This window comes from Phacochoerus africanus, chromosome 1 (genome assembly GCF_016906955.1).
Source record: "Phacochoerus africanus isolate WHEZ1 chromosome 1, ROS_Pafr_v1, whole genome shotgun sequence".
NCBI classification, from domain to species: domain Eukaryota; kingdom Metazoa; phylum Chordata; class Mammalia; order Artiodactyla; family Suidae; genus Phacochoerus; species Phacochoerus africanus.
In genome coordinates, this window is record NC_062544.1 from 155831945 (window position 1) to 156120302 (window position 288358).

General features: G+C 43.8%; 3 protein-coding genes across 18 annotated transcripts; 1 reads left to right on the forward strand and 2 right to left on the reverse strand.

Annotated features, from left to right (window-relative positions):
* Positions 1 to 24858: 24858 nt before the first annotated feature.
* On the reverse strand, positions 24859 to 31285 carry ANAPC13 (anaphase promoting complex subunit 13). Of its 7 annotated transcripts, none has more exons than XM_047782939.1 (3): positions 31245 to 31285; positions 29237 to 29362; positions 24859 to 25264 (listed from the first exon to the last, which is right to left on the reverse strand). In XM_047782939.1, the coding sequence occupies exons 2-3, from the start codon at positions 29333 to 29335 to the stop codon at positions 25139 to 25141; spliced, it is 225 nt and encodes a 74-aa protein (XP_047638895.1). In that variant the 5' UTR covers positions 29336 to 29362; positions 31245 to 31285; the 3' UTR covers positions 24859 to 25138. The 7 variants fall into 7 exon arrangements, with proteins under 7 accessions (XP_047638895.1, XP_047638876.1, XP_047638899.1 ...); XM_047782920.1 differs by lacking the exon at positions 31245 to 31285 and adding an exon at positions 30722 to 30805; XM_047782943.1 differs by lacking the exon at positions 31245 to 31285 and adding an exon at positions 30282 to 30369.
* CEP63 (centrosomal protein 63) lies at positions 30644 to 130399 on the forward strand. 10 transcript variants are annotated; one of them, XM_047782876.1, is made up of 14 exons: positions 30963 to 31229; positions 40162 to 40230; positions 41166 to 41343; positions 69544 to 69639; positions 70479 to 70601; positions 77557 to 77670; positions 97535 to 97768; positions 98042 to 98181; positions 99106 to 99243; positions 118388 to 118502; positions 119879 to 120076; positions 121726 to 121812; positions 126717 to 126908; positions 127794 to 127850. In XM_047782876.1, exons 1-13 carry the CDS (start codon positions 31195 to 31197, stop codon positions 126864 to 126866), a joined length of 1677 nt encoding a protein of 558 aa, XP_047638832.1. In that variant the 5' UTR covers positions 30963 to 31194; the 3' UTR covers positions 126867 to 126908; positions 127794 to 127850. The 10 variants fall into 10 exon arrangements, with proteins under 10 accessions (XP_047638865.1, XP_047638843.1, XP_047638832.1 ...); XM_047782909.1 differs by lacking the exons at positions 30963 to 31229; positions 126717 to 126908; positions 127794 to 127850 and adding exons at positions 30644 to 30788; positions 130019 to 130399; XM_047782887.1 differs by lacking the exons at positions 30963 to 31229; positions 126717 to 126908; positions 127794 to 127850 and adding exons at positions 30795 to 30934; positions 130019 to 130399.
* Positions 130400 to 152186: 21787 nt separating this feature from the next.
* KY (kyphoscoliosis peptidase) lies at positions 152187 to 198760 on the reverse strand. Its single transcript, XM_047754674.1, has 11 exons — positions 198565 to 198760; positions 195367 to 195429; positions 191489 to 191551; positions 179874 to 179948; positions 177801 to 177863; positions 174613 to 174695; positions 169805 to 169913; positions 168370 to 168487; positions 159812 to 160000; positions 157958 to 158148; positions 152187 to 154198 (listed from the first exon to the last, which is right to left on the reverse strand). Exons 1-11 carry the CDS (start codon positions 198698 to 198700, stop codon positions 153300 to 153302), a joined length of 1989 nt encoding a protein of 662 aa, XP_047610630.1. The 5' UTR covers positions 198701 to 198760; the 3' UTR covers positions 152187 to 153299.
* Between the last annotated feature and the right edge of the window lie 89598 nt (positions 198761 to 288358).

Sequence of the window (288358 nt, forward strand, 5' to 3'; positions counted from 1 at the left end):
CAATCCCTGGCCTTACTTATCGGGTGAGGGATCCGGCATTGCTGTGAGCTATAGTGTAGGTCGCAGATGCAGCTGGGATCTGATGTGGCTGTGTCTGTGATGTAGGCTGGCAGCTGTAGCTCAGATTCGACCCCTAGCCTGGGGTGCAGCCCTGACAAGCCAAAAAAAAAAAAAAAAAGAGAATGGACAGCAATGAGATCCTGCTGTATAGCATGGAGAACTATATCCAATTACTTGAGACAGAACATGATGGAAGATATATGTATGTATGAGTGGGTCACTTTGCTGTATGGCTAAAATTGAAAGAACATTGTAAATCAACTATACTTTAATGAAACTATTTATTTATTTATTTATTTATTTTTGTCTTTGTCTTTTTGTCTTTTTAGGGCCACACCTGAGGCATATGGAGGTTCCCAGGCTAGGGGTCAAATCGGAGCTGTAGCCGACGGCCTACGCCAGAGTCACAGCAACGCTAGATCCAAGCCTCGTCTGCGACCTACACCACAGCTCACAGCAACACTAGATCCTTAATCCACTGGGCAAAGCCAGGGATTGAACCCGCAACCCCATGGCTCCTAGTCAGGTTCGTTTCTGCTGTACCACAACGGGAGCTCCTAATAAAACAATTTTTAAAAAGACTTTCTTTTCATTAGACTAGCTTGCCTATGTATAAAGTCATCTCTGTTATTAATTACTTGTGTAAATACCTCTTAAAGGAAATGTCTGAAATTTAACAGCAACTCAATAATGTTGGCTGATGAAAAAAAATGAGTGAGCAAATGCAGGATGGACCATATTCTTATACTTCTAGTAGCCATAAGTGTGAATCAAGTGGAGTTCCCATCATGGCTCAGTGGAAATGAATTAGACTAGTACCTGTGAGGATGTGGGTTCGATCTCTGGCCTTGCTCAGTGAGTTAAGGATCTGGGGTTGCCATGAGCTGTGGTGTAGATCGAAGAAGCAACTCAGATCCTGAGTTGCTGTAGCTGTGGCATAGACCAGCAGCTACAGCTCTGATTCAACTCCTGGCCTGGGAACTTCCATATGCCATGGGTGTGGCCCTAAAAAGACAAAACAAAAAAATGTGAATGAAGAAATAAAAGTCTTCCCAACAGTTTAGTATTCCAGCCAAAAAATGCACCCACCTTTCTAATGAGCATGGTCCCTTTGGTGTCTAGTTACTCCTCCCATCTCCGCCCCATACATCACTGAGCATTTCTTCCCTCCTAAATATCTGCCCCTCTCCTTCTGATGCCATTCCTGTATTCAAGATGCTGGGTTTTTTTTGTTTTTTTGTTTTTCTTTTTAATTCCTTGTAGGAAGCCTCTTCTCCCACCCCCTGGACTCTCAGACTTCCCAGCTCTGTGTTGGCCAGCATGTTTAGAGTGTCCCGAATTACTCTCAACTCCGGAAAGCCTGTGAGATGACATTCCAAAGGGCACTCCTCCCATCTTCTTTCATTTAAATAATTACAGGTCTCTTCCTCCAGAGGTCCTGAAAGAAGTTCCCCCACAGGGCAACGTCCTTGGAAGGTGATCCAAGGCTGGCTTTGTTGATGTGCACTCATAATTTAAAAGCCACCCTCTATCAGCTATCTCAAGCACTGGGCATGTTAGCAAACCATTATTTGTCTATACCCAGAGGAAAAACAATAGCCACACTCAAGAGCTGAAGTGAGCTCAAGACTCCAGGCTTTCAGAGAGGAAGAGGGAGGGCTCTGTCTGTGCTTAACCTCACTGAGGACGAGGGGAGAGCTAATGGGTTGAAAAGGCAGGAAGCGTCCTCTGGGCAGGGTGTTGCTAAGCCATAGATCCTTTAAAAAATAAGGCTGCCTTGCTCTCGTGGAGTATGTTAGATGGGCTCACAGAGGGAGCTGGGCTCTGGATAAAGTCCAGTGTTCCTTCCTCCTTGGTCATCTCAGGACACTAAGCCAATAAAAAGGCAAAGTGCCATCCCAGGAATGGGTCCTTTCAACAAAAAAGTCTCTTTCTATCTGAGTCTCAGTCACTTTACTTGCCCTGTTTTCCAGAAAACATCATATTATGTAAGAGGAAATTTCTCTAAGATCAAGGTGGGCAAGAGTAAAGTTCATTCATTTATTCATGCCACAAGAATTCATGACATGTGTACTACGTGTCAGGAATTGTTCTAAGAGCTGAGGATGTGGCAGTGAACAAAGCAGACAGGGTTCCTGCTGTCACAGAGCATACACTTTCATGAAGCAGAAAGACAAAAACAAGCAGAAAATACATGAGCAAGACATTTTCCAACAGTAATGAGTTCTTGGGAGACAATAAAATGGATAATGTGATGGAGAGAATGGGTGCTCCTTGGGCAGGGGGGGCATGTTGAGGACAGAATTGCTAATTTGGGTTGGTGGTCAGGAAGGAACTTACCAAGGAGGTGCCATATGTGTTGATACCTGAACAATCCTAAGAAGTCACCCATATAAAGACTTAGAGCTCTGGCTTTTGTCACTTCCACAGTCACATATATATGCAGGTGTGTGTATAATCCTTCATCCCCACCAAGTTTCTGGCTGGCCTCTTCCATTGGTCACTCTCATCTTGGCCAAGTCAACAGACGTGGCTTTGCAAGGTAGCACTCCAAACCCACTACAGAATTCCCATGTAAACAATTCGTGTTCTATGAGATGGAAGTTTGCCCTCTGTTTCCAGTGATGCCTCTGACCTCTGCGTTAACTCCAACTATACAGCTTTGGGCTACACACCAAATCTGATTCAAAGAATTAATGCCAAAGTTTCTCACTGACCAAGCCAGGACCTTGCAGAGCTTTGCAGCACCTCCATCCATTTCCCCTAGTGATTGTTGTCTCCTCGTTTCCTTTGACTGCCAGCAACAGAAGAGGCATTTGGGAGATGTACGTTTCCCTCGCAGTAAAGGGATCTTAGCCAACATCCTTGTCAGGAGACCATGCATCCTTAACTGGATTGTTCTTCTGATAAGGAGCTCACCTCCATCTGAAGGAGGTGGTCTTGTTGTTGCACAGCTTTAGGTACTAGAAAACTCATCTACCTGCTGAATGAACATATCCATCAATACAATATTTGAAGAGTTATCGGATAGTCTTAGAGTGTTTTCTCGGGATTACATCATCAGTTCCTTAGCTGCTCTCCCTGGTGAAATTTCCAGATCCTTTCAAACACTCAGATACACTAGTATAATTAGGATCCTTTTGGTAACAAATGACTGAAAATCTAAATCAAATAGATTTAACCCCCAAACAGAAATGACTGGCTCAAGTAGCTGAAAATCCAGGACTGTCGTGGTCCAGGGCTGGTTTCTCCCTGTCTAGCTGACAGGCTGAGTCTTCCTTTGTATTTAGTTCATTCTAGCACCCCATGTGGTGGTCCTTGGAGCTCCAGGCTCCAGAGTTTACAAGTGATGCTCTGACTGGCTGGTCCTGATCACATTCCCGCAGACAGAGAAGGGCGGGACTTCACAACACTAGGAACAGATATACTGACCACAGAGGAGGGGTGGGCCCCCAGAAGAGAAGTGAGGTATGGCTACCTGGAGAAAAGAATGAATGGATGCTTTGTGGGCAAACCAATAGCACTCCAAATAAACCACAGATTTTTATTATTATTATTTTTCGTTGAGTCTGTGGCATGAGGAACTCCTGCACCACTGGAGTGACCCAAGCCACAGCAGTGACAATGCCAGGTCCTTAACTTACTGAGCCACCACAGAACTCCTAAACCACAGATTTTTATTTTATTTTATTTTTTATTATTATTTCCCCAATACATTATTTTTTTTTCTACTGTACAGCATGGTGACCCAGTTACACATACATGTATACATTCTTTTTTCTCACATTATCATGCTCCATCATAACTGATTAGACATAGTTCCCAGTGCTACACAGCAGGACTAAACCAAAGATTTTAAAGTAACTAATATGTCCCACTTCATCTGCTTGGGGTACAGTTGAGGTCATATCTCTCTTTGCATTATTCCAGTGAAAGATCTCAAGCCCTCAATCTTTTCTCTCTTCCTGGGGTCTACCCTGCCAGGATAAACCAAGAAGTGTTCAAGTTGCTAACCTGTGTTTCCTCGTTTCATCCTACCTTATGGTGGAGAAGAACTCAGACCTATCCCAGAATCCAGAAATCAGGCATCACAGTTGGTGCCTCTAATGTCCCTGGAGACCCCCCACTGCCATTGGCACCCCAGATGCAGAAGGATGTTGCACCGTTAGTCACAGGTGAAAATCAGTGGCCAGCTGGGACTGAGTCCCCTTTTAGGTGTAGCCTCTGGCAGAGGCAGAGGGTCTGCAGGTAGGAATGGAGGCTGACACCTCACTCCTCCCATGTTCCACACCCTTATGCTGAGGCTCATACTTTGAGGTCCTCAACAAAGTATGGCCTGAGCTCTAAGCTTGTACATAAACAATTCTTTAATGATTGAAGCCTTTTGAAGATGGAGTAGAATGACTACTCCTGCACTTTGTTTAATGGCTTATTCATCCATGTTCCCAATTTATCAAACGATTAACATTCCATTAATTTTAAATGCTCCATGATTTTTGACGTAGCCACACAACACTGAGACAATTATAAATCAAAACTCACTGACTTACAAATTAAATTTTCCCAGGCATTTTCCAATGATGGGAAATTATTTAATTTTCTAAATGTTTATCATATTCTAAATCATATTCTAAAATTAAAAACCTATGATACCAGGCTTTCTTAAATGCTTCAAATTCTTTTAGATAGAAAAACACCCCAAGTACTACAGTCATTATACAACTGATTATTGGACTTCTATTAAAACCATTTACAAAAGTGCTAGTATCTGGATTTATTATATTTATTCTTATCTTAATTCTTACTTTTATTTTAATAGCGCATTGAAATTCTCTTCCTGGGGTTTACAGTGGTTTTAAAGGTTTTATCTTCTTAAATGAAAACCATCTGTTTCTAGCTCTCTCATTGTAGAGTGCTTATAACAAAGGGTGCTTCTAGCAAACTGAGCTTCAAACTTGGTGAAGTCTGATTTACTGCACAATGTTAATATAGGTTGCATATGGGGAGTGGCAGTGCAAAGAAAAAGAGGAGAAACTTTAAATTTTACTGTAAATACTTGTGTATTGTTGGAATTTTTGATCAAGCATTTACTACCTTTGTAAGAATAAGTACAGTTCTAAGTGTTCTGAATAATAACAACTAAACCACCCTTGGTAAGCACTTTTTGTGGTTCCTTCTAGTCTTTCTTGCATTTTCTGTGAGGCATCCATTCCCTTTTGCACATTTAGAAACATAATCTATTTTTAATTTTTTCATCTTACTTTAAATTTTAACTTAATGTCATGCGACAAGCACTTTCTCACCTTAAATATTCTTGGGAAACAAAGGGCTTGGAACAGCTGCCGGAAACTCTATGATGAGGAAGCACCATAATTCACTGAGTCCTCCTATTGTTGGCAAAGAATTGCTTCAAATCTGGAAAGTACAGGAAAGATCGTCCTGTTTGAGTTTCTTATTTTGCAGATGAGAAAACTGCATTCCCTGAACCACTAATTTGTCCAGGCATGGCCAGCTGCTCAGAGGCTTGGCTGGGGGGACCTGGTGCTCGAAGGCCCAGGCCTCTGCTCTTGCTGTCACCACACATGGCCTCCTGAGCTTCTGCAAGGCCCTTTCAGAACCTAACTGTAGGGCACAGCCTACATTCTTTCTACATTACATTTTGTCATTTGGGGCCCATTATTCCTGCCTGTCAAGATCATTTTTTATCTTCTGTCATATAACCATTAACTAATGAGGGACACTGTAGCCAACGTCGGAAACTTTGGCTTTTTCCTCTATCGGGATGTGCTCCCAGAATCATCTCTGTGCCAACAAAGGAGAAATAGTCATAATATTTATCAGATAATCCCAATAGTCACCAGCAATTACAGGAAAGGGTGATAATTAGCATACCTCCTCCATGTTTCTCAGGGATCCTCTGGGTTCTGACCTTCTGTGATCAGCGTTCCAGTGGATGCCTGGCTCTGCCCAAGGGCCAGTGCTCATAAGATGGAAGGGAAGTAATTACTGGGTGGGGAACGAACATCTGAGGAGGGAACTAACATCTGTGGCCAACTCCTTGCCCAGCTCTGGGTACCAGACCAGGGTGTGGATGACAGAAGCAGTGCAGGAGGGGGACCCTGGAGAATGGGGTTGGTGTAGTTTTGGGGAAAAGCAAGTTGATAGGGTAGCTCCCTTGTACTCAAATGGTCTCATCTTGAGGCTGTATTATTCAATTCTATGTGGAGGAACTCAGCATGATAGAGAAGATTGCTCTAGGAGGACTGGGGCTTATTCTGCTTTTTTATTCACATTTTATGAAACACATTTTATCCAAACTTTACAAACAAGTCTTTTGACATCAGTATCTGTCATCACTAGAACCACTTTTTGAGTCATTTAATATAGTTGTTTTCCAAAATGGCATGTTCACTCCCACCTAAGTTATTTGAGATACAGCCCCTTTAAAAATTTGTCTTTGGAAATGTTGTGACTTGGGTTTATTCTGCATTAACATTTTTTGTTTGTATTGTTTTTCAGAAAATGCTTAATTCATATGAAAGTGATTGGCAGGCACCACAGAATGTGATGGTTTCTATTTATGGTTCCTGTTAATCCATTGACCATATGGTAGTTTAAATTTCTGGTACAAATTCCTTTTGCATGATGTTATAGCTCATTCCTGGACTGCCACAATTGTGTAATTTATCAATGTGAAAAATGGACTTTGAAGTGTAATAGTCCAGAGCTAATGTGGAGAGCAGCAAGGAATTTAGTATGCTTAGGGAAGAGCTGTTTCCCTGGAAACTAATTCCTTTGATCGAGGTCCCTGAGTCCCTGGGCGGCAGTGTGGTTTGCGTGTTCAGGTCAATACAACCTGGATTCCAGGCTCAGCTCCGACATGAATCTCCTGGTGTGATGGGCAAGTCCCTTCACCTCTTTGGGACTTAACGTGTACATCTGTGACTTGAAAAAGTCAGATTAGTTCAGTGTTTACTAGACTTTGGAGTGTTAAGGACCAGCAATATTTTTATTTTCTGTTTTTAATTTTCTTTTCCTTTTTCGGCTGAACCTGCACATGTGGAAGTTCCTGGGCTGGGGACGGAATTGGAGCCACAGCTGCAACCCAAGCCACTGCCGTGACAACATTGGATCCTTAACTCGCTGAGCCACAAGGGAATTCCAATATATATTTTTTTAAAGTTTTCATTTTGGAATAATTCTACTTTCATAGAGAAGTTGCAAAGATAATACATAGAGAGAGAGTTCACACATATCTTTCACCCACACAGCTTCCCCCGATGTTAACGTTACCAACCACAGCATGTTTGTCCAAGATAGGAGATTAACAGTAGGTGCAATGTTATGGACTAAGCTACACACTTCATTTGGATTTTCTTAGTTTTTTGTTTTTTTGTTTTTTTCTTCACTAATATCCTTTTTCTGGTCCAGGATCCAATCCAAGTTCCCAGTTTGCATTTTGTTTTCCTGTCTCCTTAGTCTCTTTCAATCTGAGACCATTTCTCAGTCTTTTTTGTTTATTATGCTTGTCCGTTGTTTTCTTTTTTCTTTTTTAAAGGGCCACACATGTGGCATATAGAAGTTCCCAGGCTAGGGGTCAAATCAGAGCTGCAGCTGCTGGCCTACACTACAGCGCATGGCAATGCTGGGTCCTTAACCCACTGATTGAGGCCAGGGATTGAACCCACATCCTCATGGATACTCCTAGGGTTCCTAACCTGCTGAGCCACAGTGGGAACTCCATGTCTCGTCAGTTTTAATGAGTACTGGTCAGCTATTCTGTAGGATATCTCCATCAGTAATGTTCTTAGAAGGCAAAATAAATTTGGAAGACCAGTCTAGAGTGAGGAAAGTTAGACAAGTAAGGTGTATGAGTGAGGTCTCCTTGTTGCAAGTGACAGAAAACCAACCTTGAACTGTCCTGTCAAATAAAGAATTTATTGGCTCATGCCTGTAAGAAGTCCAAGGGCATATGTGGCTTCAGAATGGCATTCATATCCAGTTCTGTCCTGTCTCTTGGCTTGGTTCTCCTCTCCTCTGAACGGTCAGCTCATTCTTAGACATGCACTTACCACATAGTTACAAGATGGCTGCCAGTAACCCGCTTGGCTATATCCATCCAATGTGTGTGTGAGATACCCACTTCTGTTCCACCTTCTCAATTAGTCGCATTGCCTCTGATTCTGCCATCAGCCCATCCTTGAACCAGAGGGAAAAGATAAACTGTTTTACGTTTCTGATGTGAGGATGTGTTGCCCAGAGTCTTGGCCATCATCTTGTGACCATGAGCAGAGCAAGCTGACAGTTGAGAATCCAAGAACCTTAACAATGGACAGGAACCTGGGTTCAGGATGAACCTGGGTTCTACAGTCATTTAGTTGTAGAAATAACCAACCCTGGATGTGAGTTGATTATATGAAATAATGAATCCCCTTGCTTTCGTGTTAGTTGAGTTCCACATTACTTGCAGCCAAAAGCATCCTGAATGATACAGCTATTGCAGGTTCCCTTGTTGGATATAGGATATTACCTTGATACAGGTTTGTTTGTTGGGATTATATGTGAGAGCAAAATGAAAACTGGAGTTCAGTATGTTCTGGTTAATAGCTTTCGTCAGAGTTGTTGGTGAAAAAAATCCAGCTTCATATGTGCAATCTTCAATTTCACACAACATAGAACATCTAAGTCATAGCTCCAAGGTTTCTGGTTGCTTCTTCCCATGAAAGCTAGAAGCAAGCCATGGCAAGGGGCCAGGGAGGGGTCAGGAAACGGTTTGCATGTGTTCCTCGCTCAGAGCATGTCCAGTACTTAGGCTTCTGTTCATCCAATTGATATTACCTGGAGTTGATCAGAAAGGGACAGCTTGCCTGGAGAACACTTTCTCATGTCAAATAATAGAACACCCTGGGGTGAGATGATCTTGTCTGAGACCTTTTAGAAACAGTCAGGCTGACACTCTGTGCTGTAATGGTGTGGAGGCCACCATGCCAACAGCAGTGTAATTATCACTGAGATAATGAAATGCTGAGTGAAAAAGATTTTTCTTTTTTGTCTTTTTAGGGCCATACCCACAGAGTATGGAAGTTCCCAGGCCAGGCATCGAATTGGAGCCACAACTGCTGGCCTACACCACAGCTCACGGCAACTCCAGATCTTTAATCCACCGATCAATGCCAGGGATTGAACCCGAGTCCTCGTGGATATTAATCAGGTTCGTTACTGCTGAGCCACAACGGGAACTCCAATAAAGATTTTTAAAATAAGATTTTAATAAAAAGATAAAAGGCATTTTATTTATTTATTTATTTTTGGCCACTCCCATGGCATGTGGAAGTTCCTGGACTAGGGAGTGAATCTGTGCCACAGCAATGACCCCATGGCAAATTCTTAACCCACTGAGCTGCCAGGGACCTCTAAATGGTTTTTTATAAAGGATAAGAAATTATTTTTTAATTCTATTTCAACCCCCTTTTAAAAATCACTGAGATTAAAGAACAACAAGAGTGTAATTATCACTGAGGAAACAAACACCAGCCTATGGTTTCTCACCAAGGAGTAAACTTTTCAAAGGCCAAAGGAATGATAATTTGGAAATGCATTGGCCTCTCCCATCTTTATGTCCTATACACTCACTTCTCTAGTGATGTATCTAAATAGTTTTCCTTGTCCCTCTAGGTTTTAAAAATTAAAACAGTTTCTACCCCTGCCCTCCCTCCCACACACACTTTCTCACGAGCAGACACATACTTACGTGAATGCTCTCAGACCTCTTGTGGATCCACATATTTTGGGCATGTACATGAAGCCATTTATGGGGGTTTAATCCATGAATCATAAACAGAAGATTCTTATTAAGAACAGGCAGTGGCCTCTTTAAGCTTGCATAGTACTTAGAGCGTCTGAAGGTGGAAAACTCTTAACACTTTATGGGAGGCTCAGAGAGTCACAGCAGACTCTGCACTTTAATACTAAAAACGCAGAAAGAGTATTAAGCCTAAGAGGCAATAATTTGATCTGATAGCAGCACTTTATTCAGGGCCTGGCATAAATTATGTTATTAAAAACATTTGACGAGAAAATGAAAGACACTTTCCACCCATTTTCAATGACTCAATATGGGAAACAGGGGTTTCAGGATAAAAAGTTGTTAAGGCAGAGCTTTAGGGAAAAACCAATGACTTCGGGATAAATAGCAAGTATTTCTGGATTACATACTGAAACAATTTTTACAATTTCTTTCTTTCTTTTTTTCTTTCTTTCTTTCTTTCTTTCTTTCTTTCTTTCTTTCTTTCTTTCTTTCTTTCTTTCTTTCTTTCTTTCTTTTCTTTTCTTTTCTTTTCTTTTCTTTTTAGGGCCTCATGTGTGGCATAAGGAAGTTCCCAGGCCAGGGGTCAAATTGGAGCTCTGCTGGCCTATACCACAGCCACAGCAACAGCCCGGATACTCAACCCACTGAGCAAGGCCAGGGATTGAACCCGCATCCTCATGGATACTAGTTGGGTTCCTTATCACTGAGCCACAACGGGAACTCCCAATTTTTTAAGTTTCTATGTATGCTTCAACATGGCTGTGGAGTCTCAGGCAGATTTGCTATTTTTCTGGGAGTGAAATTTCATCTTTAGTGTAAAACTGGCTCTGTTTCTTCTTTGTTCGTTTTATTGAAGTATAGTTAATTCACAAGGTTGTGAAAATGTCTGCTGTACAACAAAGTGACCCAGTTATACATATATACATATCCATTCTCTCTGAGATTATTTTCCCACATAGATTATCACAGAATATGGGTACAGTTCTCCATGCTACAGAGCAGGTCCCCTTTGGCCAGTCATCCCATATACCGCAGTGCGCATATGCCAATCCCCAGCCCCCAGTCCATCCCTACCCCCCACCTGCACCCTTTGGTAACTATATGTTTTTCAAAGTCTGTGAGTCTGTTTCTGTTCTGCAAATAGATTCATTTGTATCTATCTTTTTTTTTTTTTTTTTTAAGATGCCACATATAGGGGATACCATGTGCTGTTTGTCTTTCACTGTCTGACTAACTTCACTTAGTATGATAGTTTCTGGCTCTGTTTCTTGAGCCCAGCTTTCTGGGGTAGATGCTATTTCAATGCAGCCCACACAGAGCCAGCGGAGCCTGGGCACTCAAGCTGCTGAGAGGCTCACACTTTCCCTCTTGGTCTCAAGTTAGTTTTACTGAAACCCTATCTTAATGTGGGTCAGGGCTTCCTTTTTCCTTAAAAACTTTTTTTTTTTTTTCACTTCAAAAACAACCCCCCCCCCAAAAAAAAAATCACACCCTTCTATTTCCAGAAATTCCTTGCAATTCTTTGCTTCCTGTTGGCTTCTTTAGGGGCATTTTTTTTTTTTGGCTAATGAAGTTTCAAGATGATTTCTTGAAACTGTCATAAAGTTATGTCACTTTGCTGATTTAAAACTGTCTTCTTTACTAAATTCTTAACTGTTGAGTCTCTTCCTCTTTTCAGAACAGAGGCTCTGTCTTAACTACCGATGGTCACACAATGGTGAAACTAGAGAGGATTTTACACCATATTGATCTCAGTTGTGAAGAATGTGAAGTTAAGCACCCCCCTTTCTATAACCATATTCTGCCCTGTAAGAGTTGTATCTGCTTATTTTAACCCTGCCGATCCATATCATTTTACCAATACCCACTTTTTTTTTTAATGTGTTTGCACATTTATTTAATTTATTTTTTTTACTTTTCATTTTATTTTTTTGCTTTTTAGGGCTGGACCCGCAGCATATGGAGGTTCCCAGGCTAGAGGTCTAATCGGAGCTACAGCGCTGGCCTACACCACAGTCTCAGCAATGCCAGATCTCAGCCACATCTTCGAACTATACCACAGCTCACGGCAACACCGGATCCATAACCCATTGAGCGAGGCCAGGGATGGAACCCACAACCTCATGGTTCCTGGTCAGATTCATTTCCGCTATGCCATGGTGGGAACTCCCCATCCACTTCTGGACTCCAAGGGTCAACCATGGGCTTGTTTATGGATTCCTGGGACATGCTGTCCAGAAGAGAACCTTGTACCAGGAGACAGGACATGGGACCAGCCCCAATTCTGCCTTGGTTTCCCTTCTGGAAAGCGTGGAGCCAGAAGGGTGATGTCTTCATGGTTCCTTCAGTCCCAGGCTTGTTCTATCCAGGTATCCTGCTAGGCATTCTATTTCTAAAGGCCTCAGAGAGGAAAACTCTAGAGTCCATGGGTCCTTTTTCTTTTTTCTTTTTTTTTAAATTGAAGTATAGTTGATTTATGTTCAGGCGTACAGCAAAGTGACCCAAATATACACATGTTCATTTTCAGATTCTTTTCCATTGTAGGTAATTACAAGATGTTGAATACAGTTCCTTGAGCTATTATACCGCAGGTCCTTCTTATTTATCTATTTCATAGGTTTTTTTCTTTAATTTTTCTGCCTATCAATTCCAAAATTTTCTCCTTCCCATCACACAGATTTTTTCCCATTCAGTCAAGACCCACTTCTTCAGCCACAAACAGCTGGCATTTGCACACTAAGCCATGTAGAAAAGTTTACCCCTCTTCTTCATAAATGCTGACTACCTTAAGTATTCACTTCTTTCCAAATCAAGATGGCAGGTACGATGGCCTCACGCAGCAAGGGCAGGCCTGGGCTGAGGCAGACAGCCCCTGAGATCTTGGTTCTCTGAATTTCTCCCCCTCCCATGTGGAAAGTGGGGACCTGGCCACACTGGCTGCATGGCAGTTTTGAGGCTGAGTTGAGCCATCCTTAGGCTCTGTGATTTTGCTGCATCTCCTCTCCCTCTGGAGGGCAAGGACAGGGATCTTGCTGTGCAGACACCCCTCAGTAGTGGCTTTCGACCCTGTGGAGTCTTGGTGGAATGCTGCAGGCTATAAATAATGAAAAGAATATGGTGAAAATAGAGTCTGGCTCCTTGTGATTCCACTGGGATGCTGGGTAGGGAGCGTTTACTCGGAGCATTGCAGTGGCTCCCTCCTGTCTTTCCCCCATCCTGGGTTAAAAACAAACACAAAAACTTTCCCGAACTTTCCCATTCCTCCGTGGCCTGGCTGTGAAGGCTGAAATTCCAACCCGTGTTTGTTGTCACCGGCGGGCCCGTTTCCATGGTTACCCAGATTCCGGCGCTGGCCCAGGGCCCACCGCAACCCATCCCTCCAAGTCTCCTTGGCAGAGGAGAAACATTCCTCCTCGCTACGGAACGACAAGCCGAAAGAAGGTGCTCTCCTTCTCCCGCAGCCCCCCACACCCGCTTCCGAGTGATGTGCTGATGTGGGTGTTCTAGGTAGTTCTGTTCCGCATCAGTTTGGGGCGGGGGGCCGTAAGTGCGATGTAACGATTTCCTCCATTTCTCTTTTCCTCATCTAAACTGAGGAATTGCTTTCTTACACTGAACATTCCACCCTTGGCAAACACTCCAGATGGTTCTCATTAAAATTCCAATTCCTTTTTTTTTGCAATTCCTTTTTTTTTCCCTCATTCCCCTCATACTCCTGTCTCCAAAACAAACACCAGGTGGAGGGCTGATGAGAGGTTCCATGGCCATGAAGGAGCTCCAGCTCCTCTTCTTACCAATGGCCACTTCTGCCCTTCATGGGGCTGGTATTAATACATACCCAGGGATGGCATACTTCATGTTAAAAGTGCCCTTGGCCATGGGCTTTCTGCCTTTGTAGGAAGAGAGGCAGAGAGAAGCTAGGTCCCTGCTCCCCGGGATTCCCTGCCTGGACTGTGCCTGCTGAGGGTCTGGGGAGGGGGCCGCCGACCACCCCAGTTAGTGCATGTGGAGGCCTCTGGAGTCTCCTGGAGACACTGGCCATAGGAGTGAGGCACCATCTAAGGAGCCAGAGGGAAAGATCGCCAATGCTTTTTGGCCGTAATTGCAGCTGAGCGGGCCACAGGCATTGCTCCCACATCTGGAAAAATTTGCTTGCATAGGAAAAGTGTGCATGTGTCCCAGGATATGTATTTGATGTGTTTTTATTTCCAACTTTATGAGAAAAAATTTAAAATACAGGGAAGGTGAAAGACTAATAGGAATACCCATATCCCTCCACCAACATTCAACAAGTGTTACATTTTGTCTTATTTACCTTCTCTCTTTCTCTCTTTCTAGCTAGATGCACAGATCATGATAGATGGATCAATCTCTACGTCAAAATTGTGGCGATTGAAAGTTGGAATGTTGCCCCTGTGATGTTTGATAATCTTTTAATTTATGTATTATAATTATGTAATATAGGGGTACATTCTTATTGTAAAATATTCATATATTTGAATAATACAGAGGATTAGAGAGAAGCAAAAGCTCTGCACTGTCCCCCTCAGCCTGCCTCCCCATCCTTGAGGGTAGCTCGGTTTGCGTCCTTCCCGACTTTTGTCTGATTTTTGCAGACATAGGAATGTTTAAATAGAAACATATGCTTTTGTTACATGTATTTTTAAACACAAATGAGGTCATACTATGCATGTTCTTTTGCAGTTTGTCCTTCACTTGAAAACATGTCTGAGCGCTTGGAGCCTCATTCTTAAACTACTGCGGAGAAGTCCAAAGGGTGGTGTATGTATTTTCTTAACGATTCCCCCTTGATGGACGTCTCAGCTATTTATTATTATTTTTCCATTTCTCACAATGATGCAGTTAGTATCCATGGAAGATGTTTCCTTCAGGACATGTAGTAGTATTTCTCTTTGCTTGTTTGTTTTTGGCTGTGCCCATGACATGGGGAAGTTCCTGGACCAGGAACTGAACCCATGCCATAGCAGCTGTCCGAGCTGCTGCAGTGACAACGCTGGATTCTTAACCTGCTGCACCATGAGAGAACTCCAGTAGTATCCTCTTTGACAGATGCCTAGAGATGGAAAGCTGAGTTGGATGCGATGCATATTTGACCTTTAGTTATGTGAATACTGCCAGACTTCCTTTCAAGATGGCTGCTCCAACACATACAGCCACCAAGAGGAAGTCCACTTCCCCTCACCCTCACCAATATTGAATTTGATCAATCCTTTAAAAGTTGACATTCTGATGAATGAGAATGATTTCATTGTTGGTTGAATTTGCATTTCTTTGATTACTTGTATGGTCGATCACGGTTTCAGAGCTCAACTACAGATGACAGAAAGCACTCTGGCTTGTTTATGTAGAAAGATAGGTAGAAAGGGGAACTACTTGAATTAAAAGAGGGGACTGGGTGCTTATGATTTTGTCAGATTAGGTGGAAGAGCAGGTTTTAGGTTGGGCTTTAGGACCGACTCCCAGAACTCCAGCTCAGTGGACTCTGCAAAGGAGTCTCCCCTTCTGCCATGACCAGGAAACTGGGGGTTGGAGAAGCCGTGCCCCAACTGTTGACTCAGCAGTCTGGGACCAGGAAGTCTCAGCCACACCTTGTCTCCAGGACCACACTGCCTCAGCTGTATTGTGAATGCCTTGCACCCTGTCCCCAACACCCATGTGGCTGGAGACTACATCTAGACACTGAGATCTCCACTATGCTGATGAAGGAGAGAAAAAACAAAACCAAATCAAACCTGAAAAATAAAGAACCCCACCCCCCATCTTAATCCTGGGTGCCAGAGAGTCAATAGATCTCTTGAGGATACGTCTGCTCAGGGGAAACCAGGTCACATGTGGCTCAGCTCTAAGGGAGACTGGGAATTGGAGACATTAGCTTTTCAGGCTCCAGCAAGTGGCAAGGGAGGTCATACCACTGGGTTGGGCTGACAAAACATGTGCATATATTTATGTCAGCACTTCCTTTACAACACTGCAATAGCCTGTTCTTGATGCTTCTCTCACCTACTGGCATTTCTCAGTCACCATCGGTATTCTCAACAGTACTTTATGGAGTATATTTAACAGCTCTGGCCAACATACCACTAAATACAGCAGTAATCTTCGATACATCCATTCCCCAGCATCCCAGTCACTGTTAACAACCAAAATTTCCCAAATATTTCTAAACATACCAGCTCTGCTTCTTAGTTGGAAGGAAGCAAGAGAAGGAAGGAAAAACTGGGAGTGAATCAGAAAGGACTGGATAGCATCACTCAGGGACCTGCCCAACTCCCCTTCTAATCTTGAGATGTCCAAGTTCAGCCTGTCTTTCAAAGGCTATCTTTTCTACAGTTTTCCCACTAAATTCCTTCAGCTCTAGATCTATTCCTCTTCTGATTCCTCTCTTCCAACCATCCATCCATCCATCTACCCAGTAAATATTTATTGAGCACTTACAGTACACCAGGTGCACTGACCACTTTCTTCTTAGATTACAACTCTGCCTAAGTCTTATCTGATCTAACATGTTGTAATCTCAAGCAAATCTCTCGTCTGATCTACTTTTACCCCTCCCAGTGTGCTTCGCAGAGCCAGTGCTTCTGCTGAATATGTCAGGAGAATGAGTGTTGCTGAATGCTGACACAAGTTTTAAATACATTCCAAATCTTTGTTCAAAGGCAGCAGGAATGGGGAGAGGGATGGATTGGGATTTTAGGACTGGCATGTGTACACTACTGTATATGGAATGGATGGTCAAAGGGACCTGCTGTATAGCACAGGCCTACTCTACTCGGGATTCGACTCAATACTCTGTGATAACCTACATGCGAAAAGAATCTGAAAAAAAATGGGTATTGGTATATGTGTAACTGAATCACTGTGCTGTACAGCAGAAATTAACACAATATTATAAATCAGCTCTACTTCAATAAAATTGCAAAAAACAGAAACAAAAACCCACAGGTGTTCTCCTTGTGGCTCAGTGGGTTAAGAACATGACACAGAGTCCATGAGGATGCGGGTCGGATGCCTGGCCTTGCTCAGTGAGTTAAGGATCCAGCATTGCCAAAAGCTGCGGTGTGGGTCACAGAGACAGCCCAGATCTGGTGTTGCTGTGGCTGTGGTGTAGGCCGGCAGCTGCAACTCCAATTTGACCCCTAGCTTGGGAATGTCCATATACCACAGTTGTGGCCATAAAAAGAAAAAAAAAAAAAGTATTTTTTAAATTGTGGCTTTATAATTAAAAAAAACAAAAAACAAACAAACAAAAAAACTCACAAAGGAAGTGGGAGTCTTTTTAAAAAAGCAATGCCATTCTGATTTTCACATCTACATTATTACTTTCAAAAATTACCCATAACCCCAACACTATTCTTTTCCTGAAGGAGATAGAGTAAGGCGTGACAATTTCCTTCTTGGCCAGTCTAATCTTGTCCTAAGAGGTAACGACTGCCAATGACTTGCTGTCTTTCCTTCCAGACTTATAAAAACATATTTATGTACCTTCTATACATATATATCTACATGCATATTATGTTTAAATTAGCACATGTTAGCTATGAGAATTGTGAATTCGTGAAGTAAATAAATTATGATGTCTAATTTAATGTATAAAGTTCTTTGTAAATACAAATATATTTACATTTACAGTTTTGAATTCATTGTGCTTATTTTATTCCCCAACTTTATCATGTAGGCTCAGAGATGTTGACAGACAGACTCCTGGTCACACAGCTGGTAAGTGGTAGCACTAGAACTTGAACCCAGATGTTTTGCTTTCTGATTCATTGCTGTTTCTACTATGTAAAATATTATCTGAATGATGATTTATGTAATAAAATTAATTATTCTTTGCTTGACTTTAGACTGTCAGTGTAGAATTTTTTGGAAATGCTTGTTTATATTTGCCAATAGTTATCAAGTGCTTACCATGTGCCAGAAACTGTTCTAAGCACTTTTCTTGCATTGCTTCATTTTATCCTCTTATAAGCCTATCATGTATGAAGTGTTGTCAACTCTATTTACAACACAGAAACTCAGGTTCAGAAAGGTAGATAACTTGTTTGGGGGTGAGCACTTGGTGTGCTATGCAGGCTCCCCTCCCCCTCCCCATGCTGGGTATTTGAACACAAGTCTTTCTGCCTCCAAATCTGTACTTTTAGCCCCTCTCCTATACTTTGCAGCAGGCTATACACATTTTACATATATGTAATTTCACACAAGTAACTATTAGGTAAAATAAAACCAGGTGCAAACACGATGGGGATTCTAATTTAAAGGAATTTGTAAATTGAAAGAAGAAAAATCAATCTACTGTACAGAGTAAGATATTCAGATAAATGCTTGAATATGAGAAAGGGAGAAAAATGGCAAGAAAGAGAAATAGGGGAGTTCCTGTTGTGGCCCAGTGGTTAACAAATCCGACTAGGAACCATGAGGTTGTGGGTTCGATCCCTGGTCTTGCTCAATGGGTTAAGGATCTGGCGTTGCTGTGAGCTGTGGTGTAGGTCGAAGATGCATCTTGGATCTGGCATTGCTGTGGCTCACTTAGGCTGGCGGCTACAGCTCCAATTCGACTCCTAGCCTGGGAACCTCCATATGCCGCGGGAGTGGCCTAAGAAATGGCAAAAAGAAAAAAAGAAAAAAAAAAGAGAGAGAGAGAGAGACAGAGAAATAGGAACATACACAGAGACTGAAGAGACTGATTCTTCCATTGAGCTGAGAGAAAGAGTGAAAGATGTGGGAAACAGGAGATGGGAGGAGAGGGGACCAGAGCCACAGCCCTTCCATTCCTCTCACGAGTCCAGTCTGTCCGGGATTCTCCAGCCCCACTTGGGGCTCATTTTACATGTTCCCTGAAGCTACTTCTGCCTGTAGTCCTGGCCTAAGAACTGGGACTTGAGAGCAGGAGCTGAGAGAGGAGTGGAAGGAGTGTCTCCCAACATCTGCAGAACCCTGAGAATTGAGAGCCTGAACTGGGAGGAGAGTGGCCGGGACAGAAAAGCCAGGAAGATGGCCCTGGAGAGTAGGGTCCCCTTTATCTGGGCTGAGCTGGGTAAGGCTGTGGGTGGGTCTTATTTGATGACAGATGTAAGGCCATCCCCAAGGGCAAGGAGGCAAGGATGCTGCCACAGCACTCTTCCTCAAGAAGTCCTGCACGTTTTGGGTATCACCGATCTGTGCGCATGGTGGAGGGCACGGGGCAGGGGCGTGCCTGAGATTGAGCTGACAGATGGAGAGAACCGCCCTTCCAGAGGGGCTGGCAGAGTGGAGGCAAGACCGTGGCAAGGGCAGAGGAAAACCCCTTTTGCCCTTGGGTGGTGGCAGCACGAAAAGGGGGAGCTGAGTCACTAGGGGAGGCCTGGAATCACTGGGATGGGTTTACACATCAACCTCCCTCACTTCCTTTCCAGTCATTTGGCTGTTTTCAAATTCTCCACCCCGTTGCCAGCTCTTTGCCGCCCCCATCAAATCCGGTTTGTACGGCGTCGTGTGTATGTGTCTTGGTGTGTGTGTCTGTGCACAGTTGGCTCTAGGTAAGTATAACATTAGCTAAAAACATAGAAACTGTGATATTATCTGACTATTTTGGCCAATAAAAACAGCTTTTTCACATGGCTCAGGACGGAAGGGGAAGCTAAATAAAAAGCTTGGTAGAACTCGTCATGGATGAATACATGGACCATAAATCCCAGCTCTGAAGTGTGCTTCTCCTGACTTCAGTCAGAGGCTCTGTTCTGAGCCAGCTGCCTTGCTGTGCCCATGGTGACAGAGCACAAATCCATATGGTAGCTGGCTGAGCACCAGAGGGAATTTAGGCAAGTGTCTGCCTGGGATTGGGTGGTCACCTCTGTCGAGTTCTCTTAGCCATCTGCCAAACCTGTCTTGCTGCACTTGCAGTGTTTTTATACATATCCATCCCTCCAGGGTTGGTTGGGCTAGCTTCCAGGGGGTAAGAATGACAGAGGAGCTCAGGGAACACCTTCAGCTGCTGTGCTGTTTGATTTTGTGAGGAAATAGAATGCCCATCAGGACGCCACAGGAAGCCTGGAGGTCTGCCCCAGCTTTTCTCTCGCTTTTCTTGGACCTGCTTGCTTTTCTGTTCTCCTCAAAGGCTGCTGTGCACCGTGTCTTGAATTCTCACTCCCAAGGTGAGGGCACTTGCTGGGTCCAGTTAGTCACCATCTAGCACGGAACCCCCACAGATGACTGCCAAGGACCAGTAGATGATACCCGGAGCCCAGTATATGGAAAACATGGTCTGCTTGTTTGAAAATGATTCAGAGTTTCAAGACAGCCTTCTGCGTGGCCTGTGTGACTGCACAGGTTGTGTGTCCATGAAGCCAGTGTGGGTAGGCTCAGGTGCAGAGGCCAAGGCCATCATGTGGGGCCAGGAAGGCCACAGATGTGGAGTCCCCGTAAGAGACCACCCAGCTGCCTTTCCCTGACTGCCCCTAACCTCCCCTGCTACTTTCCAGAGGAGCCCATGGAGGGGGTGCACGTAGCAAGGAACTGGGGAAGGAATTTAACTGTGGGTAAAGCAGGGCCAAATCAAGAAAGGAAGATTTGGAGAGTTTCTGTTGTGGTACAATGGGATCAGCAGCATCTCTGGATGCAGGTTCAATCCCTGGCCCCACACAGTGTGTTAAGTATATGACTCAAAGAGGCAAAAAAATAAATAAAATCTAGGAAAGAAAGAAAGGAAGGAAGGAAGGAAGGAAGGAAGGAAAGAAGGAAGGAAGGAAGAAAGAAAAGAGAAGAGAAAAGAGAAGAGGAAAAGATTTGGGAAAGTCTTTGTCTTAGCCTAGAGCCTAATGGATCACTAGCCTAAAGTCTCCAAATAACTTAATGCAAAGAGCTGGGAAATAGCATAGGAAAGAGTCCTCAGGCCTGACTGTAAATTGGGCTCACCAGCAGCCAAAATCCTTTCTGGCTACCTTTTTCTGCAACCAAAGTTTTGAACTGCCCTCACCTACCCTGTGCCCTCTTGGCTCCTCACAAAACAGGAGTGCGGACCCCACTAGGTGAGCTGCCGGCCCAAGCATGGCTGGCCAGAATTCCAGAGATTTCACACAAACATATCCTCAGAGCTTTGGGAACCCATATAGGCAGAATCACTCCCAAGCAAAACACCACATTTATTCAGGACCTTCAGGTAGGGTTTACCTAAAGTTCTGCCAGGGATGCGGATTTTCTTATAGGAATTGGGCGCCCCCTGCTGGGCACTAGGTAACATTGACATCCAGTTGTCAAAGCACCAAAATCTGAAAACATGCTTTAGGGGATTTGACCTTGAATAAGAACCGGAGACAGCGATGTGACTCATTGTGGTAAAATCATAAGTTATATGAGATACATATGAGCTTGGAAATAGGTTGAATTTTTAAATGTTTCATGATTCCTAGGATCCTGACAAAAATTGTTTTCAGTTCTTTATCTCGATCATAAAATAATGTAAACATTTGGAAGTTCTAAGTGATCCCATAGGATTTTTTTCCTAATTCAGAACAGAATGGTTGCAGAAGGGTTTTCAGGGGGAGATTACATGATCCAGGGAGAGGACCAGGATTTTAAGATCAGACAGCCTAGGTTGGAATCCATTTACTACTTGAGTCACTTTAACTTGGAACAAGTTATTTAATTTTAAGCTGCTGTCTCCTGATCAATGAGGTCAGTAATACCTTAGAAAGTGGACTGGAGGGCTAGAGATCATGTGTCTAAAAAACACAAAGAAGCACTCAGTTGACTGTGTTGTTATTGTATTATGAAGAAATGGATTTAAGTTGGGCTTTAAAGGATAGGCAACTCCTGGACCAGATTCTGTGTTTTTAGAGGACAGAAGTTACACCTGGAGTCCTGGGTCTGGGTTAGAGAATTTGCTTTTTGGTCACAGGACAGAGCTCACACTGGATGCCTGCGTGTGCCTCCTTTGAACCACACAACCACCATCTGGGGCACTGTTGTCATGACACACACCTCTCACCAGGCACACCTGGACAATGACCTCTGAGATAACCTAAGTCCCTTGACAACCATCCCCATTCTACTGGTTCAGGCCATCATCATCCCTCCCTTGAGCCAAGGCAAAGCTCTTCTGTCGTTCCACTTAGAAGGTTTTAACCTGTTCAAGCATAGAGTGATTTATATTAAAAAAAAAAAAATCTGGTGGAGCCGCTCCCCCACTCCCTCCTGCCTCCCCACCCACTTTGCTTGGTGCCCGCCCCACTTCCAGACTGCATGCAGTTTGCTCTTGGCCATCACCCCTCATCCCTCAATTCTTCCCCTGGCTACTCCAACACATCTATTCACTAGCAAAATCAAGATGAGTACAAGAAATATCACATTTGGAGTTCCCGTCGTGGCGCAGTGGTTAGCGAATCTGACTAGGAACCATGAGGTTGCGGGTTCGATCCCTGCCCTTGCTCAGCGGGTTAACGATCCGGAGTTGCCGTGAGCTGTGGTGTAGGTCACAGACACGGCTCGGATCCTGTGTTGCTGTGGCTCTGGCGTAGGCTGGCAGCTACAGCTCCGATTCGACCCCTAGCCTGGGAACCTCCATATGCCGCAGGAGCGGCCCAAGAAATGGCAAAAAAGACCAAAAAAAAAAAAAAGAAATATCACATTTTATTTTCTTCAGAGCAAATTAAATCTTTTTGGCTGCACTCTGCTGTGCTGCAGCAGAATTAAATCTGTGGTCACTGGGGTGTTCTTTTCTCTTCCAGGGTATCACAGGCATTTAGGATGCTTACAGATAAGCTCATAAAAGGGTGAGGGGCTCTACTCTCCAGTCCATTCCTGTCCCTGCTGCCACCCTCACCACAAACTCTGATGGGCCCTTGAGGAAGGTGGTCCCAGTGCTTGGGGGGTCTCTGCCCAGGCTGGAAGATCCAGGATAACTCAGTTTTCTTCAGGGAACCCCCAAACCGGGAGCCTCTGAAGTTCACCATCTCCCTGGGTACCACTGGAAACTGGAGCACAGACTTCAACTACTCCTAAGAAGCTCCTCCTCTCTTTCCCTCGCCTGCTCTTCAAACAGGGAGTAGGGTTGGTTCTGAGCATGTCTGCTCTCTGCTGTGAATAGGAAATCACTAAGGACCTGGCCACTTCTTTGGAAAATGGGATCAATTCAGAAGCAAATATTTGAAATTATGTGGTATCAAAAGCTACTTATCACATGGTCTCGCTGTGACTGTCTAATCTAAATGAGTTCCCCAGTCATACTCTATACTCTGCAGTGGTCACTGTTGGGGTCCAGGTCCTCTTTGCCGGTTCTGTCTGCACACCCATTCCCTGGTTGTGTTGGCTGCCACGAGCTCACAGCCACACTGTTGCCTGGAGAGCCCTGGCAACACCTGGTTTCACCCTCCCTGGGGGAGGCCAGGAGGGCAGAGCCAATGAATGACCACCTCAGGCTGAGCACAGACGCCAGAGGTCTTGCTCCAAGATGGGAAAACTCTTGGTGACACCAAGCTCTGTCGCACCCATGGGATCAGGCAGAGGCCAGACTTCAGCTGAAGCCCCATCTTTGCTCAATGCCTTCCCCTGTCCTACCCTGCTTCCCTCACATGCCCCTCCTGAGATCACAATTGCAATGAACTCATTGCACAACAGACTGCCTCAGATTTTGCTTCCAGGAACCTAAGTAACATCTTTCATTTTTCCTTCCTAGTGTGTGTCACAATATGAAATCCTAGATTTGTGTACCTGCTAGTTTAAAGCTTGTTTCCCTCACTGCCATCCTTATTTTGTTCACTGCTGTATCCCCAGCACCCAGAGCTGCAGGACACTGCCTCTCAGCCTCCCTCTGCAGAAACCCTCCTCCTCGGATGTTTTGGTTGAAAAGCCACACTACAGTGGCAGCCGAGCATCTCTTGTGCCCATCAACATCCTCAAGCCAGTCCTAGATGGATAGGTTCCAAAGCTGTAGTTGATAATCTGGCCCAGAACTGGTCACCTAATTCCTCCTACAACAAGCTATGATTCTGCCACCATCACAGGTCACAGATTTGGTGTGGGAGCAGTTCTCAGATGAGGTTCACGAGCCAAGCAGACAAAACAGCAACCATCCACTGTACAGATATCATAGGCTGATTCAGTTGAAATCCAGACGACTTTCATATTTCATTGGTCTACCAACACTCCTGGGAAGGGCTGGGCCCACAAGCAAGGCTGGATTCATAAGAACATCTGATAATTTCTAGACGTCAGTGTCTTAGTTACTATATACCAGAAGTAAAGTTGTAGGAAAACCCTCATTTAATTACAATGAAGAACTGTGGGAGCCTAGGTACTTTAGCTCTCTGAAAAGCTGTTTTCTGAGTTCCCGTCGTGGCTCAGTGGTTAATGAATCCAACTAGGATTCAATCCCTGCCCTTGCTCAGTGGGTTAAGGATCTGGCGCTGCCATGAGCTGTGGTGTAGGTCTTAGACGTGACTTGGATCTGGCGTTTCTGTGGCTGTGGTGTAGGCTGGCAGCAACAGCTCTGATTAGACCCCTAGCCTGGGAACCTTCATATGCCGAGGATGTGGCCCTAAAAAAGACAAAAAAATAAAAAAAATAAAACAAAATACAAGTTCTTATACAAATGTGTAATTAAATATTGACTCTATGGTACCTCAGTTACATCTGAAAGGGCTTTGAGAAAATAGAAAATCTTGTTACTGAATAAAACTAGTGGTCCATATCTTGCCTCTCCAATAGCACCATAGGAAGTTATAGGGAAACCAGAAGTTAACTGTTGCATAGCTTTCAATCCATACATTTACCCAAAGTTTGAAAATACTCTGGGGAATCTTAGGAATCCCAGTAATCAGTAAATGGGCTGTCTATATATCCACTGTATCTAGACTCCACTCAGACCCTCCTCAGAATGGGGGTTTATGAAAAGTTAATGGCCTCATCTTTCCTCATCTTACCCTCTCATATATTCAATCACCTGTGTCATAGGAAACATGTAAATTTGGGAAAGGTTAATGACAGTAAAGCAAAACCAGAGTTAAAGGCAAATGTTTAATGAATCATGTTCAAACACAAGCTAGTCAATGAAGAACTTTAGGTTCAAAGAGTCAGACATGCTGCATTCCTGAGAAATCTCAATCAGCTTCTCATTCTGGGGAGTATTTTCACATTGCATTTTGCTGCCACAAAATAAGCCAATGTACATTTTTGAGTGTTGATCTACGACTAAAAGATATGAATTCGGACACTGACAGAAAACATTTTGTTATGTATTAAAAAAAAAAAATCCGTCCATGAACAAGGAGCCAGGCGTCAGTTTCCTATGGGGGGTACATTCTCATGGAGATACTGTAAGGCCAAGTCAGTCCACTTCATTTCTTGTTCTTTAACAGATTCTGTGGTGCCGCCATTGTCCTGTTCAGGTTCAGGAAGCTCATTCTGAAAAGGTAAAACAGACGTTCAGAATGATGGTGCACTATGCATTAACAAGACTCAAGAGCACTTAGAATTAAAACCTGTTAGTTCCTAGAAAGAGGTAGCATAGCTGGTAGAAGCATAAGCTAAGGAAAAGAGCTGGAATAAAAGATGTGAGGAAGTATCACAAAGTATCACTCAAATGCACCCTCTTCTGCCATCTCCAGTAGGGAAGATGGCATTAGGGCCCTTGCACTTGTGTGGCAGAAGGCTAATGATACAGGCTTCTGGGAGCCACCAGGATCCAAGCCTCCACCATTTGCTGGGTTTCTTGTGCAAGGTATTCAGACCCTCAGGACCTCTGATTCTTCTCTGGCAATGAGAGAAAAGGGCAGCCTCCTCACAGGACTGCAGGTAATTTAGTTGGGTGCTCAGCACTGCATGAGGTATCCAGTGCAAGGCTAGGAACACCGAACAGAACCAGCACTAACTCTTTTTTTGGGAGGCTACTTTATAGAATGCCACATTTGCTGTCATATTCCTTAGGCACAAGAAAGGCATTCAAAACTATCCTGAACCCAGCATGCCTACTGTAAGAGAGGTAAGTGGGGAGCACTAGAAATGTAACATAGTAGCTGAGACTGCCCCCTAGTGGTGGAGCAGGGCAACTTAACCTATCTTACCTGCAGTTTTCTTCAAACCCTAAGCCACAGAGCAGACTTATTGTAGAACCTAGAGTAGTTTGTATATATACTTTATTTCCAGCTTTATTTATTATTATAAATAATAATAATTATTGCTTTTTAGGGCCGCACCCACGGCATATGGGAGTTCCCTGGCTAGGGATTGAATTGGAGCTGTAGCTGGTGGCCTATGCCATAGCCACAGCATTGTGGGATCCGAGCCATGTCTGTCACCTACACCACAGCTCACAGCAACGCCAGATCCTTAACCCACTGAATGAGGCCAGGGATTGAACCCACATCCTCATGGATACTAGTCAGGTTCATTACTGCTGAGCCATGACGGGAACTCCAAGATTTATTTTAGATGCAACACTTGTAAGTTTAAAGTGATCAACATAAGATACGCGTATATATGTGAAATGATTACTGCAGTAAGGTTAGTTAGCACATCCATCGCCTCACATAGTTAACCATTTTTTTTGTGTTTGGTGAGAACTTTTTTGAGTTTCCTTGTATTTTAAATTTAATTTATTACTACCAGAACTCTGCTTCATACTAGAAATCACCGATAGCAAGACATTGCTTTTCAATTATCTAAACTGACTTGTTTTTCTCTTTCAAAATGATGTTCAATATATAAAAAGTAATTTATTTACAATACGTACAAATATATTTGAAACACATACATCCTGCTCTACAAATGTAATATGCAGATTCAAACATACTTGTACAACTTGAAAGGAACTATCATTTACTGTAAAGCAATAATACCCTCAAAGAAAAAGTCTGGTTTCAATAATTACTCATAGCTGACAAAGCATAACAAGCCCTTGGTTAATGAATTATTTCATTCAGAAATTATTTAATTTCACCTTGTTCAAAAATAACATGTCTTTCATTTGGATGGCTGCCTCCTGCAAGGAATGCCAACATATAAAATTGCCTATGTGCTTGGAAAACAAAGTATCATCAAGTATCGTGAACACAATCATCTATTATGGGCTACTACAAAAATGGCCATAATTCTTGGCAGCTACTCCTCCTATGAAAAGGTAGAGTGTATCTCCCCAACCTTGGAGTAGGACCGGCCATGTGACCTCTTGGTGTAGGCACCACAAAGCCTTGCAGCTTCCTCATGCTGCTCTTAGAACCTAAGATGACTATGTGAAGGCTGGACCAGTCTCCTGGGTAACGGCTTCATCAACTCATCATCCCAGCTGATAGCTTGCTAACTGCCAGACATGTCAAAGTGTCCTGAGTGACACAGCCTCCAGCCAACCTGCCAGCCGACTACAAAACACCACCAAGTACAGCAGGGATCAACCAAGCTGGCAAAGATCAGGAGACTCTCTCAGCTGAGTGTCACAATCATGACATAAACAACAGTTGTTTTAAGGCACTATGTTTTGGGGTTATTTGTTAGGCAGCAGCAAAAGCTAACTAACACAAACATTGCCTTAGAACTGCAGGCCCCGGGAAAAGACATGGATTAGCAATACGGCCAGGCTACAACCTGGAAGTCGCCATTGAAATTTCCCTCTCCCTCAACCCTTTCTACATAAATGGTCCTGAAATTCTGCTGTTAGCATGTCCAGAATTCAGCAACTCCCTCCACTTTCCTGCTTTTGTTTAGGCCCTTTCTTCCTTGTCTAGAGGTTATAATAGCATCCGAACTGGTCTCTGCCCTGTCACTGAACCCTTTCTCCACAAAAGACATTCTTTAACAATGCTGCTAAGCTGATTTTCTAATCTATGTGAGTGAGAAGGCAGATTTCCACTTTGAAGACCACTCACTCCTGCATATCCTTAAGATGAGGGCTAAGCATGGCATCCAATGCTCCTCTCAGAATTGGGTCCAACACCAACTTTTCTTATCACATTTGATGACGAGTATACCCTCCATCCACACGGAGGTTTCACCATCTCCCAAGGCCTTTCAAAACTCTAAGCCTTTGCACATTTGTCCCCTTTACTGAAGGGCCCTTGTTTACCCACTGAACCTCTGGTCCTTCCTCGTGACCAGCTTAAATGTGACTTTTTGTTTCACTGAAGCCCTTCCTGATGTCTACTGTCTGGCTGTAGCTGTTTATCACCCCCCACTAAGAGCACTTACTATTAAAATTACTTACTATGTTGCACCTCGAGGCCCTGAGGGGTAGAAACTGTACTTATGTTTACCCAGTCTTATGGCACACAGTAGGCTTCAAAGAGTTGCTTGTGGAATGAAGATACCAAAAAAGTCCACAGAACAGGATCTGGAGTTTCAGAGACTTAGATGTCAAGTCCAACCTATCAGTTACCAGCCTTTGGGCAAATTCCTCTCTTTGATCCTATATCCTTCCTGTACAGTGAGGGTAACACCACCACCCCGAAGTTTGTTTTAAGCATCAGGGATAATATACGTCAGACTTCGATCTTGGTCCATGGCACAAAACAGGTATTTGATAAGTGGAGCTATAGTTCTTGTATGTGCTTTTGACTATTTTTCTAAACTTGAACTAAGTTATGTGTTATGTGTATTATTCATTGAACATATTACCCCCCCCCCCTTTTGCCATGCCTTAAGCATGCATAAGTTCCTGGACTAGGGACTGAACTCATGCCATAGTAATGACCAGAGCCACAGCAATGATGGATCCTTCACCTGCTAGGCCACCCGGGAACTCTGTTATCACTTATTCTTAAATGAAATGTCAATGGCAGCGGCAGTCCGCCTGCAAGCTGTCTTCTATTACCAGCTCTTCCTAGGAAAGTTGGTAGGCTCTAAAGGAAAACTCCCTGTTCTCCTTGTTAGGCCTCAGTAACATAAATACAAATTTTAATAAGCCCTCATTCAAAAAAAAAAAAGTTTAGATCACTTATAACATGAGATTTAACAAACTCCTTGCACAATTTTCCAAAGATCAGGAAACAAGAGAGCTCGATGGTCTAAATGCAAAAAAAAAAAAAAAAAGCCAGGTGTCTTCTGAGTATTTTCCAGGGAACCTAGGATAGGTGTGTGTTTCAAAAATGTGAGTGTCTAAAAATGTCAACTGATAAACCCACCTGTGGTGTGGCAGACAGAACATGGCTCAGAAGACCTGGGCTCTAGTTCTGGCATGACCCCTAACTGAGCTGGTCACATCAGTTCTCTGAAACACATTTCTCTTCATATAAAAAAAAAACAAGATAAATGTTCTTCAGAGGATTCTAGAGTTAGAGGACTCTACAGCAGTGATTTCTTTGCTTTACTAGTTTATGTGCCCATTGATATCCTACTTCTACTATATCAGACCTTTAACCCATCACCTCAGAATAAGCTGGGGCCTACCAGTGGTATTGCAACATCTTCATAAGGCAGCTTGTCCTCTCGCCAAGCATCATCAATCAAATCCAAGATCCTTCCATCTCTCTGTACCTCACTGTCCATTTTCCTGCAGCTTTGCTCTTGCCAGATCTGAAAGCCAAAGAGGTTATTTCTTAAGCATGAAGACTGAGGAGATGATGTAATCTAGCACTAGGGGTTCTCCAAGCTTTTTAGCCTGAATGTGTCTTTTGGCATGATATCACTTTGGGAAAGACTCATCTCATCTAGGTCAGGTTATTTACAAGATCACAGTCCCTTCCAGCTGATTTTCCCAGTCACACACAGATCCCACCTTTCTGTAAGGTTTTCTCAGATCACTCCAGCTTCAGCCCACATCCTGCCCTTGATCTACTTTTTTGTCCTTATGATCTACTAACCAAGTCAGGTCGACTTTGTGACCAACTGCTCAGGTATTACTGCTTCCAATTGCTGTGTGTAGTAAAATTTTTTGTCAGTGACTCAGCACATCTTTCCTCAATTTGGCCTCAATCTTTTTTCACCTGTCCCTCTTCCGAACACCTCTAACTCTGTTATCCTTTCCAGCCTTTGCACTCAAAGTTCTTTACTCCATCACTAACACACCCATTTTTCCTTCCAAACTCAAAGCTGGCCTCAGCTCATCAGAACCAACATGCCATTTCCAGAGTTAGGCGCTAAGGTGCCTTCTCTCTTCAGGGGCTGGAAAAAAGGAAAGCACAAGACGGGCAAAGAGGGGCAATGACCAGGAAATGACTACGTCTCAAACACTTGCCTCACTCAACAGAATGAAGCATTACCACTTTCCTGAACAAAGGTTTCTTACACATACGACTGTCCCAATGCCTGGAATGCTCTGTCTTCTTCCTTTTTTCCCCAGCTAACCCCAATCTGTCCAAAAAATTTAGCTCCCAGGTCGTCTTCTGCAGGAGTCGTTCTCTAAGAGCCAGAAGAGCGCGGTCCCCGCCCCTCCGCGGGTCCCATAGTTCTCTGAGCGCAGAGAATGGTCCCCATCAGGATCTTGGTATATTGCCTGTTACACGGTCTTTCCAGACACGAGACACCTGCGTTCCCCGGGGGAGGGCAGTTTTATTCATCTCTGCTTTAGAGCTCTGTGAAACATGCAGTTACATGAGCAAAACTGGGACGCCTTTTCCCTCGCTAGAAGTGACCCTCTCGGGCCACCACCGTCCATACAGGCCTGGGAGGCCGCCCCACAGCCACGGCTTCCGGCCCGAGGCGGGATATACCAAATGCGGAAGCGGGGGGGGGGGGTCCGGACAGCCGAGCAAGTTCCCCTCCTCCCCGCCCAACGTGTGGTAAGAGAAGTGGTTAGGAGGGAGAGGATGATGTGAAAGCAACGACCTAAGCCAAGAGAAACGGCAGGAGTCCGAACGCGCTCCCGTATCTCCAAACCCTACATTACGTGCGCGCAAACCCTTTTACCAGCCCCAAACCCAGCGTGTCACACACCCCCGCCGACCGCGCCCTCAGCATCACGTGACCCGGACGTCCTTCACTCTCCGATCCCCGGATGTGGGTGAGCCCATTTGCCGGAGCGGAGGGGGAGTTAGGGAGGACATTGCTTTAATTAAAAGTGAAGGAGCAGTGGGCAAAACGAACGTGCTGACTGCTGTGGCTGGACGTCAGGTTGGCGGTGCCGCGCGTGCGCACCCCCAGCCGTAGGTAACGGCGGGAAGGCTCGGGGAGCGCTCGCGGCAGCCCTTAACCGCATTGCGAACGTCGGACGGGCGAGGGGCGGCCGTCTCTGGGCCTGGAGGTAGCCCTGGCTGCCGTGGGGCCGCGGGCCGAGCGGCCGAATGGCCTTGGGCCGGCTTCCTCAGCCGCCCGCTGGCCTCCAGGCCCGCCCCCGCCGGCCCGGCTCCGCCCCGGCGCCCCGCCCTCCGGCCTTTTCGCTGACGCCCGGCTGACCCGCAAAGCCGGATATGGCCTCCCTCGGCGCGCGGTCCCGGCCAGCCAGGTGGTCAGCTCTTACCTAGAGACCGGGCCGGCGGGAGGGCGGCGGGGTGGGCGAGCTGCTCGTCTTCCCGGAGCGGAGTTAGCCGCGGGCCACTCTTCCACTTCAGGGGAGGGATCCTCGGCAAGGCCCTCCCGCCTGGGCTGCCTCATCTGGTTAGCTTCTTAGCATTGTTGCGACTTAGGTCATTGATGGCAGGTGATAGCGGTTCATTCACGGGTGGGAAGTTTAGCAAGTTTTAAAAAGTGAGTTGGTTAAAAACGTATTGGAGGTACAGAAATGTGGCAGAAAACATGAAGGATTCAATTGGGAAACCCTGGACTTAGGGATCCATACAAATCAAGGATGGGAAATAAATGATAAATTGAGGAAATAAAAGGTATAGGTCCTTAGAACACTTTAATCATGAAGATACTTTAAGGCGGTAAATCTAGGCTTATAATGAGGTTTTTCTTATGCTTCTTGAAACAGTAAAGATGAGTCCGCTGTCAGCGACTACTCTTCCTTTGCAATTACAGTACATTTCTTTGCACAAAGTAGTTTTCCTTGAGCCTTACAGACAGTTCCTTAAACCAGTCTTTAAGAATTTTTCTTCCTTTAATAAAGCAGTATTGTAGGGTTAGTGCCCTGTGGTAATAGTTTCCCACATGCGTGCATTTAATTTTCTAGACATGAAGAGGAAATCATAAGGATTATTAACTACATGCTACCTTCGAATATTTATATTTATACTGATCACAGCTGTAGCTTAATTATATAATAAAGTGTATGTGTTTTATTTTGAATACCATATCTTTTTCTTTTTTTTGTCTTTTTGCTATTTCTTCGGCCGCTCCCGCGGCATATGGAGGTTCCCAGGCTAGGGGTTGAATCGGAGCTGTAGCCACCGGCTTACGCCAGAGCCACAGCAACGCGGGATCCGAGCCGCGTCTGCAACCTACACCACAGCTCACAGCAAAGCCGGATCGCCAACCCACTGAGCAAGGGCAGGGGCCGAACCCGCAACCTCATAGTTCCTAGTCGCATTCGTTAGCCACTGCGCCACGACAGGAACTCCCCATATCATTTTTAGATGGATTTTTATTCTGCCTTTTGATTATATCATTATCAGTGATTAGTGAGAAAGACAAATTAAAACGGGTTAGACATTTATAAACTTTCACTTTAAAATGAACTGCACTTTAAAATGTATGTTGATTCAGTTTTTAAAATTATTTCTAGTAATTGTGTATATTAATAGTACTGAAGCCACTCTTCTCCCATTAAAGGAGATCCTACCTGTTCTTACTTGTGTACTAGTGGTGGTAGGTGGTGACAGCATCAGTAGTAGTCCACTTTATTAGAACTTCCTACTTTTAAATGTATATTAACTTGATTTGAAATTCACCTAAAGTCAGCATTAACATATGTTTCAGGAATTGAATTTTTGGTCTTTATGGTACTTTAGGCTTTCTTCCTTCAATAATCAGTGTTTTCAGTTTTACAAAATTGTATTACTGTCATCACATCTATGACAATTAGTAAAATACCCGAAATGTCAATATTTAGTCTGGGTTTGGATTTCCCCAATTGTCCCAAATACGTGTTTTTACAATTAGCTTGTTTGGATCAAAGTCCTTTAGAGACCCATTTGTTGCATTGGGTTGATACACGTTTTAGAAGTTTTTTATATGGCAGTTTTGTTGCCTCCCTTATTTCCCTTAACATTCTAGATTTAGTTGATTGCATCCACATAGTATCCTTTAACTTATATATCTGTTCCCTTTATTACCTTTAAACTGGTAGTAAGGTCTAGAATTGCCCTGTCTAATATAGCAGGCACCAGCCAGCTATGGCTGTTTAAATGAATTAAAATAGGAAAAAACCCAAAAAATTTCAGTTCCCTAGTTGCATTGGCCACATTTCAAGTGCATAATAGTCACAGATGTCTAATGGCTACTATTTGAATTGTATATATAAAAATCTCCATAATTGCATAAAGGTCTGTTGAACAGTACTGATCTAGAAGCTCGATCAGATTCAGCCTTGACTTTTTGGGAAGGGTGAGGGTGGGGCAAGATTTCATAGTTGGTGCAAAACAGTAATGTCCAAGTTTTTTCTCTTTGGTGTTACAACTGGGCAGCTATGGGGGTTCAGGTGTTGTCAGTCCAGTTTATCCATAATGAAATTCCCTGTGAACCTTTCACTTAATGGTGAGATCCTGTCCTGGATTTAGATTGCTTATATCCATTATTGCATTAGAGTTTGCAATATGGTGATTCTTTGATTCTATCCTCAGTATTTAATTAGCTGGAAATTTTTTGTGAAGAAGAACTTTTTACTTCAGCAAGCTATTTGACTACCCCGCCAGCTGTTTGCAATACAGTTTGTATAGGAAAGACAAGAAAAATGCTGAATTATTTCCCTCTATTTCCAGAGTACAGTAATGAGTTGGTGGCCTAGCAATCTCCAAAGGTAACCATGAGCGTTTTGCCTTTTTTTTTAAATCATCGTGAACTTACAGACTTGAATATATTTAAACTGTTTCAACCTAGTGCGAGTTTTGGGGGGGGGGGGTTTGGGTACTTAAGTTGTCCTGTTGTTGGCCAGTAGTAGCCTGAATAAGTTGTCTTTTGTCCACTTTGAGAGTTTCCTTATTGTTGGGTAAAAGGTGTTATTGGCTTATTTGTATATTTCCGACGACTAAGAAGCCCTGATTCCTTTGAGTGGATACTAGAGGTACACTTGCTGCTAGGCTGGCCATTGGTTTTAGGATTTAGTGCTCGAAGTTAGGAAATATGTACTTTTTTTCTTGAAGAGAAATACACAGAATTCACATGATATTTCTAATTTATTATTTATTTATTCACACTGATATTTCCTATTTATTTATTTATTTTTCTGTTTAGGGCCACACTCATGGCATATGGAAGTTCCCAGGCTAGGGGTTGAATTGGAGCTGCAGCTTCTGGCTTACGCCACAGCCACAGCAAAGCCAGATCGGAGTTGCATCTTCAACCTCCACTGCAGCTCAGGGCAACACCAGATCCTTAACCCACTGAGCAAGGCCAGGGATGGAACAGCGTCCTCATGGATACTAGTCAGGTTCTTTACTGCTGAGCCACAACAGGAACCTCCCAATTTAATTTTATAATTTTTTTTAAAACAACTTATTTAATATGTATCTTTTTCTCTTTTGCTGAAAGTCATGGTACCTAATGTTATTAACATAGTTACTTTTTTTCTTATGTATAAAGCTTGCAAATAAACAATACCAATTTTATTTTTAACAATATGATTCCTGAATGGTGTTAGGATTTCTTTGTATTACTTTTTTGTCCTTTGTATGTACCCCATTTGGAATATGTACAGTAAAATGATTACATTTTAAAAGCATATGAAACAATTTGTTAACATTGGCTGTCAATATACTGTCTGGTTAAGTGTTGATGTATTTCATTTTGTTTCCAGTATTTTTCAATACTACTTTTAAATTCATTTGGATTTGGGAATTCCCGTTGCGGTGTAGTGGAAACGAATCTGACTAGGAACCATGAGGTTGCGGGTTCGATCCCTGCCCTTGCTCAGTGGGTTAAGGATCTGGTGTTGCCGTGGTGTAGATCGCAGATTTGGCTCAGATCTGGCATTGCTGTGGCTGTGGCATAGGCTGGCAGCTGTAGCTCTGATTTGACCCCTAGCCTGGGAACTTCCATATGCTGCTGATATGGCCCTAAAAAGCAAAAAAAAAAAAAGAAAAGAAAAGAAATTCATTTGGATTTGTTTCATTATAAAGTAAAACACTAGCATAGTGCCTATCAAGCAAATATCTGTTAATATACATGCAGACAAGTTAACCTTCCTGTTTTCTCTACTCTGACTATTTCCCTTCCTTGTAGGTATCATATTTACTAGTTTGGGGTTTATCTTTCCATAAAAACAAATGTACTATATATATTATGTAGTTATATACACTTAATATATTTTAATATGTTATGCATAACATGATACATACTTTATATACTATATATCTGTCATTTTCCCCCTTTGTTAGGTAAAAGGTAGTATTTGCATATAATGTTTTGTACCTTGCTTTTCTCATCTAATATTATATGCCCTATAGATCCCACCGTAGAATTATGTAGTAGAAGTATGTAGAATGTTTTTCTCCTTTCATAGCTTCCTAGTATTATTCCATTGGTGGATGAGTATGCACCCAGTCCCCTGCTGATAAGACATTTGTGTTGTTTCCTACAATTGCAAATATTTCTGCAGTATATATCCTTCTGCATGTATTTTTTGTATTCTTGCCAAAGTATGTTTGGGATAGATTCCTAGAAGTGGCATTGTTGGATTAAAAGACTTCCAAATCAGTGATTGGAAATAAGAGCCAATTTCATCTTCCCAAATTGGTGTGTGGGTCAGTCATAATAAAATATTTTAAAAACCATTCAAAAATATATAAATGCATGTATATCAGTTGCTAAGTATTGCCAAAATCTCTGTAATGATTGTACCATTTTGCATTCCTGCTTACAATATGTGTTTTTGGTTTTTTTTTTGTCTTGTCTTTTTAGGGCCACACCCATTGCATATGGAGGTTCCCAGGCTAGGGGTCTAATCAGAGCTATAGCTGCTGGCCTACGCCAGAACCACAGCAATGCCAGATCCGAGCTGCATCTGCAACCTACACCACAGCTCATGGCAGCGCCGGATCCTTAACCCCCTGAGCGAGGCCAGGGATTGAACCCCCAACCTCATGTTTCCTAGTCGGATTCATTTCAGCTGCACCACAACAGGAACTCCTGTCTACAATATGTGAATGCCTGTTTTCCCTTAGCCTTCTCATCAGAGTATATTGTCAAACTTTTAATTTTTCATTAATCTGATACAGAATAGAGGGTAATTCAGTGTAGTTGAAATGTCTATTTCTCCTATTGTGAGCTAGGTTGAGCATCTTTTCATTTGTTTAAGGTCATTTGCATTTCTTTTTCTCTGTATTCTTTGTTTATATCTTCTGCCCATTTTTCTATAGATTGCTTTTTTCCTTCAATTTTTAGCAGCTCTTTTTGAATAAGTAACCCCTTGTGACAAAATTTTCAAATGTTTTATCTTTCAGCTTTTCGGAAGGCATTTTCCTGTGTAAATGTGTATTTTTATCTACTCAGTTTTCTTAGTCTCTTAGTCTTTTTTCTTATTCTTTCCATTTTTGAGTCAAAGTTTGGACAGTGTTTTAACATGTCTTTCTTTTTTTTTGTTTTGTTTTGTTTTTTCTTTTTTGTTTTTTAGGGCCGCACCCAGCGCATTATGGTGATTCCCAAGCTAGGGGTCAAATCAGAGCTGTAACTTCCGGCCTACACCACAGCCATAGCAATGCCAGATCCCAGCCTTGTCTGTGACCTACACCACAGCTCATGGCAATGCCAGTGGATATTAGTCAGATTCGTTTCTGCTCACCCATGAGGGGAACTCCTAAAATTTCATTTTTACTTTGGAAAATTTCTTTAATACTTTATCTGATAATTTTTCCCCTTAAGTTTAAATAGGGAGCTTTTTGGGCAGGCATCAATGACATTTATTGTTTATTGGAGCAGCCACAGTTTACCAGTTGTGTTATATCTGACATAGCTGTAGGTCTTCGTACTCATAATAACACCAAGGCAGCTCAGGGGCAAAGCATTGTTATCCTCCTTTAAATGAGACTTGATGAATAGGCAAATTCTTTCTCTTAGTACACATTTATTCATGATTCTATCCAAAGCGTTAATTTTCTTCCTCTGTCCCATTTCTTGAGTGGCCGTATACTCTGGATATTTTTCCTGATCCGTAAAGTGAAGAGATTAAATTGGAGGCCTCAGGTCCTTTCTAGCTCTTATATTCCAATGTGTCAATGAATTTCAAAAGATTTGCCCATGATCAGATACCCTCTGGATTCTTTTTCCTGTGTGATTGAAAGTATGTTTTCCCTACTTCCCAGACTTGGTATAAAAGCTTGTATTTCTTTTAACCATTCTATTCCAGATTTCATTGATTTAACACAGTTTTCATTCTAGAGGAGAGGTAATTAATAACTTCTGTTTGTTGATGTCTTAATCTAACTGCAGAAATGACCAAGATTGGCCTCTACCAATGTAGTTTCCACTAACATTGTATGTTAGTGGCAAGGAGTAGCAGATTATCAGGCTACAAATTTAATTACTTAAATTTGTATTTATTAAGGACAAAGAATGAACTTTACATAATTGACCACGTGGCACCAGCAAAAAGAAAGCAAAGTGATGTAGTGCATGGAGCTAAATGAGGGTACATTTGGTCAGGAAAGGAATCAGTGATATGGCTGTGAGAAACTCAGAAAAGTCCACAGAAAATCTGCTTCCTTCCTGTTCAATCCTAGGGAATGACAAATGATAGTGTTTGTCAGCTGATCAAGGAGGTGGTGAATGTATTATTAAAAAAAATTATATGTGAGTAAGATTATTTCCAAGAGAATGGTACCGGTTCCCCTCACCCTACCCCCAGTTTTTTTTTTTTTTTTTAATACAGACGTCTCCTAGGTTTAGTCTTAAACCATGATTTTAATTTCTGAAATGACTATTTTCCTCTATGTGGACTATTTTCACCTTTGTGCTACTGCCACCTGGTGGCCATGGTGGTGATGCCATACTTCAGTTGGTGTTTTTTTCCTGTGTCCAAACTTTTTCCATTTGGTTTGTGCCAAGACGTTATTAAATCAAAAGAAGATATGCGGCTGTATTTTAATATTTAGAATACTGTGAAATATGTAAAGATTTCACATTGTCTGGCTCTTAGGAGTTCCACTGCCTGGGTTTGAATTCTAGGTCTGATTTATAGTTTACCATAGTCAAGTTATTTAACCTCCTAAGCCTCAGTTTCCTCCAAGTAATAGTATCTGTCTTTTATGAGTTTTTTGAAGATCGAATTAGACAATATAGACAAGGCAGAACAGTTGAGCGTTCAATGACATTTAGCTTCTATTATAAATATTGCTAATTACTGAAGAATGTCATCCAGAAAATATATTAATGTATTATACATTACTAAATCTGTGTTACTAGTATATATCACTAAATGTGTTATTTAGTACGGTAGCACTGTCCTTAGGAATAGCACTTTCCCATATACTTAATACATATCCATGTAGAGTTGTCAGAAGATGATGTCAGTAGACATGTAATTGGTCATTAGCATCTTATTAAAAAGTTGGAAGAAACATTGGAGATTAAATAGGTCATGCCGTTCACTTTATAAAGTCAAAACCTGAAGTTCAAAGGATACAAAAGCTAGTTGATAGCAGAGCAGGACTTTAGCCTCGTCTCCATCTGCATGCTACCATGAACTGTGTACTGCCTCAGTTCCCTAGAATGGCTCAAAACACAGAATCTGTATTATGTTGTAATTGACCATATTATTGCTGACAGCAAGTGGAGTAGAACATGAAAACTTTTTTCTTTAGGTTTTTATTTTGCCTAATGTTGGTGTGATACAAAGGATAAACCAACTGGAAAAAAAATTCCCTTCCGCCATACTTGTGTATGAATAGTTATTTAATACTCTTGTTAGTAACTTTAGATATAGATGTAAATAATGTGCAGTGGTTCTATTTTCCAGTCTTTTCATTCTCCGGTGTCTCTAGGACACCCTGTGCATGCCTCTGTCGTTACATTTATCACTCTAGGGGACCATTTTGATTAATTTTTTCTTTCCCGTACAGGACTATTAATTCCTTGAAAGGGGCTATTTCATCACTGTATATCTAGTGGTTAGTGCAACACTGAATTCTCTGTTGACTAGAGGAGTCCTCTTCTCAGAGTAATATAATTTGAAGATGAGGCATTAGAACAAAGGAGTAGAACCTCCACACCACAGTCTTTGGGAATTACCTAAAGACTGATTCAGGGTTGAGCTGTGAAAGTTTAAGGAAAAAAGCAGTTTCTCAGGAGTGAAAAGTAGTTTGACATTGATGAACAGTTTGAAGATTTGTGATGAGAGGAGAAACGTATAGGAGGTACTACTGATTGGCATGTCTGATTTTAAGGGTGTTTTTTCCTCCTTCCTTCTCACCTGCTTTTCTTTATGGTGTGTCTCTCTTTCTGTCCCAGTCTGTCTTATCTCCCCTTCTTTCTCTGGTAGACTCTTCTCTGGGGTTCTCTAGCTATGACCTGTTTGCATAGGGGGTAGGTCAAAGAGGGAAGGGAGTTGGAGATAAGTTCATCACAGGCCAGGTTGAAATGCTCTGAAACTGCAAGCATGAATAAAACGGGTTTTCTGCCCTGGAGGGTTGAATAGTAAGGAAAAAAAAATGTTCCCCCCAAGAATAAAAATAAAGTTTCCAGTGTGGTGTAACTCCTGTGAAATAACCTAAGAACCAGGAGCAATGAAGTGCAGAGGAGGGAGGGCCCACATAGCAGCCTTCCAGGGAAGGAAGGGTGTTCTGGGAGTTTCATGGGCCTGTCATCTAGAAAGTATATAGGATTTCCCATGATGGACCAAGGAGTTCAAGCCTAGGGCATTTACCCTTTTTATGCTATCAAAACAAAACAAAAATAGACTTTTCCTCTGACCTGTATGACCCCAAATTTCTTCCTCTCATTTTGTGGCAGTGTCCCTCTGCTTGATCACCCCACCTCTACCCACGCCCACCCTTATATGAAGAGGTAGGGATGTGACAGTGAGGTATTTGATTTCACTCGTGCAGAGGGAGTGCCAACAACAACTCATATCATTTTAGATAATTTTCTTCTAGTCTAAAATATATTTGGATCTAGTAGTTTTTGAAGAGGCATTCCTTGACTGCTTCTACACTTAGGATTCTTCCATCCTAAGAAGTGCTGCATTTTCTCATCGTTACTTGTATGCTTTCTTTCACATTCTTAAGTTTATAAGTTGGAATGTTAGAGCATAAAACATAAAATTTCTCCTGACTTTTTTGCTTTCCCAGTTGCCAGAACAAAGGGGATTTGGTGATGGAGGCTTTGTTGGAAGGAATACAAAATCGTGGACATGAAGGGTAAGTTTGCTTTTGACCTTAAGCTTCTCAATGAATTTAAAAAGCATGTCTGAGTTAAGCCTCTGACTATTTTGTGCCTTGGGTACAGACGCAGAAGTGTGAGCAAAAGCTAGGCTGAACCATGTCATGTTGTGGACAGCATCTCCCTTTGGGGTGTTTGCCTGATCTCAGCCATGTGAGGCTTGTTTTCATCCCAGTTTAAGTTTTCTACTCTTAAAAAAGCGAAAGGCTATAGAAGTTGTGTGACACTAAGAACAAATGCTTTTTTAAAAAAGTATTTAAGGCCTAGTAGTTACTTCTGTGGCCATTCCTGGAAACTGCTTTGAATCCAGTACAGCTAGTCCACTTTTGTTTCCCACCTTTGCAATATCTGGCATCTCCTGAAACACCGAAGGACATTAGTAAGTTAACAGTAATGTAGGTTGCAGTAAGTTTCTAACAATTAGGTGGAAATAGTCAAAATGAATTTGGCTCAAGGATGAATTTCTTGAAACAGCTCTGAAAATTGTACTGTCATTTTTCCTGATAGCCTACTTGTTTCCAAAGTGCTTTATTTTGGCCAGCTGAAAAGGTGACATATGCTTGCCTGGATTCCTCTTGAAAATTTCCTCAACATTTTACAGAAGAGCTAGTTGCTAGTTGTGGAAGTCTCACCCACAAGCCAGACTTGAAACATCAGCCTGTATTTGACCAAATGACTTAGGCTTTAGGTTGGCTATTAGAGGAAGACAAACTATTCTGTGGAATAAGTAATCACCTTGTATGAGCATTAAAAGGAGAAGCTCAGAGATCCTGTTCTTTGCTTCTGATAATAGATTTGTTGACATTGTTCCACCTTGGGTAGGTTTACATCTGCTGTGTTTGTTTACATGTGAAAGATGAAAAGCCACTTGGATATATGTTCTATGTTCCTAATGGTCTGTTTTTATTTATAGGGGATTTTTGACATCCTGTGAAGCAGAACTACAGGAGCTCATGAAACAGATTGACATAATGGTAGCTCATAAAAAATCTGAGTGGGAAGGACAGACACATGCTCTAGAAACTTGCCTGGATGTCCGTGAACGGGAACTCAAGGCTCTCAGGAGTCAGTTGGATATGAAACACAAAGAGGTAAAACAGATGATTTCTTGCTCTTTTTGATATTTTTACCTTGCCTTTTATAGTGAATATGTTTTTTTAAATATTTCTGAAGAAAGCATTTAAAAAGTTTTTGGAAATTCAATTTACTTAAACTAAAGCAAAACAAAGTTCACTTATTTCTTCCACTCCCACTGAAGCCTTACCTCTCAAAGCCACAAATCCATTTTCTGTACCCACGAACTTGTTTTTTGTTTACTTTTTTCTTCTTTTTTTCTTTCTTTCTTTCCTTTTTTTTGTTTTTGTAGATTCCACATGTAAGAGAGATCATAGGGTATCTGTCTATCTGAATTATTTCACTTAGGGTAATGCTATCAAGGTCCATCCATGTTGAGGCAAATGGCAACATTTCTTTTCTTTCTTTTAATAGCTGAATAGCATTCTGTATACATATGTACTACAGTTTTTTTTAAAAATAGATTCTTAATCTGTTTCCACATCTTGGTTAATTATAAATAATACTGCAGTGAACCTTGAGTACATATAACTTTTTGAATTAGTTGGGGTTTTTGTTTGTTTTCTTAGATAAATACCCAGAGGTGGACTTGCTATATTGTGTGGTAGTTCCATTTTTAATTTTTGAGGAATCACCATACTATTTTCCATAACGGTTGCACCAATTCACCTTCTCACCAGTAGTGCACGGGGGTTCCCTCTAGTCCATATCATTGCCAACACTTGTTATTTGTTGTCCTTTTGATAACTGACATTCTGCAAAGTGTGAGTTGATACCTCTTTGTTTGGTTGTTGTTGTTTGTTTTCATTTGTTTTATTTTTATGGCCACACCTACAGCGTATGGAGGTTCCTGGGCCAGGGACTGAATCCAAGCCCCAGCTGTGAGCTACACTGCAACTGCAGCAAAGCCAGATCCTTTTTAACCCACTGGGCTGGGGATCAAACCTATACCTCTTCATCACCCCAAGCCGCAGCAGTCAGATTCTTAACCCACTGTGCCACAGTGGGAACTCCACTTTGTGGTTTTGATTCGCATTTCCCTGATGATTAGTGATGTTGACCATCTTTTCATGTACCTGTTGGGCACTTGTATTTTCTTTGGATAAATGTCTTTTTGGACCTTCTGCCCATTTTTTTCATTAGATAGTTTCATTTTTTGCAATTGAATTGTATGAGTTCTTTGTATATTTTAGATATCAACGCCTTGTCAGATACATGATTTGTAGTTATTCCCTCCCATTCATTAAGTTGCCTTTTCATTTTGTTAATGGTTTCCTTTGCTATGCAGAAGCTTTTTAGTTTGAATTAGTCCCACTTGTGTATTTTGCTTTTGCTGCTTTTGCTTTTGCCGTTGGTATCAGATTCAAAATATCATTGACAAGACCTATATCAAGATTACTGCTTACTGCCTGTTTTCTTCCAGGAGTTTTATGGTTTCAGGTCTTATATTCAAGTCTTTAATCCATTTTAAGTTAATTTTTGTGAATGGTGTAAGATAATAGTCCAGCTTTCTTCTCTTGCAAGTGGCTGTGCAGTTTTCCTGACATCATTTATTGAAGAGACTGTACTTTCCCTGTTGTATGTTTTTGGCTTATTTGTCATAAATTAATTGGCTGTATACGTACGGGTTTATTTCTGTGCTATTCTGTTCCATTGATCTAAGTCACTGTTTTTATGCTAATACCCTACTGCTGTATGTAATAATAGCCTTATAATATTCTTTGAAATTAGAGAACGTGGTGCCTCCAGCTTTGTTCTTCCTCAAGATCACTTTGGCTATTCAATTCCATACAAATTTTAGGACTTCTTTCATTCTATTTCTATGAAAAACACCATTGATAGGGATTGTGCTGAATCTTTAGATTGCTTTGGATAGTATGACCATTTTAACAGTATTAATTCTTTCAACCCATAACATAGAATATCTTTGCATTTATTTATATCTTTTTTCCATTTCTTTACTGTCTTATAGTTTTCAGTTTACAGGTCTTTTACCTCCTTGATTAAGTTTATTCTTAGGTATTTTATTCTTTTTGATGCAGTTATAAATGGGATTACTTTCTTAATTTCTCTTTTTGATAGTTTGTTATTATTTAAAGAAACACAGTCAATTTTTGTGTATTGATATTTTATCCTGCAACTTTATTAAATTCATTTATTAGTTCCATTAGTTTGTGGTGTAGTATTTAGGGTTTCCTAGCTATAGTTTCATGCCATCTGCAAACAGTGACAGTTTTACTTCTTTGTTTCCAATTTGGATGCCTTTTATTTCTTTTTCTTGCCTAATTATTCTGGCTAGGACTTCCAATACTATGTTGAATAAAAGTGGTGAGAGTGGACATCCTTGTCTTGTTCCTGATCTTAGAGGAAGAGCTATAAGCTTTTTAACAATGAGTCTGATGTTAGTTGTAGGCTTGTCTGTACAGCCTTAATTATGTTGAGTTATGTTCCTTCTACACCTGCTTTGTTGAGAGAATTTATCATAAATGGATTGAATTTTGTCAAATGCTTTTTATGCATCTACTGAGATAATTTTTTGTGTTAATGTGATATATTGCATTGATTGATTTATAGATGTTGGATCATCACTGCATCTCTGGAATAAATCTCACTTGAACGTGGTATGTGATCCTTTTAATTTATTGCTGAATTTGGTTTGCTGATATCTTGTTGAGAACTTTTGCATCTGTGTTCATCAGGCATATTAGCTTGTTAAAAAAAATTTTTTTTTGGCACTCTGGTCTGGTTTTGATTTCAGACTAATACTGGCCTCATAAAATGTATTTAGAAAAGGTCCTCCCTTTTCTATTTTTTGAAAGAATTTGAGAAGGATTGGTACCATTCCTTCTTTGACTGTTTAGTAGAATTCACCATTGAAACCATCTGGTCTTAGACTTTTGTTTGTTGGGAGTTTTTGATTAGTGATTCAATCTCCTTGATAGTAATTGGTCTGTTTAGATTTTCTTTCTCATCATGATTCAGTCTTAGTTGCTTATATGTTTGTAGGAGTTTATCCATTACTTCTAGTTTGTCCAACTTGTTGGCATATAATGGTTTATAGTAGTCTTTATGATTCTTTGTGTTTCTGTGGTATAGTAACATCTCCTTCATTTGTGACTTATTTGAGTCTTTTCTTTTCCTGGGTGAGTCTACCTAAAGTTTTATCAATTTTATTTATCTTTTTACAGAACTAGCCATCTCTTAGTTTCATTGATTTTTTTGGTTTTCTTTTTAGTCTCTATTTTGTTTACTTTTGCTCTGTATTTCCCTTCTACTAATGTTGGGCTTTGTTCTTCTTTTTCTAGTTCCTTAAGGTATAAAGTTAGGTTGTTTGTCTGAGACTTTTCTTGTTTCTTAAGTACATATTTATCACTGTGAACTTCCTTCATAGAATTGTTTTTGGTACAGCCCATAAATTTTGGTATACTACATTTCCATTTTGTTTTTCTCAAGGTATTTTAAAATTTCTCTTTTGATGTCTTCTTTAACCCATTGGTTATTCAGCAGCATGTTGTTTAATCCCCACATATTTGTGTATTTTCCTTTTTTCTTCATATAATTTCTCATTCCATGCCATTGTGACTGGGAAAAATGCTTGATATGATTTTAGTCCTCTTATATTTATTAAGACTTGATCTGTGGCCTAACATGAGAACTATCTTGGAAAATGTTCCATATGCACTTGAGAAAAATGTATATTCTGTTGCTTTTTATTCCTTCAGCCACTATGTCTTTTTATTCCTTCAGCCACTATGTCTTTTGAAGGATTTAGTTGCTTTTGGATGGAATGTCCTATAAATAAATATCTGTTAAGTCCATCTGGTCTAACGTGTTATTTAAGGCCAATATTTCCTTACTGATTTTCTGTCTGAATGATCTTTCTGTTGATGTAAGTGAGATACTAAAGTTTCCTCCTATTAATGTATTGCTGTCTGTGGCTCCCTTAAGTCTGTTAATAATAGTGTTAATAGTGTTAATAATATTTAGGTGCTCCCATGTTGGGTGTATAAATATTTGTAAATGTTATATTGTCTTATTGGGATTGACCCCTTTGTCATAATATAATGTCCTTCTTTGACATTTATTAAAGTATTTATTTTACAGTCTTTTTTTTTTCTTATATAAATATAGCTACTCCACCTTTCTTTTAGGCTTCCATTTGTGTGGAATGTCTTTCTCCATCCATTCACTTTCATTCTGTGTCCTTACCTCTAAAGTGTGTCTCTTGTAGGCAGCATATATAGATGTGTTTTACTTTTTATTCCTTCAGCCACTACGTCTTTTTGTTGAAGGATTTAGTCCATTTATGTTTAAAGTAATTATTGATAGGTGTGTGCTATCGTCATTTTCTTAATTGTTTTCTAGCAGTTTTTGTAGTTCCTCTCCATTCCTTTTTTCTTCTCTTGCTTGCTTCCTTTGCGGTTTGATGACTTTCTATAGTGGTATGCTTATATCCCTTTCTCTTTTTCTTTTGTATACTTACTATAGGTTTTTGCTTCTTGGTTACCATAAGACTTATATATAAGAATTTATATCTGTAACAGGCTATTTTAACTTGATAACAACTGAAGTTTTATCCCTTTCTCTAAAGCTCAACATTTACTCTTACATTTTGTGTTTTTGATTTCACATTTTTACATATTTTTATCTTGTGTATCCTTTAGCTAATTATCATATCATAGTTTTGTTTTTTAACCTTTATACTAGATTTATAAGTAATTAACCCACTACCTTTACTATATATTTGCTTTTATAGTGAGACTTAGTCTTTCATATGTGTTCTTGTTACTAATCTGTGTTCTTCCTTTTTAGCTTGAAGATGTCCCTTTAAAATTTCTTGTACGTTCAGTTTATTGGTGATAAACTCCTTTAAATTTTGTTTATTTGGAAAACTATTTTTATCTCTCCTTTGATTTGAATGAAGCTTTGCTGGGTAGAGTATTCCTGGTGGGAAGTTTTCTTCTTTCAGCACTTTGAATGCGTCATGTTTTCTGGCATGCAAAGTTTGTGCTGGAAAATCTGCTGATAGTCTTATGAGGATTCCCTGTACAAAATGAGCCATTTTTCCCCTGCAGATTTTTGTCTTTAACTTTTGATATTTTAATTATAGTGTGTTTTGGTGTGGGTCTTTTTGATGTGATATCATCTTATTTTGAGCACTCAGGGTTTTCTGGATCTAGATGTCTATTTTCTTCCCCAAGTGAAGAAAGTTTTCAACTTTTTTTTTTTTTTTTCCCAAATAAGATTTCTTCCCCTTTCTCTCTTCTCTTTTTAGGAGTCCTACAAAGTGAAGGTTAGTCTCTTTGATGTTGATCCATACATCCTTTCTACACATTTTTTCCTTCTTTTTTCTTTTTGTTGCTCTTCACATTTTTTTCGTTCTTTCTTCTTTTTGCTGCTTTGGTTGGGTGAATTCCACAGCTTTGTCTTTGAGTTGACTGATCCTTTCTTCTGCTTCTTCTAGTCTGCTGTTGAATTACTTTGGTGTATTCTTCAGTTCAGTTTTGGGATTCTTAATTCTGTGACTTCTACTTAGTACTTTCTTATATTTTTCCATTCTCTTTGATGAAGTTATCACTGTGCTTATCCATTGTTCTCCCTAGTTCATGAGCATCTTTATGACCATTAGTTTGAACCCTTTATTAGGTAAATTACTTATCTCCATTTAATTACAGTTTCCCCCCCCCCCTGAGGTTTATCTTGTTATTTCATTTGGAACATATTCCTCTGTTGCTTCATTTTGCTTGACTCTGTTGGTTTCTATCTAGTAGGTGAAACAACTGCCTCTTCTAGTCTTGAAGGATTTGCCTTCTATAGGAGATCAACCTTGTTATTTAACCTTACTTCAGCTTCTCGTTGTCTTTCAACCCTCTGTGCTTGTCCAGGAAGCCTGCTATACTTTTAATAACTCCCAGTAGTTGAGGATATGCCAGGGCTTGTCATTATCCCAAAGTGGAGGATCTTGGCACCTAGATTCAGACTGACTAGAGGCTGGACCCTCAGGCAGCAGCTTTTAAAGTAGGCAAATATATGCAGTTCTGAGGGGCTGCACGGGTAAGCCACATTGGTCCTCAGAGCCAGGTTACCTGGAGGTGTCTATGTGGGCTCCAAAAGAGCTGTTTTCTGGGTGATGCTAGTGTGCTGGCACAAGGCAGAGGGAGAGTGCCAAGATGGTATTCACAGCTTACATTCCTTGAGGGCAGCTCCTAGGCCCCTAAATGTGAGTCAAAACAAGTAAAGAGGAGTCTTTCATAGAAAACCTGGGGAATGTACTTCATTATGCTTTCTGTGCAGTGCCCTGGGGTGGTAGCCTGCCAAGAACTATTCCTCCCATTGCCACAGTCTTGTGGGATCTAGGAATGCAAGCTCCTCCAGTCACTGGAGCAGTCATGGTTTGTCCCCTAAGTGCCAGCTGTGTATATAGCTACCCTCCAGGAGATACTGATACACTGGAGGCATCAGAGTATGAGAGCAAAGATAGCACCTGCCCTCCAAGGTCTCTGGACAGGATTACTGTCAACCCCAAGACGAGTGCTTAATCAGAAACTCACCCCTCAGGCAACAGTCATGATGATCAATTAATAGTCCACCTTCACAGACAGATTGAGCTCCCAGATCTGTTGCCTCTTCCTCTTCCCTTTTATGGTAGCTGTTTATGAACTCTTTCTTCTTGGGCTGCAGTCCTTTAAGGACCATAAATAAAGGCCCTACTGACTTAGCAGAGCCAATTGATGTAGAGGTGTCTTCTACAGCAGTCACAAAAATCCAGGCACCAGACAGGGGTGTGAGCTCCTTTCTAGGTGTCATCTGTTATACTCCCTTGGGACCCAGATTACAAGTTCTCCTGGCCTCCAGAGCCAGGTAATCAAGAATCATATCCTGGGCAGCAGCTGAAAAAATCAGGATACCAAGTGTGTGTAAGGGCTTCCTTCCTGGAGAGACTAGTGTGCTGGAGCATGGCAAAGGTGATACCTACCAGTCTTTGTTCCCACAGACTGTTCCAGCAGGTTCCTAGATGTGTGTGTTAGATGCCTGTCCCTCAGACAAAGATTTTAATATAAGTAGGTGAGCTTCCTTCTCTTTAATTCTAGGCATGATTGGCTGCCTCTGAGCTGGGCTCTGGGATGGGCATGTGAGCCCTGTAGGAGGCATTTCTCAGATTGCTATTGTTTTGTGGCTCTTGGGACATACGACCCATTGGCTTTCAAAAATTAGATGTTTGGGAGGCTCTTCTCTTAAGTGTAGGTCTTAAAAGTTGGGGTGTTCATTGTGGGGTTTGAGCCCTTTGCTCCTCAGAGAGAGCTCTAGATTTTGAGTTCCCTTCTGGTTGTTGGTTGCTATACCATGGGAGAGGTTTAAGATGAGATTGAGTCTCTGTCTACCCTATAGGCTTTTATATCGTTTTCTTCTTGCTTGCCCAATGTATAGTCATCACTCAACTAGCCTTTAGGTTTTTTTTGTAAGGAGAAATTGTTCCATATTTAACTGTATATCCAGTGAATCTGGGAAGAGGTGAGTTCAGGATCTTGAACCGGTGATACTGTCTTTTTCATAATGCAGAGAAACTATTTGTGTGTCAGATTAGTTTCTATTCTGTTTTTTAATTCTGATGGTTTCTTTCAGAAGAAAAATTCATTGGTGAAAATGCATAAGAATATTAATTTAGTCCAAACAAAAAACACAATAAAGTATTTTTAAAATTAAGACATGTACATTGTTTTTTAAACATAATGCTTTTGCACCCCTAGTAGACTACAGTGCAGTGTAAACATAATGTTCACATGCACTGGGAAACTGAAAAAATCATGTGACTGTTTTCATTGCAATATTTGCTTTATTTTGGTGGTCCGGAAGGAATCTGCAGTATCTCTGAGGTATGTCTGTACTTAATACTTTAAAGAGAAATTAAAGGGATTATATAGATAGGTTCCTTGGTAAGGATTTGAGTAGTACAAATTTGGTCTGAGGACATAAAAGATATTTAGAAATGTAGCTGTCTGGTTGATTTGCTGCTTCATTGATTGGGTTGCTGAAAGTTGATTAAGTTTCTAGAGATAAAGTGCTAATTATAGGAATCTATTCCATAGAGTTTGTCTGTGAAATTGTAATTTCACTGTATTATTGGTGATAACATGTTTATAATCTACTTTGATCTGTACATGATAGAAGAACTAGAATATAGGGCTTTTAAGTTTTCATCATTTTTATTTGTTTGAAAGTTTCAGGCCTAGAAGCAGCTAGTCCTGTGGTATAAACCAGTGCTACTCAAATGACAGGTCCATGTGAGATAAAAGCCTTGGACCAGAATCTAAATCAGTGCATTGCATCTTTTACCTCACTGAAGGTTTTGCTGTATAAAAATGGCAGTTGCACTAAACAGTGTTTTGTAATGTATTTGATTCACATTTTGCTTCAAGGTTCTAATCTCATGTTTGATTGCTGTTGTGACCAGCTCCAGCCCATCTCCAGATCATACTTGGAGGAATACTAGCATAAAGAACGCTTTTCTTTTCTTTTCCTTTTTTTTCTTTTTTGCTTTTTTAGAGCCGCACCCGAGGCATATGGGAGTTCCCAGGCTAGGGGTCGAATCCAAGCTACAGCTGCCAGCAACTCTGGATCCTTAACCCTCTGAACAAGGCCAGGGATCAAACCTGCATCCTCATGGATACTAGTCAGATTCATTGCTGCACCATGATGGAAACTCCCAACAACTCGTTTTTTAAGTGAATGCTTTATATGTTTTCTGATTATGCTATTGGGAGTGGATTGGTTTTAATGGACATTTTTGCTGCTGTTACCTCCTAATGCTCTATGGAGCAGGTAGAACCAATGAAACAAGTAAGGAATTTTGAGTCCTGGCTGTGGCTTTTTTCAGTTAAATGGGCTTGGACAAATAATTTAACCTCTCTAAGCCTGTTTCATCATGTGTAAAATTAGGATGTAATCTCTATGTCCTAGTGTGAAGGTTGAGTTACTATTTAAGAAACCACTTTGAAAACTCTAAATTGTATTTATTTATTAATTTTTAATTTTTTAAATTATAGTTGATTTGCAGTGTTCTGGCAGTTTCTGCTGTACAGCAAAGTGACCCAGTTACTCATATTATCTTCCATCATGTTCCATCACAAGTGATTGGATGTAGTTCCCTGTACTACTCAGCAGAATCTGATTGCTTATCCACTCCAAATGGAATAGTTTGCATCTACTAATCCCAAACTCCCAGTCTGTCCCACTCTCTCCCCCTCAGCAACCACAAGCCTGTTCTCCATGTCCATGAGTTTATTTCTTTTCTATAGATAGTTTCATTTGTGCCATATATTAGATTCCAGTTATAAGCGATATCATATGGTATTTGTCTTTCTCTTTTTGACTTGCTTCACTTAGTATAAGTCTCTGGTTCTACCCATGTTGCTGCAAATTGCATTATTTTGTCTTTTTTATGGCTGGGTATTATTCCATTGTGTGTTATACCACATCTCAATCCATTCATCTGTTAATGGACATTTATGTTGTTTCCATGTCTGGGCTATTGTGAATAGTGCAGCAGTGAATGTAGGTTTGCATGTCTTTTTGAATGAAAGTTTTGTCTGGATATATGCGAGGGAGAGGGATTGCTGGATCATGTAGTAGTTCTATATTTAGTTTTCCAAGGTACCTCCATATTGTTTTCCATAGTGTTTGTACCAGTTTACATTCCCACCAACAGTTTAGGAGGGATTCCCTTATCTCCGCACCCTCTCTAGCATTTGTAGACTTATTAGTGGTAGCTGTTCTGACTGGCGTGAGGTGGTACCTCATCGTAGTTTTAATTTGCATTTCTCTAATAATTAGTGATGTTGAGCATTTTTCCATGTGCTTGTTGGAGAAATGTCTTTTTAGGTCTTCTGCCCATTTTTCAATAGGGTTGTTTGTATTTTTGCTGTTGAGTTGTATGAGTTGTTTATTTTGGAGATTAAGCCCTTGTCAGTTGCATGTTTGCAATTATTTTCTCCCATTCCTTAGGTTGTCTTTTTTTTTTTTTTCATGGTTTCCTTTGCTGTGTTTGCAAGTTTGATTAGGTCCCATTGGTTTATTTTTTGTTTTTATTTCTATTCCTTTGGGCGACTGACCTAAGAAAATATTTGTATGGTTAATGTCAGAATGTTTTGCCTGTGTTCTATTTTAGGATTTTATGGTGTCTTACCTTGTGTTTAATTCTTTAAGCCATACTGAATTTATTTTTGTTCGTGATATGAGGGTATGTTCTAGTTTCATTGATTTACATGCAGCTTTCTAGTTTTTCCAGCACCACTTGCTGAAGTGACTTTTTCCATTTTATATTCTTACTTCTTTGTTGAAGATTAATTGACCACAAATGTCTGGGTTTATTTCTGGGTTCTCTATTCTGTTCAACTGGTTTATATGTCTGTTTTGGTACCAGTACCACACTGTCTTGATTACCATGGCTTTGTAACATTGCCTAAAGTCTGGGAGAGTTATCCCTCCTGCTTAGTTTTTTCTCCTCGGGATTGCTTTGGCAATTAGGGGTCCTTTATGGTTTCATAAATTTTTGGATTGTTTGTTGCAGTTCTGTGAAAAATGTCATGGATAATTTGATAGGGATTGCATTGAATCTGTAGATTGCTTTGGGTAATATAGCCATTTTAACGATATTAATCCTTCCAATCCAGGAGCATGGAGTATCTCTGCATTTTTGAATCCCCTTTAATTTCCTTCATTAATGTTTTATAGTTCTCAGCATATAAGTCTTTCACCTCCTGGTCAAGTTTATTACTAGGTATTTAATTTTTGGAAGTGTGATTTTAAGAGGTATTTTATTTTTATATTCCTTTTCTAAATTTCATTGTTTGTATACAGAAATGCAGCCGATTTTGAATGCTAATTTTGTATCCTGCTACTTTGCTGAATTCATCGATTATTTATTTTACATGGAGTCCTTAGGGTTTTCTGTATATAGTATCATGTCATCTACACACAGTGACAGTTTTACCTCTTCTCATCCAGTTTGGATACCTTTTATTTCTTTTCTTTGTCTGATTGCTGTGGCTAGGACTTCCAGTACTATTTAAATAAAAGTGGTAAGAAAAAAAAAAGTGGTGAGAGTGGGCATTCTTGTCTTGATCCAGATTTTAGCGGGAAGGCTTTCAGCTTTTATTTGTTGAGTATTATATTGGCTGTGGCTTTGTCATAAATGGCTTTTATTATGGCAAAGTATGTTCCCTCTATACCCACTTCGGTAAGAATTTTTATCATAGATGGATGTTGGGTTTTGTCAAATGCTTTTTCTGAATCTATTGAGATGGTCATGTGGTTTTTGACTTTTTTTGTTAATATGGTGTATGACGCTGATTGATTTGCCTATGTTGAACTTGGAATGAATCCCACTTGGACATGGTGTATGATGTTTTTATGTGTTGTTGGATTCAGTTGGTTGGTTAAAATTTTGTTGAGAATTTTTGCATCTATGTTCATTAAAGATACTGGCCTATAATTTTTTTTTGGTAGTATCTTCATCTGGTTTTGGTATTAGGGTGATGGTGGCTTCATAGAATGTCTTTGGGAATGTTCTTTCTTCTTCAACCTCTTGGAAAAGTTTAAGAAGGATAGGGTATAAGTTCTTTGTATGTTTGGTAGAATTTGCCTGTGAAGCCACCTGGAATTTTGTTTGTGGGGACTGTTTTTATTACATATTCAGTAATATGTAATAATGTATTACAGTAATATGTATTCTAGTAATTTCTGTTCAAATGATCTATTTCTTCTTGATTCAGTTTTGATGGGCTCTATGTCTCAAGAAAGCTGTCCATTTCTTCTACGTTGTCAAATTTGTTGGCATATAATTGTTCATAGTATTCTTTTACGGTTTTTTATATTTCTGCAGTATCTGTTGAGATTGCTCCTTTTTCATTTCTTATTTTGATTATTTGGGTTCCCTCTTCTTGGTGAGTCTGGCCAGAGGTTTGTTGATTTTGTTGACCCTTTCAAATAACTACCTCTTGGTTTTATTGATTTTTTTTTTCCTGTTGTTTTTGAATCTCTATTTTCTTGATTTCCTCTCTGATCTTTGTGATTTCCTTCCTTCCACTGACTTTAGGTTTTTTTTTTTGTTCTTCTTTTTCTAATTCTTTTAGGTAGTAGGTTAAGTTGTCCATTTGAGATTTTTCTTTTTTGAGGAAGGCCTTTATCACTATGAACTTCCCTCTAAGAACTGCTTTTGTGGCATCCCATAGGTTTTTGTTTTTTTTTTTAATCTCATAGTTTTTTTTTATTACTCAATTAATTTTATTATATTTATAGTTGTGCAGTGATAATCACAACCAAATTTTATAGCATTTCCATCCCAAACCCCCAGCACATCCCCCACCCCCCAACCCATCTCCTTTGAAAACCATAAGTTTTTCAAAGTCCGTGAGTCAGTATCTGTTCTGCAAAGAAGTTCATTGTGTCCTTTTTTTTAGATATAAGTGATAGCATATGATGTTGGTGTCTCATTGTCTGACTGACCTCACTTAGCATGACAATTCCTAGGTCCATCCATGTTGCTGCAAATGCCATTATTTCTTTCCTTTTAATGGCAGAGTAATATTCCATTGTTTATATATACCACATCTTATTTATCCACTCCTCTGTCAATGGACATTTAGGTTGTTTCCATGTCTTAGCTATTGTATATAGTGGTGCAAAGAACATTGGAGTACATGTATCTTTTGAGTCATGGTTTTCTCTGGATAGATGCCCAGGAGTAGGATTGCTGGATCAAATGGTAATTCTATTTTTAGTTTTCGGAGGAATCTCCATACTGTTTTCCACAGTGGTTGCACCAATTTACATTCCCACCAACAGTGTAATATGGTTCCCTTTTCTGGACACTCTCTCCAGTGTCTATTGTTTATAGCCTTTTTAATGCTGTTCTGGCTGGTGTGAGGTGGTACCTCACAGTGGTTTTGATTTGCATTTCTCTAGTAGTTAGTGATGTTGAACATCTTTTTATGTGATTTTTGGCCATCTGTGTGTCTTCATTGGAGAATTGTCTGTTTAGATCTTCTGCCCATTTTTTTCATGGGGTTGTTTGTTTTTTTGGTATGGCACTGCAGAAGGTGTTTATAAATTTTGGAGATTAATCCCTTGTCAATTGCTTCACTTGCAAATATTTTCTCCCATTCTGTGGGTTGTCTTTTTGTTTTGTTTAGGGTTTCCTTTGCTGTGCAGAAACTTTTAAGTTTGTTTAAGTCCCATTTGTTTATTTTTGTTTTTATTGTCATTACTCTAAGAGGTGTATCTGAGAAGGTGTTGCTGTGGTTTATGCTGGAGAGTGTTTGGCCTATGTTTTCCTCTAAGAGTTTTATAGTATCTGGTCTTATATCTAGGTCTTTAATCTATTTTGAGTTTATTTTTGTGTATGGTATTAAAGAGTATTTTAGTTTCATTCTTTTACATGTGGCTGTCCAGTTTTCACAGCACCACTTACTGAAGGAGCTGTCTTTCCTCCATTGTATATTCTTGCCTCCTTTGTCATAGATGAGTTGACTGTAGGTGCATGAGTTTAATTCTGGGCTTTCTTTCTTTTTGCTTTTTTTTTAGGGCTACACCTGGCATATGGAGGTTCTCAGGCTAGGGGTCAAATTGGAGCTACAGCTGCTGGCCTACGCCACAACCACAGCAACACAGATGTGAGCCACAACTGTGACCTACACCACAGCTCATGGCAACACCAGATCCTTAACCCACTGAGCCCAGGCCAGGGATCAAACCTGCAACCTCATGGTTCCTAGTTGGACTTGTTTCTGCTGCGCCACGAATGAGAACTCCCAATTCTGTGCTTTCTATCCTGTTCCTCTGATCTATATTTCTAGTACCTTACAGTTTTGATGACTAGTTTTGTAGCATAGTCTGAAGTTGAGGAGACTGATTCCTCCAACTCCATTTTTCTTTCTCAGAATGGCTTTGCTATTCTGGGTCTTTTGTGCTTCCAAACAACTTTAAAATATTATGTTCTAGTTCTGCAAAGATGTCCTTGGTAATTTGATAAGGATTTCATTGAATCTGTAGATTGCCTTGGGTACTGTAGTCATTTTGATTCTTCCAATCCAAGAACGTGGTATGTTTTTCCATCTGTTTGTGTCGTCTTTGATTTCTTTCATGAGCATCTTATAGTTTTCAGAGTACAGGTCTTTTGTCTCTTTAGGTATGTTTATTCCTAAGTATTTTATTTTCTTCGATGTGATGATAAATGGGATCATTTCCCTAATTTCTCTTTCTTATCTTTCATTGTTAGTATATAGAAATGCAGTCAATTTCTGTGTTTTAATTTTGTATCCTGCAACTTTTCCAAATTCATCGATGAGCTCTAACAGGTTTTCAGTAGAGTCTTTAGGATTCTCTAGGTGTAGTATCATGTCATCTGCAAATAGTGATACTTTTATTTCTGCTTTTCCAATTTGGATTCCTTTTATTTTTTTTTCTTCTCTGATTGCCATAGCTAGGACTTCTGATACTATGCTGAATAGTAGTCCTGAGAGCAGGCATCCTTGTCTTGTTCCTGATCTCAGTAGAATTCTTCTAGCTTTTCACCATTGATGTTAGCTGTGGGTTTGTCATATATGGCCTTTATTATGTTGAGGTAGGTTCCCTCTATGCCCACTTTCTGAAGGGTTTTTATCAGAAAAGGGTGTTGGGGTTTGTCAAAGGATTTGTCTGCATCTACTGACAGGATCATATGGTTTTTATTCTTCAGTTTGTTAATATGATGTATGGCACTGATTGAATTACAGGTATTGAAGAATCCTTGCATCCCTGTGATAAATCCCACTTGACCATGATATACAATCCTTTTAATGTATTGCTGGATTCAGTTTGATAGTTATTTTGTTGAGGATTTTTGCATCTATGTTCCCCAGTGAAATTGGCCTATAATTTTCTTTTTTTGTGATATCTTTGTCTGGTTTTGGTATCAGGGGGATGGTGACCTCATAGAATGAGTTCGAGAGTGTTCCTTCCTCTGCAATTTTTTGGAATAGTTTCAGAAGGATAGGTGTTAGCTCTTCTCTAAATGTTTGGTAGAATTTGCCTGTGAAGCCATCTGGTCCTGGACTTCTGTTTGTTCTAAGTTTTTTTTAATCACAATTTCAGTTTCAGTACTTGGGATTGCTTCATTCATCCTTTCTATTTCATCTTGGTTTAGTCTTGGAAGATTGTGCTTTTCTAAGTATGTGTCCATTTCTTCTAGGTTTTCCATTTTATTGGCATATAGTTGCATGTAGTAGTGTCTTATGATCCTTTGTATTTCTGTGATGTCCATTTTGACCTCTCCTTTTTCATTTCTAATTTTATTGATTTGAATCATCTCTCTTTTGTTCTTGATAAGTCTGGCTAAAGGTTTATCAATTTTGTTGATTTTCTCAAAGAACCAGCTTTTCGTTTCATTGATCTTTTCTATGGTTTTCTTCATTTCTATTTCATTGATTTCTGCTCTAATCTTTATGATTTCTTTCCTTCTGCTAACTTTAGGTCTTGTCTGTTCTCTCTCTAGCTGCTTTAGATGCAAAGTTAGGCTGTTTATTTGAGCTTTTTCTTTCCTTAGGTAGGCTTGTATTGCTATAAACTTGCCTCTTAGAACTCCTTTTGCTGCATCCCATTGGTTTTGGAGTGTTGTATCTTTGTTGTCCTTTGCTTCTAGGTATTTTTTAATTTCCTCTTTGATTTCTTTAGTGATCCATTGGTTGTTTAATAGCATGTTGTTGAGTCTCCATGTGTTTGTGGTTTTTGCAGGGTTTTTTTTCTCAATGTCTATTTCCAGTTGAATACCATTGTGGTTAGAAAAGATGCTTGATTTGATGTCAGTTTTTCGTAAAGTTACCGAAGCTTGATTTGTGGCCTAGAATGTGATCAATCCTAGAGAATGTTCCATCTGCACTTGAGAAGAATGTGTATTCTGCTGCTTTTGGATGGAATGTCCTATATATATCTATTAAGTCCATCTGGTCTAATGCTTCATTCCGGGCCTGTGTTTCCTTGTTGATTTTCTGTATGGATGATCTGTCCATTGCTGTAAGGGGGTGTTAAAGTCCCCTGCTATTATTGTGTTATTGGTCATTTCTTCTTTTAAGGTTGTTAGCAGTTGCCTTATATATTGAGGTGACCCTATGTTGGGTGCATATATATTTACAATTGTTATACCTTCTTGGATTGATCCTTTGATCATTATATAATGTTCTTCTTTGTCTCTTATAATATTCTTTATTTTAAGGTCTATTTTGTCTCATATGAGTATTGCTACTCCACCTTTCTTTTGATTCCCGTTGCATAGAATATTTTTTTCTATCCTCTCACTTTCAATCTGTATGTGTCCCTAGAAGTGAAGTGCTGTCTTGAAGACAGCACATATATGGGTCTTGTTTTTGTATCCATTCAGCCAGCCTGTGTCTTTTGGTTGGGACATTTAGTCTATTAACATTTAAGGTAATTATTGATATGTATGTTCTTACTGCCATTTTAGTAACTGTTTTGGGTTTGTTTTTGTTGCTCTTTTTTCTTCCCTTCTTCTCTTGTTCTCTCCTCTTGTGGTTTGATGACTATCTTTAGTATTTTATTTGAGTTGATATTTCTTATTTGTGTGTGTATCAATTGTAGATTTTTGGTTTGCAGTTACTCTGAAGTTTTGATATAGGAGTCTGTATATACACATGATTGTTTTAAGTTTTTGGTCTCTTAATTGCAAGTGCATCGGCAGTGTCCTGCATTTGTACCCCTCCTCTTCTCTCGAGTTCTGATTTTGGTAGCATAATTGTGTGTGGATGATCTCCTATCTTTACTGTATATATGCTTTACTGGTGAACCTTGTCATTTGTGGTATTTTTGTTTCTAGTTGTGGCCTTTTCTTTTCTGCCTAGAGAAGTTCCTTTAGTATTTGTTGTAAAGCTGGTTTAGTGTTGCTGAATTCTCTTAGCTTTTGCTTATCTGTAAAGCTTTTGATTTCTCCTTCAAATCTGAAATGAGAGCTTTCTGGGTAAAGTAAGGAAGTTGGAGGTTTTTTCCTTTCATCATGTTAAGCACATCATGCCACTCCCTTCTGGCCTGCAGAGTTTCTGCTGAAAAAAATCTGCTGTTAACCTCATCGGGGTTCCCTTTTATGTTTTTTTTTTTTTCCCTAGCTGCTTTCAGTATTTTCTCTTTGTCTTTAATTTTGGTCAGTTTGATTAAAATGTATCTCAGAGTTTATTTTATGTGGTACTCATTGTGCTTCCTGGATTTTAGTGAGTGGTTCCTTATCTCTTGGAATATTTTTTCTGTCCTTTCTCTTTTCTTCTTATGGTACCCCTGTAACACGGATGTTGGTGAGTTTAACGTTGTCCCAGAGATCTCTTAGACTGTCTTCATTTCTTTTCAATCTTTTTTCTATTTTTTTGTTCCACATCAGTGATTTCCATGAGTCTGTCCTCCACCTCGCTTATTTGTTCTGCCTCCTGTATTCTGTTGTTGGTTGCTTCTAATGAATTTTTTATTTCAGTTATCATATTTTGCATCTCTGCTTGCTTAAGTTTTAAATCTTGTATTTCTTTTTGTTTGTTTGTTTTTGTTTTTTTTGTTTTTTTGTATTTTTATCTTTTTGTCTTTTTAGGGCTGCACTGCAGCATATGGAGGTTCCCAGGCTAGGGGTCTAATTGGAGCTATAGCTGCTGGCCTACACCACAGCCACAGCAACGCCAGATCTGAGGTGCATCTGTGACCTACACCATAGATCACAGCAATGCCGGATGCTTAACCCACTGAGCAAGGCCAGGGATCAAACCTGCAACCTCATGGTCCCTAGTCAGATGCATTCCGCTGCACCACAATGGGAACTCCGAAATCTTGTATTTCTTTGCTCACTGTTTGCTCTAAATTATCAGTCTTTGCCTCCAGACTATTTCCAATGTCTTGCATTGTCTTCAGCATCATCAGTCTAAAGTCTTTTTCCTGGAGGCTGATAATCTCCAGATCACCTAGCTGTTTTTCTGTTTTTTTTTTTTTCTTGCTCCCTTATCTGAGTTATAGTTCTCTGCCTTCTCATTTTTATAGGTTTTTGGTGTGGTGTCCTTGCAGACAGTAGAGTTGTAGCCTCTCTTACTTCTGATGTCTGCCTCCCTTGTGGCTGAAGTTGGTATGGGGGCTTGCTGTAGGCTTCCTGATAGGAGGGTCTGGTGCCTTCCCACTGGTAGGTGGGGCTGATTCCTATCCCTCTGGTGGGTGGGGCTTTGTCTCTGGGTAAGATTAGAGGCTGCTCTGTGCCTGGGGGCATCTTTAGACAGACCGTTTACTGATGTGTGAGGCTGTGATCCCACCTGGATTATTGTTTGGCCTGGGGCTTCCCAGAACTAATGGGTGGGGCCAGATTTTCCCAAAATGGCCACATCTAGAGGAACACATGCTGATGAATATTCCTGAGAGCTTTGTCTCCAATGTCCTTCCCCCACAACAAGCCACAGTCACCTCCTGTTTTCCTGGGAGATGCTTCAGGAACTGCAGTCAGGTCTGACCCATATTCCCATGGAGCCTCTGCTTTGCCCTGGGACCCAGTGCACATGAAAGTCTGTGTGCGCCTTTCACTAATGGGGTCTCCATTTCTCCCAGTCCTGTGGAGCTCCTGTGCACATGCCCCATTGGCCTTCAATGCCAGATGTTCTGGGTGCTCTTTCTTCCAATGCCAGATCCCCAGGTGTAGGGACCTGACATGGGGCTCATAACTCTCACTCTTGTAGGTGAGTCTCTGTGGTACACATACTTTCCAATCTGTGGGCTTCCCAGCCAGCATGTATGGGGTTGCTTATATCACATAATCACCCCTCCTACCTCTTGATGTGGCCTCCTCTTTGTCTTCTGGAGTAGGAGATCTTTTTGAAAGTTTCAAGTCCGTTTGGTTGAAGGTTATTCAGCATTTGGTTGTAATTTTGTCGTTTTTATGAGAGAAGGTGAACTCCAGTCCTTCTATTCCATCATCTTCTGGAATCCCACAGATTTTTAAATGTTTTTTTTTTCATTATCATTAGTCTTGAGGTATTTTTTAATTTCTGTTTTGACTTCTTCATTGACCCATTGGTTTTTTAGTAGCATGTAGTTTAGTCACCATGTGGTCAGTTTTTTCTCATTTCTTTTCCTGTGGTTGATTTCTAATTTCATGTCATTGTGGTCAGAGAAGATGCTTGAAATAATTTCTATATTCTTAAATTGGTTGTGGTTAGTTTTGTGCCCTGGTAGGTGGTCAGTCCTTGAGAATGTTCCATGTACACTTGAAAAGAATTTATATTCTGATTTTTTTGGGAGGTAATGTCCTGAAAACAATCAAATAAGTCTAACTCTTCTATTGTGTCATTTAGGGTCTCTGTTGCCTTATTGATTTTCTCTCTAGAGGATCTGTCTATTGGTGTGAGTGGGGTGTTACAACCTCCTACTATTATTGTATTCCCATCAACTTCTCCTTTTATGTCTGGTAGTATTTGTTGTATGAACTTGGATGCTCCTATATTAGGGGTATATTTTGATGAGTATAATATCCTCTTCTTGAATGGATGCTTTTATCATTAAGTAGTGTCCTTGTTTGTCTTTCTTTATGGCTTTTGTTTTAAAATCTATTCTGTCTGATATGAGTATCACAACTCACACTCTACTGTCTTTTCCATTTGCATGAAATATCTTTTTTCATGCCTTCGCTTTCAATTTATATGTGTCCTTTGCCCCAAGGTGAGTCTCTTGTAGGCAGCATATTGTAGGCTCTTGTTTTTTTATGCAGTCTGCCACTCTATGTCTTTTGATTGGAGCATTTAGTCCATTGACATTTAGGGTAATTACTGATAAAGATGTATTTAATGCCATTTTAAACCTTGTTTTCCAATTGATTCTATGTTTCTCCTTTGTTCCTTTTTTGGGGGGGTTGGATGATTTCATTTTATTTTATGCTCCTGTCCTGTTCTTTTTAGTTTTTGTGAATGTACGGTTTTGTTTCAATTTGTGGTTGCCCTGTATTTCAACTATATTAACCCCTTCCTATATCTTCTTGCTTTAGCCTGACAGTCATATAGACTTAAACACATTCTAAGAAAAGTGTCTAGATTTTCAGATGTTCCTTCCTCACAGTTTACGATTTTGATGTGCTTTTTGTTTTTTTTTTTGTTTTTTTGTTTTTTTTTGTCTTTTTAGCTATTTCTTGGGCCGCGGCATATGGAGGTTCCCAGGCCAGGGGTCTAATTGGAGCTGTAGCCACCAGCCTACGCCAGAGCCACAGCAACGCGGGATCCGATCCGCGTCTGTAACCTACACCACAGCTCACGGCAATGCCGGATCGTTAACCCACTGAGCAGGGGCAGGGACCGAACCCGCAACCTCATGGTTCCTAGTCGGATTCGTTAACCACTGCGCCACGACGGGAACTCCTTGATGTGCTTTTTTACATCTTCATGTTTATCATTTTGCTGTTCCTTGGGTTTATTGTCACTTTCACAGTAGTTTTGTTTGTTTGTTTGTTTAGATCTGTATACTGGCTTATTTAAGTGATTACTTTCCAATTGTGATTTCCTCCATCCTATTTCTCCTTACCTTTTATTTAGGAGAGCCCTTTCAGTATGTCTTTCAGAATGGGTTCAGTATTGCTATACTCTTTTAGTCTTTGTTTATTGGAGAAATTCTTTATTTCTCCTTCTATTTTAAGTGATATTCTTGGTGGGTAGAGTATTCGAGGCTGCAAATTTTTGAATATATCTTGCTGTTCTCTTCTGGCCTATAGTGTTTCTATAGAGAAATCAGCTGATACCCTTATGGGGGTTCCCTTATAATTAACTCTTTGTTTTTCTCTTGCTCCTTTAGAATCCACTCCTTATCTTTAACATTTGCCATTTTTATTATAATATATCTTGGTGTAGGTCTGTTTGAGTTTCACTTGTGTGGGGTCCTTGGTGCTTCCTATATCTTGATATCTTTTTCCTTTAGATTGGAAAGTTTTCACCCAAAATTTCTTCAAATATATTTTCAATTCCTTTTACTTTTTTGTCTCCTTCTGGGATCCCTATTATGCTTAGATTGGCCTGCTTTATATTATCCCACAGGTCTTTTATACTGCTTTCATGTTTTTTTCATTTGGTTTTCTGCCTGCTGTCCTGATTGGGTGTGTGCATTTCCAGGGGAGTGAGAGCAACAAAGGGTGGTGCTCAGTTTCAGTGCTCTCCTCTGCAGTTACAGGGCAGCAGGTGGTGCTTGTTCTCAGACCCTTAGTGGAGGTGGGCCACAGCCACCTCTGGAGTCTGAGATGGCTGCCATGGTTTGTCCCCACCATCCACAGCCCTTGCAAGAGCGCTCCAACACCTGAGTGCCTGCATGTGTGCAGAGAAAGATGTTCCTATTGTGGTCCCACCCCTCCTCCTCCTGGTCACCAACAATGGTGCCTTGCTTCTCCTGTGGGCCCAGCCCTCCTCCTGGGTTCTTTCTGCTGTTTTGTTCTTCTCTCTAGCCCATGGCAGACTGTTCCCTAGCATCTTAAGTTGTCTCCACACACCAACCCTAGTCCTCTCATTGGTACTCTTCCCCGGAGCTTGAGTCTCAGCACCCAGCCCCGGCCCAAGGGTCTCAGGCTGTGGTGTCTGGGTGCAGTAGTACCAGCGGTTTGTGTGGCTTTCTCTCTGCTTTGCCTTCCTCAGTTTGGCTGCTGCAATTTTCTCCAAGGCTTTGAGGTTCCCTCTCAATTTCCAGTTGGTCTCCCCACCAGTTAGGTGGCCTCCTGTGGTGTGGATTACTTGCCTCTTTCACAGCTCCCTCTCAGGAGTGCTGGTCCCATCCTGATTCCTTTATTTTCCCTTCTTTCTCTTTTTCCTTTTGTTCTACCCAGTTAGTGTGGAGGGTTTCTTGCTCCTTTTAGATGTTTAAAGTCTTCTGCCAGTGTTCAGTAGATGTTTTATGTGAATCGTTCTACATGTAGATGATTTTTTTTTTAATGTGTATATTGGAGAAGTTGAGCACCACATCTTACTCTTCTGCCATCTTGATCTCCTAATTATATTTAAAATGATATCATCCATACTGATGGCTCCCCAAATTGTATTTAAAATGATATCATCCATACTGATGGTTTTCAAACCTTGGCCCCCATTTCCCTACCTAATGCCACCCTTTCAGCAATTAACCTCTTTTTACCTCTTTTTTTCTTTAACATATTTAAATATTGTCATGTGCTGACTATAAACCAGATGCTGGTAAATAAATTAAGCAGTCTTTTTTCACATTTAATATTTAGGCTTGCCTCATGTAGTAAATGAAAAGAAAAATGGTTCTACAAGGCTCATAAGGGAAAAAAGTGATCGTTTGCCCTAGTCCTCTGACCTTTGCTTCTCAGAGGCGGTATTTCAATGTCTTTAGTTCTTTCTCTTGATATTCTCCTCATATTTCTAAATAACATTTTATGGTAATGTTTTTTAATTTTCAGTTTTAGCCATTTATCTAATGACCTGCTATTATGAAAAATTAGGGCTTTGCTTTCTCACATACGATTACCATCCCCTTATCCTGTCAGGATTGTATATCTTTTTTTTTTTTTTGTCTTTTTGCCATTTCTTGGGCCGCTCCCATGGCATATGGAGGTTCCCAGGCTAGGGGTCCAATCGGAGCTGTAGCTGCCAGCCTACGTCAGAGCCACAGCAACATGGGATCTGAGCCGCGTCTGCAACCTACAGCACAGCTCACGGCAACGCCGGATTGTTAACCCACTGAGCAAGGCCAGGGACTGAATCCGCAACCTCATGGTTCCTAGTCGGATTCGTTAACCACTGCGCCACGAAGGGAACTCCCAGGATTGTATATCTTAATTTTTGGTTTGGTCAGTATTCAGTATTTACATCATTAAGATGGTAAATACTATTCATAGCTGAATCAAGTAGCATAATAATAATCAAACTTATTTCTTGTACAATGTTTTTGTTTTCCTGGAAATTAGTAACTGTATCTTTTTATTTGCTTTTTTTTTTTAATGCACCTTCCCAATGATAGGAAGAATTGATAATGCCAAGGTCTAGATTTGCTATAGATCTCTATCTCTTATTGCATCTGTCTTTTTTTTTTTTTCCTTTTTTGTTGTCTTCTCTCCTTGTGTGTCTAGGGTTACTTTCTTTTTTTTGTTTGTTTGTTTTTGTCTTTTTGCCATTTCTTGCAGTGCTCCTGCAGCATATGGAGGTTCCCAGGCTAGGGATCAAATCGGAGCTATAGCCACCGGCCTACACCAGAGCCACAATAACACGGGATCCGAGTCACATCTGCAACCTACACCACAGCTCATGGCAATGCCGGATCCTTAACCCACTGAGCAAGGCCAGGGGTCGAACCCACAACCCCATGGTTCCTAGTCGGATTTGTTAACCACTGAGCCACGACAGGAACTCCCTAGGGTTACTTTCTGAGTGAGTATCAAGCACTATATTTGAAAAATTATTTGAGGAAATAATTTAAGACCCAGAATGATGTTTTTTCCTTTGGAGAAATTTTAAGTTGCTTTTTCCAAGTTCCTGGAAGCCCTAGCACTTCAGAGATGCCTGGGGACAGGCAGTAACATTCTAAGATCATCTTAAACTGATTTCAGAGATTCTAGTGTCTGCATCTGAGTGGCAATTTCAAGAAGGCCTGTTCTACATCTGGCCCATCCTTACTCCTAGGACGCAGCCTTTCAGGGTCCCAGCTCAAAGCAGGAGGGGTTTCGAGTGATATTGGGCATGAAATCTTTTATTTTCTTAGTTTCTCAAAGTTATCAAAACCCCCATTTGACTTCTCATCCTCTCAGCTGCCTTTTCTAGTTTTAGCTAATAATTGCCCTAAACCCAGGGCTCACCTCCCTCAACTTTTAGCATGGCCCAGATTCTGGTTTGGTAATTCTTCCCTATCTCGTTAGCACTTGATTTCAAGTACATTTTTAAAAATCTAACTTAACTGTGTCCTCCGTGCACACCCAGTCTGCTTTTACAAAATGTTAAAGTCTAAAATATTCATAGTAACTAAAGACATCCTGAGTCAAGTTTACTACTAACTTCTACAGCCAATCACTCTTTCAATGAGATGTGAAAAGAGAGTAAAGATATTTTCAGACATAAGATCTCAAAAGTATGTTCTATGAAAATGAGATGTACACTTATGAAGAAGATGACAAAGAGTTAGTTAAAAAAAAAAAGTAAAAAGAGGAAGAGCCAGGACAAGCCTCTAGAATAATGGTGAAAGGAGTTCCCAAGAGGATAGCTATACAGCTAGCCCAAAGAATAACTTATTCATATTTGAGAGTGGCAACCTCCAGGAAAGAATTGGAAACTATTAAAAGATGAGTGGAAATCATAATGCTGAAAAACAGAATGATTGAAATTAAGGCCTTAAAGATTAAGAGATAATTGATGAACTGGAAGATAGGACAGAAGAAATGTTTGGAATAAAGCGCGGACAGAATGATGGGAAATATAGAAGAGAGGGTAAGAGAAAAAGGATACAGTGAGAAGGTCTAATATGAATGCTCTGGGAATCCCTGAAGGAGAAAAAAACATGAGAATGGGAGGAAGGAATATTTGAAGATAAAGTGGCTGAGATTTTACTCAAAGTGAGGAAGGGCCATGTACTTAAGAAGTCCAAGAACCTCAAGCAAGAGAAATAAACAGAAATGTTTACCTAGGTTGAAAACTAAAGACAAAGAAAAAATCTGAAAAGTAATCAAAGAAAAAAACAAGATATTTACCAAGAAAAAAAGATGACCTATAAGCAGCTCCTAACAGTTGACTTGTCAACTAAAACAGTGAAAGCCAAAAGACAATAGAATGATGTCCACAAAGAAATGACTCTTTTTTTCCCTCCCAAACCAGAAACAAATTCTATACCCAGACTATAGATAAAGTAAAGATATTTTCAGATCTACAAAAATTGAGAGAATTTGTAACTAGCAGACCTGCACCAAGGAAATAATAAAGAATGTTCCTTAGGCAGAAGGAAAGTGATCCTAAATGGAAGCTCAAGAGGTAAAGGAAGAAATGAAAGGTTACAGTAAATGTGTAAGCAAATTTAGATGAATATTGACTGTATGTAACAAGAACATTAAGTTGAACATGTATGTAGAACTATGATGGCATTTCAGTCAAGTTGTTGGGGAGGCGAATGGAATTAAAGTGTTGCTTAGTCCTTGGGTTGCCTGGTAATCGGTAAAACTACTAGTTAACATTGGATTTATTAAGTCACAGACCTATGTTTTAATCTTGAGAGAACCATTAAAAGTATGTATCTTCCAAGCTAATAGAAGGAGAAAAATGAAATAAGAAGTTATCATTTCCACAGAAGGCAAGAAAGGAGAGAAAAAGGAACATAGGAACGTAGAGCGTATTAAGTACAAGTAGCGCTTAATAAGATGATAGATTTAAATCCAAAGATGTCCATTAAATGTAACTGTACTGAATGGCCTAATTAGAAAACAAAAGTTGTCCAACTGGGTAAAAATAATTGAACTCAATCATCTGATGTTTATAAAGATACAGCAAAGTTGAAAGTAAAATGTAAAAATACATGTTATGCAAATGCTTTGACTAGAAATATGGTTTATCTATATTCAAATTAGAAAAACCGTAATTGAAGCATAATCAGTGACCATTATTAAAGTTCAAGAGAAACACTTTATAATGATAAAATATGAAATCTCAGGATAGGTAACTATAGCAGTTGTGGCCTATGTCACATCTTCTTTGCCCCCTGATTTCACCAGCATATTACATATAGTTTACTGTATACTGCCAGCATCTTACTATACTATGCTTCTCCTTCTGGAAACTTAGAAAGATGTTCAGGTGAAATTGGGAGTGTGGGGCAGTTAATACTCCCTTCCAGTGGAGGGACTGGGATCAGTGGATAAATTCTCCAACATCTTATCCCTTAGAAGGACAATTCTGAAACATATTCTGTTTGATTCCTTGGTGAGTTTCCTATGGGATTTGGCTCCAGCTGCTTACTGCAGAAATCAGCCCAGTAACATATTTTATTGGCTTTACTTCCTTCTCTGGATCTCGCTCTCCATTTCTTCACTGTGCTTCCTGGGATCACTTCCAATTACCTACCTGCCCTGAAATCTGCATTTTGGGGGGAACTCAAACTAAGACAAAAAGAAATCTAAATTTGTAAGGATCTTATGAGACAATATTAAATCTCTCCTTCTCTCTCCCTATCTTTTTGTAGAGTGGCAGAACTACAAAGAGGAATAGATGGAGCCATAGTTTTAGCTGGGGATTTTAACCCAATTTTCTTAATAACTGCTGAAACAAGAGACAAACATTAGTAAGGATAGAGATTTGAACACTATGATCAACAAATTTGACCTAATTCATACATGTAGAACACTGCACAGAGAACTGCAGAGTGTATGTCTTTTCCTAGCACAAACAACTCTTGCCAAAATTGACCATATGCTAGACGATAAAATAAACCTTGACAAAATTCAAAGGCTTGAAATAATGGAGTACCTTCTTTGAACATAGTGGAAACAAGTTATTAAAAAGATACCTAGATACTAAAAACCCTTTGACATACTTTCGCAAATGTTTTTCTTAGTTTATTTTTTAATTTTAATGAGATTTTTAAAAATACAGAAGTTTCACGTTTTTACATAGTCTATCTATCATTCTCAAATGACTCATTAGTCTGTTTCTCCCCGTCCAGAAATTCAGTAAGTGTTCCTTTAGATCTTTTTTTAGGCTAGTTTTCTCTTTTCCGTTTTATTGTCTATATTTAATCATTCCTCTAGTTTGAACTTCAGAAGCAGTATTTTATTCCAAAAAAGAATTCTATTGGAATTTCTAATTGGAATTGCATTAACTCCTTGTTTTTATAAGAATTTTATTTCTGGGAGTTCCCGTCGTGGCGCAGTGGTTAACGAATCCAACTAGGAACCATGAGGTTGTGGGTTCGATCCCTGGCCTTGCTCAGTGGGTTAAGGATCCGGCGTTGCCGTGAGCTGTGGTGTGCGTCGAAGACATGGCTCGGATCCCGTGTTATTGTGGCTCTGGTGTAGGCCGGTGGCTATAGCTCCGATTTGACCCCTAGCCTGGGAACCTCCATATGCCGCAGAAGCAGCTCAAAAAAAGGCAAAAAGACAAAAAAAAAAAAGGAATTTTATTTCTGGAGTTCCCATTGTCGTGGCGCAGTGGAAACGAATCAGACCAGGAACCATGAGGATGCAGGTTCAATCTCTGACCTCGCTCGGTGGGTTAAGGATCTGACATTGCCATGAGCTGTGGTGTAGGTTGCAGACATAGCTTGGATCTGGCTTGGATCTGGCATTGTTGTAGCTCTGGTGTAGGCCAGCAGCTACAGGGCCGATTAGACCCCTAGCCTGGGAACCTCCATATGCTGCGAGTGCAGCCCTAAAAGGACAAAAGACCAAAAAAAAATTTATTTCTTTATTTTTATTGAGATATAATTAAGATATGATATTATAATATTTTCAGCTATACAATGTAATGATTTGGTATTTGTGAGTATTGTGACATGATTGCCACGGTAAGTCTAATAATATCTGTCATCAAACCTAGTTACAGATTTTTTTTCTTGTGATAAGAATTTTATACAGTTTTTTTAATTTTTAAATTACCATGCTGTATTATGATTACTGCTTACTGTTCCCCACTCTCCCTCTCTCTCCTCACCTATTAATAGATGAAATGCCAACTGTTTATTGAGAGATGTAGAGAAATTCTGATGGGTATTAATGGAGGTGAGGGTTGGGCATGAGCTAGCTGTGGCTAGTGAAACTGGTTTTCTCTAAAATGGGGTAAATTGTTAAGTGGTACAAGTATCCTCTTTTTCTGTCTCATGTTACTATTCTGTACTTTGATTTATGGAATTTATTCTTAATGTCTCAGAGATTTTTGTTCAGTATTTTTAGATTCCAAGGTTTTTCTAATTCTCAATCTCTTGTGAATTTTTTTTTTGATAAAAAGTGTTGGGAAGAATAAGTGATATAGAGCAAGTTTTCATCTAAACCTAGAAATTTTAGAACAGTTGCTTGTTTTCCTTTTTTTTGGAGGTGTTATGGATTATTAAATAATTAGACGTTTGACTTCTTGAGAAGTTGGGTATTAACATGTACAGTTGAGAATGTGTATTTACAGATAAACACAAGGTTATTTCCCATTTTTATGCTTCAGGGTTATTGTTTCAATGCTAATAATGAAAAAAACTAATACCTCTGCTTTTAGGTTGGAATGTTGCGTCAGCAGGTAGAAGAACATGAAAAAGTCAAGCAAGAGATGGCCATGGAGTATAAGCAGGAGTTAAAGAAACTACATGAAGAAGTAAGATTTTAATTCTGTTATGTTTTGTATAATTTTATCTCTTCAACTCTTGAGAATTTTGTTAATGAGCGAGTTTCTACTTTGTAAATTGGATATTCCATGGGCGGTATGGCAATAGAAATTATTTCTCTGTTCTTAAATGCAGGTAAAGAATCTTGCCTAATTATAATGTTTGATACTGTGTACAACAGTGATTCTAAAATGTGGTTTTCGGTTGAATACCTAAAATAAATAGAGAAATTTTTGTATAATACCGTGAAATATTGATATTAAAAGCTTATATTAAATGTTTTTGTTTTTTTAAGTTGAATCAGTTATAGTTTTTAAATAATGAGGGGTCCAAAGTTTCCAGATGCATTTTGGGATAGATAAGAGAAGTAAGAAAATTCTATCAATTCAGTTTTATTTCCCAGACTGGGGAAAAGCTGCTTTTATTTTTATTTAATTTCAAAGTTCTCCTCTCCTGTTTACTGAATATCAGTGTTCCATAGGAAAATGGTCTCAAGAACTACATGCCTAGAGAAAGGAAAAAGAGTTTTTATTTGCTCTTTTTATTAGGGGTGCGTGTTGAGGGGCCTTTAAGTGCAAGGCTATTATATATTGTAATAATAATTAAACTTTTGTTTATAAAATGTTTTTCCTTTTTTTTTTGACTTAGTATGTTTCTTTTCCAGTGTTATTTTTTATATGTGGTTTTGAGTTGTTTTGTATTTTTTCTAAAACATCCTATTTTCAGAGGTCCTAGTTAGCCCTATGCATACTTTCATAATGCCAATTTGTTGTACCATTGCTGTTTACAAATTCTTAAATTTTAAGTCTAGAAATAACTGTGTCTCCAGTTAGGCAGACTGAAGAGAAGCTATGAAAAGCTACAGAAAAAGCATGTAAGAGATTTCAGAGGAAATACCAAAAATCACAGGGAAGATCGGTCTGAAATTGAGAGGTTAACTGGAAAAATAGAGGTATGTTCATAGCACTAATTTGTTCTTAGTGATTGTCAGAGTTCATGTAGGAAAATCCTGTTTCTAATAGTGCTATTTCCTGAAACCAATTTTCTTCCATCTCCAGGACTATCACAGCTATTTCAAAGGTAGGATGGTGATCCACTGTACATCTGGTTCCCTGTGGTTACTAGCTATCAGTAGTTCTTAGCGGGGCAGTAGCACCCTTTGAGGGCATTGGATGTGTATGGAAACATTGTTTCGAGGTGTCAGAATGACTGGTAGTGAAACTGGTATTATAGGGGACAGGGACTAGGGACTGTTGTACAATGGAAGGACTATTGTACCCCAAATACCAATATGGAGGAACATTGACCACCAGTTATTAGCCATTTCGTATAGGCAGTGTCCTTATCTTATTGATCACCTAATATAGTAGGGACTTAGTAAGGGTTGAGGGTACATGGCTTTTTTGTACAGAGTACTCTGCATATCAGATTGTTTATCCTCAGAGTTCCTGTTATAGCTTAGCGGTAATGAACCTGACTAGTATCCATGAGTTTGATCCCTGGCCTCACTCAGTCGCAGTGGGTTAAGTATCCAGCATTACTGTGAGCTGCGATGTCACAGGTGCGGCTTGGATCCTGAGTTGCTATGGCCATGGCATAGGTCAGTTAGGCCCCTAGCCTGGGAAGTTCCATTTGCTGCATGTGTGGGGCCTAAAAAGCAAAAAAAAAAAAAAAAGAAAGAAAGAAAAGAAAGAAGAAAGATTGTTTATCCTCAGTTCCCATTATTTGGATATAGTAAGTCACTTACCTCCCCTTTGCTGACTTTGTTTTTATTGAGACTGAGTAACTTTGTGATTAGTGTATATATTGATTTCCTAGAGGACTTAAGGGAGTGGTTTGTTAATACTACCAAAAGTAGATGAAAGAGCAGCACAAGGCTGGCGCTTTTTCCCCTTGAATGCCCCGCTCCTCACATCTGTCTGTGCTCTTGCTTTTCCAATGGACCTAAGAGTCACCTAGGGTCCTCTTTAGGCTCTCAGAGATTCTGATGCAGTAGTATGGCATGTGAGCTAGGAATTTGCATTTTATCCCCTCCCCTAGCTGATGCTAACTTGAGAAACATTGTTCAACCTCTTTTTATGATTACTTCCAGTTTTTATACTCAGAGTGACCTGTCACCCACAAATGCCAGTATATTATTACTATATAGAATTTTAAGTTCTGCACTTAATACTTTTTTTTACATCTCAATATTTTTATTTCATTTTATTTTATTGAAACATAGTTGATTTACAATGTGTTAATTTCTAGTATACATCAAAGTAATTCAGTTATGCATATATATACATATTCTCTTTCATATTCTTTCCTGTGCTGTACACTAGGACCTTGTTGTTTATCCATCCTATATATAATAGATTGCATCTGCTAATCCCAAATTCCTAGTCCATCCCTACCCCCCCCCCACCTCCCCTTTGGCAACCACAAGTCTGTTTTCTGTCTGTGAGCCTGTTCTGTTTTGCAGAAGTTCATTTATATCATATTTTAGAGTCCACATTTAAGTGATATCATATAGTAGTATTTCTTTTCCTGATTTCATTATGGTAATCTCTAGGTCCATCTGTGTTGCTGCAAATGGCATTATTTTATTCTTTTTTTATGGATGAGTAGTATTCCATTGTGTATATGTACTGCCTCTTTTTTATTCATTCATCTGTCCATGAACATTTAGGTTGTTTCCATGAATTGGCTATTGTGAATAGTGCTGCTATGAGCATTGGGGTGCATGTATCTCCAAATTAGAGTTTTCTCCTGATATATAGCTAGGAGTGGGATTACTGGATCATGTGGCAACTCTATTTTTAGTTTTTTTGAAGGACCTCCAAACAGTTTTCCGTAGTGGCTGCCCCAATTTATATTCCCGTCAATAGTGTAGGAGGGTTCCCTTTTCTCCACACTGTATCCAGCATTTATTATTTGCAGACTTTTTAGTGATTTCAATTCTGACCAGTGTGAGGTGGTAACTTACTTTAGTTTTGATTTGCATTTCTCTAATAATTAGTGAACCCCTCAGTATTTTTACACATTTGAGGAGCATAGAAACAGAGGACTACACAGATACTGCTTTCCTTCCAGCCCTCTTCAATGATGCCTTTTTTTTTTTTTTCATAAAACCCCACGTGTTCTATTTCCTCATTACCACTCACTGACCGTTCTCTTTTCTTTGTACCTCAGAAACTCCACTTTTGATTATCACGTCAATAGCACATACTACTAATCAGTGTACATATAGCCAAAGTAGTCATCTTCTGTTCCCTGGTTACTCTGCTGGTTCAAAGACTTTTTTTTGTCATTCTCTCCAACATTTCTCTTTTCATAATTCTAGGGATTTTGCTATCCACAGGAATGATGCTAACGATACTCTGGTCTTTGAGTTCCTTGGAGTTCTTTCCTCCACAGATATTTTGATCTCCTGTCTCTTCCTCCTGTTCCCAGAACTGTTCCTTAGATGTTGTCATTACCAATACTTGTAACCATCCCAGAATCACATTTTTAAGCATCTCATTTTTTGACTACCATTCCTGTCTTTTCAGCTCACTCCTCTGTCTCCTGACACTTGATATTTATCTGACCTTCTATCTCTTAAAGTGCTTGGATCCTGCCACTTGTCACTGTTCCCTGTCTACCTCATGTCCTCACTTAGCACTTCAAGGTGTTATACTTGCTGTTCTCTCTTCTCAGAATAGTATAACTTTATCCTCCTCTCCCTTGGTGTTTGCTTAAATATTTTTCAATTTAGCCATTCCTTTTTAAAATTGCTTTCACCAACTCTGAGCATTCCATGCTGTATTTTCTACAAAACAGGTACAGTTGTCTGTGGGTTCCCCATCCATGGATTCAACCAGCCATGGATCTAAAATATTCTGGGGAAGAAATTCCAGAAAGTTCCAAAAAGCCAAACTTGAATTTCCCCTATGGGTAACTATTTACACAGCATTTTTTTAAAATTAATTAATTTATTTATTTTTGGTCTTTTTGCTATTTCTTGGGCCGCTCCTGCGGCATATGGAGGCTCCCAGGCTAGGGGTCGAATCGGAGCTGTAGCCACCGGCCTATGCCACAGCAGCGCGGGATCCGAGCTGTGTCTGCAACCTGCACCACAGCTCATGGCAATGCCAGATCCTTAACCCACTGAGCAAGGGCAGGGACTGAACCCTCAACCTCATGGTTCCTAGTTGGATTCGTTAACCACTGTGCCACGACGGGAACTCCTTACATGGCATTTACACTGTATTAGGTATAAGTAATCTAGAAATGATTTCAAGTATATGGGAGGATGCGGGTTGGTTATATGCAAATAGTGTACTGTTTATGTAAGAAACTTGAGCATATGTGTATGTTAGTATCTCCCCACAGGTTCTGAGGGACAACTATATTACCATCCAGTGTACTGTACAATGAATGTGTTGCCTATCTCCTTCCTATTGAGTGGGGCTAGAATTTTTATTTGTCTTGTTAAATATCGTATCCCCAACATTTAGAACAGTACCTGGCGTATCTGGTAGAATTAATGAGTAACTGTCAGCTGGTGAATGGTAATTACCCTAAGCTAGTGTGAGACTTCTGGCGTTGAGGGTGCTGGAGGACAGTGATGAAAAGACTGAGGTTCCTTTCCCTTTGATTTGCCCCATTTTCATAAATGTTGGGCTCACTTTCTTGCTCCTGCAACTTGAAGTTACTGTTGATTTGTCATGAATTTTGAACTGTTTGGCTTTGGGTTACAGATATCTGTTAAAATTTAGTACAGATATTTCTTGTTATTCATGTATTTGCAATTCTGTTGAGATAATAAAAAATTGAAAATCAAAGGCTACTACTTTAATTGAATCTATTTGTATCATGTTGTTGAGTATCCACGTGTTTGTGTTCTTTGCAGATTTTTTCTTGTTGTTGATTTCCAGTTGTATAGCATTGTGGTCAGAAAAGATGCTTGATATGATTTCAATTTTCTTAAAGTTACTGAGGTTGAATTTGTAGCCCAGGATGTGATCAATCTTAGAGAGTGTTCCATGTGCACTTGAGAAGAATGTGTATTCTGTTGCTTTTGGATGGAATGTCCTATAAATATGTATTAAGTCCATCTGGTTTAATGCATCATTCAGGGCCTGTGTTTCCTTATTGATTTTCTGTCTGATTGATCTGTCCATTGCTGTAAGTGGGGTGTAAAGTCTCCCACTATTATTGTTATTGTTGATTTGTCCTTTTAAGGTTCTTAGCAATTACCTTATATATTGTGGTGACCCTGTGTTGGGTGCATAGATGTTTAAAATTGTTATATCTTCTTCTTGGATTGTTCCTTTGATCATTATGTAATGTCCTTCTTTGTCCCTTAAAATATTCTTCCTTTTAAAGTCTATTTTGTCTGATATGAGTATTGCTACTCCACCTTTCTTTTGATTCCTGTTTGCATGAAATATTTTCTTCCATCCTCTCACTTTCAATTTATATGTGTCCCTAGAAGTGAAGTGGGTCTCTTAAAAACAGCATATATATGGGTCTTGTTTTTGTATCCATTCAGCCAGTCTATGTCTTTTGGTTGGGGCATTTAGTCCATTAACATTCAAGGTAATTACTGATATATATGTTCTTATTGCCATTTTATTAATTGCTTTGGATTTGTTTTTGTTGCTCTATTTTCTTTCCTTCCTCTCTGGTTCTTTTCTGCCTAGAGAAGTTCCTTTAGTATTTGTTCTAAGGCTGATTTAGTATTGCTGAATTCTCTCAGCTTTTGCTTATCTGTGAAGGTTTTGCTTTCTCCTTCAAATCTGAAATGAGAGCCTTGCTGGGTAAAGTAATCTTGGTTGGAGGTTTTTTCCTTTCATCACATTAAGTATATCATGCCACTCCCTTCTGGCCTGCAGAGTGTCTGCTGGAAAATCTGCCGATAACCTTATTGGGGTTCCCTTGTATGTTATTTGTTTCTTTTCCCTAGCTGCTTTCAGGATTTTCTCTTTGTCTTTAATTTTGGTCAGTTTGATTAATATGTGTCTCGGTGTATTCTCCCTTGGGTTATTTTATATGGTACTCGTTGTGCTTCCTGCATTTGAGTGAGTGGTTCCTTTCCCATGAGAGGGAAGTTTTCGGCTATTATCTCTTGTAATATTTTTTCTGTCCCCTTTTCTCTCTCTTCTGCTTCTGGCACCCCTATAATACGGATGTTGGTGCGTTTAACATTGTCCCAGAGTTCTCTGAGACTCTCTTCATTTCTTTTCAATCTTTTTTCTCTTTTCTATTCTGCATCCGTGATTTCCACTAATCTGTCCTCCACCTCACTTATTTGTTCTTCTACCTCCTGTATTCTGCTGTTAGCTGCTTCTAGTGAAATTTTTTTTTTTTTGTCTTTTTGCTATTTCTTTGGGCCGCTCCCGCGGCATATGGAGGTTCCCAGGCTAGGGGTCGAATCGGAGCTGTAGCCACTGGCCTACATCAGAGCCACAGCAACATGGGATCCGAACCACATCTGCAACCTACACCACAGCTCACGGCAACGCCGGATCGTTAACCCACTGAGCAAGGGCAGGGACCGAACCCGCAACCTCATGGTTCCTAGTCGGATTTGTTAACCACTGCGCCACAACGGGAACTCCTGCTTCTAGTGAATTTTTTATTTCAGTTATTGTATTTTGCATCTCTTCTTGTTTAAGTTTTATATCTTGTATCTCTTTGCTCAGTGTTTCCTGTAAGTTATCCATCTTTTCCTCCAGTTTATTTCCAATGTCTTGCATCATCTTCAGCATCAACAGTTTAAAGTCTTTTTCCTGGAGGCTGAGAATCTTCTCATCACTTAGCTGATTTTCTGGGGTTTTTCCTTTCTCCCTCATCTGAGTTATAGTTCTCTGTCTTTTCATTTTTATAGGTTTTTGGTGTGGTGACCTTTTTACAGATAATAGAGTTGTAGCCTCTCTTACTTCTGGTGTCTGCCCCCCTTGTGGCTGAGGTTGGTGTGGGGGCTTGCTGTAGGCTTCCTGATGGGAGGGGCTGATGCCTGCCCACTGGTAGGTGGAGGTGATTCAATCCCTCTGGTGGGTGGGGCTTATATATCTCCTAGTTTTATAAGTGGTTCCAGAGTTCCCATTGTGGCTCAGCAGGTAAATAACCCAGCATAGTGTCTTGAGGATGAGGGTTCGATCCCTGGCCTCACTCAGTGGGTTAATGATCCAGCATTGTCACAAACTGCAGCATAATTCACAGATGTGCTCAGATCCAGTGTTGCTGTAGCTGTGGCATGGTCCTGCAGCTATATCTCCGATTCTACCTGGGAACTTCCATGTGTCACAGATGTGACCAAATGAGAAGGTGTGGATGACCGCAGCGGCGGAGGAGGTGACGACCTCTTTGGTCAGGCTGGGGACTGAAGAAGGGATCTGCTGGCCTCAGCCCTGACTCAGCAAGAGGAAAACCTAACTGAATCTATTTGGTTCCTGAGTTTTAGATACTAATAAGAATTGGGCTACTGAGGGCTTTATCTGAAAATTTATTCGAATCTGTTCAACTCCTGGGTTTGGTTATCAATAATGTGGATAGTGAGGGATATCTGTAATCATATTTTGAATTTTTCATTGTCTTAGCAGTTTTCTGAAAAAATCACTAAAAAAAAAAAACAACAACCCTTAGGTGGCAGCAAATCTATGAAAATTGTTATGAAGCTAGTATTTAGCATCTGTGTTTTGTACTCTTCACCATTAGGGTGTTAAATTTAGAAAGACAGGTATACAGATGCACAGTGTGTAAGGAATTTAGTATTACTCTACAGTTCTGTCAGCTAAGTGAGTAATGGGGCTCCTGCTGTGGAGAAAGGTGCATGTGTACTGAGGGACCTGGGGAGAAATTAAAGTAAAAGTGAATCTGGAATGTAGTGACAGCAAGGGGAAGCACTTAAAAGTTAAGTACCTTAATTGCCTCTTCAGGAATTTCGTCAGAAATCACTGGACTGGGAGAAGCAGCGCCTGATTTATCAGCAACAAGTATCTTCTCTGGAGGCACAAAGGAAGACTCTGGCTGAACAATCAGAGATAATTCAGGTAGGTTTAAGTAATTTTTGAAATAATGGGAGGCAGAGAGGTTTTGATTAAACTTGAACTAGCTTAAAGCCGTGCATGTATGTTCACCCACGTCTCTTCCCCGCTCCCCTCCAACCCTGTGCGCCTGCACACTTGCTCCTGTGCTTGCCGGCTTCCTTGCAGGTTTGGTACTTCCTCACTTGTGCCCTTGTGCTCTCTCCTTCTGTCACTGTCTTGCATTCTCATGCTTAGTCCACACTCACATTCATTTCACTGTCCTAATCTTAGTTTCTTCTTCTCTCCCTTCCTTTCTTTTTCTACCTCTGCTCTCTGTCTCCTTCTCCATTTCTTTCTGACTCTGGCTTACATATTCTGGCTGTTTCTGGCTCTTGCCTTGGTTCCATTTCTGTCTGTCTTGCTCCATCTCTGTGACAGTGGGGGTGCCTAGGCTGAGGTCCCTCAGCCAGGGAGCTTCGGCTCATCTGCCTGCTTGGACACACATACTGAGAGATTCACACTAACTGAAGGCAATATCTTTGTGGTAATAGAAACATTACTAAAACCTTTTTTTAAAATGAAGAACTAATGATTTAGACAAAACAAAAAATTAGCCACCTAATTTAGGAATTTTCTTCTTAGAACATATTCACTTTGCTTTTTCAGTTAAAACCAAGAACAGGAATTCCTGTCATGGCTCAGTGGGTTAAGCACCTGAGGTTGTCTCTGTGGATGTGGGTTTGGTCCTTGGCCTTGCTCAGTGGGTTGTGGATCTGACTTTGCAACAGGCTGTGGCATATGTTGCAGATGCAACTCAGATCTGTGTTGCTGTGGCTGTGGCATAGGCTTTAGTTGTATCTCCAATTTGACCCCTACCCCAAGAACTTCCATATATCTCAGGTGTGGCCATTTACAAAAAAAGCCAGGGACAAAAAGGGAAGTGAATGTAGAAGATAATAAAGATTTGTGACCATCTTCCATATGCTAGACACTGTCTCAGTGCTTCTTCTAAATGTTGTTATCTAGAATATATAGTTATATGTTATCTATTTAATTTGTCATAATTTGTTGAGTTATCTCAATTTTATAGAAGAGTGAATTATTAGATAAATTAAGAGAGCTAGAGGGACCTTAAAATTTTTTTTTTTAGGCGTTCCTCTTGTGGCTCAGTGGGTTAAGAACCCGACTAGTATCCATGAGGATATAGGTCCAATCCCTGGCCTTGCTCAGTGGGTTAAGTATCCGGCATTGCCACGAGCTGTGGTGTAGGTTGCAGATGCGGCTCGTATCTGGTGTTGCTGTGGATGTGGTGTAGACCAGCAGCTGCAACTCCAGTTGGACTCCTAGCCTGGGAACTTCCACAGGCCACAGGTATGGCCCTAAATAAAAAGGAAAAGAAAAAAATAATAATCTGCATTATTTGCTGCTCTAAGTCTCAGTAATACATTGGCTTTTAATCATCCAGCACCCCTGAAATATCAGCTGGCTAATAAACTACCATGAATGGCTCTTCTATTAGTTACTCCACTCAGAGTAGGGAGGGGCCCACAGCAACCTCAAAGAACAAATTATTTACTAGGCTGCAGCATGCTATGCAGTCAGAGGGGCCCAATAAAATCCTGGATGCCTAGGCCAGAATTCTATTGACCTGAATGCTTAAGTACTGTACAAATACAAATAGCTATAAAATAACCTTATATTCTAATTGTAGCCTTCAGATTGGCAAAAAAGAAAATTTGAGTCCTAGTTATTAAGTTCTCAATTACTCATCTTTGTAGCATACTTACTGTTGATTGTAGATACTTTTTTCAAATTGTTATTGTGATTATTCAGCATAATTAAAACTTCGTTGTTAGCAAACATAAAATTTTTATTTACCGTAATTCAGCTAGGGCTGAATAAGAAGCTTTTAAAACTCCAACTTTTGTTTTCCCTACTTAAAAGGTAATTGCTTTATTCTTCTTTCTGATGGTTTTGTTTAAAACTCCTTTGAATGTTTAACAGAAAAAAATGTTACTTATATTTCTTTCTCCCTTAGGAAGCTAAATAAAATTAAATCTTTCTGTGATACAGTATGTATCAGTACTATATGGTCCTCATTTAAAAAAATTTCTATATATCTACTACCCAGCATTAACAGCTATCATTTTGCCAATCTTTTCTAAAATTGTGATAAAAAACATTAAAACTTATCCAAATCTTAACCATTTCAAAAAGTATAGTACAGTAGTGTTAACTATATCATATTGTTGTATAAGAAATCTCTAGAACTTTTTCAACTTGCAAAACTAAGACTGTACTTGTTAAACAACACCTCATTTTGCTAATTTTGTTTCATCTTTCCCTACTTTTTGCTTTTGGCTGGAATATTTCAAAGCAAATCACAGACATTCTCTTATTTTGCAACATATTAGAACTTAAAAAAACAATTAAATGTACCAATAACAGAATAAATAATAATTTCTTTAACAGCTTAATACCCAATCTGTTTGAATTTTCACAGTTGTGTAAAATAATGTCTTTTTACAGTTGGATTTTCAAACTGGACTCCAGTGAAGGTTGAAACATTGCATTTTGTTGTTATTCACAAATCATCATTGAACAATAAAGATAGAAAATCTTAGAGATTGAATATATGGATAGCAATATCCACACATCGCACCAATTTTAAAAAATTTGATATTGTAGTTGCATTGTGGCTCAGCGGTAACAAACCTGACTAGTATCCATGAGGACTTGGGTTTGATCCCTGGCCCTGCTCAGTGGGTTAATTGCCATGAACTGTGGTTTAGGTCACAAATGCAGCTTGGATCCTGCCGCAGTTGCAGCTCTGATTCAGCCCCTAGCCTGGGGACTTACATATGCCATGTGTGTGGCCCTAAAAAGCCCCAAAAAAAACAATTGATAGAAGGTTCTCTCTTATGTATTGTTTTAACATCAAGACTAGAATTCAAGATAACTTCTCATTCTTTTGAGTCCTATATTTGCTTGAGTTTTTTCTTTTAGTCAGCTATCAAAATGATATAGTACCTATTTATTTTAGAAAAAAGAAAATGTAGATGAAATATGCATTAAATAAAATTACTTATAATTCCATCCTTTAGAGGTTCACATGATTAATATTTTGGTGTAAATTTCTTCTTTTTCTATGCTTACATGCAGTGTACATTTATGTACATTTGGTAGAAAAAACACTGTATGTGTGTGTATGGGAAGGGAGGATAGTCACAAACTTAAAAAATTACCAAGAGTGAAAAAAATGTTGATAGTTGTTGAAGTGAGATGATGAATATATATATAGGGGTTCATCATCTTATTCTTTCCCTTTTTTTTTGTCTTTTTGTCTTTTTAAGGCCACACCCATGGCATATGGAGGTTCCCAGGCTAGGGGTCTAATTAGAGCTGTAGCTGCCGGCCTATGCCACAGCCACAACACCAGATCCGAGTTGCGTCTGCCACCTACACCATAGCTCACAGCAACACTGGATCCTTAACCCATTGATTGAGGCCAGGGATTGAACCTGCAACCTCATGGTTCCTAGTTGGATTGTTTCCACTGTACCACCACGGGAACTCCTCTTTCCCTATTTTTATACCTTTGAAATTTTCCAGTAAACATAATGAGAAAAATGTAAATTATATGCTTATAATGCAATAGGCACTGTGTTAAGCACCTCTGATATTTAATTTTCACAAGTTTAAAATTTTCTTTTTTAAATGTGACATATCAAAAAATGTGTCATAATGATTGCATAGACATTAAGTCTGCCGTTAAATGTACCTTAATTTATGTAACCAGTCTTTTGTTGTAGAACATTTTTACTTTCCTGCTCTTATAAGCATTGCTTGGGTGAACACCCTTACTTAGATATTTAGGAGTGTATGTCTATTTATTTTCTTAGCAAATGGCCCTAGATGTGAGATTCCTTCATTGAAGTAGTTATACAGGGAATCCCTGTGGCTCAGCAGTAGCAAAATTGACTAGTATCCATGAGGACACAGGTTCAATTCCTGAACTTGCTCAGTGGGTTGAGAATCTGCTGTGGCTGTGGCTGTGGCGTAGGTCAGCAGCTACAGATCCAATTGGACCCCTAGCCTGGGAACTTCCAATATGCTGCCAGTGCAGCCCTAAAAAGCAAAAAAAAAAAGTAGTTGTACAGCCTTAAAGATTTTAATGTATATTGTCAATTACAAAAAGATATATTAATACAGTCTTTTACTAGCAGTGTTAGAATCACTCTTTCTCAATATTGGGCACTGTTAATTTATTTCATTTTATCATGTTAATTTCCTCTACTTTTAAGCTTGTCTTTGCCAATCTGATGGGTGAAAAAAATGGCATTTGATTATTTGTTTTAATTTGCATTTCTTTAATTATGAATGAGATTGAGCATTTTTCATCTACTTATGGCAGTTTCCATTCTTTTGTAAATTATTTGTATTCTTTGCTTATTTTTAAAGGATATTTATATTTACTATTTTGTAAGAGCTCCTCATACTCTTTTCTGTTTTGTTGCAATTATGTGTGTTTTCCCACTGTACCTTAATTTTGCCTAGTAATTTTTATGGAATTACACTTGTTTTATAAATAATTATTTAGAATAGCTTAATCTATTAATTTTTAAAGGTTTTTATCTTTGATGTCATATTATAAAGCTTTATCAAAACTGAGATTTCTTTTAATGCTTTATAATTTCTTTTTTATGTATTTGTTCTGAAAATTTTTTGGTGTAAGATATTTGATAGGGATCTAAATTTGATTTTTCCCAATTGATTGTCCATATAATTTATTGACTGTTACATCTTAAGAACTTTATAGAATAATTCTAAAATTCATATGAAAGAATAAATAAATGATACTGGCAACATTTTTTAAAAGAAGAGTAAAGGCGGTATTTGTTTTATCAAATATTAAAATGTGTTAAATTTAAAAGTACAGTTGTTAAACAACATGATGTTATTTTGATAGTTATATAAGCATAGGGAAAGATCAGTGTAATCACTAAACATAAGGTCATTTCTGTTGAGAAGACAAGCAACCACTTGCTACTTTCCCTCCTGCCCAAATAATCCAAGTGAAAAGGAGATATTCAGGGAAATCTTAGAGAACATTAAGAATGTATGAAAAAAATTAATGTATTAAGCTAGCACAGAGTGTAAAATATTTAGCTTATACAGGTATGTGAGAAAACTAAACTAAAATATTGTAAAAAAAATTTTAAGAAAACATTGTATATGTTTTCCTTTTGAAATATTTAGATGAACTGTATATTATTCAAGTTTGTTTTAAATCCACTGTCCAATTATATATATATATATATATATATATATATATACCACACACACACACACATATATATATATATACACACTTAGAAGTTTGAATTTATATTTTTTAAAGCACCATTTTCCTTATGAAGAAAAGCTGATCCTAACTCAAATGTTAATCTGTTGTCTTGATAGAATTATCACAGAGTTAATTGAATTGGCCCAGACCTACTGTTTAAAAGTTTATGGTGACAGAGACACAACAGTGATAAGGTCTTGCTGGGAGCTGTATTCTTAATGGGCTGGCTCTCTAAGCGCTACTCAGTGGAAATGCTACAGAGCTGTGGCCTGCACTGACGTGTTCAAAGTCAACATTGACAGGGAGCTTGCTAAAATTGATGCCTGCAGTGGCCTATAGCTTCATGTTGGGATCCTTTAGAAAATTAAATAGAAACCCTTGTTGCTTTGTATCATATTGTTCTCAGTAATCTCACTGTCTGGAAGTGTTATTTTCTTGAAACCCCAGGATTGCATACCACAAAGCCAGAGAAGGATTTGAGTTCAACCTCCAATCCCCAACCCCTTCCCTGTTCTCATACTTTAGCTGCCCACCCTTAGCTTTGGTTTTTATCTCTGACATAAATTGCCTTCTTAACTATTTCTTTACTTTTAACTACCTCCGCTCTGATTTGTGTTATTGAAATAATTCCACCCACTCCAGTAGAATAGTTAGAATGCTATATGTTGTAATAGTAAGAGAAAGCTCTTGTTTCTAGTTCAAAAAATTAATGGCAGTGGTCAAAAAAAAAGTTTAAAAAATATATTATCCTTAAGATATCTCTAATACCAGATACCTAAGAGAAATAGTTATTTTATAAATAGTTTGTGTTTTTATTTCTGACTCTCTTTGTATTGGAAGAAATATTCTTGAGATATTCTAATGTAGCTCTGTCCAGTAGAAATATAGTATGAATCACTTATGTATAAAATTTTCTGGCAGTCATACTAAAGTAAAAAGAAACAAGTAAAATTAATATATTCTATTTATCTTAGTTTACTAAAAATATCATTATAACATTTACATTTTTTAAAACAGAGTGTTTGAAATCCAATGGGTATTTTACACTTTGAGTCCGTCTTATTTCTGATTAGGCACAATTCAGGTGCTCAGTGGCCACATGTGTCTACTGACTGCTGTGTTGGAAAGCACAGGCCTAGTGTATTCATTTGAGGTAATGAAAATTTAGAATTTGTCCTAAGGATGATAATGTAATTTTCATTGTGCTTGAAAACAGTACATTTGTATGTGACTGATAGTAAGTCAATTAGAGATAGTCTATGCCTGCCCACAGCAGTCATGGCCAGGCCTCACAGCCAGGTGGCCTGGGGACCAGTCCCACCCACTGATGTGCCTACAGTAATTGTGGCCCAGCCTACACAGGAGATACCCCTCAAGCACTGGCTAGAGATGTAGTTGATATACCTTATACAACTACACAGAAGCACAGACAGGGAGAATCAGGAGAGAATGGAATGTCTTTCAAATGAAAGATAAGACAAAACCTGGGGGGGGGGGGCACTGTATAAAGCAGAGATAAGCGATTTACCAGATAAAGAGTTCAAGGTGATAGTTGTAAAAATTCTCCAAATCATGAAGAAGAATGAATGAACTCAGTGAGAACTAAAAGTGGTAGAAAATATAATAAAGAATTCAATCAGAACTAAAGAATACAATACCTGAAGTGAAAAATACACTAGAGGGAATTAAACAGCATATTAGAGAATATAAAAGGATAGATTAGCAACCTGGATGACAGTGTAGTAGAAATGACCTAATCAAAACCAGAAGAAAAAAAGAATTTTAAAAAATGAGGCTAGTTTAAGGGACCTCTAAGACAACATCAAGCATACTGTCATTGGCAATTATTGGGAATCCCAAAAGGAGAGAAGAGAAAGGAACAGAAAACTTATTTGAAGAAATAATGGCTTAAAACTTCTGTGACCTAGTGAAGGAAACAGACATAAAGAGTCCAGGAAGCACAGAAAGAATTTCAAACAAGACAAACCCAAAGATATCCACATAAAGACACAGTATAACTAAATGTTAAAAGTTAAAAATAAAGAGAATCTAAAAAAGCATCCAAAGAAAGAGAGGGAGAGGAAGGGAGGGAAAGAAAGAGAGAGAGACTGAGAGACCAAGACCCTAGTTACATTAGAAGGAATCTCCATAAGGCTATCAGCTGATTTTTTAGCAGAAACTTTACAGGCTAGAAGGGACTGGCACGATATATTCAAAGTGCTAAAAGAAAAAAAACTTAAAATCAAGAATACTCTTAACTGGTTAGGTTACCATTCAGAATTGAAGGAGAGAGAGAATTTTCTAGAGAGCAAAAGCTAAAGGAGTTCATCACCACTAAACCAGCCTTTATAAGAAATGTTAAAGGGAGTCCTATAAGTGGAAAAGAAAAGCCAATTCTGGAAACAAGAAAATTATGAAAGAAAATTATCTCACTGGTAAAGGCAAACACATGGTAAAAGTAGTAGATCAATCACCTATAAAGTTAGTATGAAGGTTAAAAGACAAAAGTAAAATTATAGCTAAAATAACTAGGACAGAGAAATCAAATCAGAAGGTAGAATAGAAGGATGTAGAACCCACCTTCTCTCACAAATACATCAGAATTACATCTACATGTGGAACAATTCTCACAGAATACCTACTGAACTCTGAGAGAAGATCTTATACAACCAAGGTTGGAAGAAAGATCACCATGTAACTGGGTAGGACAATTAAAAGGAAGAAGAAGGAATTGGGATAGGACCTGCATCCCTGGGAGGGAGCCGTGAAAGAAGAAAGCTTCCCTCATCCTGGGGGCTTGCTTCCCCAGCCAGGAAATCAGTGGGGACAGAAATAGAGCTTCATAACCTCACAAGCACCCAGCTTGTGGCAGGCAGAACAGGGAGAGACCAAAACAGGTGGTCCTGGCTACCTCAATGCACTCCCCAGCTTGAGATATGTGTCTGATGGTGTACAAGGGGCTAGGCACTGAAACTCAGGCTTTAGCAGGCAGACTCAGGAAGAGAACTGGGTTTGGTTGCATGGAGATACCCTGAAGGGGCTGGGATGTGGCCTGGGCCACAACTTGGAGTGTGCAGAAGACAGAGCCCAGGTTCACCAATGAAGGAAGGCCCATTATTTTCTTTTTTAAAATCTTTTTTGGCCACCCCACAACATATGGAATTCACAGACTATAGATCAGATCCAAGCCATTGTCACAGCAATGTGGGATCCTTAACCCACTCTGCCTGCTGGGACTGAACCTGCATCCTAGTGCTCCCAAGAGGCTGCTTATCCTGTTGCACCACAGCGGGAACTCCAGTGAAGCCCCATTGTTAACATACATGATTTGAAAAGAGGGGTGGGGGTCTGCCATAGTAGCTTCATTCTTAGTGTGCTTACAGCTGGCACAGCTCCACCTCTGTGAGCTCCAGGAACACACAAGAACTGGAGGGTTGCCCACATGTGGAGGCAGGACTGAACTCTTGAGCTGTGTCTGGTGACTTTGCAGTTTTGGGAGATCTGTGCTACTGGCACCTTTGTAAGTTCAGTGCCAGTGAGATAGCCGAGAGTAATATTGGTACTCCTGTGGCTGGGGTGGGTCTAGTTAGCAGCTGTGGGCTTTTGGGCCCACATGCATGAAGTCAGGGCTGGTGTCTTCACTGATACTGTAGCTCCCACAGTGGGTCCATGTACATGACTACCCTTGACTATGGTGACTTCCAGTCCCTGACATCAGTGGATCTGTGCTAGTGGCTTTGTGAGCCCAGTGCCTGAGGGACATCAAGTCCTGCATTCCCATAGCTGAGGTGGGGCTGAGGGCAGTGCAAACACCAGTGTACTTTGTGAGTGTGTTACAACAGGTGGCAGACACCACAGAGCACACTTTCCAGTGGATAACTCCTATGGAGAAATACCCAGCAGCTCTTCTTTTAGTGGGAGCACTCTAGTCCTGCCTACCCCACACTGCAGCTCAGAAATGGATCTCAGGGCTTCTACTTCAACAACTAGGGAGCAGACCCTGGTCCCAACAGGGCTATGACAATCACAAAGCAAAGAGGAAGCCCCACTCAACATCCATTTGCAGGCTGCAGTCATGACAACACCAATAACATCCTCTGTCAAGGGGATTATGACCTGTACACACTGAGGGAAGATGTGGCAGGGATCCATACTAAAAACAGCCCTCAAACAAAAAAATATTAGACTCATGTAAGCTATACAAGTACCTTCCCACATAAAAACAGCCCTTCAAGACCACAGTAGCTATTTCTCCTAAATTCATAGTCAGAGAAACATAAGTAAAACAAAGAAGTAGAACCACTTCCAATTAAAAGAACAAGAGAAATCCCTTGAAAGAACAAACATAGTGAAATATACTTCTCCAGTCTACCAGATCCTGAGTTCAAAAAAGGAGTAGCGAAAATACGGAAAGAATTAAGAGCTTTTAATAGAAATGCAGATCACTTTAACAAGGAACTAGAAACTATACAGAGGAACCAATTAAAATTAGAAAACTCAGTTGCTGGATTTCCCATCGTGGCTTAGTGGTTAATGAATCCGACTAAGAACCATGAGGTTGTGGGTTTGATCCCTGGCCTTGCTCAGTGGGTTAAGGATCCGGCATTGCTGTGAGCTGTGGTGTAGGTCACATACACGACTTGGATCCCATGTTGGCATGGCTGTGATGTAGGCTGGTGGCTATAGTTCCAGTTAGACCCCTAGCCTAGAAACCTCCATATGCCACAGGTGCATCCCTAGAAAAGACAAAAAGACAAAAGAAAGAAAAAAAAGAAAAAAGGGAAAGAAAACTCAGTTGCTGAAATGAAAACCAAACTAAAGACAATAAATAACAAAGTGAATATTGTAGAAGAATGTATAAATGATCTAGAAGATAGAATAATAGAAATTATCCAATCAGAACATCAGACAGAAAGACAAATGAAAAAAAAGTGAAAGCAGTATTGAGACCTATGGGATAATATAAAGCACCCCAGTCTGTGCATAATAGGGATCCCAGAAAGAGAAGAGAAAAGGAAATTGAAGATGCATTTGAAGAAATTATGGTTGAAAACTTCCCAAATCTAAAGAAGGAAATTGTATCCAGGTACAGGAAGTATGGAGGGTCCCAAACAAGATGAACCCAAATAGACCTACCCAAGACATTTTATAATTAAAATGGCAAAAGTTAGAGGATTATAAAGGCTGCAAGGGAAAAACCACGAACTAATTACAAGGGAACCCTCATAAGGCTCTCAGCTTATTTTTCTACAACAACATTGTAGACCGGAAGAGAGTGGCAAAATATATTCAAAGTCGTGGAAAGCAGAAACCTTCAACTTAGGATTCGCTGCCCAGCAAGATTTTTCATTTAGAATTGAAGGAGAGGTAACAAGCAAAAACTAAAAGAATACAGCAATGCTAATCCTATCCTAAATGGTATATTAAAAGATTTTCTCTAAATAGGAAAGAAGCAAGAATCTATAAGAAAGGGAAAATCACAGTCAGAAAGTAAATCAATTAAATAAACCAGTACATAGAATAAAATTGTTTATGAAAGTAATAATAACTTCAGTGCTCAGCAAAATGATAAACATGAGGATGTAAAAAAGGACATCATTGTCATAAAATGTGGAAGAAGGGAGGAAGGAAATGTAGATTGGTGTTTGTTTGTTTTTTTTTTTTTTAAAGAATGTGTTTGAGCCTCAATGACTACCAGTCTAAAGCAAGTAAATACAGTAATGGTTAATATACTTGAAAAACAGGGTAACCACAAATCAAAAACATGCAATAGATTCACAAAAGCCAAAAAAGAAGGGAACTTAAGCATAATACAGAAGAAAACTATCAAACCACAAAAGGAAAAACAAAGTGAAAAAGAAAGGAACAGAAGAAATACAAAGTCAATTGAAAAACAAGGTTTAAAATAGCAATAAAGGAGTTCCCATCATGGCTCAGTGGTTAATGAATCTGACTAGGAACCATTGGGTTGCGGGTTCAATCCTTGGTCTTGCTCAGTGGGTTAAGGGTCGGCCATTGCTGTGAGCTGTGGTGTGGGTGTGGGTCGCAGACGTGGCTCTGATCCTGGGTTGCTGTGGCAGTGGTGTAAGCCGGCAGCTTATAGCTCTGATTGGACCCCTAGCCTGGGAACTTCCATATGCTGTGGGTGTGGCCTTAAAAAGACAAAAAAACAATGGCAATAAATACTTATCTATCAATAATTACTTTGTCAATGGACTAAATGCTCCAATCAAAAGACATAGGGTGGCAGAGTAGATAATTAAACAGGAGCCTACAATATGCTGCATACAAGCAGTCGATTGTAAGTGAGGAGATGTAAAAAGATGTTTCATACAAATAGAAATGAAAAAAAAATTTGGAGTAGCAGTACTCATATCAGACAAAATAGACTTCAAAACAAAGACCATAAAGAAAGACAAAAATGATATAAAGATAAAAAATGGTTAAAAAAGGTATAATGCTAAAAAGAAATACAAGAAGGAGATGTTATACTTGTCAGCATATATGTACCCAATATAGGAACACCTAAATACATAAAACAGCTACTAACAGACATAAAGATAGACATTGACAGGAATAAAATAATAGTAGGAGAGTTTAATACGCCACTGACATCAAGGAATAGGTCTTCCAGACAGAAAATCAATAAGGCAAAATGGTGATCCCAAGTGATACAATAGAACAATTAGACCTAATTGATATTTTCAGGACATTACATCCAGAAAAACCAGAATACACATTTCTTTCAAGTGCACATGGGACATTGTCTAGGATAGACCACATACTAGGACACAAAACAAGCCCCAACATATTTAAGAGAATGGAAATTATTTCAAGCATCCTTTCTGACTACAGTGGCATGAAACTAGAAATAAACCACAGAAAGAGAAACAAGAAAAAAAAAAAAAAGATTACTTGGAGACTTAACCGTTTAGTCTGCTACTAAAAAAAAAAAAAAAAATGGGTCAAGAATGAAATCAAATAGGAAAGCATAAAAATACCTTGAGAGAAACGACAATGAAAACACAACCATATGAAATCTATGGGATGCAGCAAAAGTCCTAAGAGGGAAGTTCTTCATGATACAGGCCTTCCTCAGAAAAATAAACAAGAAAAATCTCAAGCAACCTAATTTACCACCTAAAAGAATTAGAAAAAGAAGAACAAACAAAATCTAAAGTCAGTAAAAGGAAGGAGATAATAAAAATCAGAGAGGAAATAGAAATTTTTTAAAAATAGGAAAAAATCAATAAAACTAAGAGCAGTTTTTTGAAAGGGTAAAGAAAATTGATAGACCTCTGGCCAGGCTCACCAAGAAGAAAAGAGAGGATCCAAATAAAATAAATGAAATAAGAGAAATAGCAGCTGATACCACAGAAACACACAAAAAAACAGATTATGAACAATTATATGCTAACAAATTGGACAAGCTGCAAGAAATGGAGAAGTTCCTAGAAACATTCAACCTGCCAAAACTGAATCAAGAAGAAATAGATAATTTGAACATACTGATCATTGGAACTGAAATAGAATCTGTAATTTGAAAAACTCCCTACAAACAAAAGTTCAGGACTGGATGTCTTTAATGGGAAATTCTACCAAACAAAAGAGAGTTTATATCCTCAAACTCTTCCAAAAGTTTGAAGAGGAGAGAACACTCTCAGAGTCATTCTGTGAAGCCACCCTTGCTCTGATACTAAAACCAAAGACACTACCAAAAAGGAAGATTACAGATCATTATCTTTGATGAATATATAAGCAAAAATCCTCAACAAAGTTTTACGGAACTGAATCCAACAACACTCTAAAAAGATCATACAGCGCAATCAAGTTGGATTCATCCCAGGGTCACAGGGATGGTTCAACATACGCAAATCAATCAATGTGTGAACTGGAGTTTGGCACTTGCCATCACTTCCCGTCTGCCTCTACATGGATTAAATCATGGGCTACCACAGCTGCCATCCTGTAGTACCCCCTGAGCAGAGCTCAGGGTGGAAATCAGGAGTGAAGCACTCTGCTCTGGGAAAAATCAAAGAACACGTCTTCAGATAGTCCAATATTTTTAGAAGATTTCATGTGCCCAACTTTTGCATCTCCTCATATCTAGAAAAACACTGAAATCCTTCATAGTGATGTCTTCTCCTTGTGACCAGTAGTAACCTTCACAAGACCAGAAACAAACTTTTGTAATTTGTGTATGGCTGCATGCACCACCTCCTTCACCTTTATCACATATACACTGATATTATTTCCCCCCGCCTCTTTGGAGCAGTATTTCAGATAGCTCTTTTTAAAAACAAAAGGATATCACAGTCGTCTGTGAGTGCAGCCACTCCCAAGGGTGAACCAGGGAACCCCAAAAGAAGTCAGGAAGGAAACAGAATATTGGCCTCGAAGGCTGAAGTGCATATCAAATGAGTGATACCAGTATGCCCATATACCTTTGCATCTTCCCATAGAAACATGGTAAATTCCTCAACTTGAGATACCTGGTTTTCTGTAATCATTTGTTTCTGCTACCTGCCCTTTGTTGAAAAAGCTCCTATATCCCTTGCCTCCTCAGAGCAGTTTTTTCAGGGCTACCCTAAAATGCTGTCTCCCAATTAGGCTTAAGTCCTAATTTTGCCCCAAATAAAACTTAACTCTCACCTTGTAGGTTGTGCATTTTTTTTAAGTCGACAATTGTGATACACCATATTAAAACAACACATGATAAAAATCATATGATCATCTCAATAGATGCAGGAAAAAAGCATTCAAAATTCAGAAAAACATAAAAAGAACAAAATAATGCCATTTGCAGCAACTTGGATGGAACTAGAGACTCATACTAAGTGAAGCAAGTCAGAAAGAGAAAGACAAATACTGTATGATATCACTTATATCTGGAGTCTAATAAATGGCACAAGTGAACCTTTCTACAGAAAAGAAACAAACTCGTGGACTTGGAGAACAGACTTGTGGTTGCTAAGGGGGAGGGTGTGGGATGAACTGAGAGTTTTGGGTTAGTAGATGCAAACTATTGCTTTTGGCGTGGATAAGCAATAGAATCTGCAGTATAGCACAGGGAACTATATCTAGTCACTTGTGATGGAACATGATGGAATGTGAGAAAATCTGCGTGTGTGTGTGTGTGTATATATATATATGACTGGGTCACTGCTGTACAGCAGAAATTGACAGAACATTAAATCTTACAAAAAAACGAAATTCAGAAAGGCATTCAAGGAGTTCCCATCGTGGCTCAGCGGGAACAAATCTGATTAGTATCCATGAGGACACAGGTTCGATCCCTGGTCTTGCTCGTGGGATAAGTGTCCATTGTTGCTGTGAGCTGTGGTGTAGGTTGCAGCCACGGCTCAGATGTGGTGTTGCTGTGCCCATGGTGTAGGCCAGCGCCTATAGCTCTGATTCGACCCCTAGCCTGGAAACCTCCATATGCCATTGGTGTGGCCCTAAAAACACCCCCCCTCAAAAACATTCAAAAAGCATTCAAAATGGACAAAATGCAATATCCACTTATAATAAGAACTTCAAAAAAGGTGTAGAGGGAACATACTTCAGTATAATAAAGGCCATATATGACAGACCCGCAGCTAGCTTTAATACTCAACTCTGAAAAACTGAAAGATTTTGGAAGATTTTTCTCTTGGAGGAGACAAGGATGCCCACTCTTAGCACTTTTATTCAGCATAGTATTCATAGTCCTAGCCATTGCAGTCAGACAAGAAAAAGAGATGAAACGCAGCATATTAGAAGGGAAGGTATAAAATTGCCACTTTTTGCAGATGACAAACAGATGATATAATAGAAAACCCTAAAGACTCCACCGAAAAACCTAATGAGTTCAGTGAAGTTACAGGATACAGACTCAATGTACAGAAATCTGTTGCGTTTCTATACACTAATGATGAACTATCAGAAAGAGAAAGACTGCAATCCCATTTACAACTGCATCGTAAAGAATAAAACACCTAGGAATAAGTTTAACCAAAGACATGAAACACTTGTACTTTGAAAACTCTTAAGATGCTGATGAAAGAATTGAAGAAGATGACATAAATAAATGGAAAGATATATCATGCTCATGGATTAGAAGAATTTATACTATTAAAATATCTGTACTACCCAAAGCAATTTACATATTTAGTGCAATACCTATCAAAATTCCATTGATATTTTTCACAAAACTGGAATAATAAGTCTATTTTTTAAGTTTCTATAGAACCACACACACAAACACAACACACAAAATCCCAATAGCTAAAGCAATTTTAAGAAAGAAGAACAAAGCTGGAGGTATCACTGTCCCTGATTTCAAGCTATACTACGAATCTTAGAGTAATCAAAACTGTATGGTACTGGCACAAAAACAGACACATAGATCAATGGAACAGAATAGAGCTCAGAAATAAACCCACACTGGAGTTTCCGTCGTAGCTCAGTGGTTAACGAACCCAACTAGCATCCACAAGGACACAGGTTTGATCCCTGGCCTTGCTCAGTGGGTTAAGGATCTGGCATTGCCATGAGCTGTGGTGTAAGTCACAGATGTGGCTTGGATCCTGTGTTGCTGTGGCTGTGGTATAGGCCAGCAGCTACAGCTCCGATTAGACCCCTAGCCTGGGAACCTCCATATGCTGCAGATGCGGCCCTAAAAAGATGAAAGACAAAAGAAAGAAAGAAACCCACGCTTACATGGTCAGTTTATGACAAGGGAGCCGAGTATATATAATGGGGAACGGGCAGTCTGTTGAAGAGACCAAATTTATTTACCATTTGTTGAAAGTGGTGTTGGGAAAACTGGACCGCTTTCTTATACAATGTACAAATTAAACTCAAAATGGATTAAAGACTTAAATGTGAAACCTGAAAGCATAAAACTCCTAGAAGAAAACATAGGCAGTACATTCTTTGGAATTGTACTTTGCAATTTTTTTTTTTTGGATATGTGCCCTCAGGCAAGGAAAACAAAAGCAAAGTGAACAAGTGGGACTACATCAAACTAAAAAGCTTTCACACAGCAAAGTAAACTGTCAGCAAAATGAAAAGGCAGCCTGAGTGAGAGAACATTTTCGTAAATGATATATTTGATAGGGATTTATATCAGAATATACAAAGAGCAACTCAAAATCAAAAAACAACCTGATTCAAAAATTGGCTGAGGACTGGAATAGACCTTTTTTTTTTTTTTTGAAAACATACAGATTGCCAACAGACAGGAGAAAATTTGTTCAACATAGCTAATCATCACAAAATGCAAATCAATACCTCAGTAGATACCACCTCACACCTGTCAGAATAGCCATTATCAAAAAGATAACAAATAACAAGTGGTAGCAATGATGTAGAGAAAGGGAAACCCTCATGCATTGTTGGTGGGAAGGTCAGTTGGTACAGCCACTCTAGAAAACTGTATGGAGATTCCTCAAAAATTAAAAATAGAACTGCCATATGAGCCAGCAATTACACCCCCCAAAAAACTCCAAAAATACTAATTCAAAAAAATGTATGCACCTCTGTGTTTATTGTGGCATTATTCACAGTAGCCAAGATAGAGAAGCAGCCTAAATGCCCACTGATAGATGGATAAAGAAGATGTGGTACATATATATGATGGAATATTACTCAGCTACAAAAAGAATGACATTTTGCCATTGCAACACCATGGATGAATATAGAAGGTATTACGCTAATTGAAATAAGTCAGGCAGAGAGAGACAGATTCTCCATGTACAGGTTTTTGTTTGGGCATACATTTTCAACTTTTCTGGGTGTATGTTAAGAAGCATAATTGCTAGATTGTATGGTAAGAATATATTAAGTTTTGTAAAGAGAACACCAAGCCGTCTTCCAAAATGGCTGTAACATTTTGCATTCCCACCAGCAGTGTATTATGAGTTTCTGTTATTCCACATTCTTGACAGCATCTGATATTATCAGTATTCCAGATTTTGGCCATTCTAATAAGTATGTAATTTTTTTAATTTACATTTCTCTGATGACATATGATGTAGATATCTTTTTAAATATTTATTTGCCACCTGTATTTGGTCAATTTTTAAATTTGTTTTTAATTTTTCAATTTGTTTTCTTAAAGTTGTATTTTAAGAATTCATTTTATATTTTATATAATAGTCCTTCTATCAGGTGTGTCTTTTGCAAATATTTTCTGCCAGTCTGTGGCTTGTCTTCATTCTCTTGACATTGTCTTTCTATTTGTTTTCTTTCAGTCTTTTTAGGGCTGCACCTGCAGCATAAGGAAGTTCCCAGGTTAGGGGTCAAATGGAGCTGCAGCTGTTGATCTACACCACAGCCACAGCAATGCAGGATCTGAGCTGGATATGTGACCTACACCACAGCTCACGGCAACACTGGATCCTTAACCCACTGAGCAGGGCTAGGGATCAAACCCATATCCTCATGGATACTAGTTGGGTTCGTTACCGCTGAGCCACGATAGGAACTCCTTGACATTGTGTTTCACAGAGCAAAAGTTTTTAATTTTAATGAATTTCAGCTTATCAATTATTTCTTTCAGGGATCTTGTCTTTGGTGTTGTATAAGTATCACAAAAGGCATGACTATATCCAAAGTCTTCTAAGTATTCTGTTATCTTCTACGAATTTTATAGTTTTGCATATTACATTTAGGTCTGTGATCCATTTATAGTTAATTTTTGTGGAAAGTTTAAGGCCTTTGTCTAGATTCATTTTTTTGCACATAGATGTCCAGTTGTTCCAGCACCATTTGTTGAAGAGATTATCTTTGCTGCATTGTATTACCTTTTCTCTCTTCTCAAAGGTCAGTTGACTATATTTTTAGGAGTCTATTCCTGGGCTCTTGTTGAAAGTGGTGTTGGGAAAACTGGACCACTTTCTTATACAATGTACAAATTAAACTCAAAATGGATTAAAGACTTAAGTGTGAAACCTGAAAGCATAAAACTCCTAGAAGAAAACATAGGCAGTACATTCTTTGGAATTGTACTTTGCAATATTTTTTTTTTTGGATATGTGGTCTGTTCTATCAATCTATTTTTCTACTCTTTTGCCAATTCTATACTGTCTTGACCACTGTAGCTTTATAGTAAATCTTGAAGTTAGGTGACATTATTCATCCAACTTTCTTCTTCTCTTCAGTATTATATTGGCTATTCTAAGTCTTTGAATCTTCCTATAAACTTTAGAATCAGTTTGTTAATATCTGTAAAATAACTTGCTGATATTTTGATTGGGATTGTATTGAATCCATAAATAATATGGGAAGAACTGAATCTTGATAGCATTAAGTCTTCCTTTCCATAAACATGGAATATCTCTTCATTTACTTTGTGATTCTTTGATTTCATTCATCAGAGTTTTATAGTTTTTCTCATATAGATCTTGTATTTTGTTAGATTTAAATATGAGAATTCCTGGGTCCCACATCAGGTTTTGAGTTTAGATCTCCTGGGGTGGAGCACAGGAATCTACATTTTTTTTTTTTGGCCCCGGTGTACAGTGGCTTGATGAAGGATCACAGCTCCCAGGCCAGAGATCAAACCCGGGCCTCAGTGGTGAAATCATCAAGTCCTAACCACTAGACCATCAAGGAGCTCCCATGTTTTATTAGATTTATTCTTAAGTATTTAATTTCTTTCTTTATTTTTATTTATTTATTTTTTTTGTCTTTTTAGGGCCACACCCACAGCATATAGAGGTTCCCAGGCTAGGGGTCCAATTGGAACCGTAGCCCCTGGCCTACACCACAGCAGTGCCAGATCCAAGCTGTGTCTGTTACCTACACCACAGCTCACGGCAATGCCAGATCCTTAACCCACTGAGCAAGGCCACGGGTCGAACCCGCAACCTCATGGTTCCTAGTCGGATTCATTTCTGCTGTGCCACGATGGGAACTCCACAGTATTTAATTTCTTTAGGTGTTAATGTAAGTAGCAGTGCGTTTTTAATTTAAATTCCACATGTTCATTGTTGGTATATATATATATATATGGGAAAGTGATTGACTTTTATGTATTAGACTTGCAGCCTAAAATCTTGCTACAATTGCTTATTAATTCCAGGATTTTTTTTTTTTTTAGTGGATTCTTTTCAGATTTTCTGCATAGGTGATCATGTTATCTTTGAACAAAGACGGTTTTGTGTCTTCTTTCATTATATATATACCTTTTATTTCCTTTTCTTGCCTTATTACATTAACAGGGATATTCATTGTGATCTTGAAAAGGAGTGGTATGAAGGCACATCCTTGCCTTGCATCTGATCTTAATGGGAAAGTGTTGAGTTTACCGCCATTAAATGTAATGTTAGCTGTATGGTTTCTGTAGATAGTCTTTATCAACTGAGAAAGTTTCTCTCTATTCCTGTTTTTTATCATGAAAATTTTTCTATTATGAATGAGTTATATATTTTTAATGAGTTAATACTTTATGTTTTTATAGAAGTAAAACCTCATGTTTACATCATTTTAGTCTTCCTTACTCATAGATTATACATCTTGTCACTTTTTACCAATTGTTAATCTGTGTGTTTCTAGGCTCAGCTTGCCAATCGGAAACAAAAATTAGAGTCTGTAGAGTTGTCTAGCCAGTCAGAAATCCAGCACCTGAGCAGTAAGCTGGAGCGGGCCAACGACACTATCTGTGCCAATGAGTTGGAAATAGAGCGCCTCACCATGAGGGTCAATGACTTGGTTGGAACCAATATGACTATTATGCAAGAGCAGCGGCAAAGAGAAGAAAAATTGAGGGAATCTGAAAAACTGCTAGAGGTATGTTTTTAAATTGTGGTATACTATAACTGAGGAAATGTGTGTTTGAGTGTTTTAAGAGAAACTAATTAACCTAGGACTAGGTTCCAAAATCTGTGGTTTCTTCCCTGCTCTAACCAATGAATCAGATACTGATATTAATAACAGGATCGAAATAAGCCTTATTAATGTTGTGCCTGTTATGTAATTCACAGTCTGACCCACTGGCTTCCTCTTCCTGTGGTACAGAAAAATTGTAATAACATCTGACTTTTTTTCCGAGTATTTTTGTAGGTTCTACAAGAAGAAAAGAGAGAATTGAAGACTGCTCTTCAGACTCAAGAAAATTTCATCCGTGAAGCAAGAATACAAAAAGAGAAGCTCCAAGCAAAATTAAAGGCAGCTGACACTCAACACACATTAGAGACCATGAGGTACATTTACTCTTTTCTGGGCCTCACCCATGGCATGGCAGAAATTTGGGGGCCAGGAACTGAACCCATGCCACAAGCAGTGACCACACTAGATTCTTAACCTGCTGAGCCACCAGGGAACTCTTATTTAATCGTAAATTATTAATCTTAGCCACAGAGTGATTTGGCATTAAGTGCCATTTTTAATATTGCCTTTTCATAATTTTGTATTTGATTCTATTATGGTTTTTGTTTTGTTTTTAGTTTTAGTTTTGAGTTAAATTTTTATAGTATTGGAAAATATTGTGTGGTTAGTTTTTTTCTGCCTCCAGTTTGGGTCCCTAACCAAGGAATCTGACGTTTAGAAAGTTAGAAACCCCTGTGTCAACCTGTACCCTTGGTGAAAGTGAAAAAATATGAAAGGAATTGTAATCCATATCCCCTGGGAAGCATCCCTTCCTTGGTAGAATTAGTCTTGATTAGTAGCTGCTTATTTATCATCAGTATCATCAATAAGCCAGTTATTAAGATAGCCCTTTAAAAAAACTTGTGAAACTAATTTTATTTCTATCTATTAATTGTTGCTATGAGATTTGTGTGGAAAGTAAAAGGAGGAGCTCTACTCCTTTTGCTTGAATCTGGTGCACATTTCTGTTGTTACCAGAACTCTCTGTAACCTCAGTTTCTTTGACTGAAGGGGTCAAGGGTCAAAAAGATGGTTTTTGTCATTTTGTCTTTTTCTCTTGAAAAAACAGGCCAAATCCCAAGTGAGAAAGGAGTAAACTGTTGCTGACTTTTTTGAAAAAAATCTTCTCTGCCTCTTTACTCTCCCAGTGTTTATTATTATAAAGCAGGAAACAAACTGAAGAGTTCCCTTACCAAAACAGTTGGGAAATATGAACTGGCTCAATGTTGTTTTAACAGTCCTCCTGGGTCCTCCCATAGGTCACTGGAGGAGGCTCAGGCAGAAAGGGAGTATCCCTCTCAAGGGCAGGGGGACTTGGAGAAGGTGCTCTCCCGGCTGGATTTTACCCACACTAGTGAAGAACTTCTGCAAGCGGAGGTGACTCATCTGGAAGGCAGGTAGATAATTACATACAAATTCAAAAACATCCACGTTGTTAAAAATGATTTTTGGCCATTACATTGATAAAGTAAGCTGATGTAACAAGTGAAAACAAAAGTTTTTCTCTTCTATCCTCAAATGGCCTAATTTCTTATTTCATTGAGATTAAAGCTCTCCTTTAAGCATCATCATCATAAATGAGAATTTCCTAATCTTGCTACCGCCAAATCTGTCAGAGTAGATGAATTAATGGAGGCATGTGTCTGTGCCCCTAAGACTCCATTTGTGTACTGTTTCTGTAGTTTTTTCCTTAATCTTTTATGTCATCAAGTTCTTCCTCTCTGCTAAATCATTTCCGGGGTATAAAATATATTTTAATATTCCCCATCTTGGGAAAAAAGTGAAAATTCTCCTTTAATTCTATATTCCTTTTGAGTTTCTTCCATATTTCTCTGCTGTCTTTCAAAGCCAAATTCTTTGAAAGGGTTGTTTGTATTGACTATCTGTACTTCACATTTCTCCTGTGCAGAAGGCCTTCTAGTTGCTCTTGGCAGTGTCACTCTTGACACGTGATGCTCCTTCTTTCTGTCCTGAAGTGCAAGCAATATTTCCTTAGGTGTTAATTGAATCCTGACTTTGCTATACCATGCCCAGCTTACTTGTATTATCTTATTTGTGAGCTTTTTTTGGTCATACCACTGAATTTTTTGATTGGGAAGAGTTTTATATTTTGTTTTAAATATAAATCGTAATCCTTTGTACACTAATATTTTCTGTATGTAAAAGACAAAAATACACAAACCATTAGCCTTTAGGCAACAAACAGCTACAAAATTTCCATTTCACTCTTTTAGGTTTATCTTTATTACATTTTTTGTACTGCCTTTAAGTAGTACATCTTTTATTTCTGATTTTGGAAGTCGTTAAGCATTTTTTTTACATGTTAAATGTACATGCATACACAGAGTTTTTACTTTATTTCTTCCTCACCTTGGAAGACTTAAGATATTCTTGGTTATCATTGAGGTATATGTGCACACTTTAGATTGAATAAAATAAATTAAAGCTTAGCATTCTTATTGACATTAGAATGAATATTTATATTTTAAAATTATAGTTTATTTGTAATGTGCCAATTTCTGCTGTACAGCAAAGTGTATACATTCTTTTTTTTTAATATTATTTTCCATCATGGTCTTTCCCAAGAGACTGGATATAGTTCCCTGTGCTATATATTAAGACCTTATTGTTTATCCATTCTAAATGTAATAGTTTTCATCTACTAACTCCAAATGCCCAGTCTATCCCACTGCTTCCCCTCTCTCCCTTGGCAACCACAAGTCTGTTCTCTATGCCTAAGAGTCTATTTCTGTTTTATAGATTGGTTCATTTGTGCCATATTTTAGATTCCATGTATAAGTGATGTCATATGGTATTTGTCCTTCTCTTTCTGACTTACTCCACTTAGTATGATAATCTGTAATTGTAGCCATGTTGCTACAAATGAAATTATTTTGTCCTTTTTTATGGCCAAGTAATATTCCATTGTGTTTATATTACCACATCTTCCTAATCCAATCATCTGTTGATGGACATTTAGATTGTTTCCATTTCTTAGCTGTTGTAAATAGTGCTGCAGTGAATATAGGGGTGCATGTATCTTTTTGAATGAAAGTTTTGTCCAGATATATGCCCAGGAGTGGGATTGCTGGCTCATATGTTAATTCTGTATTTCATTTTCTGAGCAACCTCCATACAATTTTCCATAGTGGTTGTACCAATGTACATTCCCACCAACAGTATAGGAGTTCCTTTTTTCCATACCCTCTCTAGCATTTGTTGTTTGAGGGCTTATTAGTGATGGCCATTCTCACCAGTGTGAGGTGGTTACTCATTGTAATTTTGATTTGCATTTCTCTAATAATTAGCAGTGTTGAACATCTTTCCGTGTGCCTATTGGCCATCCATATGTCCTCTCTGAAGAATTTTCTATTTAGGTCTTTTGTCTATTTTTTGATTGGGTTGTTTGTTTTTTCATTGTTGAGTTGTATGAGTTGTTTGTGTATTTTGCAACTCTTTTCTCTCATACTGTAGGTTATCTTTTCATTTTCTTATGGTTTTCTTTGCTGTGCAAAACTTATAAGTTTTGGAGTTCCTGTCATGGCGCAGTGGTTAACAAATCCGACTAGGAACCATGAGGTTGTGGGTTCGATCCCTGCCCTTGCTCAGTGGGTTAATGATCCAGCGTTGCTGTGAGCTGTGGTGTATTGCAGACATGGCTCGGGTCCCGAGTTGCTGTGACTGTGGTGTAGGCTGGCAGCTACAGCTCTGATTAGACCCCTAGCCTGGGAACCTCCATATGCTGTGGGAGCGGCCCAAGAAATGGCAAAAAGACAAAAAAGAAAAAAAACTTGTAAGTTTGATTAGATCCCATTAGTATTATTTTTGTTTTTAATTTCTATTGCCTTGGGAGACTGACCTAAGAAAATATTTCTACTATTGATGTCAGAGAATGTTTTGCTTATGTTCTCTTATAGAAGTTTTATAGTGTCATTTTATGTTTAAGTCTTTAAGCCATTTTGAGTTTATTTTTGTGCGTGGTGTGAAGGTGTGTTCTAGTTTCATTGATTTACATGCAGCTGTCCAGTTTTCCTCGCATCATTTGCTGAATACACTGTCTTTTTCCTCATTTATGTTTTTGCCTCCTTTGTTGAAGATTAATCGACTGTAGGTGTCTGGGTTTATTTCTGGGTTCTCTATTCTATTCTATTGATCTATATGTCTGTTTTTGTGCCAGTACCACACTGTCTAGATTACTGTAGCTTTTCAGTATTGAAGTCTGGGAGGGTTATGCCTCCAGTCTCATTTGTTTGGTTTTTTCCCCTTGATTGTTTTGGCAGTTCTAGGTCTTTTATGGTTCCATGTGAAATTTTAGATTATTCTAGTTATGTGAAAAAAATGTCATTGGTAATTTGATAGGGGTTGGATTACATCTGTAGATTGCCTTGGGTAGTATGGCTATTTTAACAATATTAATTTTCTAATCCAAGAGCATAGGATATCGTTACATTTTTTTGAATCCTCTTTAGTTTCCTTTATTAATGTTTTATAGTTCTCAGCATCTTTTACCTCCTGGGTCAGGTTTATTCCTAGGTTTTTGTGTTTCTTTTTGGTGTGATTTTAAAAGGTTTTATTTATTTATTTATTTATTTATTTATTTTTGCATTCCTTTTCTGATATTTCATTGTTAGTATACAGAAATGCTACTGATTTCTGAATGTTAGTCTTGTACCTTGCAACTTTGCTGAATTTATCAGATCAAGTATTTTTTGTTGCGTCCTCAGGGTTTTCTATATATAGTATCATGTCAACTACATATAGTGACAATTTTACCTCTTCCCTTCCAATAGGGATACCTATTTCTTTTTCTTTTCTGATTGCTATTCCTAGGACTTCAATACTATGTTGAATAAAAGTGGTGAGAGAGGGTATTATATGGGTTTTGGGTTTGTCATAAATGGCCTTTATTATGTTGAGATATGTTCTCTTATACCCACTGTGGTAAGAGTTTTTATCATGAATGAATGTTGAATTTTGCAGATGCTTTTTCTGTATTGATTGAGATGATCTGTGGTTTTTGACTTTTCTTTTGTTAATGTGGTATATTACATTGATTGCTTTGTGTATGTTGAACCATCCATGTGAATTTGGAGTGAATTCACTTGGTTGTGGTGTATGATCTTTTTTATGTGTTGTTTGATTCAGTTTGAGAATATTTTGTTGAGAATGTTTACACTATATTTGTCAAAGATTGGTCATTAATTTACTTTTTTGGTGATATGTTTTTCTGGTTTTGGTATTAGGGTGATAGCTTTATAAAATGTCTTTGGAAGTATTCCCTCCACTTCAGTCTTTGTGAAGGATCCGTATAAGTTCTTAGTGTGTTTGATAGAATTCTCCTGGGAAGCCATCTGGTCCTGGACCTTTGTTTACATTATATATTCAAATTCACTTCTAGTGAACAATCTGTTCAAATTATCTATTTCATCTTGATTTTTTGTGGGCTATATGTTTCTAGAAAGTTGTCCATTTCTTCTAGATTGTCAAATTTGTTGGCATATAATTGTTCATAGTAGTTTCTTATGGTTTTTTGTATTTCTGAGTATCAGTTGAGATTTCTCCTTTTTCATTTCTTATTTGGTTTAATTGGGTTCACTCTTTGCTTCTTGGTGAGCTTGGCCAGAAGTTTGTCAGTTTTGTTTACCCTTTCAAATTATTAGCTCATGGTTTTATTGAATTTTTTCTCTCTCTTTTTAAAAATCTATTTTATTTATTTTCTCTCTGATTATGTTATTTCCTTCTTTCTGATGACTTTAGGTTTTATTTGTTCTTTTTCTAATGCTGTTTTATATGATTTTTATTTTTTCCATTATAGTTGATTTACAGTGTTCTATCAATATCTACTGTACAGCAAAATGATCCAGTCATAATATATATGTGTGTATATATATATATATTCTTTTTCTCACATTATCCTCCATTATGTTCCATCACAAGTGATATAGTTCCCTGTGCTATACAATAGCAGGATCTCATTGCTTTTCCACTCCAAATGCAGTAGTTTGCATCTATTAACCCCAAACTCCCAGTCCATCCCATTCCCTCCCCTTTGGCAATCTTTTTTTAAATCTTTTAGGTGGAAAGTTAGGTTGTCGATTTGAGATTTTTCTTGTTTTTTTTTTTTTTTTTTTGAGGAGGGACTTAAAGCTATGAACTTCCCTCTAAGAATTGCTTTTGTGGCATACCACAGATTTTATATTGTTGTATTTTCATTGTCATTTGTCTCAAGGTGTTTTTTAATTTTCTTTTTGGTTTCTTCTTTGATCCGTTGGTTTTTTAGTAGCATCTTGATTAGGTTCCATATAATTAGTTTTTTCTCATTTCTTTTCCTATAGTCAATTTCTAGTTCCATGCCATTGTGGTCAGAGAAGATGCTTGAAATAACTTCTGTACTCTTAAATTTGTTGGTGTTAGTTTTGTTCCCTAGTATGTGGTCAGCCCTAGAGAATGTTCCATTTGCACTTGAAAAGAGTATGTATTCTGGTTTTATTGGATGAAATATCCTGAAAATATCAATTAACTCAACTGTTCTATTGTGTCATTTAGTATCTCTGTTGCCTTATTGATTTTCTGTCTAGAAGATCTGTCCATTGATGTGAGTGGGGTATTAAAGTCTTGTACTGTTATTGTATTCCCATCAATTTTTCTGTTTATGTCTGTCAGTATTTGTTTTATGTATTTGAGTGTTCCTATACTAGGTGCATGTGTATTGATGAGTGTAATATCCTCTTCTTTTTTTTTTTTTTCCTTGCTTTTTGGGCCACACCCGTGGCATATGGAGGTTCCCAGGTTAGGGGTTGAATCGGCTAGGGGTTCTCAGGCTAGGGGTCCAATGCTGGATCCAAGCTGCATCTGCAACTCTACACCATAGCTCATAGCAACGCCAGATCCTTAACCCACTGAGCAAGGCCAGGGATCGAACCCTCAACCTCATGGTTCCTAGTCGGATTCATTTCCGCTGCACCACGACGGGAACTCTGAAATTTTGCCGTTTTTATTTTATTTTATGTCTTGGTGTAGGTCTGTTTGGGCTTATCTTGTTTGCAACCCTCTTTACTTTCTATATCTGGATATCTGTTTCCTTCTTTAGATTTGGGAAATTTTCAGCCATAATTTCTTCAAATACATTTTCAATCCCCTTTTGTCTTCTCCTCTGGGATCCTTATTATGCGTAGATTGGTACAGTTTATATTATCCCATAGTTTTCTTATATTGTTTCATTTTTTTCCATTTGGCTGTCTGCTGTCCTGATTATTCTATCTATCTTCCAAGTCACTTATTCATTCCTCTGCATTATTCATTCTGCAATTTATTGCCTTTAGCCCATCTTTCATTTCAGCAAATGAATTTTCTAATTTTTCTTGACTCCTCCATGTAGTTTCTACTTCCTTTTTACAGTAATCTTCATTACTTTTGGTAGCTGTTCTTAACTCCTTCAGTACTTTCATTACCTTCTTTTTGAACTTGGTGTCTGCTAGACTAAAGAGGTCTGTTTTGTTGTTTGCTCCAGCAGGGAAATTCTCCTGTTCTTTTAACTGGGAATGTTTCCTGTGCTTCCTCATTTTGCTTATATTTTTCTTATTCTGTGAGTTTAGGGGAAACAATTATCCATTGTAGTCTTGTAGGTCTATTTATATGCAGGAGTGTCCCTGGTTATACTGTTTTTTTGGTGTGAGGGCTACTTTTGGTTCGGATGCTTGCTGTCTCTTTCTTCAGTGTGTTCAGGCCCTTATCCCCTTCATAGAAGGTGTGTGGGTGTACGGCCCATGCATGTTTCCCTTATCCCTTTCATAGAGGTGGGGGCAGTGGGTGGCACCTTCAGACAGTGCCTGGTCACTGGGCCTTGGCAGTGCCTGGACCCACAGAGAGGTGGTAGCAGCAGGCTGCACAGTCCTTGACAGTAGCAGCATCCTTCAGGGAGGTGGAGGTGGCACCTAGTCATGGGACCCTCAGCTTGGCAAAGGCAGGGGATGTGTGTTCCCAGGGTAGTAGGATCGAAGGGTAGTGCCTCAATGCAGGACCCTTGGCAGCAGTGGTGGTGGCAGGCCGTATGTCCCCAGAGAGCTGATGGCAATGGGTGGCACCTGGTTGCAGGGCCCTCCTCAGCAATGTGGGTCCCTGGGGTGGTGGGGGTGGCCAGGCAGTGGTGGCTGCACCCACTTCTGGAGTCTGAAATGGCTGCAGCAGCTAGCACCCACCTTCATGGCCCACACAAGAGATGCCCTGCTGCCTGAGAGCCTGCACACATGCGCAGAGACAGAAGTTCTTATGTGGTCCTGCCTCCCCATCCCCCACCCCCCACTCTCCAGGCACAGTGGCTTGCTTCTCTGGAGGGCCCAGGCCTTCTCTCTTCCCTCACTGTGGCACACCACTCCCTAGCCCCCTCAGGCTGTTTCCACACAGCTAACCCTAGTCCTCTTTCTGGGACTGACCTCCAAAGCCTGAAAATCAGCACCTGGCCCACACCTGAATGTCTCATCTGTGCAGCTCTCTGAGGCTTTGCCCTCCTCAGACCAGCTGCTGTGCTTTTCTCTGAGACTTTGAGGCTCCCCTCATCAACCAGATGGCCTCCCAGTAGGTAGATTCCTTTCCTGTTTCACAGCTCCCTCCCAGAAGTGCTGGTCCCATCCTGATTATTTGTTCTCTCTTCTCTCTCTCTGTTTTTTCCTTTTGTCCTATCCAGTTATGTGGAGGTTTTCTTCCCTTTTTGGAAGTCTCAGGTCTTCTGCCAGCTTTCAGTAGATGATCTGTGAGTATCGTTCTACACATAGATGAATTTTTTTTTTTTAGTGTGTTTGTGGGAGCAGGTGAACTCCATGTACTGTTTCTCCCCCATCTGGCCTATTTATATTTTTTCAATCATAGATTTTCCATTGGTTGACTTTTTAGTGGTATCTCTTTCTCACTCTCTCTCTCTCCATATATATATATATATGTTTGTTTTGTTTTTTTACTGTGCTCTCAGCAGGCTCTGAAGACTCTAATTTCTGACACTGCCTCTTATGTTGTCACCTGGGACAGCTTCGTCTCTTTAGGCCTCGGTTTTTCCCATCTGTAGATAGGACAAGGTGATCTCTGATTTTTCTTCTCTCTCTACCTCAGTGTTTGACACATTGTAGTCACATACCATGTACCAAATAAGTTAGCATTTTAGGATTTTTAGAAATAGTTAAAATTGGAATAAATGAACACAAATACAAGTGTTCAGTAGTAAAACAATGACTTTTTAAAAATTATTTTTCTGTATCAAAAGACAAACAGAAAAAGAACACTTTTAGACATCTTATTTGTGTTGTTCAGTTTGAACAAAATATTCCCTGAAACAGGAACTGGAGGAAGTTAAATGATTGTTTTTGTGTTGTTGTATTGCACATATGTTGTTTTCGAATGATAGCTTATCTGGTAAGTTGGCTATGTGGGTGAAACAATCAGGATAGTTATTAAGCACTTATTGAACAGTCTGGATCCAGATGATGCAGGGCCTGAGGGGATGGCAGGCAAGGTTAGAGGGAGGTGAGAAGTAAAAGACATTATTTTCATCCTAGAATTTGTAGTTTGACAAATATAATATGCACATTAAAAGACCTATGAGCAACTTAATGTGAAAATTCTAGAAAATACCTACATTCAAGCTTTAACAATTGAAAAGAAACTGTTTTTAAGGTGATTAGGGCACTGAGGGTTGGGGTGGTTCTATCAGGTAAATGCTGATCTGATTCTTTAAAGGGGGTTGACTGTCCATTGCAGCTTCCCCTCCCAGGGGAAGGGAGAGGAAGCTGTAGTATGGTCTAGAGGATGGTGTGTGAAGAGACAAGGAGCAAGCTTAGCAAACGGCACATGGCAGACCGTAAAGCCTAGCAATTTAAAGGGGGAAAAGACTTTATTAGTAGGTAGGAGCAGCAAGATAAGAGAGGTATGATACCCATGAGGAGCCATCAATCCCTGACGAGGGACTGATTCTTAAGGCAGGTGACAAGTTGGAAATTCTTTAAAGAAGATGATCTTGGCAGCTGTGTGTAGGATGGAATTGTAATTAAGTAGGATGAAGATTGAGATTATAATGGTACCTTCTGTACAACTAGAGAGAAAAAATTATCTAAATCGCTAGAATCTTTAGGATTTTGTAACCAGTTACATTTTAAACAAAGAGAAAGAATATAGGTAAACACAGAAATCAAAAGTGTTTCCAGAAGTGTGAATTGGATTTAGCTGCCTCCAGTGATAAGGAAATTAGAAACAAGTTTTGATTTGGGGTTGGGGGTGATATATAGAATATTTCTTTGATTTTTTTAAATTACTCAATGAATGTTATTACATTTATAGTTGTACAACAATCATCACGACCAAATTTTATAGCATTTCCATCTCAGACCCTCAGTGCATCCCCCGACCCCCCAACCTGTCATCTCATTTGGAAACCCTAAGTTTTTCAAAGTCCATGAGTCAGTATCTGTTCTGCAAAGAAGTTCATTGTGTCCTTTTTTTAGATTCCAGTGTAAGTGACAGCATTTGATGTTGGTGTCTCATTGTCTGACTGACTTCACTTAACATGATAATTTCTAGGTCCATCCATGTTGCTAAAAATGCTATTATTTTGTTCCTTTTAATGGCTGAGTAATATTCCATTGTGTATATGTACCACATCTTCTTGATCCACTCCTCTGTTGATGGGCATTTAGGTTGTTTCCATTTCTTGGCTATTGTATATAGTGCTGCAGTGAACACTGCAGTACATGTATCTTTTCTTCTTCTTCTTTTTTTTTTTTTGTCTTTTTGCCATTTCTTGGGCCTCTCCCGCAGCATATGGAGTTTCCCAGGCTAGGGATCGAATCGGAGCTCTAGCCACTGGCCTACGCCAGAGCCACAGCAACGCATGATCCGAGCCACGTCTGCGACCCACACCACAGCTCATGCAACACTGGATCCTTAACCCACTGAGCAAGGCCAGAACTCGAACCCGCAACCTCATGGTTCCTAGTGGGATTCGTTAACCACTATACATGTAACCAGAGGTACATGTATCTTTTTGAGTCATAGTTTTCTCTTGGTAGATGCCCAGGAGTGGGATCAATTAGTAATTCTACATTTAGTTTTCTGAGGAATCTCCAAACAGTTTTCCACAGTGGTTGCACCAGTTTACATTCCCACCAACAGTGTAACAGGGTTCCCTTTTCTCCACACCCTCTCCAGCACTTTATTGTTCATACACTTTTTGATGATGGCCATTCTAGCCAGTGTAAGATGGTACCTCATAGTGGTTTTGATTAGCATTTCTTTAGTAATTAGTGATATTGAACATCTTTTCATGTGTTTTTTTGGCCATCTGTATGTCTTTGAAGAATTGTCTGTTTAGATCTTCTGCCCATTTTTTGATGGGGTTGTTTGGTTTTTTTTTGGTATTGAGCTGCAGAAGGTGTTTATAAATTTTGGAGATTAATCCCTTGTCAGTCACTTCATTTGCAAATATCTTCTCCCATTCTGTGAATTGTCTTTTCATTTTGTTTAGGGTTTCCTTTTCTGTGCAGAAACTTTTAAGTTTGTTTAAGTTTGTTTTTGTTTTTGTTTATTTTTTATTTTTCCCGCTTCAACATGGGGATCAAGTTGCTCTTACATGTATACATTTTTTTCCCCACCCTTTGTTCTGTTGCAATATGAGTATCTAGACATAGTTCTCAATGCTACTCAGCAGGATCTCTTTGTAAATCTATTCTAAGTTGTGTCTGATAAGCTCAAGCTCCCGATCCCTCCTACTCCCTCCCTCTCCCGTCGGGCAGCCACAAGTCTATTCTTCAAGTCCATGATTTTCTTTTCTAAGGAGATGTTCATTTGTGCTGGATATTAGATTCCAGTTATAAGTGATATCATATGGTGTTTGTCTTTCTGACTCATTTCACTCAGTATGAGTCTCTAGTTCCATCCATGTTGCTGCAAATGGCATTATGTCATTCTTTTTTATGGCTGAGTAGTATTCCATTGTGTATATATACCACTTCTTCCGAATCCAGTCATCTGTCGATGGACATTTGGGTTGTTTCCATGTCTTGGCTATTGTGAATAGTGCTGCAATGAACATGCGGGTGCACGTGTCTCTTTTAAGTAGAGTTTTGCCTGGATAGATGCCCAAGAGTGGGATTGCGGGGTCATATGGAAGTTCTATGTATAGATTTCTAAGGTATCTCCAAACTGTTCTCCGTAGTGGCTATACCAGTTTACATTCCCACCAGCAGTGCAAAAGGGTTCCCTTTTCTCCACAGCCCCTCCAGCACTTGTTCTTTGTGTATTTATTAATGATGGCCATGCTGAGTGGTGTGAGGTAGTATCTCATGGTAGTTTTGATTTGCATTTCTCTTATAATCAACGATGTTGAGCATTTTTTCATGTGTTTGCTGGCCATCTGTATTTCTTCCTTGGAGAACAGTCTATTCGGGTCTTTTGCCCATTTTTCCATTGGTTGATTGGCTTTTTTGCTGTTGGGTTGTATAAGTTGTTTATATATTCTAGAGATTAAGCCCTTGTCAGTTGCATCATTTGAAACTGTTTTCTCCCATTCTGTAAGTTGTCTTTTTGTTTTCTTTTGGGTTTCCTTTGCTGTGCAAAAGCTTTTCAGTTTGATGAGGTCCCATGGGTTTATTATTGCTCTAATTTCTATTGCTTTGGGAGACTGACCTGAGAAAATATTCATGATGTTGATGTCAGAGAGTGTTTTGCCTATGTTCTCTTCTAGGAGGTTGATGGTGTCTTTTCTTATATTTAAGTCTTTCAGCCATTTGGAGTTTATTTTTGTGCATGGCGTGAGGGTGTGTTCTGATTTCATTGCTTTGCATGCAGCTGTCCAGGTTTCCCAGCAATGCTTGCTAAATAGACTTTCTTTTTCCCATTTGATGTTCTTGCCTCCCTTGTCAAAGATTAATTGACTGTAGGTGTCAGGGTTTATTTCCGGGTTCTCTATTCTGTTTCATTGGTCTGTCTTTCTGTTCTGATACCAATACCACACTGTTTTGATGACTGTGGCTTTGTAGTATTTCTTGAAGTCTGGGAAAGTTATGCCCCCTGCTTGGTTTTTGTTTCTCAGGATTGCTTTGGTAATTCTGGGTCTTTTGTGGTTCCATATAAATGTTTGGATTGTTTGTCCTAGTTCTGTGAAAGATGTCATGGGTAATTTGATAGGGATTGCATTGAATCTGTAGATTGCTTTGGGTAATATGGCTATTTTTACAATATTGATTTTTCCAATCCAGGAACATGGAATATCTTTCCATTTCTTTACATCTTCTTTAATTTCTTTGATTAAAGTTTTATGGTTCTCGGCATATAAGTCCTTTACCTCCTTGGTCAGGTATTCTGAGGTATTTGATTTTTTGAGGTGCAATTTTTTTTTCCCCCCACTGTACAGCAAGGGGGTCAGGTTATCCTTACATGTATACATTACAATTACATTTTTCCCCCAGCCTTTCTTCTGTTGCAACATGAGTATCTAGACAAAGTTCTCAATGCTACTCAGCAGGATCTCCTTGTAAATCTATTCTTAGTTGTGTCTGATAAGCCCAAGCTCCCGATCCCTCCCCCTCCCTCCCCCTCCCATCAGGCAGCCACAAGTCTCTTCTCCAAGTCCATGATTTTCTTTTCTGAGGAGATGTTCATTTGTGCTGGATACTAGATTCCAGTTATAAGTGATATCATATGGTGTTTGTCTTTCTGACTCATTTCACTCAGTATGAGTCTCTAGTTCCATCCATGTTGCTGCAAATGGCATTATGTCATTCTTTTTTATGGCTGAGTAGTATTCCATTGTGTATATATACCACTTCTTCCGAATCCAGTCATCTGTCGATGGACATTTGGGTTGTTTCCATGTCTTGGCTATTGTGAATAGTGCTGCAATGAACATGCGGGTGCACGTGTCTCTTTTAAGTAGAGTTTTGCCTGGATAGATGCCCAAGAGTGGGATTGCGGGGTCATATGGAAGTTCTATGTATAGATTTCTAAGGTATCTCCAAACTGTTCTCCATAGTGGCTGTACCAGTTTACATTCCCACCAACAGTGTAGGAGGGTGAGGTGCAATTTTTAAAGGTATTGTATTTTTGTATTCCTTTTCTAATATTTCATTGCTGGTATACAGAAATGCCACTGACTTCTGAATGTTAATCTTATATTCTGCTACTTCGCTGAATTTATTAATCAGTTCAAGTAGTTTTGGGGTTGAGTCCTTAGCGTTTTCTATGTATAGTATCATGTCATCTGCATACAGTGACAGTTTTATCTTTTCTCTTCCTATATGGATGCCTTTTATTTCTTTTGTTTGTCTAAGTGCTATGGCTAGGACTTCCAAAACTATGTTGAATAGCAGTGGTGAGAGTGGGCATCCCTGTCTTGTTCCAGGTTTGAGTGAGAAGGCTTTCAGTTTTTCTCCATTGAGTATTATATTTGCTCTGGGTTTGTCATAAATGGCTTTGATTATGTTCAGGAATGTTCCCTCTATACCCACTTCGGCGAGAGTTTTGATCATGAATGGATGTTGGACTTTGTCAAATGCTTTTTCTGCATCTATTGAGATGATCATATGATTTTTGACTTTTCTTTTGTTAATGCGGTTTATGACGTTGATTGATTTGCGTATGTTGAACCATCCTTGTGAACCTGGGATGAACCCTACCTGGTCATGGTGTACGATCTTTTTGATATGTTGCTGGATTTTGTTGGCAAAGATTTTGTTGAGAATTTTTGCATCTATATTCATCAAAGATATTGGCCAATAGTTTTCTTTTTTGGTATTACCTTTGTCTGGTTTTGGAATGAGGGTGATGGTGGCATCATAGAATGTCTTTGGGAGTATTCCTTCTTCTTCAACCTTTTGAAAAAGTTTAAGGAGGATGGGCACCAGATCCTCTTTATATGTTTGATAGAATTCGCCTGTGAAGCCATCTGGTCCTGGACTTTTATTTGTAGGGAGTGTTTTTATGACTTCTTCAATTTCATTTCTAGTGATCAGTCTGTTCAGTTGGTCTGTTTCTTCTTGATTCAGTTTTGGCAGGGTGTAAGATTGTAGAAAATTGTCCATTTCTTCCAGATTGTCAAACTTGTTGCCATATAGTTGTTCATAGTATTCTCTTATGGTTTTTTGTATTTCTGCAGTATCCATTGTGATTTCTCCTTTTTCATTTATAATTTTGTTTATTTGAGTTCTTTCTCTCCTCTCCTTAGTGAGTGTAGCCAGGGGTTTGTCAATTTTGTTTACCTTTTCAAAGAACCAGCTTTTAGTTTTATTAATTTTCTCTATTGTTTTTTGAATCTCTATTTTATTGATTTCCTCTTTGATCTTTATAATTCCTTCCTTCTGCTGACTTCAGGTCTTTTTTGGTTCTTCTTTTTCTAATTCGTTTAGGTGGAGGGTTAAGTTGTCAATTTGGGATCTTTCTTCTTTTTTGAGAAAGGCCTGTATCACTATAAATTTCCCCCTGAGCGCTGCTTTTGCAGCATCCCATAGATTTTGAGAGGTTGTACCTTCATTATCGTTTGTCTCAAGGTATTTTTCAATTTCCTTCTTGATTTCCTCGTTGACCCATTGGTTTTTTTAGTAGTATGTTGTTTAGTCTCCATGTAGTAGGTTTTTTCTCATTTCTTTTCCCATGGTTGATTTCTAGTTTCATGGCGTTGTGGTCAGAGCAGATACTTGAAATAATTTCTGTGTTCCTAAATTTGTTGAGATTAGCTTTGTGTCCCAATATGTGGTCTATTCTTGAGAATGTTCCATGTGCACTTGAAAAGAATGCGTATTCTGATTTTTTTGGATGTAGTCCTGAAGATATCAATTAAGTCTAACTTTTCTATTGGTTCCTTTAGGATCTCTGTTGCTTTATTGGTTTTCTGTCTAGAGGATCTGTCCATTGGTGTGAGTTGGGTGTTAAAGTCTCCTACTATGATTGTATTCCCATCAATTTCTCCCTTTATGTCTGTTAATATTTGTTGTATGTATCTGGGTGCTCCTGTATTTGGGCATATATGTTGATGATAGTAATATCCTCTCCTTGGACGGATCCCTTAATCATTAAATAGTGTCCTTCTTTGTCTTTCTTTATGTCTTTTGTTTTAAAGTCTATTTTGTCTGATATGAGTATTGCAACTCCTGCTTTCCTGTCATGTCTATTGGCGAGAATTTTTTTTTCCCACCCCTTCACTTTCAATCTATATGTGTCCTTTGTCCTAAGGTGAGTTCCTTGTAGGCAGCAGATTGCAGGTTTTTGCTTTTTTAGCCACTCAGCCACTCTGTGTCTTTTGATTGGAGCATTCAGTCCATTGACATTTAAGGTGATAATTGATAGATGATTATTACTGCCATTTTAAACCTCGTGTTCCAGTTGATTCTATGGTTCTCCATTCTTCCTTTCTTTTTTTGGTTGGATGGTCTCTGGTTATTTTCTGTGTGAGTTTTTTTGTTTTGTTTTTTTGTTTTTTTCATTTTTTGCGAATGCAATGTTTGGTTTTGGCTTGTGGTTGCCCTGTTTTTTAAGTATGCTAACCCCTTCCTATAATTGTATGTTTTAGTCTGATGGTCCTGTAGGCTCAAACACTTCATTACTATACTAAAATTAAGAAGAGAAACAAACAAAACAAAAAAAAAGGGTCTATTTATTTTTTTACTTCCCTTGCCCACATTTTATGATTTTGTTGACTCTTTTTTTTCTTTTTAATTTTATTTTGTTTGAAACATGTTCATGATTAAATCTGTATGCTGGCTTATTTGAGTGACTGCTCTCTGTGGTTTCCTCAATCCTAGTTCTTCCTCCTTTTTTTTTTTTTCCTTTTTCCTCCCTTTCTTTCCTTCCTTTTTTTTTTTTTTATTTAGAGAAGCCCTTTCAATATTTTTTTTAGCCTGGGTTTTGTATTGCTGTATTCTTTTAGCTTTTGTTTGTTGGAAAAAAAATTTATATTTCTCCTTCTATTTTAAGTGATATTCTTGCTGGATAGAGTATTCTAGGTTGCACATTTTTTCCTTTTAGCACTTTAAATATCTCTTGCCATTCTCTCCTGGCCTGTAGAGTTTCTGTAGAGAAATCAGCTGATAACTTTATGGGGGTTCCCTTAGAGGTAACATTCTGCTTTTCTCTTGCTGCCTTTAGGATCCTCTCTTTATCATTAACTTTTATCATTAATTTTTATTATAATGTGTCTGCCATTTTTATTATATTGTGTCTTGGGTTCAACTTGTTTGGGGCCCTCTGTGCTTCCTGTATCTTGAACTCAGTATCCTTTAGATTTGGGAAGTTTCCAGGGATAATTTCTTCAAATATATTTTCCATCCCCTTATCTTTTTCTACTCCTTCTGGAATTCCTATTATGTATAGATTGGCCCACTTTATATTATCCCGTAGGTCTCTTATATTGCTTTCATGTTTTTTCATTTGGTTTTCTGTCTACTGACCTGATTGGGTGATTTCCATTATTCTATCTTCCACATCACTAATTCGTTCTTCTGCATTATTCATTCTGGTTTTTACTGCCCTTACTTCAGTTTGTATCTCTGCAAATGAATTTTTTAGTTTTTCTTGACTCCTCCTTATATTTTCTAGTTCCTTTCTGAGGGTGTCTGCATTACTGTTCATATCTTCTCTTAATTCCTTCAGTATTTTCACTATTTCTCTTTTGAACTCCAGGTCTGTCAGACTGCAGAGATCTGTTTCATTGTTGACTTCTTTAGATGAGTTCTGTTGGTTTAACTGGGGGTGGTTTCTCAGCTTCTTCATCTTGCTTGTTGTTTTCTTTTTCCTGGTGGAGTTGTATTCTCCGTGGCCAGGCAGTATTTGCCTTGGCACTGCTGTGGAATGTTTCCTGAGGGCTGTGGAATGTTGGTCAGTCTTCTTTGAGGCAGCATGGTTTTTCCAGAGTGTGGGCGGGGCTGACAGGGTCTCTCTAGGCAAAGGAGGACTTCCTGAGGGCAGACAGGACTGGGAGGTCCGCACCATGATGGGAGCAGATTTCACTTGGCCGGGCAGAGCTTGCTGTGGTGTTTTTGGGCTGTGGGGCTCTTTCAGGGGGCTGGTGGTGCTGGGCAGCTGTTCCATGGGAGTGCAGCACCCCCCGAGGGCTGGAGCAGCTAACTGGGCAGCTCAGATCCCAAGAGGCTCTTCCCCAGGGCAGTCCGACTTGGAAGGACTGCCTGAGAATGGAGGCAGATTTTTCACAGCCTGGCCAAGCTTATTCTAGCTTTTCTGGGCTGCAGGCCTTTTCCAAGCAGCTGCCGGTATTGGATGCTGCTCTGCGTGGGTGTAGCCCCTCCAGAGGGCAAGCAGGCCAGGGCAGGGAAAGCCCCTGCAGTGGTAGGCTTCCAGCAAATGTTGAGGCCAGCCCTCCAGGATGGCAGGCAGCCCTAGGTCCAGCGCACACGTGAGGGGGAGGGGGAGGGGGGATGCACTGGGAAGCACAGCTTTCTTATAGCTGGTGGGCCCGTGAGCTCGCTGTGGCATGGGGAGTATTCTATGGTGGCCCACCCCTTCTTCTCTTCCCTCCCCAACACTGGTGCCTTGTCTCTCCTGCAGATCCAGCTCTTCTCCCAGGTTCCCTCTGATGTGGCTTTCCACTTCCCAGACCTTAGTGTATTGCTCCCTCCCCCTGCAACGCTCTGCTTTCTAGTCTCCCAGGCAGTCTCTGCCCTGTCAAACCTGACAGACTGGTTCCTAGGCTCCCCCACAAGCAGTCTACGCACCACCCACCCCAGCCCGTTCCAGGGGACTAACCTCTGGAGCTGAGGTCTCTCTGCCCAGCCCCCACCCAAGCGTCTCAATTTTTGGTGACTGTGCCAGTAGTTCAGATGATCTGTTCGGTTCTCACTCTGCTTTTCAGAACTCCGACTTACTGCTGCACTCTTCTCTGTATCTGGAGATTCCTCTGATTGGGTTGATCTTTCCATCGAGTAGGTGACTTTCCAGGGTGTGGGATCCCTTTCTCCTCCACAGTTCCCTTTTGGGAGCACCTGTCCAGCTCGGATTCCCCTTCTCTCACTCTCCTCTTTTCTCTTGTTTTACCCAGTTATGTCACGAGATTCTTGCCATTATTGGAGTTTAGGATCTTCCGCCAGCGATTGATTGCTGTTCTGTGTGAGTTGTTTAACCTGTAGATGTGTTTTTGTTGTTGTGTTTGTGGGAGAGGGCAAGTGTGTCCCCCTACTCTTCCGCTATCTTGCCTCCTCCCCCCATTTATTTATTTTTGTTTTTATTGCCATTACTCTAAGAGGTGGATCTGATAAGATATTGCTGTGATTTATGTTGGAGAGTGTTCAGCCTATGTTTTCCTCTCAGAGTTTTATAGTATCTGGTCTTATATCTAATTCTTTAATCTATTTTGAGCTTTTTTAAATCTATTTGGGATTTATTTTTGTGTATGGGGTTTGGAAGTGTTCTAATTTCATTATTTTACATGTTGCTGTCCAGTTTTCCCAGCACCACTTATTGAAGGGGCTGTCTTTTCTTCATTGTATATTCTTGCCTCCTTTGTCATAGATGAGTTGACTGTAGGTGCATGGGTTTAATTCTGGGCTTTCTATGCTGTTCCACTGATCTGTATTTCTGTCTTTGTGCCAGTACCACATGATGACTGTAGCTTTGTTGTATAGTCTGAAGTCAGGGAGCCTGATTCCTCCAGCTCCATTTTTCTTTTTCAGAATGGCTTTGGCTATTCTGGGTCTTCTGTGCTTCCAAACAAACTTTAAAATATTCAAGTTCTGTGAAAAATGTCCTTGGTAATTTGATAGGGATTTCATTGAATCTGTAGATTGCCTTGGGTGGTATAGTCATTTTGACAATATTGACTCTTCCAATCCAAGAACATAATATGTGTTTCCATCCGTTTGTGTCATCTTTGATTTCTTTCATGAGCATCTTATAGTTTTCAGAGTACAGGTTTTTTGTCTCTTTAGATAGGTTTATTCCTAAGTATTTTAATCTCTTTGATGTGATGATAAATGGGATTATTTCTCTAATTTCTCTTTCTGATCTTTCATTGTTAGTATATAGAAATGCACTTGATTTCTGTATTAATTTTGTATGCTGCGACTTTGCCACATCCATTAATGAGCTCTAACAGTTTTCTGGCAGGGTCTTCAGGATTCTCTAGGCATGGTATCATGTCATCTGCAAATAGTGATAGTTGTACTTCTTCCTTTCCAATTTGGATTCCTTTTATTTCTTTTTCTTCTTAGATTGCCGTGGCTAGGACTTCCAAAACTATGTTGAATAGTAGTGGCGAGAGCGGACATCCTTGTCTTGTTCCTGATCTCAGCGGGAATTCTTTCAGCTTTTTACCATTGAGAAAAGCTGATGTTAGCTCTGAGTTTGTCATATATGGTCTTTATTATGTTGAGGTAGGTTCCCTCTATGCCCACTTTCTGAAGGGTTTTTATCAGAAATGGGTGTTGGATTTTGTCAAAGGCTTTTTCTGCATCTATTGTAGGATATTTCTTTAGACATCAAGAAAGTAAGTTAGATAATTTCAGTGGTTTCAGGGTTTTCATTTTGTTTTAAATATCTAATCTTATTTTTGTCATACAGCTTGGAATCTGTGAGTGCAACATGTAAACAGCTGAGCCAAGAGCTAATGGAAAAATATGAAGAGCTGAAGAAGATGGAAGTGCATAACAATGAGTACAGGGCCGAGATTAAGAAGGTAAAGGTCCACATGCCTGGGATTGCAGAGCCCTGAGTGTTTACAGCCTGAGCTGCGGGTTGGAGATTACAGGAGTATTTTTAATGAGAGAAAAGTGTGTAGTGCAGAGCCCATTTGATGCTCAGGAGTAGAGAGTACCTGAAAGGTGCTTAGGAGAGTGCCTTCTATGTCATCCTCAGGGATATGCTATGTAAGTATTTTCCAGATAATTGAAGCCTGCCCCCTTTGAACTCCAGTTATATTTTAAACATGTCTTGATGAAAAGTTTTCTAACAGATACACACCTCAGAGTTCCCATTGTGGCCCAGCAGTAGCGAACCTGACTAGTATCCACGAAGACGTCAGTTCGATCCCTGGCCTCGCTCAGTGGGTTAAAGGATCCGGGGTTGCCATGAGCTTTGGCGTAAGTCACACACGTGGATTGAATCCTGAGTTGCTATGGCTGTGGTATAGGCCAGCGGCTGTAGCTCCAATTGAGTCCCTAGCCTGGGAACTTCCACATGCCATGGATTCAGCTCTGAGAAGACAAAAAGAAAAGATACACACCTTGCATGCACAAACACATTATGTGAGCTGGCATTGAATGTTTTCTTACTGACTGAAGGTGATGATGAGGGTGTGCTGTGGGTAGTTATATCCGAAATGGCATATGACGTGTGCAGAGTTTATCTCTATGTTAATGGGTCCTGGCTGTTGACTCAGATTTTTTATTACTTCTTCAAGATTACTTCTAGCCCCTTTCTTCTTCTGTTATCTTCTGTGGACTATGAAACCATATAAGCAAAAATTTTAGATTTGCAGCTGAAAAAAGGTTACAGGAGCTGCCCTCTAAACAATGTGTACTTGGGCTTTAATACTGGTTCTCAGCATTTGAGTAACTCATCTCTCCCTGTTTTGTTTTGTTTGTTTTTTCTTTTAGGGCCACATGTGTGGCATATGGAAGTTCCAGGCTAGGGGTTGAATTGGAGCTGCAGTTGCTGGTTTCTGCCATAGCCATAGCCACAGCAACACAGGATCTGAGCCATATTTGCCACCTATGCCACAGCTTGAGGCAACACCAGATCCTTAACCCACCGAGCGAGGCCAGGGATCGAACATGCATCCCCAGGGATTCTAGTCGGATTCTTAACCTGCTGAGCCACAAAAGGAACTCCCCATCTCCCCCTGTTTTAAGATCTAATAACTAATTGTGGGTATAGCCATCTGACTTTCAATACAGATATGCAACTTGGTAAACTTGCTAATTTTCTGCAGATTTAATCAGGGAAATTTATGTCTTGAGGTAAGGTAAAAATTACTTTGTTATTTTAACTATTAATGTATTTTTCTGTCTATATGTTTTCTCTCAATTTTTCATGCTTTCTATTTCTTTGTAGTTGAAAGAACAGATTTTACAGGCCGAACAGAGTTATAGTTCTGTCCTAGAAGGAATGAAGATGGAGATTTCCCAACTAACTCGAGAGTTACATCAGCGAGATATCACTATTGCTTCCACCAAAAGTTCTTCATCTGACATGGAAAGGCGACTTAAAGTAGAGATACAAAAGGCAGAAGAAAAAGCAGTAGAGCATAAGGTGAAACTTGGACTAAAACTTTTTTTTTTGTCTTTTTGTCTTCCTAGGGCCTCACCCACGGCATATGGAGGTTCCCAGGCTAGGGGTCTAATTGGAGCTGTAGCTGCTGGCCTACACCACAGCCACTGCAGCACCATATCTGAGCCTCGTCTGTGACTACACCACAGCTGCTAGCAACGCCGGATCCTTAACACACCGAACGAGGCCAGGGATCAAACCCTCATCCTCATGGTTCCTAGTCAGATTCATTTCCACTGTTCCACGACAGGAACTCCAGGACTAAAACTCCTTATTTGAAGTTTGTTTTTGAAGATTCGGTTTATTAAAAGTGTAATTTCCACAGTATTTAATTCAGTAAATTTTTATTAGTCCTCTTCTTCAGGCTGAGGGTGGGCTGGTTTATCTAGTGAAGATCGGTGGGGAGGTAAGAGAAGATGCTGATACAGACACATGATGAGACAGTTTCTGTGGTGTGTAGTGAGGGTGAGCCATATTCACTGAGACAGACTAGAGCTCAGGCAGGGCCAGTGGCAAGGGATGAGATTGGAATGCAGGGATCAGCTCCAGAAGGGCCTTGCCAACCTGTGCAGGAGTTTTCGTGTTACCTCGAGGGTCTGTAGAAAATGGCATTAAGCAGGAATAAGAGGTCTCTGTGGCTGTCTTGTGGAGAATAAGCACGGAGGCAAGGAGACCACTTAGATTCTATCACAGCTGCAAAATGGTGGCCTGAGCAGTGTACATGGGAGACAGAGGGAAATGGATGAATTCTGTAGATACTTGGCTGGTAAAATTGACTGGGCTTTGTTCAGTTGATTGGACAGGAAGAATGAATTAGAGTTAGGGAAAGATGTCACTCAGGATTCCAGCCTGGGAAACGGGAATAGAAAGTGATGCTTTTTAGTGAAATGCAGAAAAGATAGGGAGTAGGTTTGGGCAGGATAATGAATTTGCATCAAAGGTATACAAAGTAGGGAAGTTGGCAAGAGGGGACATTGGTTTGACATAAAGGCTGGACTTTCATATGGAAATATATAAATTCTGGAGTCAGTTCTCCAGAAGGCTTGGATGGAGTTCAAGATTAAAATCAAGGTAAAATATTTTGCATGAGGTCGACGTTTGAAACCCTGGGAGAATTAGAGGATTATGAGAAGGCGGAGGGTATGAAGAGGAGAGACTCACACCAAATTTAGGAAACTACTCATTAAGAGTAAAAAGGTGTTGGAATGGAGCTAAGAAGAAAAGTAGCAGTAAGGAAGGAAACCACATAGTCCTTGCAGGAGAAGCAGAAAGCTAAAAGTAGGGATGGTCAAGCAGAAAAGCTAAGGAGAAAGGGCACTAAAAATAAGTTAGTATCTTTTGCAAGGAGTGTAGTCCACATGCTGTTGGAGGTAGAGGCCAGTAAGAGGAGGCGACACAGAAGTGCTTAGGGAGTTAGGAGTGCCCTGTCATCATGTTAGAATAATGTTCCAATTGGGTGCATTTTAAGTCATTTTGAAACACCTTTTCAAAAAACATTTTGGAAATCATTCGTATATATGCATGAAGAATATAACTTCACTTAATGAAAATTACATGTGGAAAAATTATATAAGATGCATTTGATTTAACTGATTATTTTATTTATTATTTTTTCTATTTTCTCTTCTCAGGAGATTTTGAATCAGCTGGAGTCACTCAAATTAGAAAATCGTCATCTTTCTGAAATGGTGATGAAATTGGAATTGGGTTTACATGAGGTACGTAAGTAGAAACTAAAGTTTTTCTACTATCCGAGCCTTTAAGAAATCACTTTGTAAAGCAAAAGTTCAAATCAAATTGTGAAATGCTCCTTCTCTAGAAACTTTCTCAAATAAAAAGAAGTCAAGACACTTGATGGGGGTGAGCAAAATATGACTCTCCACTTCAGCGTATAGTCTGTATCCTTAATAGCGAGAATGTATATAATATATATATGCCTAGCATAGTGTCTCGCATTTAGTAAGTACACAGTAAAGGTTAGATGCTATAATTATTACTGTAATTATAATGTTTATAATATCTTTTCATTATGAAGTGTGTCAGCTTTTAAATAATTTGGTTTCATATCATATCTATCTTATGTTTTTATAAGATATATCATTTTAATCAAACATACTAGAATCTTTTATGTTCAGAGTATTTTAGTAAACAGTGTAATGGACGCAGGGATGAATTAAAATAGGACTCTTGCCTTTAAGAGATTGAGGGTGAATCACAATGAAAATTAGAATATTTTAAACCGAATAATGTTGAAAATATGTCATTCACTTTTGGGAGGACAACAAAAATTATGCTTAATAATTTTAAAGTGTGTTTGACAAGTGTTTTGAAGTATATTTGTAGAAGTAGTTGGTAATTTTTTTGTTATTAATTTTAGCTAAATTCCGCAGTGGTCAGGAAATATACTCTGAGTTATTCCAATTTTTTTTTTTTATGGCCACACCTGCAGCGTATGAAAGTTCCAGGGCCAGGGATTGAATCCAAGCTGAAGCTGCTGACCTATGCCAGCCATGCCAGCCATGCCAGCACCTTTAACTCTTTGCACCAGGCCAGGGGTTGAACCTGCGCCTCTGAAGCAACCAGCACTGCCACAGTCAGATCCTGTGCCACAGCAGGAATTCGTATTTCAGTTATTTTAAGTCATTGTGACTTTCTTCCTCTGTCCCAGCATTTTGTCCGTATTGGCAAGCTTTCCAAATGCACTTGGAAGGAATGTGTATTCTGTCATTATCAAGTGTAATGTTTCATTTATGTCCGATCAAATTTTTTAATCCTTTTATTCAAACAGATCTTGTCTTTACTAATGTTTATCTTGTTTTATCATCTTGTGAGAGAGGTGTGTTAAACCTTCCTATTAAGCTTGTGTGCTGAGCCACGACAGGAACTCTTCGTAAAATTTGTGTAATTTGCAAAACAACCCATTGTTTTGACCCATCTTTTCTTGATGTGGGTCAAATGCCCAGAGATTTTAAAACTTATTTTTTTCTGTATTTCCAGAGAGTATGTGCTTCCAAAGATTCATGGTTACAGGGGTGTGGTTACAGTGCTCTTGTTTGCCTCTAAGTAGTTTCAGTTCCACACATGGATTATGAAGGCTGAGTGGAGGGAGAATGTATAGAACACTGTACAAATACCTTATTTCAGCTAAAAGAAAATATGGAGGACTATTTTTATAACCCTTTGGGAGGGTGAGACTCTCTTAGCATCATGAAACCGTAAAGAATTTGGGAGTTCCCGTCGTGGCTCAGTGGTTAACGAATCTGCTAGGAACGATGAGGTTGCGGGTTTGATCCCTGGCCTTGCTCAGTGGGTTAAGACATGGCTTGGATCCCGCGTTGCTGTGGCTGTGGTGTAGGCAGCTATAGCTCCGATTTGACCCCAGCCTGGGAACCTGCATATGCCGGGGGAGCGGCCCAAGAAATGGCAAAAAGACAAAAAAAATTTTTTTACAACATGAGGAGTTTTATGACATAAAAATATAAAATCTAGATGACAAGAGGCCCCATAAAAAAGAGTAATTGACTAGAGGACAACAATATTAACAGATAAAAAGTTAATATAAAATATTAGGATTTCTTATAAAGATGACAAAAAGATTGGAATTTAGTGGGAAAATGGGCAAGGGACATAAATAGATAATTCATAGAAATGATGCAAAAATCCAGTGAAGAGGAAAAGCAGTTACACACCTCTAATAATCAAAAGAAATAAATGTTCTTTTGCTTATTGGCTTGACAGTTTTTTTTAACTGATACAGCCATTGTTGGCAAGGATACAGAGCAACAGGCTCTTCGGTGCTCTGTTAATGAGAAAGTGAATTGATACAGCTATTCTAGAGGGCAATTTAGCAATATCCATTAAACTCGTAAATACATAGAGCCTATAAAGTCTGTGCGTTTCTGATTTTGATTGTCATTGCTGAATTGTTCTCCAGAAAGGTCGTATCAGTTTGCATTCCCAAAGAACCCATCTTGTAGGAGCAAATGCACAAAAATGGTTATTTCAGTGTTGTTTGCAATATCCAAAATTTTGGAAAAAAACCAAAATGTTAATCTATAGAGGGATGGTTAATTGTGACTTTCTATACTAGGAAATATTATGCCATCATTTAAGATGGCAGATGAGCATATGCAACTAATCATGTTCCCTCCTCAAGTCCCTCCTATAATGAAAGGATTTTTTTTTTTTTTTTTAAAGCACAAACCTATAAGGATGGGAAAAGTGGGAGAGGAGACAATAGCTAAACATTCTGTAAGGGGGGAGGATGGGTGGGTGGATGGATAGAAGGAGGGAAGGAAAGAACAATGGAGGGGAGGAAAATGACTTTATATGCACTGATAAGGCCAGTACTAAGCTAAAGTGGTGGAGAAAACCAAGAACCAACCTGATTTGCACAGAATCTTCAAAAGGCTCAGCATTTGGCAATGTGTGAACACAGTGATTACCTGTTCATATTTGAGAGTTGGGAACTCTGAGAGTGCTTAAGCCAGACTATGACCAGAGATTCTGTTCACTTTAGTTTATTCTGAAACTTCTGTCTAACGGTGCTAATACTATCCTTTCTTGACACAGCTAGGTATGTGCTTGCTATGCGCTTTTCATATTACCTTTCACATTCATTTAACTGTAGTTGTTGTTAATAAAATAATAAATTTGAGAAATGTTTAAAAGATGCCTGCCTGGCAAAGGCAAACATTATCTTCTCTTAAAAAGTACATTTAATGACATCAGACATTACTCTGGTGCGAAATACCATCAGCGGTTTAAACTTTCTCTGGTGTTGAAGATACATACCATGTAAACATGGTATATGTATTAAGAACAATTATTAGAAAGTGCCTTTTTGCATTTGACCATCTAGGAAGGTGGGAATTAACTTTTATAAATTAATATTTTGGCTAAATAACTTTTAATAAAATTAATTATTCTAATGAAAGCAATAGCTCTGATTATTTACCATATTAAAAAAAATTGACTGTAGTTTATAATTTAACTCCTATGTCCTGCAAATTTCCTTTGAGATTTTATCTGTCATCAGCAACTTATTAAAAGATTTCGTAACTTATTGTCACTAGTGGTATAGGTAGTTAAAATGTTGTATTTTAAGATTTATGTTTTCATTAGGTACATTTTGTTTGTCAAAGCACTGTGGAGCAGCTTACTTTCAGAAAATTCTTTACAGAAAAGACCAAGCTAAACATCCTATAAAATTCCAAAGAAGATAATCATAGGAGTTCCCATTGTGGCTTGGTGGTAATGAACTCAACTAGTATCCATGAGGATGTGGATTTGATCCCTGGTCTCACTCAGTGGGTTGAGGATCTGGAATTGCCACAAGCTGTGGTGTAGGTTTGCAGAGGTGGTTGGATCCTGAGTTGCTGTGGTATAGGCCAGCAGCTACAGCTCCAATTTTACCCCTAGCCTGGGAACTTCCATATGCTGCCAGTGTAGCCCTAAAAAGCAAAAAAAGAAAAGAAAAAAAACCCATAAATTTTCAGAATGCTAATGAAAATATTTTATCATTAGAAAACAATGGTCCATCCAGACTTCTGTTTTTTCAGGTACTATATTACCAGAAAACACCTAGAATTGAAGAGGAATAAAATTTATGATCATAGAACTTTGACCAGATTGCAGTAGTAATTTCTGCGTTACCCTTGAATACTGCTTTATCATATCCAAATTTATTTCATATGCCAGAATAGGTGCCAATATTATGTAAACATCTATAAGACCAGAGAATAATTTATTTAAAATTTGTCCCTGCCAGCCAGAATTGCTGTTCAGAACCTTATGTTCAAATTTCTTTCTTTGAAATAGATCTCTCGATTTTCTTCCACAGGTATTCTGGGACTATTTAACCTTCTCTCTCTCTTTTTTTTAATTAGTAGCTTTTTAAAAAATTATAGTTTTATATATATAATTACAATATTAAAGTGTACATACAACATACTGATTCAGCATTTTTATAGATTATACTGTTTAAAGTCATAAAATAATGGCCCTATTCCCTGTGCTGTACAGTAAGTATACCTTTGTAGCTTATTTATTTTATACTTTTTGTGTCTCTTTTTCCCCTGCTCCTATCTTGCCCCTTTCCTTCCCACTCCCCATTGGTAACCACTATTTTTTTCTCTGTATCTCTGACTCTGTTTCTGTTCATTTATTTGTTTTATTTTTGAAATAAATGTGAGATATATATATATGAGATAATGTAAATGATAACATAAGTCTTTGTATTTCTCTGTTTGACCTATTTCACTAAGCTCACCCTTCTCTTTCTTGAAGGAGAATCCCTGGCTACTATTTTCTTTCTTTTCCCCTATTTTTGATTCTCATTTGTACCTTTCTTTAGTCATACTCCCAGCCTTCTCTAGCTCCTTCGATATTCCTTGGCACATCAGGGTGGCCCACTGTGCTCCTCATTTTCTATGCCCATTTACTATAAGAAACAGAATGCTTTTTCTCTTTTAGGGGGCCAAAACCAAACCTTCACGTTTTCCTACATAAAGTCATAGATTGAGTAGTTACAGCTAAAAAAATGTTATTTTCTGCTATCAGTATCACAGATCACAAGTGATCTTATACAAATGAAGTGACTCCAGTATTCTTTTTTTATTAGGCAAAAGAGATTTCACTAGCAGACCTCCAGGAGAATTATATTGAGGCATTAAATAAATTAGTGTCTGAAAATCAACAACTACAGAAAGATTTGATGGATACCAAATCCCAGCTGGAGATTTCTACTCAGATGTGCAAAAAAAAACCATGACAGGATCTTTAAACCAACACATAGCAGAATACCTGTGTTCAAGTAAAATTTCTTCATGGTTTATTTAAAATGTGTATCTTTATAATTCTCATTTCTTTGAGAATATTTTCTGATTTATGGAAATTAAATCTTCATCAAAAGACTCTCTACTTAATTCTGAAGTACATTGTGCACAAGTAAAGCTACTATTAGGTAAAAAAATGCAGGGAGTTACATAGCACTTTCATTCAAGCCTCGGTTTTAGACTCTCTGGATGTAGGTATAAACAGCAGCCTTTCCCCCCGAGCCTTTTCATGCCACCTCCCACCTCTCCAACCCCACTAGTCCTATAAGAAGTAGAAGTTGACTTTTTATAAAAAGCTTCTTTTGTATTTTTGGTCAACTAATGATGGACTGTTACCTAAGAAAACAGCATTCAATGAAATACCACCTGGCTTCAGCTCTTACTGTGTGGCTTCCATAGTTCCCTACCAAGAGTCTTTACTGAAACCCTCACCTCCACTCCCACCTCTGCCCCCCAGATGAGGATAGGTGCCTCTGTGTGCACAGTGCTTCCCTCTGTCCCAGCACCAACCACACTGTTTGTCATCCTTGCTGTATTGTAAGTGCGTGGGGGCGTGGGGCTTGGATATTTGAGGCCCGAGTGATAGATAGAACACCTAGCCTGAGGAACTGCTCATTTTATAAATTATAGCCTTCTCTGTAGTCTGGTCTTGTTTGTTTTTTTTTTTTTCCGGGCCAGATGTCAAACATGCGCCACAGCAGCGACCCCAGCAATAGCAGTGACAACGCCAGATCCATAACCCACTACACTGCCAGGGAACTCCTTGGTCCTGTATTTTTAAGCGAACTTCCCACAAGTCTGTTTTAAATGAGCGGAAAGTTGCTACGATGTTTATCTGTTTTGTTTTCTAATCTGCTGTTCAGGCCAGCCCATGGCCAGCACAGGGAGGATGGGATGCAGACTGAGCACTACAAGGCAGGTCTTCACTCTCCAAGAGGACAAGCGTCGGATAGCATAGAGCCCCTGTCCAGGGGCCTCAGCCCCGCGAGAAGTCAGATCAGCCCTTGCTGCTCCACCATGTCTCTGCCATCTAACTTTCTCTCCAAAACTCACTCTCTGCCTTCAGTGCTAGATACAAATGAAACCAATTTTTCTGACACTATCTCTGAGAGTATAAATGACCAAGAAGACTTTATATCTTCGGTATGGAAACTTTTTAATCTTACTAGTTTAATTAGTTTACTTGGTTTCATTTTTTTATTTTAAAGCAGAGATTTTGTTTTGTTTCGTGTTGTTTTACCCCTTACTGCTGGTTCTCTATCTTCACTACCTTTGTTATTCTCATATATTTTTGTCTTAAGGTTTTGCTTGTGGAAGACGTAGTCAGCTATGATTTCCTATGCATCTTAGGAAATATAAGTGTTAGGTATTCATTTCTTTTTAGCCCGAATTGGAAATTCCCTTCCTGGCTTTTTCAGAGAGGATCAATTTTGTGTTGTGATGATGGTTCAAGGAATACCTCTGCCTGCTGAGATAGCCCTGAGGCATAGACAGTGGGGGAGGGAGAAGGGAACAAATGGAAAGGGGTGGGTGGAGGTGGAGGAAGGACTCAGATCTGACATATCTGGAACATGGACGGGGTGCCACACAGTGGTGGCCCTGTGGGCAGAGGCAGCCCTTTGACCCAGGCTGTCCCCTTTTCTTGCAGCTGCTGCGAGGACTCCACGCCACCATCTCCCTTTCCTTCTGTGCTGGAACCTTCGCCTCTGGCCATTCATTCCCATCACCCTCCCATGGTCCCGTCCCTGTGAAAGTTCTCTGTTTTTGACTTTTAAATGTGCCAACAAATCCATGGGAAGGTTTTTTTTTTAGCTGTCAAAATAAATCCCCGCCTCACTTGTGTATAGTTCTAAAATCCAAAAAAAGTCCTGACAACTAACTATCTTCTTAAGTTTGTCAGCAAAACTTATTTGGCACTAAAACCTGACCTGGCCTAAACTGAATAGGTAATATGTATAGCCAGTGTTTATCCCACTTAGCATTTTACTTCAGAAATATCAATGTATTTGATTATGGATATTACCTGATTCCTCAAGAGTCATGGATTCGGTATTTATAAATTTGCCCCTACTTGCTAAACCACTTGTAATTCCTAAGCCATACTCATAAGCACTTCCACAGTCTTTCATAAACATGTGCAGAGCTGCACAAATTTGAGTCATCAGACTTGCTTGTTTCCAGCTGAAGTCAGTCAAGGCCATGCCCTTTTGTTTCAGCTCTTGTACTGAGATGCCCAGGGGATAGAGATGCTGGGGCAGGGGGTGCAGCACAGCAGAGTGAAAGAAGTTGGATGCTGGGGTTGAACAGGGTTTGAACCCTAACTCTGACGTCTTTCGTGGGGTGGCCCTGGGCAAGTCACTAAACACTCTGCACCTTGTTTTCTTTTTTATAAAATAAAGAAAATAGACTCTTACTGGGATGAATTGTTTTTAGGAGTTAGGATTATAATCTGTGTGAAGTGTGAGAGCGTGTGTGTGTGTGAGAGCGTGTGTGTATTTCCCACAAGAGCAGTGTTTCGGTGTACACTAATTCAGTATTTGAGGTGACTTTATACAAAATGACTACTGCAAATGAGGATCAACTGAATATGACACATGTGACCTTTCTAAAATCTAAATTCTGAAACCAGTGGTTTTAGCAAATTGGGGGCTGTGGATTGAAATTTTGGGGGAAGGAAAATATTGATTTTAACTGGTATCTAATTTATTATAAGTAGATTTTCTGTGCTTTAAAATGAAAGTAACATTCAGATTTTAAAAGTCAGTTTGAAATAACAGGAATTAATATCTCTTCTGAGGTATAGAAGGATGTACAAGTCTAACTTAAGAAAGTCTTCAGACCAGTAATATATTTATATGACACTTTATATTTATATAACTTGTGTCAGGAAGGAAAGGGTGTGTGTTAACTTTTGCAGAACTTTTTTTTTTTTTCTACGCTATTATTAGGATGAAAACAAATATCTCTTCAGAGGAAAATATTTTTTAAAACTCACCTTTTAATATTGCTAGTTAGGAAATATCATGAGTACTATGTCTTAGAAGTATACTATTCAACTTATGTATGTCAAAATGTGTTTCTTTTCAAGTGTCCCTTGCCTCTGTCTCCTCTTGGTTCAATTGCTACAAGATTTTTGGAAGAGGAGGAACTGAGGTCTCATCATATTCTCGAGCGCCTGGATGCCCATATTGAAGAACTAAAACGAGAGAGTGAAAAGACAGTGAAACAATTCACAGCCCTAAAGTAGCCTCCTAAAAAATCACAAACATGGAATAAAAATAAACACTGAGGAGTTACTGTCATCATGAAGTAGCGGCTCTTTGAAAGCATGAACATATAAAAACCGTGAAGATGAGACTGCTGTGAGGAATCTGAGAAACTGATACTTAGCTCTGAGGTGTTTTCACTGCACTTGTTTGTTTGAAGGACATTTTCCAGCAGTAACTTGTAAATAAACCACTTTGCTAGACTTTTTTTCTCATATTAATATTTATTGTCATAAAATGAGACTTTCTCTTGCTGACTTAAGCGTGAATAGACTAATTAAAATAAAAATTTTATGATGCATGTTGAAAATAAAATAACTGTAGGAACCTCCTTTGTGGGCAGTGTATGTGGCGGAAGCATGGATTTCAGAATCAGAGTGGTCCAGATGGCTGGGTTCGTTTGGCTGGGCACTAGCCAGCTGCACTGGTGATATGTGGAGGCTGGGTGGAAGTGTGTGAAGGGACCAAGGGACATAGACAGGAAGCCTTCTCTTGCTTAAAGAGAGAGGTGGGAATGGGGGCTGGGTTAATGTGGGTGCTGGGGGACACCCAGTGGTGGAAATCTTGGCTTCTGTGCCTCTGAGGAGGGGTTTAGAGGTGGAGACAAAGATCTCAAGGTGTCGACAGCACTCAAAGCCATGGGAGCTGACGGCCTACCAAGAAGGAGGGCGTCAAGGAATGAGAGCAGATATTGGGGCCCTGAAGGACATCTGTATATGAGCATCATGGGGAAATCCAGCAGAGGAGCTGGGATGTGCAACTGAAAACCAGAAAGTGGGCTGGAGGGCTCTTGCCACCCAAGGATGAGGCCCCCTGTAGCATCAGCACACAAACATCCTATTACCCAGACATCTTCGCAAGAATTGCCTTCGGTGAGTGTTCCTGTTGTCTTCTTAACTCTCTCCAACCCCACTGCCCTCCCCTCCAGGAAATGGCTCTCCTGTGCTGCTAATGCCCAGTGACCCATTCGTCCTGACCATCATTTCATACACTTGGCCTCTCCCTCTTCCTCTCTTGGCTTCTCTGACCCAACACACCTGCCCACCGGCCACTCCAAATCCTTCAACTCTTCTATAGGCCCCCCTAAGGCTTTGATGTGGGTTGTCTCACTGCACATACTCTTCCCTAGACACTTGCATTCAACTTTTAGGCTTTTAGTACCATCTATAGGCCAGTGACTGCTACATTCAAAACTGATCTTGACCTCTTCCCAGAGCTGCCACCTCAGATATATATCTGCTTATGGAATATCTTCACTCAAAGATATTGAGTGAAGATATCTTAGGTTGAACATTTCCAAGAGAGGACTCGATTCTCTGTCTTGCTTAGATTCCATGTCAGGACAGCATCGTGTGTGCAGTTGCTTGGAGTTATCCTTAATGCCTTCCTTACCCACACCTCTGTATCCAAGCCATCAGGAGGTCCTGCCACCCCTGTTCCTTTCTCAGATCGAACCACGTCTCCTCCACGCCGCCATCCTGATCCAAGCTAACCCAGTCTCCAAGCTAACCCAGTCTCACCTAGATGCCAGCAGCAGCCTCCTAATTGGTATTACTCCCACTCCTGACCCCAATAATTCTTTCTCCAAGCTGCCTCCAGAGTTCTCCTTTAGAAATGCAAATGAGACAATGTCACTGCCACCTCCCTTCAAAGCCTTCAAAGACTCCTTGTTACACTCAGATTATATCTGAATTGCTCATCATTTCCTACAAGGCCCTCAATACTCCATGCCTGCCTCCATCACCCCCTACATCATCGTCTTTCTGTCGTGCTCCAGCCAAACTGGCCTCCTTTCTGTTTCTTCTTCTTCTTTTTTTTTTTTTTTAATTATAGTTGATTTACAATGTTGCACCAATTTCTGCTATACAGCAAAGCGACCCAGTTATACACACATATGCATTCCTTTTATGTTATCTTCCATCATGGTCCATCCCAAGAGACTGAATATAATTCCCTGTGCTGTACAGTAGGACCTCATTGCTTATCCATTCTAAATGTAATAGTTTGCACCTACCAACCCCAGACTCCCAGTCCATGCCACTCCCTCCCCCTCCCCCTTGACAGTCATAAGTCTGTTCTCTGTGAGTCTGTTTGTCTTCTTTTTCTTAAGTGCAGCCAGCTTCAGCCTCTTAGGGTCATTGCACTTGCTGTTCACTGGAGTCCCCTTCTTTTTCTTTTTTTTTTCTCCTCTTTTTTTTTTCTTTTTGTCTTTTTTTTTGCCATTTCTTGGACTGCTCCCGCGGCATATGGAGGTTCCCAGGCTAGGGGTCAAATTGGAGCTGGAGCTGCCAGCCTATGCCAGAGCCACAGCAACGCAGGATCCTAGCCGCGTCTGCAACCTACACCACAGCTCTCAGCAACGCCAGATCATTAACCCACTGAGCAAGGCCAGGGATCGAACCCGCAACCTCATGGTTCCTAGTCGGATTCGTTAACCTCTGCACCACGATGGGAATTCCAGGAGTCCCCTTCTCACCTCGCCCATGTGGTAGGTGTTTTCTCCAAAGCCTTCCCTGACCGCTGGCTTCAAAACCTGCTTCTCGGAGTTCCCGGTGTGGCACAGTGGTTAACAAATCCAACTAGGAATGATGAGGTTGCGGGTTCGATTCCCTGGCCTTGCTCAGTGGGTTAAGGATCTGGTGTTGCTGTGAGCTGTGGTGTAGGCCGGTGGCTACAGCTCCAATTAGACCCCTAGCCTGGAAACCTCCATATGCTTCGGGAGCAGCCCTAGAAAAGGCAGAAAGACAAAATAAAAAAATAAAAACCTGCTTCTCCCAGTTTCTCTTGCTCACTGCCCTGTTATTTCTTTCATAGTGCTCACCACTCTCTGAAATGATTTTATTACTTGATTTATGTTTTTATTGTCTATTCTGCCTTTAGAGTTAAGCTCCCTGAGGGGCTGTCTGGTGGGGCTCTCATCTCTGAACACAGCCCCAGCACTCAGGTGCTCAGGTAGCTCAAAAACCAGTGAGCTACCTGAGTGCCTTCTGCAGATGGCACCCATTTCCCTTTCGTGTCTTTGTACCTGCCGTCCCTTCTGCCAGCCCCTCTTCCCTCACACCCCCACAGCCCCTATTATCTTTCTTGGCAAAGCTTTTCCATGTCCCAGGAGAGTCCCTCATTTCTCACAGGGCCCTGTGTGCACACTGCTCAGAGCACCAACCACTGTGCTTCCTCTTCAATTTCTGTCTCTCCCACTGAACTGAAAACTCCTCAGAAGCAGGGGCCGTCCTCAGTCAGCAGGCTGCCTAACACATAATAAGTACTAAGGAAATACTAGGTCGATGAAAGTCACTACCATTCTGGGCATCACTGAACTGATCGGTAAAAAGGGATAGTATTTCCTGGGGTTGAGAGGATTTACTGAAAATGGATTTCTGAAAAGACTCTGCAGACTCAAAATACTCTACCTGTGTGGACTGATATGAGGGGGTTTCTGAATTTCAGACTATCCCAAGCTTCCACTTAAAATATGAAGGGTACCACCCCTGCTTCTGGAATGTTCATGACACTTGTTGGCTAAGAGGAACAATGGCAGACTCTTCAGGAATCAGGAGGTGCTGTTTACTCCCTTAAATGTAAACTGTGTTTAAAGCTGAAGTCGTTAACCGATTGCCTGAATTTGTCAGAACGTTTGATTGTAATTTAATCTCTCAACTTCATTGTTCAAAAAGTCATGACAAATATTAAAAGTGTCAAAATTGGATTTGAGTTAGTTTCTTCATGTACATCTTACGAAACGTCTCAGTGATAAGCGTGACCCAATTAGCTGACAAAGATAAGGGTGCCGTCATCCACCTTTGGTGTTTTCCAATGACATTTTGTTGGGTGAGTTATCCCACTCTTTCTTGGCCTGAAGACGCCCAAGTTCAGTGAAATTTTGTCTGGACTTGTATGCAGATTTTAGCTGAAGAAAAATAAGTGCCCATCATGGCTTGGACGCAACCTTTCCATGAAACCTCATATGATCTCTGCAAGTCTAGGAGGCAGTGGGTGTCATTGTTCCCATGTGACAGGATTTAAGTGGCTTGCCCAGGGTCCCAAAGCCCCAGCTCTTCCTAGCAGTGCCTGGAGGTAGACAGTGTGAACTCTGCAGGCAGACAACCCGATTCCTAATCCCGGCTCTGCCAGTTACTAGCCCTGTGACCTTGGGCAAGTTAGTTAACCCCTATGTGTCTCAGTGTTCTCATCTGTAAAGTGGGGGAAATAAAACCCTACCTCACAGGGTTTGTGAAGATTAGTATTTATAAAGCACTTAGAACAATGCCTGTCTTAGTAAGCACTCTGAAAGTATTTTGTTGAATAGAAACAATACAATGCTCTGTGTTTCTGTCTGCTTAGCTGCAAAAATTTCTCCCTTCTCTTACATACATATCTTTTACCAGATACATGTAACATCTGGTAAACCATGGGTGATGGTTATCTGTTTGCAAAATACCCTCGAGTTCAGAGTCTGAAAGTTAACAGGTGAGAAAAACAATTACAAAGTAAGCTCTGTCTGTCACCGAGAACATACATTAAGCACGCAGTTGTCATGCATAGCATTTCATGAGTACACAACATAAAATGCAGAATGGCAAGATAAAAAGAAATGCATTGCCTTGTTCTAGAAAGAGCTTGAGATAGTATACATAAAGGAAGAAACAATAGGGCTGAACCAGAGAGGAAAGGATGGCTATAAATTCTGGTCACAAATGAATAGCTAGTCCAGTCCAGTGCTAGAGGCAGGCAGCAACGTTACCTCCAGGCTTTTTTCCTTTTTTCGGCTGCCCCGCAGCACATGGAGTTCCGAGGCCAGGGATCAGATCTGAGCCGCAATTGCTACCTATGCTGCAGCTGTGGCAATGCTAGATCCGTAACCTGCTATGCCCAGCCAGGGATCGAACCTGCAAACCACTGCGGCAAAGATGCCACTGATCCCATTGCGCCACAGTGGGAGCTCCACCTCTGGGCTACTTAAAGGCCAGAGCAGAGAAGAAAACAGTATTATTTATTTATTACTCAAGTACATAATATTATTAATTATTACAAAATCAAAACACCATGGGTTCAAGAAAAGCACTCTTTTTCTCAATGTGTGTTTGAACACTGGGAGCAGGTCTACAGCATTTTCATTATTGAATAATAAGAGGATCTGTTCAGGTTTCTTCAAGGGGACTTCAATGTGGGCTGATGGCACAAGGCTGGAGTGCAATTCAGAGGAACCGGTTATCAGAAGTCCCAGACATAAGTGTGTGAAGCTCTTGTGGCCTGGCTGAATCAAAGGGGAATATTTAGAGGAATGATGGACTATAGGCCTTTAAAGCAATCTTCTGTAAGAGCTATTTTTCCATAGCACGATTTTAATATTTTGAAAGACACAGTTCACTTTCTCTGTGGGAACCTAGCAGCTGGGAAAAATATGTTGCCCATTAAGGCAAGTTCAAATGATTTGACAGTCCAATCAGAAGAAGGTTTATACTCTTCTTTTGAAAAGAAGGAACCTAATCAAGACAAAGGTTGAATGCTGGAAGGTCCAGGAACCCCGGATGTTAAATGCAGGGAGAGGATCTATAGTTTCCACCAGACTTTTAGAGATATCTGTGAGCCAAAAAGAGATTAAGAACCACAATTTTAGGGGCTGGAATTCTCCCAGAATGGTCCTCCGCTTCCTGGGGAGAGAGACAAAATTGGAGGAGCCCAAAAAATTCCTATTGGGGGCGCTGAGTTTCAAAGTGCCATTGAATAGTCATGAAAAATTCAAGCTTTTCAATCACAAAAAGACAAACAACCCAATTTGAAAGTGGGCAAAGGATCTGAATGGACATCTCTCTAAAGATGATATGCAGATGGCTAATAAGCACATGGAAAGACGCTCAACATCATTAGTCATCAGGGAACTGCAACTCAAAACCCTTCACCTCCACTTCTATTTAAAAAAATGGACCATAACAAGTGTTGATGAGGATGTGGAAAAATTAGATCACTCTTATGCTGCTGTTGGGGAATGTAAAAATTCAGATCTTTGGAAGACAATTTGGCAGTTCCTCAAAAAAATTTAAATTTACCTTATTACCCAGCAGTATCAAGTCTAGGTATATACCCAAGCTCAGTGAGAATGTATGTCCACACAGTGTTGCTCACAGCTTCACAGCAGCATTATTCATAAGAGCCTTCAAATGGAAAAAACCTGAAATGTCCATCAACTGATGAATGGGTAAACAAAGCATGGTGCATCTATACAATGGAATATTATTTGGGAATAAACACGGTTAAAGTTCTGATACTACAATATGGGTAAAATCTGAACACATTATGCTAAGTGAAAGAAGCCAGTCTCAAAACGCCGCATATGGTGTGATTCCATTTATATGAAAGGTCCGTGGTAGGCAAATCTGTAGAGACAGAAAGTAGTTGGTGGTTGCCTGGGGCTGGAGGTTATGGCGGGATTGGGGGTGAAGGCTAAAGGCTATGGGTTTCTTTGGGATTATGAAAATGTTGAAAAATTGATTGTGTTGATGGCTGCAAACTCTGAATATAGCACAACTAAAACCCATTGACTTGTACACTTTAAATGGACGAATTATATGGCATGTGAGTTATATCTTAATAAAGCTCTCACCAAAAAAAGCCTCTGATGCACAGCAACACTTAAAAAGTCAAGTTTATATTCAGAAAACATCACAGCATATGCAATTCTAAAATTTCATATTTTCCACTTTCACACTCGGGACTAAGAGTGGTACCCTCTTTAGAGGGTGGTGATCAAGCTCTGTCTGCATAAATGCTCACGGGGACGTGGTTCCGCACCAAGACATCATGGGTAAGGGCTTTGCCAGGAGCCGGGTGCACTGAGGGTTCCCGCTCTCCCCCAAGCGGAGTGCAGGCTTGCGCTGCCCACAAACGGGGAGCTGTTTCCAAGATAACCGAGGGCCCTGGTGGCCACGTCCGTGATAATCAGCCAGGCAGAGTTTCTTGGCTAAATATATCGTCAGGAAGGGTGGCAGGAAGGCCTGGCACTATCTCAGTGGGTAGAGGTACGTTTCAGAGGGGGCTCCAGACCACTGATGAAGGTATGGAAATGCAGGACTGTGCCCTAAGACTGCTTGGCAAGTCCCTCAGTGTCTCTACAGGTGTGATGGCAAAACGGAGGAAGAGAAGCCAGGTACACTACATGCACCTGCTCTTTTCTTCAGCTATGGGAAGCAGATCAGCTAAGACATGGTTCGATACCACATTGCCCAGTGTTTTCATGGACCAGCCATGCTCTGGGAGGAAGCTAGGGTGGGTGAGCTGGCCACCATTTCCCAGAGTTATCCCGAGTTCCATGGTACTGGCTTGGGGCAGCAGTGAGGACCTCTTGCTGGGCCATTTCTTGGATTTGTTTTGCCTCTAATGTATAATATATACTAAAACAATGTACCGGTCTAGAAACTCACCAATTTCTGCAATCTAGGACATGCATTTCAGATCCTCAGCCTAAAATTATATGCCACAAACAAGGTGACAAGTGTTTTATATCAATTAGTCCCTTCAGCCATGACTGAGCACAGCCCTTGCTCCCAGCAGGAGCATCTCCTCCAAATGTGCAGGTCCCTGTGTCACCTGACAGGGTTGTGTCTGGGGCAAGAGCCCTGTGGCTTCCCCAGTGATTCCTCTTCTGGCTGACAGGCCCCTCAGCCCAGCGTGGAACCCTGGTAGCAGCCTGTTCATGTTAATAAGTGCTGGACCATGAGCAAAGAATAGGGAAATTCTAGATCCCCAATATGTTCACCCTGCTACTTCCTGGATGAGCTCCATTTGTGTACTAAGAAGGTATCACCTGATCTCCAAAAAGATTTCATACCAGAGTTCCCGTCATAGCTCAGTGGTTAACGAACCTGACTAGTATCCATGAGGGCATGGGCTCGATCCCTGGCCTTGCTCAGTGGGTTAAAGATCTGGCATTGCCGTGAGCTGTGGTGTAAGTCGTAGATGAGGCTTGGATCCCACGTTGCTGTGACTGTGGTGTCGGCCGACAGCTATAGCTCTGATTAGACCCCTAGCCTGGGAACATCCATATGCCCCCCCCCCCAAAAAAAAGATTCCACACCAACACGTGGTTTAACTCAATTCTTGCACATTCCCAGTTTAGGTCATTCCTTAAATCCACATTTCTCAAATTGTTTTCCAGAGATCTGAAGTTTTTCCAGGTGTTGTAAGTGCTCCTTACAAATGTGCCAAAGAAAGGGAAAGGCAGCATATCATCCCCCGGGAGCTGAGATGGAACTGGGAGAGTGGTCTCTCCTCCTCCCACTGGCCACAGCCCCTCCATCCCTCTCCCTGATGGCCTCCCCTGTGCTCCCTCAAATTACCAGGAGATGGTGGCCTTAGGCACTTAGAGGTTTTTTTGGGGGGCCAGATCCAGAGCATGTAGAAGTTCCAGGGTCAGGAATAGAACCCAAGCCACAGCAGCAACCTGAGCCACTGCAGTGACAATGCCGGTTTCTTAACCCACTGAACCACCAGGGAACTCCTAAGTTCTTAACCTTCTGTTTGCCAGGGACTGCTTTGGTAGTGTGGTGAAGCCTATGAACCCCTCAGAATAGTGACTAAGTGCACAAAATAAAATATATAACCTTTAAAACAAAATCCAATTATACTGCCATTCAGTCATCAAAATCTAAGAAAAAACAAATTTGCATTAAAGCGTGACATGAGCCTTTTTGTTAACTCATTAAATAATGAGACTGAGTGGTAGGTCTATTGCCTACTATGTTTTGAAGCATCAATGCATGAAAATATTATTTTGAGGTGTCTGCAACAGCTGTAGTGAGATGTGAAAGTATCTGTGATTTCTACTGCAATATAGCCCCAGGTACTTTCTAGCACTGCTGCAGTTCCAGGCTTATATTCCTAATTGAATGGAAGTTAAACTTTACTTAGAGCTCATTGAGAATTAGGATGTCAACTTTCCCCACCCAAAGTTCACGTTCCCCTAAATTCTCTCCTTGGACCCCTTAATGGGGTGGGGGTGAGGGTGGGGGTCTGTGGACTCCAGGTTAAGAATATTGAGGTTTTGAGCTTTTTTTTTTTTTCTTCCCCAACCTTTCAGGGCTGCACTCACAGCATATAGAAGTTCCCAAACTAGGGGTTGAATTGGAGCTGCAGCTGCTAGCCTATACCACAGCCACAGCAACGTGGGATCTGAGCCATGTCTGTGACCTACTTCACAGCTCACGGCAACACTAGATCCTTAACCCACTGGACGAGGCTAGGGATTGAACTCAAATTCTCATGGATACTAGTCAGGTTCGTTCCCATCCAGCCACAAGGTTATTTGTGCTTTGAGGTTATTCAAAGCTTTGAGGTTATTTGTGCTTCACCTTGTAACCAGTGTATCTGTCTGGTTCTCTGTGAACACTCACTTGTGTAGCCATGGCAGTATTTGTGCTTCGGATCACCTGTGATTCTAAAAACTCAGTCTTTAAGTGGACTAGATCACAAGTCCACTTACCCAAGGGGAGCCTTTTTTCCCATCATTCATGGAGTACATTTGGGTACCTTGGAGAACTAGTGTTATGCATGGGACAGGTCAGAGCATCCTACCTGGGTTACCAGGGACCCTTGACTCGTGGATGCCCTCAGCTTTTAGGGCAGCCTGGTCCAGTCTGGGATGGTCAGAGCTCCTGACCAGGAGCTCCTTGGAGAAAAGCTAGGTTTGGCCAAGCAGCCTGCAGTCTCTGTAGGTGACAAGTCTGATGAGTGACAAGTAGCATTATGGACTTGCTGCATATGATCAGGAAGAACCTGGTCCACTGGGACATCTTCTCCGATAGAGCCGCAGAGGGCGCAGCTGTCCAAGGTGGACAAGGAGCCCATGACACGTGGGGGGAGCTGGTGGTCTATGCACCAAGCAGAATTCTACAGTCCAAGTGCAGGCAATGGGCCAGCAGGAGGGTGATTGGTGTGGGGAGGCCAGTGGAGTTCCTGTGGGTACAACTCTAGATGGTGGTCTTGAATCTCTGTCCTCGCAGAACAAACCAGTAGTCTCTGAATCACAAGACATACATTTTGGACCCTTGGCCTAAAATTAAATCCTACAGACAAGGCAAAACATTTTATCTAGCAGTGATCAGATAATCATAGCTTTCTGTTGTGTACCCTGCTGCCTCTTACTCCAAGCCAGCTACAAGATGACTGCTCCAACAGGAAACAGAAGTTCCCTAAAATTACTGCTTCTTATAATTTAACAGTTGGTCTAAAAATGTTCGATTGGTTTCAAAATCATCCATAATATTACTGGAAACTTCAATAATAAGTTTGTCAATTAAAGAGAGGAATTGCAACAGGAAACTTTATTTGTTTATTTATTTATGTTTTTTTAGGGCCGCACCTGTGGCATATGGAAGTTCCCAGGCTAGAGGTCGAATCAGAGCTACAGCTGCCAGCCTACACCACAGCCACAGCAACTCAGGATTCCAGCCGCATCTGCAATCTACACTGCAGCTCATGGCAACACCGGATCCTTAACCCAGTGAGCAAGGCCAGGAATGGAACCTGCATCCTCATGGATCCTAGTCAGGTTCGATAACTGCTGAGCCACGAAGGGTACTCCTGCAATTGGAGTCTTTAAATTCATTTTGTAGTGTTATAATTTTCAAGGTAATATTGTCAAGAAAATTATCGCCACTTTGCAAAGTTTCTCATCAAAATGGTCTAGAAAGAATTTAAAGATATTGTTAGCTAAGAACATCTTGACCAGGAATTGTTTGTAACAATTTCTAGCATAAATCCTGATATAAAAAGTTAAGGGCATTAATCAAACTCAAAGGCTTTTGCACAGAAAAGAAAACTATTGACCAAATGAATGGGAGAAAATGTTTGCAAAGGATGAAACTGGCAAGGGGTTAATTTCCAAAATATACAAATAGTACATACAGCCCAATATCAAAAAAATCAAACAACCCAATCAAAAAATGGGCAGAAGACCTAAACAGACATTTTGCCAAAGACATGCAGATGGCCAGCAGGCACATGAAAAGATGTTCAGTGTTGGAGAAATATAAATGAAAATTCGGTATCTCTTCATTCCAATCAGAATGGCTATCATCAAATAATAAATGCTGGAGAGGGTGTGGAGAAAAGGGAATCCTCCTACCTTGGTGAGAATGTAAGTTGGCGTAGCCACTATGGAAAACAGTATGGATATTCCTTAAAAAACTAAAACTTGACTGTGATATGATCCAGTAATTCTACTCTTGGTCCTATATCTGGAAAAGACAAAAGCTCTAATTCCAAAAGATTCACACACCCCAGTGACCCTAATTACAATAGCTAAGACATGGAAGCAACCCTAAGTGTTCATTGACAAATGAATGGAGCAGTACATATATACACTGGACCACCACTCAGCCATAAAAAAGAATGAAAGAGGAGTTCCCGTCGTGGCGCAGTGGTTAACGAATCCGACTAGGAACCATGAGGTTGCGGGTTTGGTCCCTGCCCTTGCTCAGTGGGTTAATGATCCGGTGTTGCCGTGAGGTGTGGTGTAGGTTGCAGACGCGGCTCGGATCCCGCGTTGCTGTGGCTCTGGCGTAGGCCGGCGGCTACAGCTCCGATTCGACCCCTAGCCTGGGAACCTCCATATGCCGCGGGAGTGGCCCAAGAAATAGCAACGACAACAACAACAAAAAAAGACAAAAGACAAAAAAAAAAGAATGAAAGAATGCCATTTGCAGCAACATGGATGGACCTAGAGATTATCATACTAAGCGAAGTAAGTCTGACAGAGAAAGACAAATATCATATGACATCATTTGTATGTGGAATCTAAAAAATAATACCAATGAATTTATTTACAAAACAGAAACAGACTTATAGACATAGAAAACAAGCTTATGGTTACCAAAGGGAAAGGGGAGGGAAGGGGATAAATTAGGAATATGGGATTAACAGCTGCAAACTTCCGACATGAAATAGAAAGGTCACAAGAATTTACTGTGTAACACAGGGAACAATATTCATTATCTTGTATTAACCAATAATGGAAAATAATCTGAAAAATATATATGTAGGCATTCCTGCTATAGTGCAGTGGGTTAAGAATCTGATTGCAGCAGCTCAGGTCACTGTGGTGGTATGCATGGGTTCAATCCCCAGCCTAGAGCAGTAGGTTAAGTATCTGGTATTGCCATTGTGGTGTAGGTGGCATCTGTGTCTCCACTTCAGTCCCTGGCCTGGGAACTTCCATATGCTGCAGGTGCAACCATAAAATAAAAATTAAAAATTAAAATAAAAACTAAAAATATCTATGTTAAATATATTTTTATATATCTGAATATAGATATATCTGAATCACTTTACTGTACACCCCAAACTAACACAATATTGTAAATCAACTATTCTTCAATTTAAAAAGTTCAGGTCATGAAAGAAAGCTTAGAATTTTCATTAAAATTTTCTGAAAAGATCATATTGGAAGTTTTATATAAATTCAATGTCTTTCCTAATACTTACATTTTATTTTTATCATCATAATTACATATTGCCGAGAAAATGTAATGAATTTTGTAGACACACAGACACATTTAAATACTCTCTGGTTTTGGTTGTGCAAATATTATTGTCTACGATTTTTTTTTTTTTCATGTCCGCACCCGCAGCATATGGAAGTTCCCAGTCTGGGGACTGAATCTGAGCTGCAGCTGCGACCTGCACGGCAGCTTTGGCAACACCAGGTCCTTTAACCACTGTGCCAAGCTGGGGATCAAACCCTCACCTCCTAGGCGACCCAAGCCACTGCAGTTGGATTCCTAACCCAGCACACAACGGCAGGTATTCCTGTCTATGCTTCTCAGGGTATGTTCTTTCTTAAATGCTCAGCCTTGAGATGAGAGGCCTTAGGTGGCGAGGATATATTATAGGCTACCCCTCCTTCTCTTCCTTTATGCTTGAGCTAAAATATTTGTGCAGTTAAGATGTGTTTTGATTAATGGTTAAATGTATGTGGGCTACTCAGATGACAGTTCATACATTTATTAATTCATTCATCAAATATTTAATCAAGCAAACTCCTCATCTTAAGAATCCTGAGCTCCTGCAATTCCCTGAAGATGCTGTGGACACAGACTGCAGCTCCTTTCTTGCTCCCTTCTTGCTCCCAGAACCTTAGCAATTTGCATCACCGTTGCTTAAAGACGGTCTAGGTGCCCCAGGCGATAGGCAGAGCGAAATGAGTCTGAGAGCAGAGAAGGAAGCCTCAAAGCCAGCTTTCCACTTAGCAACTGTACGCCCTTGGGCAGTTTCTTCATATGCAGAACATGGACTCTGATACTCAGTAAGGCTGTCGTGAGGCCAGGTGAGATGCTTAAAAGGGAAGAGAATCAAAAAGCCATAGATCAGGCCTGCAGGTAACAGCTGTAGGAAAGCCTCCACTCAGGTGCAGGAAGCTATCCCTGGCTTCAGGGTCTGGGAGACAGTCAGAGGGGCAGGTATGGGATGACCTGAGAGCCAGCTTATCCAGTGGGGGTGCTGCAACTTGGTTCCCTGTGGAGAGGGTCGCAGGCTTCTGGGCAAAAGTTGCCAGTCAGATTTTAATGCGATTTTCCTGATTTTTAAATGTTGGCTCCGATTAACACTAGGCAGGCAGAACAGTAAGGTTTGCAAATTCTGCCCACATCATTGTTGGGGTGATAAGCATGTCCTGGGATGGGGTCCATCACTACAGCCAAGGTCCCCAGGAGAGGGGGTGGGGAGGGCTGCCGGGGACAGGCCATCTTCCCTTGTCCACAGGCCACAGCAGCTGGCCACCTGCTATGTGCTCCTTCCATCCCCTGGGAGCAACAGGGCTCACAGAATAGAGTACGTTCCCTTAAGAGCTAAAAACATAAAACCTCTAGAAGAAAACAGGAGAAGATCTTCATGATCCTGGGTTAGACAAAGATTCTTTCTCTTTGATGAAAAAAGGAGAGGGAGGGGGGCCAAGTGTTGGATGCAGGATTTCTTCTTAGGCTGGAATCAGTGACTGATAGGGGTTTATGAGGAACCTGCGACCTTTGGATTCTTCAGGGAACAACCCAGAACTTGTCTGAATCACCCTGGTGATGCTGGTGACCACTGGGGTGTGCTGGTGATGAAAGCTGAGCCCCACTGAGCACTTCCAGAGTGCCAGGGACTTCCTATTCTATGGATCCTTGTTCACGCCTTCAAACCCCATAAGAAGCTCACATGGTGGCTGCTGTATTATCCCCGTTTTATTGCTGAGGAAACTGAGGCAGAAGGTTCAGCAACTTGCCAAGAGCAGTGGCGGGTGGTGTAGCTGGGGTGGAATCCAGGTGGCTGACCTCAGGCTTGGTGCGTTTAAGCATCATACCATCCTGATGCTTCCCCCAGCTTGGGAGCTCTGCAAGGGGGAGGGGCCTCAGGACCCCAGGCTTTCCCCATTCGAGCCAGTGTTTATAGAGGGAAACTGAAGCTTCCATCCTGCAGGCTGGCTCCTGATTGCACAGGACAGCTTTCACTCCAACAGGGGCCGGCCATCTTTCTAGGAAGAAGCCGAGTGGCTTTTTTTTCAAATTGGACTTTGAACACTCTTGTTGTGCTTTAAAAATATCAAGTGAAGCTTTCGCAAAGTAGATTTCCTGACACCATCAGGTTAACTTGTCCTCTCTGCTGTGCCTCTCCCGGGAGGTGGGGAAGGGGATCTGATGCTGATGAAGCGGACACGCAAGAGTTCAGGATGCTCTATGCTCTCCCTAATCCTGAGGGCGGGGCGATCACAGAGGATGGGGGAGCAGCCTCCAAACGCCGATGGCATCTGGGCTATACTTAATTTTCTAGAACATAACGATATTTTCTTCTTTTCTTTTTTCTTTTTAAAGCTGCATCCGTGGCATATGGAGGTTCCCATGCTAGGGGTTGAGTTGGAGGAGCTCTAGCTGCCAGCCCTACACCACACCCACAGCAACACCAGATCCTTAACCCACTGAGCGAGGCCAGAGATGGAACCCTTGTCCTCGTGGACAATATGCTGGATTCTTAACCTACTGAGCCACAAGGGGAACTCCTATATAATGATATTTTCAATGTTAGCTTTCAGATCCCCTTGGCGTTCACGTCCACCCTAACACAAGTACCTCTCGCAGAAGGTTCACTGGACGATTTGTCATCTTGCGATATTTCTTTTACATACAATTTTCTCATCTTCCCTCATCATCATTCTTTGTCCACATGTGAGCCGCCAGGGGTCCCTCATTTCTAACATCTGTTCTCCATTATTCATGCGGCCCAGTTGTTCTTGGCCACTCACAGTGTGGCTGCGCCACTGTCCTCATGGCACCGGCCTCCCCACCATCCTCCCCGCCACCCTGGAGGGGGTGGCACTGCCCAGGCTCCCGCACAGCTGGGGTGAAATGATGGCTGATTGTTTGTCATGGAGGCAGCCAGCCGTCCCTGATGGAGACAAAGCAACATCAGCACAAGCTGAGGGCGGCAGGTCCCCTGGGAGGAAGGGCACTCCTCTGATCGATCAGTGGCCCCGATTGCCTCCGAGAGGCAAATGCCAGGAGCACACCCAGGGAGGTGGCCGTCTTTGTGTTTCTGTAAATCCACGTTTCTGCAAGGGCAAAGGAGATTGTCACCGGCATATACCTTTTAGTTGCGAAAAATAAAATGTCTCTTTAGGATGCTGTGACTTAATACTCTTTTGGGTCAACAGCTACGTAGATAAATCCAATGATCTACAATTTCATTTCTTTTTTTAAATAATGATTTTAATTTTTTTCTATTATAGTTGGTTTACAGTGTCTACTGTACAGCAGAGTGACCCAGGCACACACACACACACATACACACATATACTTTTTCTCACATAATCCTCCATCATGCTCCATCACAAGCGACTAGATACAGTTTTCAGTGCTATATACCAGGATCTTGTTGCTTATCCATTCCAAAGGCAATAGTTTGCATCAGTTTCTGAAAGTACAAATTGATGTTCTCAAACACCTACTGATCACTTATTGTGAATGCAAGGTGCTGTTTTTATCATGAGATGAGATGACACCCAAGTTCGGAGTGGCTCCTCCTTCCTGGAGCACTATGCCCGCCGGCATTTGTGCGCTCCACGTGGGTGGGTTGGGTAGTGACCTCCTGGAGCACAGAGGTTGTCAGGGGGCCTCCAGGGCATCTTTGTATCTATGATGGGTGTTGACTGGTTGTCCATTAGCAGGTGAGGTTGCTGAGAAGCCAGAGCTCACCCATGCACCCATGGTGTGAATATTCTGTGTTATTTGGTCTTGGCCTGGGTTTGGCTGGCTTTGAGTCAGAATTGGCAAATGCATGGTACATCTCGCCCCTCAATGTGGAGTCTATGACTCCCTAGCTCATCACAACACTATTTCCTACTGAGCCCAATGAGACCTCAGAATCCTTCTTAACCCAGTGTCCCAGGCAGCAAGGACCAAATATCTGGAGAGTGTTTTTAAGTTAAGTCCAGGTTTCCTTCTCTTTCTCAAATCCTCGTGACTCAGCTTTGCCACTGGACACACAAGGAATTTGAGGCACATAGTCTCTTTTATGCCTAATCCTGTAGGCGCTTCTCTTTAAAAGATCTGCTTGGGGAGTTCCCGTTGCGGCTCAGCAGTTAACGAATCTGACTAGGAAGCATGAGATTGTGGCTTCAATCCCTGGCCTTGCTCAGTGAGTTAAGGATCCGGCGTTGCCATGAGCTGTGGTGTAGGCCTCAGACACGGCTCAGATCTGGTATTGCTCTGGCGTAGGCCAGCAGCTACAGCTCCGATTCGCCCCCTAGCCTGGGAACCTCCATATACCACAGGAGCGGCCCTAGAAAAGGCAAAAAGACTAAATAAATAAACAAGAATTAAATAAAAGATCAGCTTGGGGGACAAGGATGCTCAAAGAACAGGAGTGTTAGCTGGACCATTGTTTTCTGAGAGGTCAACTCTCTTGGAGATAGTCCTGGAGATAGAAAATATTTACGCTTTTTAGGTTTTCTATCAAAGTTTTGCCATCTTGCTGTTCTTTCCTAAGACAACAGATTCTTCTGGGGCTTTAGGAGCTATCCTGTAGGAAGGTTCATTTGTTGGGTTTGTTTGGGTAGGTGTGGGTGGCACTGGCAGAGGCCACCAGCGATATCTGTCTTCCCGAACAGAAGCACCAAGCTTAGATTCTAGAGCCCCTTCCAACAGGGCCCTGGGGGAGGATCCGGGGCAGGAAACATCATTAGATAAAGGAAAGGCTATTCCATAAAACTATTCATGGCCAAAGGGGCCCTGGCCATCCTCTACCACAACCTCCATCTGCAGGGTGACCTTCTGCAGCCACCACCACTGCACCTGTCAGACATCCTCCCCGGCTGTGACACTAAGAGTTGTCGTCACACCGTGCCCTACGAGTGACATCCGTGACACCAAGCCTTTTCAGAGTCTGGGAAGAGGAGGAGACTATGGGATTCTACCTGCCTTTCTATTAAGACCAGTTGCTTTGTTTTGTTTTGTTTTTAAAATATTTTTTATTGTGGCAAAATACACATAAAATAAAAATGATCCCTTTAAGCATTTTAAGTGTGTAGTGCTGGGACATTAAGGACGTTCACCTTGTGATGCCACCATCACCGCCATTCCTCTCCAGAACTTTTTCATCATCCCAAACTGAAACTCCATACCCATTAAAAAATAATTTCTCATTTTACTCTCCTCCAGCCAAAACCACTATTCTACTTTCTGTCTCTGAATTTTATTGCTCTAGGAAATATATAAATGGAATCACACAAAATTTGTCTTCTGTGACTGGCTTACTTCAGCCAGCATAATGTCTTCAAGGTTCATCCATGTTTTAGTATGTGTCAGGGTTTCCTCCCTTTTCAAGGTTGAGTAATATTCCATTGTTTGTGTATATAGCATTGTGCTTAGCTGTTTATTTATTGAAGAATGTTGGGTTGCTGCCGCCTTTTGACCATTGTGAAAAATGCTGCTATGAATGTGGGTGTATACATATCTCTTTGATTCCCTGCACTCAGTTCTTTTGGATATATACCCAGAAGAGGAATTGCTGGATCATCTAGTATTTCTATGGCAAAACCAGTTTCTATTTGAAGACCTACCTTTTCCACCAGTACCTGATGGAATTGTGCCTTCCTGAGATGGCAAACTTCTGGAAGGTTTTCAGAGAAACCTCATCTTTACCTACACAACAGTCCTGGTGTCCATATAAGAGGAAGCGTGGAGACCCACCGGGCTGGGGGTGGGGCATGATGTCATGGTAGGAAGTAATTACACAATGTCAAGGGGAGACAATGAGGGCCTGACTTAGCGCAAAGGCTGCAGAATGGAGAGGCCGCAGAGATGGACAAGTAGGTCAGATATGGAACCCAGCGGGATGGACCTGACCTCCTCACGGGGGTGATGCAGCAGCTGCCTTGACTTTGACTTTGGGATGGAGATGCATTTGCTGGGTTGGGGGCCCAGGAGGAGGTGGAGAGAAATGACTTTGGCTTGGTATCTTTCGATTTGGGCATGTGCTTGGGATGTGCAAGGGAGAGCAACCCAGGTGCTGCCTGACTTTTAGTTTTCTTTAATTCTGCTCACAAAATCATAGAATAGCATCCTGTGAGGGGCTGTTGTGTCCCCTCCAGTCCCTCTGCTGGGTTTTCTCTAGCCCCCTTGCCCTCGGGCAAGAGAGAAGCTAGCAGTGCAGTCTGCTGGGGGCTGCAGGGCAGGCTCTTAACACAGCAGGGCCCTTCAGATGTTCCGCCACTGACAATCCCAGGCCTACCACCTGCCAGCATCTGTTCATGGAGACACAGCATCACAAACTCTCCGGACTGGAAGGGACTCTGGAGGTCATCCACTCCAGCCCCGGGACTGGCATTTTCAGACTGTTCTAGTAATTCGAGAGTTCCTCCTTCTATTATGTGGAGACTGTTTCTTCTGACTTCTTATCATGCTGTTAAAGATATGGGTCATCCAGGGCCCCCTTCATAAGGAGAATCGTGCTGGGGCTCCTGTTTGTAGGTCTGGCAGTGCGGGGCACAGTGAGGCCAGATTTGGGAACATGAATTCTTTTTGTCCTTCACACTACAGCTACGAGAATGGTCTCCATGGTTACGGCAGCTTCTCAGAGGTGTCTAGATTTTCATTTTCTCTATTTCCTTAAATGTCTAATTTATGAATAATCTGTTTAGGTAAGCTGCTGAAAAGTTTCTGCAAGCATATGAATATCAAGGAATACATATCTGCATGTATCCAAAACAACAACAAAAAGTAGGCTGATAGGCATTTGGGGAACATTTTTTTTTTCCTCTCCCACTAAAAACAGAAATTAGGATCAACTTAAAAAATTTCAAGTTAAACAAGATTCAATGAAAGAAACACTGCCTTCATGTTCTTCAAAGGCATGTGAGCCAAGGAGGGGCTGGAGCTAACCTAATTATGTTTCCTTTAATGCGAAATAGCTATTTGCCTGACATTCTATTTGCATCTCACCATCACATTCAAATAGCTGGGACATTGATTTTTTTCCTAGCTCTGCCTTTGAACATGAAAGTGTTTTTTTCCCTATTTTTTCCCCCTCCTTGTGAGAACAGGGATAAGAATGGATCGATAATTACATTGTTGGATAAAAATGAATATAAATTTTATTGAAAAACAACACCAGCAACAACGTGGGAAAAGCATACTCAACAGCCACTGGCCCACACAACTCAATGCACACGTTATGAAAAGTAATCACCTCTTCAGAGTTCCAGCTATGCATCCCAATGAAGAGAAGTGATCGACCTCAGATAAACTGACAGGGAACACAAATGCACACCACCGCTGAACACTCTGCCGACAGCAAAGGACGCGACAATACCATCCCGGTCCCCTGTGCCGGGGGCCATCTCGTGCATTTCAAGAATTAAACTGGTTTGGAGAGAACCCAGTCCTCCCAGTCAGTGCAGCATCGAAGCCCCCAGACCACTGGGAAAAGCTTTCTACCTTTCCAGTCCTTTGAGAAGAAGAGGATTTCACAGACTTTCTTGGCAACTTGTCCCTCCTGCTTAACAACAGGAAATGCTTCTGTACGTCTAGCCTAAATCCTTCATGCTTCAGTTAATCTATTTATTTCCTTCTCATCTCAGCAGGCTGTGAGGAGTGTGTTCTGGTGGGACAGTGTCACATATGGGAAACACACAATGCTCACAATCAGATTGCAAATAGAGTCCAGCTGTGCTGGCAGCGCTTCCGAAACCAGCTGAAAAGAAGTGAATTGCAGTTGTGGTTGTAGCCCATATGCCCCATTCCACTCCCCAACCCTCCCCAACCCTCCTTAACCCTCCTTGTCCTTCTGTGGCCTGAGGGCTGCCATCCTAGGACTTGCAGCAACAGCTCTCTGAGTTCCATCCATTTCACTCCTTCACTAGTGTAGGAATGAGTATGGTCAAAGCTGTCCCATCCACTCCTATGGGATCTCGGGATCTCCGGGCAAAGTACTCCCAAATCCTAATATATTCATGGCTTCTCACAACGCCAGGTGGTTCCCAGCCTCCCCTCAGAACATGTGCGTGGGAACGACCTGCTGCATGTGCACACGAGGAGACGCTGAGAAGCCATGAGAGAAAGCACTCAGGGAATTTAACATTTCAGCTGCATTTTTCAAATTCTGCTTAAAAACCACAGAGACAGATTTCAGTTTCACGGGGGTTTGCAGCACCCGCAGTTCTGCAGTCGGACACCAGGGGGCATCCGTGCCACTCCACAGGCCGCTGGGACCCCTCGACCAGGAAACAAAGATGGGGATTTAAATAAAAGACTTCAAAATGCAACCCCGAATTCTACCTTGAGCAGCATGCGTGTAAAAATTCATGAAGATTGGATTTCATTTCATGTATTTTTACTTCAAGTGGAAAGAAACTCAAGTGTTGTTTGACTGTGCCTACAGCTGTCTTTACAAGGTGCGGGGGTGGGGTGGGGGGTAGGCTCCTGGTTAAACGATCAGGGGGCCGCTCCCTACTGCTTTAAGAGGCTGGGCCTCTCCTTCTCTGGACAGCTCCTGTTTTGCTGGGTGGCATCCTTTGCGTGCTCCAGGATGTATAGATCAATTATATTTTGTAAAAGATTCATGTCGCTCTCAGCAGGACTAGCAGCCAGCTCTGGGTCCAGTGAGTGACATGAGTCATAGAAGGCACTTATTATTTTGATGAAACACAGCACATTTCTTTCAGCCCATAAAATCAAAGGGGTGAGAAAAGGCTGTTTTCAGGGTGTTAAAAACTCCCCTTGTTTCCCTGTCGTGGTGCACAGCGGTTCCGCCTCTGCGGCCTTTGTGCATTTTCCAGGCGTGAGTGACACGGTGCTGAATGCCTGGGTGGCAGAGCCTGCCAGAGGACACTGGACACAGGCCAGGGAAGCTCAGCCCCCCATGGTGTACTGCCTTCATGCGCCAGGGCCACCGGCTTGATGGAGGATGGGCACCCGTAACATTGCTCTGAACCGGGTGGGTCCATGCTGGGGGACAGTGGGGGGTGGGGTCTTTGGGGGGGGGGAACCCCAAGAGGATGATGGACTGAAGTGTTGGGAGCCTGGAACTTGAGACAGGCCTGGGCCGTGGAGGCTGCTGCCACCTACCCTGAGCTCTGGGATGACTAGGGCAGGGCCTCTTGGCTTTCTTTGCAGTCCCATCGTGAAGGGTCAGCATGACACGGTACCTGGTGCTTATTAAGTGTTCCACTTGCTGCATACACAGATGTGAGGAGGAAGGTACAGGGGGCCGAGGATCCTGGGCCGGCTCTGACTGTGGCTGAAGTTGGGGGCATTTAGAGCAGCAGCCTGGGGGGAAAGCTGGGCAGAGCTGGCCCTCAGGGGCCAAGGCACTGACAGGTAGGGGCTGTAGAGCTGGAGAAGCCAGGAGGGCAGGAGGGAGCACCTTCAATGTCTCCACATGCTGGGATGGTGCTGCAGCGGACACGCAGGGCCTCTCAGGGCCTCTCCATCCCCCCCTTCTCCCCCCCCCCCCCCGCCCCCCGCCCTCACTGGAGCCAGACGGTCCACTGTTGCCATGGCAACGCTGGCCGGAGATGCTGCTAAGGGCCAGCTGGGCAGCCAAGCCTTCTCAGGCCTGAGCAGACAAGGGGCTCTGAACATCCCTACAGAGGGAGGGCCCTGGGGGTCTCTTTTGTCTGAGAAGGGATGGAAGGGACAAGCACAGAAACCACTCCCAGGCAGGTCAAAGTCCTCCCAGGTGTGGCTTTGGTGGTAGGAATCTGGGGGCCGGGGAGTGGGGCCTGGCAGCATTCTCATCACTCCCTCACCTGACCTCTCTGTCTTGGTCTTTGTTTAGGGTTATCACCAGGGCTCCCCAAGGGCCCAGTAGCCTCCTAAGGCTCCCTGGGGAAGGTGCAGGGTGGGCCTAAGGCACAGGCTCTGAGAGGGCCTGGAGGAGCCAGTTAGACGGATTGGACCGAATTAATCCCTCTGAGAGCAGAGGCCTAGACCCTTAGACTCAGACGGCAGGAGGGCAAAGTGTTCTTTGTCCTCTGCCTCCCACCCAGGACACCCAAGAGCAGGCACTGGCTGCCTTGGCATCTCCCATAACTTTCCTGTTGCCACATTCCTGGCATATACAGGGGTTGTGGATGGTCTGCTTCCTCTCCCACACCTTCCTTCTCGGGCCCTGGAAGAGAAAGATGCAGCCGCAGGAATGCGGAAGACGGTCAGGTCTGGGAAAAAAGATGATTGTCCAACCTCCGCTCCGGCGTCTGGGAGAAACACAGTGATGCTCCTTGAAAGGGGCTCTAGGATTCAGGATAACGCAGCCTCCCAGAGCATGCCCTCTCCTCTCTCCCCATTGCAGGGAAAAGCTTTCAGCCCGGGCAGTGTCCTTGCTTTCCCACCGGCCCTAGAACAACAACAGCATCAGCATGAGAAGGGGGCATCTGGGCAGTGGTGTAGAGTTGACAATACCTTGGATTTACATAGCACCTTTGTCTTCTAAAGGGCCTTTGCCTCTGTCGCCTCAGCCACCAGAACACAAATATCGCAGCTTCCGCGGCAGAACAGGGAGACGGAGGCAGAGGCCCAGAAGGGATTCCATGCAGACTCAGTGGTGTGTCCGGGGCTCTGTGTGCTGCCCTGGGCCAGGCTCTCACTGGGTGTCGTTCACCTTGTACTTCAGGATGTAGGAGTAGAAATTGTGGTTGGCATTCTCCAGCACCATGACGTAGACCTCCTGGCAGCCGGCCGTGCTGCAGCTGCCCTCCCAGTAGCCCTCGTGGTTTAGGGTCAGCGGCCACGTGTCCTGTCCCTTCACCAGAGCTTTGGCGACACCGTGCAGCTTCAGCTTGAACGGGACGTTGCGGTTGGCAGGAAGCACGCCTGATAGGGGCTCCAGCAGCTCATTGTCCTGCCCCCAGTTGCCGAAGCTCTCAGGGAACACGGGCCAGTTCACCTTCGTGTTGGTGCAGCACAGGAGGTAATTGAAGACGAAGATGTAGTTGCCCGGTTCCTGCCTCTTCTTGACGAAGATCTTGAGGGCGAACTTGCCAGCGTGGGGCAGCTGGACTTTCAGCTCCGTGTGCTTCTCCCGGTGCAGCTGGAAGATGTAGCGTCGCTGCGTCTCTTCAGTGATGGGGCCGTCGTCCCCATGAAGCGACGCCAGGACACTGATGCCCTCCTCCACGCCGAAGCTGATGGAGCAGCGCCCATCACTGGTGTAGATGACGGGCTCGGGGTGGGATGGTTTCGTGATGCCCATCTGCTCCGAGAACCAGCTGGGGCCCACGGGCTGGTGCAGCTCAGCGGGCAGCCGGACGTCGATGTCTGCATAGTGGCACTTGAGCGTGTACTCCAGCACCGAGCTGTAGATCTCCGAGTTGCCTTTGGCAAAGATCTGCAGCTTGTGGGTGCCCACGGTTGGAGGGTACACTTCCAGCTTCATCCCGTTCTTCCTGAGGCTCAGCAGCCCGTGCTCCTGCTTGCCGTTGAGCATAAACATGAATAGCGTTGGGGCACAGCTCTCGATGGTGACCGTGGCCTTCCCGTTCACTGTGCAGAGAGAGTCAAGGTCAGGTGAGAGGGGTGTGGCCTGGGCTGATGTGCTGGTAAATGTTTAACAGCGGAATCTCTGGGGGGGGGGAACCCTGACTTACAGCGTCTGCCCCCACCCCACCCCCCATTTCCGTGGTGTAAATATCTACCATGATATTCTTAAGACACCAATGTGGCCTCACTGAACATGATAGAAGCTGGTGGCAGCACATGGCTGGAAGGCTTCCCCTACTGCTCTGGGTGGTTCTCTTTGGAAGCTGAAAGCTGGGAGGTCTCAGGAAAAAAAATCTGCCCCCCAGTTGTATGTGCTCACTTGGCCCATTTGATTCACATTGGATGAAAGTTGCATGAAGGCTTAGCCTAGTTCCTGGTCAGGGGAGAGGGCTGAGGGGCAAGGAGGGCCCTGGTTCGAGAGCCACACTTTGTCTGTCACCTCCAAGTCACAAGACTTGATTTCACATTGATCTCTACAGCATCTGGTCCTCACAGTGTCACAGCTGTCATGTCAACTCCTTACCTTAAAAACCACTTGGGGAGTTCCCATCATGGTGCAGGGGAAACGAATCTGCCCAGGAACCACAAGGTTGTGGGTTCGATCCCTGGCCTCACTTAGTGGGTTAAGGATCTAGCATTGCCATGAGCTGTTGTGTAGGTCGCAGACACAGCTTGGATCCTGCATTGCTGTGGCTGTGGTGTAGGCCGGCGGCTACAGCTCTGATTAGACTCCTAGCCTGGGAACCTCCATATGCTGCCAGTGCGGCCCTAAAAAGACAAAAATACCAAAAAACAAAACAAAAACCCCACTTGAAATGGCCTCCCTCCTGTGCTCAAGGGGCAGGGCTGTCTACTTGCATCCCTCTCCCCCACCCCAGGCTTCTTGAATGGAGTCAGTGAGTGCATGGGAGGCTCTTCTGCATCCACACCCCTCCCTGCCTCTCCCCTTGCCCCTTAGTGCTGTCTTCCTTTGTCCCAGTCACTGTGTGGGGGTCAGGGAGTCAGTTCTCCATCTTTGCAGTCCAGAAGCACTCCCCTGCCTGGTCCCCTCTGCCTCGCAGGACCCCAGGGAGGGGCAGGGCTTCTCTAAGGGCCTCGCCCTGCCTTTCTCTCAGAAGCCGATCACCTGCTATTTGTCCCAGCCACCCCCGCAGCTCCATTTGTGGATGAACACAAAGGAAGGACCAGACTAGCATCTGATCCATGCTCCCTAGTGAGCTTTCCCCAGTCGGGGGTCCAGTGGCCCTGCTGGGGAGGCAGAAAGCCATGCCTGGTCTCTAGGACAAGTGTCCCGCGACTTCCCACAGAAACAGCCACGAGGTGCCCTGACTCCAGGCTGCTCAGCTCCTGCATTGTGTTACCTCCCATGATGGGAGTGACAGTCCCCACGCAGGCAGCGGGCTGTGGGCTGGGGGCACCAGGGGCCTCTCCCCTTGCCTTCTTCATGGCTCCTCTGTCTAGAAGGCTTTCCCTGCCTTCTCAGGCACTGCCAACTCCTCACTGGCCATCTTCTCCCAAACCCTTCCCACTGCAGTTCTCCTCCACTCATTCAGTTCTCTGAAATCTGACCTCTGTCCCCGCTCGACAGGTGACCAGTGACTTCCTTGGAGGTTCTTGTCCATGCCCTCCTGGAAGTCCTCTCCTCCCCTTGCATCCATCACCGACCTGGCCTGGCTCTCTCTCCACCCCTCTGACTGTCACCTGATCCCTTCCCTTTCCGGCACACTAATTGTGAGTTTCTTTGTGCTTCTGTGCTATTTTCTTTGTCTACACTCCTCCACTGCCATCAGCCACAGTGGGACACCTGTCCCAGGGTAACCGCCAAAGGAAAGTGACCAAGAACAGCAGACTTGTTATCAGCCTTTCTCAGTTGTATCCCTCTTCTCCCCTCACTTCCTCTTCTAAGACAACTTGTGGGGTGGGGGGTGGGCAGAGCTGTCTCAGCCCTCAACTGCTCATAGCCGCTGTTCTGCTCCATCTTGCACCCTAGCTGATTGTGAGGCTGAGCTGCCTGGAAGCCTCTCTCCTGGCCCTGCATCTCCTTCAGGGAACTTAGTGCTGCTGTAACATCTATTCCCCCTGCTGGATGCAGGCGCCATGGGGAAGGGCTTTCTCCTGCCTCCTTTCCTGCCATGTCGCAGGTCTGGCCAGGGCACCTGGCTCAGGGAACTCTTGGCAAAGGTGAGTCGAATGGCTGGGAAGCCTTGAAATAAACGGTGGGGAGCCTGTGACCGCCTCCCCTCGCCCCTCCCCAACCCTCTCTCGCCCTCCCCTCCCTCCTGTCTTAGGCCCACCACAGTTTTCCCTCTCTGCTTTCTTCCTATCTCCACTCTTAACAAAACTCGCTCCAGCAAAGAAACAGTCTTTAAATATGCTTCATGAATATGCAAGCAAATTTTAGCTTTACTATAGATTGAGAAACCTAACGTTTACATTTCTGTCTCTTGAAAAGGCAAACTCCTTGGTAGCGATCTTCTGGTGTGGCCTGGCCGATTCCTCCCATGGCCCCAAGGCCTATGACAGCCAGAAGAGCACGCTGGCCCCTCCCGCCCTGTCTGACATCACCACAGAAGCCGAACTCAGCGATGGCAGCCTCATGCTGTTATTTTAGCAGCGGGAGCTGCCAGGTATTTGCGGTTTTAAAAAGTATTCAGGAGCTCAGCAACCTGGTTAAGGAGACTGCTATGAGGTGGAAGGGACAAATCAGCAGGGACGAATGTGGGGGCCCCTGTGTTCTGGTGCCCCCATGGCCTTGCAGTGTGGGGTAAGGCTCACCCGCAGACCCCCGACCCGCTGTGCTAATGCTGGGTGAGCTCAGGTCTTCCCTCCTGGGAGCACACAGGCCCTTGGGGGGCAGAGACGGGGCCCACAGCCCTTGGCGGAAGTGTGAGGTGCACTGACCTCTCTGGGCTAAGCCCTGCACTATGGTTCTGGGCCTCCTAAGCCCGGCCCCCCACATGCCTCATAGTTCACAAACATACCCAATGGGCTGCCTGTGGCCCCTGTGGGGAGGTGGGGAGCGAACGTCAGTCCAGGCCAGCCCCGAGGATAGCTCAGCTCCAGTCCCTGTACTGCCTAGCCCAGGGAAGTCACTTGGATGAGGCTGGCCCTGCCTCCAGGACAAAAAGAGGCAAAGCCGTGGGCGGGACCAGCAGGCATCCAGCGCAGTAAGAGACAGCTGTGCAAGGCCAGGTGGCACCTACCTCTGGGGGCTTGAGCTCAGGCCTTGGGGGCCTTGATGTGTCCTTCCTGGAACACGTCTGTCCCTGTATCCTGTGATGCCTGCTCTCCAGCTCCCAACATTCAGCCCAGTGGCTACGTCCTTAAGAAAGCCCCCCAGTGCTCTGTCCTGAGAGAACCCCGCTGCTCCCCCACCGGCTGGTTAGTCCACTGACATGCAGATCCTGGCTCTGCTGGGCCAAACACACTCTGTGCCAGGAGTCGGGAGCTTCTGTTGGGCACCTGAGCTGGGAGGTGAGGCAGCCCTTTCCCTGTGTGTGAGCTGAGAGCGACCCCCCACCAGCCCTGGCTCCCTGACACACTGAGCCACAGACCTCATCACATCCCCGTCTTGGTTTATGCTGGAGTGAGGGGCATTGGTCCTTCTAAATGTGACCCGAGGCCTTGTCCTGTCCTGATGGCCTGATGGCCTGGGCAGCCTCAGTTGCCGTGCACTGCCCCCCCCCGCCCCCCCACCCCGCAACTCCATGTACAGCTGACACAAGCTGGGTCCTGGCAGGGCAGCCCCCAGGCTCTGGTTACCTGTCTTGATGATGGAGGTCTCCGGTTGGGCACTCAGCATCCCCTTGTTGTAGAATTCGCTCTTGTGATACATGTTGTTTTCAAACTGCCTCAGGGATTGAGGAGGTTTGAGCAGTTGCCAGTTCTTGTTGTCTGGGAAATGGTCCTCGATGAACAGAGCAGGATGGGTGAGGAAGTAGAATTCATTGTAGCTGGAGGGGGACAAGCTGGTTAGTAGCCATGTGGGGGGAGCAGGTCCTGGCTGCACAGGGGGCACGGAGCGGAGAGCTCACAGGGGGTCCTCAGGGCCTTCCTTGGGCTGACACATCCACAGGAGAGGTCCCGCCCGCATGTCAACGGGAAGAGGCACCATCTCCAACACTACCGTGGGCCGTGCATGTGCTCCCTCAGGGGTTGCTTCCAGAAAGAGAAGGCAAGGCAGGATCCGAGGCCACTTTTAAGAGAAGGCCACAGCCCAGGTGGGGCTGTGTCCACACGGAGAAAGAGTTCTCCCTGCTCTCAAAGCCAAAGAGATTTAAAGGGAGCAAAGCCGTGACCCACAGACCAGGTGCCAGTGGAGTGGCAGGAAGACGGGGAGGGAAAGCCTGGTGCACGGGCTCTGTCCACACCCAGCGTGAGCAGCTGTGTAGGTGGGAAGCCCTGATGTGGCCCCTGGAGCCACCTAGATGCGGCTCTCTGGAGGCCAGTGATGGGGATCAGGAGAAGAACAGGGGACTCCTCTGAGACGGGGGTGCCTTCACTCGGCCCCAAGTGAGCAGTGCCCAGAACTAATGTAGCAAAGGAGAGGTGTGACCGGATGTGTCCTGCACATACGTGTATGTGTGTGTGCACTCGTGTCTGCCCTGCGTGCAGGACTGTCAGGATTTTTTTTTTGTCTTTTTTTGTTGTTGTTGTTGTTGTTGTTGTTGCTATTTCTTGGGCCGTTCCCACGGCATATGGAGGTTCCCAGGCTAGGGGTTGAATCGGAGCTGTAGCCACCGGCCTACGCCAGAGCCACAGCAACGCGGGATCCGAGCCGCGTCTGCAACCTACACCACAGCTCACGGCAACGCCGGATCATTAACCCACTGAGCAAGGGCAGGGACCGAACCCGCAACCTCATGGTTCCTAGTCGGATTCGTTAACCACTGCGCCACGACGGGAACTCCAGGACTGTCAGGATTTAAACTGCATAGATGAGACAATGCTCTTGTTTTTCTGGGTGAAAAGGCATCTGAGCTGCTGATGGACTTTAAGATCCAGCACAAATGTCATGGTTAAGGCCAGAGCCTTGGAGGATGGACATGCTTCAGCCCTCAGTATCCCAGCCACCCTGCCCCACAGTGGCCAGGGTGCCTGCACATCCCAGCACCCCTTTCCACAAACCAGAGCCCCTTCCTCAGAGGTAAGATACAGCCCCATTAGCCCAGAGATGAGGAAGCAGAGCCCCAGTGTTTGGGAGGCAGCAGGAGAGAATTCTAGCACCTGTGCATGTAACGCACAGTAAAATGGCCAAGGACCTCAGGGGAACCTGCAGATGCTTAGAGGGGCTGCCCTGCCTTTGCTCACACTTGGCCTGTGAATGAACACTATGCTGTTAGAGCTTGGGTGGAGGGGGGAGCTGGGGAGCCAGAGGGGGCTTTAGACAGTGGAGGGTCTAAAGGTCAGGACAAAAAGATCAGGCCCTTCACTGGCCTGGAACTAGCTCACCCCTGAGCTGGAGGAAGAGTGGGGGCAGCCAGCAGCAGACAGAGGCCCCTTGGCCCTCCTTCCCCTCCCACTGGGCCTTCTCTACCTGCTCCTCATGCAACCTCGCACCTGCCCCATTTCCACGGATCATTTCCTAGGACCCTGTGGAACCGAGCCTGTACTTACAGGAAGGTGAACTTGGAGGTGGCGGAATCCACCAGGCCACTGCCCCAGGTGCTGTCCACCAGGTGCCATCTCCCCTCCAGGTACACGGCATTCCAGGCGTGGTCAAACTCCCCAGAGAAGCTCTGCCCTGGCTGGTAGCCAAAGCCCTTGGAGTAGCCAGGCACAGTCATACACTGCACTCCAGCGATCCTGGGGGGCGGGAGGTGGGGTGGACAGAGGCTCTGAGAGGCAGCTCCCAGTACCCCCCCCCAAATCCCAGTCTGTCTGTGGCCTCAGGCCTTAGGCATGTCTGCTGTCCCTCAATCCCTCCCTGCCTCTCGCATAGTCACATATATACAGCCTGAGGGCTTTTATCTGCGGATCTGGGGGACTTGGGGCACAGGGCTTGCTGGTCCCACCAGGCAGACTAGCTGCAGCCCCCACTGTCTGCTCCTCCCTCCAACTGTACAAAGCACTTGGGAATGTTTCTCCCCAGAGACTGCCTGAGGGCTCTGCTGTGAGTCTGCAGGAGGATGGAGGTGCGACAGCAAGGATCGCCTGGTGAGCAAGGAAACCAGGGTGACAATGATGTCCTTGAAGATCCAGAGTGACTCTAGATATGTGACTGGGGATCGGGGTCTAGGTGGCAGTGCTGGATCTGAGGATGCAAGAGAAAGCTGAGGCCACTCCCCTCACCACGTCCAGCCCATGGACCCTGTGTGGGGACCCCTGGGGCAGGCCAGCCGGGGTCTCTGAGACGTGGGGAGGACAGGCCCACTGCCAGGGCCACCATAGTGCATTAAGGGCATTTGCTGACTGACTGCTCTGGCCACAGCTTCAGATTCCCCTGTAGCTGTCATTCCAGCTGGAAATGCTGACCAGTCAGCCCGAGTTTTTATCAAGGTCCCCTTGAGAGTGTGTTCCCTCACCACTCACAACCAAGCTGGCCTGGACAGTGGGGGATGGACACTGGTCACCTCTGGGGACCACAGAGATCATGGGCAAGCTATAATCTGGGCACTTGTAGCTGAAACCCTGAGGGCCAGACCTAGGCTATGGGCATCACTCCGCAGTCACAGCAAGCATCCTGAGAGTCCTGCCATGGCTACCTGGCCTTCTCCTTTTTTTTTTTTTTTTCTTTTTAGGGCTGCACTTGCGGCATATGAAGGTTCCCAGGCTAGGGGTCAAATTGGAGCTACAGCTGCCGGCCTATACCACACCCATAGCAACACCAGATCTGAGCTGCGTCTGCGACCCACACCACAGCTCACCGCAACACCGGATCCTTAACCCCACAACTCGAGGCCAGGGATTGAACCCACAACTTCATAGTTCCTAGTCAGATTCATTTCTGCTGCACCACAAGGGGAACTCCCAGCTGGCCTTCTCCTTCAGCAGCCCTGTCCCTCTGCATGACAGCTGAGGGGTGGGCTGCTCTTCTGACGCAGGGGACACTCCATGCTAGCCCTTCTGGGTCCTTCTGTGAGTTAGTGCTCCTTTTTCAAGACACTTTCCTTTCAATGTGGAAGGTTAGTGTGATCAACACCCACACCAGTGAATCCAGGGTGTGCGTGGCAGCCCCTTGGATGGGGCTCAGCACAAGCTGCCAGCTGATCCTTCCTCCCCTCACAGGAGCCCAGGCTGCGCTCTGTGTGTTGCTGGGCCTGTTTCGGGGAGGTGGCCCTGGGCAGCCAGGGTCCCTTTGGGAAGCAGGTCTGCAGCCCCAGGTGCTCTAAACAAGAGGCCATGGAGCCTCAGGGTAATGGGGGTGAGATGGCCACGCATTCAGGGTAGGAACGGGGAAATTTTCCATATATAACACAAACGTTTAATTACCAATGAGCAGAATATTGGGTTAAATATTCCTTGTCTCTATCTACATATCATTTGTTGTGAGAGTTAGGGAGGCAAACCATGGAGCCTCTAACTACCAAATTCTACCCCGCCAAGGGTCTCTGCATGTCCCCATGCGGCTTGAACTCCCCTTTCCTGCTGGGGGCAAGCGTGCTCTGCTGAGGCTCCTTATAGGCTGGAAAGTTTTGCAGCCCCCACCTCAACTTCTGCCTGCCGCTTTGCAAAAGCAGGTGCAGGCCTCCCAGGCTGTCTGAGAAATTCTAGAGAACAGACTGGCTGTGCCCTGTGGGAAGGATTTCAGGAGCACTTGAGCGGGGGCACAGGGCAGGGAGCAAGTGAAACTAGATCCATATGTTAGGATCTTCCGCTGAAAAAGCCAACAGCGACTCTCACAGGAGGCCCAGGAGAGGTACAGCCCGCACACCTGGAGAGCCCCCTCCTCTTTTAGCTGCAATAGGATGCATGGTCCAGAGCGTTTGTTCTCAGGATGGGTGATCAAGTGAGCTTATAGCCTTAGAGGAAAGAGCCAGCAGAGAGGGGACGGTTATGTGCAAGGCCAGAGGTGGGGGATGGAGGGACGGGGTTGGGGGGCTCTCCCGTAGGAGGCAGGGCTCTGTGCACTCGGAAAGTAGGTTAGGAGAAGGGACGCTGTGAAAAATATTTAGTAAGATAAGAAATGCCTCTGACACACTGTTATTGACAAGTGCCTATAAACCCCCACCATCAGCATAATGCCTCTGTGTGTGTGCGTGAGAGTGTGTGTGTACGGAGAACCACAGACAGAGGGGGAGGGCAGAGTCAGAGACAGTGCAGAAGTCATCTGGTCTCTTGGTAATGGGATTATAGGTGATTTTAACTTTCTTTATGCTTCCCTCTATTTTTAAAAAAACTTCAATAATGACTATGTGTTTGTTACTTTTTGAATTGGAAAAAAAAATCCATAAATATTACTTGAAAATGACATGCTTCGGTGATTTATTTTCCTTTCTTGCCCAGAATGCTGTTGCACGTGAATTTCTAGGATGATGTGGAGAGGATGCAGAGCACCAGAACGACAGAAGAAGCGTTTGGAGAAGGGGCTGCTTTGCAGAAAACGGGGTGGGGGGGTGGGGGGAGCCAAGGCCCATGCAATGCTCCTCCTACCCCCAGAGCCTGGAGTCAAGGGAGGAAGGAGGAGGCTCTGAGCACCCATGCGGCCTCCAGGTGCTGCGCTAAGACAGTACTGATGCGGGCACGGCTCCAGCTCTGCCTGAGTGTCCTCCTGGGAGAAGCCTGTCCCCGGGCAGGGGAGGGAGTGGAGGTAAGACTGGAGCACCCATTCCAGAAAAAAAGAGTCTGGGTTTTCTTACTTTCCTTCCCCACATGTTATGATTTCGATGTCCTTTTTAAACATCTTCATGTTTATCCTTTTGCTGTTCCTTATGTTTATCGTCACTTTTAAAATAAGTTTGTTTTTTTTTTTCCTTGTAGATCTGTATACTGGCTTTTGATGGAACATGATGGAGGGTAATGTGAGAAAAAGAATGTATATGTATGTATAACTGGGTCACTTTGCTGCACAGCAGACATTGACAGAACATTGTAAATCAACTACAATAAACAAAACAAAAACCAAAAAAAGTGCTTAAAAAGGTTGTTCAACTTGTAGATAGTTTTAAATAAAGCTAAAAACATGGCTATATTATTATTCACTCAAAAAAAAAAAACCAAAATGAGACTTGAGCACCCAGCGGGGGGAGGGGGGGGCACTAGGAGTGAGAGCGCAGCCCCAAGGGTGGAAAGGGCTGGAGGACAGGGATGTGAACTGCCGGAGGTTCTCCCAGAGGGCTTGGGGCTGCAGGGGGTGGTGACTGGGCGGAGCAGGAGAGCTGGGCAGCAGGACTCACTCCAGTGTGATCTTGCCAGACTCACCATGGGTAAAACGAAAGGCTGCATTAAATGATCTCTAGGGATTGATTCTCCTCTGACAGGCCGAGGAGAAACTGGGAGGGCCTTGGGGAATGCCTGGGGCAGAAGAAAGATGAATAAAACCCCCTCGGCTGTAAGCTTCTGCCATGCCTGACTATGATATGAGGATATTTCATTACCTGGCAGCAATGTGTGAGATGAACTGGACAAAGAAGTCATCATGGAAAGCATTATTGTTAATAGTCCATAACTCTCATGCAGAAGTATGGAACTAGTAATTCCAGCTGCCAATCATCAGTCAGGATAACCCACCACTGTCTCATGTCATCCAAAGGTTGCCGACTGTATACACTCCGTGCAAAGTACTGTACCAGGCACCAGGGAATACTATCACATGTCATATCATTTCAAAATAGACTGTGACATAACAAATTCTAATATTCTAAAAAGAAAGCTCACTGGCTACCCTAGATGTGCTGAGAGGTGGTGGGGGGAAGATATGTGAACTGTCACTAAAATGCTAGTGATAAGCACAGCCCTCGAGGGAACCCAAAGGAGGAGGAATCTGCTGGAAAGAGCTGGGAGAACACTGGAGAAGGGGTGGAGGACAAGAAACATTTCCACCTCTTAAAGAGCTCTGACCAACCAGCCTAGTGCCTAAAATATCACCCAAGGAGACATATCTAAAAACAGGCTGCAGAATCTTGGGTTTTACTTTTGACAGTTTTGAAAATCTCAGTGCCACTGGTATTATTGAGGAGGTGATCCAGACTGTGACTGTCCTTTTATTTATTTATTTATTTTTGGCCGAGCCCATGGCATGCAGAAGTTCCTAGGCCAGGGATGGAACCCACATGCACCACAGCAGTAACCTGAGCCACGGCAGTGACAATGCCGGATCCTGAACCTGCTGAGCTACCAGGGAACTCCATGTGACTGACGTTTTATACAGACATGAGTGGCTCCAGGGGCAGCAGGGTGGCTGAGCTGCCTGGGGTGGGACACATCAGCCCCTGACCTTGGCAGACTTTCTGCACTGACTGCTTCTCCCAGGATGTCTGAGCCACATGGAAGGCAAGGAGGGTGGGAAGGATGGGAGCTGTAGGAGAGGCAGAGAAGCATGTTCTTTTTTTTTTTTTTAATAAACATTAATGAAAACATTGTTATTTCTAATCATAAAATCCAGAAGCATGGTTTCATTTAACCTTAGGCTCAATGGTCAGTTTGGGCAAACACGTGAATTATAACTTTTAGGGCCTTGCTGTTCCTGAAACACTGGTGCTCACGAAAGTTCATATTATTCCAATGAAGGTAAATTCTAAACTGGCAAAAAACCAAAAAACAAAAAAACACCCTTTGATTTCCACACTGCAGCAGGACAGGCATAACCATGACTTTGGTTTCACAATTTATGTAGTTGATTTCTTGTAAATTTGACAGTGTTTTGATATTTCTGCCATCTGGTCCCCCTTCCCTTTTCTTATACCACCATGGTGAGGTCAGTGACTGTCACCACGGTAATAATTCTCACATCCAAGCCCTGTTTAGCGTCTTTTGAGGTTGACTTCAGGGGCCTCCTCTCTGACAAGTGGGGAATTGGCAGTTCGGAGAGGGAGACTGACTTGCCTGGGGACACATAGCGGGCCAGGGGCCAGAGCAGCACCAGGCCTCATTTGTCCTGATGCACAGCTCAAGAGGCTCTGCACTGCACCAGTCCTTTTGTACACCGAGATGTGGTTTAGTCTATAAATATCTGGGGGACCTCCAGAGTGAAGTTAAAGGCTGGTTTGCTATTGTGACATAATTCATCTTCGTAAGCGCTACCCTTTGGTGAATCTGTAAGCATGGGGGAGTTTACATGCCCCTTTCTGAAGCTGCATATGATGGGGGTAATTTACAGTTATTCAGTAAACCCACCTCTCCCAGCCTCTGGGGCCTCTGGAACCCAGGGATGTTCTGGGATCGTCTGGGACATAGTGCTGAGCAGCAGCACGCCACTGTGACAGCTGGGGATTCATGGAAAACTGACTGACATCTGATGGGTAACAACCAGACTCTTCAGCATCAAAGCCTCAAACTGGTAATAAGCTCCCCTGGCTTTCTTGGAAGTCCTTGGAAAACCCACTGGCTGGTGATGCTAGCGCCGAGATAACAGGGGAGGAATTACAACTGGAGGCTGATGCAGGGGCAGGATTTTGGGGAGTGAGGCTTGGCCCCTGCCAGGGAATGAAGCAGAATTCACAAAGGCTGTGGGGGACCTGAGACCCAAGGAGACACCTTTGTGCTGGACCACGGAAAGTCAGGAAGAAGCTGGACCAGCAGTTACAAGCAATAGCACTCACGAAAAAGGCACAATGGCTACTTGGGAAAGACAAGGAGGAAATGGGCAATAATATCTGCATTCCCCTCCAAATTACTTTATTAAATCAGTCTTTAATGAGGCCACCGCAGGGAAGCAGAATGGACGAGCAGAAGTAACGATGGTCATGTGGACACAACTCTTGCTAAGAGGCCACCCTAACAACTAAGCAGAGATAAATCAGCAAGCGCGGACTACACGTCTTTGGTGATTAAGGTATCCGCTAATGAATTCCCCAAACCTTCAGCAGTTGTTTTTTAAAGGGAAGGGGAATTAGGAAAGACGCATGGACAAGGTTACTGATCTTTAAAGCCAAAGTTAAAGGAATTCAGAGAAGCGTGAGCTATTGTTAACCATCCCAGGTGATGCGGAGGCTATGTCACGTGGTAATTGCCGGGTTGGAACCTAAGTTTAAAGGATGCAAAACATTGGGCTGTGTTTGAATGGTCAGCAGCAGGCTCGCATATGGCTGATGCTAAGGCTCTGGGCGGGGCCACAGAGCTGACGGTTCCACTCAAGGCAAATGCCAATTTTCTGAGCCTATGTGAGTCTATGTGGGTCTGTAGGCAAATCCTATAGAGGAAAGACACTCGAATACTGTGAAAAGACAGGGAGGGTTAAAAACAACACCCCTCCCATGCCCACCCCCGTGTTAGGTTAGCAAACTCCAAACTGCATGTTCTAGTTTAGTCCTGCAGTCCTGCCAGTGAGCCAGAGGCCTCAGCATGCAGATGAGAAAACGGGGCCTCTGAGAGGCTGCTTTCCAAAAGGAACAAAACCAGTAAGTAGTAAGTTAAACACTGAAAATCAAGGACTGGTAAACTGAGGCCCCAGAAAGTCTTTCTGACTGTAGATCTGGCACTTGCATACCATGCTAAGAAGGCTTCTTAAAAAAGGATATATTCTATTCTTAAAACCCCAGGTGTTTTCAAATTTGCAAATTAGGATGAAAATAATTATATTCTAAAAGATGCTAGGCACAGAGTTGAAAACGGATTGAGGGTTATTTCATTATTTAAAGAGAAAAAGAGGGAGTTCCCTGTTGGCCCAGAGGGTTAAGGACCTGGCGTTGTCACTGCTGTGACTTGGGTCCCTGCTGTGATGTGGGTTCTATCCCTGGCCCCGGAACTTCCACATGTCATGAGTGTGGCCGATAAAATAAAATAAAAAGAGAAGGAGGCCCATTTTGTGCAAGTCTGTTAGGAGTATCCTGTCATCAAGGGCCTTCTGTGTGTGGGATTCTGAGATGGGTGTTCATAGAAGTGGAAAGGGGGTGGGGCAAAGGCTTATTGAGACACGTGGGACATATAAGACATATAAGAGGAAATGAGCACAGGTAACACCTATCTGATAGACCTGCTCTGGTCCCCTCTGGGGCTCTGGTCTCAGAAGTGGGCCTTGGAGGTTGAGGGATGGGAAGAGCAGAGAGCGAGCAGGAGGGGTGGAGCAGCGCAAGGTCGGGTGCATGTCTGTGCTTGGTGGGAATGATGGGGGGTGGGAGGCTGGCCATCTGGCTGGCATGTCTCTAGAAGCAGGTCGTCCCGTGGCCATTGTACAACACTGACACATCAGGACTGCCCACCCGTGGACCCTTAAGTATTTATTGCCATACTTGCTTAGAAGAATTGCCCCCTGCAGTCCTGGCTGACTGACCTCTGGGTGCCTGAGAAGCCCCACTCTCAGAAGCCTGCAGGGACAGTGGGTGCAGCCCACCTTCCCCCTGGGGAGGGGCTTTGCAATGGTTCCCAGGGCTGGCTGAGTGCTTCCTGGGAAACACAGCAGACCTCAGAGATGGGGCACAGGAAGTTGTGGGGGTCCATGGGACGCCCCCATCCCGCCACCCCCACCTTGAGGCTGTCTCTAGGTTGCCTAGAACCAGCAGTGAGGGCTCCAACACAAATGCTTTCCTTACCAGCCACCTCCCTGCTCTCCCCAGCCCCGGAGGGCCTGGCCAGGTGCTCAGTCCCAGAGCAAAGGACATGGAGCTCAGAAGCTCCCAGACAGAAGCTGCTTCCTAGTTATTCAGCTTTTCCAACTGACAAATCTTTTCAGGTTGGGGATCTTTTGTTTCCCCCAAGAGCGCCCCTGTGCCAGCCCTGAGGACAGCCTTTCACAGGCCTCTTGGCGTCCGCAGCCACTGTTCTCACGTTCCCAGATCTGCCATTCTTCTAACCTTCAGCTGCGCAGAGATGGGAGAAGGTGGAAAAAGGGCCTTTTATAACCAAATTATCTCTGTGCCTTCATCTGCCATTATGTTAATGCATCGCGAAGCCCGGCAGATGGTACAAAGTCAATTATGCTGGTGTTAAAAAGGGAGAAATTGACCTTTTCAGGACTCACTTGGATTTGGAGCAGAGTTTGCAAACTCAGGTTTCAGGCCTGGCATGTGGGTGAAGGCGCCGGGCGCTTGGTAGGGGGAGGGGCTGGGTCAGGTGGTCAGCCCAGGCCCCCGCTGTACCTGCACATTCTCTCAAAGAGCCCAGCGTAGCCGTCACAGTTGGTCTTCTGGGTCTGCAGGATGGTGGTGGGTTTGAAGGCCTGGCGGTCCTTCTCCTGGGCGGCCTCAATGTCATACTCTGGGGGCAGAGGAGGAGGCGGTGAGGAAGCAAGTCCCGGGAGCCCACAGGTTGGTGCAGAGGAGACGGGAGTCAACTGCCTGAGACACCGCCCTACCCTCAGCTGTGCTACCAGCATCACCTGGGTGGGCCTCCCTCAGGCCTGGGAGAAACCACTCTGAGCTGAAGGGAAGCAGGGCCCAGGCCAGGTGGGATCTGGGAAATGTCCCCTCTTTGTATGATGGCGAGAGGAAGAGCAGAGAGGGCCACCTGGCTCTTTAGGCCTCTAAGAAAGGGCTGGGGGGGTGGGGGGATCAAGGCAGCACTGGGGTGGAGGGCTCTGCCCATTTGTCTATTGAAGCTGCTTGCCAGTCCTGCTACAGCCACGAAGGCCAGGGCCTCACACTGACCTACAGGGGGCAAACTGAGCTACTGTGAAAGCTCATCCCAAATAGAGAAGCGTGTGTGTGTGTGTGTGTGTGTGCACGCGCGCACGCGCGCGCAACAAAGAAGCCTACCAAAGGGTCCGATTCCCATCCCACCCCCTTAAGGCCCAGGCTGAGCTGCTGGGGTTGGGGTGGGAGAAGGTGGCCGCTCAGGCCCTGTGTCCAGATGCCCCACCTGTGTCAGGTGAGTTCATTCTCTAAGCTGCATCCCTAACTGCTGCTCCAGGAGGACAAAGGGAAAGCCCAGTGTCAGCAGGTAGGGGAGCCCTGCTGGTTGCTATGTCACAGGAAAGATGCTAGACGTCCACCCCACCACCCAGCTCTTCCATCAGCTGTGTGGGGCAGTATCCCACATCACTTTAGCAACCCCCATGGGCTTGGCTTGAGCTGGTCATACCCCCAGGGCTGTGGTGGGCAGAGAATGGTGGCTGAAGTCACCTGTCTGGGGGCCAGAGGGCAGGGAGAGGGGTGCCCACCCTTCCTGGCTCTGGTGCCTTAAGAAACCTGGGGTGTGACCATAACTTTTCAAACAGCTATGGTGCGTCTCCAACCTCCTCCTTCTTGGAGATGACCTGATGCCCTGGGTTCTCATCTCTGGGGAGCAGGTCGACCAGGAAGCCAGGACCAAGGGGAGGCTGCCACTGGGTGAAGGCCTTGGTTCTGGTTGTGGGCAAAGGGCCGTGTGGGATCCCTGTCCACCCACCATGGAGAATGGTAGTGCTCGGTGAGCTCCACCCTCCTTGGTTAGTCATTGGTTATCCAGCCTGGCTATCTGGGAGCCCCTCTCCTCCACCTTTTGTCCCACTCCAGACACACTGGTGATGGAGTTGAGCCCAGAGATTCTCCTTTGGGGACAGGGTCCTAGAGCCAGTGGCCCCACTGGGAGGCCTACCTATGTGGTGGCAGATCCAGATCCAGATGGCGCGGACCCTCTCCAGGTCACTGTGGGCCTCCTGGAGCAGGTCACTCACCAGCTCATCCAGGCCGCTCTTGACCATCACCTGGGGGAGGAGGGGTGTGCTACATCAGGGCCTGGACCAGGGCTGTGGAAGCCCAGTGCCTTGCCACCTGCAGCCACAGCTGCTCTTCCTCCAGCAGAGAAGGAGGAGAGACCCGCAGGGACAAAGGCTGGGCTGAGGGCAACCCTTGATGGCTGACACTGCTGACCAGCTGAACCACTGGCCCTAGAGCCACCACATCTCCTCTCTGTAGATCCTGAAGACAGCCAGGGGGCATCTGGGCACTGTAGGAACCCCTAGTCATAGACGATACTACCCAAAGCAATCTACAGATTTAGCACAATCCCTGTAAAAGTCCAGCAGTCTTTTTGCAAAAATGGAAAACCAATCTTCAAATTCATATGGAATTGTAAGGGGCCCAAAATAGCCAAAACAATTTTGAAAAAAGATGAACAAAGTGGGAAGAGACACGTTTCTGGATATCAAACTTACTTAAAGCTACAGTAATCAAGATAGTGTGGTGCTGACATAAGAATCATATAGGCTAATAGAACAGAACTGAGAGTCTAGAAATAAACTTGTGCATCTATGGCTAAGTGATTTTTGAATAGGATGTCAAGTACATTCAATGGGGAAAGAATAGTCTCTAACAAATGGTGCTAGGCATTCCCGTCATGGCTCAGTGGAAACGAATCCGACTAGCACCCATGAGGACACAGGTTCGATCCCTGGCCTTGCTCAGTGGGTTAAGTATCCGGTGTTGCCATGAGCTGTGGTGTAGGTCACAGATGCAGCTCAGATCTGGCATTGCTCTGGCTGTGGTGTAGACTGGCAGCTACAGCTCTGATTCGACCCACAGCCTGGGAACCTACATATGCTGTGGGTGAGGCCCTAAAAAGACACACATACAAAAAATGGTGCTAATCAACTGGATATCTGTACGTAAAAGAACAAAGCTGGACCCCTACATCATACAATACACAAAAATTAACTCAGAAATAACCAGTGACCTAACTATAAGAACATAAATTATAAACTCTTAGAAGAATGCAGGGGCTAAATCACCATGACCTTGGATTTAGCAATGGATTCTTAGAGATGACATTAAATGAATGGGATATAAAAGAAAAAATAGTTTCATTGGGCTTCATGGCAATAAAAAACTTCTGTGCCTCAAAGGACAATACTAAGAAAGTGGAAAGATAACACAGAATGGAAGAAATTATTTGCAAATCATATATGAGAAGGGTTTAATATTCAGAATATAAAGAACCCCTATAATTCAACAATAAAAAGACAACTCAACAAGGACTTGATATACATTTCTCCCAAAATATATAATTGGCCAGTAAGTACATGAAAAGATACTTAATAACATTAGTCACTAGAGAAATGCAAATCAAAACCAGAGTAAGATACCACTTCACATCCACTAGGATGGCAACAGTGAAAAAATAGCCAATTGTAAAAAAAAAAAAATTGGCAAAAATGTGAAGACATGAGAACCCCTGTATATTGCTGGTGGGAATGGAAAATGGTGCAGCTGCTGTGGAAAACAGTTTCCCCAAACATTTCCATATGGCAAGAAAAAAAAATTTCAACATGGAACTACCCTATGACCCAGCAATTCCACTCCTAGTTATATACCCTAAAGAATGAAGATGTCTGTTTATCAATGTTCACAGGGGCAGTATTCACAACAGCCAAAAGGGAGAAACAACACAAGTGTACATCGCAAATGCATGGATAAACAAAATGTGGTATATCCATGCAATGAAGTATCATTCATCCATTAAATAGAGTTCCCATTGTGGCTCAGTGGAAACGAAACTGACTAGCGTCCATGAGGCTGTGGGTTTGATCACTGGTCTCTGCTCATTGGGTTAAGAATCCGGCGTTGCTATGAGCTGTGATGTAGGTAACAGCTGTAGCTCGATTTGACTCCTAGCCTGGGAACCTCCTTATGCCACAGGTGTGGCCCTAGAAGATGGAAAAAAAAAAAAAAAAAGAATGTTAGTACATGGATGAACCTTGAAAATATGATGCTAAATGAAACATGCCAGACACAAAAAGATACAACATACAGTTCCCCTTATATGAAATACCTAGAATAGACAAAGTCATAGTGACTGCAAATAAATGAGGAGCTAATCCCAGGGGCTGGGAGGAGGGAGAAGGGAAAGTTATTGCTTAATGGGTATGAAGTTCCTAGAAGTAGTTAGTGGTGATGGTTGTACAACGTTGGGAATGTAATTTAAAATGCCACTGAGGAGTTCCCGTCATGGCACAGTGGTTAACGGATCCGACTAGGAAACATGAGGTTGTGGGTTTGATCCCTGGCCTCACTCAGTGTGTTAAGGATCTGGCGTTGCTGTGAGCAGTGGTGTGGGCCGCAGATGTAGCTCAGATCCCGCGTTGCTGTGGCTGTGGTGTAGGCCGGCGGCTACAGCTCCGATTAGACCTCTAGCCTGGGAACCTCCATATGTTGCAGGAGAGGCACAAGAAATGTCAAAAAGACAAAAAAAAAAAAGCCACTGAATTGTACACTTAAAAATGATTAATATGGCAAATTTCATATATCTATTTTACCACAATTTTTAAAAAAGGACAAGTTAGGTTTTCTTTTTCTTTTTGGCCATGCCCATATCATGTGGAAGTTCCTGGGCAAGGGATTTAACCTACTCCATAGCAGTGACAATTCCAGATCCTTAACCCACTGAGCCACCAGGGAACTCCCAAGTTAGGATTTCTGGCAGAGGCCCTCAGGAGGAAACAGGGTTGGTGTTGCTGAAAAGGCAGCCCTGACCCTGCCCACTCTTTCTAGAGAAGCAGGGGGCACCTGGGTGCCTACTTCTGCTATGATTGCCCACTTCTCTGTCACCCCCTGCCCTAGGGTCCTCCTGACCTGCTCTCTAAGGAGAAGACTCATGGATGCTCACACAGAAGCTCCAGGGCCCACCCCTCTGACCTCAGGGAGACTGCAGGCCCCTCCTGGGCCCCTCCTCCACCTCCCCTCACCCAGCTGCTCCAACACCACAGGCCTTGTCCCTCCCTCTTCCAGGGCCTAGAACCATACTCTGGCCTGGTTGACTCCTGACTTAATTCCCAACTTCAGTTCTGTGGTTTCTGGTCTCTTGGTCCCAATTTCACTCCAGCTGTCCATGGCTCTCTGAGAGGCTACCTGTCTATCCCTTCTGGTGGCCATGACGACAGACCCCCCCCCCCCCGCCCCCTCAGACTTCCCGATCCCTTCCCTTGCTCTCTCAGGTGACTTGGCCTCAGACTCAACAAGTCTCAGGCAAGCCTTCCTTACCAATGGGACTTCCCTCCTGCTCCACCAGGCTTTCCACTGGCCTTGGGTCGAGACCACCAGCCTTTGCAGAGCCCACTCCTCCTTCCTCAGGCAGTGCCCTCACTGGGCTGCGTCCTCACCTCCTCCTTCCTGTCCTGGCTGCCCCAGCGTCTCGTGGAGCCTGTCCTAACCTCATCTGACTCCTGTTGTGGACTCTGCCTGTTCTCCTTGCAAACTCTAGAATGCTGTTCTTCCTGGTCTTTCCCAGCCTCAGGTGGCTCCAGGCCCTTTGGCCCCCTTTCTGCCTTTCCCAAGATGACACTGACCCTGTGGCTTTAGCTCTCAGCTGAGTCTGACAGCTCCTGAATCCAGGTTTCTGTTCCAGATCGCTCTAGGCTGGATACAGCTCCCGCCTCGGCTACCTAACTGCCCTGCTGTCATTTGACTGGCTGTCCCCCAGGCGCTAGAGCCCACAGCATCCCAAACAGACTCATCATTCCCCGACGAGCTCTTGTTCTCTTGATCCCCGTGCTGAAGACCTGCCCCACCCCCCTCCAGGACTCAGTCCAGAGACAGCGAGCCCCTCCTCCCAACACATGCTGGGGCTGGGGTCCTCCCCCTCTGCCTCAGCTCCTGTCTCAATGTCCCTGCTTCACCCAGGGATGCTTCCTCCTGCCAGGACAGCTGGATGGCCCCCTGCGGTGTCCCTGTCTTGAATCTGACTCTCTTGATCCAAGCTCCTATCATCACTCATCAGTTCAACAAACAAGGTTCCTGAGTACCTGCTCGGTGCCAAGCCCAGGGCAGTTTTTCTGGGACTGCAGATGATCTCTTGCTTACTGGCTCAGGATGGCTTGCTCTGACTTTAGCAATGGGTCCAGCTCCTTGACTGCTCCACGCAGACTCTCTGTGGTGATTCTGCCTGGCTCTCAGGACCCCAGTGTGTCCCCAGTGTTTCGGCTCTTGTAGCTGGCCCTCCCCAGACCCATCCCAGATGTGCCCAGGCCCAGAGGTGTGGGATCTTGGCAGCCTAGGTGCTCCAGGGGTGAGCATGGCTGTGTTCTCGTGGGTGCTGAACAATCTACATCCATGGTCCTCCTCCATCCTCTCGTGCCCTTCCTCCAGGGGCTAGGGCCTGCATGGCTCAGCAGCAGCAATGCCCAAATGGGCAGGGGAGGGCAGGACAGGGCTGGCGAGAAGAGCCCCACCAATGTGGTGGACAGGGTGAAAGCATCAGGACTGTGGGTAGGGTGAGGGATGAAAAGGCCTCTGTCCTGGGCCTTCTGTCCCCCATGCACATGCTGTTGAAAGGACTTTTGGACTATCTATCCAAGGGACTCAGGATACACTCAGGAAGGGTCTGGGGAGAGGCTTTGCCACCCTGGCTCAGGGAACTCCAAGCCACCTTGGGGGGTAGGGGTTTGCAGGCAGAGGGGCTGACTCTCCTACCTGTGAGGCATAGGCGTCCAGTTTCTCAAACTGCCGCAGGTCCAGGGGCATGGATTTCAGGCTGGAGCGATCCCAGGGGTAGGCTGGAAACACAGGGAGGCTGGGTCAGCGGCTGAGTCTGGCTGCCAGGACTGCCCAGCCCAGTCCCTGTCTGAGGAGCCATGACAGCCTGACCTTCAACACGGTTCCCCAGATTGAAACAGTGTAATCAAGAGCCAGATCTCCTAGAAGAGTTGCTGGGTCAAACTGGCTTGGGAAGCGAGGCATCCCCTCTAGGCCTCTGGGAGCCTCATCGGAACAGAAGCAGACCCCAAGTCAGCAGTAAAGAGAGTGACTGTACCTCCATAAACTCAGCAGTCCCAGGAGGACCGATCCCTTCTCCCACCCCGTGGTTTCCTGTGGATTCCTTGCTAGCTTTTCTAGGAATGAGTGCTCTGTGGGGCCCCTCCAGGCAATGCTGCTGGCCCCTGATGCCCTGGCCATGGTGTCCGGTGGGGGACCTGCCACAGCAGGGTGTCCTGGTGTAGGAGGGGGCATGGCGGAGCTGGGCCACCACGGCCTCCATCCGGTGGGTGCATGTGTCACCCAGATAGGCTTCCTCCTATGGACCACCTGCACCCCAAGAAAGTTCTGGTACCAGGCATTCAAGGTGCTGTGTGTATGGGGCCCGAGAGAGGCTGGGCCTCAGAAGCGCTCCACTCCATCCAGCCTTTCTCAGAGGGAGCCTGGACACAAGCCAGCCCCAGGCAGCTGCTGTGAGGCTAACTGACCAGTGGTCAGGCCAAGCATTGGAAGGACGGGCAGCAAACCCCTGTCCCAGCCCAGAAAAGAGCCTGGGATCTGGCTGGCTCTTTTTTTTTTTTTTTTTTTGTCTTTTTGCCATTTCTTGGGCCACTCTTGCGGCATGTGGAGGTTCCCAGGCTAGGGGTCTAATCGGAGCTTCAGCTGCTGGCCTACACCAGAGCCACAGCAATGCGGGATCCGAGCCACGTCTGCAACCCACACCACAGCTCACGGCAACGCCAGATCCTTAAGCCACTGGGCAAGGCCAGGGATCGAATCCGCAACCTCATGGTTCCTAGTCGGAACCACAATGGGAACTCCTGGCTGGCTCTTTCTTATTCAAGGCCCCTGAGCCAAGCTGACCAAAATCAGGCAGGCTGGGTGGGAGGACGGGGGGCGGAGAGAAGGATGGAGCCAAAGAGGCACTTATCCCTTGACCCAAGTGGATCAAGTGTCAGCCCGCTGTGTCAGGAGCCTCTGGGGACTGGCTGAGTGAGGGGTGCCAACGGGGCCATAGGAGGTGACAGCAGGCCTGGGAAAGTGGCTGACGGGGCTGCAGAGGCCTGAGGTCTAGTCAGGCTGCCCTCCCCCTCACTGGGAGGTGTGAACCCGGGCCCTGACCTCTGTGGGGCACCTGGAAGAGTGGAAGAGATGGCAGATCAGGGGGGAAGGTCGGCCTCACGCTGCTCCCGGGAGGGTGTAGGTGGGAGTCCTCCGCAGGCAAGCGCAGAGCAGGGGAGGAAGTGCCTGGTGCAGGGCTGCACCTGCACGGACCCACACGTCCCTCGAGGACTGGGAGTCCTGAGTGCTATGGACCCAAGAGAGGTGGCGAGAGGGTGGGGCTGGTGTGTCATCACCAGCTCTGGCCTGAGCTGCTCCACAACCCTCTCTGGACCTGCATTGGGTGCAAGGCCATGCCAGGTGGTTAGGGAGCTGGTTGGCATCTGGCCACAGAGGAGCGCCCAGCCTCCAGTCAAGTTCAGCTGTCTGGAACAAGTCAAATGGATCCTTCTGCATTTCCCCACTGCTGTGGGTCCCTTCCTGTTGGGGTCCAGGCCTTCTTCTTCCTTCAACCCCAGACTGGATTTGGCCACTTCTCCCTGTTAACATCAGGCAGTAGTCTTGGCCGTGGGGGGGCAGGAGGGGGTTGGTTCCTTTGACCCAAAGCCTCTGACACATCCAGGATCTGAGTCTGTTCCTCTGCTAAGTGGGGGGCAGGGCAAGCACTGGGCAGGCAGGCTGCACACATCCTACTGTGAGTCTATGGCCTCACCTGGCAAGAGAGCATTTTATTTCTTCGTTTTCTGCTCCTCTACAAGGACCAAGACATTCCCTGGACCCCCCCACCCCCAGCCTTCTGTCCTGGACAGTCCTACCCTGAGGCAGCCTTGAAGCCTGGTGCCATCGTGGCTCACATGTCCGGTGCTGCAGCTGGGGTTTCTGGCCTCCCGTCACTCAGGTCACCCCATTGCCTATCCTGGGTGGTCTGGGAGAGGCCCTCATCTAGCCGGCCCCTCGAAAGGGAGTGGGGACACAGCAGTAGGCCCTGCCAACCTTACTTCCCTCTCGGTGCTCTGTCCCCCACAGACTCTGGCTCCTGCCAGCCTCTGACAAGGGCTGTCATGGTGACCTAAGTGGATGTGAATTGGACTTGCACATTTAACAAGCTTCAGCTCTGCAAATGAGGCCTCCCTGCCCCCATTTCCAAGAAGGATGGCATTTCTAAAATGGGGACTGAAAACCCTATTATTAGTTTTACCCTTTCTGGGTTCCATTTTACAATATCTGAACATTAAGAATATCCATAATGATTTATGCCTCATTAAATTTACTTTCTGAGCAGATGACATAAGATTCGAACATGATTTTGTATAAATACATTTACAATATCAGTGACATTAACTAAATAGTCTAAATTTAAGCAAAACAATGGGAAGAAGTACCAAATTGTATGGAATCTTAGATGCCATCTAGTCTCCTGAGGAGGAACTTTAGGCCCCCTGGGAAGGTCAGTGAGGACCAAAAGCAGGATTTGAACCCAGGGGTTGTCTATCAGCCATTCAGGGTTTCTTCCGCTTCCCAACCCTGCTGATTCTCATTCCTCCCACCTTACATATGCTTGGCATTCCATTTAAAGTTAGCAATTCTGAATTCTGTTTTTAATATATTTCCCCTAATGAGCTGCCTTATTATTGGTGGGGTTTATGCTTCAGCTTTGAGACCACATCTGGTGTGTGAGCTTTTTACGTCTCCACCTGTGTCCATGGCAGACTTTGCCAAACATGACACTCCTGTCCCCTGAGCCCAGAGGTGGCCCCACTCTCATCACAGTGCTCCAGAGAGCCATTTCCAGATGACTGCAGACTGGCCCAGAGAATGGCCCCCCAAAGGGCCCTGCAACTTACCATGGGCATCTTTCCCTCCAGGCTGCCGGGGTCTTGTGTTTCCATTTTTATCACCTTGTAAACCTATAATGTCCCCAAAGTCAAAATAGAAACGCTTCAGAAGAAATAGAAATGCAAGCACAGACGATTCTATGGGTGGTGGTCCTTGCTTCTGAGCCCTCCTCTTCCCTCTCCGCTCCCAGCACTTTTACTCCCATCCCCACCCACCACTGAATTGCTGCTGGGCTTTCCCTGGACTTTCTGGTGAGGGAGAAGGAGGTCTTGGAGCCAGGCAGGGGACGACAAGAGAGAGAAGGGCAATCTGTGAGCAGAGGGAAAATCTGCTGGGACATTAATACTTGGGACTATTCAGTGGGTCTGCCTGGAGCCCTGTGCACCTGCCCTGCTGCAGCTGCTCTGCCATCTTGGAACACAGCTGGGGATCCTGAGCTCCAGGGACCTCAATGCCAGATGATCCCAGGCCAAGAACTGACCATGGGCTGGTATGAGAGTGAGGAGAAGAGAAGGGGAAGGTTCAAGGACAACCAAATCCAATACATCCAGGACTGTTAAGGCAGAATGGTCCCCAATTGTTATTAGATCCCTAGACAACAGGAGAGAATTTCCTGCTGATTTGAAACCAGGTCAGGAAGATGTGGGTCCCTGATGGAACCAGGAGTAGGGAGGGAGATGCCAAGGAAAGTTGTTCTCTGCCCTTGAAGGCCACTGTGGGCTGTAAATACAACAACAGAAAGTTACAAATGTACATAAGCCATCCTGAGAAATAGCAAGCCTTATCTTTCTTTTCTTCTTTCTTTTTCTTTTCTTTTCTTTTTTTTTTGCTTTTTTTTTTTTTTTTTTTTTTTTGCTTTTTAGGGCTGCACCCATGGCACATGGAAGTTCCCAGGCTAGGGGTCGAACTGGAGCTACAGCTGTCAGCCCACCACAACAACACAGGATCCCAGCTGTGTCTGTGACCGACACCACAGCTCATGGCAACGCTGGATCCCCCACCCACTGAGTGAGGCCAGGAATCAAACCCACATCCTCATGGATACCAGTTGGATTAGCTTTCACTGCACCACAATGGGAATGCCTAGCCTTATCTTTCTTACATCCAAATTTGTTTCCATCTACATTCTTTGGTAGAGTGGTGGTGGTTCAAAATAGTAGCCATATTTATTGTGTAGTTACCATGCCTAGTTTGTACTTTTAGTAAACTTTTAACCTCACAAAATTCTACAAGGGGCTTTGAATTAGTTTCCTCTTTTTAGAAATGAGGAACTTGAGTTCAAGAGATGTTAAGCCACTTGCCTGAGGTCACACAGCTGAGATCTGAACCCAGCCAGTTGACTCCAAAGGCCTGCCCTCTACCTGCCTGTCCTCCTAAACTCCTGGCTGCTTGCTTGGGGCTGTAGGACCAGGAGGCTGGAGGAGCTGCCTTGACCCACCGAGTGGACATGGAGTGAACTTCAGCTTTGGCTGTTTCCCCAAGGCCCCTGTTTAGCCACAGGATGGGCAGAGGCGGGGACAGGAGGAGACACCAAGAGCTGGGTCAGGGCCTGTGCCCACTGCATGGAAGGAAGCCAAATACAGTGGAAAAAATGCAGGCCTCATTTGGACCTAGGTTCTGACCTGCTTCGAACCTGGGTGACTTAGGCAGTTAGCTCACTTCTCTGGGCCTTTGCTTAGCAAAGAGATGGGGATAATACCAATGTATATTGAAGAGGTTAAAAAGTTACTGAATGTACAGTGCTTAGCACACTGCATACCACTTTTTGGGCAGTCATCAAATGGTGTCTAAAAACACCACCACTCTTGTGATGAAATTCATCTTTAGCTAAATGCATTATACCTCATACCTAATTTTCCAAATACCTAATGGCAGAGACCCAAGAAAAGGGGTTGCTGAGTATGGAGAAAAGAGGGCTCCAGGATGAAGCTGCCATGACTCCACCTGTTCCCAGTAGGCAGACCGGGCCACTCCTCTCCTTCCCCCAGAAGGTGCTCAGGCTGGGCTCTGGCCCTTGCAGCTGCCCTCAATCCTCCCTGCCAACCCTCCACACATGAGCAGCCCTGTACGTACGTACGTACGTTTAGCCAAGGAGAACTTCTTGAGCAGCTGGGGCATGGCATCTCGAGGGTGGACCTCCACAGTCAGCTGTGTCCCTGCAAAGGAATAGGAGGTGATATGCTCAGCCAGAGGCTGCCAGAAAGGGTGCAGGATCTCAGGACAGATGCTTGAACAAGAAAACACAATTGGTTTTAGAGCTTTCTTTTGAATATGCAAGTAATTCTTATTTTAAAAAACAAACAAACAAAAATGGAGTTCCCATTGTAGCTCAGTGGTAATGAATCTGACTAGTATCCATGAAGACACAGGTTTAATTCTTGGCCTCGCTCAGAAGGTTAAATGATCCAGTGTTGCCATGAGCTGCAATGTAGTTTGCAGATGCAGCTCAGATCTTGCATTGCTGTGGCTGTGGTATAGGCCAGCAGCTGTAGCTCCAATTCAACCCCTAGCATGGGAACGTCCATATGCCGCAGGTGCAGTCCCAAAAAGGAAAACAAATAATAAATAAATAAATAAATAAGCAGAGAGTTTCCAGATCTGGGCAAGATAGAGTAACATCTAAGTAAACCTTGTCTTTGCCACTGAATGCAATGAGAAGCATTGGAGAGAATGCATGGGCCAACTATTTGAGGACTCTGGAAAGTAAATGATAGAAGGCAAATGGGGCAGAAGATTGGAATTTAAAGCATCATCAAATTGTCAAGAGTTGACCATTCCCCTCCCCCTGTGGTATTAACTAGATTGGGTTCAAAGGAAGGTCTAAACCTAAAAGTGCACAATGGATGCAGAAAAAAAAAAGTGCTCTGAGAGAAGCCTTATCTTCTGGTCTATGGAGTGAGAGAGGAAAACTCTAATTAAGAGTCAGGGAGTTTCCGTCGTGGCTCGTGGTTAATGAATCTGACTAGGAACCATGAGGTTGCAAGTTCAATCCCTGGCCTCGCTCAGTGGGTTAAGGATCCGGGGTTGCCATGAGCTGTGGTGTAGTTCACAGACGTGGCTTGGATCCCGTGTTGCTGTAGCTCTGGTGAAGGTCAGCAGCTACAGCTCTGATTAGACCCCTAGCCTGGGAACCTCCATATGCCATGGGTGCGGCCACAGAAAAGACAAAAAAAAAAAAAGAGTCAGAGTGGGGGAAATCCCGTTATTTTTTCCACCTTTTTTTCTGTTATCTCCTGACTTGGCCCTCAGGCAAATTCTGCTGGTAGCAGTGCAGCAGTGTATGGTGGCCCAGCAGGCACCTAAGTCTTTGAGAAGGGTCCAGTGAAGCTATGATTCCCAAGGGTGTGGGGGAAAATACTCATTGATTTTTTTCTCTCTCTGTTTTCCACCAATTGGTTCCGGATGCCGACACAGTTGTAAGAAGTATCTGAAAGGGCAGGGAAACTAAAGCCCTAGCTTTTGGGCCAGAGCAGTGGGAAGTGGGCTGTCAAGAGGAGGGAGCTCAAGAAAGCACTTCCATAAAGTAATGGATGGACTCCTATGGTCACTTCTGCATGAATGGCTCTCATCCATGTTGTGCATGCTTGGATCTCATCCTACACATCATTCCACAGCCTTTGAGAAGTAAACTATGGGTAGACCAGTGCTAGATTGGCTGCTGGGGGGGGGGGGGTGCATATGCAGGGCATATCTGTAGAGCACCACAAATGCTACAGTCCCAAATTACTCACTATTGAAAGACCTTGGAAAATGTCAACTTAAAAAGGAAAAGAGAATCAACAGATGTTAACCCCATGATGACTCAAATTTTAGAGTTATCAGACAAAGACTTTGAAACAGTCATGATAACCATGCTTTAACAAGTGAAGGCAAACAGTCTTGAAATAAATGGAAAGATACAAAGTATCAATAAAACTTAGAGGATGTAAAGAAGAAACAAAAATTTTAGAATTGAAAAACATAGTAGTTTAAAATATTGTCTGGCTATGCTCAAGAGCAAAATAGATATGACAAAGGAAAGAGTCAGTGAGCTTGAAGATAGATCAATAGACATTATTCAACAAGAACAACAGAGAGAAACAGTGAACAGGGCCTCAAGAACATGCGGGACAATACCTAAAGATATAACATTCATATCACTGAGATCCCAGAAAGAGAGGGGAAATAGTGTGGGGCAGAATAAATAGTTAAAGAAATAATGACAGAATAATCAACAAAACCAAGAGCTGGTTCTTTGAAAAGATCAGTACAATTGAGAAACCTCTAACCAGAGTGACCAACTGAAAAAGTGATAAAACACAAATCAAGAATTAAGACACCAACATAACAATATCATGAATGAAATTAGGGATGTCACTACAGACCCCATATATATTAAATGAGTAATAACAGAATAGTATAAACAGCTCTGCACAGATAAACTCTTCAATTTAAATGAAATGGAGCAATCCCTTGAAAGCTACAAACTACCAAAACTCACTCAATGATTAGATAACCTGAATTTTCCCATATGTATTTTAAAAACTAAATTCGTAGTTCAATATTTTCCAAAAACACAAAACAACAAGCGAACAAAAGCCAGTCCCAGATGGTTTCACTGGAGAATTCTCACAAAATTTTAAAATTGACACCAATGGCAATTTTTCACAAGAACCTTCAGAAAACAGAATAGTGGCGAATAATTTATGCCTATTGTATAAGACCAGCATTAATCTGATACCAAAACCAGACAAAGACAGCATAAGGAAGGAATACAACAGACCAATATCCCCTAAAACATCAACATCAAAATCCTCAACAAATATTAGAAAATTAAATCCAGCAACACAGTGAAAGAATAACATACCACAACCAAGTGTGGTTTATTTGGAGAGTGCAAGGCTGGTTCAATATTTGAAGGTCAATGAATGTAATCCACCATATTAGAAGACTAAAGAAGAAAACCCATATGATCACACAAACAGATGCAAAAAAAGCATCTGACAAAATTTAACATCCATCCAATAAAACCTCCCAAGAAAGTAGGAATAGAAGGGAACTTCTTAATCTGAAAAAGGGCATCTACCAAAAACCTAGAGTTAATAGCATATTGAATGGTGAAAAGTGGAATACTTTCCTCCTAGAATTAGGAGCAAGACATGGATGGCCACTGTTGCTGTTTGTAATAAACACTGTCCCCAAAATCCTACCCAGTGAAATAAAATAAGAGAAAGAAATAAAAGTCAAATAGATCCAAAAAGGAAGAAATTAAACTCTCCTATTCATAAATGACAGGACTGCCTACATGGAAAAATCCAAAATAATCTACAAAATTACTTCCTAGAATGAAAAGGCAAATTTAGGATGGTCACAGAATACAAGGTTAGCACCCCCAAATCAATTATATTTACATTAACAATAAATGATTAGAAATTGAATTTAAAAATTACTGTTTCCCATAGCTCCAAAAGATGTAATACTTAGGTTTAAATCTAAAGTGCAGTAATTTTATGCTGAAAACTAAAAAAATATGATCAAACAAATTAAACAAGACTTAAATAAGTGAGGAAACATATTGTGCTCATGAACTGGAAGATGAATATTGTCAAGTTGGCCATTCTCCCAAAATTCATCTATACGTTTAATGTAATTTCAGTCAAACTCCTTGGAGGAGTTTTGTAGTTATAGATACAGGCAGAATGATTCTAAAATTTAGATGGAACTATACAGCAACTAGAATAACCAAATTCATTATGAAAAAAAAAATGTAGGAGGACTCCAACTGATTTTAAGATGTACCATAAAAGCTATAGTAATCACAAGAGTGTGATTTTGGCAAAGGGATAGATACACAGCCCAACGGAGCATAATAGAGTTAAGAAATAGACTTATGCGAACATGGCAAATAGACTTTTTACAAAAGTTCAAAGACAATCCAATTAAAAAATGGGTAAAAGAACAGGTCTATCACCAAATAAGAGTTTACAGATGTTCAACACTGTCAGTAACAGCAAAATGCAAATGGAAAGCGGAACGAGACATCACACCTATTGGAAGAGCAGTAATAAAAAACAGTGATGATACTATATGCTGAAAAGGTTGTGGAGAAATGATATCTCTCACATATGCTTGGTGGGATTGTAAAATGATATAGCCACCCTGGAAAATAGTTTGGCAGTTTCTTAGAAAACAAAACATGTACTTCATATATGACTCAACTCAACTATGACTTCATATATGGGCTTTTTTTTTTTTTTTAATCCCAGAGAAATGAAAATATAGGTTCACACAAAAACATATACACAAATGTTTGTAGAAGCTCTATTGATAATCTCCCCAAACTGGAAACAACCTCAATGTCCTTCGGTGGGTGAACAGATAAATAAACAGCTTGTAGTATAACCATATCCAACAAACTCCTAGAAGGGATGGCAGGATGTGACTCCAAAGAGTCTGCACAAGAGAATTTGGGGCGGGGGAGAGGTGTCTGTGTGACAGAGCTGCTCTATATGTTGATTGTGGTGGTTGTGACATGGATCTATGCACGTGTTAAAACTCATAGAACCGCACACCAGCAAATCCAGTTTTATTTTATGTTAGCTTAAATTAAAATAAAATTTAAAAATACCAAACAGAAAAGCCAAAGCAGAATTAAGACAAAACAAAAACCAGAATGATATACAAAGATGTAAAGTAGAAGCTAACAATGCAAAGCAGGATTATAATAAACATGTTTTGTAACCTGCTTTCTTCACTTAAGTTTTTATATGTCAGTGAATGTAGTCACGTCATCATTCTAAAAGCCTGCATAGTACCCTATTCTATAGATGGCTTATAATCACTATAAGCAATTGCTTATAGAGATTATAAGCCATCCTTTTTTGTTGGCTATTTAACTTTTTCCAATTATTTTGCTATTATAAACAATGATATGATGACCAAACCATTCTGATAACATCATTTTAGACCTTTTCAAAATCAGTTCCTTTGAATAATTTTTTTTTGGCCACACCCATGGCATGTGGAATTTCCACGGACAGAACTTGCATCACTGCAGCAGCTTAGGTCCTTAACTCTGGATCTTTAACTTGCTGCACTGCAGAGAACTCCTTGGATAAATTCTTAAACATGGATATAAGGGTATAGAGATTTTTTAAGGCTTTTTTTAGATACTGACAAACTTTTCTCATGAATGATTTTAAGTTTATGATCTTCCTGACAGTGAAAGAGAATGTCTATTTTGCTCATCCCTGCTGTGTTTGATGACTTCCTCCCAACAAGAGGTCTTTTATTTCTTCCCCTGCATTTGGGCCGGCCTTATGATGTGGTTTGGCCAGTTGGCATATGGCAGGAGGGATGCTCTACAAGCTCTGAGCTGAGGCCTAAAAAGACTTTGCAGCTTCCACTGCCATTCTTGGGATTCCAGCCATACCTGCCATGTGAGTGAGCCAGGGCTAGCCTCCTAGAGGATGAGAGACCACGTGGAGCAGAGCAGAGCCATCTCAGGTGGGGCCTCCCTAGACCAGCTGCTCTCCAGCCAGCCCTCCATCTGACCACACACATGAACAAGCCCAGCCAAGAAATGCCCAGCCAACCTGTAGACCTGTGAGCTGGTAATTGTTTTAAGCCACTGAGTTTTGAAGTAGTTTGTAATGTAAAAATAGATCACTAATACACTTACTGACATTTGACTGTCATTAATCCTTTGTTTTTATCAACAATGATTTAAACAACAAAGACACATTGTTTTTTTGTGTTTAATTTTCAAAGTAACATTTTTTCATATATTTATTTGCCATTTTAAATTCTTATTTTGTGGATTACCTATTTTCCCATTGATGTGCTATTTTTTTTCCTTACTGATTTTCTAAGAGCTCTTTTTATTAACCCTTTGCCTGCTAAATGTGTCTGCACAAAATAACAATACTGATTTTCTCTCATAGCTCATAAACTTGCTTGGCATGCCGAAGAAGATCACTCTCAAACAGGTACAAAGGGGGCAAAAGGTACAATGGGGGCTTCCAAGGGATTACTTTGAAGGTGTTAACATTCATTTTGAGTGTAGTTTCTAGCAGTTGCACTGTCAGAGAAAATCAGCATGTGACTTGACAAGATAGTAAGCATTTCAGAATTCAAAGCATCATTTGTATCTGATCAGAGGAGCCAGTACCTTCTTCAGTGGCAGCAAATGCTGCCTGTGTGTCCGTCCCTGATGCCCAAGGTGAGGGTCTGTGCTCACCCCTGCCTTTCTTTCTTTTCCTTTCTTTTTCTTTTTTTTTTTTCTTCTTAGGGCTGCACCTGCAGCATATGGAAGTTCCCAGGCTAGGGGCTGAATCGGAGCTGCAGCTATCGGCCTATGCCACAGCCACAGCAACAAGGGATCTGAGACACATCTGAGACCTATGCTACAGCTTGAGGTAGGATTCAACCTACATCCTCACAGAAACTAGTCAGGTTCTTAATCCACTGAGCCACACCAGGAACTTTCATCCCTGCCTTTCCACTTTCTCCCCTTGAAACACTCGAAGTTCTCCCAGTGTGTGCCAAGCTGTGCTTTGCAGCTAGATGCCTTGTGAGGAAAAAGGATTTGAGAAACAGGCCCACTCTCTCCCCTTTTGCAGCTTGCAATGCACAATTCACTGAGAAGTATTGCAGCAAAACAGTCTACTTGATCCAGTACCATTTTGGAAGTTCTGGGGCCAGGGATCAAACCCACACCACAGCAGAGACCCAAGTGTGCAGTAGTGACAATGCTGGGTCCTTAACCCCCTGGTACTACTTTATCAGACAAAATTTGGAAAATGCTGGGCTAGAACAATCTCCAGAAGCTGAAGGAAGCTGCAAAACTCACCCATCTATTGGTCTTGGGCTCAACAACACACCTCTTCCCCAAATTTCTCCTGATGTTCAGGTATTTCCGACCACTCCCAATCCAGCCGTGTCTCTCTGGTTAGAGAACTAGCCAGCTAAAAACCAAAATGCTCTCCAAGCCCTTCAGAGGGTGGGTGCTGAGCCTGCCTTACACTCACCGCAGGCCCAGATGGAAACGCCACGCATCACCATTTCTCTCTTCCTCCTTCCCGAACTGCCTCTTCTCTCTCCCCTCTTGGGCAGGGGCTGACTTCCTCCTGAACCCACTCCTGGCTCTGCTCAAAGGGGGGCTGCTGAGCATCATTCCCCTAGGGAAAACAGCAAAGCTCCCGGCTTCCCTGATGGGCATGGGGCTGTGTTGCCCGCTCTCATTCCCAGCTGTGTAAAGCCACTTCCGGGAGGCTTCCTTGCTCCAGGACAGGCCTGGGCAGGCTGGCCCCAGGTGAGCAGGTTCATAGTGCAGCTCCATGCTTCCTAAAAGTGTGAAGTGCTAAGAGTTTGCCAACTACAATGTTCCCTTATCCAATAAAAGTATTTTTTTTTAATTTTTAATTTTTAAATTTTTTTTTAGGGCCGCACCCATGCCATATGGGAAGTTCCCAGGCTAGGGGTCTAATTGGAGCTGTAGCTGCCAGCCACGCCAGAGCCACAGCAATGCAGGATCCGAGCCACATCTGCGATCTACACCACAGCTCAAGCAACACCTGATCCTTAACCCACTGAGCGAGGCCGGGGGATCGAACCCGCAACCTCATCGATGCTAGTTGGGTTCATTAACCGCTGAGCCACGATGGGAACTCCCAGGAAAAGTCTTAATTGAAGGGAAACATTAATTTCCTCAATCTCCATGATAAAGAGTGGAACATCATTTGGAGCAAAATTTAGGGAGATCTAAACCCTGCATACAGTCAGATACCACTAAACTAATCTGAGTCACAACCAAACCCGAAGGAGGCCCTTCCTGGGACTTGAGGTCACCTGGCTGGCTCTCCCCAGTTCTACCAGTTGTCACCCAAACAGCATTTTCTGAAGCTCCCGCTTTGGCTGTCTTAGTATAAAGCGCATCAGCGATGATTTTCTGCTGAGAAGTGGTTCCTAGACCTTTTTCCCAGATGCTGCCATCTCTCTTTCCCCTTCTCTCCCCTCGCAGACGTGGAGATGCAGCAAGCGAGCCCAAGCGTGTCCACGGGGGGCTGCCCTGGGCTTGCCTTATACCTGATCAGAAGAGTCCTCCCACCCCACAGCTTCTCTCCAGGTCTCTGTGGGTTTGAAGCAGGCTTTGTCTACAGGTCTAATCTGCTCCAAATACCTAGTGCAGAGAGGGCAAACAGATCTTGTGTTGTTCATTAACTCTGACTGATTGGAAGTGGCTGCCTGGAGTGCTTATCAATTAGCAAAGATTGTCAGGTGTGTGCGGGTGTGTATGAATGTGAATGGGCGTGTGTGAATGTGCGTGCATGTGTGGGTGTACATGTTGGGGGGACCGCTGTGGGATTCACCTCAGATATTTGCCATCAGTGACTTAAGGTGCTCCTTCACTCCCTCTGTAACTGGCTGTCACCTTTAGCAACCCGGAGGTTTGCCTTGGAGTTTTTTCCTGCAGCAGCTAAGAGTCACAAAACCTCGGCTAAAGCCTTTGTAATTAAGACAACAACAAATCCCCAAACAAACAAAAAATAAATATGAAACAGCCCCTGGGTGAGTGTTCAACAGAGGTTTCTCTGTGCTGTGGTTTCTGTCCAGAGTGTGGGAGTCAGCGTTTGCACAGGAAGTGTAACTAGGACTTCCCAGGAACAGCAAGCTGGATGATGACAGGGGACAGGCCAGCTCTGCAGACCCCGCACCAGGTACTGCCAGATGCAGTGGGAAGGCAACTTCAGCAGCTCTAGCTACAGAGTGACAGCGAGTGCACCAGAGCTCAGGGTGTGTGATGAAGGGCGCCTCCTGCAGCCCTGACTGATCCAGGGCTACCCGTGCTTCTTTCTGCAGAATGGAGCCCAACCGAGGTGTCCCAGGTCTGGGAACACGGCAGTTGGACCCTAGCGCATGCATGGCCAAAGGAGGCACAGCGTGTCTGCACGGGGATGAGGGTGGATGACCCTAAAGGAAGAATGGGAGCCTCGACGGACCTCTGACCCCTCAAGAATAACTTTTGGGGCCTGGGGTCACTAGGGCTCCAGTGATCACTCCCCTCTCCTTCAACCCACACACCTATTTCAGAGGAATCTTCCAAAGCCCTCTTCTGCAAAAAGATCCAAAGGTTCCAGTGATCTTTGTGTCACCTGTTGTATAAAATTTGTCACACCCAGTGTCCCTCTGCTGGGAGCTCTTCCCCAGATGCCACATGACTCGCTCCTTCACTGCCTCCCTTACTCAAATGTCACCTTCTCAGGGCAGCCTTTCCTAACCACTCTATTTTAAATTGTCCCCTGTGGTAGCTGCCTGATGGCCCTTGGAGATATCCATGTCCTAATTCCGGGAACCTGTGAATGTTACCTTATACAGCAGAGAGGACGTTGCAGATATGAGCGAGTGAAGGTTCTCGTGATAGGAGGGTTATCCTGGATTATCGGGGTAGGCCCAGGGGAAATCACCAGGATTCTGAGAAAACAGAGGGAGATTTCCCTCTTTGAACGGAGAGAAGGCAATGTGACAACTGAAGCAGAGACCGGAGTGACGCAGCCACAAATTTGTCAAGTGCCAGCAGCCTCTGGAAGCCAGCAGAGTCATGGAAAAGCTTCTCACCCAGAGCCTCCAAAAGGAACCTGCCTGCCCACTGAGAAACAGATTAGCCCATTGAGATGGGTCTAGGACTTGGGGTATCAGGAACTGTTAAAGAGAATATATTCTGTTAAGCCACAAGTTTATATAATGTGTTATAGCAGCCATGGGGAATTAATACACACCTCTGTGTACTCCCAGCCTGCTTCCTGCTTTATTTTCTTCCCTGGCCTGATCTGACACCTTGCATTTTTCCTGTTAGAGTCCTCTGTCTCCCTCACTAGGTGTCAGCTTCATGGGGACAGAAGCCTTTGCTGTGTGTTCTTTTTGTGGAATGAATGGGCCAGCATCCGTGTGGACTCTGGCTCAGCCCCAGAGTGGGGCAGCCTCTCCCTCACTGTGGTCCAGGCTCCTGTAAGACCTCTGCACCCATCCTGACTTACAAAGGACCCGTCCTGCTGGTAGGATGCCAAGACCACCTTCCTGCCTGCGCTCTGGAAGCCTCAGATGCCGGGAAGCTGGCATGTAAGTAGCCCACGAGAGCTGGGGTATGGTGTGCCAGGCGAGGCTCCGGTGATGGGCAAGCCACATCCCAGTCCCCGCCCACCACTGTCCCCAGGTCTGGCAGGAGCATCCCACTTGAGGACAGCAGCATTCTCAGTCTTAGCTTTCTCCCCCACGAACAGGGAAAACACCAGGACCCCATCAGGGGGTGTGGCCAGAACCAAGCAAGATAAGTGGTCTTGAATCCACTTTCACTTCAGTGAGGTGTCGCTTACTCTTGTTTGGGGTGAGCTGTGTGCTACTAGTCCATTTTGGAAAAAGGAAGGGCCCCGGGCTTGGGGTGTTCAGGTGGGTAGCTGGTCGAGGTGGGCCTGCTCAGTGGGCTCTGGGGTTGGCCCTGGGGCCACTGCCCCAGGAATTCTGCCCTAAAGGGATACTGACCCAGACTGCAAGGAGAGTTGGCCACCTCCTGCTGACAGGCCCTTCCTCACTCCCTGCCAGTGTTTCTCAATGGGGACAGTGGGTTAGCCCGCATTTCAGGGAGCAATTCCTCGAGACGCTCCGAATCTTCCAGGGCTCCTCCTCCGCCCTGGCTGTAATCCTTATAGGTTAGGACATCCGTGCTGAGAGCAACAGTGGTGACATCTCAGGGCCAAGGCTATGAGAGGTCTCAGGCACTAGGCCCTGAATCTACTGAGTGCAGAGCAGAGAAGCAAGGTGGGGGTGGGGGGAGGTTAGTGGGGGGGGGTCTCCCCCGGCCTCTCTTCCAACTACAGCTATGGAGCCATCCTGTCTCTACCCCGTCGTGCTCTCAGGTCCAGTCCACTTCACGGTCAGCACAGGCACGCCCTTGCCAGTCTTCCTGGAGCACCCAGAACCCGTACTGGCAAAGAGAGGATTCTTTTCTTTTTTTTAATGACAGTCAATATTTCTAAAGTGAGGATTCTTAAAGAAAGGCCCTCTCACTCCCCGGGGCTGAGTTAAACTCGCCCCTGGGTAGAAGGCTCCAGAAGGCTCAGTCCCAGAAGGAGGGGCCCCGGGAACCACTGTGACTCAGGAGGAGGGAAGGCGTGAACACGCCCAGCCGGCAGGGGGAGGCAGGTTTCCAGGGTGGCTGCAGACGCAGAGCTGTGTGAGGAGTAGCAGTTGAGGCCTTGGTGGTGGTTGGGGTTGGGGGACAGACTGCCCCAGCTCCGACCCTTGCTAGTGACATGAGCTTGGACAAAAGACAATTATTCTAAGCCTCAGTTTACTCATCAATCAAACAGGACTGTTGTGAAGCTTAATTCACATGTGAATGATCATGTACGTGGCCTGGCAGGATGCCTGGCGTGAGGTTAGCACTCAGCAAACATTAGGTACAGTGATGACAGCCAGGGTGATGATGATGACAGCAGCAGCTTCTGTGGCCCAAGGACTTTATCTCTCTATCCCATGACACATGCCGCCTCTCAGGGTTTCCCATGGTCTGTGGGGGAGGGGAAGGTGCTCCTGTACCCACAGGGCAGAGAGGACCCTGCTTCCCACAGTCTACACTCTGTACCTGCCGTCTCTGGTCAGGACAGCAGATCCAGGCACACAGGAGCTGGGGGAGAGGTCACAGGTAGTGGCGAAACCTTACCTTGGTTGTCATAGGAAGTGATGACCTGGGTCTGCTGAAGGTGCTGCTTCTCCACCAGGTTTCCTATTTAAGGAAGACAGAGGGACCTGTAGTGACCACTGGGCCCGTGGTGGGGTGGAATTTTCCCAGGGCAGAGCAGAGGGCAGCAGGGGTGGGGGGTGGCGGTGGCTCAGCTAAGCCCCACCTGAACATCTGGGAGTCAGCAGAGCTGCACACATGAAACCAGAGCCAAGTCCCTGGGAGTCTGCGTACACATAGCCTCCTGGTTTCAGCAGGTGTAGCAGAGGCTGGGTTTCTTCTTGAGAAGCTGATGATGTCTCCCATGGGCCAAGTGACCACAACTCCTGACTCCGCTGTAGCCAAGCCCAGTCCCCAAAGTGCAAAGGGATGACTTTCTGTGGAGGTTCTACCCCAATCACGAGTGCACAGCTTGGACTTTTTTTGCCGAAGACCCCATGGCCAGGGTGGATCAGACCTGGGACTTGAACCCAGGTCTCCTGACACCTAGCTCAGCCTCCTGCCTCCCTCTGAGAAGAATGGTAGGGGGTAGCCTGCTTCCTACTCCAGCCTAGGAGATGGAGTGCTTGCAGTCTGGTTCGGTTTCACAAACATTGGCAGGGCACCCACCATGTGAACGCTCTGTCCACACACTAGGGATATATATATATATATATTTTTTTTTTCTTTCTTTCTCTTTAGGACCCCACCCTTGGCATATGGAGGTTCCCAGGCTAAGGGTCCAATTGGAAATACAGCTGCCAGCCTACACCACAGCTACAGCAACATCAGATCCGAGCTGTGTCTGTGACCTACATTACAGCTCATGGCAACGCCAGGTCCTAAACCCACTAAGCAAGGCCAGGGATCAAACCTGCAACCTCATATGGTTCCTAGCTGGATTCGTTTCCACTGCGCCATGACGGGAATTCCACATACTGGGGACATTCATGTCCTCGGGACACAAGAGCCTAGTGGAGTCAGCTCTTGGAAGAGGAGCCCCTAGGCTTACCTGCCCCTCTATGGGAAGCACACATCTTCCCTACACCTCTTCCTTTCCAGCTGCTGCAGTGGCCTGGTCTTGCTGAGACTACCCTTGAACCTCTGCTTCAGAGGGATGGGGGCAGGGCTAGGGAAGGGCCACTACCACCTGGCTTGCCATCTTCTCCACTGACCTCCCTGCTGGGCTGCAGAAAGGCTGTACCTGCTACTGGATGTGACCCCTGGGATCAGTGCCTGGACCTGGTGCAAGGATGCCTCTGGGAGGCTGGTCTGATCTGGTTCCATTCATATGACATTCCTCGTGTACTCAAGCACATCTGACACTCAGCGTTTCCCATGCCTGGGCCCAGGCAGAAGCCATCAAGGTGGGTGGATGGGTCATGGAGCTGGGCTGGATTTGCGATCTACCTGGCAGGGTCTTGCCTTGGGAAGCCCGCCTGTTCCACCCTTCTCCTCTGAGCAGGCCAGTCAGGACCCTTAGCTCCCTGAGCCTGAGACTGGTCAGTCAGCCAAGGGCCAGGACCACTGCCTGTGCCAGCCCAGAGTGATGCAGTGTGCTGGGCAGGAGCTCCAGGCCAGCCCTAGGCGAGGGCAGGGAGGCTGCCTCCTGCGGGCACAGCTGGCCGCATCTCTGCTCGGCTGGCCGGTGGAGGAAATAGGATCTGAGAAGGGAATCCTCAAGGAGGATGATTGGCTGGCATAGCTGCTGTGGGATATTTATAGTCAGGGCTGCACAATTAGTTTCCCTGTAGCAGTGAGGCGCTGGTCCCTGTGCTGCTAGGCAGACTTCAGCCAGGACCAAGGAAAGCAGCCAATCACAGCAGGGGAAGCCCGTTGCTGGGCAAGCTGGTGGCTAGGCCTCAACACCTGCTGCTTGGAAAAGTCTGGAGCACTCAGACTCCCCCCAACCCTGCCAATGCCCCAGCCCAAGGAGTGCACAGGGCAGCAAGAGGGGGGACATGTGCCCTTTTGGACCAACCCCATGTTCAGCCACATTTGTGCACACTCCACCAAGCACAAGCCATCATCTCCTTCCTTCTCAGATGAAAGCCATCCCGTTTCCAGGGCTGGGCAGCCTGCTGGTTCCTGGGGCTGTGTGCCTTAAGCACCAGCAAGACAAGTATGTACCTTGGACTTCACCATTAGAAAACAATTTAATTCTAACTTTAATTGCATGCATGCAAGCATGCCACTTGAAAACATTTTAAGAATTTTACTTTGAAGTAAATTTTAAAATACATATGTTGGTGGAGGGCTGGGACAGTCATCTTTGCCAGGCTCAATGCCTCTGTGCAGCCTCTCTCCAACCCCACATTTACCAGAAACTCTCAGTTCTTTGGTGGTTTTGTAAGAACGATTTTAATCAATCTCTTTATTGGCTGCCACAATGTTCGAAGACCTACTTCATGTCTTTAAGAAGAGTCCTGTAAGTCTTGTACTAGCCACCATGTCTTCTCTGTGTTTTGTTATAGTTTTTCCACTAAGCTTCCCCCAAACCAGGAACCATGAAGATGGTAAAATGAGGATGAATTCGGTATATTTCAATCCTCTCCTGATGTCATAACATGCCTGAGGAGCTATCAGATGAATTTCAGACAACTCAGGCAAAGTAAGAGCAGCCGCAAAGGAAGACGCTCTGTCTTTCTCCTTCCACATGGCCCACCAGCCCTCCCACTAGCCAAGCATGCCTGCCTGCATGGGCGGCTAGGTGCTTCAGTGGCTGACAGGTCTCTGGAGGTCTGAAGTTCATTGTAATTCTTAGGAGCCCACAGCACAGCTTCGCTCACTTTGGCATCTCCTTCCACAGAGCTAGAACTGGTGCATCTCCCATGTGGGGCCCAAAGGTTGAGGAAGCCATCCCACCTAGGCATGCTCAGCAGCCAGGACTCTAAGGGTGGTTCCCTGGGGAGGAGTGTCTTGAGAATGCTCCAGGGGTGGGGTGGGGGGAACACAGGCAAGCTCCTTACCTCCAGGGTGAACGGGAACCCTTCCTGGCACAAAGTAAACCGCAGCCCTTTACCGAGGGAATGAATGAATGGATTTACTTTTACAAGTTCATCCTCCCTTTTTGTTACTGTCAGGAGGATGGTAGGGCAAAGCTGCTTGTTCTTGTTCAGCTGGAGTCTATTTCCCCATTTGTGGAAGGTCACGTGGGGTGCGTCCTTCCCACTAGCCTTTGATGTCTGACTGAGCCCCTCACCGGGCCCTGATTCTTACTAGAATTCCCACAAGCCCACAGCGCAGTTCCATGGGAGGCTTAGGAATCTCAGGAGGGCACAGAAGAGGGCCTAGTAGAATGGTCCATGCATGGCATTGCCAGAGAAATCCTGGGCCTGCAGGGCAACAGACGCCTGGCACCATAAAGAGGAGGCTTTGGAAACCGATTTCTCTCAGATCTTATTGTATTCTGGATCCCAGGCCAGGAGCCACAGAACCCTTGACTGGCATCTCCCCAGGCCTGGAGTAATACCACCCAAGGCAGGCTGCTGTCTCCTCTGTTCAGAAATATTTTCAAAAGATGGATGCTCTCATGACCTGAGAAGCCCCACCTCCCATGGGAACACACCCAAACCCACCATCCCAAATGATGCCAAGTTCTTCTTTATAGCTCAGCCAGAGAACAACTGGGTGCTCAGGTTTACAGCACTACCCACCCCAACACCCGAGAGCCTCCAGGAAACTGGGGGACTTGATGCCAAGGAAAATTTTCCAGTGTCACAGCGGCCCCAGAGGCTTGGCTGTCATGAGCAACCACTATCTGAGTGGTTAGATGTCTAGACTAGTCTTCAAACAAGTGAAACCCAATGCTTCTAGGCATTCTTCAATGTGTGGAATTCCAGCGATAGGAAAGAAAATAACATGAAAATGAGATAATTTACCATGTAGGTCACTTCCTTCTAATTTCTGCCATCTCCGGATTCCGTTTCCGATGCCTTGGAGTCCTGTGAAGTAACAAGGACCAGCATGAGCATCTCCGAGGTGGAGAGATGCAGGCCAAGTGAGTAATGCCTTAGATGCAAACAGATCCTGGCTAACGTGGGGTTGGTGGAACTTAGTGCCTTTGGGATCTGAAGGAGGCTGCCCATGAATGAGATGCACTTGTAAGAATGAGCACAACCCTCCGCATTGGCAACATTAAAAAAAAAAAAAAAGATATTACAAAGGTCATTTTCAAGGGTGCTGGGTTCATTATCAGGATCATCCAGGGAGGATTTTCACAGTGGAGATGGCCCTTTGTCACTCCCACATCTCCACCACATAAATAGAGAATCATTATTGTGAAGATATTTGCCATTCATTTTGCCTGCCAACTCCTGTATGTGGTGACTCTCCCACTTTTAGAGTCTTGATATGGGGCAGGGAGTGGACAAAGATCGGAACTGATAGATCCTTACGGAACCAAAAGTGATGGTGGCTTGCTCTCCCAGCCTCCCTTGCAGCTAGAGCAGGGGCCTGTGTGGCCGAAGCATGACCCCTGAGATGTGCCTTCGTCCTGTTCTGTCTAGGGACCTGGTGAAGCAACAGGGAAGGGAATGGAAGCTCTCTCTCTCTTTCTGGCGGCGGCTGGAAGTGGTGGCTGCAAGGTCGAGTTCCTGGCACACAACTGGCATACATTCTGGCAGTGCAAGCAACTGCAATAAAATGAAGCTCTTGGCACGGAAGGAGCATCTAGGGCTCCTTGGTGGCAGTGGAGGCTTCTTCACCAGATCAGCTCTGCTGTGCAGCTTATGGCCATGTTCCTGGAAGCTCAGCCTTCGGTCTGGTTCTCTAGCCCTTTCCACCACTCTGAGTAGCGCCCCCAACCCCCAGACCTTTCCTGACATACTACTTTTCTGCAGAGCCCTCCATGGCCAGTGTCTGGGAACCTTCACCGATACCCAGAGGTGGAATGCACACACGTCCCATTGACTTTGGGGGTAACACCTAAGGCATCAAAGCTCTTTCAGACCTGGTGCAGGCAGCTTTAGGCTACCTATTCCACTCCAGGGGAACACATGTGGCCCAAATCCCTGGTGCACATGCTCCTTGCCTCCTTGCCCCTCTCTTTTCTGCCACAAGGACATGGCAGAAAGCCACCCTCTGTCAGTCCTCTGCATGTGACAGTAACCTAGCTTTGCTCTTTTCTGAGGCGATCAGGAACGTATACCAGTTGTGTGCCAGGAACTCCTCCTCTGCAGAGCTGGGGAAGATCCCCTGCCCAGCGGGGGGCCTGGAGCAGGCAGAAGACAGGAGGGGACACCTGGAAGTGGGTGAGGTGTGCTTTGGATCTTCGTGCCCCAACAGGAGGCTTTGGAATAAGTTAATCTTATTCAGCATTTCACCTCCTTAGCTGTGTCCCCAGGGTTGGGCCCATGGGCTTGCTGAGCCAGAGTCTCCTGAACATCACTGCTGCCCAGCAGGCCTCAGAGGCCATGGACTCTCCCTCTGCTCCAGTGCAGAGCTATCTTATGGTGAATAAGTGACATGGATCTCTCTGCCACCATAGTGTCTGGAAGAAATATCCATCAAGAAAACATCAGCAGAGGGGGCTTAGCAAACAGGGGTCTTCCTTCTCTGAGTTACGGTCATGAGTGTGAAGTGCATGGGTCTAAAATCATGTAGGGTTTGTGCTGGATACCTCTTAGAGCAGCCCTGACTCCTGGCATCTCTGGGCCTTCTCTGCGTTCCCCACCCTCTCATTCTAGTGTCACAGCCTCTCAGAGAGATGTGATCAGAGGCAGAGAGGGAGGCGGGGGCTCGAGGGCTGACCTGGAGCTGGACCTCATGGTATCTCTGGCCTCCTGGACTGCAGTGTGTGTAGTAGGAGCAGCTGTATTTCCATCAAGGAAGGCCAATAGCCTCTGCCAATTTCCTCATTACAAATACCCTCAGTGGGCCATTGCCCCTTCTCCCAGGGGTAGCTCTGAGAATTAAAGACTTGACTAACCTAAACAATTCCTGGGCCCTCAATCCCTCCGGAGACTGGGGTGCCTGTCAACGTTTTCGGCTCTCCAGAATCTTTTTCTTTCTGCCACCTGCCTCTCAGCAGGAGTTACAGGGCAGCTGTGGCCTGTGTGGCTGGTGAGGGCAAAGCCATCCTTGGCACCCCTGCTTTAGCTGGGCAGGTGGAAGGTGGATGTTCAGTGTGCACAGGGGCTGTGGGGACAGAAAGGACAGGGACAGACTTCAAGGAGCGCTGGAGCTGGAAGGGAGGCAGGAGGCAGAAGTCATTTTATCTTGAGGGTTGGCAAGCTACACCCCCAAAGAACCAGGGCACAGTCTGTCTAGTGCCCTCTCACACCTGCCTCCTCAAGGGCTCCTGAGGGCTTCCTCAGAGACCCAGGATCTAGTGCTTTCCGGATGTATGAGGGGCTTATTTAATCTCCATTAGTATCCATCTCTGCACTCTTCATGTTGTGTCCTGATCTCTAGAGAGTACAGAAGCCAGAGTCCTGCTTTCCACAATCACTCTATGAACAATCACTTTATTTTACCAGTCTACACCTTGCCAGAAAGTCTGTAGGACAAGTAGCCAAAGTGGGGAGAGAGCAGATTTCAAGCCTAATCATACCCAAGCTTGTGTGCCTTTTACACCTTGCACACCTTCTACTGTAGGAGGCTGGGGGAAGGCTCAAGAAAGGGGACACCGAGGTCCACTGTGCAAGGACACCAAGGGAGTACCCCATCTCAAGGTCTGACTCAGCACACGATCCCCCTGGGTTCCCGGTGCCCTGCAATGTGGCCTGTGGGGATCAGGCCTCCGCCACGCAGGACTCAGGCCTGAGGCTCTGGTCTCTTTCCTCCAGGGCATCTTCCAACCTGATTTGCACCCTTCAAAGAGTGACTAGGAGGAAACTGGCTCCCGGGGCTGACAGGAGCACCGCAGGCCTGCACCAGGGAGTCAAGCCGGGGCAATCACCGGGCTGCGCGTTGCCACGGGACGCCAGAGCTGCTGAGCGGAGGCGCAGGCAGCCTTAGGGAGCAGGTCGGCCTCGCTGACCTCGTTCAGGGGCACGTGGGGCGCCCCCCGGCGGGCAGACCCTGGGGCGAGGAGGTCGAGGGACCCGGGGCCCGGGCCCAGGCCGAGCGCGCGTTACCTCCTCTGCGCTGCGGCGGCGCGCCCGGGTCCGTCTGTCGGTCCGAGTGCGCGCCCTGTGCGGCGCGCCGCTTCTCCGAGTGCACGATCAGCAGCATGTCGATGGACACGGCGTTGCTGTCCTTCTTCAGCTCCATGGTGCTGCCCGCTCCGGCTGGCGCGCCGCGGCCGCTCGCGAGGCTGCCTGCGCTGCAAATGGCCCGTGCGCGCCGCTGCCCGGCGCGGGAGATGGCGAGGGCGCGGGAGAGGGCGCTCCCCGCCGCCCTGCCGCGGCTCCGCGTTTTGCTGACTCTGCCAAACTCGCCATTAGGGCCCGCCCGAGGGGGCGCTACCGAAATGAAGCGGCTCTAAGTCACCTTTGTAAGGCAATTCCCCGCCAAGGCCGTCGCGGAAGTGCCTCCCTCCCTGTGCCCCCCGGCTTCCCTCCCGGAGCGCGCGTCCCGGCCCAGGAGCTGCTCTCCAGCCGGCTGGGCGCTGCCCCATCACGCGATCCCCTGGGCCTTCCTGAGACGCCAGCAGCAGATCTCCGAAAGCCACAGAAGATACAGAGATCGCACAGTGCTGTCATCAGGAGGAGTCAATGCAGGAAAAGGGAACCGGCAAGGGGTCTGCAGATTCAGTTGCAAGGGGTGGAGAAATTGGCCAAGTTTTGGCCTTGACTCCACACCTTCCCCGGGTGGGATTGGAAGTTGACAGCTCCCTCCATTAGGGGGACATGGGTGGGGGTGGGGGTCAGATCCCCCTCCCCCATTATGGCCCCATCAGAACTTGGAACTTGCCCACTGGGCGCCAGCTTAACAGTCCTCTCTGGCCTGAAGTGAAAGTCTTAACATCTCTGTAACTTCTAGAAGCCTGGCTCCTGCCCCGTGGGGAAGGGGGAGGGGGAGAGGAGGAGGCTGGGGTGCAGGGAGCAGCTTGCCTCCCTGGCGGTCAGTGAGCTGGACCTGAGGGCCCGTCTATTTTTAGCGAGGCCTGGCCTGCCCAGCCAGCAGCAGCACGGCCTTTGGCTCTGGGACTCTGCAGTGTTTACAGCGCATCTGCTTGGTAGCCCTTGGCACGGTGGGCCCACCCTGCTGGGGCCAGTCCCCTACCTTGAGGTTCTACCATTAAGAAATGACGCGTTTTTCCGAGGCCTTTGCTCTGGGACCCTCCTTGCTGTGAAGTTTAGGGACCCTGCCTTGCAATATGCCCCCCACCACCACCCCGAGCTCCCCAACCCCTTGGGAGCAGACTGTATGACACAGGCCTGAGTTCAACACTTGCTGCCCTTGTGACCTTGGACAAGCCACCTCCCCTGCATTTTCTCAGGGGCATAATCGTCAGGGGACTGCTGTAACAGTGCTTGGTACATTGTAAGTGGGCGGGTGGTAAGTTGTCAATCTTACCTCATTCTAAGGGTGAGGGAAGGGGCAGATGAAGTGACAAGTCAGGGATGGACCTGGGGGTCACACAACTGAACCCTCAGACTCTGAAGGGCTTTTCCTGCTGACTGTGGCTCACAATTTGGTCACCCATAAAAGCTGTCATCTTGTTGCATCACCGCAGCCCCCTTGCCCATTGGGCATCTGATGAAAAGAAGGGTCACCGGCTGCCAGTAGTGTTGACTGGAGTCCCAAGAGAATTACCTGAAGGACCAATAAAAGTGGTGACACCCAAGGTAGTTTCCTCCTGCACAGAGCCCTGTCTGTCCCTGTCCTGTCTGCATGTGTGCGTGTAAACACCAAATGTAAGCCCACTTACAACACACACACACACACCCTGCTAGGGGGCTGGCTAAGCCCTGCTCTCTAGATGACTGGGAAAGAACTATGGCTTCACTATTTGAAGCTTCAAGGGCCATGAGGATTGCCTAGGCACCTCTCTGGTCCCAGTGTCACCCCAGCCCTGGGGCTGAGTCCTTTGAGAGTACAGGTCCCAACAGATGCTCCTGTGCAGCACGTGAATGAGGCTGAGTGGGGAGGATGGGGAGCTGAAGGCCCTTTGCCAGACATTAGCATTCCCACCCCCCTTACTCCCCTGCTGAGAGTGCCACTCTTAGTAATTCTCTCACTGCTCATCCTGGAGCCCCTCCCTGGGCTGCCTCTGGAGGCAGGGATGATGACCTGGATGGGGGTGCCAGCCAGAGCTATAGGAAGATGGTTTGGGACTCCCTGCCTCTCTAGGATACCTGAAAACAGATCCTTTGGGGCAAGGCTTCTTTTCCCTTGGACATTTGGGCTGGAAAACTCTGCTGTAGGGGAGGTCTTGTACGCTGTAGTATATTTACAGCATCCCTGGAATCTAGCTACTACATGCCAGGGGGTGACACCTTCCCAGTTGTGACACCCCAGAGTGTCCCTTCACCTTGATGTATGTTTCTTGGGGGACAAACAAATGCTGTGAGAACACAGCTTTGGAACAAACCCATGAAAATAAGAGCTGAGTCACCTTGATGGCTCCCCCCAGAGTATTTACATCTGCTCCTGGATCCACATGCTGCCCAAAACCTGGAGCCCCTCTGCAGAGGCTCCCACCCATGGCCCTCAGTCCAACAGCTGGCTTCTTGGGGCCTGCAGAGCTGCTCCCTGCCAGGAGCATGGGCAGAAAGATGTCCCCCTCCCCCCTCTGCTCCTCCCATCCCTGGCCTCTGGCGACCCATTCCTCCCATCCTCACTGCCTGTTTTGAACCGAGAGGCAGTCACCGCAGGAAGGTGAGGTGGATGAGGGCATTTGGATGTATCTGGAAAGGGGAAGGGGGGTACGAGTGAAGACTGAGGCTGTGAGCTATCAGCCAGAGGGCCTATCCCTCTGTTTAAACCCTTCCTCTGGTGGTTCCCATGACCAGTGGGACAAAAAACAGATGTTCAAGCCTGTGATTCACACCCTGGTCCAGCCTCCTTCTACAGATCCCTGCTTTCCTCTTTCTCTGCCAACCCCCACATGCTGCAGTCATGGCCACGGCCATGCTCCCCAAGCACTTCTGACTTTTCTGCTTCCAAGCTTTGCTCCACATCCTAGTATCTCCTCCCTGCTGCCATCTTGAACAACATGGGGTTGAAATGTTGCAGGACTTACGTACAGGGAGACAGGACACCAAGGCCTTTTTTTTTTTTGCCAGGAAGCAGCTTTATTTGTGCCGGCCCTGGCTCAGCAGATTCATAGCTAAAGGCCGCCGGGGCGTGGCCTTATATACCCCTTTATGTTTCCCGCTGCTTCTAAACTCCTTGTCCCTCTTATAAGGTATTTTATAATTTCTTTCTGTCTGTCTATCTGTCTGTCTGTCTTTCTCTCTTTTTAGGGCCACACGCACAACATGTGGAAGTTCCCAGCCTGGGGGTCCGGTTGGAGCTGTAGCCACCAGCCTATGCCAGGGACACAGCAACGCGGGATCAGAGCCATGTCTGTGACCCACACCACAGCTCACAGCAACGCCAGATCCTTAACCCACTGAGCAAGGCCAGGGATAAAACCTGCTTCCTCATGGATGCCAGTCAGGTTCCTTAACCCCTAAGCCGGGACATAGATATGCCTGTGCTCATGGATACAGGCTATGATACATTGCTGCAGATCTGTACTGGCAGGCTCAAATGCCGGTGTTGCATGTTGCCTTCCCTTTGTTCTGGGAGGACCCTGCCCCCTCCCCACTACACAAGGACCTCTGTATTCTGACCCAAGTAACTAACCTGCATCTTGTTTTAAGATCTGATAAGACAGGGGAGATCTCCATTCTAGGGAAGAAATAATTATTTTAATCACAGAGCTGGAAATTTCAGCACGCCAAAAGACGAAGAGCCATCAAAGGGCTATTTTTTGCCTTTATCCTTCATCACATTTAATACCCAGACAGGTCGAGCTGTCACACACACTGCTTCCACCCCTTTGCTTGAAAAGGGGATTCATCAGTTGAAGGGTTCTGAGCCCTGCGCTGACTTTGCTATCTTGGTGGTGGTGGGTGGTCAAAAGCGGGGGGGCTTGCCCTCCCAGAATGAGCTGTACTCTGATTCACATTATTGCTTTTTCTCAGAAATAGCAGTTCCTCAGGGACCACCAATCCTAACTCTTACCTCTCTGGAGATTCCAAGAGGCAAGTTTCCCCTCTCCTCTTAGTGATCTGACAGGCAAGCCAACACAAGAAAGGCTCTCAGCAGGCAACCTGCAAACACAGCATGCTCTTCTCCATTGGCACAGTGGGGGAGGGGCACGCAGAGGGTGGGGCAGACCAAATCCCCATCTCTTAATGTCCTCTCCTCCCCTGAGATGGGCAAGCTGTTACCTGGTGACCAGACAGCTTTCCCAGAAAACTTTTTGACAGCTGTTGGAGTCTTGAGCAGCCTATATTGGCTCCCTTCCACTTCTGAGGCTTAGTTCCTGCTCCCCCTTCTTCCTGGGAGACCTCTTTAGACCTCCCTGGCAAATACAGTCCAGCCATCCTTCAAGGCCTGACACTGGCCCTCACGTCCACCCTTCATGGTCACCCTAGTTCTGGCGCTCCTAGAGAATGCCTCTCTCTGTAACCATCCTAACCGTTAATAGGACCTGGAAGAGTCTCCTGGCTCTGGTCCATGTTCATCAAATTGGGAAAAGCTGGCAATTCCTAGTGGAGCAGTGATGCTAAGAAAATATATGTTTCCAGACTACTTCCCAGCAGGGTGATTGTGGGCAAGGTACTTGACCTCTCCGAGCTTCAGTTTTCCTCATCTGTCAGATGGGTGAGGGTGTTGCTGAGATGAGACGAAATGAGGTAAAGTGCTTAGGGATGGCTTAGTTAAAGCTGTAGCATAACTGGTCAGACCCCTAGCTGGGTCCTGCTTTAAGCGGGGGGGGGGGGGGGGAGCGGTCCTCACGGATGTGCTTCCACAGTTGAGCAGAGGGACAGAAGAAACTGCAGGCATCCATGATCCCCTCGTGGAGAAGGTGACGCCCACCCTCATGTGTCACCATTCTCTATCACTGTTCAGCCACTGCAGAGACACCCAGCGAGCAGGGTCCGTGGGGCTCCACAGGGAGTCAGTGAAACATCACCGTCCAAACTCATGCTCATTATTGAAAATTTAAGAAATTCAGATACTGTGTAAAGAAGAAAATAAAACCACCCAATTCCATCATCTAGGGAGAACTGCTTTTAAACCTTTTGTTATCTAGCATTTCTTTCAACTACAACATATAAGTATTATAACATATATAATAAATTTATGTGCACGCATACATGTACATATTTATGTGTATATATTTATTTAAAAAATAAAATCAGGATCACTCCATACAGACTTTGGTCTTATGATTTTTTTGGGTCTCAACTCATGTAAATGAATAGTTTACTAAAAATATTCAAAACCCTTTTTAAAAGGTTGCTTTATCACCCACTATACCAAGGTGCCATAATCCATTTTTCTATTTTCTTCTTGTTGAACTTTTAGCTTGTTTTGCATTTTTCCACTTTCATAAATAATATGCTGATAAATATCTGTGTGCTTATACCTTTGACCACATTTTCTGATTATCTTTTTAGAGTAGATTCCAGGTAGTGGAATTACTGAGTCAAAGGTTACAACTATTTTAAGGCTTGAGATAGATATAATGTCAAACTTTCCAGAGCAATTGTGCTTGTTTACAATCTCACCAGCTGTGTGTGTCCACCTCCCCACAGACTTTCACAAACATCGATACTCCCATTGCCTGAATCTTTGTCATAATATAATCGATACATGGTAAGTTTTTCTAATTTTCATTTTCTAATCACCACTGAGATTGAGCAATATTTTCTACATAAATGTATGTGTCGTGTGTGTGTGTGTGTGTGTGCGCGCGTGCGTGTGATATTTAAGGTTTGTATCCTTAGTTCTTTTTCCTACTGGAATGGAATGGCATAACATTTAAATATTAGTTTGAGAAAAGATTACTTCTCCAAACTACCTAGATCTTTCTTATTCATAGAAAATTCTGTGGTGAGGTCATGTTCATGCTGGGACCATTTGAAGGTCTTTGAGGGCCAGGTCATGGTCTTCCTTATTCCTGAGGTCACTGCCCTCCACCCCCACAGTGTGTCATGCATACAAGAGGTACTCAATACATGTTTGAATTGAATGGGGCAGGATAACTGCTACCAACCAGCAGGTACCTCTCCCTTCAGCCTGGAGGGGTACTGGCCCTCCAGAGATTTACGGCATTTGCTTTTCTGTGTTTTTCTGGGATCTTTGGGGGATGGAGGAGAAGGAGGTTAAATGAGGACAAGCTGCTCTAAAGCCACCTCCCCCGCTGCTGATGGAACCATCTGGAGCACGGATTTGGGGGAGAGTTTGGTTCCGACAGTGCTGCTCGGTCCCACGCAGCCGCCCCCACCCCACCCAACCAGGAGCCAGAGCCGTGACATTTCTGTGAAACAGTTTCTGTTCTCCACCTTGCCAGTGTGTCTCTCCCCGATGGCTGGTCAGCCTTTCCCTGTGTCAGTGTTTCTGCCCGTGACACCCTCCTTGCCTGTCCCTATTTTTCCCCGTCCGTCGCTCATTACGCCCCCGTCTTCTTGTCTATAATGATGCCCACCTGTGGGAAGAACCACGTCCAAGTTCCAGGTAGTTTTGAATTTTGGAGTCTTTATACTCACTGGCATGCTTGGCCTTTTCCCGTGGATGGATATGATGAAAATCAATTTGTCTCTCACCACCACTTCCAAAATATCTCAGGCCATGCCAAGAGAGGTATCCAGTGGCACATGAAAGCCCATGGAGAGATTACCTCTTCAGCTTCACCAAGTGTTTATTGCCGAGCTATCGAAATGCCCCTTGCATATTCCTCGATCCGCCTCTCTCTCTGATGGGAGCAGGGCGTCCTCACACCTACCTGGAGCTCCAGCATTAGTCCACCCGCGGTCACCTACTTCTGTGTCAAGTTCTGCAGTTTTACTTCCATGAACTCACGCTGTGCTCGCTCCAGCCCGGGAGCTGGCTGATGCCTTTATGGCTGATGCCTTTCTGTTTATTAACAAGGAAACAGAGGAGCAAGAAATCCATTCACGTGGTTTCTCCAGCGCGCCGGCACCGCCATCTAGATGGGCCCGGTGCTTTTACTAAACTTCACACACTTGCTATCCTGCCTGTTTTAGTAGAAAGGGCACAGATGTCTTTTCCAGGGGCAGCTGAGACTTGGGCCAGTCACTTGTGGGACCCAGGGCCATGTTCCCAGTGACACGTGCCCCTGGGAATGAGCCCCCATGCATGCTGGTGTCTGATGGGGTGATGAGGAGGTACCCAGAAAAAGGCTTTGGAGTATCTGAACAAAAACACACAGGAAATCATAACAGACTTTCTAGCATTATTGGAGACCTCTGGGGAGTGTGGGGAAGGGGCTGGTGCCTGTCTACCCCAAGCAGGACAGACCCGGTGGCCTGGATCCCAGGGGGCACAGGGGATCCAGTTTGCAGTGTCAGAGCAGATCCAGCCTTGCCTGCCCCTGGGGCAGAGCCTCTAATAGGAGCCATGGGTATTTTTAGTCTCACGTGTGCAGGCACAGGACAAGCGAGCTGGAAGGGAACAGCTAATAAGCCATGGTCCTTATTAAGTTGGGGAGGATGAAATCAGGGGAGGGGGGGGAGCCTGGTGGAACTTTTTGCATATGCCTCATTTTCAGAGAACTCTTTTTCCATAATTCACAGAGAAAGATTGAGGTCAGGGCGATTAGGTGCATCCCCGGTTACAGGAGCCTGAAAGTGGAGCGTGCTTACCTCCTGCGTCTGCTCGTCCCCTCCTCACAGGCCCACTCTGCCCTCCGGGAGCAGGATGGATGCTCAGCGTTGGGGCTTGGCTCCCAAGTTCCCAAAGTGGGGGATCTTCAGAAGGACCAGATTAGAAGCCCACTCCCAGTGTGGTCCTCACAGCCTCAGGAAATAGTTGAGTGGCATCCACTAGTAATCCAATGTCTCAGGATATGGAGATGGAGGTTCAGAGAGGGGCAGGCACTTGGGCCAAGCCACACAGTTGTGAAGTGGTGGAGCTGGGATTCAAACTCAGTGTCCTAGATCAAGGTTCACTGTTGTTTTCCGATACATTCCAAGATGGTTTGCCCCAGACGACAGTCAGTGGTGTATGAGACTCATTATCCATTTTATTTAGCCACAGTTTTGTTTTTTTTTTCTTCCCTATGCCATCTCTGTGTCAGGAACTTGATCATTGGAATGAGGCAGTCATGAGGATAGGGTTGCTAACCTCAAGAGCTCAGGACTTAGTGAGGGCAACATAGTGACTCCATGTGGACCCTCGGACTGGAAAATGAAATCAGTAGGCTTCCAGACCCTGGCATCCAGCCTGAGGACAATCCACGTTCGGTGAACACAGTTGATCCCCCTTCCGGGTAGAATCTTCTGAGGGTGAGACTGGGGGCAATGGCCAGGGAGGGACACACATGCCCTCAGCCCTTATCCAGTCCTGTGTTGCTTGGAGTCTAGGGCAGGACTCACTAATTAAGGGCTTGGTAAAGCTGGAATGAAGGCAGTACCCAGCCCCACTGCTGTCAGCCACTTCCTCCCTCCCCCTCCCCACATCTTTGTAGTTTGAGAGCAGAAGGAGATGGTGAAAACATGGATTTGTGGTGAAAGCAGTGAAGTGAGTTCCTTCCACTTTCCTGCCTCAGTCCAAATCCAGTCATGGCACATGGCTCTGTCCATCTGTTTATCCATCCGCCAATCCATCCCCTCACTCACTCTTTCATATCTAGTCAACACTCTACCTGTCCACTAGTCACGTGCTCCCTCGCCTGTCTCACCTTTTGTTCTCCCATGCCTCCATCTCCACCTGGACATGACTTCTCAATCCATCTATCAACCCCATCCATCCACCCCTCCTCTCTGGGGTGTCCCCTCCATTCCCTCATTCATTTATTCATCCATCCCCATCCCATTACCTGTTTCCTCCTTCCACCCAGAACCAGGCTTTGCATTGTGTCTGATGCTGTGGGGACTTAGAGATCAATGAGTCTCTCTCTTGTTGTTGACCTAGAAGACAGTGTGAAGATCTACTGATGGAGGAAACTGGGTCCTGAGAAGAGCAGCAGAAAGAGTATGGATGCAAAAGAAGAAGAGAGGGAGCTGAAGGAGGATCAGCTAAGGTCTTTAACTCTGCTTTGGGGGGAAGATGAAAGAAAGAAAGAAAGAAAGAAAGAAAGAAAGGAAGAAAGAAAGAAAGAAAGAAGAAAGAAAAGAAAGAAAGAAAGAAAGAAGAAAGAAAAGAAAGAAAGAAAGAAAAGAAAGAAAGAAAGAAAGAAAGAAAGAGACAGAGAAAGAAAGGAAAGAAGGAAAGAAGAAAGAAAGAAAGAAAGAAGAACGAAAGAAGAAAGAAGAAGAAGAAAGAGAAAGAAGAAAGACAAGAACGAAGAAGAAGAAGAAAAGGAAAGAAGGAAGGAGGGAAGGGGAAAGAGACAGGGGGAGAGATGGGGGAGAAGCAGGGAAGGAGAGGGAGGGAGGGATAGAGGAAGGAGGGAAGGAAGGAAGGAAAGAAATGTGTATTGAATATCCACTCCATGCTAGACCCTATGCTAAGTGTTTTCACTAATCTTACTTAATTATCCCAACAACTTTTGAGGGAGTTATCTGCATTTTGGAGATGAGGAACAGGGGCTCAGATGGGGCTCAACATGAATAAAACCTGACCAACAGGACTGCGTTGAAAACGCTTGCTAACACAGAGCCTCAGAGCTTGAAGCAAATCAGTCCGGGACAATTGAGGAGCATGCTATTTGACAGTTAATTTCTGGACAGTGTTGCCTGAAGTTGCACATGTGGTCAGGAACCACCAAGTCAAATGGCTCACGTGGTTCTCAGTGAGAAGGAGGTCATGGGGGCATGCACAGCTGTTGGAGTTTGGTGCCAGATTGTATCTGTTTGACGCAGAATTGGAGCATCCCTTGGTGACTGTGCCAGATCCAAGTTCCTCCTGGAAGATACCTAGCCCTGGACCCTCTGCCAGGATGAAGGCTCAGGCCTGCAAGCAGCCTCAGGCCAGACCACAGCAAGTTCAGGGTCCAGCTTTGCCTTGCTTTTCCTTTTCTAATCCAAGATCTTCTCCTGGGGGTGGGGTCGTGTGAAAATCCAGTACAGCCCCAGGGAGGAGAGCTCAGCTTTACCTCCCACCTGTTAGGGCTTCGGCCAGGTCTCCATGAGCCCTGGCTCCAGGCCCCTCTGACACCCGGGATGTGCAGTTTTCTATGGACACATCATTCCTGGCCCTTTCTGGATCCACATTCAGTTGTCATGGTTTGATGTCAGTGTTGTGATGAATCTCTAAGGACCACTGATTGTCCATCTCTGTCCCAAAGCTAGTGTTCCCAAATGGTTAGGTCGGTGGTCCAGGCAACCAGGGGCTCTAGTGGCATCTCAGGGTGAGGGGGCCCTGCCATTCCCCTGGCAGATGCCTTCCAACAGCTGCAGAACTGTGGGATAGGAAGCATGACAGAGGCTGGGTGGGGATGGCAAGTGCTAATTAGAGATTCTAGAATTACACAGAGTTGAGCCCTGCTGCTTCCTACAAACCAGTGGGTCTTCTCTCTGGAGTCAGTCTGTCTGTCTGTTGGGAAACTACTCCCTTGGCCTTGGCCTTGCCTGCCTTGCAGAATTGGTTTGGGTAGCAGGAAGGCAGGTGCCTGGAGATCAGTCCTGGGCCCAGTGGCTCAGCCCTGACATGCTGGGCTGGGAAGGGGCATGTGTGGAAAGAGTGGCCACTCTGGGCCCAGTTCCCTCTGCCACCCTTCCTCCCCCACCCTCCTCTCGGCACAGCCGGCCCACCTGCCAGCTCAGCTGTCCTTGCTCACCACGTAATCCCTGCCAGGAAGGGAGGGAACATGAGCTGGGCCTTCTCCCACTGCATCCTGCCATCCTGTCCTCCCTCCAGCCAGGAGGCCCAGGGTTGGGGGGTGCTGCTGGGGACAGGGACGGGCAGAGCACAGGCCCAGCTGCCTCTAGGCTGCTGCAGCAGCAGGGACCTTCTGGATGCACAAAACCTGCAAAACCCAGACCTTCCCTCTAGAGTCCGGCACGCGCAGGGCCTGCTCTGGTCTCTGACACCTGTACACCTGCAGGGTCCATTCAGTCCAGGAGGGCCTCTCTTGCCTCCTCTTCACTTCCCTGGGTCCAGGGTGGGCAGCCCTGCTGGGTGTTTTTATTTTCATGCTCAAAAGGCCCCTTCAGACCTAGGGAGCTCTAGTCAGGCATGGCCCATCAAGTCAGAGTCCCAGCCTCCCCATCTGGAACCCAGTGGCCAACGTGCCTGCTGCCTTGGGTAAGAGACAAGGTGAGGCAGTGCAGAGCCAGCCCAGCACACGCTGGGCGTGGTGGTGCTGGTGCAAAAGCAGTGCAGGCGGGGCCCTGAGCCTGGGGCAAGGCCACTTCCCCTGTCGACAGGGAGGGTCTTTGCACATTGCCTGGGAGGAGCACCTTGCCATGGGACCTCAGGGACCACAGGGAGGGGGTGCATGTACTGTGTTCGTGGGGGACTCTGCTGCGTGGGCCATGCCATTCATCTGTTTTCCTAGATCAGCTGTTTCCTGCACATGACAGGCAGTTCCATGTATGTGCACATGTGCGATGAGGCGATTTTGGGTCCCCCCACCCCCAGTGCTATGCCACCTAGGAGGAGTCATGTCCCCTCTTTGGGCCTTGGTTACTTCATCTGGACAATGGGTGTGTTGAGTTCTGCCTGAGGCGGCTGTTCTGGATGCAGCTGCAGTCCCCCTGTGTGACACACAGAAAGTGAGGGGTGTTCTGACCCTTCTCCCTTTCCCCCACTCAGGGCTCAGGTTTTCTCAGTTGCCTTGGCTTCTTCTCCAGAGATGAAGGGGGTAGATACTGGATGGGCAACAGTGGTGTGGGGGCCCTGGCTTCTCACCAGACAGTGATGCTCTGCAGATAGAGCTGGCCTTGGGTCAGCAGTGCAAGGCTAATTTTTACCCCATTCTGCAGGTCTGGGAGAAATCAGGCAGGGGCTTTAGGGCATGCCACCCAGCCTGCCTTCTTCCCCATGTCTCCTGCTAAGGGAGGGGGCCCAGGTAGAAACTTTGACCATGCCTCTGTGAGAGGTTGCAGTGGGCCAGGGTCCATGGGGGACCCCAAGCTTTCCATTCTGCCTCTCGGAAGAGCCTTGGAAAAGCCTCCTGGGTGCAAGTCCCCCCCTACCCCAACACCACCCTGCAGGCCGGGCCTCTGGCTCTGGAGCTGCCATTGCGCAAGCAGATCTGGGAACTTGGCCTCGCGCAGGGTTACCCGAGGCAGGCTGGGCCCAGGGCTGGGGTGGTGACAGCGACCTGTTTGTGGCAGGACAGTTTGCACTCCCCAGGTGGTTGCTGAAAAACTGCCATGGAGGGAGGAGCCTCTGTGATGACACGGGCCTCGGGCCAAGGCCTGACAGCCATCTGCTCTGCTACCAGCCTGCAGGCCTCCAGGGGGGAGCGGGCAGGGGAAGAGACAGAGGGAGAGGCAGGGGACAGAGAGGGACAGAGACCAGATCCACAGAGACACAGAGACACTCAGACAGAGACAGCGGGTCAGAGATACAGAGATACAAAGAAACACTCAGAGACAGAGGGACAGAGATATGGAGACACAGAGAGACACAGAGGCAGAGGAACAGAAACACAGAGAGACAGAGAGATCCTGAGAGACACAGAGACAGAGGGACAGAAACACAGAGAGACAGAGATACTCAGAGGGAGAGACAGATGTAGAGAGAGACAAAGAGACACTCAGACAGAAACAGAGGGACAGGGAAAGGAAGAAAGAGCCACAGAAAGGCAGAAAGATACATAAGAGGAAAGGTATTCAGAGCGAAAGTGGCAGACTGTGAGAGAAATAGAAGGACAGAGAGACAGCAAGAGAGACAGAGACAAGGGGAGAAAAAGAGGACGGAGCGACAAAGAGACACAGAAACACAAAAAGAGAACAACAGGAACAGAGGGGCCAAGAGAGCGATGGAGGAATGGGAGGGGGGAGGCAGGGAGAAGGGAGTGGAGGACAGAGGCAGGGAGGCACTAGAGGGACGCAGAGAATTAGAGAGACAGAGGAAGAGGGACATGGAGGGTGACAGAGAGAGACAAAGAACTGCCTGGAGACAGTTAAGAGAGGGTGAGTGCTGGGCAGCGGGCGGTGGGTGGGGAAGACAGGCAGACACTTCTGGTCAGGCTCCTGGTGGAAGGAGAGCCTTCAGAGGAAGAAGTCACATTTGGTCAGGGCCCCAGGGTCTCGGGTCCTGACAGTGGTTCTCAGGTGTTAGCAGGCAGCACCATCACTGCGATCACTGGGTCGGGGGGGGGGGGGGCACATTCATGTTCAGGTGCCAGGTCCATCCTGAGTCTGATCCATTGGTCAAAGGCAAGGCTGGAGCCTGCGTTTCCAGCAGGCTCCCCAGGAGAATCAGTTGTGGGGGTCATATGAATCACAGTGGCGAAGCCTGGGTTCGGCCCCCTCCCCCTCTCTCCACACTGTGGGGGGTGGGGGTGGAGGGGGACCTGGGTGGGCAGGGCCAGGGCTGGCAGAGCTCTGAGGGAGCTGTCTCCACAGACCTGGGGGCTTTCAACATCTTTGTTTCATCAGCCAGTATTCCCCAGAAGGGTTGGGGGTCTGTCTAGCCCCGGATGGACCTGAGAGGCACCTTAGTGATCATAATGCAGCCCTGGCCACTCTGTGGAGTTGAGGAAACTCAGTGGCTGGGACAAAGCATCAGAGATAACATAAAATGTTAATTTATCAAGCTCCATCTATGGCCCAGGTCTATGCTGCAAATTACATCATTTCATCCTCTTAAGTAGGATAGGGGTCATCACTATCCTACTGGAATCCTATTGGTGACTCCACCTTAGAGATGAAAGAAACGAGCCCAGTGATGACAAGCAACACACCCAAGGTCACACAGCTTGTAAATGGCAGAGCCTGGGCCAGGATGCATGTCTGTCTACCCTGAAGCATGTAACCCATGCTCACTCCCAGCCTCTATTTCCATTAATGGCTCTATTGCCTCCCAGGCTGGAATCCCAATCAAAGGCTGAGGCCTGTGATGCCAGCTGCACAATAGTTCTCTCATCATCACCACCTTTTGCCCCTGCAATGTCTCTTCCCAAACTCAGCCTTCATATCACTTGCATATCGACCTAGGCAGTGATCTTCCAGCTCAATGTCCCCCTAAACCTGTTACCTATACCACTGGAAGGAAGGGAGATGATTTTAGGTAGTTGCTCTAGAAAACAGAGTCTGAGGCAAAGTCATGTGCGGACACTTTCTGAGAGGAGGGTGGGTGGGTTGCCCTCCCAGGGCAGCAAGCGTGAGGGGGACGGGGCCGTGAGCTGGTGAAAAGGAAGGAACACTCAGGAGAGTGTGATACCAGGCTGGCCAGAGTCTCAAGAAACAGAGCTCATTTCCTCAGGCACACAGTTCCCTATCCCCTTCCCTAGAGAATTAATGGAATGTCTTCCCTTGAAACAGTATGTGCATGTGGTTGAAAGGCCAAGGAATTCATCTATCTGCTCCTCCTGGTCTTTTACCTCTTGCTGGTGAAAGCTCACCCCCAAAGACCCTAATTAACTTCCCTGTACTTCCAGGTTGTTATCTGACTCCTCTGGGCAGCTGTGGGACCCCTGCTGGAAGTTGGAACTGTGGCCACCCCCACCGTGGGGGGTGTGACAGAGGCTGTGTCCAGCCCCGGGGTCCTCCCCTCACAGCCCAGGGAGGCACTAGGAACTGGGATCTCCTCTGGGCAGATGTGTAGCAAATTAGACAACAGAACACCCCAGCGTGGTCAAGGTCATGTTGAATTTAGAAATAGGCGGACGGCACTCACAACATTCAAACCAATGCCAAGCGTGTGGGTTTTCCACGCAAGCAGTTCTGATGCTAACGACCTGGAGCTGGTGTAGACCCTGCAGGTTAAGGGCTCAGTCCCACAAGGCTGTCCTCTACTTCAGACATCAATCAGAAGGCCTGGGTCCCCGGTTATGCACACTTCTGTCTGATTTGGCTGCAAACGGGAGGTTCCCATGACCCCTCCCCAGGTTTAATAATTTGTTAGAGTTCCCGTTGTGGCGCAGTGGTTAACGAATCCGACTAGGAACCATGAGGTTGCGGGTTCGATCCCTGCCCTTGCTCAGTGGGTTAACGATCCGGCGTTGCCGTGAGCTGTGGTATAGGTCGCAGACGTGGCTCAGATCCTGCGTTGCTGTGGCTCTGGTGCAGGCCAGCAGCTACAGCTCCAATTAGACCCCTAGCCTGGGAAACTCCATATGCCGCGGGAGCGGCCCAAGAAATGGCAAAAAGACCAAAAAAAAAAAAAATTTGTTAGAGAGGCTCACAGAACCCAGGAAAACAGTTCACTTACTGCTGCCAATTTGTTACAAACCATGATGGGTACAGATGAAGAGTCAGATGAAGAGAAACACAGAGTGAGTTCTGGAAGTGTCCCCAGCCCAGGAGCTTCTATCTCTGTGGAGCTGGGGTGCATCACCCTCCTGGATCCAACCTGGAAGCTCCCCCAATCCCATGCTTTTAGGATGTTTACAGGGGTTCATCACTCTGCCATGATGGATTGTGAACACATTTTCCAGCTCCTCTCCCCTCTGTGGAGGATGGAGGGTGGGCCTGAAAGTTCTATGCTTCTAATCATGGCTTGGTCTTTCTGGTAACCAGTGCCCTCTGGAGCCCACCCAGAGTGAGTCACCTCACTGGCACACCTATCCTCCTATATACCCAGGACACTAGAAGGAGTCTTTGTTGAGAAGCAGGCTCAAAGATGAAATATTAGCAGATACTGGGGGCAGAGACAAATATATATATTTATATAAATTTATTTATTATATTAAATATTAATATATTACTTATTATTACATTAAATATTTATATATTTATTATTTCACAAGTGGACCATATGAAAAACCTGTGGGTCTGCTTCACAGAAAAAACTGCCTTGTGACCTTTCCTTGGAAGGGAACTCCCTGGCTGGCAAACTTCATGCTTCAGCCACTGGGAAGGGCTGGCAGGGAGCTGCTCCCCCAGCCTTCTCCAGACCACAGCCTCTGCCTGGACCCTCCTGATGGAAGGGCCAGGGACCTGAAGTTTGGGCTCCAGAGGGCCCATGAGACTACCCTGGCAGGAAGAATATGGGGCCTATGAAAACGGATATCTCCAGGCGTGCACTTTGTGAACTCTTGGGGAGCTCTGATCTGCTGATTCTGATGTGCCCCTAGGTCATGGAGGTGAGGAAGTCATGAAGCCCACAACCATGGCCTCCCTGTCTGTCCAGCTGTCCACCTCAGTGTGAGAAGAAAGTTGAAGACAAAGCCTGTTGGGAGTGAGACAGCTGGGAGGGGAATGGCCAGGAGGCCCTTGGCCCCCAGGATCTGGGCCTTCCCAGAGCTGGGAGTAGAACCAGGAGGTGGCATTATGAGCTCACCACCTCCTTGACCTTCGAGACAAGCCAAGAACACATCCTGAAGCTGCTTTTGGCAAAGTGGGCTTCCCACATCTTCTGAATGGCTTTCTATCTCATCTGAATGGTGTCCAGTTAATGCTCATGAGAAAGTCATTTCAGTTTCTTCTTTTAACTGAACTCAACAGCTCTTCAGGTAGACTGCCATCTGTGTCACATAGATTTCTGCACAGATGGATGCACTTTCTACTTTTCCCTTGGACTGGTTCCTTCTCAACGAGGCACGTCTAATTGCCACATTTCTTTCAAGAAGCCACCACCTCCACTTCTAGCACCACCACCATTACCTCCACCCCCACCGCCATTATCATCTCCACTTCTACTCCTACCACCCCACTATCTCCACCACTCCCACCACCTTCACTGTCACCCTCACCACCAAAAGAATTTATTCTACATCTCAGAGATCCTCAATCTGCAAAACAGTAGCTAATGGAAGAGGGGCAGGCTATAGTCTGAGGAGCACATGGCATGGATTTAGAGCAGCGGCCCTTTCCTTCCTCTTTGTGAGCCTCTTTGTGGGGTTCTGGTAAGACACTGTGTTGGCATGATGTCCTGACTTCGTCCTCTACACAGTCCTCCAGCCCTAATGCTTGTGGCCCACATAAGGCAAGAGTCTGGCAGAGGAGTAGTGACTGGGAGCCCAGGCCCTGCTTTCTCTTTAGCTGATTTGCACCGTCTGGCTGTACCAAGCTGTTGACAGCTGCCATCTGATTGGATTAATCAGCCCCTAGGAGTGTAGACAATTAAGTATTTTACATATAACATCAATGCTGCCCAGCCTAACTGCAAACACTCAGTCTGTGTTACTTATTGATGAGGCTGATGGTGATTTCAATCATGATACAGCTCTTTAGCCTTTGTTCCATCATTTCTGGGAGAATAATATGCCTGGATAATTGGATCGAATATCTTAGATAAAAAAATAGAGGCAGTGCATGTTAAAAAGATGGACTTTGGGGACTGGCAAATAATTTCTTTTCTTTTCTTTCCTTTTTTTTGGCGGGGGGTGAAGAAGGGGAAAATAGCTTTATTGCTTTGCCAGACAAAGGAGGGTCACAGCAGGTAATGCCTTAAAGACTGTGCCTCCCCACCTTAGGGGAGACTAGGAGGTGGTTTTATAGTTTGGGGAGTGAAAAATAGGGTCAAAGTTAAGGATCAGGGTAGAGGCAAGAGTGCGTTGTTTACAAAGCTGGCGTTCACTGGTCTGGTCATCTTCTTTCCTGAGTCTGGACTCACTGAGGTTCAGGTTCTTCATGTCTCCGCACAGAAGGAATTCAGTGAGAGACAAAGTGATCTTAATAAATCTAAATAAATAGATTTATTAAGATGGCATGCTTGTGCAAAATGCAAGTGGGCAGGCATGGAGGCTCTGCCGCAAATAATTTCTGAGCACAAGAAAAGGTTTTTGACTATTAGCAACGAGATAACCCAAATCAAATATGATTTTTGGGACTCTCTAAGCTATGTTAGAAGATAGTTTTGCAAGTTGTTTGCCTCCAATATAAACATGCTCTTCCCAAATCTACACACAGCCGCTCTGCATCTAAAATTTAAATTTGGGTTAAAAAAACCCAGTTCTTATTAGGAAGTATCCGATTGGATAGGAGCACTTGGGGAAATGCTCTGGAAGATCGTAGATGGCCATAGTCTGATCTTGCGGTGTGAGGAGAACAGTGTGGGGCAGGGGGGGAAGTGAGGCAGTGGTTTATCACTATAAGGTAGTTCCTTGAAGAGTCAGCAGGGAAGAGAGACTGTGCTATTGAGATGAGCAGTGAATCCCCCCTTTCATATTCGGGACTAGTGTGGTTGGCAATGTCATGCTTTTCTCTGGGTAAATGGACTGCTCATAGCTGACTGGTGGGGCTATAAACTGTCATAATATATTTACAGAGCAATTTGGTAACATCTAATAAAAGTGAAATGCACATGCCCCACGACCCACCTCAGATCACGGAGAGGTTGTTTATTACGGCAGAGTTTGAGAAATTACAAACTAGGAAACGTCCGTGGTCAGGATGGTTGTACAAATCATGGTATCTAACTCCTCCATAGAATCATGGAATTCAATACATCAGTTACAATGAATGAACTAAATCTTCAGGGAACTGTATGGATAAACATCTACAACACAAGACTAAGTGAATAACATAGGGTTGGAATGATATTGTAATATGATAGTCAAGCATTCAAAGCAATATGTATTATTCACAGGTATATACATGTGTGACAAAAGTTTAAAGAATGAGTAGAATGTGCTGTTACTTGAGGACAGTGATTCCTCTGTGGAAAGAGATAATTGGAGAGGGATTCATATAAATCATTAATACATCTGTAATAGTTTACTATCTTTAAAAAAAATCTGAAGCAACCATAGAAAAATGTTAACCTTTATTCACTCCCGGGGTGGGCACATGGGTATTTGTTATGTTACAGGTATCAACAGTGCTTTTCTCTTTGTTTGACCTATTTCATAATGAAAATCATGGATGTGAGAAGGAAAAGGAAAAGCAGAAGTCCTGCATCAGTGGAAGTGTTTAAGCAGAGGTTGTACAAGTGTTTGCTGGGTACAGGGAACAAATGCTTCCTGCGTGAGGGGTGTTGGGAGGCTGTAGGAATGCTCTGGACATCAGATAAAAGGGTGTGAGCACGACTTGTGGGATGTCACAAGTCGGGGGTCATCTTCATCTCTCTGAGCCAGTTTTCTCATCTAAGAAATGGGGTGCTGTGAGCTGAGGCAGACTATATGTAGATGCAGGGGGGGAGCATGCACAGTGGGCATTATGAACTGGGCTGGCCCAAGGTTTCCTTTGGGAACATCCAGTGATGGACAACTTGACAGGTCAAAAAATATTTAAGGAGTTCCCGTCATGGCTCAGTGGAAATGAATCTGACTAGTGTCCATGAAGACACAGGTTTGATTCCTGACCTCGCTCAGTGGGTTAAGGATCCGGCATTGCCATGAGCTGTGATGTAGGTTGTAGATGTGACTAGGATCTGGCATTGCTGTGGCTGTGGTGTAGGCCGGTGGCTACAGCTCTGATTTGACCCCTAGCCTGGGAACCTCCATGTGCCATGGGTGTGGCCCTAAAAAGATGAAAAAAAATTGTTTTAAATAGATGTGTAGGGTGGAGTCTTTAAATCATTTTGAAAATGGTGTTCCTATCTCTTCAAGGACCACAAACCCCACTCTGTTTTTTAAAAAGGGCTCACAAACTACATCATTGAGAGTCCAAAAATAAACCCATACATCTATGATTAATTGATTTTTGACAAGGATGCCAAGACAATGTAATGAGCAAAGAATAGTCTTCAGCAAATGGTGCTGGGACAAGTGGCTGTCTATATGCAAAAGAATGAAGTTGGATACTTGCCTCACACCGTAAATGAAAATTAACTTAAGATATATCATATGTCTAAATGTAAGAACTAAAACTATAAAAACTTTAGGGAGTTCACTTTGTGGCTCAGTGGTTAAGGAACCCGACTAGGATCCATGAGGATGTGGGTTCAATCCCTGGCCCAGTTCAATAGGTTAAGGATCCAGCATTACCATGAGCTGTGGTGTAAGTCACAGACATGGCTCGGAGCCTGAGTTATTATGCCTGTGGTGTAGGCCAGCAGCTACAGCTCCGATTCACCCCCTAGCCTGGGAACTTCCATATGCCACAGGTGTGGCCCTAAAAAGCAAAAACAAACAAACAAACAAAAAAACCAAAACCAAAAAACCCTTAGGAAAAAACATAGGTGTAAATCTTATGACTTTGGGTTGGGTTTCTTAGATATGACACTTAAAACATGAGCAATGAAAGAAAAAATGGATAAATTGGACTTCCTCAAAAAGAAAAATGTTTATGTTGTCAAAGACATTATCAAGAATGCAACTTTTTTTGCAACTCACAAAATGGGAGAAATATTTTCAAATCATGTATTTCATAAGACATTTATATCTGGAATGCTTAAAGAATTCTTACAACTCAGTAATAAAAAGGACGACACAGAGTTTCTGCTGCGGTGCAGTGGGTTAATGATCTGGCTTGTCTCTCTGGAGGAACCAGTTTGATACCTAGCCCAGCACAGTGGATTAAGGGTCTGGGGTTGCTGCAGTTGTGGCATAGGTCACAGCTCCAGCTCAGATTCAATCCCTGGCTGGGGAACTTCCAAATGCTGTGGATGTGGCCAAAAAAGAGAGAGAGAGAAAAAAAGGACAACCCAATTAAATAATGGGCCAGAGATTTCAACATACATTTTCCCAAAAAGATACATGATGATCAGTGAGCATATGGAAAGATGCTCAACATCATTAGTCATTACGGAAATGGAAATCAAACCTACAGTGAGATATGACTCACAACCACTAGGTGGCTATAATAAAAAAGATAGATAAGTGTTGATGAGGATGTGGAGGAATTGGAACACTCATACATTGCCAGTGGGAATTTTAAATGGTGCAGCTGCAGAGTTCCCTGGTGGCCTAGTGGGTTAAGGATCTAGTATTGTCACTACTGTGGCTCAGGTCACTGCTGTGACATGGGTTTGATCCCTGGCCCCAGGAACTTCTGCATGCCATGGGTATGGCCAGAAAAATAAAAATAAAAACAAAATGGTGTAGCTGCTGTGGAAAAAATTCCTCAAAAAGTTAAACATAGTGTTATCACATTACCCAACAATTTTACTCATAGGTACATATACAAGATAATTAAAATCATATGTTTACATTCCTCAGGAAGGGAGCTTGGCCACGATGGTGGAGTAGAAACACTCTGAGCTCACCTGCTATCATGGGCACAACCAAAATTAAAACTGTTTTCAGAATTAACCATTGATGAAAAAGGTATAAAGAAGGAACCACAATGAGATGGGTTAGAGGGGCAGAGTCATCTATACACAGAAGAATAATTATAATTGCGCAGATTCTCCTGAGGAGTGAGAGATCCAAACCCTATATCAGGGCTCCTGCCCAGCCCAGGTGTCCTGCAGTAGGAAGGTGAGCCCCCAGAGCATTTGGTTTTGAAGGCCACGGAGCTCACTTTTGGGAGTCCCACAGGAATGGGGGGAAATAGAGATGAGACTCTTAAAGGGCATACACAAAATCTCACATGCTCTGGGACCAGGGCAGAAGTAGTTATTGAAAGGCCCCCTGAGTCGGACTTACTTGCTGATCTTGTCTCACCTTGGGGACATAGACACAGGCAACCATTATTTTGGGGAGTTCATTCTGTCACATAGACATGTGCTGGCAAACAGCATCGTGGAGTCCTCCCTCTAGGTTATTAGCCCCAAGACCTAGCCCTGCCCTAGCCCAACAGTCTATAGGTATCAGTGCTGGGATGCTTTAGGTCAGGCAACCAACTGGGCATGGACATAGCTCCATTTATCAGCAGACAGGCTGACTTAAGATACACTGAGGAGTTCCCACTGTGGCTCAGCAGGTTAAGAACCAGACACAGTGTGGTGAGGATGCAGGTCCAATCACTGCACTCAGTGGGTTAGGGAACAAGTTTTGCTGCAAGCTGTGGCATAGATCACAGATGTTGCTTGGATCCAGCATTGCTGTGGCTGTGGTATAGGCTGGCAGCTGAAGCTCCGATTCAACTCCTAGCCTGGGAACTTCCATATGCCACAGATGTGGCCCTAAAAAAAAAGTAAAGATCCCCTGAACCCACAGGTGCCCCTGGATACAACCTTACCCACCAGAGGGCCCTGGGCCCATCCCAAACACCAATATGTAGGCACTAGACCGAGGACTCCAAGGGCCCTTCAGCCTGAGACCCCAGGACCCAGCTCCACCCACCAGTGGGTAGACACCAGCTTCAGAATGTCCAGGACCTCAGCCCTGTCCACCAGTGAGCATGCTCTATCCTTGGGACCAGCTTCACCTATGAGTAGGCAGATATAAGCCTCAAGATAACCACAAAGCTGCATCTGGCAGGCCTGACCTACTCACTAGCAGACAAGATCCTGCCCTAAGACTGGCTGTTCCCTGGCTCTACCCACTAGCAGGCCAACTCAAGCTTTGGAACACAATGGACCCTGCAGCCAACTGTGTCAGGAACTGGTCTTATCCGTAAGTGATCTGACACCAGCTCTGGGACCCCTGGGTCCCGCAACTAGACCCCAGGACCAAGCTCTGCCTGCCTGTAAATAGCCCTGGAACCTGGCTTTACCCACCAGTGGGTTGGCAATAACCCTGTGGTCTCTTTGACCTTGACTCCACCCACCAGTGAATCAGCACTATCCCCGGGGTTCCCTGGGGTTCTTCAGTCAGCCACCTCATGATCCAGCCTCACCTACCAGTAGCCAGCAGCCCCTTCAAAAGGCAGGGCCTGGCAACTATTTGTACCAGAGGCCATCCAAGCCTGCCAGACTGCCCACAGTAATCAGCTTGCCACAACAGAAGTATCCACACAGCCCAACAGGGGGCACCCCTTGAGCATATAGTTGTGGTGACAAGAAAAGTGTGTACTATTAGGACACATAGGACATCTCTTACAAAAGGCCACTTCCTCAAGGCTGAGAAATTTAACCAATCTACCAGACACATAAAAATAAAAACAGCAACTTAGGTAAAATGAGGTGACAGAGGAACATATTCCAAGTGAAGGAATAAGATAAAACCCCAGAAGAGGAAGTAAAAGTGGAGATGGGCAATCTACCCAAGAAATAGTTCAGGGTAGTGATTTAAAAGGTAATCAAAGAACTTAAGGAAAGAATGGATGCACAGAATAGGAAGTTAGACGTTTTAACAAAGAGTTAGAAAATATAAAGAATGATCAAAGATGAAGAATACAATAACTGAAATTAAAAATACACTAGAAGGAATCAACAATAGATTAAACAATATGGATGAAAGAGTTGGAAGACAGAGTAGTGGAGATCACTGATACTGAACAGAAAAAGAAAAAAAAGAAAAAAGGAAGGAAAAGAAATGAGGATAGTTTAAAAGACCTCTGAAACAGCATTAGGCACACTAAAATTTGAAGAAAGGAACAAAAAAGGCCTAAAAAAAATCCCTAAAACAATGGACAAAATGGCAATGAGAACATATATATTAGTAATTACTTTAAATGTAAATGAACTAAATGCTCCAATCAAAAGACATAGATTGGCTGAACGGATACAAAAATCAGACCAAATATATGCTGCCCACAAGAGATTCACTTCAGATCTAAAAATGCACACAGACTGAAAATGGGGGGGAATGGAAAAACGGTATTCTATGCAAATGGAACTCAAAAGAAAGCCAGGCTAACACTATTTATATCAAACAAAGTAGACTTTAAAACAAAGCCTGTTACAAGAGAGGAAGAATATTACTCAATAATCAAGAGATTTAAGAAGAAACAATTATAAATATATATGCACTCAACATAGGAACACCTAAATACATAAGACAAATATTAACAGACATAAATGGAGTAATTGACAGTAACACTCTAATATTAGGGGGCTTTAACACTCCACTTATATCAATGGACACATCTAGACAGAAAATCAATAAGGAATTCTGGCCTTAAAGGACACATTAGATCAAATTAACTTAAAAAGCAGCAGAATACACATTCTTTTCAAGTACATATGGAACATTCTCCAGGACAGATCACATGATAAGCCACAAAACACTTGGTAGGAATGTAAATTGATAGCCACTGTGGGAAACAGCATGGAGGTTTCTCAAAAAACTAAAAATAAACTACCATATGACCCAGAAATTTCACTCCTGGGTATATATCTGAAAAAAATGAAAAGAGTAATTTGAAAAGATATATGCACCCCAATGTTCATAGCAGTACTATTTACAACAGCTATGATATGGAAGCCACCTAAGTGTACATCAACAGATGAATGGATAAAGAAGGTGTGGAATATTATTCAGCCATAAAAAGAATAAAATTTTGCCATTTGCAACCATATGGATAGACTTGGAGGTATTATGCTTAGTGAAATAAGTCAGAGAAGAACAAATACTATATTACATCACCTATATGTGGAATCTAAAAAATAAAGCCAACTAGTGAATATAACAAAAAAGAAACAGACTTACAGATATAGAGAACAAACTAGTAATTACCAGCAGGAATAGAGAAGGGGGAAGGACATGATAGGGGTAGGGAATTAAGAGGTACAAACTACTGTATATAAAATAAATAGGAGTTCCCATTGTGGCTCAGCAGTTAAAGAATCTGACTAGCATCCATGAGGACACAGGTTTGATCCCTGGCCTTGCTCAGTGGGTTAAGGATCTGGCATTGCCATGAGCTATGGTCACAGACACGGCTCAGATCCCACATTGCTGTGGCTGTGGTGTAGGCCAGCAGCTATAGCTCTGATTTGACCCCTAGCCTGGTAACCTCCATATGCCATAGGTATGTCCCTAAAAAAGCAAAATAAATGAATGAATGAATAAATAAATAGGAGTTTCCATCATGGCTCAGTGGTTAACGAATCCGACTAGGAACCATGAGGTTGCGGGTTCGATCCCTGGCCTTGCTCAGTGGGTTAAGGATCTGGCATTGCTGTGAGCTGTGGTGTAGGTCACAGACACAGCTCGGATCCTGTGTTGCTGTGGCTCTGGCATAGGCTGGTGGCTACAGCTCTGATTTGACCCCTAGCCTGGGAATCTCCATATGCTGCGGGAGCAGCCCAAGAAATGGCAAAAAGACAAAATAAATAAATAAATAAATAAAGAGTAGTACTATATATATTAAAAAACTACAAAGATAATTGCACAGCATAGGGAATATAGCCAATATTTTATAATAACCTAAATGTATAATTTTTTAAAATATTGAATCATTATATTGTATATCTGAAACTAATATAACATTGCAGTTAACTAACTCAATTAAAAAAATTTAAAAAATATGTCCATATAAAAACTTGGATGTTCATAGTAGCATTACTCATAAGAGTCAAAAAGTGGGAACAACTCAAATATCCACCAACAGATGAATGGATAAACAAGCTGTGGTATATCCATTACAATGGAATATTATTTAGGCATTAAAAAATGAAGTACTAATACACACAACATGGGTGAAAAAAACTATAAGTGAAAGAAACCAGACACATCAGTCTGCATATTTTATCATTTCTCTTATACACAATGACCAGAATGGGCAAACACATGGAAAAGGAGAGAAGACTAGTGGTCTCCAGGGGCAGAGGGTAGGGGGAAAGGTGAAGTGACTGCTAGTGGGGACAGGTTTTTGGTGGAAAGGTGAAGAAAATGTCCTGGAATTAGATAGTGGTGATCTAAGATTCACGCAATCTTGTGAATATTGTTACAATAATTTTACAGTGTACTTGTACACTTCTAAAGGGTAAATTTCATAGGTGAATTATATCCCTGTTTTTTACAACAAGAGATAAAAAAGGTGATTCTGTTTGAGAATGGGGTGGACAGTGAGGAATCAGGGGCAGGAGCTGGAGGGGAGAAACCAGATCCTGCTTGAATCCCCATATCCGGTTGTGCCAGAAGGCAGACTACCTTGGAATGTTTCAGTTACGTGAGCTGACAAATTCTCTGCTTCTTAGGTCAGGGTAGCTCAGGTTTTCTGTCACTTACCCCCAAGGGTGCCCAGGCTGGCACACATACCCTCTGACCTCCTGGGGACCGGGTCCTTCAGGCAACACTTTCCCTCTTGTTTCTCCACGTCTGCCTCTATTGGCTTCTGCTTCATGCTTCTTCTATTTAAAAAGTAATTCTCCTAGAGTCCTTGTCACACCATTCTCTTGCCCCTATCTCTCAAATCGTCCAAAGGGTGACCCATACTGGCTATTGTTTCCTGGCGATATCTTTCCCTTTTCACCTGGGGTCCCTGACCCACACCCGTGGCTGCTCTACTGCCCTCCTGTGGCCAGTCCCACACATCCTGCCTTGTCCTGGTCCTAGCTCCTGCCATCTGGGAGGGCTTTGAGCTCTCTGGGCGACCCTCTGACCTCTGCTTCTTGGCTTCCTGGTGGACCCTGCCTGGTCTATTCACACCTGGGCATGTGCACCTCCTCTGACTCTGGGAAAGGCTTCTGCTTTTCTTCTTCTCCTTCCACATTCTGGCCTCACAGCTCCATTCCTCAAATTGATCCCCTGTGTGCCTCCTTGTCCTCCTCTGACCACCTCCCTTTCAGAAGACCCACCATGGACCTGGTCACCTCTCCCCTTTTTCCAGCAGTCACCCAGTCATGAAGCGTCAGGTCCCCTGCTGAGCATTCCCAGCAGCCCTGCTGTCTCTGCACCCCCATCACTATGGCTCCCAGGCCAGTTGGCTGCCAGGAGACTTTGCCTCTAGTGTTCTCCTCTCCAGTTCCACCTTGACCCACTTGGGGTCAAGTCCAAGCCCTTGGCACTGGCTCCCACAGGCTTCTCAGATGGGATGTGTTTCTTGTCATCTGTTCTTAGACTTTGGCTCTTCCACCCAAGACTGCCATGGTTGCCATGGGGACCACATCACCCCCATCCCTCAGCACGTGGTGCTCTCCTGCCCTCACCCCTTTCCCAAGACATTCTTACTCTTCTTCTATGATTGGACCAGGTAATACCTTCTTAGAGATGTTTTTCTGAGCACCCCATCCCTTCATTCTCCTTAGGCCAGTTCACAGGCTCTTCCTGTTTTCCACAACTTGTTGGGCTTTATTTCTGTGAGATTATTTAGAAAATGGTTTAAACATTTTTCACAACTATGCATGCTGTGTACTTCTGGAGGGCAAGGTTTTATGTTCTTGGCACCCAGCAGAGTGCTGGCACCTACCAGATGCTCAGTCAAGACTTGATGAAAGAACAGGACACATCAGAATGGCTATTGCTCCCTGGTTACTGACCACATGCCAGGAAATCCTCTGAGGAGTCTTTATACATGAACTCATTTAAACCCCTAACAAACTTACATAGTGGGCACCATAACTGACCCCATTTCACAGATGAGTATACGGAGGCACAAATGAGGCTAGGCAATTTTCCCAAAGTCCTGTAGCTGGGTTTAAGCCCAGTTCTAGGGACTGGACCCTGCTCACCACACTGTGTGGCTTCTACAGCCCTGACCTCACCATAGCTAACTTCCACCTGCATCCTGTCTTCTGGGAATGCCAGTGCCTGGCCTTCTCCCCAACCTTGCTCAGACCCAGCTCAGGCCCCACCTATACCTCTGCATGTGCAGTGCTTGGCCTACCCTGAGTTCTCTGGCCCAGTAGTGAATGAGCCATTTATGTGTGCTGTTCATTGGAACAAAGCACTGCCCTTCAGAGCTCATCCTGGGCTCAGCACAAGTTGCCTCGCAGCCTCTCAAAGAGAGCTGGTAACACAGGGGCCTGTCAGACATAAGCCATTAAGAAACACCACATCCATAGCTGTGCCTTTGGAAATGCCATCTTTTTGTGAGAGATGCGTTAGTTTACTTGGAAGGAAAAAAGAGACTTAAGCTTAAATGACTTTCATTTATTTGGTATAGTTTCGGTTCCCCATGTCCTGCCATGTCTTTGCTGTATCTTATTTGATCTCCCTGCTTCTCTGTATGATGTCAGGACAAACTGGCCCTGTTTTACTGAAGAGACAACTGAACAACAGCAACCCTAGGTGACACCAAGTCTCCCCAGCTCCCTGGGACCTGGTTTGCTGGCTCTAAGCTCACACTGCTTCTTGATGATTCTAAATTCTCTCTGGCCACAAGCCAATCCATAGGACAACTGGCGGAGAGCCAAGGAAGCCCTGCACTTAGGGGTTTCAGCACCATCCAGGGTCCTATCCCTGGGGATAAGGACTTCATTGTATAAATTTGGGGAAGGAGGCATAGTTTGATTCATAATAATATATTTTAAAAGAGAAAACTGCCTTGGCAAAATAAAGCACAGGAATTCCTGCTGTTGTACAGTGGGATCTATGGTGTCTCTGCAGCAGCAGGGATGTGAGTTCAATCCCTGGCCCGGCACAGTGGTTTATGGATCCAGCATTGCTGCAGCTGTGGCATAGTTGCAACTCCCAGTTGGATTCAATCCCTGGCCCGGGAACTCCATATGCCACAGGGTGGTCAAAAAAGAAAAATAAAAAGTACAGAAGCAAGACTTTACGGGAGGTCAGTGCTTTCAGCACATGCTGAAGTCCTAACCCCTCACACCACAAATATGACTAGATGTGGAGATGGAATCTGTAAAGAGGTAGTTGAGCTAAAATGAGGTCATTATGGTGGGCCCCAGTCTAGTGGGATTGGTGTCTTCACAAGAGACATTAGGCATGCACCTGCACAGAGGGAAGGCCACGCGACAGAAAGGCAGCCACCTGCAACCCAAAGCCAGAAGGCTCAGGAGAAACCAACCCTGCCTGCACTTTGACATTGGACTTCCAGCCTCCAAAACAGTGAGAAAATAAGTTTCTGTTGTTTATACCCCTGCCCACCTTGCCCAGTCTCTGGTATTTTGTTATAGCAGCCCTAGCGGATTCCCACTCACATACATTTTGCAGCTCTGTTTAATCCTGTGACCATTTATGTTCAGTTTTTCAATAGCCCTAGTTTTTTTTTTTTTTTTTTGGTCTTTTTTTAGGGCTGCACCTGCAGCATAGGGTGGTTCCCAGGCTAGGGGTCTAATTGGAGCTGTAGCCACCAGCCTACACCACAGGCACAGCAACACGTGGTCTGAGCTGTGTCTGCAACCTACACCACAGATCACAGCAATGCTGGATCCTTAAGCCATTGAGCGAGGCCAGGGATCAAACCCGTGTCCTCATGGATGCTAATCAGGTTCGTTAACCATTGAGCCGAGACGGGAACTCCTCAATAGCCCTAGTTTTTGTCAACACTGTTAAGTTTGCCCAAACATTGGCCACTGAGGAACAGGCTCCACAATTCATATCCTAGTCACCCTTTGAGGGACTGTGCACTGTCCCACATACTGATGATGCAAGAGCTCTGGACAATATCCAGTTCAGTCACTCACTCCCCGAGGGGTCTGGGGAAACAAGCTGATTTGACTGAGCTTCAGTTTCCTCATCTGCATGATGAGGCCTAGGACTTAGCTCCCTTCCAATCCCCAGTGCCATCCATTCCTGAGGGGAGATAATAGAAGATTTCTGGCTCAGTGATGCTGTGAGATATTAATGCTTTGGGTTGGGAGGGTCCACAGCCCCCGACCGACCCATCTCTTTCTGTTGCAAATCTTAAGTACAAAAGGCACTTTGTTTCCTTTGCGGGACCAGGGCTGGTGGCTCAACAAGGAGGTGGCTGCGAGCACTCTCAAAGAGGCTGGAACTGCCAGCTCACAGGAGGGGTGGCGGGAGTTTTACAAGGACTTCAGCGAGTGCCTTTGAAACTTTCTGCTATCAAGTCTGTTTAAAGCTTGCTTCTGAAGCTTGATATCTTTCAACTTGGGTGTCTTCATTCTTCCCTCCTGCCCCAGGGGCTGAGTCCAGAGGAGCTTTGCAGGACAGCGGCACTTGTGAGTGAAGCCCCGGGACAGGTGGCACTCGGGAAGGGAGCCTGGGAACACGCAGGGGCGGGCCTTAGAGCTGGACGAGGTTCAAGGATGGGGCGAGCTGGGGGTGGGGGAGGGGTGGGATGTGGACCCTCTGCAGGCCTGGGTCCTGTTAGGGGCCCTAGGGTTTTGAGGGCCGAGCCAGGAAAGCATTTTTTTTTTTTAAGGCAGATGCCACTCAAAGGGGGCTGAAGAGGAGGTGGAATTAGCTCTCTGTGGCCGTTCACATGAGAACATGTCACTTTCTTCTGTGGCACCTTGTAAACTGTGAAGTGAGGGACAGTTATCCTGCCCCTTCAGGGATGATTCGAGAACGCGTGGCCAACAGGAGCACTGGCCAAGCACAGACGGGAAGGCCAGAGGCTACTGCAGGTCAGTTAAAGCAGAGCTCTTCATCTCGGGGTACATGGGGCCCCAGGAGGCCTGCCGAGGGGCTTCATGGAGTCTGACTCACATGCAAAAGCCTGGTCACTTTTATAGGGACAAGGAGGTTAGTTTTCATTTGATTCTCAAATATTTCTGATCTTTAGAAGGTTAATAAGCTCTAATTTGGGGTGAAATACGGTGAAGGTTTTTCAGTGGGGGGATGGCCATGAAGTTAGGGCAGGAGATGGCAGAATCTGGGGAAAATCATGACTTTTAGAATTTATCCATCCCTGTGGGGGAGTGGGAGTGGATCCACCTGCTGACTCCAAGCACATAATCCAAGAGAAGGAAGGACTCTCAAAACAGCAGCTTTGGACTATCTGTTGATGAGGCAGGTATTTGGCATATATGATCTCAATCCGTTGTCACAGCCTCCCTGGGGAGGGTACAATGGCCCCACTTTATAAGGGAAGAAACTGAGGCTCAGAGAAATTAAAATTTGCCCAAAGTCACTCAGATAGCACACAAATCCTGCTAGAGTGGCAACTCAGCCCTATTGGCCTCCTCAACCTGCTTTCACTGCACTCCGCAAGCCATCTGGGGTGGTGGTGGGGGGTTATACCTCTCGATCAGCTGGCCCACTTTATTCTAGTTCTGAAGCCAGCCAGCAGCCTTTTGGGGCCTCAGAGTGGGCATCTTCTGGGAGGGAGCTCTTTGAGTGATGCCCTCGACTGGGGCTCTGGTCTAAACTAACTCCTATTATGCTCAATAAATGGTCTTTCTGAGTCATCGATTGGTTTCATTTAAGATCATTTGAGGAGAATTGGTTCCCAAATCCTGTTATTTCCGAGTGCCCACGGGGAATTGAGTTCTGGGGTCAGCTGGTCACTCTGGGTATCTTTTAGCTAAAATAGACATAATTGGGGAATGAGTCTGCAGTTGTATCGAGAGCGGTTCATATTAGATACTCAGAAGAGCACATTTACTCTAAGAGTTGCAGATCATCATTAACTAGACATCCTGGGTCCTGAAGGCCAACAGCAAAATCTCCAAAAAGAAGGGATTTGTAGGGGACTCAGGAATTGGCAGGACTAGAAGGAAGGGAGTGGGCTGTGTGTTCCGTCCCTTCTGAATGGCTACTTTTATATCTCTAGGACACCATCATTAATAAATATTTTTTTTCTTCTTTTTTTTTTCTTTTTATGGCCATACCTGCAACATATGGAGTTCCCAGGATAGGAGCTGAATCAGAGCTGCAGCTGCTGGCCTACACCACAGCCACGGCAATACTAGATCCAATCCGCATCTGTGACCTATGCCACAGCTTGTGGCAGCACCAGATCTTTAACCCACTGAGCGAGGCCAGGGATCCAACTAGAATCCTCACAGAGACAACACTGGGTCCTTAACCTGCTGAGCCACAATGGGAACTTCAGTACGTATTTACTGATAACTGACACAATGTGAAATATTTTTGAATATTTCATGCTTTAGCCCATTCGCTCACCCAGCCATCTGGCACTGAGGAGTCTATCCAGAAGGACAAGGACAAGGATGAAGATGAGAGTGAACATTTATACAGTGCTAACTGCATGCTGGGCACTATTCCTCCCAGCCACACTTGGAGGAATGTACCACTATCATTCCCAATTTACAGATGAAGAAACTGAGAGGGCAGGAAGATTAAGTGATGCACTTAGGCTGCTCAAGTAGGCAGGAGTAGGAAGAGGGATGGGAGCTAGTGGGCAGGTGTCTGACTTGGCTTCTGAGGTGACAGATAGTTCCTGAGGGGCTTTGAATTGGGTCCTTAGAGTCTATGAACAAAGCAACTACAGTTCTGTTTTTAAACCTCTGAAGATTGTTAAACTGTTATACTTCTCCTACTTCTGAAAGGGTGTGTGGGTTAAAAGGCTGAATGAAATAAACTGGCTACAGCTACAGGAAGGCAGTACTTATTAGAAAGGGCAGGGGGAGTGGAGGTTTTCAGGCACCAGAAACTAGTAGATGACACATCTCCACCATGATTGTGGTTCTGTGTTTTGCTAAAGCAAAGGGACCTTGGTGGTTTTCCCCCTCTGAAATCTGACTAAAATATTCAAAGTCTTATTTGAAAGTTTTGAATCCACACCCTTGAAGAAAATAGTTTAGTGTCTAAATCTGCATGTGAAGGTTGCTAAGACACCACTTATAGAAGCACACAATTTCAGAGCAGGAAAGGACCTGGGAGGTCAGGTCCCATGCCCTGATTTCATGAAGACAGATGGATATGACTTGTTCAAGATCACTCAGCAAGAATTTGATGGACATTAAGGATAACCTAGGTTTTTTTTGTAAAGTATAGTTGATTTACAATGTTGTTCCATTTTCTGCTCTCCAGAAAAGTGACATTTGTTCATATCATCCCCTATCATGTTCTGTCCCAAGAGATTGGACACATTTCTCTGTTCTGTACAGTAGGACCTCCTTACTTATCCATTCTAAATGTAACAGTTTGCATCTACTAACCCCAAACTCCCAGTCCATCCCACTCCCTTTCCCCTCCCTCTTGGCAACCACAAGTCTGTTCTCGGTGTCTCTGAGTCTGTTTCTGTTCTGTAGATAGGTTTGTTTCTGCCATTTTTAGATTCCACATTTAAATGATATCATATGGTATTTATCTTTCTGACTTCACTTAACATGAGAATCTCTAGTTGCATCCATGTTGCTGCAAATGGCATTATTTTGTTCTTTTTTATGACTGAGTAGTATTCCACTGTGTATATGTAGCACGTCTTCTTAATCCATTCATCTGTTTTTTTCTTTCTTTTTATTTTTTTATTTTTTTGTCTTTTTAGGGCTGCACTTGTAGCATGTGGAGGTTCCCAGGCTAGGGGCTGAACTGGAGCTGTAGCCACCAGCCCACACCATAGTCACAGCAACACCAGATCCTTAACCCACTTAGTGAGGCCAGGGATTGAGGCCGTGTCCTCATGGATACTAGTCGGGTTCGTTAACCGCTAAGCCACAATGGGAACTCCAATTAATCCATTCATCTGTTGATGGACATTTAGGTTATTTCCATGTCTCGGCTCTTGTGAATTGTGCTGTTAAGAACATAGGGGTACACGTATATTTTTGAATTGTAGTTTTGTCTGGATATATGCTCAGGAGTGGGATTGCTGGATCATATTGTAGTTCTATATTTAGTTTTCTGAGAAACCTCCATACTGTTTTCCATAGTGGTTGTACCAATTTATATTCCCACCAATAGTGTAAGAGGGTTCCCGTCTCTCTATGTTCTCGCCAGCATTTGCTATTTGTAGATTTATTAATGACAGCCATTCTTACTGGTGTGAGGTGGTACCTCATTGTAGTTTTGATTTGCATTTCTCTAATAATCAGTGTTATTTGTAGATTTATTAATGACAGCCATTCTGACTGGTGTGAGGTGGTACCTCATTGTAGTTTTGATTTGCATTTCTCTAATAATCAGCATTTATTCTTGTGCCTGCTGACCATCCCTATGTCTTTTTGGAGAAATGTCTATTTAGGTCTTCTGCCCATTTTTCGAATGGGTTGTTTGATTTTTGCTGTTGAGTTGTATGAGTTGTTTGTATATTTTGGAGATTAAGCCCTTGTTAGTTGCATCATTTGCAAATATTTCCTCCCTCTCCATATGTTGTCTTTTCATTTTTTTTTTATGGTTTCCTTTGCTGTGCAAAAGCTTATAGGTTTCATTAGGTCCCATTTGTTTATTTTTGTTTTTACTTCTCTTGCTTTGGGGGTGAGTAGGTCTTTCATATAAGGCCAAGAACTAAATAATAAGAGAGGAGGAAAATCATTCTTTTTTAAGATTGAGTTGTGTTATCAACCCAAACTCCATCAGTTACAAGTGATAGAAAAACCAGCTTAAGTGGTCAAGCGAAAATAGAGAATGTATCCCTTGCTCATGTAAGTGAAAAGTCCTGGACCCTGACTTGAGACATGGGGCTCAAATGATATAATCAAGACACAGTCTGTCTCTCACCCTGCTTTTCTCTATGTTTGCTTCATTTTTAGGCAGGTTCTTCTCACAAGCCCCCAAAATGGTTCCAGTACCTCCAAGATGCAGGTAAAGCATCCTGCCTCCCCATTTCCCACCGTAAACAGTCCCATTTCATTGTTTAGACTGGCTGGGTTGGGGTCGCCAGCCCACCATTGAATTACTGTCAGCAGGGAGATGCCATGCTCTCATCAGCGAGTACACTCACCATTAGACTTGGAGTGAGCTGAGACCTACTACAAACCCCACTGCCTCAGGCCACTGTGTTAACAGAGCCAGGAGAAATGGATGCAAGGCAGGCAAAACACCAGATGTGCACTGCAGGATTTCTCAAGAGCAAATTGCTTGAAGACATTTTTCCTTCTCATTTGCCATGGGAAGAGTTAAGAACATCTTTTTGTGAATGGACAGAAAGGTACAAAGAGCTCTCTCATGTATATCAGGGGCTGGGAGAAGGCCCCTGGCAGATGACGCAGCTACTGATAAAAGTTTTAGGTGTAAAATTGCTCAGAGACCCTAGAAGTGTGCCTGTTTCCTGGGAACCTGAGCTCAGTGTGGGCTTGTGACCCTGGGCTGCTGATTGCATGTCCCCTTAGGACCTCTCCCATGTGACTTTCCCCTGCCCCTACTCTTTTTCCTTGAATTACTGGGGACCCAAGCTGCTCTAGGCTGGTTGTGCAGTTCCAGCTGTAGAGAAATCACTTTCTACTTTAACCATCTTTCTCCCTCTGAGACTGGGGCCCAAGTCAAGCCCTCCTTTTCATCTTTCCTCATGACTCTCTGGTCAAATAATCCATGTGGGGAAGTGTCTTTCTTGCTTAAGCAGAGACTTCTTCATTAAGCCTGTATTTTCTTCCACTCTTTTCTTTCCACTTTTTGCTCATTATCTCAAGAGAGTCCTTCCCTTTTCATTGATTTCTAGACACACCTCCTGCCCCCACAAGGATGCCTTTCTGCTTCGAAGGGTAGAAAAGTCCTTCTAATTCAACAGAGGAATTTGCAATCCTGCAAAACAGGAAGTCTAGAGGCAGGCTCCTGTGGCAGCAGTGAAACCCAGGCTTGGTGTCCCTGACTCCTCTGGCTCTGGGCTCCTCTGTTGCTGCTCTGTTCTCAGCAGACTCACCTGTGCTGGCACAATGTCTGCCAGTGGCCACTGGGACACCTGTTCCGAGTTCATGTTCAGCAAGAGAGGGAGGAAACTTCTCTTCCAGCTACAGGATGAAAGACTCTTCCTTCAGTCTAATTGGACCAACTTAGGTCTTCCCTCCCTCCCTGGCCAATGACAGTCTCCAGAGGGATGCCAGATGCTGACTGAATGCTGGAACACAAGAGACAAGCTTGTCTTGCTGGCTCCACCAAGCAGGACCCTCATGGGGGCCTTAATCATGTGTCTTGAGTGGAGGAAAGAAGAAGTCTTGGAGGCAGGTAGACATTATCTTGTGTTTAATTGAACTGTACATGTTTAATGGTTTCTAACATAAATATTTTTTCATAGAAAATATAGTATTGCTGACATCTTATGGTTTAAACAGAACTTTACAGACTTACAATTATAACCTAAACATCATGTATAAGATTGTTTGTTTGGAAAAAAATGTATAAACTTGAGTCAAACATCTTTTTTTTTTGTCTTTTTGCTTTCTTCTAGGGCCACTCACGCGGCATATGGAGGTTCCCAGGCTAGGGGTCCAATTGGAGCTGTAGCCGCCGGCCTGTGCCAGAGCCACAGCAACGCAGGATCCGAGCCGCGTCTGCAACCTACGCCACAGCTCACGGCAACGCCGGATCATTAACCCACTGAGCAAGGCCAGGGATCGAACCCACAATCCCATGATTCCTAGTCAGATTTGCTAACCACTGAGCCACAACAGGAACTCCAAAACATCTTTTTTATAAATGCATTTATACTGGTTAAAACTCTGTTGGGATGAAGCAATAAGCAAAATAATTATGTCTTTTTTGGGAATTGTGGTCACTCGGACCCGTTCCAGAGCTTTGAGGATGTGCTGTCTGGCCCATGACACCTGTGAGAGGCACATGTACAAGCAAACTCACTGAGGGCTTCTCTCTGGGGATGCTCATCTTGGCCCTCAAATGAGGGTTCTCACTCGTGTTTATCCTTTGCCCTTTGTCCCAGAGTCTGGCCACAGACAGGCAGTCAGTGGCTCTCTGTGAATTGATTAGAGTCTGTGTTTGGAGCAAGTTAGCCTGGGTGTCCATCTCTGGCCCTTTCTGAAGAATGTTCAGGTTGGGGGGCAGAGGAATTTGGGTAATAAGAAGCTGTAGATGATGCCGCCCCCAGCTTAGCTGGTGATTTCCATCCCTTCCGACTGGAACCCCAAGCCTGGGGCTTCCTGCTCTCCAGTCTGTGCACTAGCAGAGTTATAGGGCAAACATGCAGAAGGAGCTGTGAGTACACAGGGTGGGGGGTGGGAGCACAAGTGGGCCACATCCCTTTAGATTCTGGCCGAATGGGCTTCCTTGTCCTCATACTTAAAGAGGGGGCACTGTTCTGATAATATATTTGGCTGCCATGTACTGAGGGCTTACTCTGTGCTGGCCTCTGGGCTTCCAGTGTTCCTTCCATTGTCTCATCTAATTCCCCCAAACCATAGCAAACAGGTATTACATCCTATTTTACTGATGAAAAAATGGAGGCTCTGAGAAGTTAATTGACTTGCTCAAGGTCAAGATCCCGGGGCTCAATGCCTAGACTGACTCCGGTGCTATTATGACTCACTTCCCCATGGGCTGGAGAGGGGGGCATGAGAAGGAGCAGGGAAACACCTGGCCCAGGGTCTGCACCCACGGGGTGTTCACAAATGGGGCTGGTTGCTGCTGCTGCTGGTGTTGTTACAAAAAGCCACAGTCCTGGACAACCAGTAGCCTGACAGCCGGCCCTGCAGAAGCTTGAGCTGGCCATGGTCTCCCTGAAAACTTGTTTATTGCCCTTGTGGTTGTCTGAAGAAAGAGTTGTCTGTCCTCTCTCAATCTCTCAGGCCCTCGGAAGGTAGGCTCAAGTTACCGACTACATCCACCTGTTGTTCTGGGCCGGGAGGGGCTGGACAGCTCAGGTGACCCAGCACACATCTGACCTGGGCTGGGGTCAGCAGTGTCCTTGGCAGGCGGAGGGGCTGGCCAGCTGGGAGCCTTCCAGCCTGGGTGGCGGCGGGCTCCCATGGCCAAGGGCTTGATGGGGGTAATGAGGGCATGGCTCTGAGCCCTCAAGCCCTCCCTCATGTCCTCCAGGCCCCCGTGGCCCACCCCAGACAGAGCACAGGCTCCTCCCCGAGATGGCTCCACATCAGCAGCTGCGAGGGCAGCTCCCAGGGCCAGAAAAGGTCAGAAATGCAAGGAAGAGCAGCTATAAAAACTGCCAATGCTGGTGAATGCTTCTTAGGTACCAGGATCCCAGGATCCAGGCTCAGGGCTCTCTCTTCACTGTCTCACGTGAACTTCCAACACTCTGAGTGAGTGAAGCACTGTCATGGGCATCATTTTAGGGCTGGAGAAACTGAAGCTGAGCCAGATGGGGTGACTTGCCTGCCTGCACCCAGCAGGCACAGTATGACTTGCTTGATAACATCTAGTGTGGAAGTTCATTTTCTGAACCATGATGCTGAAGTGCCTTTCCCAAAGCAAGATTGGGGCAAGGCTGTTTTACCTCACATTTGCTCAGTAAATGTTTGCACAATGACAACATTGGGGAAAGTGTCAACCACGAGCCAGACAGCATTCTAGTGCTCTTCTTATCACCAAGCCTCACAAGAGCCCTGTGGAATGCAGCTCAGAGAGGTTGAGAAACTCACCCCAGATCACACAGCTCTCTATGCTTTTAAAGACTGCACTCTGGTCACCCAGAAGAAGTTTTTCAAGTGCACCTGGATACATTTTCTGATACTCTCCATCTTCATCAAATTTCTCAAAAATTTGACCCTTCCCTTCCCCCCTTTTTAAAAATATCTTTTTAAGGCTGCACCCACAGTATATGGAAGTTCCCAGGCTAGGGGTCAAATCAGAGCTGCAGCTGCCAGCCTATGCCACAACCACAGCAATGAAGGATCCGAGCCATGTCTGTGACCTACACCACAGCTCAGGGCAATGCTGGATCTTTAACCCACTGAGGATAAAAGCTGTGTCCTCATGGATACCAGACAGATTTGTTTCCACCGAGCCATGGCAGGAACTCCAGCCCTTCCCTTCTTGAAAGCTACTGGCCCTTCTCACCATTTGATGCTGTTCCCTGGAGAGACTCTAACTTTAACTCAGCTGAACCTGTAACAGGTCCAGAAAGGTGGGCTGTAGCCTGAATGAGTGGGCTGCTTGCCACCTAGGTGCTTGGAGACCTGGAGATGGCACCATCCTCCTTACTGCTGAAGGAACAAATCCTGACACCCTGATGCCTGCTGGGCTCATTCCAACAGGCAATGTTGGCTCCAACGGGCATCAGGAATGGCACACAATGGGAAGTATACAATTTAAATAGGTGTTGTTGCAGAGTTCCCGCTGTGGCTCAGCAGGTTAAGAACCTGACTAGTATCCATGTGGATGTGGGTTTGATCCCTGGCCTCGCTCAATGGGTTAAGGATCCGGTGTCGCAGCAAGCTGCAGCACAGGTCACAGATGTGGCTCAAATCTGGCATGGCTGTGGCTGTGGTGTAGGCTGAGAGCTGCAGCTCTGATTCAACCCCTAGCCTGGGAACATCCATATCTGCAGGTGTGGCCCTTAAATATGGGTTGTTGAAAGTGAAAGAACCCCATGCAGTCTAACTTAACTTTTTCCAAAAACATTTTATTGAAAAGACATGGGGGTAATATACAGACTCCAAAAGCAATAGAATAATCAGGCCTCAAGAAAGACAAGAATCCAACATGCCCTGTGGCAGGAACTGCTGCCTAGGATGGATCAGCCACAACTGTGACTTGCCTTCACTTACTGTGGCTCAAGATTCAAATTCTGACCTGCAAATGCCTACAATCAAAAAAGGCAGGCAGTGACAAGCACTGGCAAAGATGTGGAGCAACTGGAACTCTCCTACATTGCTAGTGAAAACTGTAAAATGTAAAATGTACAGCTACTTTGGAAAACAATTTGATGCTTTCTCAAAAAGTTAAATATGCATTTACCTTATGACCCAGAAATTCCACTCCTACGTATTCACCCCATAGAAATGAAAACATAAACCCACACAAAGACTTGTATACAAACGTTCCTAGCAATGCTGATAGCCCAAAGGTGGAAACAATTAGAATGCCACCAACTGGTAAATGGATAAACAAAATGTGACATACCCATACAATAGAATACAAGTTGGCTATAAAGGAATGAAGTATGGATACATGCTGTGCTGGATGAAACTCAAAACCGTGATGTATATGGTACAATTCCACTTACATGAAATGTCCAGAAACAGTAAATCTGCAGACAGAAAGAGCAGTGTTTGCTTTGAGCATGGGATTATCTGCCCATGGGTGCAAGGTTTTGGGGGGTGATGGAAAGCTTTTAAAATTAGATTGTGGTGATGATAGCACCATTCCATATATTTTTTAAAAATGTTTTTTAATTAAAAACAATTTTTTTTTCTTTTCTTTTTGGCACCCCTGAGGCATATGAAGTTCCTGGGCCAGGGATCAGATCTAATCATAGTCGTGACCTAAGCTGGAACTGAGAAAAGGCAGATATTTCACCCACTGTGCTGGGCAGAGGATTGAACCTGGTTACTGAACTTCACTCCTCTGCAGCTGAGGTTGGGCTTATGAAACCCTCCCGCAGAATCTGGATCCTCTTGATAAAGGCCTTCTTCTGCCAGGGACTTAGCAACGAGTCTGGAAATGGGTTCTGGCATGGAGACCTTGGGGCTGGCTTCCAGGGACACGCATGGAGCCATGAGCTCATAGAGGTGTGGTTTTGCTCACAAAAACAAAATAGGTGTTTGGTGATTATTGGGCATTTGTTATTTCCAGGCATGCAGATATGAAAGCGCACACAGAATGACCCCTCTGCCCTCATTTATTCAGTTCCCTTTTGGTCTCTCTTTGTGTGTGTGTGTGTGTTTGTGTGTGTGTGCACGCACGCATGTGTGTGCGTGCGTGCGTGCGTGCGTGCCCTTTCTACTTCACAAAGATGATAATGAGGAAGCCCAAACTAGAAAGAAAGAACAGCTGTGAGCTTGAAACAGTAGACAGAGGAGAGGGTACAGATACCAGCAGACAGCAGGCTGCGAATGGAAGTTACTCTGAGAAGACAACTGAGTCACATCAGTGGCGGGGTCCAAGAGCAGAGCATCACCAACTCTGGGGCATGTGAATAATGTAAAGGATCATATTACTTTTTAATGAACACGTATTAGTAATTTTCTGTAACTCACTAATGAGGATACCAGTGAGATGCTACCAGTTCAAAGAGAAATCCGAAGAAGCGGCATAATTACAAATCAGGAATATGGCTACGAATGAGTAAAGGGAGGTGAATCTGTCCTCAGTAACAATGAGGGAGGGAAGCCAGCTGCCCGACAGAAGTTTTGTGTGTCTCTAGGCAGAAATTACTTTGCATTGCTATTAGTTATCTGTGCTATCTGAAATTGTAAAATACCTCAGCGAAAGGCTAGAATCAGGTCAGCAGCAAGAGTGTGCTCTCAACAATTCACAATTTCCCTTGAAGTACAAAATTTTCTATCTAATACTTTGTCTCCCTTTTGGCTTGGAAAGCCAATAGTTATCCCTTAAGATTCCTCTCAGGCATGAAAGGGCCACGCTTTGAAAATTTCCAATGCATCATGTAATACTTTTGTAAAGTAGGGTAAAAATAAATTGCCAGAAAAATAAAATGAAAGAGAGAAGACATACGAAATACAAGCCCAGCTTTTCTTATTATTAGTTTCAATAGACATACTCTATCAAGTTGCCATGGAACTTTCTAGAAGCTTTTCTTGATTTCTGTACTTACCTCAACAGTGACTAGTGGTGAATAGTTGCCAACCTCTTTCCGTGGGGCATGTTGCCCACGGCACTGCACCAGAACATCATTCACACCCATGGCTGCGGAGCCTCCGGACACTGCTGGCTTCTGGCCTCAGAGTCTGTGAGGGTCTGCCTTCATCTTGTTCCCATTTTTCAATTCCACCTTTATTAGTCTAGCCTAGGACAGCACATCTCCAACTCTTCATTCTCAGGACCACCTTACACTCTTCAAAATGAGTGAAGATGCCAAAAATTTTTTTAAACTATAGGTTATAGCTATTAATATTTGTCATATTAGAAATTAAGACCTTAAAGTTATGTATCCACTCATTTAAAATAACTAATAAATCACTGTATGTTAACATATTTTCAATGAAAATCACTATTTTTCAAAACAAAAGTAAATAATGAGAAGAGTGGCATGCTTTTACATTTAGGGAAAATCTCTTTGGTGCCTGGTTATTTCCTTTAACAGATAGAAAATATTTTCATATTTGCTTTTTCATCCAATCTGTTGCAGCGTCACACATCATATAACCTCTGGAAAACTCCTTTGTACGTCTGTGAGAGAAAGAGTAAAATAGGCAAATGATACATTAGTCTATTGGAAAAATAGCCTGACATCACAGATTCCCTAAGAGGTTTTGAGAGCCTTCAGGCATCCTTGGACAACACCTTAAGGAGCACTGGTCTGGGATCTCTAGTCTAATAAGACCTGGCTCACACGTACATGTGCATATTTAAGGTAACTAGCTGCCTCCGTTTGCCTGGGACAGTCCTGGTTTTGACAATGAAAGTCCTATGTGCCAGCAAACTGTGATTGTTGGCTGCAAAACACACAAATACACACACACACACACACACACACACACTCACTCACTTCTGTTGGAGCCAGGCTGGGCATCTGACTCTGGGCTCTGGGTGAGGGCTCTGCCCCTTTCCCTTCTCCTCCCCCAACTCTTTCTAATCCATTGCCCAGACCCTTCAGTGAACTGGCTGAGACAAAGCAGGTACAGACCTGCTTTGTGGAGACTGCCAGGTGCCCACTCCATGGCCTTTCTCCCCTCCCTCCTTATTATCAGAAATCCCATTTTACTGGGACAGCAATGTGCCCAGAAAAAAAAAAAAATCCCTGCCTGCCTTGCCGATGGGTTGGTCATGCAATATAATTCTGATGTAAAGATGTTCAAGAAAATTGTCAGGTGAGGCTTCTAGAAAAAGGCATTTACAACCTGGTGGATTCATAACACTCATGTTTTGCCCTTACTCTTTTTCATCTTCCTGCCTGGAATTCAGCTGGGATGGCTGGAGCTCCAGAGACAGCTTGCAGATATGAGGAGCAGGGCCCCACCTGGAGGTAGCAAGACCAAGAGCCAGAGGGAGATGGAGTCCCTAAATGGATTCATGGAGCTGCTGAAAAAGCCTGGTTAATTATTCCTGGAGTCTTTCTGTAAGCAAAACTAACTAACCAACTAACTAATAGACAATGTAGTTGTGTTTATGTCCCTCTTTTCTGGATTTCTGTTGCCAAACACAATTCTTGAACAATGCAAAGTGTTACTTGTTTTCTTTACTGGATAGAAAATTCTTTACATAAAATCGTAGGAAGAGGAAAAAAAATGGGCCAATTTATGGCAGGTTTATAGCTGCACTTGGGGCTCAGACATTCCCAGGAAGCAAGAGCCTCTGCAGAGAAACAATTCTTCATCTCCAGGCTGGATTCACTGGCTATCGATCTCTGCCCACAGTCACCAGACTTAGCAGACTCACTGCTAAAGACCTGAGGGAAACAGAGCGGGGAGACGCAGGGAGAGGCTCTCTTGCAAGGAACTACTCTCTGGCGGCTGCTCTCTGCAGATGCTCTGGGCTCACTTGCACAGTCACCGGCCTGATTTCCAGGGGCCAGATGCTGAGTTCAGAGTCCTCATGCTCCTGGCAGTGGGTTAGAAGCATCCCCCACTGATGGCCATTAGCTGCTATACACTGGCGGCAGGGGATCAGGCTCCGGGAGGACAGCAATGGTCTCCTGCAGGGATGGTGGCAGCCAGACTGTGAACCACGTGGGTAGCCCTCCTCGCCCAGGGCCAAGATGCCAACCTTCTCCATCCATCCGCTGGCTTCTGGGCCTCACTCCAGGAAGCAAATCCTCAGTTCCTGGGCATGCTCATCACATGCTATGAAGGGAAGAGTATTCTCAATGTCATCCCAATGTGGCTGTGGTCCAGGTGGGCTCTGCGCAGAGGGCAGACAAAGGCAGTCACTCCATGCACCTGCGGCATCCACACACCAGCCCTCCTGGGGCAGGAGTGGGCCTGTGAGAACTGCTTGGTTAGCACCCACCCCTCCCTGTCTTTAGGCCAGCTTCTGCTCTGGCTGCAGATGGCTCTGCTCCCTTGACCTCCCTTCCTGCTCAGCCAACACTGCTTTTCTACAGACTCTGCCCCAAGTTAAGTACAGTGGCACGAATCTCTGACCAGAAGCTGTCTCCCTGCTCCTCTTGCTTTTTCCTTCCTTTCATCATCAACGAACACTCCCTGTGCACCTGTTTGTGCCTGGACCTGCGCTGGGTGTGAGGGATACAAGTGGGCAGCTGCCCTCAGAATTCCGTGTGGACAGGCATACAAATCCATTGTGAGGCACCTGCTGCCTCTGAGGTGCTATTTCTCAAAGCACCTTTCTCAAAGGTTCCTTGCATGTGGTCTCACTGTACTCATCTTTTGTGCTTCCAGGTCTTGTCTCCATTTCTTTCCCTGGGGCTCCCCTGGGGCTTGGTACCCTGAAGTTTGGACAGTGAATAAGTTTTTTCCTTCCTACCATGTATGACAGTTAGTACTTCCCTGTGATGGTTTATCGCAGGCAAAGAAGCAAGCACACACTAGGCATGCGTGCATGGGCATGTCAGGAATCCCATCACACCCTGGAGTGGAAGGAGGCTGGACCAGAGCGAGGGCTTGCAGGACAATGAGGGGAGGAGGGATCGTGGGGCAGGTTCTTACAAAGATGAGTCAGCCAAGCTCCTGACAAGACAGCACAGGATTTTGAGGTACCAGGACACTCCAGGGGCAGCCGGCCATGACCTGCCTGAGCTGTGGGGGTGGGAAGTGGGAGGTGGGAGAGGCTGTGTGCTCTGTGCTCCAGGTGTCCCTGCAAAGTCAAAAGCCTCTAATGGAAATAACCACCAGGGCATGATTTTTCATGCCTTGATTCCAATCACAGACCTGTCATCCAAGAAGAATATTGAGGGGGAAATTCCATTTCCTTTTAAACCAAATGTTCCCCGCAGAAGCCAAAGGCTTGTGGAAACAGCATTGACTGGAAAGACTTGAGCATACATTGTTCTGGCCTCTCACGTGAGAGGTGGCAACACTCATTGTTTACTGAGGGATGAGTTTATGGAGAGAACGGTCTGGCCCACATGTGGCGGTGACCTTTCTTGCTTCCATGGATCAGAGATTCAACTCACAGAAGGAGGCTGGGGTCCATCTGGTCCTTGTGAACAGATGGACGTGGATCCTGGCAGGGGGTGAAGCAGGGCAGGAGGTACTGCACGACAGAGGAGTCCCTGAGGCGAAGAATTACCTCTGTATCCACTGCGCTTAGCACCATTCCTGGTGTTAGGGGTTTCACAAACAGTTGTTTTTTGTTTTTTGTCTTTTTAGGGCCACACCCGCAGCACATGGAGGTTCCCAGGCTAGGGGTCTAATCGGAGCTGTAGCTGCCGGCCTACGCCAGAACCACAGCAATGTGGGATCCGAGCTGCATCTGCAACCTGCATCACAGCTCACGGCAATGCCGGATCCTTAACCCACTGAGCAAGGCCAGGGATCGAACCCGCAACCTCATGGTTCCTAGTCGGATTCGTTAACTACTGCACCACGAACGGGAACTCCTTCACGAATAGTTGTTAAAAGGATGGCCAAAGCCCTATCCTTAGAAAGCAGAGGAGTCACTGCTTGGCTTGTGAGGTCCCGGAGGAGGGGCTGCAATGCAGGCTGCAGGGGCAGGTGGTGGCCTGGGAGTGGGAGGGATAATGGACAGTGAGGCAACAGCAGAGGTGAAGAAGAGCATGGGCCATCTGAGTTCCAGGTGGTTCCACGAGGGCCTCGCCCGAGGCAAGACAGATTTCTGTGTTCACAGCATAATTTCTGTAGAGGGTTGCAGGTATGAGGCATGCAGGTGTCCTTGGCAAAGGCTTTCTTTTTGGCTTCTGGAACACCAGCCTCTCCTGGGTTCCCTCAGACCTGAGCTCCAGCAGCTCCTTCTCTGTCTACCATGTTGGTGCCTCTCTTCCTCCTTGTCACATGATGGAATGGCTCCCGTCTGTCCTCTTCTGTATTTTCACCCTTTCTCTGGGTGCCCCTGTCCCCACCCATGGCTTTAAGCACCATCTCTATACTGAGACCGAATTCTCTGTAACCTGACTGCCCCCCACAGCTGCAGACTTGAACCTCTTGACAATGTCACTGGACAACAAAGAGATGACTCGATAATGACTTGTCCAAAACAAAACATGGTGAAATTTCTCTGTCCTCCATGGTGACCCTTATGCTTTTGCCACTCATTTCCCTGGTCCGTATAGAGCACCAGAACCTGCACATCGAGGCTGGGATAAGGGTGGGGCCAGCACAGTGTTTCAAAGGCCTCCCTTGGAGGGGTCCACCTGCACCTACCTGGCCCTGAGGGCCGGGACCTCCTTAAATATTGTGCCCCTAGACCTCGCTGGTCTCAGTCTTCTCCACCCCACCTGAACCAGGTCGCTCCAGCCACATGGCTAGAAATTACATTTGGTTCATCTCATTTCTTCACCGCCTATATTCAGTCCTTCAGGAAGTCATGTGGACTCTGTGTTCAGACTTTGCAGATATGTTGCATTCTCTCCTCTTCCATTCCTGCCATGCCGGCCCTGGGAGTCACCACCTCTCCCCTGGACCACTTAATGGGTTTCCTTGCTTCCATGCTTGCCTTCCTCCAATCTATTCTCAACACAGCTGCCAGAAATTCAATTTTTGTTTTTATAAAAGTAACATACAGCCATGGTTTTAAAAGACATGGTTATATAAAGCTTAAACCCAGAAACAGCGGGCTTCTGTCCCATCCCTCCTTTGTCACAATTCACACTTCCCAGAGGTGACCACTTTCAACTCTTTTGGCCGTTTCCTCCATCCTTAGACTGCTGGCTTTTGAGTTTTAGTCTTTGCTTTTTTTTTCTGCTGAATTCCAACCATGGAATAAGACTTCTCCCTCTCATTCCCCTGCTTCCCACTCCCATCACACAGACACTTCCAAAAACATCTTTCCAATTTCCTTGTATCACAAGTTGGATTAGATCAGCAGTCCATGTGCAGTTGCTGTTCTTGCAGAGGGAAGGGGTCCGGGGCGGGGGGAGGGGATCTCACTGTCTCTTACACTGATCTTCAACCCCTTCTCTTGTGTTCAGCCTGTCTGCTCCAAGCCTTTGGAGCAGCCTCCCTCCTTGCAGTTCCAGACGGGGTGGCAGGAACCAGCTTGCCTCCTGGCTTTCTCCCTTCAGGCAAGCATCCTTCACCCTTGGCTGGCCTGCCAATGTGGCTGCCCTTGTCCCTCAGCTTTCCGCATTGCATATTCTCAATGTGTCTTGTCCGTGGTCATCTCTCTCTGGCTCTTCTGGTCTTTGTGGGTTAATTCTGCATTTACCTTTTTTTTTTTTGACATTTTGTTGGGGGTGGGGAGGACACATGGGTTCAGTCCATCATGTCCAATTGAAGCAAAACAATACATTAGTGCTCAGCATCCAAGGCTCAAATTTTTTTCTTTTCAAAAAATTCTTTTCTTTCTTTCTTTCTTCTTTCTTTCTTCTTTCTTTCTTTCTTTCTTTCTTTCTTTCTTTCTTTCTTTCTTTCTTTCTTTCTTTCTTTCTTTCTTTCTTTCTTTCTTTCTTTCTTTCTTTTTCTTTGTTCTTTCTTTTTCTTTCTTGCTCTCTTTATTTCCTTTTAAATTTTATTGAAGTATAGTGATTTACAATTTCTGCTATACAGCAAAATGTATATTCTTTTTTTTAATAATTTTTTTTTATTTTCCCTCTGTACAGCAAGGGGGTCAGGTTATCCTTACATGTATACATTACAGTTACATTTTTTCCTCCACCCTTTCTTCTGTTGCAACATGAGTATCTAGACAAAGTTCTCAATGCTATTCAGCAGGATCTCCTTGTAAATCTATTCTAAGTTGTGTCTGATAAGCCCAAGCTCCCGATCCCTCCCACTCCCTCCCCCTCCCATCAGGCAGCCACAAGTCTCTTCTCCAAGTCCATGATTTTCTTTTCTGAGGAAATGTTCATTTCTTATAAGAACATATATATTCTTTTTCATATTCTTTTCCATTATGGTTTATCACAGGATATTGAATGTAGTTCCTTGTGCTATACAGTAGGACCTTGTTGTTTATCCATCTATATATAATAGTTTGCATCTACTAACCCCAAACTCCCCCTCTTTCCCTCCCCCACCTCCAGCCCTCTTGGGAACTACACTTCTGTTCTCTGTCTATGAGTCTGTTTCTGTTTTGTAGCAAGGTTAATTTGTGTCATATTTAGGTTCCATATATGTGATATCATATGGTATTTGTCTTTCTCTTTCTGACTTACTTCAATTAGTATGACAATCTCTAGGCCCATCCATATTGCTGAAATAGCATTATTTCACTCTTTTTAACAGCTGAGTTATATTCCACTGTGTGTGTGTGTGTGTGTGTGTGTGTGTGTGTGTGTGTATACCAGCTCTTCTTTAGCCAGTCATCTGTTGATGAACAGTTAGGTTGTCTCCATGTCTTGGCTATTGTGACTAGTGCCACAATGAAGACAGAAGTGCATGTGTCTTTTAGAATTGGGTATTGTCTGGGTATATGCTCAGGCTTGGGATTGCTGGATCATATGACAACTCTATTTTTAGTTTTTTGAGGAAACTCCATAACAGTTTTCCTAGTGGCTGCAAAACTATTTCTTTCTTGAATGATTGAGAGAAATACTATGAATATTAAGATTGTCATGGAATTCCTGCTGGTGGCATAGTGGGTTAAGGATCTGGCATGGCCATTGCTGTGGCATAGGTTGCAGCTGAGACTTGAATTCACTACCTGGCCCAGGAATTTCCATATGTCATGGATGCAGCCAAAAAAAAAAAAAATTGTCGTGATCGATACCAGAGGTCAGCGCCAGGGAGACCTTCTGAGCACTTGTAAGAACTTTGGATTTTACCATGAATGAGATGCAGGCTGTGAGCCGAGATGTGATCTGACGTGGTTGACTTTAAATGTTTAAGAGGCTCACTCTGTGTAGCAAAGAGATTGTAGGGGAGAAAGGAGAAATAGTTTCTTTAAAAATTTTTTTTTAGGGCCACACCTGCGGCATATGGAGGTTCCCAGGCTAAGGGTCAGATTGGAGCTGTAGCCACCAGCTTATGCCAAAGCCACAGCAATGTGGGATTCGAGCTGTGTCTGCAACCTACACCACAGCTCAAAGCAATGCCGGATCCTTAACCTCCTGAGTGAGGCCAGGGATCCATCCTGCATCCTCATGGATGCTAGTCAGGTTCATTAACTGCTGAGCCACGACAGGAACTCCAAATTTTTTTATTTAACTATAGTTGATTTACAATGCTGTGCCAATTTCTGCTGTACAGCAAAGTGACTCAGTCCTGCATATATATACTTTCTTTTTAATACACCATCATGGTGTATCAGAAGCAGACACTTTCAATCACCCAGGAGTGAGATGACAGTGGCTTAGTTGGGGATAGTGGCAGAGGGGTCGTGGGAAGTGTCTCATATTCGACACACACCAAAGGTAAAACCTTTAGAGTTTTCTTCAGGTTTCAAGTAGAGTGTGAGAGAAATAGAAGAGTCGAGAATGACTCCAAGAGTTTTGGCCTGAGCCTTTTGGCTAAGGCTGGGGTATAGAGGAATTGAGGTGGGGGATGAGATTATGAAGAACCAGAAAATTGGTGCCACAAAAATCAAGCCTAAGGATAGCAGGAAACACACAGAGTTTTCTTCTGTGCAGTTTAAATCCCCAGGGACTTTCCATTCCACACAAAATAAAGCTCCGTGTCAGAACGATAAAGAACCGACATAATAGGCTTCCTCCTACTCCCCCCACCTCACTTTGTAGCCCTCTTCCCAGCACCCACTGCCCTCCCACCACAGGAGACTTTGGGATGCTTGCAGAGCTGTTCTCTTTACCTGAAATGCTCTTAACCCAGGTTTCCACTTGCTGGCTCCTTCTTATCATTCAGATCTTAGTTTAAATGTCCCCAACTCAGAGAAGCCTCCCCTGATCACCCAAATTACCACTTTATGTTACATCATCCTGGTTTAATTTCCTGTTTTTAATGTCCACTTATTAGAGTGCCTTTGATATATTAGAAGGCTGTAGCTCTGTGAGCAGTAACCTTGCCTGTCTTGTTTACCGCTCCGTTCCCAGGCCGAGACCTGTACCTGGCACACAGTAGAGGTTTCATGTAACTGAATGAATGGATCTCACAGAGTTTTCCCTCTGAAGGGGAGTCTGCTGCCCACTCCCCACCTTTACCCCCAGTTCATTATTTGGTTTTAATGGAAACTAGTTTCATAACTTCTGATCAGCTAGAAACCTTTGGGTTCCCAGGAAGGTTATTGATGGTGCAGAATCTCTGCTAACCTTCTGGGAACCAGTCAGAAGAGACAGTCGGCAGGCTGGGTTGGAGCCTGAAGTCTTCCCTCCTTTGCCGAAGGAAGAGCCAGGAATCTGGAGAATCTTAAGGTTTTTCTTCTTTCTCTCTTCCTCTAGTCACAGCCAAGATAGAAATACCATTATTGAAGGGAAATGAAGAGACCTGATTTGACCCTATAATGGGGATGCTTTTCCAAGAGACTTCTGATTTTACTTACATTCAGGTGAGTAAGGCTGAAAAGGGGGAAAGTAAATTTGAATAAGGTCCCTTTTTCCTTAAGGGGGTGGAGAAGAATGTTTTGGGGACTGTTTGTGCCTCATCCTGGCTGCTTTCAGATGACTTGAAAGAGCAAATCTCTACTCTTCTCTTCAAGGTATGCTGACTTCAATTTTTGTTGTCAGCAATCCATCCCATACTGTGCAGCCAGAATGGTCTTTTTCTCAAGTAAATCTTTCTCTGATTTACTTTGGATGTTTTCTATTGATCTTTCTTTGAGTTCACTAATCATTTTTTCAGTTATGTTCACTTTTTTTTTAATGCACTACACACAGCCATTTTATTTTATTTTTATTTCTGTTTTTGTATTTTTAGGGCTGTACCCGTGGCATATGTAAGTTCCCAGGCTAGGGGTTGAATCAGAGCTACGTCACAGCCACAGCAATGCTGGATCCAAGCTGTGTCTGTGACCTACACCACAGCTCACGCAACACCAGATCCTTAACCCCCTGAGTGGGGCCAGGGTTCAATCCTGCATCCTCATGGATAGTAGTCATGTTCATTACCACTGAGCCATGATGGGAACTCCTAGACACAGCTATTTTAAAGTCTTCTAATTTATCTATTGTTTCATTTTTCATTTTATCATCAATCACATTTTCTTGTCTCTTTGCATATCCAGTAATTTTCATTACATGTTGGTCATTGAGTAAAACAGAACTATAGAGGCTTTGGGTGATATCTTCAACTAGCAAGGATTCCTTCTTTGCTTTATTTGGTAAGGCTATCATCTCAGTCCAACCAGAGATTGAGCTGGGTTTAAAATGAGTTTCAGTTTTAATAAGACTTAGCTCATCTTTAGTTGCTTGGGCGAAATCTCTCTGGAGTTTTCATTAAGAGCTTTGCCTGCTCTCTGTCTCCTCAGCCCTGAAAGTTCTTCCTCTTTGGAGGCTGCATCACAGGACCAGCAAACGATAGCTCCCAGGCCAAACCTGGCCTGTTGCCTGTCTTTGTATGACTCCCAAGCTAGGAACTGTTTTTGTAAATGAAAATTTGAAGTCTATTTGATGATAGGGACCACTAACTTTGAATCACTAGTAAGTGAAATATTATCTTGTCCCCCAAAATTCTGTTTTTCTCATAAGTAAAATATTTGTATTACAGAAAAAATCATATTTGATTATTACTACATTTTGAATTTAGTAAAAAATTTGTGGAAATCTGTTTTCTCTTTTATATATAAGTTCCTTTGTAATACCCTCAGTTTGCCCCTTGGCCTGCAAGGCAAGAATATACATACTTACTATTAAAATGAATATGTATAGTTATTTATAATACATGTTAAATAAAATATTTACATAAAAAGTTTGCTGACCTCTAGTGTATCAGTTAGAGTTTGGTCAGAGCAGCAGAACTGGAGTGAATGACTTGGAATAGTTATTATATGAATTAGACCTTATGCAGTTATAGGGACTGATAAGAAAGACCATGCAAGACTGTGGCATCTGTGTCTAGTGGTCAGTAGGCCTGAAGTTGCTATTCACTGACTTGGGCAACCTTGCTGTCTGAATGTTCCCAGACATTGCATATTCTTTGAGGCCTAGGTGCTTTCTCCTCTTGGAGTGTCTTTGTCTGAAGTGTCCTTACTTGACTTCCTACCTAATGAGCATCAATTAATCCTGCCAATTCCTATTCAAATGCTAAATTCTCTGCCAATTTGAGTGCTCTTTCTCCTGTGCTTCCCTGCTGCCAAGTCCTTCTGTGTAGGTAGCTTTACCATCTTCCTTTCCAGCCCAGGAACTCTTGGAAGAAGGATCAGGCCTTGTTCATGTCTGCACCCCCAGCGCCCAGGCCCATGTCTGGTAGACATCTACACTTGTAGAATGAGAGGGAAAATGAAAGCAGAAAGAGAAAAGCAAGACAGATAAAAAGAAAGAATTACATAAAGAAAGAATTACATAAAGAAAGAAAAGAAAAACAAAAAGGAAAAGGGAGAGAATATTATGGAAACCCAACTAAGAAGTGTGTTCCAGTCGAATCTGAGATCATTGTGATTAAGAGTTCCTCCAACACAATTCTGCCCATGGGAAGACATTTCTAATGGAAGTCTCCCACCTCTGGAGCCAGGGCTAGCTCATGCCTGCTATTTGCAGAAGTCTGTTCCCAGTGCAAATTTATGATGAGCCAATCTGCCATCATGGTCTCTATGTGCTTTATTTGGACTAGCTGGGCAAGCTGGGACTTGCACATGAGCTGGAGACTTCTGCAAATAGTGTGGATCCCAGAATGGAAGGGCCATGGCTTGTTGGGGAGGTGGGGCCTGGCTGGAGTTTCTGAACTCTTTATGGAGGGAGACAGCCCAGGGTCAGCCCAGAAGCACCCCCGAATCAGCTTGGTTCTCCTCTGACATCCTAGGTCTCATATCTAGTCTCTAAGAATCATGGGTCCCATGCAACATCTCCAGAGTCTGCCTAACTTTTCAGACCCTTATGTATTTAACACTTTAGCTGGCACCTATGCAGCTCTGGAAAAGCAAACGAAATCAAACAAAAATAATCTCTCAGAAGCTAGGACTCCCCCATTCCTTTTGGAACTACTGTGGCACCTAAATGTGCAGGGCCTCAAAGCACCCAGGGTTTATTTACAAGATCGATCCACTTTCTCTCTACTTTGGAAATGCCTGACCAGACTCCAACCCTCTTCCTGAGGACCCAAGTGTCTAGAGTAGGTGGCTGCTCATTGTTACCTGGGCCTAACCACTAATGGGCAGCTCAGCCTATCCACACGTGGGTGGTTGTCACTGCCCTGGAGGGTACAAGTTAATGATGTTCACTGAGAGTAACTGGAATTGGAGTTCCTGTCATGGATCAGCAGTAAGGAACCCAGTTAGTATCCATGAGAATAACTGGAATTGATAGCTGTTCAGCCCTCTCCTCACTATGGGCTGGAGCATTGCTGAGGGCCTTTTGAGATGCTGCTGGCGAAGTCATGTCCTTTAGGCACAAGAAGAGGGCGGTCACAAAAGGGCTAGTGGGGGCCCCCTCTTCCACATAGCTCCTCATGGGTTTTAGGTCTTTTGCTATCTGGAGTAAGTCTTCCTTCCCCCAAGGGCCAGACCAAAATGCAGATATGTACCCCAGAAAGGAGGGAAAAATTAACCTAGAGCAAGCGCTAGTCCTTGGATGGCAGACAAGGAGCACCTATGCTACCCTTGTCCCTGGAGGACTCAGGGCAGATATCCTGAATCGATCCTGGCACTCTTGCTTGCTGAGCTAAGCTCTGGCCACAGTCCTCCTCAAGAGAACACTGTAGGTTGCGTTACCAATCAATCACAGTTGACGACAGAAATGAAATCCATTTGTCATCCTTGCATTAATCTTTTATCAGAGATTAATTTGTCTGATTGGTCAGGGATTTCCAATGACCACAAAGAGGCCAGGGCCCTGAGGGAATAGGCCGCAGAAAGGGGATTTTCATTATCTTGATGGGTCATTGAGGGAATGGTCAACTCAACAAGTCTGGATATTTCAAGGCTCAGTAAGACTGAAGTGGTTGTGAATGGCTCCATGAGTGAGACCCCTCCAGGCTTGGAATGGCCCTCCTCTTTTCCCTGTTCTGCAATGTCTAGCTAGTTGAAAAGTTTGTGTCTTCTACCCCTTCACAGCACAAAGTTCTGGCAAATTGCTCCCAGTTTGTACATCTTGTTTGCAGATCATCAGGTTTTATCTCCTATTGCATAGACATCAGTTGCTAAATATTCGTATCTCTTGAAATTTCAGGGCATTGCTCTGAACTGTGGGGGCACCCATGCCCTCCTGCTGCCTTCTGTCCCTAAATGACAAGGTTTAAGTATATTGGAACTTGACCATGGATGGACGACTCAGGTGGGATGGTTGAGGGGACAGCCATGCATGTGCATACATGTGTGTGCATGTGTGCATATGCTGTGGAGCCGGCCCACCACAGCCCTCAGCCATATCAGCGTGTGTTTGGAAGAGTAGGTGAGATTATGAAGAATTGAAGAACCTCCTGGGAAGAGGGAGTCAGGCAGAAGTTAGGCTCTGGAACAAAACCCCTGTCTTTAGAGGAGCTGTGACTGGGATCTGTCCCCAGTTCAGTGTTGGCTGGACACATGTAAGACCCAAGATACAGATGAAAGGAGATTTTTCAGTGGAGACCTTGAAAGAGTTTGTTCACAGGAGCATCAGGCGGCAGAGCTTCCCACAGGAAGGGAGGTGGGGGGAGGGGCATACTCTCCCTTCCAACCTCAGTCTTGAGGCTCCAGATGCCACAGCCCCTTTTCTTGCTGTGGTGGTGAAGGTGGTACATGGTGAGGATGGCTGTGCCAGGGCCTGGGATGCTTGGAGATAGCTCTGGAAAAGTAGGGATGGAAAGAAAGACAATGCCTGGTGCTAAACAGTCAGTCATGGGGCACATTCACAAGTGTGTGGCAGGTCTGAGAGCTTTAGACTTTGGAGCCCACAGAGCTGAGTTGGCTGTTATTTATTACCTGCGTGGCCTCGGTTGAGCCAGCCTCTCTGATTAAGAATAGTAAGGTATTCAGCATGTCCCCAGCATTATTGGATTTTGATTGGTGATTAATTGATCACAGAGAAACAGATAACAGATACAACTAGTTGGGGTTGGGAGGTCATTTGAACATGGGCTCTTTTCTGTCTAAATTTATGTTTGTCCCACTCCACTTCCCTGGCTTCAGTTTCGTGATTTTTCACCTTTAACATTATCTTTTTTTTTTGGTCTTTTCAGGGCTGTACCCTCAGCATATGGAATTTCTCAAGCTAGGGGTTGAATTGGAGCATGAGCTGCCAGCCTACAGCACAGCCACAGCAACACCATATCTGAGCCTCATCATTGACTTGCACCACAGCTTGCAGCAACATGAGGTCTTTAACCCACTGAGTGAGGCCTGTAATTGAACCCGACTCCTCATGGATACTAATTGGTTTCTTTACCTCTGAGCCATGATGGGAATTCCTAGTATTATCTATTGACTTGTTATTTCATGATTAGGATTCATCCCTTTCTCTCTCTCTCACACACACTTTTACTCCTCAATTTTCCCGATCTGTTTATGCTATAAGATTTGATTAAATAAATATTCAGTGCCTGCCATACTATGACTATAAAAATAATTGACAATTAAGCAACTTATTGTTCTATGATTACATTTCCTTTCTTTAACAACATATTGTTTATCATTTTCTGGGTGGGTTGGGAATGGACTAATTGCCTCACTTTTTAGTTGCTTTGACTTCATGCGTCTATCAATTTCCTGATGCTCTTTTCCAGACCAGCTATTGGCTTCACATTTGCTTGGGGACGTCACATCTGGCTTCCTCCACCCTTTCCATTTTCTCTCCAGGCTTTCCACATACATTCAACTATCAGCCTATGACCTCCCTTCACTCTCATCCCAGCAGTTCCCATGTCCTAAATCTCATTTCTTTCTCTTTCTTAGTTTATTCCCTTGCTTGATGAATCACGATCTCCTGTGACTTCCTGAGAAAGGACCCACTAAGTGTGGAGCCAGGGCATTGTCACATCCTCTGCACAAGGGATGCTGAGTCCCAGAGCTGGGCTGCACCTGGGGCTGGGAACAAGTGGATGCCACCTGTGGAGAAAACACCTCCCCAAGGTAATGGGAAAGAGGCTTCTGACAATTTGAAATATTGCCAATCTAAGTCATACTTTTGAAGATTGTGAATAAAATAATTCTCAAAACTGTGCATGCATCAGAATCACCTAGAGGGCTTGTTAGGTATAATTTGTGGCCCTCTCCCCAGAGTTCCTGATTCAGTAGGTTTGGGTGGGCTTGCAAATTTCCATTTCCAAGAAGTTCCTAGGCGATGCCAGTACTGCTCATCTGGGGACCACGGTGTGAAAGAAGAGAGTGAGAGTATGAGGGAAAAGCATTTGAGGTTGATGTCTTTTTAAAATTTATCTAATTCAAAATTATAAGTCAGTATCTGGAAAGAATGTTTAAAATAAATGGCGGGAGAGGTGGTAAGAAATAAACTTGGGAGTTTGAATCAGGAGACCATGTTTAATCAAAGTGGAGTGATAAAGGGAGAACAATAATTAGGAAGATACATGTGAAATTAGAAATAGGAAGGTGAATGTAATGCCCTCCAAGTAGGGAACTCCCCCAACCCAAATGAGGGGCAAAAAGAGGGAAAAAAGACACAAGTGGGTATAGGCAAGAAAGCAAAAATTGTTCAAATAAAGAAGGCACAGATGCAGAGTAATTATTATGAATAAGGGAAGCCTAATAATAAATAGCAAAACTATTAGAATATTTGTCAGAATAAATTAAGGAGTTCCTGTTGTGGCTCAGCAGGTTAAGAACCTAAAATACTGTCTGTGAGGATGCGGGTTTGATCCCTGACCTTGCTTAGTGGTTAAGGATCTAGCATTGTCTCAAGCTGAGGGGTAGGTCACGTAGGTGGCTTGGATCCAGTGTTGTTGTGGCTGTGGTGCAGACTGCAGCTGCAGCTGCAGCTCTGATTCCACCCTAGCTTGGGAACTTCTACATGCCTCAGGTGTAGCCTTAAAAAAAAGTATCAATTAAAATGCATGGAATGGGGGATTTTTATATAAGAAAAAGTTATATTATGATGGAAATGAGCAAACATACATGAGAGGGAAATGTGTATAGAGAGCTCTCATGTGCCCATCACTCCCTGTCCAGCTGTGAGGACGACTATGTCATTCTCCCTCGATGTGAGCCTGAGCTCCTCTGTGGCCCCTCTGGTGTGAACCCAGGGGAGGCAGATGCTGTATAGCATAGGTGAGGGAGTGTTCTAGGCAGCGGAGGGGGATGCGGTGAGAGGTTGGACTCAGGAATTCAGCAGCATCACAGCTCTCAATCCTGAATTTTCTCCCTTATTAATCAGAGCCATCAGTGGTGACTCACACTTGCTCAGCCCCAGAAGTTTCCCCTTCTCCTGGTTTACATGCAGAACAAGGGTGATTCTGGGATTGTCTGCTCCGTGTATGCAGACACGGAGCAGAGCTGCCCATGTGCATATTCAGGGTTGGGGCTGATGCCAGGAGAGCTGGGCAGCCAGGAAAGGGGGTTCTCTCTCCCTGGGAGGGGTGGACCTTGGACACGTAAAGAGGTCCTGGTACAGCATCCTACAGAGAGCCCTATGGGGGAGGGGTGGGAGGACTGCTCACAAAGGATGCTCTGCAAACTTCCTCTTTACAAAAATGTCTATGTCTCCCAATCCTCTGATCACACTAGGGTCCTTTGTTCAAGAGCCCTCCTCCCATGACTAGATATAATCCCAGCAATTTATCATCATCTTTATATTTAATTAAATCGCTGTCCCCTATTTAATATTTTCAATTAAGTTCCTAAGCAGATCTTACTTATAGATCTAAGTTTTATATTGTAGGTTCTTTCAAAGGCTTTGTCATGGGAGCTTTTTTTTATTACTATTAATCCCCTATAATAAATAACATCAACTCCAATAATGCTACACTAGATACTTTATCCCAACTTCTGCCTCCTTCCACATTTATTATTGACTCAATTTATGTTCCTTTAAATCGGTTTCAGTCTGGGTGGCAATACTCTCATTTACTGACCGATCAATTCAGATTTGTTTTATAAGATTCCATTAATTACTGTGTCCAATTCCTTTGCAGTGCCTGCAACCCTTCAATCTCTTTGAATTCCCCTCATCTCCCTGGCTGCGTATTTTCATGGCAATGATGTCCTCAGGTAAGGCTGGTGGGCCCGCTTATGTTTTTATTGTCAGATGTCTTCAGCCTTATTCCTGGCAAGGAGCAGGTAGTTGAGTGGCAGGTGGCCTGGTCCCTTCTGATACCCTAGTCCCCTAGGTTTGGCCCCTTCCCTGGTGAATACTCTGAAAAACCTGCAAGGAAGAGGATCTGAGGTTCAGAGGGGGATCAGTTTCTGAATGGGGGCTCTCAGGACTCATGTGCCAACTTCTTTTGTGGTAGCAGGGCTTCCCTAGGAACAGGCAAGTGTGTGTCCATGCAGCCCCCAGTCCTGCAGAGTTTTTGGGCACATAGGAAGGAGCCGCCTTCTCCCACATTCCAGGGGTGTCAAGGACACCTGTGCTCTGGCGAATTGCTTCCTTTTCCTTAATCCGAACCCCTCTCCTGGCACCATCTTCAGAGCCATGAGCAACTGACCCCAGTTGCTGCAGCCTCCGTCATTCAGAAAGACAGTTATTCCATGTTGCCTGATGGCTCAGTCAGTTTACAGCCTTTCAGCCTGTTGCTTCATTATATGGAGAACATGAGGCTGGGCACCCAAATCTTCTCTGAGATACTCAGGTGCCAGAGGAGGAATATGAATGACACATGCTGGGTGTGGGTTAGGTGAGTACCGTTTTCCAAAGGTGGTGTCTGCAGATCTACTCAAGGCAGCCTGCCAGGCTGTGACTTCCCTGCAGGCCATGGGGATTTGGGAAGGCAATGAGATTTAGTTAAAGGCTGGCATATCATCTGGAGCAAAACAGGAGCTGGTGGAATGATTTTCCTCTTCCAGGATTCAAGATTGGACAGTGAAAGGCAAGAGGGTTGGTGGAATATGAAAGTCCAAAGACATGGCCAGTGGTAAATCAGGTAAATACTGGCAGAGTGCTGGGTGAGGCTGGGTGAACTGCTGCTGCGGAAGTTTGGGGCCACCCTGACTGTGGGGACTTAGGGGGTTTCCAGCTTCTGTGGAGCCTACTTACTGGCAGTGACTTCTGTCCCACACCCCCCACCAAGCAGTGCCATATCCTCACAGTGTCAGCCCTGCTACACACACACACACACACACACACACACACACACACACACACACACACACACACCTCTTTAGTTAGCTTGAGCGACCTTTTTTTCCTTGCAAAACAAAACACTTCTCCTTGAATAAGGGGTAACTTGCTGAAGAGTCCAATCTATAGGAGACATAATGATGCTCTTTTGGAGGCTCCTTCCAATGTATCCTGGGAAAGAGTGTCTTTATAGGGCAAAGACAGAAGACCAAGGCCAGGCCACAAGGTTGGTTTAGGAGGGAAGACAAAAGTCTGTTTCCAAAAGATCCTGTGAAAGTCTGTGCAATATGAATTAGGAGGCTTCCTTATGATGAAAGGTATTTTGAGGCAGAAATGAGTGCCTGAGAGTAAGAATGACTGCAGTGGAGAACTGCTGTCCTTAGAAGACAGGTGACCATCCAAGAGTTGACTCCCTTCCTCTGCCCCCTACTGGGCAGGGGTGGTGGGGGTCATTCAGCCTCGGCTTGGATGTCTCTAGAGGTGAAGAGCTCTCTCCTTCCATCCTTCCCAAAGGAGCTTCCTTAATCTGTGGGCAGTTTGTGGAAATCTGCTGGTTTTCCTGACAAACTTCTATACTTTCTTCTTCAGGAGGAAGTACCCGGGCTATTTTTCCTCTGAAGAACCGCCCCTTCTCTAGTCTCAGTCCTTGTGGTTTGGGCAGGACCAACCCCTGCTCTCAGCATTCGTGCTTGGCATGTGATCCAAGCCTGGTGAATCATCCCGTTTCACACTATGGCCTTAACGATGGGTTCAGAAATGAGCATGTGACTTAAGCTGTTCAATGAAAGTCAGACCTGAGAGTTCTGCTGCAGCCCCATTCCTTCTCTTGGATGTTACATTGATAGGATCTAAGTCTGGTGCTTCTAGTTCCCATTTTGCCACCACTGAAAGAGAGTATGTCCCAACATAGAAAAAACAGTGTGCAATAGTGGAGTGCCTGAAACCTATTTCTGGACTATTATGTGAAAAATAAAATTTCCTGCCAATTTGTGCTTGGTTTCTGAACCCTGAATGATATAGGAATATTGTAATTGTTAGAATTTTATAACCTTTTGAATTTATGGGAGTGTCTTCCCTAAAATCTTCCTTTATTAATCTTTGTTCTGCCCTCTATATCACTTAGAAAACATCATTTTCTCTTTTAAAATAGCCTTTATTGAAAGATGTTATAACTTGCCTGAATCTTTACTTTTGGAGTTTGTTTATTTATTTATTTATTTTGCTTTTTAGGGCCGCACCCATGGCATATGGAGGTTCTCAGGCTAGGGGCACAATCGGAGCTACAGCTGTCATCACACACCACAACCACAGCAACATCATATCTGGGCCACGTCTTCGACCTACACCAGAGCTCACGGCAATGCCAGATCCTTAACCCACTGAGCGAGACCAGGGATTGAACCCGAAACCTCATGGTTCCTAGTCAGATTTGTTTTCTGCTGCACCACTACAGGAACTCCTACTTCTGGAGTATAAACCTCACCAATCTTTATCTATTTTTCTTATGACAAGATTTCTAATCCCCTCACCATGCAGGTTATCTTTCTCTAGACAAACTCTGGCTTCTAGACCAACTATGGCTTTCTAATGTTCCTTTTATTTATTTATTTTGTTTTTTAGGGGCGCATCTGTGGCATATGAACGTTCCTGGGCAAGTGGTCGAGCTGTAGCTGTAGCTGCTGGCCTACAAGGCCGGATCCAAAGCTGCAACTGCGACCTACATCAGAGATTGAGGCAACATCAGATCCTTAACCCGCTGAGCGAGGCCAGGGATCGAATCCACCTCCTCGTGGATACTACTTGGATTCTTAACCTGCTGAGCCACAATGGGAACTCCCTTTAATGTTCCTTTTAAGTGTGGCTCTTACATCTGAATCTGGAATTCCAGAGGTGGTCTGATCAGATCAGAGTACACAAGACTATCCATTCCTTATTAGGATGGACTCCCTAATTCAATAAATTCAGTTTAAGACTCCATTCAGAGTTTCAGTGGCTGGGGTGAGTTCTTGATACATTGACGTGATGGTTATAAAGCCCCTGAATGTTTTTTTTTTGTTTTTGTGGTTTTTTTTTTTAACCACAATTGATGAGAAGCCAGACCTAATCCACTCTTCACTTAACCTCTAGTTATGAATTCTGCTGTCACACAAACTATCCTGGCTTTCCTCATTTACTAGCTGTCTAGCCCTGAGAAAACTATTTAAATGTCTTAGGATTTTGCTCTTCTAGGTGTATTGCAGGCAGATTTTAGAAACACTGAATCATAAGTTCTTTCCCAGACCCACGAGTCAGAACCTGATTTTATTTTAATAAGTCCCCAGAGGAACTGCATGCACATTAAAGTAAAAGAAGCACTTTTCTAGGGTAGAGTTTTCTTATTCACCTGTGCAGTCAACTTTTTCTAAAAGAGCTTTATTGTGATGATATTATATATCATATAAGTTACCCATCTCAGTGTTTAATCCTCTGTTTTTTTAGTATATTCACAGGATTGTGTAACCATTACCACAACATAATTTTAGACAGCTTTTGTCCCCCCTTAATAAAAAAAAACAAAAACTAAACGTATTAACAATAGTTTGCATTCCCCACCTACTCCCAAGCCCTAGACCTGAGCAATTCCTAACTTTCTTTCTGTACATGTATTTGCTTATTCTGGACATTTCCTATAAATGGAATCACGCAATGTGTGGTCTTTTGTGTCTGGCTTCTTTCACTTAGCATAATGCTTTGAAGTTTGATCAAGTAGCATGTATCAGTACTTCATTCATTTTTTTTGTCTTACTTCATTCATTTTTATTGTCAAATAATATTCCATTGTATGGATGTACCAGCTTTGTGTATCCTTTCATCAACTGATGGACATTTGGGTTGTTCTCACTTTTTAGCTCTCGTGACTAGTGCTGCTGTGAACATCTGTGTAAAAGTGTTTGTGTGGATACAAGTTTTCATTTCCCTTGGTCATACGCCTTGTAGTGGAATTGCTGGGCTATATGATGACTCTACATTTTACCTTTTGAGAAACTGCCAAACTGTTTTCCAAAACGTCACTGTTATACTTTCTCACCAGCAATGTATGAGAGTTCCACTTTCTTCAATTCCTCACAAATTACCTTTTTTAATGATATTTCTTAGTAGGTAATTCCATACAAAGTGCCTTGTTTTATGATGCCTTCTTAGTAGATTTGAAGTAGTTTCTGGTTATATTTTTGAATTGTCTATCTCTAGTGACTAATGATTTTGAGCATCTTTTCATGTAACTGTTGGCCATGTATCTCCTATGGGGAAATGTCTATTCAAATCCTTGCACGTGTTCAAATTGGGCTATTTTTTTATTATTGAGTTCTAAGTATTGTTTATTATAGATACAAATCTCATATCAGATATGATTTGAAAATGGTTTATCACATTCTGTGTCTTTTTTAAAACTTTCTTGATAATGTCTTTAAAAGGACAAAAGTTTTTAATTTTGCTGAAGTTCACCTATCTATTTTCTCTTTTTCTGTTCATGCTTTTGGTGTCATATCTCAGAGTCTGTTGCCAAATCTTAAGTCATGAAGATTTACTCTTATGCTTTGCTTTTTATGGTTTTTGTTCATACATTTAAGTCTATGACCCAATTTTCTGTCTGTGGAGTGAGGTAGGGGTCCATCTTCATTCTTTGGTATGTGAGTATTCAGTTGTCCTATCACCATTTGCTGAAGAGAGTCTTCTTTCCCCATTGAGTGGACTTGGCAGCCTCGTTAAAAAATCAATCAATCATAATGCAAGAGTTTATTTCTGGACTCTCAATCCTATTCCATTGATTTATACATCACTCATTATGCCAGTACTCCAGAATATTGATTACTGTAGCATTGACATAAGTTTTCAAATTGGGAAGAGTGATTCTTTTAACTTTGTTCTCTGTTTTTAAGATTATTTGGACTATTCTGGACTTCTTAAATTTCTACATGAATTTTAGGATCAGATCTTCAATTTCTGCAGAAACTGGCAGCTGACGTTTTAATAGGGATCGCATTGAATCTGTAGATTAATTAGAAGACTATCGACATCTTAACACTATTAAGTCTCCCAAAAAATGAACATGGTATGTCTTCCCATTTATTTAGTTCTTCCTCATTTTCTTTCAACAAGTCTTGTATGTCTTTTGTTAAATTTATACCCAAATATTTATTCTTTTTGATTATATCATATATGGAATTATTTTCTTAATTCCAATTTTAAAGCATTCAATTTTGAATTGCTGGTGTATAAAAATACAGTCAATTTTGGTATGTTGATACTGTATTCTGCCACATTGCTAAACTCATTTATTAGTTCTAACAGTGTTTTAGTGGATTCTTTAACATTTCTATAAATGAGACCATGCATCTGAAAATAGAGTTTTACTTTTTCCTTTCTAATCTTGATGCCTTTTATTTCTTTCTCTGACTTAATTGTCCTGAGTAGAACCTCCTGTACATGTTTTAAAAAAGTCATGAGAATGGGCACACCTATCTTGTTCCTAATCTTAGGGAAAAGTGTTTAGTCTTTCACCATTTAGTATGATGATAGTTGTGGGCTTTTCAGAGATGCTCTTTGGCAGATAGGGGAAGTCCCCTTCTGTTCCTAGCTTGTTGAGTGCTTTTATCATGAAATGGTATTGATTTTTGTCAAATACTTTTTCTGCATTTGTTGACCTGATCTTATGGTTTCTGACTTTCATTCCATCAATATAGTGTATTACATTAATTGATTTTCGGAAGGTAAACCAACTTCGCATTCTTGGGACAATGTATTTTTTCATGGCATGTAATTCTTTTTATATGTTGCTGGTTTAAGTTTGCTAGTATTTTTTTGAGTATTTTTGTATCTTTAATCATGAAAAATTTGTGGATAGTATTGACTCTTCTTTAATATCCAGCAGCATTCATCAGTGAATCTTTCTGCGCCTGTGCTGCTTATCTTTATTGGAAATTTTTAAATTATTAGGTTGATCTTTTTACTTGTTATAGGCCTATTCAGGTTTTTTATTTCTTCTTGCATCAGTTCTGGTAATTTGTGTCTTTAAAGAAATTTGTCGTTTTCACTTATGTTATCTAATTTGTCAGGGTAAAGTTGTTTACAGTGTTCACTTATAATAATATTTATTTCTGTAAAGCTAGCAGTAAGGTCCTCTCATTCCTTTTTCTTTTTCTTTTTTTTTTCTTTTTTTTTTTTTTTGCTTTTTAGGACCTCACCTGCAGCACAGGGAAGTTCCCAGGCTGGGGTACAATCAGAGCTACAGCTGTAGGCCTACAGCAATGCAGGATCTGAGCAATATCTGTGACCTAAGCCACAGCTCACGGCAATGCTGGATCCTTAATACACTGAGCAAGGCCAGGGATAGAACCGGCAACCTCATGGTTCCTGGTCAGATACGTTTCCATGTACCATGATGGGAACTCCTCATTCTTGATTTTAATGACTAGTTTTCCCCCTGTTTTTCTTGATCAGTCTAGCTAAAGCTTTGTCAATTTTGCTGATCTTTTTGAAGAACCAACTTTGGTTTTGTTGATTCTCTCTATTGTTTTTCTATTCTCTGTTTAATTTCCACATTATTTTTTATTTCCTCCCTTCTGCTTAATTAGGTATAGTTTGTTCTTTTTCTTCTAGGATATAGTTTTTTAAATTAAAAAAAAGCTTATTTTTTGCTCCAAAGCATTGTTGCAAGGTTTAAATAAAGCAAGTGCCTGACATGTATTATGTGTTCAATAAATGTTAGCTCCTTTTTAAATTTATTCATCCTTGTTGTTTGGGGGCCATAAATCCATCATGCTAATACCAATTTGAATTTTGCAATTGCCGTCAAAGCGTATTAGTCATACTACTCAGCTGTATGTCACCTGCAAATCTGATAAAACATGGTTCTAATACCTACATCCAAGATGGGGATGAAAACAGTGGAGCAGAGGAGAAGCTAATGGTATGCCACTTCAAACCTCTTCCAGATGGACATCAATCCATTAGTCAATGTTCTTTGGGCACAGTGGTTCAGCAATAAATCTACCCAGCTGTCCACATGGCCCCTGCCAAATGCCCTGCTAAAGCTGTGTTGTCTGCGGCACTCCCCAATTCTCTCCTCTCTGCAGTGGGCTGCTGGTCTTGCCCATCTGTCATCTGTGTTCCTTCCTAGCTGTGGTGGATTGAATTATTGGCTCCGGCCACCCCTCCCTGCATTCACACTCTTGCCATAGCCTTAGGAGTGGAGGACCCTTTATGTCCTGCAATTTGATTTTGGCCAATGGCTTGTGGATGAAAGCCATCATGTGCCAGTTCCAAGCCTAAGTCTTAAGAGGTTTCACATGTTTCTGCTCTCATCTTGTACCTCTGCCATCACCTTGGGAAGAGCATGCCTAGGCCAGTCCTCTAGTTCAAGAGAATGAGAAATGTGTGGAACAAACCTAGGCCCTTCATCCTCCAGTAGGAAGCAGAGCCTCTCCAGCCAACCCACAGATCCATGAGAATAAATTATGGTTGTTTCAAGCCATAGGGCTTTCAGGTGGACAGTTATACAACACTGGCACAATACACTAAATAAGACCCATTTTAAAGCTGTGCATGTGGTATGTCACCAGCCTAAGGAGGGACAATGGTAGTGCCACCTTAAAGCTGAGTCTCTGCTCTGAGTCTCAGTGGAAAGAGTTTTGGGCTGAGGATGGCTCAGGAGTCTAATCTTGGCCCCACCACCATCGGGCAGTTCTCACTTCTCTCAACATACGGGCCTCCCACGAGCAGAGCAGTCCCCAGCCATTTTCCTGTGGTGGGACATCTGGTGGGCCAGGCCATCTGTAAGATGTTTTCCTCCACAAGATCCACATTTTGATAAAACTCCCAAAGCTTGTTTTGGAAAACTAAGTCACTTCAGTCATTGAAAGGACCACAGCAACTAGCGGTAAGGCAATCTAGGGCACTCGTGCAGGTCCCAGGGGCTGTGGGTGATGTGAAAGTCCAGCAGGCCTACAGGGTACTTAACTGCTTTCTTTTCATTCAGGAAAGCAGGGGAATGAAATTGTTATCATCCACCAGAGGCCAATTCCCCGCAAGTATGTGAAGCTTCGACTTTGGCCCCTCACTTTCGAGGTTGCTTTCAAGAATCCTGGGAGGGGCCTTTAGAGTGTATGCATGCAGTTCTAGGTTTTGTAATGTTTGCAAAGCTGAGGGGTTTGAACGGTAATATTCCCACAACTGTCACTGTCTATTTTCTCTTCTGCTCTGTCAAGATTCTCTTTGTGTTACTGGTGGCTCTGGAGTGGCCAAGGGCTTTTCTGGTATCTGCTAAGGGAGTTTGAGATGGAATGCATTTAGTTTGGGTTTACTGGGATGTACTTCTGTGGTTTGCATCACTCTCAAGGTTAAATCATTTCTGGCCATGCTGGTATAGGAATGGCTTCCAAGAATGTGCCTACTGCCGTTCTACAAACTCTCTCAGCATCATGACATGAATGCACTCGAGGTATCCAGCTCCTAAAATATGTGGGTGATGCAGGACACATAAGGCTTGAAATGTACAGAGGCTACAGCAGGATAATCTTCTGATTACTAGGCGTATAAAATTGTAAGCAATGGGGTCAATTCTCAGCGATGTCCAGTCAAAGCAGAAGTCCACTGATGCAAGAATAGACTCAGTTAAAGGTAGAACAGACAATTATAATTATACTATATATCCTTTTTCCTTTTTCAGTGAGAATCATGTAAAACAGAATTGATTAGAATTCCTATGTTACAGGCACATGCCTATAGCAGTGTTTCAAACTGTAGTAAATTGCAGCAGCTCATATGTGAAAGAAGCTTAATTAAAGTTTTCTTAAATTTGACAGCAATCCTGAAAATTCATGTGACATTACCAATAATGAGAGGTGAAGCTATAAGAAATCTGTTTTTTTTTTGGCCACACCCACACCACATGGCATTTCCTAGGCCAGGGATTAAACCTGTGCCACAGCAGTGAAAACACTGGATCCTTAACCCACTGAGCCACCAGGGAACTCTGAAACTTTTCTAAACTATCAATAGTGTAGACCAAATTTCAACCAGCCAATCTAGGGAAAAGAATGAATTTCTATCTATTCTCTCTAGAGAAAATATTACACAATCATTTTCATACAGAGAGTATGTAGCCAAAAACTATATTAAAAAAGTATTATAGAGATATTACAGAGATACATCATGCAGTGAAGAATTTTTTAAAATATATTATTTTTCTGGTTTTTGTCTTGTGTGTGTATTGTCATCATTTTATAATTTGTAATTGTCATCACTGATATTTGTCTTTAAATTTGTAATTTTCCATCATCTCTTTTTCCATTCTAAGTAAGTTTTCACTTTCATTTCATTTTTATCTGTAGTTGTTTTTTTTTTTCTTAAAATGCAGCCCCTAAATCACATAGGTTTTGGTCACCAAATCTGTTTCCACCCCTACCTGCCAAGGTCACACCCCAAATACTGGGTGGGCAGTACACTCACAGGGGAAGTGCTGGGCCCACTCACAGACTCATGGTGTCACTCGAGAGAGTCCAGCTGTAGGGGCAGGGACCCTTAGCTCCCACTGAAGGGTGACACCAGCCCTGGGTTTTCTAAGAGAACCTGATAATATGAATTTTTATGTGAATTCTTTAAAGTTGACGCATTCGTACTATGCAATCAGCTATTTTTCACACTCTCTTGAGATAACTTCACCTTTCTCTAATTTGCTTCTTCAAAGTAAACAATCTGTAAGCACCAGAGCTTTAGTGTCGCAACAATAATTTGCCAGGGGCCTTGTGGTGACACTGCAAGTCGGTCAGGACACTACAGCAGGGACCGGTCCTGGGGAGTCTCTAGGGTCCTGTTGGCTCTGATGCTCTGGCATCTCCCTCTAGCAGGCTCCCTGCCACCTGGCATCGGTACAGATGAGGAAAGACTGAACTGTGGCCGCCAGGACGCTCTCCCGGGCCCAGGCAGGCCAGGGGGCACTGGGGAGCCAGGGCAGCAGAGGCCACATTGGTAGATCCAGGCTGTGTCCTCTGTGGTCCTGAAGGACAGGAGTCTGTGGAAGGGCAGGGGGATTGCAAGAGTTAATGCGATAATGTCCGTTGATTATTTTAAGCCACATGAAGGAAAAATAAATTATAAATAGCAAGGGCCATAGCAGATTCAAAGGGTAAGTGTATTGATAGCCTTTTCCTCTTCCTAAGATTTCTGATGTTTCAAAACAAGATTATTTCGGGAGCGCATCTATTTTAATTCAAAAGATTCTTCTTTAAACACGTTTCAGTGTGAGAGAGCCTGTCTCCTCCTCTTCTCCCTTCGCTTTTTCCACGGAAAGGCAAAGCTCTGGTTTCACACACCTCGTGCCGGCCTCCAGCCTTTAAAAACCTTTCTGGGCACCACCCGGCGACCATGCATGTTAGCAAAGACCTGGCTTTGGGTCGGGCTTGACATTCTAATCCCCACAATCCGCCTTGTTTACCACTTGACAGCAGGCTTCATTTTGAAGGAGGTGCTTTGTTACTTCCAGCTCCCAAAGCGAGAGCAACACAGGTACACACACACACACACACACACACACACACACACACAGAGCAAGAATGTTCCCCAGTCTTAGGGGCAAGCTAAGCTGCCACTTGCTCCCTGTCCCTCTAGGGCACCAGGCCAGGAGATGCAAAAGCTTGACTCGAGTGCCAATGCTGGTCCATAAAGGGCATTTCTGCTTTTCTGGCCCAGCCCCGGGATCCCAGCCACAGCGGGTCCGGGCCTTGACAAGCTGGTATGTCTTCCCTCGCACAACATAACTTCCCCAGATCCACAGCCCCGGCCTCCAGAGCCAGATGCTGAAGTCAGGCCGGCGGCTCAGATTCCAGGGGCTCCTGTTGCTGTCACCAGGATTAGCACAGGGACCGGGAGGCCGGAGCACGGGGGTGCGTGGCCTTCTCCTCTTCCAGCCTGGCTGCAGTTCTGTCTTTGCAAGCACTTATTTTTTAAAAACGACTTTTGCTGTCTTGCAGACCTGTGTTCCTCGCACACACGCACTCTCTCTAACCCCTTCCACCCTTCACACCTGTAGTCCTCAGGTTTGGGGCAGCTTCCTTGGACCCTGATTTCTTGAAAATTGGATAAAATGGTTCCAACAGGGGAAATAAAGGTCCTGCCTCCATCTTGAGTTCTACTTGGAATATGAAGCCCCGTCTGCAGGGGCGAGGCGGTGGGATTTCTTGCTTCCAGCCTGGCAAAGAAGCTGCCATTGATCGGGGAGGGAGGGGAATAAATCCATCTTCCCCTCTCAACAAGAATGACTATTTCATGAAGGTGAATTAAGATTTAACAGTGTTAATGTTGTCGAATTATGAGTTTAAGGTGGGTGATCAGCTAGCAAACACCAGAAATGAGTTGTTTCTGTGCTCAGTAACTGCAAATGGGTGATTTTCCATCTCCTGCAGATCTGGATGACTTTGACGGGGCCTTGGCCATTTATTTGGCCCCAGTGTGGGGCTGTGCTATTTCACCGATCTCCATGGAGTTGATGCAGGTAGGTTGAAGAAGGACAAAGGCCACATTTTACGTAAAGGAAGAGTCACTGAATGTGAAGAAACGACAGAGGGCAGGATTCTAAACTGTTATAAATAAACTCCTTATTGTGAAGTCAATCCGTGTGCTTCTTAAATAGAAATACTCATATGGCAGCTTAAAAATTCTTTGGCTATTTATGGGGAAATGCTGTGATGTCTAGGATTTGCCTAAAATACTCCAGGAAAAAAAAGATGTTTTTAAAATGTCTGTATGTGTGTTGGGGAAAGAAACGTATAAACAGATAAAATTGTCCAAGTGTTTGGAATTGTTGAAGTTGGGTGATGGGGACCTGGGGGTGTGTTGTACTAGTCTCTCTACCGTCTATTGGAACTTTTATGCCATGTAAATCTCCTCTAAACCTCCAAAACATTCCCTGGAGACCATTAGGTAAATTATGAAGCAAGATACAAGCAGAGAGATTCACAATTTAAAGAGAGAAGACCTAGAAACACATGAAGGCCCAAGTAGATAGATGGACAAAATGTATAACTAAGTACATAACCAGGTGACTAGTTAAAAAAAAAAAAATCACGTCTAATAAAATTTGAAAACCTGTTCAAACTCACTAAAACAATTAAAGACATGTGAATGCAAGCAATAGCAGGCCTTTTCTCTTCCCATGCACCGAGCAAAGATTTCAGGCATAGGAGCTCCTCATTTCAGGGAGTGTCAGTACCCGGCCTCCTGTGGCAGCTGCCGAGAGTGCACCCTGGGACAACTTTTTGGAAAGCAAATTAGCAGTGTAACTTCCACAACCTTAAATTTTTTCCTAGCCCTTGAGCCAGTAATTCCACTTCTAGGAATTTTGCCTAAGGAAACAAGTAAAGACTGCACAGTGACTTGCGATTCATGCGTATGGATGACTATGCTCGCATTATTTAGAGGAGTAAAAACAATTGGAAATGACCCAAACACCCAACAATTATCGACAACTTGGGTAATTTTGGATAATTAATCTGTGCATTTACTCAACAGGTATTTACCAAGATGCCTCTACGAGTCACACACAAGGGACACTAAGGTGGACAAGACACAGTCCCTCTCCTCAGGGAGTTGATAAGGCCATGGGAACATAGACAAGTAAACAGGTGATAAAGGCCATTATATAATGGAGTGTACTGCAGATCTTAAAAACACAAGTTGCAAAGGGTGCCTTTGCTTTAAGATAAATGCAGGATAAAAATTGTATATACTGCTCTATGTAAAAATATTTAAATAAAAATATAAATATTGATAAATAATATGCACGACATCAACAGATTTACCTCTGAGCATTGGGATAATGCATGATTATCTGGTCCTTACACTTTTCTCTAATTTGCAAAATTTTCCCTGTCAAAATGCATATTTTTATAATGAGAAAAATAACCTTGGAATTCCTGTCGTGGCTCAGCAGTAACGAACCCAACTAGTATCCATGAGGATGCAAGTTTGATCCCTGGCCTTGCTCAGGGGATTAAGAATCCAGGGTTGCCGTGAGCTGTGGTGTAGGTGGCAGATGTGGCTCAGATCCCATGTTGCTGTGGCTGTGGCTGTGGCGTAGGCCGGCAGCTACAGCTCCGATTCTACCCCTAGCCTGGAACTTCCATATGCCTTGGGTGCAGCCCTAAAAAAGATGAAAAGAAAAGAAAAGAAAAATAACCTTAAAAAGGTAAGTGAATGCCTATTATATGCCACGTAGATTTCTGGGCACTACACACACACACAAAGCACACAAGCATACTACTATACATAGTCTCATTTAATTCACAACTTCCTTCCTTCCTTCCTTCCTTCCTTCCTTCCTTCCTTCCTTCCTTCCTTCCTTCCTTCCTTCCTTCCTTCCTTCCTTCCTTCCTTCCTTCCTTCCTTCTTTCTTTCTTTCTTCTTTCTTTCTTTCTTTCTTTCTTTCTTTCTTTCTTTCTTTCTTTCTTTCTTTCTTTCTTTCTTTCTTTCTTTCTTTCTTTCTTTCTCTCTCTCTCTCTTTGTTGGTCTTTTTATCTTTTCCAGGGCCTCACCCATGGCATATGGAGGTTCCAGGCTGGAGGTCTAATCAGAGTTGTAGCCGCAGGCCTATGCCACAGCTTACAGCAATGCGGGATCTGAGCTGCATCTTCGACCTACACCACAGCTCACAGCAACGCCAGATCCTTAACCCACTGAGCAAGGCCAGGGATTGAACCTCATGGTTCCTAGTCGGATTCATTAACCACTCAGCCACGATGGGAACTCCTAATTCACAACTTTTAGAGGTAGATTTTATTTTTAATTTTTTAAGATGTTCAACTTTCTATTTTTATTTTTGAATGAGTTGCATACTCTCATAGTTCCAAAATTAAAACAATATAAAATTATATATAAAAAATTCTCATCCCTGCCCTGAGCCACTGTGCTTTGTATCACCATCCCACATCTTCACAGCAGATTTAACCACTTTTATAAAGTTCTGTGTATTATTTATATGGAAGAAGTAAATACAATAAACATATTTTTTATTCTTCCTTTCTTATACAAAATGTAAAATGCTATACAAACTATTTCCCATCTTGCTTTTCTCACTAAGCTAAAGTCTACCTTTTACAGTTGTGAGAATTAAAGAATCTCCTTGCTTTTAATGCCTGCATAGTATTCCACCATGTGGATATATTTAAATCTGACTAGTTAGTCCCTAGTTCTGCTGCAAATGAGGTTTACATTTTTTCCTATTAATCTGACGTGTTTCTAAAAGGCTAAGATCAAGTCCAAATGTAAAATTTGCAATTTTTTTCTCCTACGACTCTGAATAAGATTTGTTTCAAAGTCATGTGTCCTACTCCCATTTTATAGATGAGGGATAGAAACCTCAGAGAATCACAGTGATTAGGCCACAGTCACAAACTAGTAAATAATTCACCTTAGCCTCAAACTCAAGCCTGTCAGGGTCAGAGCCCATGTTTTTTCAGTCAGAACTGGACTGAGAACTAATTATCACAGACATACTAAAAGAATATACAGAGAACTTAGGTTTTATATAAAAGGCCAGTTATTAGTTTATTAAAATTATTAGGCATAGCAGAGGAAACCGTGGAGATCTCTGAATAGCTATGAGCAGGAAAACTCATGGGTAAGGACTGTGGAGGAGATCAAAAGACCCAGGAAAACTTTGCAGTGATTTTGAGGGACGTATACCCATTGGAATCAAGAAATTTGTTATTTTTGAAAAGGAAAGTCCTGAGTGGGCAAGTGGTTAGCAGTTCTTTCTTGAGGTCAGGGAGGAGGCAGTGTATGGCCATTATTCTTCAGTATGGGGTTTCCCTGGTAGGTTCCAGCTTCTGAGATAGAAAGTCTGGGTGTGAGTATGTGTGTGGTGGGGTGGGCATTGGAGTTGTCCATGAGGGGCCGGGTGGGTGTCATAGCAGGCTGACTCCATTAGTCTGAAAACCATTGACAATAGTGTCCTCATTCCCTAGAGTAAGTGCTAAGGGGCACCTGGGAGAGTACCAGTAAATAAGAGACGATGAGTCTGGGTGTCCAAATAGAGAGCAGACATTTCTAACTCTTCTCAGCTCCATTCATCAGAGACAGCTCAGGGACTTTCAAGAGCCATCATGCTTTCCTCCACTCCCCAGCATAATGCGTAGGTGTGGGCAACCCTGTGGGGTAGGCTTACCAGTTTATAAATATAGAACACCTAATTATATCTAAATATCAGATTAAAAGTCTGTAAAATTTTAGTATAAGAACATTCCACATAAAGTTTTCTTTTCTTTTTCTTTTTTTTTTTTTGTCTTTTTATGGCCACTCCCTCAGCATATGGAAGCTCCCGAGCTAAGGGTCAAATCGTAGCTGTAGCTGCTGGCCTATACCACAGCCACAGCAAAACCAGATCCCAGCCGCGTCTGCAACCTACACCACAGCTCACGGCAACACCAGATCCTTAATCCACTGAACGAGGCCAGGGATCAAACCTGCATCCTCCTGGATCCTAGTCAGATTTGTTTTCACAGCACCACGATGAGAACGTCCACATAAAGTTTTTATTTGCTAAGTCTGATAACCCCACCAGAGGGGCTCAGCTCAGACCCTCCTGCCAGCACCCATTCTTTTTCTGCTGGTATGTTCTAATCTGAGGTAGGAATTTAGTAATTTACTAATCTCAGGGGAGCAGGGGTTGAGAAGATTCTGCCTTCAAGTGATTTCCGTTTTATGGTTCTTGGTAAGTCTGCCTGGTTGTAACAAAACATCATTTCCATGTAAAATAAAAAACAAATGCATTTATGTATCTACCCATTCATATGTTAAACTATCTCTAAATAATTTTTACATTACAAAAGAATATATATTCATTGTAGGAAAAATTGATATAAATATATATGTGCGTATGTATACATATACATAAGTATGTAAGAATACCTTTAATTTCACTTGAATTTGATAGAAGAAAATATCAAAATGTAACTGATAGAATTACTAAACTCCAGAAAAATGTGCTTTTTACAGAAAGATAAATCAGTTCCTAAAAAATTCTAAATAAAAAAAAGTAAAAGCAGGGTAAACAGAAAAACATAAAATTATTTGATCTAGAATCATGATAAAAATGTACCAAATTAGAATTATCAAATGACATTGAAAGAGATAAACATATTCTGCTTGTATGAGCCACATTAAAGCAAAGGGGCATGAAAAGGCTGAAAAATAAAAGGTTCTAAAATGTGTATTTGCCAAAACAATGCTTGTATAGTTATATTAATATCAGGTTTTTTAAAAAGATGAAGAGGGAAAGCCAAGATATAATGATAAAATCTTTAATTCATTAAGAAGAGATAATCATTACAAACTTGAATGTGCTAAATAATGCAGTCCCAAAACATACAAAGCAAAATTAAACTAACAAGGATAAATTCATAAATACACATCACACTGGGAAATTTTTGACATACCGTTCTCAGCAATTGATAGATCAAGCAGACAGCAAGTCTTTCATGGTATTTGAACAATGTAATTAATGAACTTGATCCAATTCATGTATATATAGAACCTTGTAGCAAGAAATTGGAGCATATGCATTCTTCTCAAACACACAAAGATCATGTTCAAAAACTAATCAGAAAATAGGCCCTTAATTCCACATCTTTAAATTTCAAAAAAAAATCAGTAACATAAAGACCACATTATCTGATTCCAATGCAATTAAAGGAGAAAAAATAGATAAAAATAATTTTAAAAGCCCTGTGCAGGAGTTCCCATCATGGTGCATCAGAAATGAATCTGACTAGGAACCATGAGGTTGCGGGTTCAATCCTTGGCCTTGCTCAGTGGGTTAAGGATCTGGCATTGCCATGAGCTGTGGTGTAGGTTGCAGATACATCTTGGATCTGGCGTTGCTGTGGCTCTGGCATAGGCCACTGGCAACAGCTCTGATTAAACCCGTAGCCTGGGAACCTCCATATGCTGCAGGTGTGGCCCTGAAAAAGACAAAAAGACAGCAACAACAACAAAAAAAAACCCATATATTTTGAAATTTAAAAACAAACTCTAAATAACTATAGATCAAAAGAAAAATAAAATGGACATTTAAAATACCTGGAATGGTCTGAAAAATAATGGCATCTTCCTAAATCTATTTAGTGCTGTATATCATATCCAAAATCAATTAGGTCAAGAAGAAGAGCAGGAAAATCATCCAAGTCCACACCTTTACATCACTAGAAGACAGAGACTGCCACAAACTTTAAACTAAGTGTAAGTTTAGAAAAAAAACCCACCATGTTCCAACAGAGATTCTGCTGCTGCAGGTAGAAGAACAGAGGAAGAGAGGTTTATGAAAATCTGCAAAAAGCGAAATAAGGGGAAGAGGGCATAGAAAAAAACACATACAAAATTAATCCCAGAAAAAGAAGGTGTAGCAATAAATGTCAAAATACTGAACACAGGTCTGGGACATGGTAATCACAACATCAATCAAAGGGCAAATAGCTTTAAAGTGAACAGGACTGGAATTGGCAGCCTCAGGGAGACATAGCTTTGAGGAGATAATCAAATAAATAGAGATGAATTATGTCCTTTATGGACTGACAGTGAAGAGAAAGTTGTCAGGGAGAGGGAAAATACTGATTCTGCAGAAATGAAAAAGGAAAAAGTTATGTCAACCCTTTTCATTGCCCTCATCATCACCAATAAAAAAAAGAAAAACTGCAGAAGAGGGTATTCTTAAACTATGAACTCTGCCCACATGCTCAGGAATAGGAAAAATAAAAAAATAAATCAAACCAAATTCATATAAGACTGTAGCTGATCAAAATTCTCCCCTACATAACACCTTAAAAATGAAAGACACTGATAACACATGTTCTGGTCTGAATTCGATATACTTTTAAAAGCATTTGGAGATTTAAAAAAATTAGAATCATAAATTTAAATGCTAGAGACAAAGATGAATAAGACATAAGAAGAAAGGTCATGAGAGCTGACCAAATTCAGGAAGGAAGTTGAAGACAAAGGCAACGTAACTTCAGAAATAAAGAACAAATTACAAGATCTGCACGGAGGAATATATTGAAGTGGAAATTTGAAAAGGAACACCGAAGAAAGGCAGAAAACAACAAAAATAATGAAAATGAAATAATAAAAGAAGTAAAATGGTTTTGGAAAAGATTGCAATGGAAGATGGGCAAAGAAGATTCAGCCTACAGATAATTGGAGTCCCTGGAAGAAAAGACCAAACACAGGAACAAAACAAATGTTTAAACCTGTGTTCAAGAAAACTTTCCGGAATCGAGAAAAAATTATTTAACTATATTAAAATGGTCCATCATGTTGTCAAGAACTCTGAAGTGTCTTCTATTTTATCCTACTTATAAGCTTCTAAGTTAGCTTTGCCACAGTATTATGGTTGCTAGTAGAAAACATAGGACTCCTAGGTCATAGAGTAAAGATAGTTTATTACTCATAGTGATAGTAGTGCCCAAGGCATTCTCCTTTTAATATTGGTTCCCTCGGCCCTGATATTCAAGGGAGACATGCAGAGAGCTAGATAATATCTTCACATACAGTGTCATAGGAGAGACCCTCTGAACTTAGGAGACCTGAGTCTTTCATAATTGGTGGAAAGCAGCCCTTCTCTTTGCTTTATGTTATACTGAACACCAAGTGTGTTTTCTTTCTGTTCTGGAGGGCAGAACTATATCTTCCACCTCTAGCTTCTGAGACTGTTTGCTATACAAGCACCATTGAAAATATATTTCAGAACAAAGGACAATCAGTGTCTCACTAGCAATGTATAAAGAAATATGAGTGACTCCAGGAGAATTGTCTCCCAACAGCTGTACTTTAAACATTGTCCCAGAATGATCAAATCCCAAATATGACACATAAACTATGAGACTTTAGAAGCAAAGAAACATCCTCAGAGCTTCTAGGCAAAACTATGAAGTTACTTAACTGCCCAGGAAAGGCACTGAGGGCTGACCATAATGGGTATGCTACAGAGGGGAGGGGTTGGCATCACCTTCCCAGCATGTTTTGTCCCTTTCACCCCGGTTTTTGGAAGACCTCTGCTGAGGATCTGTGCTGGCTCCTGTCTGGCTGTCACTTATCAGCCATCTCTGCTGGCTGGGGAGGGATGGTGGTGGTGGTAGGTGGGGGCGAGTATAAGTCAAGGGCAGCTCCCAGCTTCAATTCACAGGTGGTAACTTCAAAACCCTCTCAGCTGGATTTGATTACCCGTTAACAGCTCAGCAGTTATGAACTCGATTAGTATCCATGAGGATGCAGGTTGGATCCCTGGCCTTACTCAGTGGGTTAAGGATCTGGCATTGCTGCAAGATGCGGCGTAGGTGGCAGACGTGGCTTGGATACAGTGTTGCTGTGACTGTGGTATAGGCTGGCAGCTATAGCTCCAATTTCACCCCTAGCCTGGGAACGTCCATATACCACAGATACTGCCCTAAAAACAAAACAAAACAAAAACAAACAAACAAAAAAAACGCCCCTTAACTGATGAGTGGTGGCTGTGTGCTCCTTCATCTCAGGTTTAGGCATCTCCCTTCTGCCCCCACCCTCCTTCACTCTCCACACCACAGCTCAAGACTTTGGGTCTCTCTAACCTGGAGGACACAGGCCCCCAGTATGGCCTGGAGATTTGCTTTCTTTGTCCTGCATACTATTTCCTTCCCTCTGTGAAAATATAAAACAGGAGTTTAATACTCAGTACTGAGCCTCTGAAGATCTGACAGTTGGGCCCATGCTCCCTCTCAGCCTTGGGTCACCATGCTTGGGGGCGGGAGGGCTCTGTCCCCTTTGGCTGGGGTATGAGCTCTTCCCTTCCCAGGGTCTCCCCTCACACACCTGCACACAGCCCCTCCTGCTTCCCTCCCCGCTACTTGGCCCTGGTGGACACTAGACGTGAGGCTCGGATCCAGTGGCCTTGGAAGACTTTCATCTTTTAGGAAAATGTGTTCCAGGTGTTGGTGGCCATCACCATCCACAAATGCTGGTCCTCTGATCATTTTAGGCTTTGGCTTCCTTGCCTGCAAAAAGGGATTATAATCATTTTTTCTCTTAGTCAAATTTGACAATTTTTTCCTTTATGGTTTCTGACTTTGCTCCATGGTTAGAAAGACTTTATCACCATTTTTTTTTTTTGTCTTTTCTAGGGCCACACCAGTGGCATATGGAGGCTCATAGGCTAGGGGTTGAATTGGAGCTATAGCTGCCCGCCTGAACCACAGCCACAGCAATGCGGGATCCGAGCCACATCTGCGCCCTACACCACAGCTCACGGCAACACTGGATCCTTGACCCACTGATCTAGGCCTGGGATCAAACCCGCAAATACATGGCTCCTAGTTGGATTCATTTGTGCTGGGCCATGACAGGAATTACTTTTTTTTTTTTTCTTTTTAAGGCTGCACCCATGGCATATGGAAGTTCCCAGGCTAGTGGCTGAATCAGAGCTGCAGCTGCTGGTCTACACCACAGCCACGACAATGGGGATAAAAGCCTCATCTGTGACCTACACCACAGCCCTCGGCAACACCAGATCCTGAACTCACTGAGTGAGGCCAAGGATTGAACCTGCATCCTCACGGACACAACACTGGTTTCTCAGCCCACTGAGCCACAACAGAAACTCCACCAAATGATTTTTTAAAAAGATGTTTACTTATTTTTTCCCAGTTATATCATGGTTTGTGTTTCTATTAAACCCATCTGGATATGTTTTGGTGTGTGATGATGCTTCTTTTTTCTAGCTGTCTCAGGGCAGTTTACTAAATAGCCCATTATTTCCTCTGTTGTTTTGAAACATACACTTAATCACAAACTAAACACTTAGGGATGTTTGTGTCTCTTTCTGGGACTGTTTGCTTCCTTTAGCCATGTACTTCCTAGGCCCTCAGGGGCTCAGCCTTGCCCCTCTAAGGGGACCCTCAAGGAATCTATGCTTCTGCCCACAGAGGCTCACACTCCACTGCAGGGAACAAGCCAAACACTCCTGGGGGGGGGGGGGAGACACTGAGCATGAAACCAGTAGAAAGTGCATATGTGCATATGTGCAAACTGTGTGTGTGTGTGTGTGTGTGTGTGTGTATTCTGAGGAGCTGTGAGCCATTGGGTTGAAGGTGCAGTTTTAACTTGATTCCATGTCCTACTGAACGTAGGTCATGAGGCTTAGGACCAGCTTCAACTTCCATCCTCTCCCTCCTCACCCATGCCAGTCAGTACCAGGCTCTGTCGTCCACCCCATCAGCTCCCCCCCGACCCCCCCACCCCAGATCTCCTTCCATTTGCATTCATTCTCTCCTGCATCTCCCCCCTCTCCCTCTCCTCTGGCCCTTCCCCTCCAAAACCCAGTGGCTGGAAGGGTGGGGTACTCACAAGTCCAGAGTGGCAGAAACGTGGGGCCGATGGTGGGAGACACCAGGCAATCCAACCAAGAGGTGGATGGGACCAGGATATTGCACATTTGCTCATCAGCCAGCAGGAGCCAGCAGGGGCGAGTGAGCAGAAGGAAGTGATTATTTTAGAAAACCCTTTCTGGTAGCAGTGTGGAAAATGCTGGCCGGGAGGGCCCAGGACTGAAGGCAGAAATCTTGCTATAGGAACCCAGGTGAGAGATGGGGTTGGGCCAGGCCATTAGTCAGAGATAAAGGGGATGCTGGAGCTCTTGGAACCATCTGAGTTAGGATTCTCTCCACACTATGAACACTGGGTACTGCTGGGCTTACTGAGCCCCTGGGAGGACCTGAATCTTCACATCCCACCTGGAGTGTCAGGGGATCCAACAGCAGCTGCTAATGGGATGCTGACTATGACAGCCTTTGCTCACTTCCTTTGCTCACTCCTGACACCCAGCTTGAAAGCTGAGCATATCTGCTTTCCCCATTATAGCCCTGCCCTCCCAGACTCTCCCCTCCTCCTGACACACTTTCATCAAAAATGCCAGCCATAGCACAACCTTCTTAGGATCCAATACTTTCTAACAGAAGCCCCTACAATCTACAACCTTTCCTCTCCATAAAAGTGGTGGGACAGTAGGTGGAGCCTGGAAGGGAGGACCCTCTTGCAGAGCTTTGTGGGGATCGCCTGGGGGCTCTCAGGGAGTGTGATGGTCACCCCATTCACCTGGGCTGACTTTCCCTTGGGCTCAGCATCCCAAGGGGAAATAGCCTGTCCACCTTGCAGATTCAGTTGCATACAGCTCGACAGTGGGTTGGGTGTGCATGGGAGGAAGGTATTACGCCAGGCAGTCAAAAAAGACCCTAGGGCCTAAGGGAAAAAAAACCATATTAATATAGACAGGTCTGACGCATTGTCCAGACTTAGCCTCAGGTCCCGAAGAGAAAGAATGCATCCCAGTATAGCCCCAGGTTCTTGGGAGGAGGTCAAGCTGCAAGCCCTGTGTCTTTAAGAACTGAAGAGAACCTGCTAGGGAAATTGGTGGTGAATCTGTAGGAATCAGCCCGCTAGGGACCCAGGAAACTCTGCAGGGCCCCTTCTCCTCACCCAGAGCAGAGCATTGGGAAGGAAGGGGGAGTGGTCTGTGGAGGAACCAGAGTGCCAGCCCTCTGGCAGGAGCCTGAGAGGACCCTGAGCAGGGCGGTTGGCATATGCAGCTGGCATCAAAGGATGGAGAGCTCAGAAAGGCAGTGACCATGGTCCAGGTATGGAGAGAAGAGCCGAGGGAGGGAGCCTCCTGGGGCTTCTCTGGTGGGAGCAGTGGAAAGTGGGGAGTCTGGAGCCCCCAGAGAAAATAGCCTGGCATGTGGCCTGGTGAACTAGGGATGCCCCTCCCACAGCAGCAACTGGCTCCGATCTGGATGGGAGAGTGACTCCCACAGAGCATCCAAATGTGTTTTCAATTTTGTGCGCCTGCCGGCCAAAGTGCCAAACCCCCTCTGGAACCTGGATCCACATTTTAGACAAAGATTATTTGTCCAAGGGCAGAGGGATAAGGATCTTAGCAGAAAGATAGTGCTTATTGATACACTCTTTCATGAGGTTCTGCATGTGGTTTTCAGATGTAAATTATTCTCCATTACTTAGCAGAAATACCAGTCCTCTCACTTATTTTTTGAAAACAGCTTCATTCAATTATAATTATATACAATAAAATGGCAAAATTTAAAGTGCACAATTTGATAAGTTTTGACATAAACTTTGTATATACCTGTGAGATCATCTCTGCAGTCACAATAGTGAAAGCATCATTACCCTAAAATGTTTCCTTGTGCCCTTGGTAATCTCCCCTCCATCCATACCCCCAACCCCTGCTTCCCACGGCTGCCGGGAAACTTGCTCCAAGCGTTAAACTGGGGCAGTCACAGGGATGTTCATATCCTATCTCAGTCCATGTTTTCAGCGCCATTTTTGTAGGTTTTGTCTGGGCTTGCAGTAGCTTCAGGTCAGAGGGTAAACCTGGCCGCTGTTACTCTATCTTGACTAGAGAGGAATTCCAACCCCCTCGTATTGGAAGATTCTCTGCCACTTGTTGGCAAAGCAGTACCTTCTCTCCCTGAGCACCGAAGTCTGAGCAGTACCCTGATGGTTGGTCCTGAGTGACCCTTACACGAGGGTGCTTTCGTTCATTCAGTCACTCAACAAACATTTCTGGGGATGTGCTATGTGCAGCACTCTCACTTTGGCATTCGGGATACAGGGCAAGCCAGACATTGTCCCGCTCTCCAGGAAATCCCTGTCAGGTGGGGGACACGGACAGCTACACAGGCGACCTCAGTTCAGAGCAGTGGGGCTGTGGGAGAGGCAGTCACGGGGGATGGGGGAGGGTGGTTACAGGCTGGAACAGTTAGTCTTACATCCCTTACCCATGCCCTGGCCCACCTCTGGTTTGAGGGCCAGGGTAGAAGCTTCCACAGGAGCCAGCCCCACCTCAGGTGCACCCCCTGCCTCTCTGCTTCTCTGCTGCAGGCCGTCCCTGAAGCTTCAGAAACCCACACACCTTCAGACAGGAGCACCTCAGAAATTGTCCAGAAGAAGGAGGGCTTTGTCAGCCCCTAACCGATGGGACTTGGGGGCCATGATAAACAACCCACTTCCTGGGGCGCATTCTGTGTGCTTCTCAGAGATCCCAGCAGGACAGACGGAGCCGCCCATCAACAGTTACATCAGTGTTTCCTCTGTCCCCACTCGCCCTTCCCAAAACTTCCCTCCCCGTCTCGGGATCACTTCCTAAAATTCCCTGCACCCAAGGCCTTGTCTCAGGCTCTGCCATCAGGGGGGACTCAAATTCAGCATAACTTGTCTAAGTTAAACATGACAATCCCCTTTCACAGATGAGAAGAGTGAGCCATGGAGCTTTGGTGGAGGTCAGAGGGCTAGCAAGGGGTGGAGCCAGGGTACAAACACAGGTCACTGGACCCCAACTCTCTTGTTCCTCCCACACACTCTAGATGCCTCCAGAAGCTGATTCTAGAGCAAGGGTCTGAGAGAGCTGCAGGGAGCTTGTTTCACCTTCTCCAGTGGCCCACCAGCCCCACCGTAGTCAAAGCAAACTCAATAGGAAATGAAATAACCATGAATCTGTGCCGGCATTTGTCTAGGGAGCTTGTGATGACCCAGGGGGCAGAACTTAAGTCATAGCCTTGAATCAGGTGCCACATGTGTGCAGTGTGCCGGGGATCCCACAGGCCAATTCATGGCCCTGTCTTCTGGGAGCTCCTAGTCTAGGGAGACTGAGAGCAACGGGCTGACAGCTAAAGGCAGGAGAGGCATAGGCTAGTCGCACTGGAGGGGACACCCCAAGGGGGAGTGGCCAGTGTGCTCTGAGGGCAGGAGGGAAGGGTACCCCAGCACAAGAGTCCACGGCAGAGGCCTGGAGCAGCCCCTGTTCAGGGAACTGTTGGCAGGTGGGGGAAGTGGAAGCAACCTGTGTGGGGAGGGGGTTGTTGAAAGAGGTGGGCAGAAGGCAGGACTTGGAAGAGAGGCAGGGAGCAGGTCCCGGAGGCTCTGCATGCCAAGCCAAAGAATCTGGGCCTGGCAGTGGGAGCCACCGAGGACTTTTAAGTAGGTCAGTGGTTTTCGGCTTTAGCAGGCAGCATAATCACTTGGAGAGCTTGTTAAAACACAACGTGTTGGGCCCCGCACCACAGTTGCTCATTCGGTAGGTCTGGGATGTGCCCTGAGATTTTGCCTTTTTATCTGGTTCCCAGGGGATGCGGATGCTGGCAGTCTGGGAACCACACTTTGAGAACGACTAACAGAGGGTTCGCTGGGATGGACTGGAGGGGGCAGGTTGGGTGAGTTGGTTAGAAGGCTGTTGGCTATTGCAGTGATTCAGCCGGGAGCTGAAAGGACCCAGCTGGGTGTGTGGGGATGGAGAAAGCAGGATGGGAAAGGAGAAATGTTAACAAAAATCAGCAAGCCTTCTGCAGTTTGGGGAAAGGATAATATAAAAATCCTAGTGGGTCTTATCACCACCTCAAAATCTCCAGACAAGGAGTCGAGGTGTCCAATTGGAGAGGCAGACAGACCCTCCCTTCCCTTTATTCTTTCCACCTCCCCCCCCCCTCCACTAAAAGAGCAACAGAGACTGTTCAAAGAAAGGGAAAATGCCACATGGAAGATAAAGTGGAATGCTGAAACAAAAGGAGATGCAAGCAGCGGATCGATTGCCAGCAGGAAGCCAGAGACCAGGAGAGTCAGGCAGACAGAGGCAGGGGAGGGGAGGGGAGAGCCAGAGAGACAGACCAGAGCCTCCAGCCCTGGGCCACAGCCAGGGAGGGGCGGGTGCCCTGAGACACTAGTGGGTCAAGGAGCTCTGTGGCAGGTCCAGTCTCCAGTGGTAAATTAAGCCCTTGTTCCCAGCCTCTGCAGGGCACTAGCTTGGCATTGGAGGGTGGGGGCACTTATAAGCAAGGGCTCCTCTTAGGGAAAGAATGCTTTACTATCCCACTTGCTTTACCTGGACTCATCTCCCCAGATCACCATCAGCAGCCCCTGGAGAACACTACCAAGGTGAGCATATCGGGACTTCTTCTAGCACAGCATCTTAACCCAAGTCCAGATATTAGCCAAGCCTGCGTGCTGTGATGGGACCTCCGCTGGGGTCTCTGGCCTGTGGTTTCAGCCAAAGCTGGTCCCTCCCTGCTAATAATTATCCCGGCCCCTGGCATAGTCACCTCCTGGAGAAGCGTCTCCACAGAGCCCATCCTTCCTGCTCCTGACCCTGGGGGCTTCCAGAGCTGGGTTACCCTGCAGCCCAGGTAGATACCCCTGAGCCCAGGGTAGCAAGAGTCCTCTGTCCCCGTCACCGAGCTCTTAAAACTCTTGGAATTTCCTAAGGAAGGAGAATGATAATGAGGTTGAGTTCAATAACCAATGGCCACTGATTTAATCAATCAAGCCTAGGTAATGCAGCCTCCATAAAAACCCAAAAGTGTGGGTTCAGACAGCTTCCAGGCTTGTGACTCAGAGTTCTTCCACATGCCAGCCGGTAAGCCCCAAACTCCAAGTAACCTCACCTTAGGTGTCTCTTCCTCTGGCTTTTGATTTGCATCTTTTTTTAAAACAATGATTAGGAGTTCCCATTGTGACTCAGCAGAAAGGAATCTGACTGTTATCCATGAGGACGCAAGTTTGATCCCTGGCCACATGCTGCAGGTGCAGCCCTGAAAAAAAAAATGAATTTTATTACATTTAAATTGTATAACGATCATCACAACCCAATTTTATAGGATTTCCATCCCCCAACCCTACAATATGTCTCTTTTGGAAACCATAAGTGTTTCAAAGTCTGTGAGTCAGTATCTGTTCTGCAAAGAAGTCCATTGTATCCTTTTTTTTTAAAGATTCTACATATAAGTGATAGCATATGATGCTGGTGTCTCACTGTCTAACTTCACTTAGCATGATAATTTCTAGGTCCATCCATGTTGCTGCAAATGCCATTATTTCTTTCCTTTTTTATGGCAAAGTAATATTCCATTGTGTATATGTACCATATCTTCTTTATCCAATCCTCTGTTGATGGACATTTAGGTTGCTTCCATGTCTTGGCTATTGTATACAGTGCTGCAGTGAACACTGCAGTACATGTATTTTTTCAAGTCATGGTTTTCTCTGGATAGATGCCCAGGAGTGGGACTGCTAAATCAAATGGTAGTTCTAGTTTTCTGAGGAATCTCCATACTGTTTTCCACAGTGTTTGTACCAATTTACATTCCCACCAATAGCGTAATAAGGTTCCCTTCTCCAAACGCTCTCCAGTATTTATTGTCTGTAGACTTTCTGATGATGGCCATTCTGTCTGGCATAAAGTGATACCTCATAGTGGTTTGGATTTGAATTTCTCTACTAGTTAGTGATGTTGAACATCTTTTCATGTGTTTTTGGCCATCTGTATGTCTTCTTTGGAGAATTGTCTTTTTAGATTTTGTGCCATTTTTTGATGGGGTTGTTAGATTTTTGGTATTGAGCTGCAGAAGGTGTTTATAAATTTTGGAGATGAATCCCTTGTCAGTTGCTTCATTTATAAATATTTCTCACATTCTGTGAGTTGTTTTTCATTTTGTTTAGGGTTTCCTTTGCTGTGCAGAAACTTTTAAGTTTAATTAAGTTCCATTTTGATTTTTTTAAAGTTACCAAGGTTTGATTTGTGGCCCAGAATGTGATCAATCCTAGAGAATGTTCCATGTGCACTTGAGAAGAATTTGTATTCTTTTGCTTTTGAATGGAATATTTTATAAGTATCTATTAAGTCCATCTGGTCTAATGCATTATTTAGGGCTTGTGTTTCCTTGTTGATTTTCTTTCTGTATGATCTGTCCATTGCTGTAAGTGGGGTGTTAAAATCCCCCGCTATTATTGTGTTACTGTCAATTTCTCCTTTTAAGGTTGTTAGCAGTTGTCTGATAAATTGAGGGGATCCTATGCTGGGTGCATATATATCTACAATTGCTATATCTTGTTCTTGGATTGATCCTTTGATCATTATGTGATATCATTCTTTGTCTCATAATATTCTTTATTTTAAGGTCTATTTTATCTGATATGAGTATTGCCACTCCAATTTTCTTTTTATTCCCATTTGTATAGAATATTTTCTTCCATCCTCTCACTTTCAATTTGTTTGTGTCCCTAGAGGTGAAGTGGGTCTCTTGAAGACAGCATATATATGGATCTTGTTTTTGTATCCATTCAGCCAGTCTATGTCTTTTGGTTGGGGCATTTGGTCCATTTACATTTAAGGTAATTATTGATATTATGTTCTTACTTCCATTTTATTAACTGTTTTGGATTTGTTTTTATTGGTCTCCCCCCCCTTCTCTTATTCTCTTCTTTTGTGGGTTGATGACTATTTTTATTGTTGTATTTGGATTGTTTTCTCTTATTTGTATGTGTATCTATTGCAGATTTTTGTTTGCATTTATCCTGAAGTTTTGATATAGGAATATATATATATATATATATATATATATATATATATATATATACAATATACATATACAATCTTGTGTGTGTGTGTATATATATATATATACACACACACACAAGATTGTTTTATGTTGTTGATCTCTTAATTGCAAGTGCATCTCCAGTGTCCTGCGTTTGCACCCTCCTCTTCTCATGATTTCTGATTTTTGGTAGCATATTTGTATGTGAATGTTTGCCTACCTTTATGGTATGTATGCCTTTACTGGTGAGCTTTGTCTTTTGTAATATTTTTGTTAAGAGATGTGGCCTTTACTTTTCCACCTAGAGATGTTCCTTTGGTATTTGTTGTAAAGCTGGCTTAGTGTTGCTGAATTCTCTTAGCTTTTGCTTGTCTGTAAAGCTATTGATTTATGCTTCAAATCTGAATTCAGAGTCTTTCTGCGTAAAGTAATCTTGGTTGGAGGTTTTTTCTTTTCATCACATTAAGTACATCATGCCACTCCCTTCTGGCCTGCAGAATTTCTGCTGAAAAAAATCTGCCAATAACCCTATCAGGGTTCTCTTTTATGTTATTTGTTTATTTTCCCTAGCTGCTTTTAATATTTTCTCCTTCTCAGTTTTTGGTCAGTTTGATTAATATGTATCCTTGGGTTGATTTTATATAGTACTCTTTGTGTTTCCTGGATTTGAGTGAGTGGTTCCTTTCCCATGTCAGGGAAGTTTCTGGCTATTATCTCAAGTATTTTTTCTGTCCCTTTCTCTCTCTCTTCTTCTGGCACCCTTATAATATGGACATTGTCCAAGAATTCCCCTAGACTGTCTTCACTTCTTTTTGAACTTTTTTCTCTTTTCTGTTCCTCATCACTGATTTTCACTAGTCTGTCTTCCACCTCACTTATTCGTTCTTCTGCCTCCTATAATCTGCTATTGGGTTGCTTCTAATGAATTTTTTAATTTCAGTTATTGTATTTTGCATCTCTACTTGCTTAATCCTTAAATCTTGTATTTCTTTGCTCAATGTTTCATGTAATTTATCAATCTTTGCCTCCTGTTTATTTCCAAGATCTTGAATCATCTTCATGATCATGAGTCTAAGGTCTTTTTCATGGGGGTTGATAATCTCCAGATCACTTAGCTGTTTTTCTGGGGGGTTTTCTTCCTCCCTTATCTGAGTCATAATTCTCTGCCTTTTCATTATGTACAGATTTTTGGTGTGGTCTTCTTTTTGCAGAAAATACAGTTGTAGCCTCTCTTGCTTCTGATCTCCACTTCCCTAGTGGCTGAAATTGGTACAAGGGCTTGCCATAGGCTTCCTGATGGGAGGGACTGATGCCTGTCCTCTGGTAGGTTGAGCTTATTCTTATCCTTCTGGTAGGTGGGGCCTTATCTCTGGGTGAAATTAGAGGCTGTGTGCCTGGGGGGGGTGGTCTTTAGGCAGTCTGTTTGCTGATGGGTGGGGCTGTGATCCCATCTGGATTATTGTTTGGCCTGGGGCTTCTCAGCCCTGATGGGTGGGGCCAGAATTTTCCAAATTAGCGACCTCTAGGAGCACACACTAATGGTTATTCCCAAGACCTTTGCCTCCAGTGTCCTTCCCCCACAAAAAACCACCATCACCCCCTGTTTTCCCAGGAGATCCTCCAAGAACTGCAGTCAGGTCTGCCCCAGTTTTCTATGGAGTGTGCTTTGCCCTGGGACTCAGTGCACATGGAAACCTCTGTGGGGTCTCCATTTCCCTCAGTCCCGTGGAACTCCTGCACACAAGCACCACTGGCCTTCAATGCCAAATGCTCTGGAGATTCCTTCTCCTAATACCAGACTCCCAGGCATGGTTATCTGACGTGGGGCTCAGAACTCTCACTCCTGTAGTTGAGTCTCTGTGATACAGTTACTTTCCCGCCTGTGGGCTGCCCACTTGGTGTGTATGGGGTTGCTTATATCATGTAATCACCCCTCCTACCATCTTGATGTGGACTCCTTTTTGTCTTCTGGAGTAGGATACCTTTTTTGATAGTTTGCAGTCTATTTGGTTGAAGATCATTCAGCAGTTGGTTGTAATTTTGTTGCTTTTATGAGAGAAGGTGAGCACAAGTCCTTCTACTCTGCCATCTTTGATTTGCATCTTTTGATATCCTTTGGAATAAACTGCTAATCTGGTGAGTCAACTGGTTTCCTGAGTTCTGTGAGCCAGGCTAGCAAATTAATCCAACTCAAGGAGGGATAGTGGCAAGATCTGACTCATAGCTGGTCAGTAAGAAGCACAGATAACAATCGGACTTGTGATTGGCATCTGAAGTGGCGGGCAGTATTAAAAAGCTGAGCCCTTAACCTGTGGAAACTGATCCCATCTCTGGGTAGATAGCATCAGAATTGATTTGAATTGTAGGACACCCTTCTGGTGTCAGAAATTTTCTGGGTAGTGTGAAGAAAAACACTTACATGTTGAAATTGGAGTTAGAATCAGAGGAATTACATACTACATGATCTCTATCTGACTTCTCTTAGCATAATTATTTCAAGGTTCATCCACATGGATCAATACTTCCTTTTAAAAAATACTTCTTTTTATGACTGAATAGTATTCAGTTATATGGATATAACACATTTCATTTATCCATTCATCTACTGATGGACATCTGGGTTGTTACCACATTTTGGCTACTGTGATCAGTGCTGCTATAAAATATTGTGTACAAAGATTTTCTTGAATACTTGTTTTCAATTATTTTGGGTATGTACCTATGAGTTGGAATGACTTTTATGGGGATGGGTTATATGATAATTTGTTGTTTATTTTGTGAGGAACCTTATTTGTAGTTCAGGGGTTTTCCTGCCTCATCTGGACCCATACCTCACAGTTCCCAGGACATCTTGGTGTGGGTGGGAGATGGCTCCCAGGGTTCCGCTCAGGCAGCTGGACCAACGGATGAATGGTGGTTACATCCCTATGGGGAGTGCAGAGTTGGAGCAGGTCATTGAGAGAACATGACCATGGCTGGTTGACCCAAGAGCTAGACCTGGGCAATCAGAGGATCCTTCCCCACTCCCCTGTCCTAGGGATGTACATTCTGCCCACTATGCCTGCACTTGGGGCTATTTTGAGGATGCAGCCTTGAGAGAGCAATGTGGCATTGAAACCATTTGGCCTGAACCTCCTCAAGGCCTCTACATATAAACTTTGAAGATTTTGGCAGGTGGGTACAGAGATCTATTCCTCTATGCTCCAAGACAGGCCTGGAATGTGAGTTCCCTTGCTTATTAAACCTGCCATCTACTGAACTAGAATGGCTGCCTCTTTCTTCTGTCTCTCCTTGCCCTCCCTATTTGGAGGCCAGTTTCAGATTTCACCTGAGGACTCCTGAGGTTGTGAACCAACACACACATAGGAGTGGGATTTGAGTTCCATTGAGACCTATTGGATTTGAAGTGC

Excerpts from the sequence above, each read along its gene's own strand:
- ANAPC13 (XM_047782920.1), bottom strand. The coding sequence starts at position 30,745 with ATGCTGAGGGCGCGGTCGGCGGGG. Across the intron at positions 29,363-30,721 it reads TGAGGGCGCGGTCGGCGGGG|ATCTGGCAAGAGCAAAGCTG; the intron begins GTGTGTGACACG and ends TTTGGCTTTCAG. Across the intron at positions 25,265-29,236 it reads AAGATGTTGCAATACCACTG|AATGAGCTTCCTGAACCTGA; the intron begins GTAGGCCCCAGC and ends TTACCTTTTCAG.
- CEP63 (XM_047782864.1), top strand. The coding sequence starts at position 31,195 with ATGGCCTCCCTCGGCGCGCGGTCCCGGCCAGCCAG. Across the intron at positions 31,230-40,161 it reads GCGCGGTCCCGGCCAGCCAG|TTGCCAGAACAAAGGGGATT; the intron begins GTGGTCAGCTCT and ends TTGCTTTCCCAG. Across the intron at positions 98,182-99,105 it reads CACACATTAGAGACCATGAG|GTCACTGGAGGAGGCTCAGG; the intron begins GTACATTTACTC and ends GTCCTCCCATAG.
- KY (XM_047754674.1), bottom strand. The coding sequence starts at position 198,700 with ATGGAGCTGAAGAAGGACAGCAACGCCGTGTCCATCGACATGCTGCTG. Across the intron at positions 177,864-179,873 it reads GAAGTTCTCCTTGGCTAAAC|GTTTACAAGGTGATAAAAAT; the intron begins GTACGTACGTAC and ends GGGACATTATAG. Across the intron at positions 160,001-168,369 it reads CTCTTTGAGAGAATGTGCAG|GATCGCTGGAGTGCAGTGTA; the intron begins GTACAGCGGGGG and ends CCCGCCCCCCAG.